The sequence below is a fragment of the Hyperoodon ampullatus genome, assembly GCF_949752795.1.
Source record: "Hyperoodon ampullatus genome assembly, chromosome: 4".
Lineage (NCBI taxonomy): Eukaryota > Metazoa > Chordata > Mammalia > Artiodactyla > Ziphiidae > Hyperoodon > Hyperoodon ampullatus.
In genome coordinates, this window is record NC_136917.1 from 163481989 (window position 1) to 163770346 (window position 288358).

A 288358-nucleotide genomic window follows, 5' to 3' on the forward strand; every position below is an offset into this window, starting at 1 on the left:
CTGGACCATTTCTGACGATATCATGGGAGTTTTGTTGGCTGTGTTTATTTCGATTTGGGATTTTGCTTTAAGATAGATTAATAAGTAAAATCCGAACTCCCCATTCTTTTACCTTCTCTCTGTGTATTTGTTCAACATTATTCTGGGGGTGCCCATTATTCGAGAACTGCTCTCCCTAGCGCTGACCCCTCAACCACACACCCCTGGCCTTCCTGGGCAGTCCCTGTTCCCATCCCTCTCCTCACCCGCCTAGCTAGAAATTCTGGTTGCCTGACTCTCAGTCTATAGAAATGTGTGCTCTCCAAGCACCTCAGAGAGTGCCCACTTAGGGAATTCCCTGGCAGTCCAGTGGTTAAGACTCTGCACTTCCCCTGCAGTGGGCACGGGTTCGATCCCTGGTTTGGGAACTAAGATCCCTCATGCCTTGCTGCGCGGCCAAAAAAAAAAAAAGACTGCCCACTTAAAAAGAACTCTTTTTTTTTTTTTTTTTTTAAGGCTGCGTTGGCTATTCATTGCTTAGCGTGGGCTTTCCCTAGTTGTGGCAAGTCGGGGCTACTCTTCATTGCAGTGTGCAGGCTTCTCATTGTATTGGCTTACCTCGTTGCAGAGCACGGGCTCTAGGCATGCAGGCGTCAGTAGTGCAGCACGCGGGCTCAGTAGTTGTGGCTCGCAGGTTTAGCTGCTCTGCGGCATGTGGGATATCTTCCCGGACCAGGGCTCGAACCTGTGTCCCCTGCATTGGCAGGCGGATTCTTAACCACTGTGCCACCAGCGAAGTCCCTGAATGGAACTCTAAAAGATAAAGCCTGCAATCATTTTGTTCAAATTAAAGGGGTGTTCCTTTCATGGATCTGTGGTCTTATTATTATCAACAGCTGCCCAGAGTCAGTGAGGCATGGTGGGAAAAAGGATATTCATGAGCAGGAAATTTTATTACAATCTCAAAATCACCCATTAAAGGGACGTGACTATTTGCCCTCAAGTAGAAGCTCTGTTGTTGATTGTTTCTTAACTTTCTCTAGAGCAGTCATTCCCAGATTTAGGGATTTCACAGAAATAACTTTTTTTAAAAAATAGGATTTCAACTCAGTATGATCGGTCTATTTTTCCAAGTAAGAATTTTAAAAAATAATAATAACTACCGATTCTTCTTGCCATTATCATGCGAAAGGAAGATCACTTGACTATCAGAAAAGAATGGACATGGTCCCATCATGAAGGCAGTTCTTCAATTAAATAAATTTAATTTTATGTTCATATTTTCCTACTATCAAAAACTGGTGAATCTTTGGTCCCGAGCTGGAACTGGCCCATGGACCAGCACTCGGAAGCCATGACTCTGGATGTTGACATGTCTGGTCAAAGCTATGATTAGCCACCTAAACTTTGCAGGTCATGGTAAACATAAAGTTCACTGTGGGTGCCTTTATTCATTCGGTCATTCCAAAGCAGTTAGAAAGAACTTGGACCATGGAGCCAGGCATACCTTCAACCAAGGCCCAACTCCACCACTTGCCAACTAGGTGACTTTAGGTATGTCCCTTAACTTTTCTAAGCTTCCATTGTCACATCTACAGAAGGGAGGGACAGCAAAATTCACCCAGTTGTTAAGCGGATTAAGTGAGGATTAGCAAAGGGTCTTTGTTTCAACAAACCAGTCATTTGCTAGAACTGGAGTTGTCTAACATGCCAGACATTGTTCAAGACCTCTATGACACAGAGTCAAAAGTCACCATCTTTTCCTTCAAGGAGTTTATAGTTTAAGGAGGGGGACTCACGAAAGGAGGGCCAGATTCAACGAAACCAGTGCTAAAATAGAGACCAAAGCTTGGAAGCCACGGGGGCTTGTAGAGGTTTGAGAGAACAAAGAAAAGAGAAGAGGAGGTGGAGTCAGAGCAAAATCTTAAGGAATATACAATTAAAACAAAGCAAAAGAATTATTAGGCTCTTGGATGAGAACTAGACTGACCTGTAGTGCTAGACCTGAAATGTGCAAATTAAAACCTAGGGGACAAAAAAGCATGTTTATTATTCAGCATGTTTATTGGTTGAAGAATTGGCTCATCAAAACAGTAATTTCCCTCTGTCTTACTGTCTCCATCCTGTTTGGGTTGCCCTAAGAAGATTGTTCTCTGCCAATTCGGACCTGAAGAAGATGAATTTTCAGTGAAAAAGGAAAGAGAAGTTACAGCTGCTAGTTTTGGGGAAATCCTGAGCGTAGATCTTTTGAGAAGACCAGAGTATTTGAGTGACTGAATTCCAGGGTGTTGCCTCACCCCTTGCTACTCTAAGTGTGGTCCTCCACCCAGCAGTATCTGTATCACCTGGGAACTTGCTGGAAATGCAGAATTTCAGGCCCCAGCCAAGAGCGGCTGAATGAAAGACTGCATTTCATTGTATATATGTACCACATCTTCTTTATCCATTCCTGTGTTGAATTGGAAGATTGGGATTAACATATACACACTACTATATATAAAATAGATAACTAATAAGGAGCTACTATATAGCATAGGGAACTCTACTCAATACTCTGTAATGGCCTATATGGGAAAAGAATATAAAAAAGAGTGGAGATATGTATATGTATAACTGATTCACTTTGCTGTACAGCAGAAATTAACACAGCATTGTAAATCAACTATACTCCAATAAAAATTTTTTTTAAAAAAAGGCTGCACTTCCATAAGCTCCCCAGGGGATGGGTAACTATTGTACATGAAGGTTTGAGATGTGCTACCCTAGCCTAATTCTTGGTGAAAAAAAGATGATCACTGGACCGGAAGTGACCAGAATTAAAACCCCTCTGCTGACTTGGATTGACTTTGCTTTCATTTCTTGGCATTCATTTCTCACCTCTATGCATTAAAGAATAATAGTTGTGGATCAAAGAGCAGGGCTACCCCAGAGGCGTGTGACTTATACCTGCCCAATTATCTTAAATGTAAGATGATTGAAGATACGCTGAAGTTTAATAACATTTACTTGAATGTATGCCCATGGTCTTATTTATATTCCCAAACAACCTACAATTGTTTTTTTGTTTTGTTTTATTTTATTTTATTTATTTTTTCTTTTGCGGTACGCGGGCCTCTCACTGTTGTGGCCTCTCCCGTTGCGGAGCACAGGCTCCGGACGCGCAGGCTCTGCGGCCATGGCTCACGGGCCCAGCCGCTCCGCGGCATGTGGCATCTTCCCAGACCGGGGCACGAACCCGTGTCCCCTGCATTGGCAGGCGGACTCTCAACCACTGCGCCACCAGGGAAGCCCCCTTGTTTCATTTTTTTTTTAAATTTTATTTATTTATTTATTTATTCATTTATTTATGGCTGTGTTGGCTCTCCGCTTCTGTGTGAGGGCTTTCTCTAGTTGCGGCAAGTGGGGGCCACTCCTCATCACGGTGCACGGGCCTCTCACTATCGCGGCCTCTCGTTGCGGAGCACAGGCTCCAGACGCGCAGGCTCAGTATTTGTGGCTCACGGGGCTAGTTGCTCCGCGGCATGTGGGATCTTCCCAGACCAGGGCTCGAACCCCTGTCCCCTGCATTGGCAGGCAGATTCTCAACCACTGCGCCCCCAGGGAAGCCCTTGTTTCATTTTTTACACAGGAGAAAACTAGAGCTCAGAGACATTAGACAGCTTGCTGGGTCCACACACACGTCCTCAGGTTTCAAGACCAGGGCTCCTCCCTGAAGCCCGGCAGCCCATCATCTGCTCCAGCTGAGAAGATGGTCCCACCTGGACCAGTCGCAATGCCTTTCCAGTCCCGTGACCAGCAGCCCCGTTCGGTCCACAGCTCTGAGTTGCCAACCAAGTCCACTGTTTGCTGCTTTCAGTTCATGGACAGCCACCGGAAGCCTAGCTCTGGGTCCCCTAATTAGCTAGCTTGGAAACATCTCAAGTAGTCTCCTAGTCCTGCGGGCCAGGACTAGTGCATTCATCTTTGTATTCCTCACAAGCCAACCTGATGCTTCAAGGAGATGAACTGGGTAGATAAGAGTGACTACCAAAGGTTTCCTAAGGAACAGATGAGAAAATCTCCCATGACCTCTGGGCAGGGACTGAGTCAGTGAATCGGAAACATCTTGTGGGAACAGAGACCCTGAACAGACCAGCTGGCCAAGGCAGGATACGAGGAACCAGACCCCGGCTCTCTCCTCACCCCATAGCTGGAGGCTCCAAGGGTACAAGCTGAATGCTGAATGCATCAGGAAGGGCAAACAGGCAGCATGGCTTGGCCTGGAGAGAAGGGGGGTGTGGCCACTCGTAGAATCATCTAGGCTTGTGCTGGGGACTTGAAACTTGACAGCTCTTTTGATCTTCTCAGTGCTATGCTGAGATCAGTATTGCAACTCACATTTCACAAATGAAGAGACAGAAACCAAGCTAAATAAACTGCCAAGGTCACACAGCCAGCAAGCGGCAGAATGAGTGTCAGCCCAGCTGGGTCTGATCCAGAGCACATTCTCTTTCTGCGGAATTTGGATCCCTGCAAGGAAGGATTGCAAAGTGAGCATCCTCTCCTTTCTCTCTCTTGTGCTTCTGGAAACTTCTTGAACATATTTGTTATATTCTCTTGAATGTGGTGTTGTGAGCAAACTTACAAAAGTGGACATCACAGGGAAGACTACATCCTAGGCCTCTGATTCCTTCCCACCACTTTAGGGTCTAACACTGGGTAGAGAGTTTTGGAGAGCCTCCAAAAATATACATCCAAATCCTAAGCCCCAGAACCTGTGACTGTGACCTTGTTTGCAGAAACGGGTCTTTGCTGGGCCCTAAATCCAAGGACAGTGTCTTTATGAGAAAAAGGCAGAGGGAGGTTTGAGACACAGGAGTCTCGAAGGAGAAGCCACGTGAAGACAAAGGCAGAGATGAGATTCATGCTGCCACGTGCCAGGGAATGCCTCAGCCTCCAGCAGTGGCAAGAGTTAAGGGAGGAATCTCCCCTAGAGCAGGGTCTGGCCAACACCTAGGTTTCCAATTTCAGGCCTCTAGAACTGCGAGAGAGTAAATTCCTGTCGTTTTAAGCCCCCCAGTTTGTGGTGATTTGTTATGGCAGCCACAGGAAACTAATTCACACTGAAACAAAGGATCTTTCGTTTTGTGACTGTCGTCCACAAACTGTACTGCTGCGTAGAGCCTTTTAAAACTTACCTACTCTAAATCTATGCGATTTTGCATGGGAAGACCCAGATTTGAAAATCTAGGTTCAGAGCATTCCTGATTTTAAGAATATACAGTCAGGACTTCTCTGGTGGTGCAGTGGTTGAGAGTCCACCTGCCGATGCAGGGGACACGGGTTCGTGCCCCGGTCTGGGAGGATCCCACATGCTGCGGAGCGGCTGGGCCCGTGGGCCATGGCCACTGAGCCTGCGCGTCCGGAGCCTGTGCTCCGCAACAGGAGAGGCCACAACAGTGAGAGGCCCGCGTACTGGAAAAAAAAAAAAAAAAGAATATACAGTCAGAAAATAATATATATAAAGTAGGGCAGTGCCTCAGCCACTTTTTTCTCAAAAGACATTAATGCCCTTTCATGCAAAATATTTTGTAGTCGATAGATAACATTATGTAGGGATGAGGGTTACTTATGCTATTTCTATAGTATCCCAATTAACTTTTCTTAAATGGGCATTAAGCATAAAATACAGGAAATGAAAAAGGAACACACAGAAAGAGCCTAGACTTCACCCACAAATCTGTTATGTAGCCTGCAATCTGTCAGAAAAGCCTGCAAATCCCCCACGGGTTTTTTGGTATAAACACTTTCTATTTTGAGCCTCTTTTCCCCTTCGCTTTCACGCTAATACATTTTTAAAGCAATCATGATCCCCAAACCTAGACAGGCTTCTCTCAAATGCTTTACATTATCCTCCCTCTGTCCTCATTTTGAGTCATTCTCTCTGAAGATCCTGCAATAATCTGTCTTCCCCCAAATAGAGTTGAGAAAGGTTTCCTCCCTGGAGCACTGTTTACCTGGGAGGTGAGGTTAAAAAGCCCAGGACTCATCAACTGGAAGTAGAGAAGGGAATGTGTGTCTCCAGGGTAGCCCTAGGGAGCCTCTGGGTTTAGTGGGTTTAATGTGCCTTGGCTCCATCTCTGACTGTGTGGCCCCCGGCAAGTTACTGGGCCTCTCTGAGCCTTGGTTTCCTCATAGGTAAAGTGTGAATAAAAACAGTGCCCACCGCCTAAGATTTCGTGATGAATGAAATACAAGTTGCTCAACCCTGTGGTCAATTCTGTTTCCATCTCATTCAACTGATTCGTGCACTTGACATAGGGGGTCACTTTCTTGATTTACTGTCACAATAAGCACTCCTGGTTTTCCTCCTTGCCGTCTGGACTCTGCCCAGTATGTACCCCTTTTCTTTTTCTTTTTTTAATTAATTAATTTATTTATTTATTTATTTATTTATGGCTGCATTGGGTCTTTGTTGTTGCACGTGGGCTTTCTCTAGTTGCAGAGAGCGGGGGCTACTCTTTGTGGTGGTGTGCGGGCTTCTCATTGCGGCAGCTTCTCTTGTTGCAGAGCATGGGCTCTAGGCACGTGGGCTTCAGTAGTTGTGACACGTGGGCTCAGTAGTTGTGGCTCGCGGGCTCTAGAGCGCAGGCTCAGTCGTTGTGGCATGTGGGCTTAGTTGCTCTGCGACATGTGGGATCTTCCTGGACCAGGGCTCGAACCCGTGTCCCCTGTATTGGCAGGCAGATTCCTAACCGCTGAGCCACCAGGGAAGCCATTTTCTATGCATGAATGCTGGAGTACCTTGGACCTCTTATCTTCTCACTCCCTGGTTGGCCTCATCCGGGACCGTGACTTCACAAAGCCCTTTTTTGCTGATGACACCCGAATCTAAAGGTCCAGCCTCCCCTCTGAGCCCCTGACTAACTTTGTCACTCAGGTCTCTCTCTGATGTCACCGGATGTGCAAGAAGCATCACAAAGATTGGTGCTTTGTGTCTGCACCAAACTCTTAATCTGCGTGTCCGGAGCAGCTCCTCTTCCCCAGCTGCCCATGTTGGTAAGTGGTACCACTAGTTTGGCTCAAGTCAAAACATGCCTCTTCTCTTGTTCTCACCACACATCACAATCCATCAGCAAATATGTCCATCATAACTTCAGAGTATTTCCAGAATCCACCACTTCTCACCTCCTCCAATTTTAGGTCATGGCTGCAAGCCATCACCATCTCCCTCCTAGATAATTGCAGTAGCTTCCTAACTGGGCTCCCTGCTCCCATCCCTACCCCCAGTGCAGCCTTTTCTCCACTAAACAAGCAGTGTAATTCCTTTCAAACCTATGTCAAAACATGTCCCTGCTCAATAATCTCCAACGGTTTCCCCATTCCACTTGAATCCCGAGCTGCCCCATGGACCTCATCCCCAACCTCTCTTCTCCTTCCTTCCCTCCTGGGAAGCCACGCCCTTTCCAGGATCAGGGTACTGCTGTTCCCTCTGCCTGGGATGCAGACAGATACCTACTTGACAGAGCAACCTCCCCGGTCACCCTCTGTCACACTTCATCCCGTGCTCAGGTTTATTTTTCTTCTAAGGACTCATCTACTTTGCATTATATATGTATCTGTTGGTCAGCTATCTCCCTACCTGAATGTAAGCTGTAGGAGAGTAAGGACTTTGTTGCATGCATTGCTGTATCCTTGGTACCTAGAACACTACTGGGCACATTAATAACTTCTGAACAACTGAATAAAGAAGTGAATAAGTGAATGCATGAATGAATCGATGAACGAGGTTCTACATGTAAAGCCCTAAGCATAGCACGGTGTGTCATATGTAATTCATAAATACTACCTGCTGCTGTGCTTGTTCTTTTTATTTTTAATTATTATTTGTTTAGGTGCTTTACACACCCTGCCTTTCCTCCTGGCCCTTCGACTTTTTAGACTTCCCCCTACCATGCCCAAACCTCTCCATTGGAACCTAAGAACAGTCAGAAGACAGTGATGGAGATGACCACCATGGCAAGAAAAAAATGTCAATGGCCAACCCTCTTCTATGGTCACAGAGTTTGGTTCTGCCAGACACACAGATAAGGAGGATGGTTGGACTAAACTGTCTTCAGGTATGGCCATCAGATGCCCTGGATGCAGTTTTGGGCAGCCTCAGTTCCAATAATGTGTCCTGTCCTTTCCACATACCAGCTAAAATGTAAATATTTCTGCCTCCAAATTACACCTCCCAGACTGACTTTGAAAAGCAGCGCAAAATAGTATTGGGCATTCAGAAAACACAGCCAATCTTTCCTTTAATGACTCTTGTGTTGTTCTGGAGATTGTACAAATTTAAATATGGGGAATTTTGTGGGGAAAAGTTAGGTAAACCCTGGGAAATGCAAACCATATAAACTTGTCCTCGAGTTTGTATGGTTTGCCTATAAACTGTGTATAACAGTTTATATGGCAACTGTTATATAAATAGATCTACATCCAATCTGACTTGTTATTCATCTACACATATTTTTGAGCTTTGGGCCACATATTCTGTGGACATATCAAGGAGAGGTGAGCACACATGCAACAAACACATCCTTGTAAACACACCTGAAAAAAAGGCTTAGCAGGGTCCTTGGGAACGCTTGGGGCAAAGACAAGATGCTTTTCTTTACTGCTGGGCTGAGGCCTTGAGTAAGCAGCTTCCCTGGCCTGGTACGCAGCCGACCCACCTGAGATAAGGCCTGTCAGGGACGCCTGTTCTGTGCAGACCCCCTGGCGCCTGCAGCTGATGGGGCTAGTTATAGCGTCAAGCTCACATCAAACACCCACCTGTGGCCCCAGCTCTGGACGGAACTGGAAAATTACTAACCCAAAGGCCAAGAGGACTCTATCTAGGTCCAGGGCCACCGAAGTCCCCATCCTCCCTGAGGGCAAAACACTCTTTTGGAGACAAACTGGAAGGATTCTTAGATAGAAGGAGACAAAACCACTGACTTGGGAAAACCAGACCCTCTCTGGAGGAGCTACCTCCTTGAAGACACGACTGGAACTTTCTTGGGTGGGGCAGTTCACCCCCCCCCCAAATAAACAACTTAGCAGTTCTCCTCCACCCAAAACCAGCGTCTCTGTGAACTGCCCCGGTCACTGCCTCTAACCTCGGGCCGGGCCCTAGAGCTACTCCCGAAGCTGCAGTCTTTCCTTCAGCCGCAGGGATCACACCCTGGCATGTCCTGCTTCCTTACCTGCCACAGACCTGGCCCTGCCTGCATGATGCCCTACCTCAGGCCAACAGGGACCTGCTTCATAAGCAATCCCTAACTCAGTCCACCTCAGGCGGCAACCCTGGCTCAAACCCTCCACGGATGTGGTCAAACTAGAAGCAAAAGAGAACACTGGCTGGGAGAAAATCAGAGACCTAAAGTCCGATGTCCACCATTTTCAGCTGTGCAGACAAAGCAGGACCACCCCGTGAATAGCTATGGGTGTTTTTCTGTGTTTTAATTTCCTGGCAACAAGGTAATGGGTCCAAGGACTCAGTCCTACCAGGCCAGCTCCCTGGTAGAGAAGGGACACCCCTGAATTCTACTTCCCATGCCCAAGGAGCTCTCAGGGTCTCCAGGGGCCAGTCAGCTGGTCTTTCCCAGCCCTCTCCTAGTCAGTGGGCACTGTAGCTTCATGGATGTTTATCTTCTGGGCAAAGCCCATCCTACAAAAAGAGAGACTTGTGATAGGCTACATAATGGTATCCAAGGATACCTACTGCCTGGAACCTGAGAACAACACCTACTATGGCAAAAGGGTGGCTATTGCTTTCTATGGCAAAGGTGAGATTGTCCACGAATCGTAGACCGCAATTCTGCAGAGAGCAGCTGGACAGGACCTTGAGCTGTCTTCTGTTGGGGAAGGAGAGTATACATTTGCAGTTGTAACTAGAAGAATGGGCCTTGTTAGGCAGAGGCATCTTTGAAGAATCGTAAGTATGGGATGATGCGTATAGGTGTTACATAGCCAGGGGCAGGGGGCCAAGTGCTGGATGCCTGCTGAGTTGCCTGCCAGCTCCTCCTCTCTGGGGTTCCCAGTAGTCACTGGGGACAACAGGATCTCATCCCCTGACTCCCCTGATTAAAGCAGGGTAAGCACCTGACCCAAGCTGGCCCACTCAGGGTCCCTTCTGTTGAAATACAGCAGCAAAAGGGGCCCTGAATCCCTTTTGGGACTGGGAACAAAAAGAACCTGATGACTGAGCTCAAGAGCTGTGGTTGTACACTTCCTAATAACTACATGGACCAGAAAGGCAGAGGATGAGAGGGGAGAGATGGGAAGGAGGGAAGGAGGGAGAGAAGAGAGAGAAATCGTGGTGAGAGATGCAGAGAGAACCCTAATGATGTTCAGCCCCGTGTTCCAGGTCCTTCCTGCGGCTGGGTTCTGCCGGGATATACCTATATCTTCATAATAAATCCTTCTTTTCAGCTTTGGCTAGTTTAAGCTGATTTTTCTTACATTCAACCAATATACCTTCTCATAGATCAGCTATGAACAAGTAATGTAATCCATACGATAAGTACAGTACTTTGCAAAGGACGCAGCATATAGAGAGACTACTTGTGCAATTATTACCAAGGCAGCTCCTGTCACTGCTCTAGCTGATGACCTTGCCTCAAGCTTTGGGAAACCCTGACTTCCTACTGTCTCTTCTCACAAGCCCGAGACACAGGCCTTGCTCCCAAGCCATCCCTCATTTCCCCGTTTCTGAGAAACCAGCAGCACTGCTGCTCTACCTCCAGGGGTCCATTCATTGCCTTTTCTCTTTTTAACCTAAAGCACGGGGGTAGTACACAATTGGACTAAATAATCTGTAAAATCCCTTGCAGTTTTGCTATCGTGTGATTCTGAGTTACTTTAACAATCCACACAACTCTACTGACCATTCAGACTAAAAACTAGTGTAAACAGTCTGAATCAGGAGATCTGTTCAGAATCTCATGGCTTGCTTGTAAAAAAGGCAGGACTACCCCTGCTCTTCAGTCTGAATGCCAAGCTCTAGGTGAGGGCTGAGATTCTGCATTGTAAGCATACAACATTTAAAAGGCCAGGGCATGGGGATCAATACCTTTTAAGTCATGCATGTCTGGGTTGAGTACCAACCTTGCTGCTTATTAGTTCTGAGAACGTAGACAATTTGCTGAACTTTTGTGTTCATGCTTCCATTGCATAAAAAGAAGGGGGTAATAGTAGCAAATGTACTTTGAGGATTAAATTAGGTGATGTAGGTTCCTTAAAAAAACTAAAAATAGAACTACCATATGACCCAGCAATCCCACTACTGGGCATATACCCTGAGAAAACCATAATTCAAAAAGACTCATGTGGGGCTTCCCTGGTGGCGCAGTGGTTGAGAGTCCGCCTGCTGAGGCAGGGGACACGGGTTCGTGCCCCGGTTCGGGAAGATCCCACAGGCCGTGGAGCGGCTGGGCCCGTGAGCCATGGCTGCTGAGCCTGCACATCCGGAGCCTATGCTCTGCAACGGTAGAGGCCACAACAGTGAGAGGCCTGCGTACCAGTAAAAAAAAAAAAAAGACTCATGCTCATGTACCACAATGTTCATTGCAGCTCTATTTACAGTAGCCAGGACATGGAAGCAACCTAAGTGTCCATTGACAGATGAATGGATAAAGAAGATGGGAAACAAAATTCGTATTTGTAGTGAGGTGGATGGACCTAAAGTCTGTCATACAGAGTGAAATAATTCAGAAAGAGAAAAACAAATACTGTATGCTAACACATATATATGGAATCTAAGGAAAAAAAGGTTCTGAAAAACCTAGGGGCAGGACAGAAATAAAGACGCAGACGTAGAGAATGGACCTGAGGACACGGGGAGGGGGAAGGGGAAGCTGGGATGAAGTGAGAGGGTAGCATTGACATATATACACTACCAAATGTAAAATAGATAGCTAGTGGGAAACAGCTGCATAGCACAGGGAGATCAGCTCAGTGCTTTGTGACCACCTAGATGGGTGGGATAGGGAGGGTGGGAAGGAGAGGCAAGAGGGAGGAGATATGGGGATATATGTATATGTATGGCTGATTCACTTTGTTATAAAGCAGAAACTAACACACCATTGTAGAGCAATTATACTCCAATAAAGATGTTAAAAAATAATAGTAATATGATGTATGTAAAGAATCTAGTATAGTGGCTGGCCTACAGAAAGATTATAATTTAGCTATGACTTGTAATATAGCAAATAGAAGAATCTACCAAATTCTAAAGCACATTAATTGGATTGATTTAATATTCAAGCATAAATTGCAAACTTCCTTATCCAGCCCTTCTTTATGAGATGGCCAACTGTATTGTTGAAAGCAGTATGCAACTGCGTATTTATTTGCATGCTTATTTGTTTAATAGCTGCTCCAGGAAAGAAGGGATTATGTTTTATTTTGTTTTAATGTACACATATACTTTACTTAAAGTAGGTTTATCAAGACATAATTTATATAAATAAAATTCACCCTTTTTAGGTGGACAGTTCTCTGAGTTCTGGAACCACAACTACAGTCAAAATATAGACTATTTCCATCAACCCAAAAAATTCCCTTGTAGTACCACCTTGTAGGCAATCCCTTCAGCTCCCCAGCTACTGGCAACAACTGGTCCGATTTTTGTCCCTACAATTTTGTGTTTTCCATAATGTCATTTAAATTGTATTATACATACTCTGGCTTCTTTTGCTTCTAATAGTGCATTTGAGATTCATCCATATTGTAGCATGCAGCCGTGTTTTGTTCTTTTAATTGCTAAGTAGTATTCCACGTATGGATATATCACAATTTATCCATTCCCCAGCTAATGGTCATTTGGGTTTTGTGCAGTAGTTGGTAATTATGAATAAAGACTGTTATAAACATTCACATGCAGGTCTTTTTCTGGACATACACTTTCATTTCTCTTGGGTAAATACCTAGAAGTGGGATCGTTGGGGTGTTTGATAAGTGTATATTTAAGTTCTTAAGAAACTCTCAAACTGTTTTCCAAAGCGGTTGTACCATTTTGCATTCCCACCAACAGTGCAATGTATGAGAGTCCCATTTGCTCTGTATCCTCACCAGCACTTGGTGACATTAGGTGTTTGTTTGTTCTTAATTTTAGCCATTCTTATAGGTATTTTGTGATTTTAATGTGCATTTCTCTAGTGGTTAATGGAGAGTCTTTTCATGTGTTTATTTGCCTTCCTTACATCTTCTTTAATGAGGCAGTTTTTCAAATCTTTGCCCATTCTTGAATTGTTTAATTGGGTTATATGAATTTCTATTATTGTGTTTTGAAAGTATATATATAATATTATATTCATATATATATGTGTATATATGTATATATATTCATTCTGGATACAAGCCCTTTATCAGATATATGTTTTGTAAATATTTTTTCCCAATCTGTGGCTAGTATTAATTTTCTTAACCATAGCTTTTGAAGAGAAGTTTTAAACTGTGAAGTCCAATTTAGGACTTTTTTGCATATGGTTTGTGCTTTTGATATGTATCTAAGAAATCCTGGCCTAACCTAAGGTCACAGAGATTTTCTCTTATGCTTTTGTCTAGAACTATTGTAGTTATTACTTTAATCTGTAATCTATTTTTAGTTAATTTGTATATATGACATGAAGTATATACAAAAGAATGAAGGGTTATTGTTTTGCTTATGGATGTCTGATTGTCTCAATATTTGTTGAGAATACTACTCTTTCTCCATTTAATTGCGTTGGCAATTTTTTGTGAAAAAATCAATTGACTGTATATGTGAGGTCCTATTTCTGACTCTCTATTCTATTCCATTGACTTGTATATCTATTTCACCAGAGCCACACTGTGATGATACGGTAGCTTTATAGTAAGTCTTGAAATCAGGTAAAATGAGTCTTCCAGTTTTTTGTTGTTGTTGTTTTAATTTTTAAATTTTATTTTCTTTATACAGCAGGTTCTTATTAGTCATCCATTTTATACACATCAGTGTATACATGTCAATCCCAATCGCCCAATTCACCACCCGCTGCCACTTTCTCCCCTTGGTGTCCATACGTTTGTTCTCTGCATCTGTGTCTCAATTTCTGCCCTGCAAACCACTTCATCTGTACCCTTCTTCTAGGTTCCACATATATGCGTTAATATATGATATTTGTTTTTCTCTTTCTAACTTACTTCACTCTCTATGACAGTCTCTAGATCCATCCACGTCTCAACAAATGACCCAATTTCGTTCCATTATATGGCTGAGTAATATTCCATTGTAAATATGTACCACATCTTCTTTATCCATTCGTCTGTTGATGGGCATTTAGGTTGCTTCCATGACCTGGCTATTGTAAATAGTGCTGCAATGAACACTGGGGTGCATGTGTCTTTTTGAATTATGGTTTTCTCTGGGTATATGCCCAGTAGTGGGATTGCTGGATCATATGGTAATTCTATTTTTAGTTTTTTTAAGGAACCTCCATACTGTTCTCCATAGTGGCTGTATCAATTTACATTCCCACCAACAGTGCAACAGGGTTCCCTTTTCTCCACACCCTCTCCAGCATTTGTTGCTTGTAGATTTTCTGATGATGCCCATTCTAACTGGTGTGAGGTGATACCTCATTGTAGTTTTGATTTGCATTTCTCTAATAATTAGTGATGTTGAGCAGCTTTTCATGTGCTTCTTGGCCATCTGTATGTCTTCTTTAGAGAAATGTCTATTTCGGTCTTCTGCCCAGTTTTGGATTCAGTTGTTTGTTTTTTTAATATTGAGCTGCATCACCTGTTTATATATTTTGCAGATTAATCCTTTGTCTCTTGATTCATTTGCAAATATTTTCTCCCATTCTGAGGGTTGTCTTTTTGTCTTATTTATGGTTTCCTTTGCTGTGCAAAAGCTTTGAAGTTTCATTAGCTCCCATTTGTTTATTTTTGTTTTTATTTCCATTACTCTAGGAGGTGGATCAAAAAAGATCTTGCTGTGATTTATGTCAAAGAGTGTTCTTCCTATGTTTTCCTAAGGGTTTCCTATAAAACTAAGGGTTTTATAGTGCCTGGTCTTACATTTAGGTCTGTGATCCATTTTGAGTTTATTTTTGTGTATGGTGTTAGGGAGTGTTCTAATTTCATTCTTTTACATGTAGCTGTCCAGTTCTCCCAGCACCACTTATTGAAGAGACTGTCTTTTCTCCATTGTATACCCTTGCCTCCTTTGTCATAGATTAGTTGACAATAGGTGCATGGGTTTATTTCTGGGCTTTCTATCTTGTTCCATTGATCTGTGTTTCTGTTTTTGTGCCAGTACCATATTGGCTTAATTACTGTAGCTTTATAGTATAGTCTGAAGTCAGGGAGCCTGTTTCTTCCAGCTCCGTTTTTTCCCCTCAAGACTGCTTTGGATATTTGGGGTCTTTTTTGTCTCCATACAAATTTTAAGATTTTTTTTCTGGTTCCATAAAAAACACCATTGGTAATTTGATAGGGATTGCATTGAATCTGTAGGTTGCTTTGGGTAGTAGAGTCATTTTCACAATATTGATTCTTCCAATTCAAGAACATGGTACATCTCTCCATCTGTTGGTATCATCTTTAATTTCTTTCATCAATATCTTATAGTTTTCTGCATACTGGTCTTTGGTCTCCCTAGGTAGGTTTATTCCTAGCTATTTTATTCTTTTTGTTGCAATGGTAAAAGGGAGTGTTTCCTTAATTTCTCTTTCAGATTTTTCATCATTAGTGTATAGGAATGCAAGAGATTTCTGGGCATTAATTTTGTATCCTGCAACTTTACCAAATTCATTGATTAGCTCTAGTAGTTTTCTGGTAGCATCTTTAGGATTCTCTATGTATAGTATCATGTCATCTGCAAACAGTGACAGTTTCACTTCTTCTTTTCTGATTTGGATTCCTTTTATTTCTTTTTCTTCTCTGATTGCTGTGGCTAAAGCTTCCAGAACTATGCTGAATAATAGTGGTGAGAGTCGGCAACCTTGTCTTGTTCCTGATCTTAGTGGAAATGGTTTCAGTTTTTCACCACTGAGAACGATGTTGGCCATGGGTTTGTCATATATGGGTTTTATTATGTTGAGGTAAGTTCCCTCTATGCCTACTTTTTGGAGAGTTTGTATCATAAAGTTGTGTTGGATTTTGTCGAAAGCTTTTTCTGCATCTATTGAGATTATCATATGGTTTTTCTCCTTCAGTTTGTTAACGTGGTGTATCACATTGATTGATTTGCATATATTGAAGAATCCTTGAATCCCTGGGATAAATCCCACTTGATCATGGTGTATGATCCTTTGAATGTGTTGTTGGATTCTGTTCGCTAGTATTTTGTTGAGGATTTTTGCATCTATCTTTCTGTGAATGTTGTTTTTGTTCCACAGGCTGCAGGATTGTAGTTCTTGCTTCTGCTGTCTGCCTTCTGGTGGATGAGGCTATCTAAGAGGTTTGTGCAAGTTTCCTGATGGGAGGGACTGGTGATAGGTAGAGCTGACTGTTGCTCTGGTGGGCAGAGCTCAGTAAAACTTTAATCTGCTTGACTGCTGATGGGTGGGTCTGGGTTCCTTCCCTGTTGGTTGTTTGGCCTGAGGCAACCCAACACTGGAGCCTACCTGGGCTCTTTGGTGGGGCTAATGGCAGACTCTGGGAGGGCTCATACCAAGGAGTACTTCCCAGAACTTCTGCTGCCAGTGTCCTTGTCCCCACAGTGAGCCACAGCCACCCACTTCCTCTGCAGGAGGCCTTCCAACACTAGTAGGTAGGTCTGGTTCAGTCTCCCCTAGGGTCACTGCTCCTTCCCCTGGGTCCCGATGCGCACACTACTTTGTATGTGCCCTCCAAGAGTGGAGTCTCTGTTTCCCGCAGTCCTGTCGAAGTCCTGCAATCAAATCCCACTAGCCTTCAAAGTCTGATTCTCTAGGAATTCCTCCTCCCGTTGCCAGACCCCCAGGTTGGGAAGCCTGACATGGGGCTCAGAACCTTCACTCCAGTGGGTGGAATTCTGTGGTATAAGTGTTCTCCAGTCTGTGAGTCACCCACCCAGCAGTTATTTGATTTGATTTCACTGTGATTGCACCCCTCCTACCATCTCATTGTGGCTTCTCCTTTGTCTTTGGATGTGGGGTATCTTTGTTGGTGAATTCCAGTGTCTTCCTGTCGATGTTTTTCCAGCAGCTAGTTGTGATTCTGGTGTTCTCACAAGAGGGAGTGAGAGCACGTCCTTCTACTCCGCCATCTTGGTTCAGGGCCAGGCGAGTCTTCCAGTTTTGTTCTTTTTCAAAATTGTTTTGGCTACTCTCAGTTCTGTGCTTTTTCTTTTTCCAAAGGATTTTGATTGGGATTCTGTTTAGTCTATAGACCAATTTAGGGAGAACTGATATCTTAATAATACTGAGGCTTCTGAGCCATTCACACATCACAGCTCTCCATTTATTTAGGTCATCTTTGAAGTCCTAATGTTTTGTAGTTTTCAGCAGAACATGCACATTTTGGGACTTCCCTGGTGGTGCAGTGGTTGGGAATCTGCCTGCCAATGCAGGGGACATGGGTTCCATCCCTGGTCCAGGAAGATCCCACATGCCACAGACCAACTAAGCCCATGTGCCACAACTACTGAGCCTGCACTCTAGAGCTCGAGAGCCACAACTACTGAGCCTGCATGCCACAACCACTGAAGCCTGAATGTCTAGAACCCATGCTCCACAACAAGAGAAGCCATGGCAATGAGAAGCCCGCGTATTGCAATGAAGAGTAGCCCCTGCTTGACAAAGCTAGAGAAAGTACGCGTGGAGAAACGAAGATCCAATGCAGCCAAATAAATAAATAAAAACATGCATGTGTTTTGTTAGCTCTATCCCTAAGTATTTCGTGGATTTTAAATGATAGCTTTTTAAATTTCTATTTCCAGTTTTTCAGTGCTAGTATACATAAATACAATTCATTATTGTACATTGACTTTTTGTTCTGTGACCTTGGTAAGCAAGCTCACATATTCTTTCTGGCAGCTTTCTTACAGAATCTCTGGTATTTTCTACATAAACTATTTCATCTTTTGTGAATAAAAAATTATTTTTTCTTTTCAATGTGTACGTCTTTAATTTGTTTTACTTGCCTGATTGCATTGGCTAGGTCCTCCAGCATGGTGTTGAATAGCAGTGAGAGAGCACATCTTGCATTGTTCCCAGCCTTAGGGGGATCATGTTTGTTTCATGTTTGTTTCAATACTATATACCCAGCACCCTGCACCATGTCTAGCACACAGTAGACACTCCAAAGAAGTTGCTGAATGAATTAAAACAAAGTTAATTGATCTATATAGAGATTAAAATGACATCAGTTATGTTAACCCCTTGTCCAACCAGTCTATCTACTGAGTCACAAGCAAAATCATGTAAATAAGTAGTAGGATACCATTTTGAAATCAGGAACATTTTCAAGGATAAAAATGCTCTGGTGGAGGTAGAGGAACTTAGGGATGACCTATGTACTTAATGTGAAGATGACTGTGCACTACTTGTTTGCTTGATTAATTAATCAAATAATACCTACTCTACCATAATTAGTAACACTGCAAAGGAAAAACAGATTTGATTAAAATGCAATAACAATTAAAAGAGTGTTGTTTGCCTACCTCTTCTCTTGGATGGTAAAGTCTGAGAAGCTGGAAAATCTGATTTCTATTTATATCACCCAAATGCTAAGGATGTCCAGTCAGTATTAACTGTATAACAGAAAGGATAATACACTTGTCAACTTGGAGGTTAAACATAAAAAAAGCTTATGGAAAACTCAATTCAAAATGTGTTATTTAATGTCTATTATTGTCCTGGGGTGCAGGTGAGAAGTAAGAGGGTGAAACCAGATGAAATAACACCTTAAATAGTTCCCAGTCTCAGGAAATTTAATATTTTGTGGCCGATGTCAGACTTACAAACTAGAAGTAAAGACTAATGCAGTTCTCATTCTGATTGTCAAAATATAAAACAGAAGAGAAATTATCAAAGTGAGCTAGAATTACACAGGATATCTTTGTGAGATATTTTAATGATATTTTTAAAGTGCTTTTAAAAGTAAATAGACCTTGGATAGGTTGTGAGAATAAAAAGTTAAGCTTTATTAAATGTATTTATAGGCATACCTTGGAGATAGTTTGGGTTCGGTTTCAGGCCACTACCATAAAGCGAATATTGCAATAAAGTGAGTCACACAAATTTTTTGGTTTCCAAGGACATATAAAAGTTATGTTTATACTACACTGTAGTCTATTAAGTGTTCAATAGCATTATGTCTAAAAGAACAATGTACATACCTTAATTGAAAAATACTTCATTGCTAAAATATGCTATCATCTGAGTCTTCAGCTAGCTGTAGTGGTAACATCAAAGATCACTGATCACAGATCACCATAACAAATATAATAAGAATGAAAAAGTCTGAAATATTTGGAGAATTACCAAAATGTGACACAGAGACAGGAAATGAGCAAATGCTGTTGAAAAAATGGCACTGATAGACTTGCTTGACACAGGGTTGCCATAAATCTTCAGTTTGTAAAAAAAAAAAAATGCAATATCTGTGAGGCACAATAAAGCAAAAGGCAATCAGATGAGGAATGCTTATAATTACAGACATTTTATGTTATCCTGGTCATTAAAAAAAAAAAAAAAGCAAGAGCAGAAGTTGGAGAAAGAGAAAAAAGGGAAATGAAAAGTAGCTACATTTTCATCTGTTCCATCCTCCATTCCATTCTGTTCATTAAGATTTGCCAGACCTAAGGTTTGAGGAGTCAGGGTGAATTACATACACACTTACCTTGTATGTTTCACCATAAGGAGCCAAATATAAGTCAGCAAATCATCAAATGCTCACCTATATGAAGAATCCCTATAGAATCCTGAAAGCCAGGTGGTGGTGGTGGTGATGGTGTTTTGAGTGGCAAGAGCAGAATCCATCCCAAAACTTACTTTTGTTTTTTAGGTCACTTTTCAGATGTAGGAGTAAGTTACCAGTTACCAATACACAATGCCATCAGGTTACATAACTGACCTGGCAAGGGGCTCCCCGAATGTTTTATTCCCTAGCAATTACAGAAAAATCAACATTTATAAAATGCATAAGGCATACACCTGTACTCTGATTAAAGCTGCCTCAAATCCTCTTCTCAGAATAAAAGAGGAATAAACAAACAAAAAAATGCATGAGATTTATCTATCCGCTGTCCATAATTATTTTCTTTTGATTTAACTTTATGTTTCAACATGTAAAACATAAATGTTTCCAAAGCCAAAATTAGATAATAAGGTACATTCAGAGAAATTCTTCTTCTGTCCTTATTCCACGCTGGTCTCTTTCTTCTTCCCCCATAGATAAACATTTGAATAATTTTTATTTATACTTCCAGTGTGTCTTTTCACAAATATAAGTAAATACACAGAGGCACACAGAGCCATAGTCATATTTCGCTCCCTTTTCACCCCCCAAATAGCATACCATTTCACGGTTTGCCACCTTGCTTTTTTCAAAATATTCTGCAGATCACGCCATACTAGGATGTAGAAATCTCCATTCCTCTTTACAGCACAATATTTTGAAGCATCTGTGTGGTCCCTTTAAAAATATTATTAAAGAATTTATTAAAATTGAGAACTATGACTCTTTTTAAAAAACTTTATTGAAGTATGGTTGATTTACAATGTTGTGTTTAATTTCTGCTGTACAGCAAAGTGACTCAGTTATTAATATTCTTTTTCATATTCTTTTCCATTGTGGTTTATCACAGGATATTGATTACAGTTCCCTGTGCTGTACAGTAGGACCTTGTTTATCCATCCTGCATATAATAGTTTTTATCTGCTAATTCCAAACTCCCAATCCATCTCTCTCCCACCCCCCGTCCTCTTGGCAACCACAAGTCTGGAGAACTAGAACTCTTGACAGAACTGAACTAGCAAATTCTAGCTTATCTACAGCAAATGTTCGATTTCAGGATAATTTACCCATGCCACTCACCTCCTACCTCCAACTGTTGAGATATGCTGAGAGTATAAAATTGGGTTTGATAATTAGGCAGAGCAAATTATAACTAGGCTTTGGGCTGGAATGACACAGAGACGGCAAAAGTAAAACTTGCAGTTTGGGGGAAGGAAACAACTTCTCTTTTTGTTCTCTGGAAGCCTGGATATGGGCAGAAATCATGACTTCATGAAATAGGACAATATTTATAGGAACACAATTAAGTAATCTAGAATCAGAAGCTCCCCCTCACTGCATTCACAGTGAGCCATGTAGTAACACTTCACTAGGCCCAGATGTAGGACCACAAGGCTTGAATTTATATCTAGTCTACTCTATCTTACTGATCATTTCAAAACTGGACACCAACATCTGGGACTAAATCTTCCATAAAAACTATCTGTTAGGGCTTCCCTGGTGGCGCAGTGGTTGGGAGTCCGCCTGCCGATGCAGGGGACGCGGGTTTGTGCCCCGGTCCGGGAGGATCCCACATGCCGCGGAGCGGCTGGGCCCGTGAGCCATGGCCGCCGAGCCTGCACGTCTGGAGCCTGTGCTCCGCAACGGGAGAGGCCACAACAGTGAGAGGCCCGCGTACCGCAAAAACAACAACAACAAAACAAAACAAAACAAAAAATACCTATCTGTTAAATAAGTTGGTTATACTAAATACATGATATGGGATAATTCTGTGTGACCAGTGTAGATAATTCTATGAAGTCAATCTTACACAAATCTTTATGGCAACTGCTTCCAGACCAAGTCCACTGCTATGTTTCCAATTTGATCCCATTGGGCTCCTCAAATCAAGAACACTGAGTTGTAGAGTTCTAGAATTGGATGATCTTAAACATGACCTTTTATTCTGTCCTTTGAAGCAGAAGCTCCTTGAGGGTAACTTGAACGTATTCATTTATGATCAATTACAGAAAAAAGTAAATCAGACACATATGTAACTTTTAGTTTCTCTTTTCACATTAGCGTATTCAAAACTTAGCATTAATAATTTTAGGCATCAAAATCATAGTATATTGCTAGTCATCTATGAAATTGTTTGGGGAAGAGTAATTTTTTCCATGCTCTGAAATCAGTGCTAACTTGTACTTCTAAGGAAGTTTTGTAAATATTTTTTAAAACTCTCTTTTTCTTTTTATAAACTTATATAGGCCCATTGTGTTAAATACTGAAAAGTATAAATGAAAATAACACTATGCAGCTGTAACTAACCACTGTTAATAGTTGACCATATTATTTTCCAGCATTTTTTCCTATAGGTAAATAATTTTTTCTTACACTGTTGAATATAAAGTCTGTAGATCTTGTAATGGTCTTTGGCTGAAAGCAATCAAACCTAAACTAAAAACTTTAGATACAAAACTTCCTTAGAAGTACAAGTTAGCACTGATTTCAGAGCATGGAAAAAATTACTCTTCCCCAAACAATTTCATAGATACCCTCTGAAAGATAACACTCTCTGAATCTAATTTAAATGACTTTGTGATCTCTTCTTGGCTTCCAGGTAATTTAGAAAACTTCCTATTCATTACCATCACCTGTATTATGGAGTTATCTTTTCAAACAACTGCTAAGTTAAAAAGAGGAAGAGAGAGAGAGAAAGGTCAAAAACTCCCTTTGAAATCTATCAGATTTTTAAACTTTGACAGAAAAAAAAGTAATTAATTGTTCCATCCAGTTCCACTATTGCCATAGTGTGATTGAAATGCAAAGCCCTTTCAAACCTAAAAAGTGCTCTTTGCCATAATCAAAGATGACACTATTAAATCATTTATTTTAAAAAAGCACACTAAGAATACTCAAACAAGGATGATGACCTCTCATTGATTCCCTGGAACTTTCTCACCATTCCTTCTTAAGACCAAGGTGTGCGTTTGTATCAGCACCAGCAATGCGGCTGGTGCTTGTCCAGGGACCAACCAAAGCAAACCGGGCTTGCTGAAGGTCTATTGAGAACCTCATCAACCCCACATTCTAGACAAAGGTCAGTGTAATGAGATTGCTTTAAGTAAAACTGCTAATCGACAGAATGGATAAACCATAAGGTGATATTTGCTCTAGAAAAAAACACCTTCCCTGAGAATTCCTTTAAATAATAGGCTGTCTCGGTATATTTAAAACAAGATCCAACTATATTAAAACACACCTCTCAGGAACTTGCTATTGAGGAGAGTCCTGTACCCAAGAACTTCCTGTTTTGCTGGGACATCTCTTAAATAATACTATTTGACATATCTAACACAATAAATAATTACCAGAATTTCATTTTAATTATAGGGCATGTAATTTGAGGTTACATCAGAGCTACGAGGTAAATTGCTTCCTATTTCTCAAGGCCTTGCTCTGTTTGGAATTTTAAAAGGTCTTTTAAAGGCATAAAATATGGAAAACATTTAATATTTTCTAATAATTGTGAAATACCTGAACCCAGGAGGTGGAGATCTCATGCTTACTATGAAGACAACTTTTACACTGCGAAATGTGAGGTAATAGGCTCGTTCCTGGGTGCACACTTTATTACTTTTAATAATAAATTAACTTATGCTCAGTAAACTTTAAAAGATGCGTTGTGAGCGGGCAGTGAAAAATAATATAAGCAGCACAGGCTATATAACTTGCCGACCCCTCCTTCAAAAATCATTAATTTCCAGAGGCAGAACATTAAGCCGGGCACAGCTCCTTCTAAGTCCTGGGACTTTTGCGAGCCTCCAGGTCACACACCGGTGAATCCAGACCTGCACACGAGGCCTTCTTTCACCCTCCTTTTAGGTACAATGATTTTCACGCACTCTCTCCCTTCTTGAGGCGCTTTTCTTTCGCGGCCTCGACCCTCTGGTCACAACGCGCTGGGCCAGAGATGCATGCTGGCTTTGCTGCCTGCCGTACTGTTCTTAAGTTTAGGTAAAACACTCAGCATGGCTATTATTAACCCTGAAATCACTGGGGCAGGTATTGTAAAACAGATTTTTCTTTCTCCTTCTATACTGAAAAGAGACTTTTCGAGTTGTTCTTGCTTACAATAGCGGTGCATTGAGGAGAATCTCAGTTCACAGTAGGCAGAGTCCGCTGGAGGCAGGTCTGGGTACCCCGAAGGCCGGCCGGCCCAGCCTGGAAGCCTGCGGGGACGGTCCGCGAGGCTCTCCTCGCATTTACCTCCGGGATATGGTCCTCGTCGCCCCTGGACACCCTGAGAGAGATGCTCCTTTTCTCGGTCTCTCGCGCCCGCCAAGAGCGACGCCTCCATCTCTCCCGGGCCCCCAGCTGTCCAGGTGGGCCCCAAGAAGGTCCCCTCCGGGAGTGGCCTCCTCCTCACGTCCCCGCCTGCCTCGAGGCGGCCACCCGGGGATGGGGGCTGGCGCGGTGCCCGCCAGGCGGGCAGTGGGAGCTTCCCAAACCCGCTCCCTCCCGGCCCCTGCGCGCCCCATCCCTCCTCGCGCATCCGCGCTTACTTCGCCGGCCCCGGCGGCCAGTCTCCCACACGCCCCGGCCGGTCCCCGGACAGCGCGCGGACCCCAGGCCCGGGCCCCGCGGGGCTCGGGCGACAGGGCTCGGCCAGGGAGCCCGAGATGCCCCGGGGCCTTCGGATCGCTGGGTGCGCCCGCCCCTCAGGCTCCCCGAGCGGTGCCCTCGGGCTTCGGGCCACGCGCCGCCTCCGGCCCGCTTCCCCAGCAACGTCGCACCGCCGCCCCTCGGTCGACAAGGGGAACCGCGGCGAGTCCCACCCCGCGCCGCCGGGACGCGGCGGAGGCGGCGGCTCCGCGGCCTGTGCGTGCGCAGCGCCCCCTGCGGCCGCGTCGAGCGCAGGCGGCGGCGGAGGGAAAGAGGGAAGGAGGGCGCCGCCCGCCCGGCCCGGCCCCTTCCCCAGCCCGCCGCCCACCCCCTGGCCGCCGGCGGTGTCCGCGCCTCCGCGCCCGCCCCTGATTTCCTCTGCACCGTGGCGGCGGCGGCGGCGGCGGCGGCGGCGGCGCCTCCTCGTGCGCGCGGTTATTTATTTCCGGGCCCCAGAGCGCTTATAATGGAGCCGCTGTCAGCGGAACCTTCTGCCGCCGCCGCCGCCGCCGCCGTCCCTCCTCTTTTTTTTCCCGACAGATCTTTGTTGTGTGGGAGGGCAGCAGGGATGGACTTGAGCTTGCGGATCTCCTGCTAGAGCAGCCGCGCTTGGAGAGGGCGCCGCAGCCGCTACGAGGAGCCGCCGCCGCCGCCCCGAGACGCGGCCGGTCCCGGCCTCAGTCCGCCCGCGCCCCCGCCCGGCCTGCTCGGCCCGCGCCTCCCGGCAGAGTCTCCTCCCGGCGGCAGATGTGTGTGGGGTCCGCCCACGGCGGGGACTATGGTGAAATTCCCGGCGCTCACGCACTACTGGCCCCTGATCCGGTTCCTGGTGCCCCTGGGCATCACCAACATAGCCATCGACTTCGGGGAGCAGGTAAGCCCCGGCCGCGCCCCGCACCCTGCGCCGTGCTCCCTCTGCCTTGGCCTTAGACGCCCGTGCGGCAGGGGATGGGGACAGAGGAGAGTCACCTGCTCCGAGTCTCTTTTTATCCTGGAACAGTTGGTTGGGTTGACAGCTTGTCAGAGATGACTTTCTAGCATTCCATGCCCCCGTCCCCCCAGTTCTTCCGCAGACTTCTCCAGCTCTCCCTGGAAAACGTTAAACGACCGGAGGGTTTGGAGCTTCACCTACAGAAGGATTTTTAGTGCACAGAAGGAGTATTATGTAATTTGTGATTATGTAAACCTCTGGTTTATAAGTAAAATGTAGTTCCTAATAGCTTGCGTGCTGGGGTTTTTATTTATCCCGAGTTTGTGGTGATGTGATCATGAGGAGAATTTTGTATTAGAAAGTGTCCAAGTTGATTTCCCAGGTACTTCTTTTTTTTTTTTTTTTTTTTTTTTTAAGCTCATGTATGGATTAGAGGCGTCCCATATGTGTCCTGATAAGCCGACCATTGGCCATCTCTAGTTTGGGGGGGGGGTTGTTGTTGTTGTTTTTTTGTTTTTTCCTTTCTTTCCGTCTTGCACCACTAAAGAAGGGGAACACATTTTTGTTTGTTGCCTTCTCATCCTTGTTTCTTCTACATGTTTTCCCCCATTTCTCTCCATGTGGCGTCATTGCAAATCGAGCGCTGCAGCCTCTCCAGCAGCGGGGCACCGGTACTCCGCACTTTGCCTGTGCGGCCCGTTTTCGCAGGCCTGCGGCGGGATGCAGTTGCATTTTTAAGGCCCGGAAGAGGATTGGGGGAAGAGGGCAGCAGCCTGTCACCTTGATGGGCAGCGGTCGGAACTGGCCCCGGCATGTGATTGAGCAGCTCCTGGCGTTGTAGTACTCTTATTTCTTTTCCTTTAAGTCAAGAGACCTCAAAGGATGTTTATATAGAAAAGGCACCTATCTTGATGCACCTTTAGTTTTAAAAAACCAAACAGGTTTTCGGAAGGGGGTTCATTTGACTCCTCCCTTTGATGAATGTCTGCTTGCATTTGTCTCTCTGTGCTCAGAACTTTTGACTGATTGCAACTGTTTAGCTCCCGAGTACTTAGCCCACCTTGTAAGCTACTTTTTAGTTCGAATTTTATTGCTGACAAGTGTTCACAATGTATTGCAGCATAGCCTCTGGAGACCTTTGTCTGGCTAGTAAGCCAATTTATTTCCTTTGATGAAATATTATATCTTTTCTGTTGCCACTTTGCTCTGGCAGCACCTCCCCAGGGTCCCCCAAGGGCTCCTCTGATGCTCCACCTCCACCCACCCACCCCCAAACCCTTCCCTTTTTGCATAATTAACTGGTGACTTTGGGCATTTCCTCTAATCTTTGGAAAGGTTTTTAGGCCTGAATTTATTACACTGCACATTTTAGATGAGTCAAGTGCTGTGTATTCACCTCAACCTTTTACTGTTTTAAAGCTTATCTAATTGGAGCTGCCCCAAAGGTTGGCAGAAAGTCCAGGCTGCTCACCTGATCGCTTCTCCCTGAAATGTAGCAGCTGTGTGTGTGTGTGTGTGTGTGTGTGTGTGTGTGTGTGTGTGTGTGTGTGTGTGTATTATATAGGGATAACTGAAGAAATGAGTATTCTTTGCCATAATTAAATGGCCTGAAACATACCACAGTATTGCCTCACATTTGCCTTGATTTAATGCAAGGTGATATAACTAAGGATTTGATTTGAGTGTAAAGAAAGGGGTCTCCCTGAGGTCACAAAAGGGAAGCTAGACATAAAAGATGACTACACAGGTGGTCTATCCTAGTGGGACTAATAATTCACACTCATCCTGAGATGTTGCTAACCTCCTTGTCATAGGTGACATAAGCAAAGTGCTGGAAGAGTTGTCTTGTTGCACCAAAGCAAGTTTTATCAGTAAGTGTCCTTTGAGGTCCTTATCCCTTAAGCACCAGTGTATTTATGAGGTTACAGGCTGCCTGGTGGTAGAGGTATTTTATCAGAGTTAGGGGTGGGGAGATGGAGGGAAGAAATTGATATGTTTCCAAAACCTGGCTTTGCCTTCCGGTATCAGATGATAATTTTGCAAAATGGGGCAGGGTGCAAAGAACAGAGAACTTACTTTTTCTTACTGTTAAACTGGAGGGAAAGCATTGCAGTGTGAGCTAAAGAGTGACCTGGTCATAGGTGGGTCATGAATAAAAGAACATTGTACCCCAACTGCTTTGAGACACAATAAAGAGGAGGAGCAGTGAACCTATTATATACAAATACGGGTCTACGGGAGACTTGTGAAAGTATGCAGCTCTTGAGGTGGAGTCTTGTCATGTTCTATGGACAGATGGACACACGTAGGTTTCTACCGTTCTTCTTTCAGAGTGGGCAGGTGTATAGTATACCTTGCTATGAGTGAACAGTGATTCACATTTCAGTAATTTACTTATTCTAAAGTAGGTTAGGTGACACGGGAGTCCAAAGGTCAAAACAGTCCTTGGTTCACGGGTGTTCGAGATGATGAAGAAACCCCAAATTAAAAAATAAAATAGCTCATTAGCTTTTAAGTCTCTAATTTGTCAAGAACAGAAGGATACTGAAATCATTGTAAATGTTCCCTAGATGAGTTTTTTTTTTTTTTTTTTTCACTGATAATAAACATTTCAGTTTGTGGTTTCTGTCAGAAATGTGGACAGACCCTTTAAAATGAAAACCCAGCTATAGGCAAGATTCCACTGAAATTTGAATAAGCAGCACATGTGACTGTGTGAAGGAACTACACATTATCTCAGAGCTATTAGTGCCACGTGTGGGGCTGCTGTGAAGAAGCCTGTAACAGCCCGTCCAGGGCCTCCTGATGTTTTCCATGAACGTTACCCGTTATGTAGAGCTTTCCCTGTAATGTTATAGGCCAGTCAGGGAAGAAACCCAAATATTATGGAATATTTACTCTAATGAAATCTATCATCACATTTTTCAATTTTGATGGTGGCAGTAATTTAGGGGTGGAGGCAAGTGTTGAATTCTACACTGAAAAAAAAAAAGCTGTATGGAATAAAATGACCTGCTTTTTTTTTTTTTTTTTTTTCTTTTTTGCGGTACGCTGGCCTCTCACTGTTGTGGCCTCTCTCGTTGCGGAGCACAGTCTCCGGATGCGCAGGCTCAGCGGCCATGGCTCACGGGCCCAGCCGCTCCACGGCATATGGGATCTTCCCAGACCGGGGCACGAACCCGTGTCCCCTGCATCGGCAGGTGGACTCTCAACCACTGCGCCACGAGGGAAGCCCATGACCTGCTTTTTAATATTAAGCATAGGCACCATGGAAGAAATGAGAATACACCCTTATTGCAGAAACTAAAACAATGTTTGTAGAACCCTTTAGCTGTGTAGAACACTTGAAGGTAGTTGCAGTATATGTGGAATTAGCATTTTATTTCTATTTTTACAGATTGAGAAGCAAAAGTATTCATTGCTTCCATTCATCGAGCACTTAGTATGTGCTTGTAACATCTCAGCACGTGTTATATATGAGGAAAGAATAAGAGGCCTAGGCATGTTAAGGCCCTTGTCCAAGTTCACACAGGCAGTGCAGGCCAGAGCCGGGGCTCCAGCCATATCCTGCTGGCCCTTAGCCACTCTGTTCTCTGCTTGCACACTGACAGCCACCCCCAGGAGTTCTTAGACATTTAGAAGTAAGCTCTGGCTTTTCGGAGTTCCAGCCTTGGCTTAAATGTAATCTTAGCTGTCATAGTTTGAATTTTAAAGACTCAACAGATGTAAGCCAATCATAACAAGGTTTCTCAGAAAAGGGAGATTGTGACCAAGAGGGCCACATGTAAGAAGGGCCAAATTATCCAGATAATTAATTAAATCAATGCTGTATCTTATTTTGACAAGGTTGGCATAGCCTTTGGTTAAAAGAGAGGAAAAAAAAAGATGAGAAACAACTGATACTTCACAAAATTATTTAGAAATCACTTAGTCTTTGTCATTAGAGCAATATAGATTGCTAAAGAAAGATGGAAGATATGAAGATACATTGAAGAAATACAATGTATTCCTTCAGAAGGGTCTGCAAATGTCCATGTGATCTCACCATATTCAGAGGACTGTGATTTGTTTAACATTAAACTTGATACAAAGTCCCTGAATTCCTTAAAAGCCAAGTTCACCAAATTAGGTAGAATAAATCAGTGATTTTTTTTATAAGGTACCTAATGACACTTAAAATGTTAAGGACAGCTCTTGTGAAGACTTGAAAGAGAAAAAGTTGAAGTTGTTCTCACTTTAGAAGAAATGTGTTCTGCTCAGTGCCGGGCAGTCTACTCTTTGACACTCAGGAGATTACTTGAGTTCTTTCAGTTAACCCTGAGTGAATCACTGAATTTGGTTGGGTCCAATATAATAGATCAAAGACCCAAGGGATTTATCTGTGAACGAAGAGTTTTGTATATGGATTGTTGATTACTAGAGTAAGATGTATAATAGGAATGTTTCATGTTTCCCCAGCCCTCCTTTCTAACTTAAGAAACCTAGAGTTAGGCTTCCACAGTATAAGAGGGTTTCAAGTTACTAACATCACAAAATGGGGGGAAAAAAAAAAAAAGAGAGAGAGAGAAGCCCAGGAAAAGTAGCTTAATAAATGTTCTCCTCATCTACTAAGTAGAGAAATGCCCCCCACCTCACCCCGCTTTAAAAAAAGGTCTCCAGGAGGTACAGGAATTTTTTTTTTTTAAGTGAATGTTGTGCATGGCACTGGCCACTACTGGGCAGGGATTCGTCATCCAAGTTCACTAAGTGATGGAAGAGACCTCCCCAGGCAGAGCTTGCCCTAAGTAATAACAAAAGTGTCCATCGTATGTTCCACTTTCCAAAGTACTTACAGACAGAAAAGTAAATCCCAGGTTAAGTTTCTAAGTAACTGTCGGTGAGAGACTTTTTTTCTCCTCCAATCTATGCTATACTAATGGACTAAATCTCAAAACAACATTTATTTTTTTCTAATTATTAAAGTAACATATACCATCTAAAGTTTGATTACATATTAAAAAATGGAGGAAAAATGTAAAAATACCTCTAATTCGACTCTGAAGAAAAAACCCCTTTAACGTTTTGGGTATCTCCTGCCAATTTTTTTTTTCCCATAATTGAGGATATACATATGTGTGTGTACATATATATATATATATATATTATATATATATAAATAAATAATATATATATATATATTTCACAGAACACAGGCATTTTTCCCATATCACTTAAAAGTATTTAACTGTGATTTAAATAGCAGTATAATGTGATTGCATGAGCATACAGTAATTTCCTTTGCTGTATATTCCCCTATTGTTTAAATGCTGAGGTTTTTTGTTTGTTTTTTCCAACATAAAGTTTCAGTGAGCATCTCTGTGTAATAAGTAGATAATGTGTTTTCTCTGACTGCCTTGGGCTTTATGCCTAGCATAATTTGAGGCCTGTTTCAGCTTCTCATTCATACATAGAAAATGAGGTCACTGGCAGTCCATATTTAGTCAAGGACACCGTGACCTCGTTAGTCCAACTGATACTCACTTCTCCACTGTGTTTCCCAGTTTCCTTTAGAGGTACATCTGTGTTTATAGTACCTCTCTTTCACTGCACTTAGGTAAGTAGATTATTTCTAGAGCCACAGAGGTATAATTCTGCGGTTTGTTTCTTTACTCATTTATTTATTGAGGTGGTTTGATGACCAGCCTAACTACTACTTTGTCAGAATACATCTTCCCAAGCATCTCCTTCAAAAGATAATCAAATACTTCTTACGTCAAGACAATATCTAAATCTCTTTCTAGTTGTACATCTGATTCTTTAAAAGCAGTTTTAAAAGCGTACCAAGTAATATCGTTTATAGCATCATCTCACTTTTTTGATGTGACAAGCCCAGTTTTATATTAATGGCCAGTAATTGGTTTCCATGTCTTTTTGCTCTGAAATAAATAAACCTCTTTAAACTTACACCAGAGTGACTTGGGTCATATCTACATTTAAAAAATTAAATCCAGTGTTTTTTAAACACCTATGGCTTTATTAGTTGATGTGGCAATGTCATAGAAATATAGAAAACCCTGTTTTATTGCAGAATTATCTAGATATGAGCTACCTCTGTGAGTGCATTTTCTTGATAACTGAAGCTTATCCTTTATATTTTTTAAAGGTTTTTTTTTGATGCGGACAATTTTAAAGTCTTTCTTGAATTTGTTACCGTATTGCTTCCATTTTATGTTTTGGTTTTTTGGCCGCGAGGCATATGGTACCTTAGCTCCCCGACCAGGGATTGAACCCGCACCCCCTGCACTGAAAGGCGAAGTCTTAACCACTGGACCGCCAGGGAAGTCCCTGAAGCTCATCCTTTAAAATGCAAATCACTGGTTTTCTTTTTCTTTTTGTAGTACAAGAAATCTATATTGCACCTTTCTCTACCATAGTAGATAAATACTATATGCAAAACTCAATGAACATTTTTTTGGTGGCTTGTGACTGTTGTGCTGGCAATCAACTGACAGGATATCCGCTGACAGGTGATACTCAAAATACTTAACAAAGAGTTTGGCACCGACTGACAAAATAAAAATAATAATTAATAAAAATAGCTAATACATGTTGAATACTTGCTTTTTAATTTTCTGCTTTGGATCTGCTCTGGGCCCCCAAAACTAAAATCCATTAGAAATCCATGAAAAAATGAAGAATAAATAATTTTGGAGGTCTCCCTTGCGAAAAAAGTTATACACTTTGTTAAACTAGCTCTCCTGCCCTGCCCTATTTTGGTTTCTGTTCTAGAGAGATTCTAGAGTCAATGTCAGGTAAGTGACCTTTGCATAAGGGAAGTGTTGCCAGATTTGACCCAGGCCCTGCTCTTAAATCAGGTCCTATTTGAGAAAACATACATGAAACACTTTTGCAGTCAGAGCATCACAGAGTGAGACGCCTGGTTGCACGCTGCAGTTTGTGATAACTAACGTACGGCGGGGTACTCCGTACTTGCAGTAGCGCGGTGAGTCTGTGGTCATGGCGATGAACAGTAAACCACACAGAGGCAGTTCTTATCTGGAGGTTGTCACCCTTGCCTCATTCTCCGTAAATTCTCCTGTCCCCAAAGTGGATACCACCCATCTGCAAAGATGAGAATAGAGTCCCAGGATAGGGAAATTAGCAGACTTCATATCAAGCCATACAAACCCCAGGTTTGTTTCTGTTTTGTTTTAATTTTGCTCTTTCTGTGGTTTGGGGATCACTCAGCGGCTGTGCCAAAAACCAAGTACTGCTCACGATGCTGAGAACAAATGAGCTTAAGATGACCAAGACTACAGTTACCTCAGTCAAGTGAAGACTTATGCGTCACAGCTTTCTGGTTCTGTATGGCTGCTTCTCCATGCCAAAAATGTTTTCCAAGTCCACCTTGGGAAGGGAAAGAACTTAGTTATTTGTCAGGGCAAAGGTGGTATTTATTCTCCTAGATAATGAGTTATCAGAAAACAGCCTGGACCACTGGTCCAGGAATGCCACGTGGTCCCAAGGGACAGATAGACCAGCTTCATTTCTTGCGGGAAGAGTACGTTTTGGTCTAAGTTAGCTCACGGGCCCCAGCTGGCTTTTACATTTTTTATGGGGTTTTGATATCACAAGATCAGTGAGGCTTTCCACGAGCCTGACACCCAGCGCCGTTACGGGGTTGCCTTTCTGTAGATGGGTTTGTCAGTATGAATGGGCAGTCCTCTTACTAACGTGGGTCCACGTCTCTGTCCCCAACCTCAGGGAGGGGGGAGGGGCTGTGTGTATGGTTCCTCCTTCTCCAGCACAAGTTGGCGAGAGGCACCTCCAAGCCCACGTTCCCAGTGCACTTCCAGTGCCTCGTCTGGGCTCATCCCACCTGGATGGGGACGGCGGCCGGCCCTGGGGACCTGTGACTTCAGGCTGGGAGGAAGTTAAAAGCAAACGTGGGACTCCCTGGATAAGAACTTTCAAGGGTGACTAGAAGGGTGAGGCTGAGGCTCCTCAGGACATTCAGTTGGAATTAAATGGCTGAAAAGCTGGATGTTTTTAAAAGCAGATTAACGAGACTTTCTAGGGAGAACGCTGAGGCAGGAAGGAGACAGGGCAGAAGTGGGCTTTGTGGCCGTAATCCTCCCAGGATGTGAGAACTAAAAGTAGCTTATTTTGTCAGAGAGACAAAGGATTAGTTTGGGTCAGGAAGCTTTCCGGGTTGTGGCCCAGCAAGAGCTTTTACAGGGTGAAAGCTGGTCACTCCTGGTTGTTTTCTTAACTAAATAATAATGAGTCCACATCAGTCAGCTTGTCAGAATCCCTGCTCCGTTTTTTTTAGAAATATAACATTAAATCTAGGGAAGTTTTTGAGTCCCGGACTGTCGTTTTCTCATGTGCCAGTTGGCTTAGGTGTGGCTGCTTTGTGTTTTCAAAGCTGTCTTTAGGATGATAAGAAGTAGCTATGCTTACAGCTGCTCCATAAACAGCCCGGAGATCTGTTGGCCACTGGGTCATGCATTTCAATACAGGGGAATGGTAGTGTGGAGAATCTAAAATAGCAGATGACAAAAAAGAAAAACAAATTGTCTGAGCGCTCTAGATGGTTTGGCAGGAAAGTTACCGCGCTGGGACACAGCGGTCTCCCACGATGTGTGGCCTAAACTTGACATTTTATAAAGACAGACAGCGCAGAGCACAGTAACAAGTAACCACGCTTCGTAAGAAAGAGGTAACTTTCACCTCTTCATGATCCTAGCCAAGACCAGCGCAGAAGCAACTGGAAAGACCCTTGCCACCAGCCCGATCCAAAATAGGAAGTCAAGGGTCTCTTCTCTGCTCCAGACTCGCATTCAACTGTGGTTTTTTTCTTGGGATGGGTTATGGTTCTCATCCCCTCCCTTTTCCGATGCAGCGTTGCATCACCTGGAGCCCCACCTGAGGTCAGGGCGTACCGCCCCTCCTCCCACACTAAGGCCCACACCTTTATGTGCCAACACCACCTGGGCCTCACACCTATTGGGCTGCTTACCAAACCTGGGCCGTTCCCTGACACTGTTGGTAGTTAGTCCAAGTGTTTACCAGTCTTCCCCGGATGAACCAGTGTTTCAGCAGCGAGGAGAAAGGAGCTTGGACTGAGTTCTGAAGATCCACTAAAGGGCCTTAAGCAGTCGGTGGCAGCGAGCATCAGTAGCTGAGCTGCAGAACCACTTTTGTTTTTCTAAAATTCTTATTTACTCTAATTTCTTTTAGGCTTAATATGTCTTCTGTCAGGGGAGGAGGCCGGTGGACCTGTTTTTCCTTCCTTTTTAAAAATCACAGTATCGTTTACCTACAGTGAGGTACACAGATCGTACATGAACAGGTCCATGAGTTCTGACAAATGACAGATGCACACCGTACATAACCCACACCCCAGGCAAGATATGGAGGGTTTCCATCAGCCCAGAAGGTTTCTGGTGCCCCTCCCTCCGAGGCCACAGCTGTCCTGAGTGCTGTGGGAGCCTTTTTAATTGCTAAGACAAAGTGATACACATGCCTTTGGTCCCAGATAACTGAGTTCGCGGCCACTCACCGTTGCTGCAGTGTGTAGCGCTGCTACTCTTTCCTGTTGCAAACTATGGCTCAATGTTGTGGATTTTAGTGGATTTAAGGCAGGTAGAAAATTTGACTTTCTGTGTAAAATAACTTTTCCCCTTATTTTGTACGATTTGGTGTTTTTTGTTTTTTCTTTTTGCCGTACGCGGGCCTCTCACTGTTGTGGCCTCTCCCGTTGCGGAGCACAGGCTCCGGACGCGCAGGCTCAGCGGCCATGGCTCACTGGGCCCAGCCGCTCCGCGGCATGTGGGATCTTCCCGGACCGGGGCACGAACCCGCCTCCCCTGCATCGGCAGGCGGACTCTCAACCACTGCGCCACCAGGGAAGCCCGCGGGAGTTATTGTTTAATGGGTAGTTTCAGTTCGGGATGAGTAAGTTCTGAAGATGGATGGTGGTGATGGTTGAACGATATTGTGAATGTACTTAATGCCACTGAACTGTATACTGTAAATGGTTAAAATGATAAATTTTATGTTATGTATAGTTTATCAACATTTTTAAAATTTTCATTAACTTCATAAGCTACTCAGAAAGCTGGTGGCTTTTGAAGAAGATCTCTCTTTAAAAAAATTTTTGTTAATTTTATTCTGGTTAGAGTCATTGTATAAAGAAGACAACTAAATAAAAGTATCAAGAAGAAAATGAGGATATATAGCATTATCTCTAGGCCCACGACCTAGAGATATTGCTATTTATTATTTTAGTGCATGTCCTTCTCATCTCTTTTCTATCCGTGTATTTTCAAACAAAATTATAACCTCTTTCCACTTTGTATCACAGGCAGTTTCCCTTGATTTTAAGTATTCATCTCAAATATGACTAATGGCATTCTTTCACAAGGATACGCCATAATTTACTTAACAATACTCTGTAGCTAGACGTTCAGTTTTTCCTGTTTCATTCTATTACAAATAGCGCTCTGAAACATTTTTGTTCAGAGATCTTTGCTTCTGATTATTTCTTTGGATTAACACTAGAAATACTTGTGCACATGCGCACCTTTTCACGCCTTCCACTGTGTGCGACACCGCATGGCTGTAGAAAGTTGTCCCAGTTTCCCCTGCAGGCGCCTGTTGAATGTGGCCCCGGCCCCCAGTGGACAATCCCAATCAGGATGCCATTTTACCGTCCAGTGAGTTCTGCCCCCGGAAACTGTGTTCTACTTCTTTCAAAGCCACATGGTACTGAACTCCTTCAAATGATTTCTTTTATTAAAAGCATTTTTTTAGATGCTGAGACATCCATTCAGTTTTTCATCATGTGATACGTTTAAACTCTTTCAGGACTTTCATTCTTTTCAGTAAGCACACTTTGGACCGAATTCGTACTCCCCTTGGGATTAGGCAGAAGCACAGGGAGGAAAAGGGGTGAGTGACACCCGTCAGAGTGACCACCATCAAGAAACCTAGAAACAATCAATGCTGGAGAGGGTGCGGAGAAAAGGGAGCCCTCCTGCACTGTTGGTGGGAATGTGAATTGGTACAGCCGCTATGGAGAACAGTATGGAGGTTCCTTCAAAAACTACAAATAGAACTACCATATGACCCAGCAATCCCACTACTGGGCATATACCCTGAGAAAACCATAATTCAAAAAGAGTCATGTACCAAAATGTTCATTGCAGCTCTATTCACAATAGCCCGGAGATGGAAACAACCCAAGTGTCCATCATTGGATGAATGGATAAAGAAGATGTGGCTCATATATACAATGGAATATTACTCAGCCATAAAAAGAAACGAAACTGAGCTATTTGTAATGAGGTGGATAGACCTAGAGTCTGTCCTACAGAGTGAAGTAAGTCAGAAAGAGAAAGACAAATACCGTAGGCTAACACATATATATGGAATTTAAGAAAAAAAAATGTCATGAAGAACCTAGGGGTAAAACGGGAATAAAGACACAGATCTACTAGAGAATGGACTTGAGGATATGGGGAGGGGGAAGGGTAAGCTGTGACAAAGCGAAAGAGAGGCATGGACATATATACACTACCAAACGTAAGGTAGATAGCTAGTGGGAAGCAGCCGCATAGCAGAGGGAGATCAGCTCGGTGCTTTGTGACCGGTGCTTTGTGACCGCCTGGAGGGGTGGGATAGGGAGGGTGGGAGGGAGGGAGACGCAAGAGGGAAGGGATGTGGGAACAGATGTATATGTATGACTGATTCACTTTGTTATAAAGAAGAAACTAATAAAAAAAAAAAAAAGAAAAGGGGTGAGTGGGTTTTACTCATACATCTGGGGAGATATCTGTCCCTGCAGGTTTCACGGCAGAGAAAAGTGCTTTTTTGGATGAGTTCAGTGATGCCCAAGAAGTTTGCATCCCCAAACTTCCTGGATGAACTCCTGGGAGAGGAAGAAAAACTTAACCGACCTCCAAGGTGCCAGGTCCTGCCTGAGGCTCCTGGCATGTACGGTGGGGTCGTCACCTTCCCCACTTTAAAGATGAGCAGATTGAACAGCTGTGCCAGGTCGTTCAGTCTCTCTGCAGAGCAGCCAGTCTACTCTGACCAACAGTTCATGCTTAGGGTCTCCGAGGAGAGTATTTGGAGTTGACTGTTCTAGGGGAATGCGGAGCTAGTGATATTTAGGGGAAATAGAACAGAAGGTGTTCTTCTCTCTGTTCTACCACCCTGCCCCTGGGTTCTTCAGTTTAAGCTGGTCTTCTTGCTATGTACAGCCCTCCTTGGAGAAAAGCAGCAGAGCAAACAGAGAGGGGAAATAGTTCATGCTTATTGAGAGAGGCCCTGAGTCCCTGTGGCTTCTCTGTAGTTTCTAGTAGTGCTGCAAGCTGACTATGAGAGAAAGAATGTCCACTCCTGATAGGCGCCCCTGGACTTGACCTCCTCCATCCCTGCACCCACTGGCTCTATGACCTTGAGCAAAGAACTTGACTTCTGGGGGCTTCAGCTTTCCCAGCTGTTAAATGGGTATAAAGGGTTTCTGTACCTTCTTTTGGAAGGGCAGACCACACAGAGACTAGACAAAAAAGAGCTTGAAAAGTCTGAAGTCCTGCCCCTATGTAAAGCAGTATTACTAAGACTTTGAGCCAGGCATGCTGCTGCTACACCTGTTTATTGTCACCCATCCCTGACTAGAGCTGACTGACTGTTCTTGCTCTGTGTTGAATCTGTGACTCTCATTAAGGGGACTTGCTAAACCAGAGCCAGCTGGGTTAGGGGCAAGCAGGGACAAAAGCATGCTGGAGGGCAGATGCTGGAAACACTTGGATTTTACATGTGCGTCAGCAATACTTTCGCTGTTTTTTTTTTTTTTTCCTACTTTGGGGAAAAGATGTTTCAGGCTGGATTTGCTCAGTAGTGGGTTTTTTGTTGTTGTTGTTTTTGATTGTTTGGTTGGTTTTAGTTGAATTACTAGCATTTAAGTAACGTGCACTTTTTGAAATGATAGGTTAAATTTCATTTTCTCTTTATCATAGGCTGCTGTTTGACACAGATTTTGGGGAAGGTAGCTACATGTACCACTGGCCCCTTCTCCAATCTAGACATACAAATGGTACCAAGCCTTTTTCAAATTTGTTGACCGTTGTGGCAGTAACACACCAAGGTGTTTCAAACAAATTATGGGGCTGCTTAATGAGCTGAAAGTTGTAACCCTCTTTCTCAGGTGCTTACTATATCGTTTTGGAGTGTTTTCCCTATTAAATGGAGAATAGTTTCACTATTAATGGAGAATATGGAATGCAGGGCGCAAGAGTGTCTTCATGAATGTGTTCATTCAACAGATGTTTCTTGAACACCTACGGCGTGGCAGGTCCAGTGCTAGTCACTAAAGACGGAGCAGGAAAAAGGACTGACTTTTAGCTGTGCAGCGATGAATCTAGAAGGGCAAACAGACAGGCAGGCACCTACCAAAAGGATGTGATCAGGTCTGAGATGGGGGAAGCATAGGGTGTTTATCCCAGGATCCTATAACCCATCCTAAGGGTCAGGGAAGCTTTGGTTCCAGCTGAGACCTGAGATCTAAAGAGAGTGGCGTATCTGCTATTCTGGAAAGCAAGAGAGTTCCCGGTGGAAAATGGCAGATGCTTACTGTGAGTGGGACAGGACCCCCGTCAGTCCGGGTAAGGAGTTTGGCCTTGATCATTAGGCCACTGGGGAATGCTGATGGGTTCTCAGTGGGGGTGTGATGTGCTTGGATTTGCATATTCGAAAGATAACTTTGGTTTCGGTGTGGCTGATGAATTGGAGGGAGGTGAGAGCAGAGGTGGGGAAACCAATTAAGAGGCTCCTGTGGCCACCACGGGTGAGGGGCTGGAGGCCTGGAGTAGGGCTGGGGGCGGGGAGGGAGCGCTCAAAGAGAAAAGCTGTCTAGAATCAGACGGACTTGGCCACCGGGAGAGGATGAAGCTGACAGTGATGTTACCCAACTTTAAAGGAGCTGGTTTGGAGTGAGCTGGTGAAGAGAATGAGTTCCATTTCAGTCATGGAAATTCGTTGATAGATCTCGTGAGATGTTTTACATTGCTGGCCTGAGAGAGAATACAAATGATGCATTTCCGTGGGAACAACAAGAAATACTTAGTGTCTGGATAGCACTGCCGCTCTGTTCCTGTCTTCCCCTTCTCCCCAAGGGGCCACTGCATTCCATTATCCATAATGGGAGCTCTTTGCATTTTCACCTAAATGCAAATACTATGAATATTCATGTTTTCCTTCAAGCTTTAAAACTGATTTATTATAATACAGTCAGTTCTCAGCCATTTGCTTAAATGAAATGGTGATTGGAAAATTCAAAATACTTCAGAATATTTGGCATTGGAATACATTAGGACTCTGGGGGAAGCAAGTTCATCCTCAACATCATTGTGCTGTGCTTAGGATAATATTACAGTTAGACCAGGGCCTGGTGACAGCAGAGGTGTCATCTGGAATTAAATTTGATGAGGTGTTGCTCCCTTTCTCTGTATATGACATGTTTACTGTGTAAACAGCAGGCAGTGGACCAACCTTAGAGGGGTTCTTTTTACGGCTTTATGTTTGTGTGTTTGTATTTTGGTGTTGTCTACAGCTTACAGCCTGGTTGTAATTCATAAAAATCATTTAGAATACATTTTGCTGTAGAAATAATATTATAAATTGTGGTTACGTTTCCAGGTCACTTGACCAAAGTTACATTACCCCAACGTTATTAAACTATTATCTATTTGCAACGAGCAGCAGTATAAAACCTTGCTGTTAGAATAGTAGTCATTGGAAAAAGCAGTAATGTTGAAAACTATCATTTGTCCTAATTACCTGTATGAACAGTTGGCTTCATAACAATGTAGGGGAGGTGCTGGCACGTGGGAGGGGAGGAGGTCGGTGCCACGGGCCTTCGAAACCGGGTGAATTTAAAATCAAAATGTCTTCTGGATCCACATGCCTCATTGGCTGTGCTTGTGGTCATTTGAGAACTCATAAATGGGAGTGTCCAACAGTCCTAGGAGGATGAATTGACAAGACTTGGAAGGGAGATGGGTGGATGTGAAACAGAACCCCTGGGGTGGAATTAACAGGCGAGACTGGGCAGATTCTCCTGGGTGGACTGTAGGAGACGGAAGAACAGGGGAGCCTGAGGCTGGACGCCGCTTCAGGCTGCTGTGGGGCCCCGCTTCCCGCTGGCCTCCGGGACCCAGGACAGCTGGGGAGGCGGGGGTGGTGATGGGGATAAGAGGAAGGTCACGTGCCTTCTGCCATTTCCATGCGAAACCATTGCCTGTAAGCTGATGTCATCTAAAGTCTGTAGTAGTGAGCTGTCCCCTGCTAGTGCGACATGGAAGGCAGTTTTGAATGTTTTCACATGCAAAATAACTCCGATTTCTTCATGGCTAGAGAAATACTTGTTCTGCTGTTCACAATCAGTAGCTACCTGGACTTTAAAGTTCATGCTCCCCGCCCCGTAATTTATTGTGACCTAATCATGTCTTACATGCCTAGCTAATTTCCAAGGGGCCTGCCACTTCTATATCATGTTTCCTTTTCCCTGATTAGTTCATAAGTGGCATTCAAATTCTAATTTTAAATGTGTTATCGCTAAGTTTTCTAGTGTTATTGCTAAGTTTTCTAGTGAGAGCAAAATTGTAAAACATCTACCTGTATCTGTTGATGTAGGCTCACCTGTGCCCTCATTCCATTGATATCTTGATACCTTCTTGAAAAATAGTCAAAATGCAGCATTTAATAGTAAGAAACCAAGAAGCTACTAGGAAGCTCCGAACTGAGGTGAAAATTTGTGGAAATGAAAATATTTTCTATAATTGGACCATATCCATACTGTAAAAGGAGCACCTCTAAATAAATAAATATATTTGTACATTTCTTTCTTTTTTTTAAGAATCGGCCAGTATTAATACAAATACCTTAAATTAAGCGGGTGGAAAACAAACATTTAACCCAGTGTTTTCTTTTACGTTCAGCAGAAGTGGACAGTCTCTTTTCAGGAGGCTGTAACTGAGAAAGGGCTGGTGTGCCCCGAGGCTCAGGAAGCTCCAGCTCTGAGAGCCGGTGTCTGCAACAAAGTAAGGGTTTATTGCAGGGCGCTAGGCAAGGGAGTGGGAGATAAGCCTCAGATCCACTCCTATTTGGTCTTTGAGTTGCGGGGGGCAGTGTTTAAAGGGGAAGAGAAAAGAAGCTGGGGCTAATCATCCTCTTGTGACCTTTCTTGACATTTCTTCATCAGAGTTTCAGGGGGTCAGGATGTCCCCAGTGTGCGTTCTCTGGCCAGGTGGTCCATGGCTTGCGGGTCCGTTCGCTCATCTTGACCTGGAGGAACAACCTGAGTCTGTACGTTAATGATTATACGTATAATAGCAATTATAGTACAATAATGATGTTAACAACGGCAATTTTAGTCCTGACTCTGGTTGATTAGTGTTCAGTTAACAGAGAATTGAGGTCGGAGGGGACAAGAAAGGAAATAAAGTTTCAGATAGAGGGATTAGTCATAAACTCAGCAAGGGAACTCAGTCGTAGGGGGACTCAGTTTTAACGCAACAAAATAAACATCGCCCTTTGCTTTGCCTGGTGCACAGTTCACATTGGTAGAGTACTTCACAGTTTGTAAAGTATATTCTCACTGAATGCAACAGTTGTTCCACGACCCATGGGCACTCAGGGGGACCCTGTCTGGAGGCCACCCGCAGCGGGTGTCTGTACGAGATGAGCCTGGACGTGAGAGCCCACTCACCCCAAAGCCCACATACCCCTCTGTGAGGTGAGCTCCGTCTTCCTTCCGTGCCCTGGATGGTGCTCCTTAGCAGGGGTCCTCCTGAGCACAGAGGAGTATGGAGTCCAGTCTTGGAGTCACAGACATCGGCATGACCTGTAGGGAACCCCTGAGAGGCTGCGATCTGTGCTCCGATCAGAGGACCACAGCCGGAGGACGGCCTTCCTTTCCTGTGTGTCTCCCTGACCTAAGCCTCCTCCCCATTCTGTGTGAGGGTCTGCTCTGTCCTCAGGAAGAGGATGGGGGTACTTCCCTTTCAGCACTGAGCGGGGGTCACGGCACAGGCCTAGCAGTTCAGAGTCACGTGCAGGCTCCACCTGGGTCCTCCTGGAATTCCATCCTCATATTTATTCATGGCTCTCTTCCCTCAATATCATAGCCTGTGGCTCTGCTTTCCCCAAACCACCGGAAGCTTTTCCCGCCCCTCCACCTTCCCTCCTCTGAGCCTGAGGGCCTTGCATTCCTTCTCCTTATTTATGCTACAAGAGTATTACTTTCTTCAAATCTAATCATCAGGTGAAAAAAAAAAAACACTCCATGTGGGCTCTCATTGGCTGTGCCTTCTGGCCGACGTTTTGAGCTTCCTTGCTTTTCATCACCTTTTCATAAATCAGGTGTCTTTTTTTTTTAATTTTTTTATTTTTTTCCTTCCAAGCATCCATGAATTTCAGATTGGTTTCCACGGGTTTCTGCCTTGCCGAGTTTGTTGCTTTTTCACGGCAGCCGGCTCCAGGGAGGCAGAGAGTGGCCTGCGTTGCTCTCTTCCTGGAGACGCCCGGCTACTGCCCTCTGTGCCTCATCCCTCTGTCTTCACAGCCCGCGACGTCTCCATAGTTACCCATCTGTCTCCCCATCTCCCTACGAACCGCCCCCCTTCCCAGGGCAGGGCTGGTGTGTGTGATGTCACCTACTGTGCCTGCCTTCCGGCTCCCTTTCCTACAGCACTGGGCACAGATGGAACCTCAGAAGGGCTTGGGTGAAATCACTGGGTGAAGGGACCCCGTGCCTGAAAATATAAGCCACATGACAAATGCGATTGGCTCAGGGTTAGCGTGTACGTCCCCCATCTTCTATCGGCTGAAGCACGTCTGTCCCTCTAAATGGAGGGACAGCTATCTGAGTCCACTCGATGTCTTCCTAAGCGCAGTACCCCGAGCTTGCTTCGCTGGGGGTGTGCGGCCGGAGGGGGACAGCGCATCAGTGTGCAACCAAGGTGGTCTCCCTCTCCCCCAGCCAGGAAGCAGCTCGCCTCCAGTGCTGAATCTGGAGGGCTTACTAGCGGCACAGGCTTGATATTCGGGTTTGTCAGCCGGTCATAATGTAGGCACTAGTGAGACTACCTACCTTGAAAACCAGTTATTCTTGTGTTTGGGTGAGAAATCATTTTCTGGTGAAAAAAAACCCATGCAAAACGATGCCTTTGTGGGAGGTGATCTCACTCAGGGGGAAAGAGTCAGGGTGATTTGCGACCACTGAGGTACTCCCTGATGTGGAGATGGCCTTAACCCTGCAGGGCACATCCCAGGGAGACCCCTGTCCACTCCCAGCCCTCGGTCCTGAGAGCACACAAAGAGCAGCTTCTCTTTAGGGGGTGCAGAACAGGTGACATCAGAGCGGTGTATTAGTGCATATGGCGATCTTGTTTGATTGCCAGGTACCTCCATCCAGGACAGAGGAATCATCCTGCACAACCATGGCTGGAATTAGGCTGAGTAGACCCGGATGTGAAGAACAGCACTATAATATTAGCTATTGTCCCCTAGTAAAGAGTCTTCTGCACTTTGCACTTTTGGTCATCAGTGTGGGCCATGGCCAAACCAAAATGCTTTGAATGTGACATATTATATGTCATAGCAATGCAATAGTATATTACATGTTATAGCATGGCATCCAAACATAATAACACTGAAGTAATAGTAATCTGATAGCTAGCGAGCACTATTGCTAATAAGCCTGCCTTCCCTCCCTCTGTCTATCCAATATATTGCCTAATGACCTGCACGGATTTCTAAACAAATAAAGTTTAGCCATCATAGTTTATAAGCTATCTCTGTGTATTTAACACTGCAAGAGGGGAAAGTCCTTTGCCGTAAGGATTCTGATTTTATTACATCATTTACCGTTACACAAGGGAGAAAATATGGGCAAGAATAGAACTAGACTGCTTTCCCTCCCCAAAATCCAGATGAGAGAGAGCATGCATTTGGGACTTACCTGCTGTAACAAGTTTATAAAGAAGAAATCTGGTCTCCAGTATATGCCAGTCCTTAGCAACTGAGGCTGACATGCAACAGTGGAAATAAGAGTGATTTGTTTTTGGTTTTTTGGGGTTTTTTTTTGTGGTACGCGGGCCTCTCACTGTTGCGGCCTCTCCCGTTGCGGAGCACAGGCTCCGGACGCGCAGGCTCAGCGGCCATGGCTCACGGGCCCAGCCACTCCGCAGCATGTGGGATCTTCCCGGACCGGGGCACGAACCCGCGTCCTCTGCATCGGCAGGCAGACTCTCAACCACTGCACCACCAGGGAAGCCCTAGAGTGATATGTTTTTAAAACACACTATTTGGTAAACTAAACCCTGCCCTCCTTAACCCAGAACTGTGATATGTACTTGTTTACATGTATTTCCCTCTTGAGGTTATTAAATCATTGAGTACATAACCTTGGCAACATTTTGATAGTTTTCGGTTGTTTGAGGTTTCCCTATGAATGATGTAAAATATTCATAGGTTGTTTGAAATAAGCTAGATTTTCTTTTTAATGGGATGGAGTCAATTTAGAAAAAGGAAAAAAAAAAAAAAAGGAAAACCTTAGAAAGCAAAGCATGGATTTCCTGTAAAGCTGATGGTGGGGCTTCAAAAAATAAAGCCTGCAACCCAGACTGGATGAGAACACAGTACAATTAACCTCTTGGTGACTGTCGGCTCCTCTAGTCTGTATGCTGCTGTGGTTTCCAAAAATGTACAATAGAAATAACCATTTTATACACGTACTATTGTCCTTTTTAAGGGTGGACAGCTCCTAGGCATGAAAGCATTTTTCTTCTTTTATCTCTTCTGAGGTGTGTTTTTGTTTGTTTTTTTGCCTTTTCTGTTTTGTTTTGTTTTGGTGGGGAGGGGGGTGAGGTGAGGGGGAGGGTGGAGGGAGATAAATCACGCTTTTTCTTTCAACAGAGCATTAAAAACAATGTATACCTTCCTTTTCCTCATAATAAGATGTCATCTTCTTCCTAATAACTACTACTGCTTTATCATAGAAAGGTGCAATTGTGACATTTGAAGTTTCTCTTCATCATAGAACAGTGTAAAACTTAAAAAAAACAAACTAAAAATCCTTGTTGAATTTTCACTTGTAGTTTTTCATGGGCGTCTCCTAACGAGCCACAGTTACTTGGAAGCACATGATCCTCCCTTTCTCTCTATCCTAAGCTTGTCGGAAAGGCTGGGTCCATGGTCTGTGTGTGCAGGCACAGGACAAATGGCCTGTCCCTTTGCCCACCCATATGTTTGGGCAGCCTGAGCAGTAGATTGTCCCCGGCTGATGTGGCCCTGGCAGTCCCAGAGGACAGCTAAGATGAAAGCATCAGCCCTGTGCAGAGCTGCTTCACGGGAGCACAGATGAAGTCCCTGATACACACCATCCTTCTTGATCACGACCCTTTTGTTCACTTAGTGCTGTGAGCTTGCTGCTTCTCTTGGCTGAACCCGCCGGTCCCGCGGGAAGGAAGGTACCTTCTGTGCTTCCGCAGTCAGGGCATCCTCGTACACAGCTGTTATCCAGAGCACTACAGTGCAGCCTCCATAGCAAAGACTTCATTTCAAAACCAGTAACATCTTGATTTTCCCTCAGGGATCTCTGTTTTCTTTACTGGCCGCATAATCGCTCATTTTGACATGCCTACTTTTACATCTTTTTCTCCTCCCACCAGTATGGATAAAAATAATCAAGGTTTTGCACTTGTCAGCTAACCCTGTGCCTTTAGTGGTTTATCAGCCCCCTTCCTCTCCCTAAGAGCCATGCACTGCTTTTGAGGAAGAACCCTTCATCTTATAGGACAACCTGCAAGACCACAGTTTGAAAAGCACCAGACTTGAGGTTCCTTCTTAGTCCATTTCCCAGTGTGTGAGATGGGTGTGTTCTCTCTCATAGGAGTTGTGCTGGATGATGGAAACTAGATCTCTCCTACAAACAGCCCAAGAAACGGCTATGGCTTCATCATTTACGCTTGAGCTACCATTCCACTGCCCACATATGAAATAGCTGAAAGAGAAATCCTCTGAAAAGTTGAATGACTAAAAAGCACTTAAAAGTGGTTATTAAATAAATCTTGCCCACTTCTTATCATAGTACAAGCTCCACTGACTGTTTACACTACATACATGTAAATGATAGCAATGCCTTCTTCAACCCTTGACTCATGGAAATAGTCATCGTAGACACTTTGGTAACAGCCTTTAAACGTTAAGCATCACAACCACCTCCTAGCAGTTTGACCTGGTGCTTTGAGCATGATTTACCAAAAGATACTCATGAGGTTAGAATTTGGCTGTGTCAAAATAAGAGTTCTGGGCTTCCCTGGTGGCGCAGTGGTTGAGAGTCCGCCTGCCGATGCAGGGGACACGGGTTTGTGCCCCGGTCCGGGAGGATCCCACGTGCCGCAGAGTGGCTGGGCCCGTGAGCCATGGCCGCTGAGCCTGAGCGTCCGGAGCCTGTGCTCCGCAACGGGAGAGGCCACAACAGTGAGAGACCCACGTACCAGAAAAAAAAAAAAAAAAAAAAAAAGAGTTTTACTGGGATCTCTTAGATGGTGAAAAGCCCACAAGGAGAGTTTTCAGTGGCCAGTGTGCAGTCCTGGGGTGATTAACCTGTTACCTTTGGCACGTCGCTGGTCAGACATACCCTGGGTCCCCTTGTACCTTTGGTCATTGACCAGTGTCGTAGGACATTAAAGGCAGCCCCCACAGCCCAGTGTGGGGAGAGTCAGCTTAGGCTCTGCCTTCTCCCTTGGTGGATTGGAATCCAAGGGGAACTCCAGCAGCCCTGTGTGGCTTCTCCTAGGGCTGGGCCCAGAGTAACTTCCTCTCAAGTCATTGTCAGCCCAAGGCTTTGGGTAGGGTCTTACAGAAGACCCTGTAAGTTTATGGCCCTATATGGTAAAAGCGGCAGGTACTAAGGTCTTATGAGGAACTCCTGAGATAGCTCTTCCTGGACACCAGCCCCTAAACACACACACACACCGGTTTTGTTTGATTACTTTATACGGTCTTCTTTCCTGGTCCTTTCTTAATGAAACCAGGAGGGTTACAACAAAACAAACAAAAACCACCCTGTTTTCTTCTGCCAGCAGTGAAGCCTTAAACCTCAGGGTGGTGGCTTCACGTGCAGGATAGAGGGAAGAAAGACAGCTCTGGACTCATTTATTCACCCAAACTAGACTTTCACCAGGTTCACTGTTAGACAAACAGGTAAAACGATACTCATTTTTGTTCTTTGCCAAAATAACAAAATGGAGCATTTATTGGAAAGCTCGTTTCTGTCAACACCACTAATCTGGATGTTAAATGATCAGATATCTTATTAAAGTCTACTCTGAAAGTTCAGTGATAAAGAAAGAGCTGTTTTCCCCTTGCATGCTTAGCTAAACAGGAATAGAAGAACAGGAAAAAGTTGATAATATGATAGGCTGGTAAGTAATTTCTCCCCCGAAGGAAACATTTTTAAGTAGAAAATGGATACCAACCTGATGGCTCTGATCCTCCCTAAAAGACGGTCCTAGAAGCACCAGAATTCTCAGATCCAGACAAAGAGCTTGTTATACACAAAGGAAAGGCGGGGACGCAGGGGGCCAAGAAGGACAGAAATAAGTCTCAAACTCAAAGCAAATGTAAAAAAATCCCTACAGTGTGGAGAGTGTGCTAGTAAACAATTCCCAAATCTGCAGGTTCTTCCTGTGCCGCCATGAAGCGGGATGCTACACACAGTGGACGAGGCTCATCTGAGTCCGGGTGGCCTGGCTCCCGCGTGCGGTTGGAAATATGGAAAATGTAAAGTTATCTTTGACTTCCTCTGTGTCCCCACATCTCTGAGTTACAGCTACACACCTTAATGAAATCTAAATAGTCACTGTGAAAGCTCACCAGAGTGAGGGCAAACCTAAAGAGTGAGAAGGCTACAGTGGAGATCAAAACAACATGAATGTCTTTCTTTAGGTTAAGGACCTCTTCTAAATTAACGTTTGACTGCTGCTTTTGAGCTGACAGTCAGGAAGTTTGGTGAAAACGCTGAAATAGTACATGTAGCTAGGAACACGTTAGGCCAAAAGTAAGGTCAGGGAAACTTGGCAAGTGAAACATAATTGTGTGTTTAGGAAGTAAGGGAACCTGTTCGCTTATCGTTCAGAGAAAGAATGGGCTGCAGGGAGAACATAAGACATCAGAGTTGTCCCAGGACTGCCAACCTTGGGGATGTTAAAAAATTTTTAAAGGCTTTAGGTTATACTTGAACTCAGGGGAAGTGTAAGGCATGAGGCAGAGGAAGACAAATCCCGCAGCCTAGCTAATGAAGTCGTCCTGCTCTGCGGCCAAGGGGCTCATTTGCTGTACTGTGAATGTGACCTTGACTGCAGGTCAGAATCTCGGGGCTGATGCAAGAACACCCTATTCTTCCCGTCTATCCCCGCTTCATGGATTCACAGGAGGAAGAGAAAAGCATCACGTCCGTTACGAAAAGGTCCCGTTCGGGTGTCTAAAATAGACCCCAGGTATCTTTACTTACCTGAGTGCGCAAAATGCGTGCGCGCTGTGTGAGTGGTGACGCCTGGCTGTCAGTTTGGAAGCCGGGATTTCCTGAAGCCTGGAAGGTTCTCCTTACTCTTCTCTTGCATAGTTTTCCTTTGGTGAAGGCCCATAACCTCAGCGCTTATGGCAAGAGCCAGGGCACGTAGAGGCGGCTGAAGAGCCCACGTTAGCTGAGTTGCCTCCCTCCCGCCCACTGCCTGCTCAGGCTCAGGCTTCTGACCAGGGCCTGGCCGCCCGCTCTTGCTTCAGGGATGTCTGCTTCACCTCTTCTGCTCCCAGGAGATGGGCTCTTTTCCTTCCTTTCTGGCCGGCCCCCGTCCTCATCGGCAGAAGTTCCTATCTGTTGGGGTCCAGAGTGTAATAGAGAAATGAGAGGCAGGATGCTCATTGGTTGGGGAGCTGAATGGCCCAGGAGATGGGCTCCCACTGCCGCAGGGCAGGCAGTTACATCCTTGGGATGTTCTAATCACCCCAGCGCTCTGACCGCAGCTCAGCACCCGCCTTACCGGGAAGCTCTCACGACTGCCGTGCTGCCGTGGAACCACAGTGGGAGCAGGGGAGAGGGTGGGGAGGACAGCTTTCCTCTCTAGGCATCTTCATGTGTTCTGCCTCGTGTCCAGAACGTCCAGAACATTCTGCTCTAGGCTCTACCACTGAGAGGAAAAGGCATGGAACACCACCGTTCAGGGGTGACATGGCTGCTCGGTCATGGCTCCTGAGCACTTAGTAAATGGAGGGGACTTGGGAGAGAGAGAAGGAAGCTCCCGCTCCCACAGCCCCCAGCACCATCGGATTCAAGTCCAGCCCAAGAAGCTTAGCTGAATGTCTTCTCAGGATGCTGCAAGCTAAAGGCTCGACAGGCCGCACGGATGGTCAACTCACTTCTGTTTCCCCACGTCTGTGCAGAATGAGACGGAGCTGGTTCCCGAGGAAGACCTAGGTGGGGCTCACCCACCCGTGTGTCATCTAGGCTGAACCACGCTGGCCAAACCTGAATGACTGGCCGGCCACAAGGCTCCAGAAGATGTTGCTGGACTGGCGTGGACCCTGCAGGCCAGGCGCTTTGGGGGTGTTGCTTGGTCAGAGCTGGTCTCTGTCCTTGGCCTTCAGATCTGCTAGTGAGCTGAGCTTTCAATGTGGTTCACTCCTGCTTGAAACATACCAGCAGTCTCCAGACCTGGCAGGTGGGAGATGATAGGCAAGGCCATCATCCTGGTAAGAAACCACCCGCCAACGCCAGCCTCAAGTGGCTCTTAGGTGAGATCAGTATTATAGAGGAGACCAACTAATATTTTTACCAACTCTACCTTAAACAGAGTAGGCTGAAAGGATATTCTAAATTTCCTCACAATGCATAGCCTTCTATGCATCTGTTACCTAGGAATCCATCTAATTTTAGTGAAAGCATTTATCTAGTTAGCCTTTTACTATCTTCTGGGGGTAGAAATAACTCGTTTATTATCCCTTTGTAAAGCACTGGTCCATTTAATTTTTCTTAAAAAGAGCCAAAAAAACAAAAAAAAAACCCAGCTAACTCCTTGGAGCTTCAGAATTGACACGTAATTCTGGAACTGTAGGATTTGGGGAAAACTCAATTATCACATATTGACACGTGCTACAATGTGGATGAACCTTGAAGGCATCACTCAAAGTGAAAGAAGCCAGTCACAAGAGGACACATACTGTGTGGTTCCACTAGAGAGACACCTAGAGTAGCCAAAGTCACAGAGACAGAAGGAGAATGGTGGTGGCCAGGGGCTGAGGGCAGGGCATGGGGAGTTAGTGTCTAATGAGTACAGAGTTTCAGTTTTGCAAGGTGAACAAAGTTCTGGAGGTGGATGGTGGTTATGCTTGTACAACAGTGTGAATGTGCTTCATGCCACTGAACTTCACACCTTAAAAATGGTTAAAATGGGGCTTCCCTGGTGGCTCAGTGGTTGAGAGTCCGCCTGCTGATGCAGGGGACGTGGGTTCGTGCCCCGGTCCGGGAAGATCCCACATGCCGCAGAGCGGCTGGGCCCGTGAGCCATGGCCACTGAGCCTGCGCGTCCGGAGCCTGTGCTCCGCAACGGGAGAGGCCGCAGCAGTGAGAGACCCGCGTACCACAAAAAAAAAAAGGTTAAAATGGTAAATGTTATATTATGTGTTTTTACCACAATTAAAAAATAAATTTCAGGAAAGAAAAAGATTATCACTTATTTTATGCTTTGTTTTCCCATGGATCCCTCGTTTGTCCAGATTGAAGAGGTCCTGTTTTTTCTTTTGATTTTAAACAAAAATTTGTGTGTTAGCTCTTTGTCTCTCCAGACATCTTGTTTGCCCATTTCTACCTAACGAATGTAAAAGCAGTAGTGACAGTTAGTACCTTTATGTGTGTTGGTCATATAAATTCCCCCTCAAAACTTTTAGGACAATTCCAGACATGTGCTGCAGGGTGAAGAAAAAAATCATGATTAAGGTATTAGCCCGTCAAGTTATGTAAAACCAGCAGGCACACTGATCTGGAGCAACTGTGGGTTCTCTCACCGAGGCTTCACTCAGTGGGAACGTCCCTGTTTTCCTTTCATTTTCTATTTCATAGATGCTCTTGGAATCACCTTCTGGGATGCACCTTGGCTGTCTTTAGGTGCAAACCTTCTCCTTTTGGACAGACTCTGAGTGAGGCTGCCTGGGCATCATTATAAAGCCAGAGGGAGCGCTGACAGATCAGTAGAATTAGGAAGCCAATCTGAAAATGCAGTACTTACTACATCAAATCATTTGTCATTTCCAGAAGCCATCTTATACAGCAAATTCAAAGGCGTATACCTTTGCTTACAACTGGCAACTAAACCAATCATTAGAATAACCATCACGCTGTAGTTAATAATGCTATATTGTATGTTGGAGTGTTGCTAAGAGAGCAGATCTTAAAAGTTCTCATCACAAGAGAAAAGGTTGTAACTATGTGTGGTGATGGATGTCAACTAAACTTATTGGGGTGGTCATTTAGCGATATATAAATATATCAAATCATTATGTTTTACACCTAAAACTAATACAATGTTAGATGTCAATTACATCTCAATTAAAAAAAAGTGGAAGCAAACGTTTATTTTGATAGTGGTGATGGCTTCGCTGGCATATATGTATGTCAAAATATCAAATTGAACACCTCCAATACGTATGTTAAATACAGCAATGAAGCTGTGTTTTAAAAAAAATTTAAAGAGAAGAAGAAATGATATGTAATGAAAAAAGAGTAGGTGTCACAAATCAAGAAAATGCACAGATCAATTAACCTTATAAATAGATTGTTTGATTTCAAATTTAACGTGGTAACGACCAAGTTAAAAAAAAATCAAAATTTGGTCGAGTTCTGAATCCAGAAAAGAATAATCCATGTTTCTGATTTTTTTCAGCAGTCCCCTCCTTCCTAGAAAATTGTAGCAGAAAGAACTTTCTTAATGTGGTTCTTAATATTTTAGTCCTAGCACAAAATAGAAAAGCGTAGACACATATACTCTGCTAGAATAATGTTTCTTCTTTAAAATCTAGGAACCATAACTTGGATACAGAGAGAGGAAAAGCAAACTATTATTAAAAAGCGTTGGGGGAATTCCTTGCTTTGGCCAGATGCTCTACTTGTTGAGAATTTAAAAGAGTGTTGGGATCGCTTCATGAGCAAACTGTTTACAGGAGGTGTGAGGTGCGGTCAGGACAGAAGCAAGATGTTATCATTCATCAGTTGTGTGGCAAGAACCGCCCTCCCCTTTTAAGACATTTAAGAACATCGCATATATTCTCTTGCTTATTCTCAGAAGGTTTCTGGGACAGTCATAGAGGGGCGTGGCTAAATGTCTTAGATGAGGCCAGCCTGGACGCTTATTATAATATGTTAGGTCACAAAAAAGTCAGACACTGGTCATTTTAGCAGGTTTGACTTGTGATTGGTTACATGGTACTTGACAATCAGGGCTGGGAGTTCCTAACTCTGGTGGTGAATATTCTGTCTTCACAGGTCAAAATAAACGCTGGGTCCCACAGACATCCATGACATGCGTAAAGTGTCTTATTTATGGTGCAGAGTTAGAATATTGAGAATGAAAGGTCAAAAGTGACTGTCCTTAGGACTTTCATTCTGTTATCCAGTGTCTGGTAGTTTCTTCTAGGAAAAGGAAAATCTAGGACTTGGCATCTTCTAGTCTTGATTTCAGCCTAAAGGTAATAGGAGTTTGGAGACTGATCAAAATCTAGCCAGTGTTGAAAATGGAACCAAACAAAAGCCTTTTTTTTTAAACTGAGGATAAAAAAAAAAGGACTCTCTCTGTTTTTTGTCCTTAACTGATAAAACTCTAAGAGTGGAGTCTAGACGCTTAACCTTGACGGAATACGCTGGTATGATATTCTTTAAGAAGACCAAGTCAGCCGGTAAGACAAAATCGTGTGTGTGTGTGTGTGTGTGTGTGTGTGTGTGCGCGCGTGTGCTTGCGCTTTCAAATTATGAAGTTTTACTTCCCTGTGTTAGCATTCTTTTTACCTGTCTTCACTACTCTTCACCTGGGTTTAAACTTAAGGATGCAGGTCAGGAAGTAAAAATGTTGGATGTTATGGTCACTATGTTGATCACTTATACATCCCTTGCTTTACTTTCTAGACCTTTCCCCTTGTTAAACTAGCATGAGACTAGGCTCAATTTGCTAAAAATGAAGTAAAGATCCATTGGGGTGACTAGATCAAAATTACTTTAAGGGACTTTGCTGAGATGTTTATGAACAGCTTTTTTTTTTTTTTTTTTTTGCTGTACGCGGGCCTCTCACTGTTGTGGCCTCTCCCGTTAAGGAGCACAGGCTCCGGACGCGCAGGCCCAGTGGCCATGGCTCACAGGCCCAGCCGCTCCGCAGCATGTGGGATCTTCCCGGACCGGGGCACGAACCCACGTCCCCTGCATCGGCAGGCGGACTCTCAACCACTGTACCGCCAGGGAAGCCCTGAACAGCTTTTCAGTTGCCTTATTGTTCAAAGAGATTCTCATGTTATTAGCAAACACCGGAGTCCCTAACGCTCAGGCCCTTGATGTTCTTTGTCTTCACGTGGATAGTGATTCTGTTCCGTGGCCAACCTTAGGGGCCGGGAGGGATTTGGTGGGCTTTTTGCCAGGGCACACCTGCAGTTTGTATACCCTGGCAGAAGAATTTCACTCGTGGAGTGTTTTGTTATGCTCATTAAGCGATTTACTGAAAAAATACACTGCTTCTAAACTTTCTTTATCAGAAAGTGTACAGAGAAGCTCTGCCAAATAACACAATCCCGGTGGAATTGAGCAAACAGCCCCTCGGGGACCAGTTGCTTGTTTTGGAGCTTTTCCCCTCCTGTCTCCTCCCTCTCTGTCACCCCAGGCAAGGGAGTGGCCCCTCCAGGGCTTTGTAATCCCAGGCTTGCACAGCAGAAGAGCACAGCTCTGGAGTAAAAGATATTTGTGGTTTTCTGACTGTAGAGAGGATTACCTCCCGGGCCTGATTCTGTCGGCAGACAGTGCCTGGCTAAGCAGAAAGACAAACAGGAAAAGTAATCTGCAGCCAGCAGGAGCATCTGCTAGAATCTCACAACCCCCAAACTCATAGTAACACTGCACTAGTGTTTCTGGATCTTCCCATGGCTTGAAATTAAATGATGGAGAGCAGGATGTGGTAGGTGCCTCCTAGGGTGCAGGGTGGGACTCGTGCTGTTTTTGTTTCACCAGCACACCTAACTATCAGAAGGATTAACGGCCCATTTGTAATCGTGGTTTGCAATGTCAGTGATGCTGAGAAAACATTTCAACATGCACTGAGCTGGCCGTGGGTACAGACTGTCAGGTGTTCTAAGGTTTCCTTTTGCAACAGGACAGACTTCCAAGAGACAAATTATTTGAATGATTAACTAGAGGCACACATTCATCTCTTTGAGCAACAAGTCTCAGCAGAATTAAAAATATTTATGGAAGCACTTTAAAATTTAACCATCTCTGTCCAAATCCAGAATTATAACTTAAAAAAAAAAAAAACCTTGTAAGGATACCACCATAAAAATTAGTTATACTAGTATCAGGAGTCATGATTAAACCTGCTTGATTCATAAATGTTAGTAAAATAAGTAACATTTTCTTCTCTACCTTGGCTGACCTGTTTGAGAACAGTGCTTTGCTTTGTCTTAATGATGGTAATAATAACAGAAGGTTAAATAGCCCTGACTCTGTTCCAGGTAATGGCTTTAAGTGCTTTATGTGTATTAATCCATTAATCTGCTAAATAACCTGACCAAGCAGTGACTGTTAGAATCCTCTTTCTCCAAAGGAGGAAATAAGGCACAGACAGCATAACTGACTTGCCCAAGACCACACAATAGATCTTAACATTTTTTTTTAAGAGTCTCAGGAAATTTCCTAGTCAGTCGTCAGTGTCTGTGCCCTAACACTGCCCTTTTCTCCCTAACTCTTTGAGCATGCTTGCCTTGACCGTAATTAACAACAGTAATAATAATGGCCATCGCCATTTATGGCACGCTTATTACTCTAGACCATGCAAAGACTGAGTATTTGAATGGGTGTTTTCCCCTGTTGCGGCTCCTGTGATTATCTCCATTTTACGGACGGGGAAACTGAAGTTGAAGGTGGCAGATAACTTGTCCAGGGTCAGACAGCAGCGCTCTCCTCTGTGCCCACAGGCCAACAGCAGAGCTTGTGTTCTTTGCCACGTCCCCGGTCCTACTTTCCTTGTACTTTAAAATCATATGTAAATCCACCGTAGTCATCTCCGTATTTTAAAGATGCTTGTGCATTTTGTGGAAGGGGAACCACGCTCTGAATTTAAGCCAGGTCAGTGCACAGCGCATGCATGTCAGCGTGAGCCGCACGCGAGCCCCCACGGGGGTGCTGTTTGGTTTCCTAATTCCTTCCTGCTGCCAAGTCTGAGGTGGTGTGTTACTGCGAAGGGTTTTAACCCAAGAGAGAGAAGGGAGCGTGCTGTTGGAGGATGGCAGAGCCCCTGACAGTCCCTTTGCACATAAAGATTTCTGTTACGTGAACAAAGGAGTGACCCACGAGGGGGATGTAATTATGCACCAGGTCGTTCTCTTCTTGCAGAATCTGATGAGCTGGCAGGGACCTCATCAGGTCAGCCTGGCTCATCTCCCTTGGGCCCAGCATAGGCCAGTCCACAAAGGTAGCATCTTGGCTATTTTCAAACGTCTCTGGCAAATATCATCACTTGCTTTTAAGGTTGTGTAGCAGCCTTTTTAGCCCTGAAGGCTTAATGTGACCCTCATCCTTGTTTTTATTCCCATAGCCTTGGGAATCAACCCTAAGACCCTACACTCAGGCCAGGGAAAGAACAAGCTTCAGGTGTTACAAGGATGGGTACAGGTATTCCCAACTTTTCTAAAGTTCGCTTTGCGCCACTTCACTTTTACGAAAGACCTACATTAGTACCTTGTTCCTAACTGAAAGAAATCCAAAGAGGATTTTCAAATTTAAGAAAAAAGTCAAAAAGCAAAATAGCATTCAGCATTAGTTTCTCAGAGAACCGTTATAGAGGCAGCTCACACCCAGAGACGGGAGAGTAGCACCTCCAAGCTCCTTCCCTGGGATCCATACTCAGCACCTCAGCATCAAGCTGCCATAGCTTTGAACTGTGTCTGTGAACACCTGTGCTTCATCTTGATTTATTTTGTGCATCCATTAGCAAGATGTGTCTTAAGGTAGTTGTATCTTCACTTTGCACCATTTTGGCTTAGGAAAGCTTTCATAGGCACGCCCTGCTTTCGAATACCGGGGGGAACCTGTATTGCTAACAGCTCAACAAGCTCTACAGGTGCCAACTAAAGAATGTCGCTCACGGGCGTCCCTGGTGGCGCAGTGGTTGAGAGTCCGCCTGCCGATGCAGGGGACGTGGGATTGTGCCCGGTCCGGGAGGGTCCCACATGCCTTGGAGGGGCTGGGCCCGTGAGCCATGGCCGCTGAGCCTGCACGTCTGGAGCCTGTGCTCTGCAACGGGAGAGGCCACAACAGTGAGAGGCCCGCGTACCGCAAAAAAAAATAAAAAGAATTAGGTCATTAATCACTGCAGCCGCTGACCTCCAACACAGCCCAAAAGGAATTCAGGGTGGAGATTAGGAATGCGGCACTGTGCTCTGGAAATACTGGCGGAACAGGCCTTCGGAGAGTTCGTTTCACAAGAATTTGATGAACCCAATTTCTTGCATCTTCTCATACCTAGAAAAGCACTAAAATTGTTAATGGAGACACCTCCTCGTGACCAGCAGCAACCGTCTACCGAGACACGTGCTTGATGGCACGTACCCTTTCACCAAAATCTTATATACACTGACCTCCCCACCCCTCCTCTTCAGGACAGAGCTCAGAGCTCTCTGAGAGGCTGTCTCCTGGGCTATAGTCCTCAGTAAGACCCTGAATAAACTCGACTCACAGCTTCTACGTTGTGCAGTTTTTCTTTGTTTGTTTTTAGTAGGTGAGAGCTTTGGCCAGCCTGTTACCAATTAGCTAACACTCTTGTCAGTGAATGAACCTCATCCCCACCCCAGGACCTGAGCTCTACAGAGAGGAGGTATCAGAATATCAAGACAGACCCCTCATTTTTTTTATTTTTATTTTTTGCAGTACGCAGGCCTCTCACTGTTGTGGCCTCTTCCGTTGCAGAGCACAGGCTCCAGACGCGCAGGCTCAGTGGCCATGGCTCACGGGCCCAGCCATTCCGTGGCACGTGGGATCCTCCCGGACCAGGGCACAAACCCGTGTCCCCTGCATCGGCAGGGGAACTCTCAACCACTGCGCCACCTGGGAAGCCCCAGACCCCTCATTTTTAATGAGCGTGTCAGTTCTTCTTTCCAGTCTTCTCTAGTAGAACTTCCAAAATGTCTGGCTACAGTCTGATTTAAGAATGGAATGAGGGCTTCCCTAGTGACGCAGTGGTTGAGAGTCCACCTGCCGATGCAGGGGACACGGGTTCGTGCCCCGGTCCGGGAGGATCCCACATGCCGTGGAGTGGCTGGGCCCGTGAGCCATGGCTGCTGACCCTGCGCATCCAGAGCCTGTGCTCCGCAACGGGAGAGGCCATAGCAGTGAGAGGCCCGTGTACCGCAAAAAAAAAAAAAAAAAAAAAAAAAGAATGGAATGAGTATTCACCTGCCCTGGGGACATATGATCTATTGAGAGCCTTAACATGAGTGCAGAAAAGCCACTGACCTCAGCACGGTTATGTTTGCTGCCCGACTGCTCCATCTGAGACACAGGGAATAAGAACCAAGTTGGCCGAGCTTGGGGCCCACCAGAGCAACTGTGTGATTACGTCAAGAATTTAAAAACGTATTAAGCACCAGAAATTGTCTCTGGCCCTGCAGGCATTCAGCTGTAGTTAGATATGTTTTAATTGTCAATTGGAAGGTAGCTGGAAGTAATTTTTGTGAACTAGTCCAGTTTCTCCTTTTCAGAAAGGTTAGGTGTTGATGCATTTCCCAGTGTCTTGATAGTCATAGTCTTACCTACATTCTCATTGCTTTCAAGGTAGAACAGATATCCACAGTCCCATTTTAGAACTAGAAAACTAAAACACGAATAGCAATTAAAGCTTACTTCAACTTTTGGGGAACTTGCCTCCTCTGATTCCTCTTGAAGCAGTTTTAAATAAACCTATTAGAATTTGTTTTTAATTCTCATGCTATGTTTTCTAGATGACTTGAACAGTTCTATAAGTCTGCTTATCTACTAAATGTAATCTGTTTATTTTGCTTTTTCCCCTGTGTGTTACCCCTAGGACCATTAAGTAGCAATTGGATCATCAGCTTTGGTTATTGAATTTTTTTGGAAAGGATACCGCTTGTTTATAATCTAGAAAATTTTTTCCCTCATTGCAACTATTTAGGGACCTTATAACAAAGCCCAGTAGTGGAAGTAATATTTATTTACACATGGAAAGCTGTCAGAATTTCCAATGAGACAATAAAATTTATGTCTGTGACAGCAACCTTTTAATAACTTTAAAATATGTTTTGTTATGTTTTAAAGTTTTTGAATTGCATTCTATTTTGGAAAGGTAACTGCTTAAAGACTAATTTATTCACATGATTTTCAGGCCAGAAAATATTTTTTAAAACTTGTATTTGGAGGTTATTGATCTAAAAATTGCTTTTCTTGGTAGGACGCTACCAGGAAATTTCAGTGTAATATTGAGTAGAGCTGTGCACTGTTGGTGTTAAGAGCTCTTAGGAAATACTGGGGGAGAATTGGGTATTTCGCTGGGCAGGGAATTTTTACCCTCAAAATTTAGGTTAAGTTTTTCTTTTTTTTAGGTTAAGTTTTAAAAGCAGAACATCTTTCATAAATGGTTAATCTTTGTTCCTTAAAGTTTGTCTCTCTTCCTTATCTTTCTTAATTTAACTTGGTGATGAAAAAGATTAGTCTATGGGAAATAGCCTACGATTTGGTAACTGCCTTTCCTCAATTAGCAAGATTAATATGCTAGTTGAGGAAAAGATACTGCTTGTTTTCAGTTCTGGGAATCCCTTAGTTGAGTACGTTTCCCAGAATATACTGCAGGATAATAAGAAGCCTTTGGTGAAAATTGGACCCTGTGATCAAGTAAGTTTGGGCAAAGTTGGGTTGACTACAGTAAAATCATTTTCAAAGATTTTTTTTCCTGATACCTGATCTTTGCAAATGATGAGCATATATGTAAACACCCATTGAAAGACATGGGGTTCTATGACTACTTCAAAACCAACAAATAATCAACAACCAAACCCAGGCAGCCTCACGCTTTGTGTCCAGAATCCCAGAGCAGTGAATTGAGTGAAAGGATGCCGTCAGGCAGGCAGCCTGGGGTCATGCAGGACCCTGTAGGGGCAATCAAATGCCTGATGAAGTGGCCCCAGGGGGTTTGCTGCACCGAGGGCCAAATCATGGTCATGGCTGAATGAGGAAATCCTGCAGCCCTTCCTTGCTGGGGTCCTTCCTTGCGTCCTCAGCCTTTTCCTGCCCACTCTGCCTTGGGAGTGTGAGTGAAGGACTCTAGGATGGGAAGCTGGCATTTTAGGAACGGCAGTGGAGAAGGGGTGGTGCCAAGTATCAGTAAGGGGAGGCTGGAGATCAGGGATTAACCATGGGTCCCCTTTGCTCCTGCCTCGCTCCCCCCTCTAGGGGCGGAGTTCCACAGGGGAAGCCGCAGCCCAGCTCAGGGGCTTCTGGGGGTTATAAAAGTTGTAAAACTTTGTGCACGTTTGGGTTGCAAGTATATTGCTTTTAAACGCACCAGCAATAGCACTATAAATAACATATCTTAATGTAAAACCAAAATACATGAGAGGTTGCCTTATATGACTTTTAAAACAGCTTTAAATGTGTTTGGATATGTCACCTTATATGTGGTCCAGTATTGGGAATATTCAAAATTATAGTTTCCCTCAAATTATATTCTATTGATCAAAAAAGTTGCTTCATCTAAAAGTGTGTCCTTAAAAAGGGAAAAAAAAAAAAAAAAGGACAGTTGAACTACCTCTCCATGAAGGCTTACCGAGAACATGAGATACCTTTCCAGGGACCAACAGGCCCAGTCGGCCCAGGACTGAGGGGTTTCCGGGGGTCCGAGACTCTCAGTTCTAAAGCCAGACAAGTCCCAGGCAAACCTTCTGAATGCCAGGCACCAGGCTAGATATGACGGAAGGTGGGAATCAAATTCAGTGCTTCACGGGCGGGGCCAACTCCAGGGCTGGCCTTCCTGGGCAGTGCTTGGGAGGATGGCCAGTGGGAAGGCACTTTGGGAAACAGACAAGACCTTGGGCTCTTAAGTAGCTCTTTGCTAAGGTGTTTGTGTTTGCTGTTTCTGGAATCTTTCGGTTCTGACGAAATTATTTTTCTAAGTTAGAAATATTGCTTTTTACCCCCAAAGCATCACACTCCCATCCCCATTCCACAACACACACACACACACATGCATGCACACACACTCTCACCCTCCTCAGCCCACACCTTGTAAATATCCCAAGCCATCAGGGGGTATCTTTCCGGGCATGTCTCCCCCCACCCCTTCCCCCAGGCCCCGGAGTGTGTTTGGTTTGGCCTTTTCACTCAACACAGGGACAATGTTCCTATTGGTGCCATCCCCACCTTCGGGTGTTCCGCCTGTGTGGGTTATGTGTAAGGGGCGAGGTAGTGCCAACACTGGGGTCTGGCCACAAGTAACGTGTTCTCCGCATGATTGGGCCCTGCTTTAGGAAAACACACTTGCCCAACAAGCCCAGGCACAAAAGAGGATTGTTTTGAAGGGCAAACACCCAAGAAGACTTCTGCCTAACAGTCTTGCTTACTACATCCATTTTTTAAAAACCTGTTCAGTGGTTATCTTTAAGTATGTATTCAGTCTGTCTTGGTGATTTTAGCATATCATTTAAAGAGGTGCTTTTCAACTTAAACCACTGTACATTCCTGTCATTAATTCATCCCTCCCTCCACCTTACAGATAAGGAACAGATAGATAGATGGCTTCTTCCCCCCTATCCAAAAATTGCAAAACCAGGATCAGAAATTGAGCATTAATAATTCCCCAACTTATAGAACAGGGTACTAATATTGCAAAGGGTCATTTTAGAGGCTAGGTGGATATTTTCTTGGCTGAACTTAGTGATCAGTTAGAAGAGAACTGACAAACTTTGATGAAGACACGGAACTTACTCATGTATTACGTCCCTTATAGATCTTGAGGATGGGGAAAACACCTTATATTTGTCTCAGGTCCCTTGCCTAAAATACAGAACATGTCTAATAACTCTTTTTATTTGATTTGATTTTTTTTTGAGGGGAGGTGGTTTCAAAGACTGAGTCTTAAGACACACATAATGTGTAATATTTGAGTAGCACTAGTCTGGCTGAAGTGAATTCTAGATCATATATCAAGCATTCCTGTTGATTTGCCGCACAGGACAGGCAACTTGCCCAAATGCATTTTTCCTAAGCATTTGGTAGTTTATTTATAAAGTAGGAATTTGACACTTTTCTTCTTATATCTCAGAGAGAGGCTGTGTTATTTGTAGAACTCTGATATGTTCCAATAGAAGCTGACTCTTAACTGTATAGTATGTTCAGCTTTTGATTGTTTGATTGGATTATTTCTAGAAATCTGACCACCAAGATGAGGAAGGAGAACAGAAGGCATCTGTATATCAAAATAAGTGTTTCTGGTTATACACAGTATGGTAGTGGTTGAAAATACCGATGAATTCACCTGAGTTCAAGTACAGGCTTTGCCATTCACTCACAGTGTGATCTTGATTAAGTCACTTAACTTGTCTCAGCCTGCTTCCTCCTCTGTAAAGTGCTGGTAAAAAGATAATAGAAAACATATTTCATAGGGTGGTAGTGAATGTTTGACCAGTTCTTCTGGATTCTGTTATTCCTCTTCATTATAATATACAACAAAAGTCATCAATTAACTAAAACTGCAGTAGAGGTTCATGCTTTGAAATTGCTTCTTTGAGTCGTTGCCCCATAAGGAATTCCCTTGAGTAATTCAGACCTTAAAAATAGGGACATTTGACTTGGACAAAGTCATTTGCTAGCTTGTTCTTTTACCTCTGATTTGGATGTAATGCCTTATTTTGGTAAGCTGGTATTTTCCTGTAGCACAGCTAGAATCTAGGCCATGAAACATTTTCACAAGTAAATTTTCCATATAATGAGATCCTCGCTGGAGAGCATATTACCAATGGTTTTTATTCCATGGTATGGACCCAAAGGACTACATTACACTAAAGACAAACTTGTTTTTATGATAGAAGATATCACTGGGTGGTGTCCAAGCCAACCTGTCATGTACAGCTTCATGTCCAATTGTGGGGTGGGATTACCGTGGTGCCTTTTTCTAACTGGCATAAACTAGAGGCGGTGCTTGAAGTAGGGTGCTGCAGCCACAGCCTAGAAATGAGGCAACATGTTGTACAGTTTGTCTATGGTTACTGTGCTTTACCCCGGTCTAGAGTAGGTGCCCACATGGTGTGATCTGAGGTGTGCTGAATACTCCCCTTTCTCCAAACAAATGTGGCTCCTATACCTACCCGGAGATGTTGGAAACTGTCGGAAATCAAATTACCATTTCAGATTGTGGCACTGTCTGTGGAAGGTCTCTGTTAAAATCTCCGTTGAAATGGAGAGTCTGAGAGAAGGAGAACCTTGATATAATGTATCAGTTTATGAGCAGGATCCCAAGAAAAATAGGATTTAAGACAGAGCAGTTTTGATAAAGGAGAGATAAATTCCATAAACTTATGGAATGTGCCCAGACAGGACCCTTAGATTAGGAGCCCCAGGAAGCCAAAGGAATGGAGTGATACCCACTTAACAGAGGAAGTGGGGTGGGCTATGAAAGGTTGCTTTGGGGATCCTTTTTTGACAAGCAGCCTTCTTCTCAACTGGGCCTGGACCCTACGTAATACCAAAGGGAATAATCCCAAAGGTGTGTGTGCATTTATATTTAAAAGGCAGTCTATTCTAGTGGTTGAGAATGCTGGCTCTAGGGCTAGACTGCAGTTTGCACCCCAGTTCATCAACTTACATTGACTGGATACCTTAGGTGAGTTATTGAACTCTTTGTGTTCATTTTTCTTGTCTGAAAAAAAGACCTGGCTCTTAGGATTGTGGAGAGAATTAAAAGAGCTAATATATGGAAAGCACTTAGAACAATGTTTGACACATGGTAAAAGTATTAGCTGTTACTGTTACTAAAGTATGTTATATTCATGCCTGCAGAAAGGAAAAACCATGGATAATGGTCTGATAACTCCCGGAGCAAAAAATACTGACATTTGTCACTTAGCATGTTAAAAGTTTCTTTCTTTTTGGTGCCTTTTGGTCAATAAGGTGGCTGTGCTCCAAGCAGACATCCGGAATCTAGGTCCCCTGTATACAATAGTTGTGCCATATTCTAGGGCATATTTTGAGTTTTCAGCATTCAACTGGCAGGTGAGGAAAGAGGTTTGTTTGCTAAGGAATTCTTAGGGACCAGACCTTCTCCCACACTCCCATGTTTCATTGGCTTCATTACTTTGCCCACATTCTAGTGACTTGATTTCACATTTGTTACTTCTCCCATGTTTCATTGGCCAAAACTGGTCACATGGCCCCACCTAACTGCAGAGGAGACTGGGAAATGTAGTTTAGCTGTGTGCCCAGGAAGCAGAGAAGAAGGTGGATATTGGTTAGAACATGGATAAACCAATAGCAAATAGATGATTTTGACTTTGGTTTATGGTTTCACTATGAAGCATAAGCATTTCTCAGTTTAATTTTAAGAATTAATGGGAAAATCCACTCCCTTGTTTTGGTACACAACACTCAAATTCTAATGTTCATGTAGAACTTTAGCTCCATTATCATTTCTGAGTAAAATAATAATAAAAGCTAACATTTATGGAACATATACTGTATACCATCATACTAAGCAATTTACATGCTTACTTTATCTTATTTAACAAGCTGAAATTAATTTATTCACTCTCCACCACAGCCCTAATGAGGTAGCTACCACAGTTTTCTGCATTTGATGGATGAAGAAACTGAATTACAGAGACGCTCTTAATTCAAATGAAAAAAATATATATATGAATTGATGAAGAATCACAGGATTAACAGAGATTAACAAAATTTGGTAGAGAGCAAATTAAAATCATCAACTCTTTTCTTCTTCGGGGACCAAATCTAGATATACAGCAGAAGAGACTTAATACAGTATGGGGTGTTCACTCTACCTGACACAGCACTCATTAATTTGTCACGAGCTGGGTGGTTTGTCAAGGATACCTGATACACATGCGCATGGAAAAACACACATTGGTGTGTACTTTATCCTTTGGTTTATTTTAGTTTATTTGCTTAGCTAAACATGCTGTGTTTATTACCAGGTGAACCATGCATATGTTGCATTAGTCTGGAAAAGTAGCTTTACTGTCTTAACCTGATATCTGTTTAGATATTCCTTGAAAAATCAGTTTCCTAACTTGTATCAGATCTTAGTATTTTAATCACAGAGATAAATAATCTGATGTCACTAGTATGTGTGCTTTAACCTTTTGAATATAGCATTATAAAGAAAAAAGATAAAGCACAATTCTGTGAGCCCCCATAGGTGGACAGTGGAAAGACTGATCCTTGAATGAGGAGTTTATTTTCTTAAGAGATTCTGCATGATCAGTTAAAATGAGTCAGCTTATTGCCATCTTTATCAGTTCCATAGACTGTAAGTCCCTCTTTGAAACTAAGATAAGCTTACTTAAAGTACTGAAAAAGCTGAGATTTAAACAGATGTCAGATGGAAGCAGCAGATGTGTAATAGTACAAAGGGTTTTGCTAGGCCATGGAATAGCTGAGTAAGTAGAATTTCTGTGTGCCGGCGTATCTACACATTTGGCCAAGCTTCAAGGGCATGTGCCCAGTTGTTTGTGGCCTCATCTGCCTTTGAAAAGTCTCAGTGTGGCAGCTGAATAAGGAAAGCACCTACTTCAGAATATTTGGCTTTATGGCCATGTTTTTTTTCTTTTCCATGCTGCCTTGTTTTATAAAAACATGAGGAGAATTTAGGCTAACCATCAGAGCTGTCCATTACCAACAGGTGATAATCCTATGCTTTTCACCTCTAGATCTCAGAGTATTTTCCACTGTGTGAAGTTATAATTTTCCTTATCCATATCATATCTCCTTATCATATTTGTTCTTCAAAGTAATTTTCATTGAATTGAGAAAGTGACACTGCTTGCCTTAGAGGGTGTGTAACCAGAGCCCTGGGGCACTGAGGTGAGCTCGGAGGCCAGGCTTCAAGGCTGGGGCCAGGCAGGAAATGGAAGTATCCAGGGCCAACTTCTTGGGCTGTGACATATGTAATTAAGTAAGGACTTGGGACTTGGGACCTCATTCTTGAGAGCCAGGGCTACTCATAACACACTAGGAACCAGGAGTAATCACTCATATCAGGTGGTTAAATGATCGCACAAACTGCAGGAGGACTTTTCACTGTATTTATTAGCTGGCATTGTTTGGAAATGACTGCTTATATTTATGATGAATAACCTAATATGGTAATTCTCATTCCATGAGTTAAATTGAGAGTATCTTGGGTTCTTATGGCACATTAGGTTGCTGTGTTTTAGATTTCATGACCATGGACATGCATTTCATTCCTTTTCTAATTCAAATGCAGCTCCATTTTTTTTTTAATTAATTAATTTATTTATTTATTTTTGGCTGTGTTGGGTCTTCGTTGCTGTGCGCGGGCTTTCTCTAGTTGTGGTGAGCGGGGGCTACTCTTCGTTGCGGTGCGCAGGCTTCTCATTGTCATGACTTCTCGTGTTGCGGAGCACGGGCTCTAGGCGCGTGGGCTTCAGTAGTTGTGGCACGTGGGCTCAGTAGTTGTGGCTTGTGGGCTTAGAGCTCAGGTTCAGTAGTTGTGGCGCACGGGCTTAGTTGTTCCGCGACATGTGGGATCTTCCCCAACCAGGGCTTGAACCCATGTCCCCTGCATTGGCAGGCGGATTCTTAACCACTGCTCCACCAGGGAAGCCGCAGCTCAATTTTAACATTAAGAAAGAAACCACTTTTCTCTATCTGTGCTCTAGGACAAATCGCTGTCATTATTGCCCTTTAGGTTTCTAGTCCAATTTTGGTTTTGATTTCTGATCAAGAATAGGGTGTGTGCAGCAGACAATTTCTAGGCTAGGTCTGCTCAAGTCTAATCCCATCTCCAGCCCCCAGAGATCTGGGAGGAAAAATCAGCTTTCTGTAACTTTTTAATTTTTTCCTATTCACGTTTCATCAGAACCTATTTTTTTTCCCCTCTTACAAGGAAGGATATAATCCTGCTGGAGATAGATCATTTCAGCCTTTATATTTGTGGAGACAAAATGTAACAGAGATGGTGTTTGTCTTCAGTCAAGGCTGTCTGAAGATTCTGCAGACTGTTCGTCAGTATAAGATATTCTTGCTACCACCTACTTGTTCAGTGGGTTTCTGTCTGCTGCCTGTTTATCTGGGCAACGGCACCACAGGAAGAAAAGAAAGTTTAAATGTGGAAATGACTTCTTATGCGTCAGAGGCTGTGAACTTGAAAGTCATTTGGTAGTTCTGCTCCCCCGTTTGCTTGAAAATAACCCACTTTTCCTCTCTCAGTCTCTCAATTATTTAATTATTTGTAAGAGGATCTCCCACTCATACTCCATGTTTTCTTGCCATATAACGTTGTAAATTGTTCATTTCCACAATTGTTGATTTCATAACCAAGATCTCTCTCCTTTTTTAAAATTATTTTTATTTTTAAATTATTGCTACTGTTATTCCTGATATTCTGGGAGATAGACACACTGACATTTAAATGAATCACAGTTCAAAGCACTTAGGACCAATAAAACAAATGAACTAAAGTTATTTTCTTCTATGATAGGTGTAAAATAGTATGGATTCAGTTTTCTGATGGCCCAAGCAACTGTTAGCAGTAAACTGAAGTTCATACTTTGCCCTTTGCAACAAATATAGTCAATATCAGATGTATAGTTGAAAGTTTGGTTTCATTTAGAGTTGTAAAATTTCATAATGGTATACTTAATTTCGCCAAGCCCAGATAACCTCAAATTAGTACAGTATTGGTAATATTTAATGGCAGGTACTTAGGGCAGAAGAAAAGGGCAAAGTGGTTTTCATGTATTTCTTGGATTTGTAGATTTGTGGTCATGAAATTTCTGTTGTTTATTGGCAGAGTTTTTACTATTGCGGCTCGCATTGCTTCTGAATGCGTGCTGTATATCGTGAAAAATGAAGGCCACTACCTTTAAATATGCAGTCCAAAGATTACGTAACAGAGTTAAATCAGTATCTGAGCAGATGGGCCCATTGTAGGGTCATTCTGTGATTCTGCTGGTGTGCTATTTCTGAAGTGTGAACTCTTCATTCTGTTCAGATGGCTAGGAAAACAGCCTACCCCAAAGCACTATCCTGATGCAGCACTGCCCAACGCAAATGTCACGTGAGCCACAGATGTAACTAAAAATTTTCTAGTAGCCCCATTTAAAAGGTGAAAAAACAATTGTGCTATATTTTCTTTAACCTAATATTTCATGCTATCATTTCAACATGTAATCAAAATAAAATTATTAAGGAGACATTTAGTCTTTTTTTTGTACTAAGTCTTTGATAGCCAGTGTGTATTTTACACTTACAGCACAACTCAGTTCAGACCAGTCACATTTCAAACGCTCAGTAGCTACGTGTGGCCAGTGGTTGCTGCAGTGAACAGCCCAGGTCTAATGTTTTCACAGAGTAAGTCCATTAACGGCTCGGTTGCAGCTTCAGATAGGAAGAAGAGAGGAGTCATGTGAAATGTCTGCTCATTTGCAGACAACTAAATGTCAGTTCTTGAAAAGGAAAATGTTGACAGGTCTTTCTGGAAAATACAACTTGATTTTTGAATTGTTTATTTGTACAGGTCAAATGCTGCTCCATAGCAGAACTGACTTTATTTTTATGGAAAAGCAAACAAACGCTGATTTAATGTTAGTCGTTACTTAAAGGAAATTAAAAACCAACATCAGAGAACCTTAAAGGATTCCTTTTTATACTCCTTTATCTGGGTCTGCCGTTGCCATAGCTACATGGAAGAGATCCAATAGAAATTAAAGTCTCCAATTATAGTTCCAAAACTTTCTTTAGTTATCATATTCCTTTTCAACTAATGGTTGTTTTTACTGTATTGGACTTTTCTCCCACTGAAAATGTGGAAGTTTTGGTTAATGAAGGCTCATGTTTTTATTTAGTATGGTCAGTGGGAAAATGGCATATTAATGCCATTTCAAATGCTTTGAAGCCCTCACTTACAGCAAGTATAAGCCATAATTAACAAAAACAATTAGTGTTAACTCCTAGTCAGAACCTGTCACGGAGTCTTTATTTGTGACGATTTTCCTCCCTCAGTGCTTCCTCTGGAATATAGGCTATTTCATGTCATTCAGTTTTTGCAGTCCCAGAGCTGTTACTGTAATTCTAAGTAAGGTGATAAGAGGCTCTGTCTTTCTGGCCAATTAAGAGCTGTTGCCAACCAGATGGCCCTCACTCTGAAGAAGCTAAGACCTTTGAGCTTATTACTGTTCATTGGAGACAGAGGTTTTGCTAGATTATTACCCTCCCGGGATGACTAATAGAGGCATGTTCTCCGAATTAACTTGGAATGTCTCTACAAACCCACAAATCTATCATCCTTGTGCCGTCAGGCTCTCATAAAGTCTTCGCATGTTTTTGAAGTTTAATAACTTAAACTCATGGTAGAAATTGACAAAGATCCTCTCCTTAACCAAGTTTTGGCTAGCCTTCTTCTGAACTAGGCCTTGACCTTGACCTTCAGGGTCTGTGCCTTTAGCAACAGTCCTGCTATGTCAGTTTAGAGAGAATGCCCCACCTTTGCCATCTCATCACCCTCAATATCTGATCAAGTTCCACATCCCCCAACTTTGATGTATAAGCCCTTGGCCTGCTCTTAGCAAGAATCCCCCATCCTTGATGTAATTTTCCATCCACTGACCCCCTCACTCTGCTCATTGGCTGTAAATCCCCACTTGTCCGGCTGTTTCCAGAGCTGAGCCCCATTACAGCAGTGCTGACCCCCTAGTGCAATAGTCCTGAATAAAATCTTTACTGTCTTAACAAGTGTCAGAATACTTTTCCTATCAACTATACTTCAATAAAAAATAGACAAGAATAACTTCCCCAGTAACAAAATAATAAGTTGCATAGGAATCCCATGTATTAAAACTTTAGGATAATTTTATTGTATAATGGTACACAGTAAGTTCTTATTTCATTCCAACTAAAAACACTACTTTAGCAGGCTGAAGTCAAGCCTATGGTTAGAATCGAAGCTCATACTTAGAAAGTCCTCTCATCTATTACTCTCATTTTATGTAGACATCTTATTATACTTACCACCAATGTGTAGAAGCTGGCCTAAAACTATAAAAAGCTTATTTATAAAATACTGGATTTCCCTAGTTTTAACTGTTTCTGCAGGAATAAGTTGTTTTAAATTTCTAGCACAGTGTTTGGTCCAAAATATGTGAGCATGTATATCTCCCTGTGATGTTCTCTAATGAGCTGCAAAGGTCATTTGAGATGAGGCTTAATTTGTTTTAACCCACTTGCAGGAAGTCCATAGGACTTGGCTTGGAAAGTGGTCTCTCTATGGCAAAAATAAGACTAAAATGAAGGTGAGAAAGAATTCCGTTTAACCTTGGAACAGCTTTCACTGCAGAGAGGACCTCCTTGTATAAATGCTGGGCTAGTTAGGAGGGCTTATTTCTTTAGACAGCCCTGACCCACGTTGTCCACCTTCATGACGGCGTTACACGAAAATCATCCTAGATGAAGATATGGGTACGTAGATTTGTGTATCAGTCTGTTTCCTGCCAGAATGTCTTTCTTCAGGGTTTAGTTATTTTACAAGTTATGCAGAAGAAAGAGAGAAAGCCAGCAGAATAATCTGTAGTTTTGGTATTTCATTTTTCCAAAGATAATTATGGAAACTTCCCAGAGAGTCACCTTCCAGAACTAGATCAGCTCTTTCTGGACACTGGCCGGCAGTGCCCATTTGTGACAGACAAGGAAGGGCCAGCTTGTGCCAGTGGCCTAATCATTAATTCCCTATTCAGAGTTGAGCCTTATAGTGAAGCCACTTTCAATCTCTGTGTTAAAACATCAATAAATTTCTGTTTGTTTTTAGAATAAAATATTTAATGATTTTTTTAAAAAATTAGCTCTTTCAAAAGTAGCTGCACAGAAGCAATTAAATATAAGTTCTTTGTTAAGGCCTTTGCTGTAGGATCGTCTACTGAGTGTGTATTGTGTGCACATTTCAACAAGCCGTAGACTGAAATGATAGTATTTCAGTGTCGCTTTTTATTTCTTTCCGAAATAAGCCAGGGCAGAATCACTATATTCACATTACAAAAGTGACAGCCATGATACTGGGGGTAGTATGGAGGCCAGTTTGCATAGATGTGCTTACTTACATGCTTATGATCCTTTTTCCTCTTTTGCTTCATTAAAAAAATTTTTTTTATAAAGCTGGACAGCTCAAGAAGGGATAGACATGTAAAGTGATGGCAGGTGTCACACTTTCTGAAGCCAAGTCTCACCTCTTGACTCTTTCTATATAAGATAAATACAGAAGGAGGGCAGAGGAGAAAGAAGGAAGCTGGTTGGACAATCTCTGGTAGATGCACAGTGTATAAATGGCAGAGGATTAATTCAACACTACAAACGTATTTCATTTCATGGTATTTGAGAAATATCTGTGTTCTTGCTTACATGCACGTGAGCTCTTCGTTTTTCTTTCATTCCCTTTTGGTGCTTCCTATTTCCATTCTTGCACTTCACTCATTTCCACCCACGTTTAACAGTTTCCATTGTTTTCTTCCCTGTGTTTTAGCAGCACATGCCGAATTCTACCACCATTGACCAGCATGCAGGGTCAGACAGCCTCTGACACATGTACCCCAAGGCTGCCAAAGTACGCCACAGAAAGCCAAACAGAATCCGTAAGCTTTGATTCATCATTTCTACCCCACGGTGTCCAATCCTAGACTCTTACACAATACATCCTTTCCATCTGTCTATTTGGCAAAAACAACAGAAAAATGAGAACCCATGTCATAAAGGAACTGAAGCACTTTATCCAGTGAAATATCTGAATTTAGAAAATACCATGCCACGGAATGATCAAAGCAGATTTTATATTATTTTTTAGTTTAAAAAAATGTATCCAACAGAAACTCGTGACAATACATGTAGGAAAGCCAAAATCCATAGAATTAGGTAAAAGCTCATGTTTCCCTTTCTTTGTTCCCATCCCAAAGGAGTGTTTTTCTTTTCCCTGTGGGAGAGTTTGTTTTGCCATCATGTTGCAGAGCGGCTAAAACTCGTGGCTTGTCGTGTCAACTGCCCTGCCTCTTGGTCGGGTGAATTTTGTAGAAGCTTTTCTTGGTTCCAGACCAGGCTATTACAGAGGCTCCACTGAGGAGCAGTTAGGTATACTTGACATTCATGTTCCAAGAAACTCATGGGCCTCATGAAAATATTGATGCCTGAATAAAAACCTTTTGTGAGAGAATAGAGCCAGAGAACAAGAAATCAACAAGACTTCTACATCCTTTATAAGGCGGTCATGATTTATTCCCACTTCTAAACTTAACACTTTCCAACCTGAACCGTTCTCTTCCCTCTCACGCTAGGTCCTGTTCCTTTCGTATGCTCCGAATCACTCTCTGGTGCTGAATTAGATCATTTGGGAGTGAAAGCACAGTGAGAAAAAAATCACCAGTCCAGTTATTTGAGGTTTAGAAGAAACTAAACTTAGATTCATTTAAAGTAACTCCTCTCTCTTTTCTTATAGCTTCTAAATCAACCCTCTTTTATTTTATATAAGGAAATTGAGCCCCAGAGAGGTTATTTGTTGAAAGTAACACACTCAGATATGGCAGATCCAGAAGTGGAATGTGTCCTAAGACAACCACCTCCTTCCTTCAACTGCTTTAGGTTAACAAAGTAGAAGGTTTTTAGGTTGGGAAAAGGAAAATTCAGCATAATATGTCTCCACATTAGAATAACAACGGGGGGCATTTTTAGATCAGGAATACTTTCTCACCAGCTTATCTTCAGTGCTTTGTCAACTGATTTACCAACGATACCTTTAGCTGGATTGGGCAGTCCAGTGAATGGGACCTGCAAACAGAAAAATATAGGGACTGGAACTCAGACTTGGCGATGTATAACAATAATCCATCCACCTAGCTTACTGGCTGGAGCCCTTGATCTTTACCTTAAGAGTCTGAGCAAGCTGACTTTTAGAATGGCTAGACTCAACAGGGCAACATTCGAAATCTTAAGTTGTTTTAACAGTTTTGGTCTCTGTGTTTGGTGCCTCTGTGCTCTTTGACACTCTGGTCATTGTTTCTGTCTGCCTTGTAGCCCCTGTCTCTGTATGGACCCCTGGTGTTCCTTGTTGTATTTTTCTAGAAATGGCCAAGCTGTGGTTACCATCTTATAAAGAATACTCCTTGGTAAGATCAATGAAGACTTTGTCGTCCATGAGAACTGACTTTGACCAAAGAAACGGCACATCTCCAGGGAAATGTAGAACCCATGGAGTTCCCTGGAAATCATATGGATTTGGAATTATATGGAAAATCAAGATCTCTCATGTTTTTATAATAATCTGTGGGAGGAAGTAAATGGTGAAATAGCCAAGACTACAAATGATAAGAATGGCTATCAATGAGAAATGTCAAGGCTGTGGCTTCGTGCTATTGCAACACATGCACTTGCATGCACACACCCATTCACATACATGCACACTATTAACTAGTGAATTTATGGGGGAAGGGAATCCCTTTGATTACAGCACAATGGGCATCAGTTGTTAAATCTTCACCTGTGGTACAACCCAGGAGACTTGTTAATCTCTCTTGAACACATCAGCCCAGAGGTCCTGCTAGAGCCTTGTATCATTAGGTGGAGGGTGTTGAAAATGAAACAGAAAATGTTCCCTTATTTTTCTAAATAGCCACAGACCTAAAATATTGAGCATAGTTTGTCTATGTAGAATGACAGAATTTCCAGAAAGGGCCAAGTGAAATGTTCAAAAAGACAGAGATAATAAGATGCTGGTGTATAAGAACGTACTTCAGAGGTTAGGACTCTTCGGACCAGAAAGATGAAAACTCTGTGAAGTATTCCAATTCTATTTTCAAGTATAGAGTGAGTAAAAATAACCTTGTTTAATAAATATTGGCTCTCTTGATTTAGGACTCCACTGCCCTTAGCACCCTGCATGAAATTTGAAAGAAGTAAAATTTTATTTAGGGAGGAGAGGGAGAGAGGGAGAGAAAGAACTGGATTGGGAGACTATGAGTGAATTTAATGACCCCAGGAGATGCTGTAGGTTGAAAGCATGAGCTGTTCAGATAAATTCTTTTTTTCTTTTTTTTGTGGTACGCGGGCCTCTCACTTTTGTGGCCTCTCCCATTGCGGAGCACAGGCTCCGGATGCGCAGGCTCAGCGGCCATGGTTCACGGGCACAGCCGCTCCGCGGCATGTGGGATCCTCCCAGACCGGGGCACGAACCCGTGTCCCCTGCATCGGCAGGCGGACTCTCAACCACTGTGCCACCAGGGAAGCCCCAGATAAATGCTTAAATGGATAGAGCCAAGGTGTATCCTTGAGTCGGAGTCAAAGAATGCTATAAAATGCACCTGGTGTCAGAAACAGACTATTGAACTTAAAAAAGAATAGATCTGGCTTAATCCATCCACTTTGGGGTCCATATTTTGATATGTTTAGATACTTGATATCTGCCAGAAGCTGGGCTAGTACATTAATAACCCTCCCTCTCTCTCTCATCACACACACACACACACACACACACACACACACACACACACAGTCTTCTGCCCTCCCATGATTTGTGATCTAGTGGAGCAGGGAAACATATAAATAACTAATTTTATAAAGCTGTATGTGAATGAAGTCAATGTCATGCAGAGATTGACAATTGTCCGTCGAAACTATATTGAAAAAAGGAATGACTGATTCTGATGTGAGAGGTGGGAATGCCATCTCAAAGACCTTAGCACCTGAGCTGTACCTTGAAGGATAAGGAGGGCTTTAGGAGAGAGGTGTGCATGACCTGAGGAACGGATCCAAGCGAAGTACGAGGCGAGTGATGCTCAGGAGCTGGTGAGGAGTTGGGGGGCACCTGGAACATGGGATGCAGGGAAAGACAGGAGGAGAAGAAGCTGGAAAAGGACCTGGCACAGATCATGCACAGGTAGGAGTTTAGACTTATGGTTGTAGCCAGTGGGAGTTCTTATTGGGTTTTGAAGATGAAAGTGGCGTGATTTTGTCCATGTCTTAAGAAGATGACCCTGGAGCAGTATAGAGAAGCAATAAGAGAGCTAAGAAATTCGAGTTGAAGTTGATAAGCTGTGGCAGATATACTCATTGGGAACCAAGTGCCCGTAAAGCTCAGCCTCTGAGTGATGCCCCACCCAGGGGTCCACAGGGAGAATCCAGGCATGGACGGGTATCCTGGTGCACACACATATAGATCCTCTTCACATTGGTAGTTTCCAGAATGATACGGAACTTTGTGATCACTTAGCACTACAAGGATACTGAGGATACTGCTACACATTTTGATTAAATTTAATTCTCCTTTCTTCTTGTGACTCTTCTTTATTTATATTTTGGCCAAAATAACTCTGTAGTAGTCACCTGAACTTCACATTTCCCTAGGGAATTCAGGCTTCACTTGGCATTGTGAATCTGCACAGTATTTTTGCTGAAATTCACACTCTCAAGAGTATCTGTGAAGCCTATTTTAGCACCACCTTGGAACGTCCTAAAACCTTTATGTGCACTGAAAAATGGGGTTATGCTCAGAAGAACCTATTCAATCATAAATAACTATGACAAGGATGATTACACAGAATAAAATTAAAACACAGCACTTTGCTTGTATTGTTAACGGTTAACAGCACTCAGTTCATGACGCCTTGTATTTATGTTGGTTGTACTGCAGGTCTCTTTCCCCATCTAGACAGTCAGTTGCTTGAGAGCATATATACTTTATTCATCATTTGATTGCCCCCCATGTCAAAGAAAAAATTAGTCTGATATTTGTTAAAATGATAAGGCAGATTTTATTCAGGACTATTGCAATAGGGGTTGACGCTATTGTAATAAGGGAGAGAGATCAAGTTCAGTTCTGAATTCAGCAGGACAAGTAGGGATTTATAGCCAACGAGCAGAGGGAGGGGTCAGGGATGGAAAATTACTAAGAGGAGACGTCAAGGACTGGAGGATCCTTGCTAACCTGACCGAACAGAATTCTTGCTCAAGGCAGGCTAAGCATGGGGGATGAGGCATTTGATCAGAAATTGAGGGTGATCCAATAGCAAGGGTAGGAGAATTCTTGCTAAACTGACATGGCAGGATTCTCACTACAAATAGACTAAGCAGGCTGAAAACAGGGCCCAAGGTCAATGAGACGTAATGGAAAAGAGGGCTCAGAGGAGCCCAACTGATGTTGGGTCAGTGAGAGAGTCTTGTCAGCTACAAGGCCCAGAATTGCTTGTTCGATGTTTTAAACCTGGAAAACGTGGCGTGTGTGTGTGTGTAGGACCTGTAATGCCCCTGTACAGTTTGTTTCCAGACCAAGAGGCATCATTAGAAATTTGTGTAACAGTCAAAGGGGGAAGGAGGTGGCCAGTATATTAACATGGGCAGAGGGAAGGGACATTTTGAGAACATGGTCCAAATCAGAAACATTTACCCAAAAATTGGCTACCCAATTTACTTACATTTTGGTAGAAAATGACTTTTTGATTTTGATTTTAACTTGAGGAAGCTTTAACCCTTACAGAAAAATCTGTTTTCCCTTGGTAGCTTTCATACTTCTTGGTGCCCTATTTGGTTTATTTTTAAAAACAAATACTCTTAACTGTAAAAACAAAAAAAAACAAAAAAAAAGCTAACTTCAGGATCAAATGATTTAAAGTATCCAATCAAGAATTTTATAGCGGGAAATATGGAGGGGGAGAGGGAAGAAAGGACTCTGATGGTGCCATGAATTAAAGTAGAAAAATACATTATTTTCTATGTTCAAACTTGAGGAAGGATTTCTAATGAGCCACAGTGGTGCCATGCATTTTCCTGTTGGTCTTCAGACCTTGAATAATTAAGAAGAAATTGAATAAAGATAGATAATACCGAGGGCTTCCCTGGTGGCGCAGTGGTTGAGGGTCCACCTGCTGATGCAGGGGACATGGGTTCGTGCCCCGGTCTGGGAAGATCCCACATGCCGCGGAGCGGCTGGGCCCGTGAGCCATGGCCACTGAGCCTGTGTGTCCGGAGCCTGTGCTCTGCAATGGGAGAGGCCACAGCAGTGAGAGGCCCGCGTACCGCAAAAAAATGAGATGGATAATAGCAAGCATGACTTTTTATGAAAAAGTGGGTGAGATATACCAGCTCTGGGACCTCGCTGCCATGGTGGATGTGATTGTTTAACTTGGAAAAGAGTTTGTAGCAGTCAAGAATTTGTTCAGCAGAAAACAGGAACTTAACAGAAAGTGGTCAAAGTTTCTCTTTGCGTTAGACCCTAGGACTATAAGGAAAGGGGTTTCCTCTGAAACAGAAATGTGTTCAAATGTTAGTAAACTAAAAATCCAATGGGTTGACGATAGAAGTTTCAGTCTTCTCTTTATTCGTGTGGTGTCACACAAGGTTAATTGTTGTATTGCACTTGGGGACAATGAGTAACGTCATCAGAATGCTGTTACACTGTTAGTTCCAGCAGTGCACGCCCACCAGGCAGCTCAAAGGGCTCTACAGTGTACTGGGGTTTTTATGAGCTGAAACCAGCAACCCTGCCTCCCACTGACTTTGCACAGTTGTGCATGGGGCTTCTTCATCTGGAAAAGAATAATGTATCTAGTCTGGGTGTCCAGTGGAGTCGTCAGAGAAGAGAGTCCGGGCGCCCAGACTCCTGGTTTCACCTCTTCCACCTCCCCTGTCTCTGGGCTGTCCATCTTGGTCAGCCCTGTCTTCTTCTTCTGTGTGAGTCAGGTCATGAAGTGGCTGAGTTTGTTTCATTGGCAGAGCCAAGTAACTATTTCATTACAGCCTAAGTAAAGTGTTGGGAATGCAAGATGCTGCTGGGGACAGAGGTTCCCTTATTTAGGAGGCTGTGTGGGCTTGTGCCGGAGGGAGCGTGAGCTGTACTTGCGGGAACATAATTTATCTTCGGCTTTTAATAGTCCATTTATTTCCCACCTCCCTTCTTCACCCCATGGTGCCCTGTTGAAGTCATAATTCTCTGTCAAATGACATTTTGTCACCATGGAAATGAGAGCACTGAATCTGGAATTTTATGAATGCACTATACCATGCAGTGGTCTAGGTGTAGAAGAGGTAAAAAAAAAAAAAAAAAATGACCTTGACAGTGATTCACAAGGTTTGATCTCATACTGAATCTTTTGTTCTTTTGCTGACTTTTTAATTTAGAAACAAAAAGTCCACCGTGGAATGATAAGTTGGGAGCCAAGGACACGTAATGGCTCCTCAGGCCATAGAAGTGGAAGTTAAACATGCACTTGTCTCTTTAGTTTCTTAGTGTTGCAAGAGATTCCTGAATCCTGAAAATACGGGGGTGAATGGCCAGGCACTGAATTCATGGTTAATGTAATTAGTCTTGTCACTTGCGTACTTTAAACTCAAAATCAATGAAAGTTAATCCTGGGCAAACTTATCAGTGCAATCAGGTACAAACATGCCCTTCATTATTCTACTTTACATCTTAAAAAGTTAATAATTTGCTTGCTTTCATAAGTGTTATTCTCCTCTCCCATGCAACTCAGAATTGCATCTTGCATCTTCCCTCCCTTGGATGGGATTCAGAAACTGTTTGTGGTACGCAGCCCCCGAAACGTCAGAATAATGGGCAGCAACACCACCAGAGACCGAAAACAGAGTTGGTGTCTGTGGCTGCAATTCAGCTGGCATCCAAAACCTAACTTCCTGTTTAGGCTCCTTTGTGAGCAAAAGCTTGGTTTCAGATCTTAATTCTGTTTTGGCGTCAGGAGCCTGGTGCCCACTCCAGGGTCACATTGAGACCAACCGGGCTGACTCAGAGGAAGAAGCTGTCCTGTTGAGTCATTCACTCCACTTCCTGTGGGTCCAGAGTTTTCTTTGGAGGCTTCTCATCCAAGTGGTCCCTGGCCTTCGCCTGAAAAGCCTGGGGAGCTCAGAAGAATAAGAATTGAACATCTGTAGGACATACTTCTGCCTTGTATCTATATAGAAAGGCATCCTTTCATCCCATGAACAGTTGGTTTCAAGGAGAAATAGAAAACTGGGTGGAGGGGGGAAATCAGAGCTTTCTGCTGTGATGGATACATATCTCATCAAAGCATTTAAACACTCCCCTTACCTGTGCCACTTTGCTGGCTTATAGACTTACCGTAGGGGACACAGTGCCTGATTTTTAGAGATTTATAACCTCAATAGATGACCCTAGTGAAGGTACATGTAGTAAAGATATACACACAAAAATGGAAAATATTTCAATAGGCTTCCCTTTCTCACAACGGATTCAGGTTAAGAAAATTGCTACCTAAACCACCAAGAAGTATTCGAATCCGTAGCTCTCATGAACTCAATGTGTTGACTCGAGAAGATAGGAAGGATACCTGTGTAGCTGTGACTCCATGATAGTTGGTTTAAGGCTGGGCTAGTAAGGAAGAGGCATAAGAAACATATTATCACCTTGAATTTTTTTAAAAGATGAGATTTAAAAAATAGAACCATATTCTCTGAATTCACGACAACCGGTACTGTGATTTTCTATCTAAAATAATTCTGCCATGCAAAGGTACTGCATGCCCGCTGTCTTTCTCCTTTGCTACTTCATCAGGTATCAGTTCAGGGATTCACTGTCTTTTCCACATTTCCTTATAATACTTACAAGAGGTCACAAGGGGACAGTTAAAACTGTCTTGCAGATGGATCACATCTGATGGAAGAGCAGCCACGGCCCATTCCCATTAGAAGGGTCTCCAAGATCAACACACACAGGAACTCACCCTGGTGGTTCCTGATGCTCTATGGAGTCATCCCTGCCCTCCTAGCATGAGGGTGGCCTCCTGCTGCAGCCACAGCGAGCATCACTCCCCTGACTTCCTGAGAAGAAGGTTCTTAGTGCGTGAAGGTGAAATAGCAAATGCTCATCAGATGCTGCCGGAAGCGGAGTGTTCTGCTGGATTCCGAGATAATTATTAAATGGTAATTATTAAAGTTGTGATGAACATTCCATTTAAAACATTAAAATCCCTTGTTTTAACTCTGTGCAAGCGGTAGGCTTACATAGCTTGTTTCTCCCCTCCCAAATATATTTTATGACGGGATGTTTAGAGTTCTGTTGTTTTTTGGGGGGGCCGGGGACAGGTAGTGAGAGGGGAGAGGTGCTACAGGGGATAATTCTCTTTAACCGATGGTTTTATTTTATTCAACCACTATTGAATTAGGCAGCTTGTTCCTTTGGCGTTTTTGACACAAATGTATTGAGATGGCAGAAGTGTGGAAGAATTGAAAATTATGGTTACAAAATTGCACCCACATTGCATATAACTACATGTCTACTTGTATAAGTTTTATAAGTTTATCTTATCTCTCCACCTAGATTGTGAATGAGTCAGAAATTACCTATTAATTTTATATGTATCTTCTCAAAACGTCTAGCTCAGGTGCCAATCAAAATACTGAAAAGCACAGACCGCTGGAGCTGGAAGATTGTCAAAACTACCTATTGACTGGCACCTGGTTAGATTGGGAGCCCTGGGTAAACAGCTAGCATCACATGCTACCCAGTGACAGTGTTGTCTTAACTTCGTGTGGGAAGGCAAGGTGAATATTTTTGCAGTGGATGGAACCATCTACAAAGTTGCCATACATCCAGCCTTGATAACATATGTCAACTAATCAATGTGAATTACTATCTAGTACAGAAAAGAAGTATATAGATTAGGTCTATAGATACCTAAAAGGTAATTAAGAAGGATGAGGCAGATTCCATGCAAACTAGATGCCTCAGAATAAATTCCTGAAGCAAGAAAGGCTAAACTAGCTTTCAGAAGAGTCCTGGGTAACCTCTAGCTGTCATATAAATATCCTGGGAATCACACAATTAGAGAAATGTAGAGGCCATCCAAATCATGCCAGGTGACCCAGTGACTTCTTCAAGATCCCAAAGCCACTTGTCCCAGAGCAGGAACCAGATCCTAAGGAGCCTGCAGCTCCTAACAGTATCACCCTGTTTGAGCCATTGGTGAGCACTGATAACTCGTCTTTATTCTCCTGTTCAAAAAATATCCTCTACTCTGTATCCATTTCCTCAGCTGTGTGTGCACACCTAGCAAGACCATATCTTATGTAGAAAAGTCAGCAGTGTGACATGTGCCTCAAAACTGGGATTCTGTAAGCAAAAGCATTTGGGAAACTCTCTAATACAGTTGTCCCCTTAGAGGTTTATAACACACATTGGCATATAAAGGCTTTGAGATGTTCTTAAAAAAAAAAAAAAAAGTTTAACTTTGTATCCTAAAGTTATTTGCCTGCCTTGTGCTTTTTAAAAATTTATTTATTTATTTATTTATTGCTCATCTCCTAGCCTTTTTAAAAAATTTTTATTGGAGTGTAGTTGATTTACAATGTTGTGTTAGTTTCAGGTGTACAGCAAGGTGAATCAGTTATACAGACACATATATCCCATCTTTTTTAGATTCTTTTCCCATATAGGCCATTACAGAGTATTGAATAGAGTTCCCTGTGCTCTACAGTAGGTCCTTACTAGTTATCTATTTTATATACAGTAGTGTGTATATGTCAATCCCAACCTCCCAGTTTATCTCTCGCCTCTCCCCCTTGTGCTTTTTTTATATACAGCACTTATTAACATGCAGGAAACTGTTCCTGGAACATACTTTCAGAAACACTAGCTTTCAAAACCTAGACTATTTCAGAGTGGTGTTGATAATCCCCAGGTTAGGCGTTAGGGACAGAGTGGAAGTAGTGGAATTTGTTTTCAGGAGAATTCAAAGACTTAGAGGCATCTAGTAGGGTCCTATGTAAAGAGAAGAGGTAAATGAAACAGCCTGGTAAAAAGAAACATTTTAGTCCAGTGATTCTGTTAAACCTTCTAAAATATATACATCAAATTATACTCAAAAGGCCCAGATACAAATTCCTTGGTAAAAAATATCACATGAAAAAGAATTTTTTCAGCCACGATTCACTCTGACAATCCGAAAGGGAAATGTGTCCAATATAATTTTAACTCTACCAGGCTCCAAGGAAGAGAACACTAATAAGGTGTTACATTGCAAGAGGAATAATTAACCAGACTCACAGTCTCTGGGCTCATCTCAGGATATTTGCTTTTATATATTTTGGGCGACAACCTGCTTTTGCACTATGTCTTATTAAGTTCTCATTTGAAAAGGGTGAGGGTTTGCTTAAAGAATCCAGCATTTTCCTTCTTCATTTTTTCCTATCTCATTAGTCAATTTCACATGATTTTGGACTTATTTTCACTTAAAGTGAGCTTAAGAACCACAAAGTATTGTTAAGGGAATTGTCTAGTTTAGAAGAAAAGCTGCATCTTTTTTTTTTTTTTTCTCAAATGCAAAAAAATGCTGCCTGTTCAAATAGCAAACAACGATGCTTAGCAGGTCATGATTGGATTTTACTATACTAGAAGGTCGATTGTTTCCACCCTCTTCTTGCTTGATTTTGATGTTTGGTGATAGGGGCTCCAAATCAGTGACCAAATTCTGTGCGGCCAGTAGCATGCCATAGAGAAAATGGTACATGTTTCTGAGCAGGAACATGAAAAATCCAGCTTCAGAAAAGAGCAGCTGTTTGCAGCAGTGTGTGATGAGTGAGGTGTGGTGGATAAGCTTTGGACCACACCTGGGTCCAGGCATTTGCTATCCCTCAGTCAAGTAGCAGAGAGTACACACTGTGTCTGTGCCTTCTAGTTCCATGACCTCCGGAAACGTACAGCACAGCAAAGGGAAACACAGAAGCATTCCTCCCAAAGCACAAAAGGAATTCTATTTCCGTTGCCTCACCTGGTGCTGAAGCGAACGCAATATGGGTTTCTTTGAAGTTTTAGGACAAGGTAGTGCTAAGTGCAACCTCAATCCAATTCCAAGAAAAGAAGACCGGTCTGTTCCAAACCTTGGTGTACAGATCTTAAGGCCATGTCTGTTAAAAAGCAGGCTTACTGTTATGATTTATCTTAAGCTGTCATTTGCGTATTAGGTTTATCACCTCCATGGGAAGAATTCAGCAGTGCCTTAAGAAGCGCTCTGTCTGGGCTTCCCTGGTGGCGCAGTGGTTGAGAGTCCACCTGCCGATGCAGGGGACACGGGTTCGTGCCCCGGTCCGGGAAGATCCCACATGCTGCGGAGCGGCTGGGCCCGTGAGCCATGGACGCTGAGCCTGCGCGTCTGGAGGCTGTGCTCCGCAACAGGAGAGGCCACAACAGTGAGAGGCCCGCGGACCGCAAAAAAAAAAGAAAAAAAGAAGTGCTCTGTCTGTGGGTTCAGCTTTTAACCACAGCACATTTACAAATTACAGCAGTTAGTAAACCTGAGAAGTTTTATCTTTAAACTGATCTAACAGCAAGCAAAAGGATTTTCTGCGGAAGGAGAACTATTAACAAATTAGGGTGACAATGAAGAAAGGAGAGAGAAAAAGCGGATTTCATTGGAACATCCCCAGAGCTCCGGTGCTGCACCAGCTGCCTTCAGGTCACAGTCAGGGCTTTTTTCTGCAGCCCTTCTTCCTCCTTTCTTGGGGTCGCCATAGATGCAGAGGCAGGGCTGGCCATACAGGAAGCTGCGTGTTACACTTCCAGCTTGAGTCATTCAGCTTTTTTCCAGGCCTCCACTGTGGCTAAAATAAGTGTCCTTTGAAAAGGGGTTCTGCTGCCCCAGGACAGCTGGTGTTCCCAGCACACTTCCCGACGATGCTTCCCTGTCTGAAACTGTGAGGACCTCCCAGGGTGCACACACCGTGTTACCCTTTGCTCGAGAGAATAGAGCAGCTGCATGGACTCCGTCTGCAGCCCAGGGGATTTCGTTCTCACCAGTGTCAACAGATCCCGGTGATATTTCTGTTTATCCCAACAGAAGTTTGCCATCAGATAAGCGTTAGCTTAGCAGACACGTTTACTTTGCAGACTCGAATGCATCCTTGGTTAGCACGACTTCTAACACTTAGAGAAACACATTTTCCCCCCCAGTAGGCAGTCACCGCATTCATCGCTCAACAGTCACCAACAAAGAAAATCAGTGACGGCAAACGAGGAGGGAGAGGACTGACTGCCCCAGGAGACAGCGAACGGGGCAGGGAACGGCTCCTGCCAGGACCTTGCCTGCTGCTCTTCCTGAGGCCACCTAGCTAGCTAGGCCACTAGGTGTCACCTGCAAATGTCCACGGCAAACTCACTTGGGATAGCGTTTCTCAAGCGAGGACAAGACGCAGTGAAGCTGAGCAGCACCGGGGTCCCTTCTTGCCTGTCACCCGTCCTGCCATCTTACTCTGTTTTCCGGGGCCCGGTAGATCTCTGCTTCTGGCTGCCTGGCCCTTGGCCTGTGTATTCCGCCTCTTCATGCCCTGTGCATCTCAGACCACGTAGCCTGGGTACCTTCCAGCAAACTGTGCTGGTGGATGTCAGGGGATCTCACTGGCCCCGATCCCTGCAGGCCTCGCCGGGCTGCGAGCGCTGCATGGACACAACCCCTCGGGCTTGTGGGAAATTTCTGTGAGCAAAGATATGAGGCCGGGGGGACACTTAGGGTGAGGTCTGTGGCCATGCATGGTCCAGAGATAAACGGTCCCATGAGCTGTCACTGCACACAGTGTGGAATCAGTTGAGCCTGAAGCAGCTCACAGTATCCCCGTGGGCATTTTTCAAGTCCAAGATCCTTAGACGTCAAGGTCAAGGCAGCCTGGCTCTGGTCAAACATCCCTCCCTAAAGATTATATCCCTCTTTAAACTTGGTAAGAATGTCTGCCTCTCTTTTTTTAAGGCTCTGTTGTAGCTAAGTATTGTCTTATTATTATTTTTTTTCATAACTTGGAGGATGGATAGTCCCAGGTAGCATTTTCAGCTTGCGTTCTCTGGCACCCAGCTTCAGGCAGTGGCACCCCTGCTGTACCTCAGCTAGAAACCCTGACACCATTCTTTCCTTTCACCAGTGTTGATTGACAACCTAGATAAGGCCCTGCCCTCGGGGAGACTGACCCGGGAAAGGCTGCTCAAGGCAGATGAGAAGCAGATCTTACTTCTTGCATCCAAATAAATGGTGGCCCCCATCCTCTTCTACTACCAGCGCCATGGGTCGTGGACTGAACACCTGTTCCTTGTGGTATTGTGATAAGAGGTGGTTTTCTGGCTGTTTCCTTCCCGTCTTAGTCCATGACACACACTCCTACCAGATCAGCCTTCTAAACTCTACACTCACAAGCTTTCGGTCTTTCCTGTGGCCAGTCACATCCAATCTAAACTCCCCTGCCTGGGGTCACCTGACCCCACCTGACCTCAGATCTCTCCACTCCCCCAGGCCCAGCCTCTTCTCCTCGAGCCCAGAGCAGGCTTTACTCCATCAATCCCATCCCCCAACCAGAGCTGTCCCCATTCCTCCCAGCCAGCCCAGGACCGTTCAGGTCTTCTTGGGCGCACAGTGGCTGTCGCTGTTGGAGTTGTCTCACTGCTCGTCCTTATAATTACCGCCACGGAGCATTTTAATCACGCTTTACTGGTTCCACATTCTCACCATAGCCTCTTTGAAGGCAGGGACCTCATCATCTCTTTTGTGTGCTCCATAGCACTGGACACATAATAGCTACTGAACCAGTCTTCCTAATCAAGTGATTGCCAGACAGGCCAGGTCCACGTGGCACCTGCGTGGCAGAGATTTCCTGGGTGGAGAGTAAGAGCTAGGAGGGCCCCGAGGTAGATACCTGTGTATTATGTTTGACTTAATGAGCTATCACTGAAAGCTGCTTTTGAACATGTAAAAACCAGTACTGCATTACACACACTGTGCACATTTCCTTCTAAAGCTGTCAGATTAATGAGGATATATTTTGAGTAATGAGTAGTTTGCTTGGTTTTGCTTAGCTACTACTAATTTTGACTGCATGGCTGAATTTATTCAAAACCAATTTCCACTCATCTTTTAAGCAAGGGAACAAAGTTTATTAAGAAAAAAAAAAAAGAGGCAGGAAGGGGTTATTAAAGCTGGAGGACTGGCTGGCAGCACAGGGACTTGGTATAGAAGGTGCTTTGGGAATTCCCTCATTTATCTTTGCGGTTTTGATGGAAATCACAAAGCACCTATCATTGTTATCTTCTTGCTGCCTCTCTCCTCCCCCCTGACAGGGGAGCTTTAAATTTCAGGCAGTCTGAGTCAACACGGTCACTGCTGGAGGGCTAAACTCATCCATCACCCAGAAATAGGGTCCTGCACCAACCCCGTGTGACCACGCTGAGGGCCACGTGAGTGTGACCCAGGGCATCCGGATGGAATTTTTGGCCTGAATCTCTCCACAGGCTGTGGCTACTCTAAAAAACAAGTAAATTCCAGAAGATATTTAGACCTGCCACAGGTCTTCAGGAGTAATTTTCAATCTACCCTGAACCAAAATTTCATCCTGAGATCCCATGGGGACCCTGGAGATCCCTGATGTGCTCTGGCTTAGGTCAGAACAGACGTCCATTGTGTCTCCAGAATTCTTATTTGGGGGAGGGAGAAAGGGTTGGTGATTAGCCTCCTTTGGTAGTAAGCACTTTCATGAACATAATCTCTGTTAATCCTAAAATCTGTCCTACAGGAGACCAGTTTGGGCGAGCATCCCTATTTTCCTAAACGTAATGTATCTCAGAGAAGTAAAGTCGTGTGCCCAAGAGAACACAGCCAGTACGGGGGAAACTCAGATCTGACCTGATGGGCCACATGCTCCCCAGCTTACTCTGCTGGATTGAGAGGCCAAAGTCCCAATTCTGCCACTAATAGCTTTCTGACTTTGGGTAAATTACTTTTCCCTATGAGTGTCAGCCCCTCCATCTCTCACAAGAACTAAGACTCCCTACCTTGCTGGGTTTTCAGAAGGATTAAATGAACTGTGACAAACTCATGAGAAGATGGCCAGCACAGACACTTATACACATTTAGGAGAGCACTTGAAAACAGTCAGCGCTTCATACAAAGCTGTTAATCTCTACAGGGATGAATATGTAAGTTTAGATTTCTACCTAGCAGTTCCTTTAAAATACATTTTCCAAAAAGAAAGAAAAAGAACCAGTGAAAATGGGATTTGAGTCTCATTCCAGGTATATTTTAAGGTTCTATTCCCTTTCAAAATTTACAGCCAATGTCAACAAAAACTTGGTTTGCCTAATCTTTCTGTGGTTTGCAGAGAAGGTGGATTGAGTGTTTTTCAAAGTTGGAACTTCCTGTTTTTCCCTGATCAGTGTTTTTCTCTTTGAATTCTTCAATTTTTGCATCAGCCAGGAAAACATGTGGTATGGTCATATGGGACTAGTCTTACTTTCATATGTGCGTTAGAAATGAGGTGATATAATAGTTTATGTCATATTTTATCTATTTAGTGTCCTTTCATCTTCACATAGAAGTAAGTATAGAGAAAGAGCTTGCTTTCATTATGTAGAAATGGTCTTTTAGTAACACCAAGGGAGAAATCTTAACGCATTTTAACTTGTGAGGAAGCATGATATTCTATATCGAGCAACTGAAAGGGATTATAAAGCTTTCTTTAGAACAGATTCAGATATACTGTCAGAGTTATTTTATGCAATGAGGAAATCTATTTACTACTCAAAATCCAGAATTACCATTGGTTTTATCCTTAATGTACCATTAAAAAAAATCTGCACTTTACCATTTAGAAACTTAACAGACAGCCTTGGGCAATTCCCTTTTACTCTCAGTGAAATAGGAAGAAAAGTTTACTTTGCTTTATTCCTAAGTGTTAAGGAGAGGTTATCAAGCCAAAATCCTGAGCACTTTGAAGAATGTCTAGCAAAGGAGCTTAGCGTTTTTGTCACCAACGCTCTGGGACACACAAGTTTAGAGTAATTGAAGTGGACCTAAATGTATAGTGGGGATATTAAAGTTGGTTTCAACAACATGCATTTAAGCCACAAGGAAGCTCAAGAGTGAGACTGGGTAAAACAATTCTAACATTGAGGTTGGAATGATTCTTAAATTCTTCTATAAATGCTGTTATATGTAATGCCAAATGAGTTCAGATGTAGTTATATCCAAAGCGTAGACCTTTTTTATACATTTCCTTTTGCACAGCTATGTAGGGCTCATTCCATACACCTGTGTTCTAAAGTGCCCTTTTCCACTCGTTCTGAGCAATTAGAATTATCATACTATCTGTACTTCTTTTACAGCTGGACTGCTATGTTTGTGTCTTAGCACTGGCTGCAGCAATAATCCTTCTATGTGTACTCTCTCAGCCTTTGTATTGTCCCCCTCCTGCCCACTGCTTTTTCCATCTTCAGCCCCTTGAGTCTGTCCTCCTCCTTGTCATACAAAACTGCCCTGATCCTCAGGACAGTCTTTCACTAATTAACGATTCGTACAAGCCCTTAATTCTAAGGTTTGTGGCGAATATAAAGAAATACTCAAATACACTTAATGAGTCCAGCATATTTGCCTGGCCCTGTGCCCTTTGTTGATCAGTGTGCATGACATGGTGGCCATAAAAGGTTAACAGTCTGATCATCGTGTCATGTTTATTGGTCAATAAAGGGCACAGTTCCAGGCAGATATTCTATACTCATTAAGTATATGTGAATGAATGAAATTGTTCCATGAATAAAGAAATGATGACAATAATTCCCATGACAGGAGCAATCATGTGGCTGAAACTGGTTAGAGAGGGGTTCCTGGGGAAAGAAAGGCTTAACCTCGAGCTCAGAGGATGGGCAGATGCTGACATTTCAGCTAGGATTAAGAGCTAGCACAGCAAGGAGATTCAGAGGTTGGAGTGTTCCCAAGGCGAGCACTGATAGTCCCGTTAAGTTCACAGAACTCCAAGAAGCCTTCTCTGCCCCTGCAGACTGGATTAAATGCCCTTCTGCTATAGTCAGACTGTGTTATAATTGTTGTGTTACTTATTCATAAGTATATCATGACTTAGGTGTTAGTCACAAAAGGCAGAAGTAGGTAACAAAGGGCTTAAACAAGTGGCAGCAGGAAGGTGAGTTACACAAGAGAAGGTTCCTCTTTTCTCATGCTCAGAGGTCTAGGTTTTGGAGACTTGCAGCTGTCTTTTGGACAGCACACGGCTTCTAGAATTCAGCCTTATGTTTAAACTGTCGGAAATCAGGACGTTTTTCAAGCAAGATGAATGAAGGATTCCTTTTAAGAGGCATCATGCCAGGTGATCACAAAAAGCACGCCAATAAACTACCACCCTTTGCTTTGTGGGGTGGTCCTCTGGCTTTGCCCCTAAGAATTAGACATTTCATCTATTTTGTGTGTATTCTTTTGTTGTTGTTGTTTTAAACTATGAAAGTAACGTGTTCTTTGTCATAAGTAAAACCATACAGATATGAGTGTAAAGTTGCTAATTTTCCTCTTCCTGCTCCCCTTCACCCACCTCTCCTAAAATAACCAGTATTAAGAGTGTGGTATATGTCACTCTCCAACCTTCTCTCTGCTCATACCCATATACTTACACATTTTGAGTGTCTTTTTTATTTTTTTAATGGAGTGAGAATATACTATATTGCTTACGGTGCAACCTTCTTCTACTTAGCACTGTGTCACGGGCTTCCTTCTAGTTGGATATGTTTAGTTGCACCTCATGCGCTATGATTGCTGGTCAGCATGCCCCTATGTGCATGGACCGTGCATGCACCAAATAATAACCATAATTACTTAGCCTTTCCCATATTGGCAGACAGATTGTTGTCAACTGTCTGCCATTTCAAAGAATGCTTTAGTGAATGCCTTTGTATGGGTGGCATCACGTATTAGGGCTTTATTTTGTTTGGATAGATTCTAAAGGGGCATTGCTGGATCAAGGAGTTGGTACACTTTAAATTTTAATACTTTCTGACATATTCCTTTGCCCCAAGACTATAACCGTTTACACCCCAGCCAATACTGCATGAAATTTCCTTTTCTGCCGTATCTTCACCAGCCCTGGATTTTATCCGTCGTTTTTGTGTTTAATCTGATGGCAGTCTTGTTTCCATTTTTACTTCCCTTACTGCTTTACTCTCAGAGTAGAGCATCATTTCAGGTGTATACGTTTCATTGATACTTTTCCTTCTGTGAGTCGCCTGTTCTTGGGGACTTTAATACCTGGTAAACGAAGCTCCCCTTCGCTAGACTTCTTTTTTTTTTTTTTTTTTGTGGTACACGGGCCTCTCACTGCTGTGGCCTCTCCCGTTGTGGAGCACAGGCTCCGGACGCGCAGGCTCAGCGGCCATGGCTCACGGGCCCAGCCGCTCCGCAGCGTGTGGGATCCTCCCGGACCGGGGCACAAACCCGTGTCCCCTGCATCGGCAGGTGGACTCTCAACCACTGCGCGACCAGGGAAGCCCCACTAGACTTCTTTATCATAGTTTCTTGGTTATCCTCCCATACAAAGTTGAAAATCATTTTACCCAGGTGCAAATGAACACCCAAGTTGCTGGAATTTTTACTGAAGCTCCATTAAGCTTACAGGTGAATTCAGAAAGATTTCTGTTATATTCATAACACTGTCTTCTCATCAAGGGACATAGCTTGTCTTTTTCGTTCCATCTTATGAACTTCAAGAAAATTCTATGGTTTTCTTTATTTAAGACCCATACTCCTTGTTGAATTTATTCCCAAGGATTGTGTAGTTATCTCTCTTTTATAATGGGAGTGAGGCAGTTTATTAGTCTAATAAGACAGACTGTGCCATCAGGAACAAAGAAAAATGGGCTTTTCTTTGTTTCCTCAACACATGACTCTTAAATAACAAACATGTGATAAGGAGTTGTACTAGAGCGTGCTCCTCCTATCCATGTATATTAATATTTTCTTAAATGATGCTTTAAAATAATGTCAGTATCAACTGGTAAGACTTAGGGCTGGCACTACATATCAGTCCTTTTTCCTGTGGGGTCTCGAGTCTGTGGAAATGTCACAGGACTTGAAAAGGCTTAAATAACCCCATGTGGGCAGTGGGTATTTGGGGGAAGCTTCACTGTGCGTTCTTAGTTTGTACCAGGAGAGATCCATTAGCTGTCGACTCTATCCTGGAGTCACAGACGGAACACTGAGTATGACCAGTAGGCCTGTCTGGACCCAGGTTGTGCCCGAGCTCCTGTCCCACTGTCAGCCGGGACACCACCTTACCGTGTGGAATCACTGGGGCCTTGAATGGAGCTGTACGACTTTAACAGACGTCCTTCTCGGGTGGTCACGGGAAGCTTGGGTCCAAGGAGCATTCCCCACTGCTCATCCTGTAGGACCTCTTTGCCCAGACTGCAGGATCGAGGTTGACCAGGCCACGCTCTGCCACCAAAGGCAGCATCACTCAAAGCCAGGAGCCTGCCCTTGACTCCTTTCAAAGGAAAAGACCTCAAGGAAGTTGTAACTCAGCCTAACCTACCTTCCTTATAAGGGCTCTCCAATTCCCCAAACTACGTTGCCATCAGGTAAAAGTAACAATTTCCTTTAGTAATAATTATCTCTAATAATAACCGTCTGGATGAGTAAGGACATTTCTGTGTGAGGACAGGCACACCCCTCCCCCCGCCTTGTTGACAGTGGGGGGATGTTTATCCCAACGCCACCCCTCCACCCACCGTCTTCAGTCTAGTGTCGAAGGAAGGAAGAGCACCGGGCTACCGGTCTCCCAGTCTTCTGGTTTGGGCTACACCATATATTAACCAAAACCCTTGGGCAAGTCACGGAGTCTCTTTGAACGTTGTTCCCTTTTTTACAAAACGGGAATTTTCAATACCTACCCTGTTGTTGTAGCATTGTTAGATACAGCCAATAAGATAACATGTGAAGGTACATTCAAGACTCAGCCGTACTGCATGTGTAAGAGGTTGGCGTCCTTCATGCGATCCATAAGTCAGATTTCTTGAATGAATTATTTACACCGTCAACAAATATGCCTCTATGGCTGCAGCATCCTTTGGGACTCCAGGGGCCAAGTGGACAGGGGCGCAGATGTCTCCTTTCACTGGGTCACCTTCGTCCCCTCGTTCATGTAGGCCAAAGGGCTAGAGCAAGACAGCACTTCAGGCTACTCTGATGTTCAGAGATCCACAATCTGAATTACAGTAAAACTGGATTTACAGAATGAAGTTCAGCATGTGTGTTTACTAGCTCATTATTATGTACATGAAATAGTAAGTGACAAAAATGTATTCATTCTCTCTTTAGTCTAGAAATTTTCAAAGCACTTCAATTTTACCCGCACTATTCTGTAGCTTATTCCTTGATCATATCACTTTTCTTGGTGAAAAATATTTGGCACAAAGCATGGTTATAGTTGTAAAGACAGAATAAGTTCAGGAGATATAATTCTTAAATCCTTGCTACCACTATTGACACCATTGGACTTTCCCGATTTGCTTGTGCTACAGTGACATTCTTTGTCATTTCTTGTTTTGTGTTCTAAACAGTTTATTCAGTGACATGATTTTACTTTACCTAGAATCTCTTAAGTCGGATCAGTAATTTAGGCCAATAATAGCAATGGGGTCATGGGGAGGCCATGACAAACCTACTTGCCCACAGCAAAGCAACCACTGAAGACAGCTTTGTCACATTAAATATGGTCCATTTGAATTTTGTCGGGGTTCCTCTCTCAGCATGTGTACGTGTCTGTGCATGTGTGCACGTGTGTGTGCAACACTGGCTCGTAACATCCATGGGCTGGATGGACTAACCTGTTTAATGACTAATGTTGACTCTCACTAGCCTCCTAAAAACAATCAGATCAAACGCCCCAGGCCCTTAGAAATCTTTCACAAAACTTGACATGTGCCCGGTTATATAAATACCAGCAGTGAGTCATAGCCGAACCCCAAGCAGAAATAAATCAGTCCCACAGTTGAGAAGCAAGTAAAAATTTTGCACAAGTTAAAGATACTGGGATGGTGCATTATCCCATGTAGAAAAGAAGCTCATAAACATTCTTGTCTGTGTCTCCAGAAGGCCACCGTGGAGAGCCTCTTAGCATTTCTACCACCCTAGTGATGGGAGACTGGTGCGTGAGCTTGGGGAGACAGCCCACGTGGTGCTGTGTTCCCAGGTTTCGTCTCTACCCTTCGCCATGCTGTGTGGTGCTGATGCCAGAGCATTAGTGACCTGATTTCTTTTTTCCTCATTTTCTTGGCATGGCTCAGATATATGATGACTTCAGCCTCACTCTGTTCATCCTCCACATTTACGCTTGTAGTGCTTGCTACGCATTATAGTTTAAAAAATAATCTTTGCTTCAGGGTCTTTGGAATTTTCCATAAAAATCCATCTTTATCCAAAAATTCTCTTTGTTCTGCTCAGCTAATCCTCTCTGTTTAAAGTAAGCATTTGGCCCCAACTGCGATATCTAATTCAAAGTGGAAAGAGGGCTTGGTTCAGGATAATAGAGTGATGGTTAGGATCTCAAGCCCAGAGGTCAAGAAGTTCTGGATTCTTCTCCCAGCTCTGTGTCGCCCTGGACAAGTGGCTTAGCCTCTCCGTGTACCAGTGTTCTCACCAGTAAGCTGGGAAATAATCGTACACCCCTCACAGAGTGCTCGGGAGACGTAAAGATCTCAGAACGGTGTCCATCAGAGAGCAAGCACTCAGGAAATGTTAGCCGAGATAGTTTCATCGTCATTATTATGGTGGTCATTGGGTTTCATAAGCTCCAAATGCAAATAGGCATTCGCTTCTTCTTCTCTTAGAATAAATGCATTTGTAAATGTTCATAGATGACATTTCAGAATGTTACAGTTGAGTCAGAAAACGGAACAGAGCCTCGGAGCTGCTTGCTCAGAGATCTACAGCCAAATTTAAGGTGCTAGAGAAATCAAGAAAAAGAATCGCCTCCTAATCATGGAGAGAGTATGTACGTCAGCAGGGTGCGTAAGTATGTAGGCAGAGAGAAAGCATAGAAAGTTAGTGAAAAGACTCCCCCGATCCCAGAGTCAATCTATTTCAGACTGTTGTTTATGGAGTTGTTGTGTGAGCTGTTTAGTTTAGTTTAGTTTTGTTAATAAAGAAGCATGTTAAACTCGGTTCTACAGTGGAATAGACAGTCTTAAGATATTAACCAAGAGATAGCATCATTTGGGGACCATATAACCTTATAAGGATTAAAAAATGAGTAGGAAATGGAAATTTTCACAACAGTAAAGATGTGAGATCAAGGTGAGAGATAAGTAAGGAATCTTAAATTACATGGGAAGCTTTGGTTTTTTTAAAATACACTAGAATTTTCATAGTAATATTTCTTCCTGGTCAAGCCTCCTACCGTCTTGAATTAAAGTTAAATTTAAGTATATAAGCTTCATGTTTAAATGAAAGGTCAAGAGGGTCTGAGGAGGGGCCTATGACACTAAAATATATCCTTCAACGAACTAACACTTTTCTAGATTAATACATCAAGCGTAAAATGCTTTTTGTTTTCCCTGAAGTATTGAAGAAACCAACAGGAGAAAACTGAGTTAGCCAAATGTGGTAGCTGTTTGGTAGTTTGTTCTTTGTAGAACTCCTGTCCAGGTGTGAGAAGTGACAGAGAAAACCAGTGGTATATTTTGGACTTGCCTTGTGTTGTCTCTGTTTCCAGGAAGCACTAAGTATGGATAACACTGCCCAGAGCAATGACTCTGACGACCAAAGAGACCAGGCTTCATTTTACTGCCACTCCCTGTAAACCACAACCTCATGTGTGGGTGTCAAGTTCTTGGCCACAGCTCCAGCTAGACAGAGTGAGGTGTCTCCTTTAGAGGGGTATATAGATCCTTGAGAAAATAAAACATGGCTGGAAAACTACCGGGAAGACAAATGATCTAATTTAACCCAAACCACTTTTTTTTTTTTTTCTTTTGCGGTACGCGGGCCTCTCACTGCTGTGGCCTCTCCCGTTGCGGAGCACAGGCTCCGGACGTGCAGGCTCAGCGGCCACGGCTCACGGGCCCAGCTGCTCCGCGGCATGTGGGACCTTCCCGGATCGGGGCACGAACCCGCGACCCCTGCATCGGCAGGCGGACTCTCAACCACTGCACCACCAGGGAAGCCCAACCCAAACCACTTTTTAAAATACAGACGAACAGAACAGTAACAGTGGGAAATTATAGGAACCCAGACTCTTTGAGGGGATTGAAATCCAAAGGTTGCTGACTATCTATGTTCTTGGAAGACGCTGTTCCCACAGGTAGCTTTGCCTCCACGTGTACTTCTGAATTTTCCACGCTTCCACAAATGCAAATTTTCTGAGGACCTTGGGTTTGAGAAAGATTTTTAAACTGTATTCTTTTGCCACAGTAGTGGTTGAGTTTGCTTCATGTCATAGAAGGTGTAACGGGAGCGTTGGAGCTGTAGACAGAGGAGTGGTCTTTTATCAAAGACAGAAGATTACCCAGCCCTGTGTCCCATTGGTTTTCCTAATCCAGGATGAGGCAAGTAAAGGAAGTATTCATCTTACTAAAAGTAAAATAAGGGGACTTTCAGCCTTTCATATAATAATCTCACTGCTATTTTAGGGAACAATACCAGTTTCCAGCTCAACACCTTTTTCTGACAGCAATATGGTTTTTTTTAATTGAAGTATAGTTGATTTACAATGCTGTGTTAATTTCTGCTGTACAGCAAAGTGAATCAGTTATACACATATATACATTTTTTTAAATTTTCTTTTCCATTATGGTTTATCTCAGGATATTGAATATAGTTCCCTGTGCTACACAGTAGGACCTTGTTGCTTATCCATTCTGTATGTAATATTTTGCATCTGCTAATCCCAAACTCACAGTCCATCCCTCCCCCATGCCCCCTCCCCCTTGGCAACCACAAGTCTGTTCTCTACTGTCTATGAGTCTATTTCTGTTTCGTAGATGTGTTCACTTGTGTCCACTCAGCACCTTTTCGTGGAAGAATTTGAAGAGCCATTTCTATATGAGCAATTTGATCATTTTTTTACCATATGGCCATGAATGTCAGTTAGAAGATCCGAGTCCAACTGCCCTTGGCACTTCCTGGACTGTGTGGCCATCTCTCTCCAAGCCTTGTTGCCCTTACAGGCACCCATCTTTTCAAATTTGGAGATTATCACCCTGGTTACCTGTCAGGGCACACTTAGCTCTTAGCAGGGTTCTCTCAGCTTCTCCTAGAAGGTTCTCCTTTGAATCTAAACTTCTGATTTTCTTTTCACGGCAGCTGACTTCTGTTATAGGATTTGACTTCATAGGGGAACAGCTTGTCCTCTATGCCAGTTGACATCCAAAGGACAAGAAAAAAAGAAGTCGGAAAAAATCTTTGTTTAAGGTTTATACTTAAGAGGCTAATCATGTGTCCCCCTGTTGCATCCTGTCTTTGTCTGTGTGTCTGCAGCTAAGGAGTCACCTTTATCCAGTACTTACTGGGTGCCCATGTGACGTAGTAGAAATAGCAGTGGATATCCCTGTCTATCTCATGGGAAATATCCGAGGTACAGGAAGGTGTATAGTGCTACTGCCATCTCTTTGCATATTTTAAATATATAGATTCTACCAAAAATGGGTTTATTTACCCAGAAAAAGCAAACCTGCAGTTGGAAGATTTTTATGAAGGACCAGATAAATCAGCTGGATGTTAGTTAACACAATTCTTCATTCACATATTGAATTTTAACTATGTGTCAGGCATTGTGCTGAGTAGATGTAGGAAAGCTGGTGACAAGTAAGCCCAAACCCTGCCTCAAAGTAATCTGGCAAGAAAGGCAGTCTGGTAACCAGGCAACCACAGTACAGCCCAATGAGTGCAGCATTGGGACCCGGGGTATAGGGTGCCAGGGAGCACAGAGGAGACTAGGCCTAGTGGACGGCTTCGCAGAAATGTGATTCCTGGGAACTGAACTGATTATGTGTTTACCAGGTGAGTGGAAGTGGGGACGGGGGTAGAGGCAAACCTATGTAGAGAAAAGAGCTTGAGCAGAGACCTTTAGCCGAAAGGGAGCATGGCCTATCCAGAAAACTACAAACAGTTTAAGCCTCATAAAACATAGTGCAAGGGCAAGCATAGAGACCAGACAGACAAGCAAGGTCAGACCGTGAGTGGCCTGTGGTCACTCATTGAACAAATACTTATTGGATGCCGTCTACCCACGTGCCAGACACTGTCACAGACACTTAGAACAACATCTGTGGGGCCCACGGTCTGTGAACAGGATGCAGCCCTGAAGCACCTCGGATACCCTTGTAGGAATTTGGATTTTTGTGATCTGACCATAGTGTGGAGGGAAGGAGGGCTTGGAGACAAGAAGACCACGAGTGACCTGACCCAAGGCCTGGTGGTGGGGCTGGAGAGAACTGGACAGATTAAGAGTGACTAGGCGGACTTCCCTGGTGGCGCGGTGGTTAAGAATCCGCCTGCCAATGCAGGGGACATGGGTTCGAGCCCTAGTCTGGCAAGAGCCCACCTGCCACGGAGCAACTAAGCCCGTGCGCCACAACTACTGAGCCTGTGCTCTAGAGCCCGTGCTCCACAGCAAGAGAAGCCACCACGAGAAGCCCGTGCACCTCAACGAAAAGTAGCCCCTGCTCACCACAACTAGAGAAAACCCGCACGCAGCAACAAAGACCCAACGCAGCCATAAATAAATAACTAACTAAATAAATAAATAAAATGTATTTAAAAAATAATAACAGGGACTAGGGAAAGAGTATGTTTGGGACCAGGAAATCTGTGCCTATGAGGACTGAGAGGGATCCAGGGAGATCCTCAGGCTTCTGGGTGGGATGCATTCATTCAAAAGGAACCCAAGAGGAAGGCTGGGTCTGTGGGAACCCAGGTAGTCTAGTAGAAGATGGTGAACCCAGTTTTGGAAATGTGGAGTGTGAGGTGCCACAGGGGCACTCAGGTGGAGATGGGTGGGTCTGGAGCTTAAGAGAAACCTGAGAAATCTGGAGAGATGGATCAGGGACTCCTGAGCAGACAGGGAGTAATTGAAGCTGTGGGAGGGGGAGGGATTGCTGAGCCAGAGGGGAGAGGGAGCGGAGGTGAGGGCCCCAGGTAGAACCCTGGGGACACCGATATTTGAGACACAGGAAGAGGAGGCCTCCAGGAGAAAGAGCTGGAATAGACGAGCTAGGAGGAGAACCTAGAAACTTCAGCATCCCTGAAGCCAAGGAGGAAACAGCGTGTCCCAGAGGGAGCGGCCCACAGCGTAGATCCGCCCAGGGGTCAGAAAGACGACCACAGCAAGTGCCCGTCTGGCTGAACAGGAAGAGCATGTGTGAGGGCCGCGGACAGAGAAGCCAGAACCCAGTGGGTGCGCTCAACACAGCATGATGTGCTGGCTCCCTGTCACGTGACCAGAGCGTGCTAGAGCTGTGGTTCTGGGGCCACAGACGGGGTTCCTGCACTTCGGGAGCTGCTATTCTAACAGGCTGAGGGGTAGATGGGGAGAACAAAAGTGGGACTAAGGAGCACAGGTACCACTTTACGGAAGTCATCTGTGAAAGGGAGGTGAGAAAGAGGGCGGTAACAAGAGCAAGAGAGGAGGCCAGAGGAGGTTTATTTTTCACGTGGAAGAGACTTAAGCATGTGAGAACGAGGATGGGAAAGAGCCCGTCAAGTAGCCAAGATCAGACAAGCGGGAGAGGAGAAGATGGCGGCTCCTGCCAAGGTCAGAGGGACAGAAATGCAGAGACCCAGGGGGCTAGCCCTAGACTCGCGCTGCCCAGACTGGCCTTTCCAGCATAACAAGAGAGAGGAGGTGACGAAGGGTGTGGGGCAGATGTGTTTTGTGGAGGATCATTTTAGGGAGAGACGCCACAAGAAATTTACTTTCTGCCTGATGGATTCCATATTGCAGATGAAGGAAGAGGTGAGTCTATCTGCTGAGAAAGAGGGAACGAGGCAGCCCGGGAATACAGAGAGCAGGGGGTGGGAAAGATGGACAGATAACTGCACAGTGAACAGCCCGGTTGAGGATGGAGACAAGGAGAGTGTAGGGGCAGCTCCCTGCGTTGTACATTTGATTCCAGCCGCTCCCAAAGCCCAAGTAGAAGTCTGCAAAGCGGAATAGGTACATAATGAGATGAGTCCAAGGTCAGAGATTTGCGGACAGTGAGTTGTGGGTCCTGACAAGGGTGAGGTTAAGGTGATGACTATGAAATGTACGATAGAGTGAGGAAGGACAGGCAGGAGGAGGGGAAGACGGGGCGGTCAAGAGGGTGAAGAGTTCAATGGCGTTTGGAGTAGCTAGAGGGGGAGGGGCAGAGAGAGCCTCACAGATCTCCCGGACAGGAGATCAACTGTGCCGCCTAGACACCAGACCTACCCTCAGGGACAGGGTATCACCTCCTGGTCCCGCTCCCACTCCTGGGGCCGGGGGAGGGGAGGAGGTACAACACTCCACCCAGCGCCCAGCTGTTAAGGAACACTCGCTGTTAACATTGACGTGAAATGATTGGCAGGACGGAGGTGAGGTGGTGACTCTTGGTTTCAAGACGCTCAGTCGGCCGTTAGAGATGTTGCTGGTCTCTAGAGCCCAAGTTTAAAATGTCAGGATCCCTTTTAGGGTTTAAAGATCTAAGACAGTTCATACCAGGGAGATCACATGGGATTTGTTAGCCATTTCCCTGGAGCCTGTGGTTTTTTGGTTTTTGGGTTTTGTTTTGTTTCACTTTTTAATATCCTGTCGTTTTGCTGACTTTCTGGGGGAAAATTTAGGTATTAGAACACCATGAACCTGGAAGATACCAGGATTTACTAAGGCAGGTAGGACCCAAGAAAAGTCTTCTGGAGCCAGATAAGTTTGGAAGTCAGACATTACATATGGACGACTACCCACAGCACAGAGAATGCTGATCTGAAGTGTGACGAGGCCCCCGTGCCATGCCATCTGGGACCAGAACCAGGCTGAGCTTGAAGGTCAGCTTCATATTTACAGTGGTTGGAGTCTCGGTAGATGTGGCCCTAATTTAAAGTGTCTTTACTCTGGAAAGCCCATGAATGTTTAGACACTTGCCTTTGATAGACACTTGCCTCTGAGCAGCCGGTGAACCTCTGTACTTACAACAATCTTGGGACAGAATTGTGACTCCAGGCCTGATTCATTCCAAAGACATCTCAGACACTTTCTTAGCTGAATTTCAAGGCCATAGCTCTTCCTCTTTCCCAGCCACAGTGGCTGTTCTTCCTGGTGTTGGCTAGAGATGCAGCAGCGTTCGTGAGTGACATGGCCAGAATAGTAGTAGCTAACTGATGGATGCTGAACTACAGCATCCTTATAGCCCCCAGGTAACATGGAAGGCTTGCCACATACTTAATGTGTAAATTTATTTCTAGGGTGCTACAGGGCTGAATCTCAGACTTCCTTCTATCTAAACCTTGTCTAGATAATCTCGTTTATTCTCCTGCCTTTAAATGCTGTCTGTATGCTGATGACCTTCAAATATCCATAGCCGAGATGTCCCCTGGACCTCAGGCTCACCTAGTCAACTATCTTACCTGACTTCTGTGTTTGGAATGCTGTGGGTATCTCACACCCAATAGGGGACTCCCCAGTGGAGGTCTTGCCTTTTCCTCCCAAACCTTCCCTCCCCCAGTCCCTTCATCTCAGTAAGTAGCAACACCATTTGACCAATGACTCAAGTCAAAAAAGTCAACAGTCAGCTTTGATTTCTCCCTTTTCCTCACACCCACCACATAGTCCATCACCAGGTCCATTTATTGTACCTCCAAAAAGCTCTCAAGTCAATCTACTTCTCTCCGTCTTCCCTATGCCCCCTAGTCCAAGCCATCGCCTTCTCTTACCTGGATTACCACAGATCTCCTGGCTTCCTGCTCTGCCTGTCCCTCTCCAGGCCACGTCCATCCCTGCAGCCAACTGGAGCCTCTATCCCACCTCTGCTTGGACCATTTGATGGCTTCCCACTGCTCTTAGAACAAAGCACCGTGTTCTTTGCTGTGACCTGGAATGACCTCAGCATTGTCTTCTCTTCCAAGTTCACCTATTCCCCTCTACTCTCACTGCCTGCCTTTCTGTTCCTTAAGAACCACTAAGCCCTCCTGCAGGCCTGTGCCTTCCTCCAACTCTTTTTTTTTTTTTCGGTATGCGGGCCTCTCACTGTTGTGGTCTCTCCCGTTGCGGAGCACAGGCTCCGGACGCGCAGGCTCAGCGGCCATGGCTCATGGGCCCAGCCGCTCTGTGGCATGTGGGATCTTCCCGGACCGGGGCACGAACCCGTGTCCCCTAGCATCGGCAGGCGGACTCTCAACCACTAAGCCACCAGGGAGGCCCCCTCCAACTCTTTATACAGCTGTTTATTCTTCATCTCTCAGCTCAGATATCACCTCTTTGAAGACAAGGGGTTTCCTTGTCTAGTTCATCTGAATAAGCTCCTCCAAGGAAACCCCAGCTCATTAATTTCATTTCTTCAGTTCCCATCACAGGAAGTGTTTATCCTGTTCATGTATATTTCACTTCATTCTTTTATCCTTATCAGTTCACCTATCATGTGATCCCCTATCATGTTTAGGTCTGGAGATGTGGTGTGAACCAGACAAAGTTCTCTTTGTGCCCTGGAGCTTACATTCAAATGGAGAAGATAGACAGGAAGACAAATAACAAGTAAATAGACAATATAATGTCAGGTAGTGAACATGCTATGAAGAAAAACAGGGTAAGCAAATTGAGACAGACAGGTAAAGCAAACAATAGGTGATGGAAGGAAGTATAAGAACTAATGGCTGATAAGAAAACATCACAAATAAGTGGGCAATGGGTGTTTTATTCAAACTGGTGTTGAAGAAGTAAACTATTATGAGAAAATGAATTTTAAGCCATACCTCACAGCATAAGTTCCAGGAGGAGTAAAAAGCTAAATGTGCAAATGAAACTATAAACTAGACAAAATTACCTTAGCTAAAGATGGATAAGAATGACAGAGTCCAAAAGTATGGAAAGAAACTCCATGAAATGAAGGATCAACTACATAATGACTTAATATTTCTGGTATCAAAAGAAAATCATAAAATTAGGAACTGAACAAATTGTGGGAAGTACTGAAAATGGAAATAATAAAAAGGCTAATAATATGAATATAGCATATCTCCTCAATTCTAAAGGTCTTTCTTCTGGCATTTTAATGCTTCTTGAAATCAGGATATGTTTTCCCATCACGATGTACATTTAATTTGGCCAATAAAAATGTTAAGTCAATAGTAAATCTTACAAGTAATAGCATCTTCATCTTACAATCAAAATGTAATTTTCTTAAAGTGCATACAAATTAGTATCAACATGAAATTCCTGGCAGAAAATACCTAATTCATTCATTCATCCAACAAATATTTGAGTGTTTATAAGGTAGCAAGGTGGTAGGTGTACAGTGGTAAACAATATAGACATAAATCCTTGCTTTCAAGTGCCTTTTCTAGGCCAGTCATGGGTGGTGCCCTGTACACTACTTATAGACAATCTAAGATCCATTATTTCAGCGAGAATAAGTACCATGGCCAAGGCCACTCAGTAGTTAAGTGGTAGAAGCGGATCCAGTCACGTCTGCCTGGCTCTAAACCCTGTGCTCTTTCCTCAAATTACCGTAATTGTTGAGCTCAGTGGAGTTTTCACACCCAGTCTTGCTGACAGAGCTGTTCTTCCCTGTGCCCTTCTTTCTGCTCTCGTGCCTCAGCGCTGGGCTTAGGACTCCATCAAGGAACAGTTGGTGAAAATAGAAAGCATTGCCGTTGATGCCCCAGCCAGAGCTAATGTCTTTTTAGCAAAGAATAAAATTTTGCCAACAAGACATATAAAAAGATTAATCCTACATTATTTAGGGGCCCTCCTATATAGTTTTAAAACTTGTGCTAATATACAATTTTATCATTTAAGTTCGAACACGTATTTTAGCAATAAAAAGTAAACAGTTTTCAGTCATGGATTGGGGAAAGATGAGAAGGAAAAAGAACAAACCATACACCGTTCTCTATGTCTGAGAGAAACGTAATTAGAAATTGTATTCAGCTGGGGATTCTGGAAGCAGAACCTGCGTTGGGAAATTCTTGTGCAAGTGATTTATTGAGTGTGTGCTCTCTGGAGAAGGGGAGAGGGAAGCAGTGGGCAGCGGGGAAAAATTAAACAAGGATGTGTTCTCCACTGGAGACTAGCTTCCACCTGATCCCACGGGGAGCTCTGGAGCATGAATTGTGCCAGAGTGCTGAGTCCCACAGTGAGGCAGGGGAGGTGACCTTTTATACCCCTGTGTCAGCTAGCTTGGCTTCACAAGAAAGAATGAAATAATGCCATTTGCAGCAACATGGGTGGACCTAGAGATGATCATACCAAGGGAAGTAAGACAGAGAAAGACAAGTACCGTATGATATCACTTCTATGTGGAATCCAAAAAAATAACACAAATGAACTTACTTACAAAACAGAAACACAGTCACAGACTTAGAAAACAAACATGGTTACCAAAGGGGAAAGGCAGTGGGAAGAGAGGCATCTGGGATTAGCAGACACACACACTACTATATATAAAATAGATAACCAACAAGGTCCTACTGTAGAGCACAGGGAACTATATTCAATACCTTGTAATAACCTATAATGAAAAAGAATCTGAAAAAGTATATATATATATATATATATATATATACACACACACATATGTACAACTGAATCACTTTGCTGTACACCAGAAACTAACACAACACTGTAAATCACCTATACTTCAATAAAAATAGATTAACTAATTAGAAGTGTATTACTATACAGAAAGCTGACTCTCCTGCCCAGTCAGTTGCCTGTGCCTAAAGACAGAGGTGATGTTCTGGGGACATTTTTAAAATAAAGTGCTTCTTCCTGGACATCCATTCCCACGACCTCCAGTCTACTTTATTGTCTACTAGGTGGGAAAGTTAGTTTGGAAATGCCATTTTGACAAGGCCACCAGTACCTCAGAGGGTCCCTCATGGAGGATGGTTAAAACAGAATATTCTATGACCACATCTTCTCCATCAAGAATTATTCAAAAACGGTGTATTTGGTTTAAAGATTTTTCTTTTCCTGTTTGTCTGCACAGAGATCAGGAATCTATTTCAAGTTAAGATACAGTAAGAATCAGGTGAATAACATCCATTGATTGTATAATAATTTCCTTCAATACCTATTTTCATAGCATGGAACTTACTTTATGCTGTGAAGGATACATACATAACAGATACCTAGTATTTCACACACACACACACACACACACACACACACACACACTCCTTCCTTAAAGGGAAAGAGAAGCCATCACCTACTCCATATAAAGTGGCTGACCCATTTCCAGAATGCCTGTTGCTATTATGTAGGTTCAGCCTACAAATAAAATTTAACATGTTAACCTTTTAACCAGAACTTCTCAGAATTATTTTCTGATATTAACATAAAATGCTTGTTGGGTTTTTTTCTATTACTTTCACCCCAGCGGACAGCTATCTCCCCCACAAGAAGATATTTCAAAATGAAGCTAATATGGATGATAATGAAAACTAATAACCTTTATCAAATTACAGTGAGATTTGCCCTATAAGCTGCTTAGAGTGCCTATGGAAACATGACCTGCTGAGTTTTATTGTAGGAGATATAAGATAGCGTTTCTTTTATTTATTTATTTTTGGCTGTGTTGGGTCTTCGTTGTGGTGCGCAGGCTTCTCACTGCAGTGGCTTCTCATCATGGTGGCTTCTCTTGTCGCAGAGCACGGGCTCTAGAGTGCAGGCTCAGTAGTTGTGGCTCGCGGGCTCTAGAGCGCAGGCTCAGTAGTTGTGGCTCGCGGGCTCTAGAGCACAGGCTCAGTAGTTGTGGCCCAGGGGCTTAATTGCTCCGTGGCATGTGGGATCTTCCTGGACCAGGGCTTGAACCCGTGTCCCCTGCATTGGCAGGCGGATTCTTAACCACTGCGCCACCAGGGAAGCCCCAAGACGCCGTTCCTAACGCTGTTTGTGGGTTTCTTCCCTCCACAGGCCTTGAACCGGGGCATTGCTGCTGTCAAGGAAGATGCAGTGGAGATGCTGGCCAGCTATGGGCTGGCCTACTCCTTAATGAAGTTCTTCACGGGGCCCATGAGTGACTTCAAGAACGTGGGCCTGGTGTTTGTGAACAGCAAGCGGGACAGGACCAAAGCTGTCCTGTGCATGGTGGTGGCTGGTGCCATAGCTGCTGTCTTCCACACCCTCATAGGTAAGGCTGTTGGCTGTCCCTTAAGAATCTAGCTTTGCTAATTCCTTCTTCCTCTTAATTCATTTTCGTGTATTTATTGTAGTAAGTGATTTCTTCCATAATTATTAAATATCATGACAATTTTAAGGGATGGAAGGAATGGAGTTTGTGCTCCTAGGTCAAGAAAAAAAAATGTCCTTTGTCTGGCAAGCTGTATGTCTCTGGTTCCCAAACCCTGTGTCAGTGAGGAAGGAGTTTCATTAACAGGTGAGCAGATCTAGGATTAGCATTAGGTAAAGTCAAAAAAAAATGTCAGGTGCTTTTGTTAGAGACAGACATTCCTTTTTTCTTTTTTAATTGAAGTATAGTTGATTTATAATGTTATGTTAGTTTCAGGTGTACAGCACAGTGATTCAGCTATATATATACATATGTGTATATGTATATCATATATATGCAGTATATAGATATGTTCTTTTTCAGATTCTCTTCCACTATAGTTTATTAGAAGATAATGAATATAGTTCCCTGTGCTCTACAGTAGGACCTTGGTGTTTATCTTATCAGACTCAATCTTAAGAATAAAAATAGAATGAGTGTTATTCAGGATTAATTCTTATCAGCAGTGAAAACAAATGAGAATGTTTTATGTATTAAAATTATCTCATTTTAGGGCCCCATGTTTCTATTTCAGATAAGACTCAATACTCTGGGCATAACATTCTTTCCATGAAACAACAAGAAAATTTTATCACACACAGTGACTGGCCTACGGTTTCACCAAGACCTAGGAAAGCCCCTTCCTTTAGAGCTAGAGTTCTACTTCTGCTGCCTTCTTGGTGGTGATAAAAAACCCTAAGGGCATGATCTCAGAACCTCTTGGCTTCAAAACAGCTCAGCTTACCTGGCATAAAAGTTGAATGGCACACCTACTGAACCCAGTTACGTAAAGCCTGTGAACAACACTTCACAAACCCATTGTGTGTCTTCAAATTGGCACTGGTTGTATGAGAACCATGAATGTCCGTGGTGAATGAAGAGCCAGGAGATTAACACAAACCATTTACAGTGTACTCAGGTGTCAACTCATGTTTACTCATATAATTGTGAATCTAAAAGTAAATAGACTGAAGCCTCTGTGGTCTTCCTTTTTAATACAGCATAGGATTTTGTGCTAAGAACAATGTGGGTGAGAGGATGCTTCTCATGGGCCAAATATCCAGGCAAAGTGTTGCAATTGATCATTTCATTTGGGCTCAGAGCTTCAGGGCATGGGGCAGAGAGGAGATGCCTTTCTTTCCCTTAACTTAAACCCTGAATACTAACTTATCCACTGAGTTTTAAAGAAAACTTCTGCAGCTACATTTGATCTGGGCCATTTTCACAGATGGTATATGTACTTGAGAAAATTCCATATGTGAAATGAGTGGGTCTAAATAAATTTTTGCCTAAAAAGGAGGATAAGTTAGTTTCCTTTTAGCTACTTACTTCCAAATAAACCCAACATTCCCTGTTGTCGTCATGCTCAAATGAGACTTTGGGGCTAACAGCTAATTACAAGATGTCAGTAATTAAGGAAAACTTGAGTGTGCTGTGTTATTGACCCTGTGGGGAGGGACATTTGGTCCCTGAAATAAAAATCAAATTCATTTTCCAAGTTAAATGCAAGTTTTTCAATTTTAAAATGGAATCATAACATCTTACCTTTGAACCAAAATGGTTCTACCTCCCAGATATATTTAACAATTGCTTTTATCACTGTTGATATTTTTACAATTATCACTTTTTTTCCTTCCAGGAAACAAATGCTTTCTACAGTTACTAAGAAAGCAATATCAATTTCTTTCAAAGGCTTAAAACTCAAATTTTAATGATTTTCCCTCTTCTAGTTTGTTGGCCTCATTTCAATTTTCTGCCTCATGGTTTGATTCTTCTCTTGCCTTCTACTCTCTGCTGCATCAGGCATCTTTGCTCACCTTCCTTTCTCCATTTTTTCCCTAATCCCGTAAGCCTTTCTATACTCAGATCTTGCCAGTTTTTCCCCATAACCTTGACCACAAGCTCCAGGTGGGATGTTGCTCTCTTGTCATCCTCCACTTTTTCCAACATTATTTTCCTACCATCCATAAACATCACCCTGTTCAGTTTCTGCTTTACAATGTGTCACCTACACTAGACACTAAAACCCATTTTCACATCTTAGTAATGCTAGAAACAGCCGCTGACATCTCTACTTTAACAGTCAGCTCTCGGCTATCTATGCTTGGGACAAGGGAACAGTGACATAGATAAACACAAAAGCAAATATTCCAAATAATTTGACTTGAGAAGACATTGTCTGCTCTCAGGCAGTCTTCCTAATTGTATTTGCTTGGCCTGATACTGAAATGGGTATGCATTCCCCACATGAACAGCTCCTCAGTAGGGCTTAGAGTAAGTACAAGAAACCACATGTTACACATTCACCAGCTTAGCCCAGAGTGAGATAGGAACCAGAGTAATCTAGGCTTAAAACCAAATGTCTCTATATTATTTTGTTTAGGCAAAACTAGTCTAATTGCCTTAAACTTTCCTTTTTAGGTGCTATTTCCCTATCTCCTTAATAGATTTATTTCTGTTATCTAGACCTTCTAACTTTTCCATAGCATTTATATAAGGGCATCCAAGAGCATAGAGGAGGGAGAAGTTCTTTCTCTTAGGGATTGGTTCTGAAAGGCTTGTGGGGTGGGTCATCTCTTAACTGGCTCTGAAAGTATTGGTTGTGTTCCAGCACAACTCTTTCTGATTTTCCCCTTACCTTTGATACAAGATGGAGTGGAGAATTTGACCCAGTGCTCTAAATGAATATTTTGCTGTAGCCACATAAGATTACAAATGGTGACTCTTTTTGTCTATTACATTTCTGTTAATTCTGTCAAAACTCAGGCTTGTGGTTTTAACAAAATCACCGTGTTCTGTGCTTTTTCAGTTTAATGGCCAACTCCTTGGTTTCTTTTTGCTTTGTTTCCTAATTTACCTGTTTATTCATTTTATTCTTTACAATATTAGTTACTTTTCCCAGCAAGATGCCTTCTGTATATTTAATGAATATTTCTCTTTTTTTAGATACACTCAAACACTGATAAAATTCATCCATTTCCCCTTATGATGTCATTAACATGAATGTTTAACCCTAAGCAGACACACCACTAGTATTAGTAGAGCTGACCTTCCTGCTTTGAATGTGGGGGGCTTTGACTAAACAAGAGTGAAAGAATTGCCCTTTGTTTAACTCACCTTTAAAATAGTCCACTCCCCATCTGTCCTATCAGTGGTCCAACAAATTACTTATTGAACAAATAGTACGTGCATGTCATTCAGGTCCTACTGATCAAAAGTTGGGTACGGAGGTGAGATAAATATATAAGATATTCATCCTTGGGGAGGAAAAGAAGTGGGAGGCACACAGCCACCACGCATTTATGAATCAGGGGAGAATAAAGCAAGAAAATGAGTTCAGTGTTGAATATCACAGGTAACAGGGTGGATGCCCAGTGCTAGGGTGCAGGTAGCCAGGTAAAGGAGGGGTGCAGCCTGAGACTATAGAAGAGCCCGTTAGGCAACAGGGACAGGAAAAGGGGAAGAGAGGAAGAGAGAAAGGGAAGGAGAGCAGGGAAGGGCAAAGTAGAAAGAGGACCAGCAGGGAGGGCGTTAGGCATTGAGCTCTGAGGCTGTAGCTGGGTCCCTTGGAGAGCCTTTGACACCAGTGAGAAGTTTTTGTGACATCTCAGGGACAGCTATATTGAATAAAGCAGATTGATTCTAGTGTTCATGTAAGTATGTTTACTACAGCTTTAACAACAAGGAAGATCTGTATATTCTGCTTATTTACTGCTTTATAACCTTATGATCTCTAAAGAAATCTTTAATATTTAGAAAAGTTCAATGTATTTTGTCAGTCTGCATAATCTCCTGGGTTATGAACTAGTGCTGGGGCAAGGTACTCTTAAGATATTTTTTTTAAAGTTTGTGTGTTCCATGGCACCTCCAGCCATTGGAGAAATCCTGATTCCCAGCATGATCTCTATCTTAGATTTTTTTTTCCCGATCTGGATGAACTTTGACATTTCAAACTTTCAGTATCTACCAATAATCTACCAACTGCTGGAGGATCTTGTCACTTAGAAGGGACTTCAAACCTAAGCGTCACCAGCTTTGAAAAACCAGTTTCAGCTGTAGCTCCTTTCCTTCACTAACCTGGTGTCACATCTGGGCATCCGTTTACTGACCACAGTGAGACATTAGAGGTAGACTCAGGTCAGAGTGGACCAAACGCTCCTTTGTAGGGTCAGCTGTTATTGTGCCTGCCCCAATAAAGGAGAGAACTTTCACTAGGTCCTTTTTATTACATTTGCTGTAAATAATGTTTTTTCTTGTGTTTCATATTCATTTTCTCTGATTTTTTTCTCTTTTTGGACCAGACTGGTAAGCCATGCATTCTCTCATCCTTGAGAGATTTGCACATGGTTATGGGTTTCCCCAGACATTTGCACATGGCTGGAGTGGGTCCCACTGATCACACAGGCACTTCCCCAGGAATGTATGGTGGAGATGGTGAGGAAAAGATGGCTCCAGAAAATGTACCACCCCCAAACCTTATGCAATTAGCAGCCAAATGAGTAGACACTTGGAATTGTGTTGGACTGACAGACTTAAAATCTAGAGACCCGCTGGCCAAAAAGTTGATATCTATTCTATGTGTACTTGGAGCCTGGCTCAAGATACCCAAGTTGCAGGAGGCTTGGTAAACAGAACACAGTGGGTCAATCCATAGCACTTGTGAGACTTTTAAACATGGGAACTAAGGAATTAGAATTAGAATAAGGGTTCCCAAATTTGCCCCTTGGAAATGCACATATTATTCTTTTACTAAAAATGGAAAGAGGCTTTTTCTTCAATTCCCATGGGAAAATTATAGGTAATGAGGCTTATTTTGGTTAATACTAAATTTCATGGCATTTTGCAACAAGTGCTGGCGACTCTGGATGAACAAGTTTGAGAACCAGTGATTCTGGAAAGGTCCATGGCTCCATTACCCCAGAGTCTCACGGGAAAATAATTCTGAGGTCAGAGGAGCTAGGGATTCGAATGGCCCTTCCTGTTTCTTGTTTGGGCAGCTCAAAGCTGTCTACCTGTAATAGGTTAAGTCTGTGTCCTGCTGCAGCCATGAACTCCATTTACATCTATTCAAAAACTTTGCTTAATTTTTCTTTCTAACGTTCTACTTTTCATAAGGAATATAAGCTATTTCAGAAGAGTCTTGGTAAGGCAGCTTATAGACGTTAAAGGTTACTAAACGTCATTAAGGCAGCTAGCCTGGTAATTATAGACTCTATGCAAAGTGCTTTAAACAAATTACCCCCAGCCTATACCTCCAGCCAGAAACAGCTCTGGGACACGGGAGGGGATACTGGGTGGAAAACAGCCGCTGGGATTTTACTTTCCCAGCTCACAGGGTGGAAACAACCTTTGTAGTTATAACCAGACTCTTCTTCTACTGCATATGGGAGGAGTGAAAGGAAGGAAGAAAGACGGGAAGAAAGCTTCTTCCCTTGGCCTCCGAAGTTTTTCTCTAGTAGCTAAAGGAGGACAAGAAGTAAAAAGAAGCCAAAGCATCCTTGGGCCCATTGGTCTCAAAGTACCCCTGGCACCTGGGGACCCCGGAGCTGCAGTCTGAACAAAGCAAGGGGGTGAGGTGGGGGGAACATCCTGGCAGAGTCAGAGGCTTGGTTGAGCTCAGCACCCAGCAGTCCTTCAGACCCTGTTACACTTTAGATGTCAGCTCTTCATTGCTCTACATAAAGGCACTGTTTTTGATGTTTTAGTTAAAATAGTCTAATAAATTGGAACACTTAGGTATATTCACAGAAGTAGAGAAGCTTCTTTCTACTGATCCCTAGACACTCAGGCCACATGAGCAAACTGCACGCCCTGCTCTCAGCAGTTCAAACTCACACGTCCCTTCTTTTCCTGCCATTACCCCAGAGTCTCACGGGAAAATAATTCTCTCCTTCCTAGAAGCCACCTGTATGAGTTTGCTAGGTCTGTCCTAACAAAGCAACACAGACAGCAGAAGTGTGTGGTCTCATGGTCTGGAGGCTGGAAGGTCGAGGTGGTGGCAGTGAGGTTGGTTCCTTCCGAGGCCGTGACGGAGAGTCTGTCCCAGGCCCCTCTCCAGCTTCCAGTGGTTTGCAACGTGCGCTGTCCCTTGGCTTGTGGACGCATCTTCCCGATCTCTGCCTTCATGTTTTCATGGGCTTCTCCTTGTGCGTGTCTATCTCTGTGTCCAAATTCCCCCTTTTTAGAAGGACACCAAGAGCCCACTCTTCTCCAGTGTGACCCCATCTCAGCTACTTATACCTGCCCTGACCTGGTTGTCAAATAAGGTCACCTTCTGAGGTCCTGGGGACCAGGACTCAACAAATGAATTGTTCGGGGACACAGGTCAACCCATACATGGCCCTCCGGATCTCAGTCTTTTCTAATCTCAAGGTCCCAGCTTTAGCCATCCAGTCCAGTCCAGTCAGCTGGTGTTTGTGTGGGCGCTAACCTTTACCAGAGAAGTTTAGTTCCTGAGCTCTTCAGAACCAGCCCCGGGCTCGTGCACTTGGCATTGCTCCGCTTGCCCAGCGTGGCTGCCTTTACTATTGCCAGCGGTCTCTGCTGGGAGGGGCAGTGGTGGGGGCAGGGTCAGGACCATCTCTGCGCAGGTCTCAGTGCAATGAACTTGACTGAATGAAAAGAAGTGTACAAACCAACAGCGGCCACAATTTCCAAATCTCGGCACCCCAACTAAGCTGTGTGTGTGATCCAGCAACATCTTTATCCCGGCTTTGTGTTCCACCAGCTAATCTCAGGTCTGAATGCACTTCTCACGTCGCTGCCAAGTCGGGCTGGAGGGCTTCCTCCTGCTTTCCAGGATCAGGTCACCCACGTGCCTTCTGATCCAAGCAGGGCATCACAGCTGCCTTCCTTGTCCCTGGCCGTAACTAATCCCATTTCCCCAGTCTTTTCTCTTTCTGCCAAGTGCCACCCTCCCTCCTGGATTTCTCTTCTTGCTGCCTCAGTGGTTTCGCTGGTCCTGCCACGCTCCACACCTGACGTCTGGGCTCACCTGGCAGTTCGCCTCTTGGTTTCCACCTCTGCCCTTCCTGGGAGGACTGGGACCTCCTCTCCTGCATTTGCCTGTCCCACCAGCATTGTATGCTGGATGTCTTAGCCATTCCAGCCCCCTACCCCTTGAAGTCACTTACTTGTACCTCTACCCTCGCTGGGATTTCTATTTATAGACATTTAAATAACTTTGATATCATCCTGAAGAGCACACTTAATCCAACATCCCCATAATTCCAGACTAATCCCGACAGAGGATGGAGGATTATTTCTTTTTACCAGTTTATATGGTAATAAGTTGTCCCCCAAACTTTGAAATGGGGGAAGGGATTCTTATTATTTCACAAAGTGAGAGAGACACTAAATTTTATGTCCTTTCTGATTTCAAAGCAGCTTCTGCATTGTCAAGTACATGAATATTCATATTTATAAAAGAATGAACACAGCGGGAACACTACTATTAGAGCACTATGAACACACAAAGATCGTTGTTTTCCTATATAGTCTAAACATTGTATCAGTGAGGTAGCAAATAGCTTAATATTGTATTTAACCTTTACTAACAATGTCTGCCAGAATGCCTAGCAGACACTAGGAGACCTTTCTCTTTCTTCCTTTCTCTCCCTTTGGCACCAACACATTCATTCAGCCTGTGTTGGTTAAGGCCCATTATGTTCCATTCACGCACTGGTCACAAGTCCTCATATTGGAGGGACTTGGAAAGCACAGAGATAGCACTTTTCCACTGGGGAGACTATACCCACAGTTACCACCCTCCTCCCAAAAAAATGATACAAAAGGAATGACAAACAGTGAAAAGCTAGCTTTAACATTTTTATTGAAAGGTATGTTATCCCATTGTTATGTTAAAACACCCACGCATAACCCACCACACACACCTGTGAAAGAACTGGGCACTTAGAATCTAGAGTGTCAACTGTGACCCCTTCTGGGTAGAGGGATGAATGAGATTGTAGATGATTTTCTTCTTTTTGCTTATCTGAATTTTCTAATTTTTGTACCAAAACCCAAATATTATATTTAAAATTGTTTTTAAACTTCTGAGGGCTTCCCTGGTGGCACAGTGATTAAGAATCCACCTGCCAATGCAGGGGACACGGGTTCGAGACCTGGTCCGGGAAGATCCCACATGCCACGGAGCAACTAAGCCTGCGAGCCACAACTACTGAGCCCGCATGTCACAACTACTGAAGCCTGCGTGCCTAGAGCCCGTGCTCCACAGCAGGAGAAGCCACTGCAATGAGAGGCGTGCGCACCGCAACGAAGAGTAGCCCCCGCTCACCACAACTAGAGAAAAACCCGTGGGCAGCAACAAAGACCCAACGCAGCCAAAAATAAATAAAATAAGATAAATAAATTTATTTTTAAAAAAACTTTTGAGATAAAAAGCTTATAAGGTTAATGTTTTCAAATTTTGCCATGTTTTGTTTTGTTTTGCTTTACCTTTTGCAGCATATAGCGACTTAGGCTACTACATCATCAATAAATTGCACCATGTGGATGAGTCAGTGGGGAACAAAACAAGAAGGGCCTTCCTGTATCTTGCTGCCTTCCCTTTTATGGATGCAATGGTGAGTAGAGAAGATCGTTGGCACTGTTTAAAAAAATTATGGTAAAAAATACATAACCTAAACTTTACTATTTTAACCATTTTTATGTATACAGTTCAATGGCATGTAGTATATTCACATTGCTGTGACTCTTCAGAACTCTTTTCATCTTGGGATACTGACTCTATTCCCATTAAACACTGCCTCCCCATCCTCCTCTCCCCCAGCCCCTGGCAACCCAGAAATGGAAATGGCTCCACTTATTCCCCCCCAAAAATGACCAGCACATCTGAGGCTGGCTTCACCGCCCACCACATTTTTTTTACGATTGTGATAATATACATATAACATAAAACTTCCCATCTTACCATTTTGAAGTGTCCAGTTCAGGGGCGTTAGGTGCATTCACATCGTGGTGCTCCCGTCACCGCCGTCCACCCTCCTCCCTCTCCATCTTCCCAGCTGAGTCTCTTCCCCATTGAACACTAACTCCCACACCCCCACCCCAGCCCCTGGCTCCCACCACTCTACTTCTGTCTCTATGAACTTGACTGTTCTCGGTACCTCGTGAGTGGAATCATACAATATTTGTCTTTTTGTGACTGGCTTATTTCACTTAGCAAAATCTCTTCAAGGTTCATGCATGTTGTATGCAGCATGTGTCAGAATGTCCCTCTTTTTAAGGCTGAATAGTATCCCTTGTATGTGTACGCCACATTTGGTTTACCCTTTCATCCATCAGTGGACACCTGGGTTACTTCCACCTTTTGGCTACTATGAATAATGCCACTATGAACATGAGTGTGCACATATCCCTTTGAGCCCTTGCTTTCATTCTTTTGGGTATATACCCAGAAGTGGAATTGCTGGATCATATGGTAATTCTGTTTTTAATTTTTTGAGAACCCGTCATACTGAGTTCAGCAGCAGCTGCACCATTTTACATCCCCACCAGCAGTGCAGAAGGGCTCCAAATGACCACTGACTTTTAACCAGTCCATCTTTTCAGTTTATTTTATGAGAATTATCTATATTTGCCACAAGTTCTGGCAGTAGGCAAGAGAGCTTGTTTGAAAATTTGATTCAAATATAAATTCCTTTCTGATATATTCAGGATCAAGGGATCAGAATAGCTTTCAGTTAAACTTACCACTTGTGTGGTATAAGCACCCAAAGCTTTTTAGAAAAAGACTCGCTTGAATATACTGATAGGATTTTATTACTTTAATAGCCAGCTTTGCTAGATTAGCTAAGGGTGGCTGACTTCCATAGATTAAATTCTTTGTTCTGATACTGAAGAGTTCTCAGAGAATGCTTTTTTCCTATTCATCGGTGTTATAGATATAAAAGAGACTTAGCCAAATATATATATTTATATTTATATATTTCCAACAATGTCTAATGCTAGAAAATAAACCTTTTCTTTGGGCTCCATTTTAAATTACCCTTGGAAGGAGACTTTAACATATGATAATCTATATAGGTTTTTCTACCATTCCTTACCTCCAGTTCTATATACATTAGACATGTGAGATGAATGGAGGTATTGAGGTATGGCATTAGCCCCCAATCCTCGGAGGAATGAGGCAATGTAAAAATGTATGTGGTCCATCCTCTCAGATGTCATCAGAAGCCTTAATGTGCCTGTAGCTGGGTTATGGGGGCAGCCTTCTTGAATCTGACAGCTTCCTACTGGTGGGCCAGGGAGCCTTAGATATTAAACCCTTAGTTTCCACCGGAGGTCCCAATTTTCAGTTGTCGTGACATCACTTTAGTTGGAGAATTTGGCCACTGGAACACTTGTACCTGGATTTTCTTTTATTTTCTTTTTCTTGCTTACCACCAGGTGTGTTTACTCTGGTAGTTGACGCATACCCCTTGCTCCCATACCCCCAACCCAAAAAGAAAACAGCCAAGGGTTTGGAGTGTGTAGAACCAGATTCCCCACAGGGCCCAGGCTGGACTGAGGTAGCACCACAGTGCTTTCAAAGCAGTGAGAGAACTGAATGGGGTGACCTTTTTCACAACCTAAGGGAGTAAAAGCCCAGCTTCTTCAGCAGAGTCCATGATTCTGCTCTAATGCCTGCCCTCCTATCTTTACTGGGACTGTGTAAACACAGATGAATTACAATTATACAGTGAACTCAGGGGACTCAGGACTAAAAGTGACTCACAGACTCTTTAGTGCCCTGTGTTCCCCTTCCCTTCTTTGATTATTTGCCACGGAAGTTTCCAAAGCTGAGTCTTAACACCAGAACATCTGTGATGGACACCCTTTTCTTCCATGTTTCATCTCTCAACTCCCCCAAAAAGCCCACTAGTAAGAGATTGCTAATAAAAACCAAAATAATACATATCATCACCCCAAACACACACACACACACACACACACACACCTTGCAGCATGGCCCTGATGTATTTGTTGGAGAGATAATATTTGCAAATCACAAAGCTTATCGTCCAGACAGCTTTTGGTCAACAAAGATAGCCTACAAGCCACAATTTGCAAGTGTTATCTACACTTTGCATTTCTTTTCACATTTAGCACCTTTGGCTCCACGAACTGAGGAGGAAGTAGATGTAGCAGCAACTATAAAGTCTTGACACAGACCTAGGAAATAAATCATACTTGTCTGATTATGTTTAGCTCACGTGACATGGTATTTCTTTGTCAGTTCAGTTCAGCCTTTACTGGTTAGAAGGATGATGCTTAAGCGGATCCTACTTTGAACTTCAAACCTTCTCCAAACCTGCCATCCCCTGGAACTTTCATTGTCTGTAACCCTTGGAGGACCTTCCTCTTAATTTTCCTCAAAGGCACAAAGTGACAGATCGGATCCTGCCCAAACTTAAAGAGAAGGAAATAGTAGAACCCTGATCAGACAGTGAGTGCCTGCAATGACGGTAGTAACTCAGATCCAGTTTAGAGCCCTCATTAGAACATGCTTCACGGGCGGAGAATGCTGTGCTTTGTGACTCCCACTGGTCCCCCATTCCTGGTATTCAGCCAGGTTTCCTGCCAGGCACACAAACCAGTACACTAGTCTGCATAGAACTGGTACCAAGTAAACACTGTGCAGTCATTGGTTCCACTTAAAAGTCTCATGTGGTCCTAGCCACCAGGCTAAGTTACAGTCATTTTACCAATCAAAGATTTATGAAACCTGTGCTACTAAGGTTGGGGGGTGCGTTTCTATTCTATTTCAGGAATGCCCAGGGACTCGTAACGACCAGAAATAACCTAATCCCAAAGGTGTATCTCATACCCTATTCTCTCCTTCCTGACAGGCATGGACCCATGCAGGCATTCTCTTAAAACACAAATACAGTTTCCTGGTTGGATGTGCCTCAATCTCAGACGTCATAGCTCAGGTAAGTGGTCCGTATGTCCATCAAAGCTGCTCAGAGCCCCTTTCAGGTGATGGACAGAACCGGCTGATGCCTCATTTTACAAACATCCACTCCGCGAGCATCCCTGCATTACTCAAATCAAACGTGAACTTCCATAAATGCTTGTTAAGTGAATGAGAAAATGGAACCCCCCCATGATACAAGCGTGTAGGATCTTGCAGGAATGGGCGTTGTAGGAATTTAAATTTACCATCAGAGGTTTTGCCCTTTATTGTTAAGGCACTTGCACGTGAAATGACTCTGAAGTCAAAGCTAGTGGGTGGTCACAGCGTCGATGTGCACACGTGGGCCTCTGTGTGGCCAAGTCACTAGGTGCTAGTTTCTAGAGAACGCTCCTAGGTATTATTCTTTTTTTTTTTTGCCGTATGCGGGCCTCTCACTGTTGTGGCCTCTCCCGTTGTGGAACACAGGCTCTGGACACGCAGGCTCAGCGGCCATGGCTCACGGGCCCAGCCGCTCTGCGGCATGTGGGATCTTCCCGGACCGGGGCATGAACCCATGTCCCCTGCATCGGCAGGCGGACTCTCAACCACTGCGCCACCAGGGAAGCCCTAGGAATTATTCTTAAATGTTGTTGTCACCTGGGGCTGCCACTCACGCATCATTCTCCCATGTTTGGAAAGAATCAGGAGGTCGGCTTCGTCTGAGAACATTATACTTCTGGCCAGTTCCCTGAGGTCTGGCACCAGCCCTGGTTTCCATTCTCCTTCCTGTCTTCTTCCTCCAAAGATTCCATGAAAAATTTTAGCAGCAAATTAGATTTAATTCCCATAGTCTCTAAGTTAGACTTAGTTCCTACAGTCAGGGGTTTGGAGAACGATTTCTTCACGGAGAAGGAGGTGGACTGATTTCTAAGCTCCCTTCCCAATTCTCAGTTCCATTCTATGAACATGTCCATGCATTTCTTCCTGGTTTTTCCCTTTTGTACACGCTAGTCTTTCAGCCACCTTTTTGAAATAATCTACTGTTCAACTGTTAGTACCTCCTAAATACCAAGAATTAAATTTCCAAATTAATTGCATTTACTCCATGGATCACTATTAAAAGTAATTAAAATTACTTCCTGCTAACATTATTTTGTGTGTGTGAGTGTGTGCACGCACACATGCTTGAATACTAGCTAACGTCATTCTCTGATATATCTTTGTTAATTTTCTTGGTGAGTTATTAGAGATTTTTTTGCCTGGTCTTACTTTTAATTCATCCTCTGAGGGATGAACTAAACTGCCTTGTTCACTCTAATGACTTAATTTGAAATTAAGGAAACAGCTCTTATTTTCAGCATTAGCATCAGCAACTCAGTGAGCATTTGTAGATGTGTTATCTCAAAAGCAAAAAAAAACCCCCAAAAAACCCACCTATCTTTGCCTAAGATAAATATAGCAGCATCCAAGGGTAGAGGAAAAAATCATATCCCTGAAAAATTCTTTGCCAGTGCTCCTACAGCCATTTTCCTTCTTAATTTTAAACCTGGTCCTGGCCGCTGCCTGTTGGGAGGGCTCAAAAGTTCAGGATAAGCATAACTGGTTAGTAGGGGCGATGGAAGCTGGATTCAGGTGCCATCTGGCCTTGGGCTTTTCCTGGTGAAGTTTCTATTTTAAACCTTATAGTTGGAGTTCCTGCCACAATTTGGTTGGCGGAATAAATTCAATGTTTGTTCTTAAGTTTTCTGCTCCCACTCCCACCCCCAGCTTCAGTCGTCTCATTACTTGAAAGCATTTGTTAATTGCCAGACTTGGTACTGAATAAATAGATCCTAGGTGAAGTCCTTTGAAATACCACCTTGGCACAGATAGATAGGGAGTAATCACCAATGATAAAATGAAAAGAGTTTATAATGCCTTGAATTTCAGTGGCAACTCTCAGTTTGAAAAAATTTTACTAAGCTAATTAATTTCACATCATAATACAAGAAAACCCTCTTGCTTTGGTTCTAACATGCCATGCTTTTCTGTGTCACCATTATTGTACTAGTCATATGTTTTTGATTTATTTTTTGATCATCTAGATTTTCTCAGCTTGCTCAATATCAAATGAGAATTCTCATGGGGTGTTGGGCCTCAGTGGGACCTCTAGTCCTTTCCCCTTTGTGCTGTCATCAGCCCTGGCCTTCTGAAGTCAGCTGAGATCCCAGGGATGGGATCCCAGGATCCCAGCTGAGTAATCTGGCTGCACTACTGTAGGTCCCTTTGTCTCCTGCCTTTCCAGCTCAGCCTTCGGGCAAGATGCCCATCCTGAACCACCCAATGGTGTGCACCTTGCACCACCTGCACTCCAGCAAAAAGTTACACAGCGGGACAAACTGATCAAAGTATAGATTCATACTCTCATCACTCACCTCGGCGGACTCTAGTAACCATGTCAGAGGGTCTCCACCCACCTCACTCTCGCTGGCAGGTGACCTCGTTCCCTACCCCACTGAGAAATTTAAACCCACATGCCTACTGTCAGACCCTTGCCTCATCTCCATTCCCCCTCCCATTACAGGAGAGGAGGTGTCCCTCCTCCGTCCAAGGCCACTTCTTCCTCCTGTGCCTTGAAGCCTATCCTGTCCTGCTTTCTCAGGAACCTTATTCGATCGGTTATCAGTGACTCCTTCTCTCTCGCCTGGATCATTTCTCTTTGACATGGAAACATGCTCAGACATCTGCCATCTTAACACAATAACAACAGCAACAACAAGCTTTTTCTCATGTATGTCTTTAGCTACAATTCTCTATTCCTTCCCAGCCACACCTTTTGCAAGGCCAGTTTCCTCTCACCGTCTCCACTTTTTCACTTCTCTTTCTTCCTTTTACCTGCCCCATGCTGACCTCCACTCCCATCACTTCACCCACACTGTTCTCACTAGTGACCCTCTTGCCACTGAATCCAGCGGGCACTTTTTGTTGACTTAATGGATGTCTCAGCAACTCGTCACTCTGTTGACTGCTCCTTCGTCCGTGAAACATCCCTTCCCATTGGGTCTCACACCACCACGTCCTGGTTTTTCTCCTACTTCTGATGGCCGAGCTCATCTATTGATGTGTAAATGTTGAAGTTCCTTAAGACCCATCTCTCTCCTTACTGTGTATTCTATTCATGAAGAATCTACTGCGTGCCCTACGTTTAAACCATCTGTAACATGATTGATGATCACCAAATAAATATCTGTGGCCAAGCCCTCTCCTCTGAGCTCTAGACAAGCCATCTAAATATCTCTACGCTATTTCTACTCACATCCTTCAGAGGCATCGTAAGCCTCAATTCATACTCTTCATGATCTTGATGATTGTGGTTTTGAATGAATCTGTGCCCCTACCATCAGCTCAGAAACCTGGGAGCCACCCTAGGAGCGTCCCTCTTCAGGACCATCCGTCTAAATTTTTAATCCTAGATGTTTCTTTATCTGCCCTCTTCTCCCCATCTCTGCTGCCCTCACCCTGGTCTGAGGGATCACCCCTCCCACCTGAACTCTCAGCGATGCCTCCTGACTCGGGCTCTGGCTCTGGCTCTCCTCCATCCTTCCCCACTGTGGCCACAGGGATCTATTCTCAGTGAAATTCTGGCCATCTCACCCCCTGCCTAGAACCTGCTTTCGAATCACCTCCTGGTGTTCCTGAGATAAAAAGCCAAAACCCTGATCATGGTCTATGAGGTGCTGAAACCCCACAGGCTCTGCTTCTTCCCCAGCCCCTTCACTCTCCTCTTGTCCCCTTGCTCTCTTGTCCCTGTGGCCCCCCAGCCACGGTCCTCCCTTCCGACCTCTTCAATGTGGCCGAGCTGCCTCCCCCTGGGGGCTTTGCCTGGATCCTTCTGCCCGGAAGGAGATGCCCTGCCTCGGCTTTCCCCACCTAACCCTGGCTCCTGTCAGCCCCTGCCGGCTCCTTCCAAGGCATTGGGTCTCGGCTCAGATTCACCCCTCATGGGGTGCCCTCCCTCACCCCACAGCCTGGCTTTCCCAGCACCACTGCCCTCTTTCCTTCACAGGCCTTTTCACAGGTTGATGACCATTTCTGCCTTCCCCACGAGGCTGTCAGCTCCAGGAGAACAGAGCCTGGTACGATCGTATCTATCATTGAATCCCCAGCACCCAGGACGGGGCCAGCACGTAACAGGCTTTCCCTGGGAAAATCCTCACCACTGAGGCAGTAGGTTACCCACAGAAAATAATCCAACAAAGTTTTGATGATGGCATCAGAATCAAAAATCTTAATTCTGGATTGAATTGCAAAAGGCCCAGGTGTTATTTTGAGTTGATAAATGATACAACCCAAAGTGAAGATGTAAGATGTATGGTATGTGTTGGACCACATGGCATCAAGCTAGTAACATGAAGGAGGCTGAGAAAATCTTCACTTCGGCCTTGATCGCTACTGGCCCAATGCCTCCCGCCCGCACTCTGTCACACTCTAGCCCGTTCTGCCCCTCGGGCCACTTTCTTGTCACACCTCCCCCTCCCTTTTCCTTCAGTTCCACATCCCCTTCCTTGGCCCTGCTCGTCTTGCATGGCCATCCTGATGGCGTCACCGGGAGCCTTTCTGCACTGGGCAGAGAAGGGGTTGGTCTTCACATATCCATTTTCCCTCCAATGTGTTTTCAGTCTCTAAACATGACCATCTTCATTTACACTGTAGGTTTGTGTATGTCGAATCTTAAGCTTGCTGCAGACAGACTAGTCTGTTTGCATATTAGGGCCCCTTAAGGCCTCTGATTAGTTAGAGAAATAAATGGGCATCTTGGCCACATTACAGAGCTCAATCTTCTGTTCCAAACACAATGGGTCCCTCACAAGGCTTCCCCCAGCTGGTCTTTGCATCCCTCAGTTAATACAGTACATTTGTTGCACTGGGAAGCAACAGGCATGGAGACAGTCACGGGCATCTTTATTTCCATCAACGGGCTCCACTGTACCCTTGGTGAAAGTGAATGTGAGTGTGAGATCGTGAGCGCGAGTGGACACTCATGCGTCCATGCCCCGGGCAGCCTGGTCATGTCCATGCAGCCAAGCGGTAGTAGTTCTGTCCCCTGCGTTCCCCTAAGGACGTCTCTGTCCCATTTACCGGTTTGAGAACAGCAACCTGGGCACAAGTGTCGGTTTGTGCTACAAGCAAACCTCCTCTAACATCTAATACTATTATTGCGTTCAGAAGAGTTTCTCTGGATTACCCTGCTTTTCTCTGTTCCCTGTGGCAACTGAACGCACTCATGTGATGAACTGTGCTCATTCTCCAGCTTCTTTTTTAACTTTCTGTCATCACTGATTTCTTGAGAATGCAGTGATCAGGGTATACCTCCTTTGGTCAGGATCATTTAGTGGTGGTGTATTTCACAAGCCTATCATTCCATGGATATTTGGCTATTAAGATTGATGTAGCCCCCCCAAAAAATTTAAAAATTAAAAAAATTAAAAATAAATAAGTAAATAAAAGAAGGAGAGGAAAATGGATACTACTTAACAAAATCTCTAAGGACAAATACAAAATTAATGTAGGGCTGATATTCAGCTGGTTCTTACCATAATAGCCAGGCATGTTGTCTGTTCTGTTCAGTTGTTCAGTCTGTTGGTAAATATTTAGAATATTACTCCTGAAAATAATCAAACAGATTCATTGCTGTAGTGGATAGAAAATGGATGGATGGGGTTCAAAGGTACGACGTAGACTTTTTATAAATCTTGATATTTAATCACCATGTTCCTCTTCAAAATAAGTTAAACACATAATTTTTTAAACAAACAAACAAACAAAAAACGATTGTTGTAGCCCAGACAATCTCTCCCCTCCTCCATTACCCTATTTGTGCACTCAGTACGCCTCAGTGGTCTTCCAAACACGTGAATCCCAGGAGGGACTCTGGGCAGAGGTGGGGCTGATTCTCTGACTTCTGCAGGATAGGAGGTTAAATACATTGATAAGTTTGCTTTAGAGCCTGTACTGTTCAGTAGAGATTGACACTTTACTATTATTTCAATCCCTCTTGACTTTATATTTTTTGACCTATGCCACTTTTGTAAGTTAATATCTTAAATTGTAATTATCTTGTTTTATAATAATTAGCATTGGTGCTTTTGCAGCATTTTTAGTGGATTCCATGTTATAAATGTTAGTGTCCATTTTTCTGTGTACCATCATTGGTCACTGTTCTATCCTTTGTGGAAGGTCACTTAGGTCCTCTGGTGTGGATTACATGTGTACGTCGATGGGGCAAAGCTCTTCTGCATCCTCTGGGGTCTGGGAATCCAAAGTTTCTAGACTTTTTTTAATCGATAACCTTAACCAGATGTGCAGTTGCCTTAAAAGAATCTTAATGATGAATATAACAGAATGATCGTGTGCTCTTCCAGTGAATCCCAAATGCATGACCCTGAATTCTCTGAGAGCAGTATCGAGCTGTAGCCCAATACTGTTTCTGTTCTCCTTCTCATCAGTGTCAAGGTTTTCGCTCAGAGATACATCTCACCTGCGTGCAAGAGGTCGGGCTGCGCTTCCATTGATTGGTTCCGTCTTCTCCCTACTGACTTGTTCTTGTTTCCCCATCTCTCAGGTCGTTTTTGTCGCCATTTTGCTTCACAGTCATCTGGAATGCAGGGAGCCTCTGCTCATCCCCATCCTATCCTTGTACATGGGTGCCCTTGTGCGCTGCACCACCCTGTGCCTGGGCTACTACAAGAACATCCACGACATCATCCCGGACAGGAGTGGACCGGAGCTGGGGGTAGGTCCTTAGACCTCGAGGACATGCTGTCTGTCCATCCACGTGGAATATAGTTTCACCCCACACGTATGAAACGAGACATCAGTGTAAGAAACACATGCTCTGGGATGTTATATCTCCAGGCCAAGTGCTTCACAGTGTCCACAGGGAAAGACAGTTGGAGAATTGATGAACTCTGGAGATGAAAGAGTCCTCAGAGGTCACGCTCCAGCCTCCTGGCCTCCATACGAGGAGACCAAGTCACAGTGAGTCATGCCAGGCCGAGGAGGAGACACAGCATTGACGTCCTCCTTACTCTCTGTTGTCAAAAGTGAGTCATTCTGTGCTCGACAGAGATTTTAGGACCCCTGGTACCATGGAACTCACATTTGATTGTTTTTAATTTCACACCAGGGATCCAGGCTGTGTCTGTACTTTCTGTGCTGGCCAAACACAATCACTCATTCAGGTGCCTTCTATGGAGGGAGCGGAGTATTTAGCTACCACAGGGCAACACAGGAAATTTTTAAATACGGTCTCTGGCCTCAAGCAGCTTTACGTCCCATTTGGCTTATCCAGCACAGAAGCGACATTCAGACATGAACCCAAGAAAGTACAGAGACTGCAATGGGAGTTCAAGAACTTCGCTCACTGAGGCTGAGAGAACGTAGATAGGGATGAGGTCTAAACAGCCCCCTTGATGGAGGCAGAGTTTGGCCTGTGCCTCTAAAGGTGAATATGGTACAAGCAAGATACAATCTTATACAAGTGACCAAAGCGTTCTTTTCGTCATCATTATAAACAGTATCTGATTTATATGTTTGCTAATTTCTCCATCCTTAGGTATCATTTGGGTTGGTATCCATCTAGATATAAGGCAGATACGCATGATTATGTATATTATATATATATATATTTATATAAATATGGCCCTGAATAAATTACCACACTCCACCCCTTGATCCCACCTTTGACCACATGTTACTTTTGTCATGTCAAAACAGTAATTGCGGGACTTCCCTGGTGGTGCAGTGGTTAAGAATCCACCTGCCAATGCAGGGGACACAGGTTCGAGCCCGGGTCCGGGAAGATCCCACATGCCGCAGAGCAACTAAGCCCGTGCACCACAACTACTGAGCCTGCGCTCTAGAGGCCGTGAGCCACAACTACTGAGCCCGTGTGCTGCAGCTACTGAAGCCCACGTGCCTAGAGCCCGTGCTCCGCAACAAGAGAAGCCACCGCGATGAGAAGACTGCGCACTGCAACGAAGAGTAGCCCCCGCTTGCCACAACTAGAGAAAGCCTGTGCGCAGCAACAAATACCCAACGCAGCCAAAAATAACCAAAAAACCAGTAATTGTATTGACCACCCACCTTGATGTGAGGTCAGGCCATCAATAATATCAGATCTAGTTACAATATTTCCATCATAAGGACAACCACATCACATTGGTCTTGGTGATAACAATCCATCTCAACATTCAGCTCCCAGCAAAGGGAAATAAGTTAAAGTGACTGAGATGGTTCCATGATGGAACTCTTACCCTCATGAAGAATCAAAACCAAAATCACATGATGAAAGCCAGGCTTTAAAGATAGCGCACATCTTGGGCTTCCCTGGTGGCGCAGTGGTTGAGAGTCCGCCTGCCGATGCAGGGGACACGGGTTCATGCCCCGGTCCGGGAAGATCCCACATGCTGTGGAGTGGCTGGGCCCGTGAGCCATGGCCGCTGAGCCTGCGCGTCCTGAGCCTGTGCTCCGCAACGGGAGAGGCCACAACAGTGAGAGGCCTGCGTACCGCAAAAAAAAAAAAATAATAATAAGATGGTGCCCATCTTCGCTGTAGAATTCTTAATAAGTCGCCTTCTCGTTACCGTGCTTTTATTTGGCTTGTGCTTCTGAACATTTACATGACTTCTGTCAGAGCTTTGAGAATAGGAACCTCTGAGTAGATTTATACAGTGCCCAAATAATTAGGCACATTTGTGAGCAGACTGATTCCAAAATAAAGTATAACAATGTTTTACTTCTAAGAGTTACCTCTTAACTGACATGGCTTCTAGCCAGTCAGTTTGATAATTTAACAGAAACTAATTTCCAGCCTGTTTCTTGGGCTATGAAGTTGGGTTCTGCTTGGGTTAAAGTTGCCCTGTTTGGAAAATAGGCGTTTGAATCCATCAAGCTTAAATGTGTGTTTTGATTTCACAGTAGCTTGCCAGCTGTCTGACTTCATTTCTATTAAGACTGTACATTTTACTTTAATTCAACTTGGCTTGTCTCCAGAGGCTTTTTCTATATCATTTTTAAGTGTAGTGAATTGACTCATGGTTGATATAGAAAGAAAACGCTTTGACTCTGAATTGTTTTTTTCTATTCTGCTTCCAGAGTTCAGTGAACTTTTATCCCCTTTTCTTGATGCAGGGAGATGCAACAATAAGAAAGATGCTGAGCTTCTGGTGGCCTTTGGCTCTCATCTTGGCTACACAGAGAATCAGTAGACCTATCGTCAACCTCTTTGTTTCCCGGGACCTTGGTGGCAGTTCTGCAGCTACGGAGGTAGGGCAGCTTCTGGGGCTGTGGGTCCCCACTGTCACCGTGTAAAAACCGGGTGCGGGGGAGGTGGATTACGAATTTGTTTCCAATTCCTCTTGAGAGCTCAAGAAATTCTGTGATACTAAATTATGTGACACCTTCACACAAGGAACCCATAAGGATCTCCATCAGTGACTTAGAATCATGTGATTTTATATTTTTATGAGTATGGGAGAAAATATCTCCTTCATCCCTCTCTTTTACCATATGAGAAAACCGAGATTAGGGACCCACAACTAGCAAGAAGCTGGGCTAGTGTTAGAATCCAGATTTTCTCTCTCCACTCAACGGCCTCTCCACTTTCCCATGGAGTCAGCATGGTGCCTCTTTGCAGAGACAGTGGAACATGCCATGCACAGCAGCAGAAGTGAAAGTACCAGGGGGTGAAGGGCCGATGCCTCCATTTTGACCCACCTAGTCTCACCTATCCTTTCTCCACCTCCTGTACCGAGCCTACCATGGCTTTATGTACTCTGGCAATCTGCCCTCCTCCAAAGGAGGGTCTCCATTAGGTACTCAACTCAAGAAACTGATCTGGAAACTGGCAGCTCCTCCAAAGACAGAGTTGAAGCGCTTTTTTCCATCTTTCAAGTGTGGTATGAACAAGCAGAATGACTTCATTTGTTTCCTCCTCCGCTGCCCTCTGGAGAATTAATTGTCTCAAGAACTGCTGATCCTTCAGGAAGGCTGGTGGCTACTCATGAGAGCCTCCTGTTTACACATTGCCCTTGAATGCACTGTCAGCATGTTTCCAGGCTGGGATCTGCTGCCAGTTTCCATGTCCTGGGAAGCAGCTCATGTTGGCTTGGAACAAGAAGCACATAAATCACAAGCAGAAGGCTTTCCCTTGTCTCCGTTGGTTCCTGGATTTTGTTTGTTGAATCATGAATGCCATCTGGGCTGGCTTCTGTAACACAGCAGCTTTTTTACTTCAATACTTCAGTTTCAGTTGCCCAGTAAAAAGTGTGGGACCGCCATCACCTGTGTGCTAGAATTCCATCTTCCCCTAAAAAAACCAAGACATTATACGTTAGAGCCATTTCTAAATGACCTCAGTGCACAGAGACAGTCTTTAGCATTAGGGTGGGCGACAGAAATGACATAAATTGATCATCTGCTTCGGATAATGTCGGCACTTGTGGATGTTTCATTGACTCCCGACACCCCTGCACGATGGGTATCGTTATTCTTACGGTTTTGCCGGAGGAACAGAAACGGGGCCTGAGAGCGTTCATGCTTCACACAGCTGGGAAGTGATGAAGTGAGGTTTGAATCCAGGGCCGCCTGATGCCACCACCCACTCCTCACAGCAGTGTCTTCACCCACTGGGGACCCACCTCGCTCACGGTCCTGGCATCACTGTTATGGCCATTAGAACAGACGAAGCCCGATTCCTCCCATCCTAGCTTGTTAGGGAGTTGAACTTTGCCAAAAAGGTAGGGTTAGGCGCTCTGTTTTAAATTTTCTTCCTCTTCATTCACCTAAGAAATGAAACTCTCATTTTCATGGAAGAGCCTGTGAGGCTTCCTGTGAGACGTATTAATTTAGTTTTCAAGTTAAACATCAACGTTGGGCTCTCCTGGCTGAACAGATTGAAAGTGAGTTGAGTCGGATGGAGGATACCATAAAGCCATCGACCGGCGCACACCGTCAGCTTCCCTGGAGGATGGCGTGGAGATAGAGCAGTGGACGTTGAGTGCAGAGTATCCGGAGAGCAGGGGTGGGGCTCAGAATCGCATTTGGAGACTCAAGAATTGGGCTAGACTAGAAGGTTTGGTTTAGCTCAGTGAGAATTTGGCAGACCTGGGCTGAAATCTTGGCTTCTCAGGCAGTGATCTGGACCCGTTCCTCATTGGATTCATGTAAAACAAGACGCATCCCCCTGGTCTCAGGTGCACACCCTGGGTCCACTCCGCCCGCTCCCGGGATGCAGGGGAGCGCCTGCCCCTTGCTCCTTCTGTCACCCAGGGTGGGGTGACCCGTCAGGGGGGACCACACCCGAGACGGCTTGCTCCGCCACGTGGCAGACGGCAGGCAGCGGCTGGACACAGGCTCTGCGGATGCCCTGCTAACCGCCGGCTCTTCCTCTTGCAGGCCGTGGCAATTTTGACAGCCACATACCCCGTGGGTCACATGCCATATGGCTGGTTGACGGAAATCCGTGCTGTCTACCCTGCTTTTGACAAGGTGAGAACCGCTTGCGGCATGGTTTCTGAAACACACTCTTTAAAATTAGTGTTTGATAGACAGGCATCGCCGTTGATGGACGCCGTGATGTTTCTAATCTCATCTCGCTCTGCAAGGTTAATGAGGTGTTGGGGCTGGCGGACGTAACTCAGAAAATAACAGAGGCGAATTTACGCTTGCCTTGATGCCGTTTCCATGATGCCTCTGCAAACCAATACTCACTTCAAGGTTATTCCTGTCAAGAAATTATTTGAAAAAGGGAAATTATATTCTCAAAAATTTTTAATATATTGGATTTCATTTCTCTTTTGTTGTTTTTTAGTTAAACCGATACTTTATAGCAGATGTGAAGGTACAGGAAGTTGTGTGCTTAAGTTCATAAGCTTAAGGCTCTCTTACGGGGTGCTGGGGTACATGCACGCCAAAGTTGTCCATGCAGCAGCCACGGGTCCAGGCTGGTTGGGATGCAGTGCAGTTATTCCAGCTGGAAGCTTCTGGTGACGGCCACGGCGTCCCTCCACAGCTGCTGACACAGCCCAGAAGGCGCATAAGCCTTCAGACCTGTAACCTGAGGCCAGGTCAGGACTGACCTGTGTGCAGATCATTTGAGAAATGCCTATTTCATTAAAGCTTAATTATTTGAACCTGTAGACTTGTATCCTGAAACAAATAAGTAGAAAAACAGACCCCCAGCAAGATAGTGTACAATGTTTTAAAATAAAAAACAGGAAAGAAGCACAGAACCTGCCACTTGTACTCTTAATAGCAACTCTTTGGCCTTGAATTTCTATAGAACTAGCTCAGAGCCATTGCTGATATCATTTCATGTGATCCCAAAAAGAGCCCTGGGAGGTGAGGAGAGGAAGCCTCTTCACCAGGGTCCCCAGCAGATTACCTGCCTCTATTCCCACACCCATAATCAATCACCCACAAATAGCAACTCACCTCCAAGTGCTTCAGGGATGGCCCCCACGCAGCCTAACGGGAGAGAGGGTAGGCTATTACCCAGAACTCTTTACTGGGTGTGGAACTTCCCCAGTAAACTATAAGCTGGACCCTCCACTGATTGACAACATTCATTCCCATCATTAGGATGCAGAGCATTTCCGAAAAAATTCTTTTGATTCCTGCTTTCTAGGCCTTTGAGAGTGGACTTCCAAAGGCCTGAGTCACTTGCAGGAGAGAGCTGTGTTTGAGTGGGTTTAATCCACTCCACTGATAGAAATCAGTGTTTTCATGTCAAGGAACATGTGTATAGAAGTAAGTCCTCAGAAACCAAAATGGATATAAGTCATCTTGCTAAATGTCCAGCTCTTGGAATATAAGATTATATAATAAAACTCAATAGCAGGTTCTAAAGTGTTAGAACCTCCTGGCTGTGAGCGTCTCACCTGAAATTGTTTGTGGCTACCTTGAAATAGTAAAACTTAACAATGCAGCGCTATACAGTTTCACTAAGAGCGTCCAAGGTAAGCACTGTTGTTGTTGTTTTTTTGCGGTACGCGGGCCTCTCACCGTTGTGGCCTCTCCCGTTGCGGAGCACAGGCTCCGGACGCGCAGGCTCAGCGGCCATGGCTCACGGGCCCAGCCGCCCCCGCGGCATGTGGGATCTTCCCGGACCGGGGCACGAACCCGTGTCCCCTGAATCGGCAGGTGGACTCTCAACCACTGCGCCACCAGGAAGCCTAGATAAGCATTGTTTTATTCACCATCACAGAGGTTACGCACCGCAAAAAAATTCTTTTATGGAGCGCACCTCTAGCCAGAGGCTGGAGTGACTCAGAACGCTTTTGAAACCTCCCCCATTGTTGCCGTGCATTCCACTGCGCTACTCCAAGCCATTCCGTGAATGCCGTCTATTCACCCGAATCTTAAGACACCTCTGTGTGGACTTCCAGAATCTGCTGTACTGACAGTTGAAATCCTTAGCCTCCTTGTGCGTTCCAGAATAAGAGATTTAAAATTTCTCGCATAACTTCTGCTGTTTCTAGCTGAACAGTGAGCTGGGAGAGTTTTCCACTCGTCCACATTCTCTCTAATGTTCGGTTATTATATGCAAAAGACTATGTTTCTGCGAAAGAGCAGATGGGGCAAACAAGGTGGGACACAGATGCTAATCTAACGATATGTGCTGGTTTATCCCAACCGTACTTGCAGAAATATTTGCTATTTAAAAAATAAAAGCGCACCTGAAGGAGCTGGGGCCCGTGGCTGTCACCATGGGTGGCGTGTGCATTTGGAGGTTCCTAATTCTTTCCGGCATGGCCTCCTTCTCGCCCAGGCCACCGGGGCACCACCCTCGCAGATCCTTGGGGGAGAGGAGATGGAGAGATATCCTACCTGCTGTGATTTGCGCTGTGCACAGTCTGTTTTTCAGAAAGGCTGATGTGCTTTAGAGACCGGAGTTAAGAAAATGTCAACCCCTCCAGAGGTGGCATAAAGGGGAAGGGATTCGAGAGGTTGCCTCAGCCTCTGAAGGGAAGCAAACATCAAAAGCTCTTTTGCAAGTAGGACCTATGACACCTCTGCTTGTGTGTCTTTCATTGGGCTGGATATGGGAGCCAGGGGCTCACCGTTTGTTCTTTTCTTTTTTTGAATTTTATTTTGTTTACTTTTTTATACAGGAGGTTCTTATTAGTTCTTGTGCGTCAGCTCTGGGGCTAATGGGGTCCGTAAGGAGGCTGGCATTGTTTTTCCTCTGCTGCCTTTCAAGGCTGAGGGCCGGACGCTCGTTTTGATTGGGTGACGGGCACGCCTAGCAGTGACCCTGGGATGGCCCCAGCAAGCCCTCGGGCATGTGTCAGAGGACCTCTGGGCCATCTGCATCATTTGCTTACATTTCAATTTAACAAAGCCTGTTTGAGCATCTTCTCTACTCAAGAAAGATGGTGCTAAGTTGCAGGAGCTAAAGAGATGGGTGAGGGACTTCCCTGGTGGTCCAGTGGTTAAGACTTCACCTTCCAGTGCAGGAGTCACGGGTTCAATCCCTGGTCGGGGAGCTAAGATCCCACATGCCTCGCCGCCAAAAAACCAAAACATAAAAAAAAGAAGCAATATTGTAACAGATTCAATAACGACTTTAAAAAAATGGTCCACATCAAAAAACAAATCTTTAAAAAATAAAATAAAATAAAGAGATGGGTGAGACACGCAGTCCTTTATCTCGGAGAGCAAACGCGCACCTCACAGGGCCTTGACATGTGCCCTCAAGTACGGGCCCAGATGCCACGCCTGCCTGCAGAGCTCCAGGGTGGTCGGGAACTGCAGGATGGGCTGGGCCCCTGGACTAGCTGGGTGGGCACCCAGCGCCCAGGAGAGGGGACTCGTTCAGGAGACACTGCCGGGCGTTCAGTCCAGAACTCCCTCTCGTTAGCATTCATGTCCAGAAACATGTCAGCTGTCTGAGAGAGACTCAGAGCGACAGCTGTCTTCCAAGCTGTCACTTGACATCTACACTTCAGACGCATCAAGTAAAACAGAAACGAGATGGTCTGTAAGATGCACGTGTGGTCAGCCAAGGATAACCTGGAGCCTTTTCTTGCCCCCCTAGAATAACCCCAGCAATAAGCTGGTGAGCACAAGCAACACAGTCACTGCAGCACACATCAAGAAGTTCACGTTCGTCTGCATGGCCTTGTCGCTGACGGTAAGGAGAGACCCATCCCCGCCCCCGCCTGTGTTTGTTTTTGGAAAGGGGGGTAATTGCCATTTTAAAGGGACAGGTCTTGTATTCCATAATACGATGTTGTGCTGGATTAGATAACAACCTCTTCGAGACATTTTCATCCCAAAATATGAGCGATCATTGTTCAAGGAGGGTGTTGAGTCTAAGAATAGAGAGTCAGCTTCTGGCGTTTCTAAGGGCTTCTTACGTGCTGAAGAAAGGCTGGCTTTGCCTTTAGTGTTTAATACTCTTACTGATAATTTCCAGCCCATTTTTAAACACCCAGAGTCAACTATATAACCATTTCTGTCCCTTTTCCAAATTTAATTGGCGTTGTTTGTTTCGCTGGTAAAAGTGCCTTTCCTCATACGTGTACGCTGATGTAACCTCCCTATTTATTTATCATTCAACACTTGCTTGTCAAGCACGTACTGGATCCCAAGCCCTGTGCCATCTTCAGGGATACAGGTGTGAACAAGTGTGGATAACACTTCACTGTTGGCAGGGCCTGTCAGTGACTCTGCACAGCCTTAAATAAATAGCACACATCCTTCCTTTATCAACTCCCTGGGTAATTCAAATGTAGGAGACATAACGTTCAAAAAAAACATGGAAAAGATTCCTACATGCTCTATAATCCAAAGCACATTGTGTATAACTTAAGGTTGTTTATGACATTTATCAACAGTCGTAAGAAAATAACATTTATCATCCACTTCACATCGTAGACTGTGCCTTTTGGGTTCTAAAGATGGAGATGAGAAGAGGCTAAAAAGAAATAGGGGTCTTTTGAACTCAGTTCCTTGTTTGTTGTTGTGACTACATGTGTCCTATTAAGTCCTGTAGCAGTTCTCTGTTTTTATAGTACAATGTAAGAATGTAGCAGAAACGCCTGGGTGTGTGCAGTTCCATCATAAATGACTGATAAGGTGGACGTAAGGCAATGAGGTTTGGGGACATGCTGATGACAGGAACACACTGACCACTGTCCCTCTGGCCATTATCACAAGAACCACTTAGCTAGATAAGCCCTCATAGTGGTCCTTTAAAATCAAGCCTGACACACATTTTAAGCCTTTTATGGATTTTTTTTCAAAACCCACAGCTTAATATTTGATCCACTGATCCAACACCTGAATAGATTGTATCAAGGGCAACACAAGATATAGAGCCCATCACCCAACACCTCTGACACCGAGTCATGACCTTGCATTCTCAGCTGTCCCGTCACTCCAGCCCAGCCCTTCCCTCCTGAAACTGGGAAACTGCAAGGGGGGGTGGTGTCAGAAGCCTATTCCAGGCCATGTCCCAGGGGTGGGGGGAATCTCTGGTAGCATGCCTGGCTGAGTCAGGACGGGTTGCCCCCGGCAACCCTGCTCTCCTGGTTGCCTTATTTCTCCCTGTGGTGGGCAAGTTTTTCCATAGTTCCCTAAAATATTAGCGAAACACTACACAACCTTGAAACCGTTCAAAAGAGTATTTGGGGAAAAAACAGAGAAGATTTCTGCCCCAGGAACAGACCTCAGCTTTTGGAGACTGTGTTAAGTGACCGGGAGTTGAGAGCTCAGCTGGTTCGGGTGCCAGGCTCTGCGACTGCGACCTCGTCCATCGCTGAGAGCTGGGAGCTTTCGGTCATTGCTCGCTCTGCTATCCAGAGTCCGGCCGGGTCTCCCGTCTCTGCATTTAAACCTCCTCCCGCAGCTGTGCTTGAGTCCAGTGGAGAACTTTACCAGACTGGGTTTGAGGATATTCCTTCCCTCCTTCAGTTCACGGGCAATAACCTGTACTTCTCAAACAAGAGCCACAAGTGTATCTTGAAATGATAACCAAGTAAGATCTAGAAAAATGCTTTGGTTTCCCATGTAGAGGTTTTATTTACTTAATAAATTCAATTAGTCTAATCCTACCATCCGTAACTAGAAGTATCTCAGGGTAGATTTGTCCCCGTAGAAACAGAGACTCAGAATCCAGTGTTGGAAAGGAACTTGGAGGTGAACTGATCAAATCCCATCATTTTTTAGTAAAGGAAATGACCCAGAGAGGATAAGAGGATAAGTGACTTGCCCCAGTACCCAGTACTGGCAGACCTCGCTTTATTGCACTTCGCAGATAATGCATTTTTTTTTTACCCGTTGAAGGCTTGTGGCAACCCTGAGTTGTCAGATGATGGTAAGCATCTTTTAGCAATGAAGTATTTTTAAATTAAGGCATGTACATTTGTTCTCTAGACATAACGCTATATTGCACACTTAAGAGACTACAGTATAGTATAAACATAATTTTATATGCACTGGGAAACCAAAAAATTCATGTGACTCGCTTTGTTGCAACCTGCGCTTTATGGTGGTGGGCTGAAACTGAACCTGAAATATCTCCAAGGTATACCTGTAAATAATAAAACTTAAATTTTTTTCCTTGCTTTATCGTGATATTCACTTTACTGCAGTGCTCTGGATCCAAACCTGCAGTATCTCCGAGTTCTGCCTGTAACAACGCCAGCTGGAAGCCAGACTTCCAAGCTCATTCTCTGGAGCCCTTTCCTCTGTACTGTGCTGTTTCCAACAGACAGGAACAGGTATCTGGCCCTGAGGCTCTGGACTGAGGCACTTGCTGGCATGCTTGAAGCGGTGGTTTCTTCAACACTAAAAACAGTAGTATCTGAGTTTGCAGCTTATGGTGTGTCTCACATACATTATCCTTATAAAGATTCAATCAATTGGTCCAACATCTTGGCTAGAGGAATTGCCATTAAAAGATACACAGAAAAAAATGTTAGGGCTTTTTCCCCCTAAATTCAATGTTTCACTGTCACTATAAAGCGTACACCTTTTTACAGTATTTATCTATTTATTCTTCACATCTGTTATTCCTTGTAGGCTCTGAACTTCCCTAGGCAGGGTCTGTGGCTTAGTCACCTCTTATCCCCAGGGCTTAGCATCCTGCCTGACACAGAAGGGGCACAATAAGCAGAACACAAATACATGAATCAATTAATACTTACCTGTGAGATAAGGATCAGAAAGGCACCGATGGCAACCCCCCCCCATAAGCAACAATCTCCTCATTTATACTCAGCTTATTCTATTTTTAAAGCTTTGAAGATGCCCTTTACTCTCAAGTCTATTTTCCCGTTTTTAATTTTGAAACTTCTTAGTGTCAGGAAGTTAACGTAGCAGAGCACTTAAGATCAGCACATCATGTGGATTCCAGTGGATGATACTGTGTACAAAGTACGAGCCTTCTGATGGCTCCACAGCTTTCTATGCATCACCTAGTGTTAGAGCACTTTCCTGAGCTCTGATCCTTTGGGCATAAATAGCTCTTTTGCCTGGGACTTTGAGAAGAGCTGACCCCACAGATCCTGCAGACACTTAATGACCCAGTGACGCTAACTGCTTTTCAAACGAAAAGGTGTACTGTCTACAGCAAAAACTCATCTTGCAGTCAGGATGGGTTTACTCTTCAGGCCCTGACATTTTGGGTTCAACATCCTCCTTTGCCTGTGAAAGATACTTTTTTTTTTTTTTTTTTTTTTTTGCGGTACGCGGGCCTCTCACTGTTGTGGCCTCTCCCGTTGCGGAGCACAGGCTCCGAACGTGCAGGCTCCGAACGCGCAGGCTCAGCAGCCATGGCTCACGGGCCCAGCCGGTCCGCGGCATGTGGGATCTTCCCGGACCGGGGCACGAACCCGTGTCCCCTGCATCGGCAGGCGGACTCTCAACCACTGAGCCACCAGGGAAGCCCTCTCATTGTAGTTTTGATTTGCATTTCTCTACTAATTAGTGATGTTGAGCAGCTTTTCACGTGCTTTTTAAATATTGAGCTGCATGAGCTGTTTATATATTTTGGAGATTAATCCTTTGTCCATTGATTCATTTGCAAATATTTTCTCCCATTCTGAGGGTTCTCCTTTCGTCTTGTTTATGGTTTTCTTTGCTGTGCAAAAGTTTGAAGTTTCATTAGGTCCCATTTGTTTATTTTTGTTTTTATTTCCATTACTCTAGGAGGTGGATCAAAAAAGATCTTGCTGTGATTTATGTCAAAGAGTGTTCTTCCTATGTTTTCCTCTAAGAGTTTTATAGTATCCAGTCTTATATTTAGGTCTGTAATCCATTTTGAGTTTATTTTTGTGTATGGTGTTAGGGAGTGTTCTAATTTCATTCTTTTACATGTAGCTGTCCAGTTTTCCCAGCACCACTTATTGAAGAGACTGTCTTTTCTCCATTTTATATCCTTGCCTCCTTTTTCATAGATTAGTTGACCATAGGTGCGTGGGTTTACCTCTGGGCTTTCTATCCTGTTCCATTGATCTATATTTCTGTTTTTGTGCCAGTACCATATTGTCTTGATTACTGTACCTTTGTGGTATAGTCTGAAGTCAGGGAGTCTGATTCCTCCAGCTCTGTATTTTTCCCTCAAGACTGCTTTGGCTATTCGGGGTGTTTTGTGTCTCCATACAAATTTTAAGATTTTTTGTTCTAGTTCCGTAAAAAATGCCATTGGTAATTTGATAGGGATTGCATTGAATCTGTAGATTGCTTTGGGTAGTATAGTCATTTTCACAATATTGATTCTTCCAGTCCAAGAACATGGTATATCTCTCCATCTGTTGGTATCATCTTTAATTTCTTTCATCAGTGTCTTATAGTTTTCTGCATACAGGTCTTTTGTCTCCCTACATAGGTTTATTCCTAGGTTTTTTATTCTTCTTGTTGCAATGGTAAAAGGGAGTGTTTCCTTAATTTCTCTTTCAGATTTTTCATCATTAGTGTATAGGAATGCAAGAGATTTCTGTGCATTAATTTTGTATCCTGCAACTCTGCCAAATTCATTGATTAGCTCTAGTAGTTTTCTGGTGGTATCTTTAGGATTCTCTATGTATAGTATCACGTCATCTGCAAACAGTGACAGTTTTACTTCTTCTTTTCCAATTTGGATTCCTTTTATTTCTTTTTCTTCTCTGATTGCCAAGGCTAGAACTTCCAAAACTATGTTGAATAATAGCAGTGAGAGTGGACATCCTTGTCTTATTCCTGATCTTAGAGGAAATGCTTTCAGGTTTTCACCATTGAGAATGTTGTTTGCTGTGGGTTTGTCATGTATGGCCTTTATTATGTTGAGGTAGGTTCCCTCTATGCCCACTTTCTGGAGAGTTTTTATCATAAATGGGTGTTGAATTTTGTCAAAAGCTTTTTCTGCATCTATTGAGATGATCATATGGTTATTATCCTTCAGTTTGTTAATATGGTGTATCACATTGATTGATTTGTGTATACTGAAGAATCCTTGCATCCCTGGGATAAATCCCACTTGATCATGGTGTATGATCCTTTTAATGTGTTGTTGGATTCTGTTTGCTAGTATTTTGTTGAGGATTTTTGCATCTATATTCATCAGTGATATTGGTCTGTAATTTCCTTTTCTTGTAGTATCTTTGTCTGGTTTTGGTATCAGGGTGATGGTGGCCTCATAGAATGAGTTTGGGAGTGTTCCTTCCTCTGCAGTTTTTTGGAAGAGTTTGAGAAGGATGGGTGTTAGCTCTTCTCTGAATGTTTGATAGAATTCACCTGTGAAGCTATCTAGTCCTGGACTTTTGTTTGTGGGAAGATTTTTAATCACAGTTTCAATTTCATTACTTGTGATTGGTCTGTTCATATTTTCTATTTCTTCCTGGTTCATTCTTGGAATATTATACCTGTCTAAGAATTTGTCCATTTCTTCCAGGTTGTCCGTTTTATTGGCGTAGAGTTGCTTGTAGTAGTCTCTCAGGATGCTTTGTATTTCTGTGGTATCTGTTTTAACTTCTCCTTTTTCGTTTCTAATTTTATTGATTTGAGTCCTCTTCGTCTTTTTGTTGATGAGTCTGGCTAATGGTTTATCAATTTTGTTTGTCTTCTCAAAGAACCAGCTTTTAGTTTTATTGATCTTTGCTATTGTTTTCTTTGTTTCTATTTCATTTATTTCTGCTCTGATCTTTATGATTTCTTTCCTTCTGCTAACTTTGGGTTTTGTTTGTTCTTCTTTCTCTAGTTCCTTAGGTGTAAGGTTAGATTGTTTATTTGAGATTTTTCTTGTTTCTTTAGGTAGGCTTGTATAGCTATAAACTTCCCTCTTAGAACTGCTTTTGCTGCATCCCATAGGTTTTGGATCATCGTGTTTTCATTGTCATTTGTCTCTAGGTATTTTTTGATTTCCTCTTTGATTTCTTCAGTGATCTCTTGGATATTTAGTAACGTACTGTTTAGCCTCCATGTGTTTGTGTTTTTTACTTTTTTTTCCCCTGTAATTCATTTCTAATCTCATAGCGTTGTGGTCAGAAAAGATGCTTGATATGATTTCAATTTTCTTAAATTTACTGAGGTTTGATTTGTGACCCAAGATATGATCTATCCTGGAGAATGTTCTGTGCACACTTGAGAAGAAAGTGTAATCTGCTGTTTTTGGATGGAATGTCCTATAAATATCAATTAAATATATCTGGTCTATTGTGTCATTTAAAGCTTGTGTTTCCTTATTAGTTTTCTGTTTGGATGATCTGTCCATTGGTGTAAGTGAGGTGTTAAAGTCCCCCACTGTTATTGTGTTACTGTTGATTTCCTCTTTTAGAGCTATTAGCAGTTGCCTTATGTATTGAGGTGCTCCTATGTTGGGTGCATATATATTTTATAATTGTCATATTCTTCTTAGATTGCTCCCTTGATCATTATGTAGTGTCCTTCCTTGTCTCTTGTAACATTCTTTATTTTAAAGTCTGTTTTATCTGATATGAGTATTGCTACTCCAGCTTTCTTTTGATTTCCATTTGCATGGAATATCTTTTTCCATCCCCTCCCTTTCAGTCTGTATGTGTCCCTAGGTCTGAAGTGGGTCTCTTGTAGACAGCATATATATGGGTCTTGTTTTTGTATCCATTCAGCAAACCTGTGTCTTTTGTTTGGAGCATTTAATCCATTCACGTTTAAGGTAATTATTGAGATGTATGTTCCTATGACCATTTTCTTAATTGTTTTGGGTTTGTTTTTGTAGGTCCTTTTCTTCTCTTGTTTTTTCTCACTTAGAGAAGTTCCTTTAGCATTTGTTGTAGAACTGGTTTGGTGGTGCTGAATTCTCTTTGCTTTGGCTTGTCTGTAAAGGTTTTAATTTCTCCATCAGATCTGAATGAGGTCCTTGCCAGGTAGAGTAATTTTGGTTGTAGGTTCTTCCCTTTCATAACTTTAAGTATATCATGCCACTCCCTTCTGGCTTGTAGAGTTTCTGCTGAGAATCAGCCATTAACCTTATGGGAGTTCCCTTGTATGTTATTTGTCATCTTTCCCTTGCTGCTTTCAGTAATTTTTCTTTGTCTTTAATTTTTGCCAGTTTGATTACTATGTGTTTCAGCATATTTCTCCTTGGGTTTATCCTGTATGCGACTTGCTGGGCTTCCTGGACTTGGGCTTTCCTTTCCCATGTTAGGGAATTTTTTGACTATAATCTCTTCAAATATTTTCTCGGGTCCTTTCTCTCTCTCTTCTGCTTCTGGGACCCCTATAATGCGAATGTTGTTGTGTTTAATGTTGTCCCAGAGGTCTCTTAGGCTGTCTTCATTTCTTTTCATTCTTTTTTCTATTCTGCAGCAGTGAATTCCACCATTCTGTCTTCCAGGTCACTTATCCGTTCTTCTGCCTCACTTATTCTGCTATTGATTCCTTCTAGTGTAGTTTTCATTTCATTTATCGTATTGTTCATCTCTGCTTGTTTGTTCTTTAATTCTTCTAGGTCTTTGTTAAACGTTTCTTGCATCTTCTTGATCCTTGCCTGCATTCTTTTTCTGAGGTCCTGGATAATTTTCACTATCGTTATTCTGAATTCTTTTTCTGGAAGGTTGCCTATTTCCACTTCATTTAGTTGTTTTTCTGGGGTTTTATCTTCTTCCTTCATCTGGTACATAGCCCTCTGCCTTTTCATCTTGTCTGTCTTTCTGTGAATCCACAGGCTGCAGGATTTTAGTTCTTCTTGCTTCTGCCATCTGTCCTCTGGTGGATGAGGCTATCTAAGAGGCTTGTGGAAGTTTCCTGATGGGAGGGACTCGTGAAGAGTGATTCTTAACAGGCTGCTCCAGGGTGGGCTTCATGACCCCAGATTCGAATTATGCTGAGGTCATGGGACTGTGCCAGGGTCTCCAGACTGTGTCACACTGGCCTCCCTCAGCTTCAGCAAATGGAGGCTGCGTGGTGATGGCCCCAGCGGCAGCAGTGGCGGTGGTGAGTGTGTGTGTGTGTGTGTGTGTGTTTCTGTCACTTAAGGCAGAGAGAGAAGGGAGACTTGCCATCCAACCACAGTGCCTCACACAATAGGATGCAAGGGTATCTGAGGCCAGTGGCTGTTACTACTTAAGGATCTATTTCTTTTAAAAAAAGAGTTAAAATAGGTGTTTACTCTGGATCCACCCTTAGCCTTGCCTTTTGACATCAATGCATGGTAAAAAGGGAAAGTGCGACTCTGCACTCTACCCCGAATCTTCTATTCTGATGATTATGGGGTGAATTATGTCCACCCCAAATTCCTATATTGACATTCTAGCCCCAGTGCCTCAGAATGAGGACTTATTTGGAAATACGTTTCTGATGAGGTCCTGGTAGGTGAGTCAGGTGGACCCCTCATCCAGTCTGACTGGTGCTCTTAGAGGAGGGGGGGGGTGGACACAGACATGCACACGGGGGGCTGGCGGGTGGTACGTGGAGACTGGAGTGATGCTGCCAGAAACCTGGAGGCCTGGAGCAGATTCTTCCCTGGCGCCTTCAGAGGGAGCGTGGCCCTGCCCACACCTTGATTTTGGTGTCACTCCAGGACTATGAGACAATCAATTGTTAGGCTGCCCAGTTTGTGGTACTTTGTTACAGCAGCCCTAGCAAACTCATACACTGATGTTTCTGAAAGAACGGAGTCCTCTTGTCATTTAAGGCCACATGGATTGATTGACCAGAACTAATTAATCAACTGATTTGCTTTCTTTTCAAATTCTCCACTTACTGTTTCCATAACACATTTGTATTCTTGTGTTTCCAGCTTCTCCAGGTGAGAATCTGAGTGTAGGATTTGCTTAGAAATATTGTTCATGCAGGTCAGCCCTGTCCCCAAATTTATGTGATTAACTATGTCTGGGCTGATGGGGCTTTTTTTTTGAGGGGCGGGTGGTTGTTGGCATCATAGCATCCAGTAGAAGTACCAGTGTTCTATTTAGGTTGTTTTGCTTTTTGGGTTTATTCTGCTTTCCATTAGTTGAACAATCCAATGCATCTCACCCCGGCCCTGCAGAGCCACCATCACGAGCACTGAAAAGCCGAAACATGTTCACAATTTTCAAGGACCAAATTAAGTTGCTAGTATTGTATCCAGTTGTATTTATACCCCCAAATTGTCTCAAAACCTTGATCCCTTCTGCTGCTTCCTGCATAAACAGTAGTATCTGATTTGGCACAAAACCGTAAAAATTACTTAGTTTCAGCGTCACCTGTCAGTACACACCTGTGTTCTATAAAGAACAGGTGCAGAGCCGCCCCCTGAAGGGGTTTGGGAACCAGGGAGAAGACACCTGTGTTCTCCCCCAGCTCCTGCAGAAGAGTCTTGATTGGCCCGTGGATCCTACACATTCCCAGTGCTGCCTGCCGGACCCCAGCCTCACATCGAGGATGTGGTTCACAGGCTCCACTCCGAGGGTTTTCTGGTGCAAAAGCAGATTTATCAGAGGGAGAGAAGGCAGTCAGGAATCGTTCCACACAATATTCAAGATAACCCAGTGGGGATCAATTCATAGACCTCCAGGAGCTATATTTTATGACTCTCTGTGGCTTTTTAAAAATCACTTTTATTCATCTCAGCTTAAAGACAGAAGCAGTAGGGAGCATTTTTCTTCTTAGCCGGTGGGCACGTTACAGTATGTAATGGGCAGAGGTGTGGTCCAGACCCTCCCAGCAATAATCACGATGAGACGTGTGGACACAATGGGGCCGTGATATTCGTGGCCGCTTGGTTTTCTGATTTCAGCATCTGCTCTCGCTCCCAGGTGCTTTGGGCTCTGAACACCAGCAACTTCCTGGTGAACTTTGATATCCTGTGGATTTATGCTGATAAGGCATGTAAGGGGTCAGCAAAGCCCATGTAAAATATCTTAAAACTTTTTTTGTAAACTATCTCAGGAAACACTGAATAGACATAGTGAAATCAGCACATGAGGACGTAAAACGCCGTTAGGTGCGCTAAGTGATCATTCTGTGTTTAGTGAAGCCAGAGAACATTGGACCCAGAAACAAGAGAAAACAATCAAGGATTATTCTGGTTACACAGAGGTATTTCCCCAAAACATTAAGGTAACATAAATCAAACACTGGTATTTCTATTGGATGCTGTGATACCAACCACACCCTACCCTCACCCCCTAAAAGCCCCATCAGCAAAGACATAATTAAGCACATAAATCTGGGGACAGTGATGACCTGCATGAACAGTATTTCTAAGCAAATCCTACGTTCAGATTCTCACCTGGAGAAGCTGGAAATACAAGAACAGAGATGTCTTACGGAAACAGCAAGTGGAGAATTTAATACCTGCTTTACTTCTCCCGGCACTTAGGTGTCTTCTGCACCTGCAGGCAGACTAAGAGAGTGAACGGGGAAGTAAAGTCAGTCTAAGCTAACGGATACATGGCCTTTACTGAAAATGTTCTTTATTTTACCTTAAAGCATTTTACTGCATTTCCAGCTCTGGGTGGGAGTGCCCACTTGTTCAGGCAGTGAAGGAAACACGATTGAGTTGTGCCGTGAGATTATTTCCGGAGTCTTTTTGAACCTTCTGAGCCCAGGGCCAGCCACAAAGAACCACCGTGTGACACTGAGAAAAAGCACGTGTGGCAAATAATAGTTCCTGGGAAACCTCCTCATCATTCATCAGGTACCAGACAGTTTTCAAAGGCCTGCCTTTAATCCTCCCTCAGAGATGGCTCTTAACCAATGTGACTCGAGGAATGAATCGGCCCTTACCCAAACAAACAAAAACAAAAAAGAAGGTTTGGAGAGCCGGCCCCTGTGAACTGGAGATGGATTCAGATGCAGGGCTGGGCATGGTGCCAAGGGCCCTGGGCTCTGTGACACTTGACTGCCCTCTTTGTGGATTTTGATTTAAAAGGGGTGGGTTGGGAAGGGTCAGAGAACCAAAGGAGAGGGAGTAGCTTAGGCTTGAATTCAGGGCCACATAACACAGTGTTCATGGATGCAGGCCCAGAGGCCCCGGGGCCTGGGTTCAAACCCTGACCCTACCGCTCACCAGCTGGGTGGTCTCTGAAAACTATAAGCCTGGGCTTCCCCAGCTGCCATGTGGGCATGAGAAGAATACCCACCTTATAAGACTTTGCAAAGGGGTAATAGCTTAGCGTACAGCGCCTGGCACGCTGGAAGCAAAGAATGCCAGCTCTCTCCTTGGTCCCCAGACACGTGGGATTCCATGTAAGGAAAGGACGGCTGTATCTGTAAATAAGTGGCTACTGGTATTTTCGACGCCAGTGAATAATTTTATGAATTTTTCTAGTGATATCTATAATACCCTTCCCAATTTCTGTGGGATTTCTTTTCTTTTGGTGTTTAAAATAAATTCAGCTTCTTGATAGATTTATACATACCTTCTCTAGACAGACCTCACTCACACACGAGACACATATTGCGCATTTTTCTCCCTGAGAACTTGGGAAAGTTCTTTGGATGTCCCATCACCCCTTCCTGTTTAAAGCCTCCAATCCCCGGTGCTGACAGTGTTCGTTCCAGCCTTTGTTCCTCTTGTTAATTCAGAAATGTCAGTTACCCACAAGCTTCAGTGAGCGCTGAAAGAGAAAAATTGATATATTTAGTCCTCTGGCTTAGACGTCTGATACATCAGTACACACCAACCAAATATTAGAAATGCCAGTGAGGAAAGATTTTTAAGCACACTTGGATGCGTTGCCAAACTTGTCTAGAGCGTGGGTGATGGAACGCTTTCAGTGGGATGGGTGATGCCTAGGGTTTCTCTATTTACAGCACAGCTCCCCAGAGAAGGAGCACGTGCATATTTGTTCACGCGGTCATTCAACAAATGCTTGAGCCCCTGCTGCATACCAGGTCCCAGGGCTACCATGGTGAAACTAACACACAGAGTCTCTTTTCTTAGGTGGGGTTCATAATCTCATGGAGAAGACAGGCAATTAACATACACTATGGTGTTGGACGGTGCGTTAGTTTCCTGTGGCTCCCGTAACAAATGACCACAAACCTGACGGCTTAAAACATCAGAAATTTATTCCCTCCTAGTTCTGGAGGCCAGAGGTCAAAATTCAGTTCACTGGGCTGAAATCAAGGTGCTAGCATACTCTCACTGGGCATACACTCTCCAGTGGCTTTAGAAAAGAATCCATTCCTTGCCTCTTCGAGCTGCTGGGGGCGGCCGGCATTCCTTGGCTGAATCACGCTGATCTCTGTCTCACGTCGCCTTCTCCTCTGTGTGCCTACCTTTTCTATAATAAGGACATTCGTGACGGTATTTAGGGCCCCCCCAGGCATTCCCAAGCAATCTTATCTCAAGATCCTTAACTTAATCACCTCTGTGGACCATATAAAGGAATGAATACTCGTTCTGGGGATTAGGAAGGGACTATCTCTCTGGGTGGCCATAATGCAGCCTTCTACAGGGAAACACAGCTGCTTGGGAGAAAAAAATGAAGTAAAAGGAAAGAGGAGGAGGGAGATGCTGTTTTGGACTAAGGGGTCACATTTACAGTAAGCAGGATGTCCCGCAGGCCAGCGCCCTCTGTGCGCTCGCAGCCGTGGAGGCAGGGACATCCCTCCCCAGCCCCCCGCCCCCGGCTGAGTGGTACCTCCATGCACTCACCCGCACTACTTCAGCCATCCTTTCTGCTCAGTGTCTCCCTGTCCCCACTGCCAAGTTCTCCCAAATCTCTCCTTCCTATCTACGTTTCAATGTGCTCAAGTCTCCCAACTTTATTAAAAAAAAAAAAAAAAATCTAAAGAAAGCATAAAAATCACGTCTTTATCCAGCAGCCCCCCTACGTTTCTCCTCCCCTTGGCATCCAAGCTCCTTGAGAGAATTACGCAAAAGCACCTCAAGCCCACCCTTCCCGCTGCTGTTGGCCACATCTGTGCTCCCCACCTGTGCCATCTGCTGTGCCCACCGCAGCCCCCCGCCTCCTTCTTCAGGGGCAAAGGGCCCCACTTCCTTCCTAGATCGTTCCTGTGGGCTGCGTTCTTGTCACCACTCCCTGTTGTCTCCTTAGAGAGCTTGCCCCGGTCCCTGCGGGCTAATGCCCCAGCTCCCCCGGGCGCCGTCCGGTTCTCACCTGCCGTGTTTGATGCATCCTTTGCTCATTTCCCGTGGCTTCTGCGCCCCTCTCCTCGGCCGCGTTTCCCTCTTGCTTTCTGAGTGTTCCCGCACAGGCTCCTTGGTGGAACATCCCTCTTCCTCACTCTGAGTGAGCATCCCGCTCTGCCCATCTCCCTCCTAAGCCCTCTCTCTGCAGGTCGTGGCTTCAGGTGCCGTGTCTGGCTGATTCCCAGAGCAGCGTCTTTGACTCCCATCTCCTTCCTGAGCTTCAGGCCCAAGCATCTAACTGCCTCCTGCCCAGAGATGCACTCTGATTTCCCAGGGGCGCTGACAACTCCTCCTGTCCCAAAGCGGACTCGATGGCCTGCTCGTGGCCCTGTGCTTTTTCTCCTCTCTGCTCCCTATTTCAGTGACTAGCAAGGACTCCTGCCTGCTTGGTTTTGCCAGAGACAGAAGCCTGGGCTCATCTTCAGCTCGGCTCTCTTCCTCACCCTGACATCCCCTCGGGGACAGGGCCGGGCCTTAGCCTCCCCCTCCATACCCCTCGGACCTCCCTCTCCTCCATTCCCCACATCGCTTCCCTGTTTGTGCCTCTACAGCTCCCGCTCAACGAGGACCACAGCCCCCAGTGGGGCTCTAGACACGTCCCCTCCAAACCAGTCCTCGTGGAGTGGCTGGTGTAGAGACCTTCCAGGGGCCAAACCCTAGTCAAGCAGTACAAGGCGCATCTCAATGTCCTGCCCCCCGTTCCAGCCGCGCAGAGCACGTGGAGCTGAGGGGCCACTGTGTGTTCGCGCGGCCCAGGCCTCTGCTCACGTTGTCCCCTTGGCCTGAAACCCTCTCCCTGACTCCTTGTTCAGCGTATGTGACTTGGACTGTCAGCCGGCTTCCCACCCCCTGAGGCCCCCGCTGTCCCTGTCATGCCCCAAGTCCCCCATCGTGACTCAGCGCTCTGTAGCCACCAGGTCTCCGTGAGCACTGGCGTCATCTCTGCCGTGTTTGCTGTTGTCAATGCCCAGCATCTGGCACAGTGGCTGGCCCAGGACAGGTGCCCAGTAATTATTATTATTATTATTTTTTTTTTTTTGCGGTACGCGGGCCTCCCACTGCCGTGGCCTCTCCCACCGCGGAGCACAGGCTCCAGACGCGCAGGCCCAGCAGCCACGGCCCACGGGCCCAGCCGCTCCGCGGCACGTGGGATCCTCCCGGACCGGGGCACGAACCCGTGTCCCCTGCATCGGCAGGCGGACTCTCAACCACTGCGCCACCAGGGAAGCCCGAAATCTCTTTTCTTTATTTCATTTTTTAAATTTCCCTGGTCATTGTGAACTTAACAAGGACATGGTCACTCTCTCCCACGTGAGTGGCCATCTCCTCCTTGATGGTCACCGTTCTGTCCAATGAGGCTGTTCTTCGTCTTGGTCCCCAGCTTCCTGAGCTAATCCTAGTCTGGGGGGCTAGCTTGCAGGCTGCTGGAGAGGGACGGGGTGAGTGTGTGCTCTGCAGAAGCCAGGCACGGAATTGCAACACCCCCGGCTGCCTGTTCCATCTTGCCGAAGCCAGCGCGAAAATACGCGTCATCCAAGGGGTGGAGGCCACCGTAAAATTTAAGGTGATGATGTTTCGTATTTAAAACGTTTTGGTCCTAAAGCTTCAGAACTTCAGGGCCTCACAGGGACCCTCCCAGAGGGAAAGAAAGCAAAAAGGCTTTCCATCAGAGAAAGAAGCAGTCGAAAAAATCTGCACCATCAGCTTCTTTCTCTGTGACACACTGAAATAATCCCTTTCGGGGAGGTTCAGCTAACCTTAAAATACTTCTGTGGTTCACACTAGGTGTGTCCTTGGGAGGCACAAATCCCACAGATACAAACGGAGGAACTCCACTCTGCCCCTCCCTGCAGAACGGCCACCACCTCTGAAAGACAGCGAGGTCGCTGACAGTGGCAGTATTTATAGCACCTCTAATCCTGCCAGGTCAGCTCTGGCCACCTGCTCCCCGCGAGGTAGAAAACACCAGAAAACGCCCTGCGCGCAGTTCACAGGCCTGGAGTCTCGTCCAGTCCTGCCGGTCACAGCCTCAGTTTCCCCCCAGCTAGAGGACTTTTTCATCTTTTAAGGATCAGTTTTGCATCTTGCAGTTCAGGATGAGCTCCCCTAGTTCCATTTCCATACATAATGGACAATCTCGAGTGCCCTGGTCAGCACACTAATTCTCCTCTGTTGCTGCTTCACGGGATAGCATATGTCAGCGTCCAACATATGTCAACATCCAACAAGCACGTCAAGAATCCCTTTTTCTTAGTTGCGTCCCACCAGGCAGAGCTGCATCTCAGTAAAGCATTCAGCCCTGAGCTCTTCAGTTGTGTGCTGGACAGCAGCAAAATCTGAGCTGAGAAATAGCAAAACCCACCATCCCGTAGGACCTCAGCCTGTGCTTAGAGTTAAAAGTTCAGTTCATGAGGGTGACCCAGTCTCACTTCCTGTGGCTAAACTGACCCATGAGCTGTCCCTCAGCCATCAGGGTGGTGGACACTAGCGGACTTTTTCTGAGCGTGGTACCACGCTGGCCCTGTGTCTCCAACAAGGACGGCCTGTTTGAGGCTTTGTTCCTGCTGGGCTGCCCTACCCCCCGTGCCCCGAGACTGCCTTCTCATTGTTCACATACGGGAGAAGAAAAGGACCTCTTGTGCATGGGGGAAGGATGGAAAGGACCGAAGATGCTGAATTTAAGACTTTCTCCTTTGGCGTCCCTCACGGTGTCTGTGTACCGGGTACCATTGGGCCAGTTGGGCGCCTTTAGACATCCCAGAGACATGGAGGGAGCAAGGCTTCTGAGTCCCCAAGGCCGGGGTTGAAATCCTGGCCCTACCCTTTACAAATGGGCTGACCTGGGGAAAGTCATACAGCCCCTCTGGGCCCTGCTGTCCTCAATAGAAGACCCAAAAACAAAGCCACGACCCTGGGGCTGGGATAAGGATTAAATGACATAACCTATGGAAAGCTCTTGGCATATAGTAAATAATTGATAAGAGTTAGTTCCTTCCCACTGAGCCTCTGCCCCCCTTCACACTTCTCCCCAAAGCTTCAGTCGTCCAGCATTTGCTTTTTAAGTCATCATATGTTGTAGATTTGAGGGTTCGATTGGTTTGTTCAGGGGAGATTAAAACAATTGAGACTGGTCCCCAAATCTCTGCCTCATAATAGAATGACAGTACAAATCCACAGGTGCATTCCTTTTTTTAAGTTATTTTATTGAAGTATAGTTGATTTATAATGTTGTGTTAATTTCTACTCTATAGCAAAGTGATTCAGTTATACCTATATAGACATTCTTTTTCATATTCTTTTCCATTATGGTTTATCACAGGATATTGAATATACTTCCCTGTGCTACACAGTAGGACCCTGTTGTTTATCCATTCTATAAATGATGTTAATCATTTGCATCTGCTAATCCCAAACTCCCAATCCATCCCTCCTCCCCCCGGCCCTGCCTTGGCAACCACAAGCCTGTTCTCTACGTCTGTGAGTCTGATTCTGTTTCATAGATAAGTGCATTTGTGTCATACTTTAGATTCCACAGATAAGTGATATCATAAGCTATTTGTATTTCTCTTTCTGACTTACTTCACTTAGTCTGATAATCTCTAGGTCCATCCATGTTACTGCAAATGGCATTACTTCATTCTTTTTTATGGCTGAGTAATATTCCATTGTCTATATGTGCCACATCTTCTTTATCCATTCATCTGTTGATGGACATTTAGGTTGTTTCCATGTCTTGGCTATTGCAAATACTGCTGTTATGAACATTGGGGTGCATGTGTCTTTTCAAATTATAGTTTTGTCTGGGTATATGCCGAGGAATGGGATTGCTGGATCATATGGCAACTCTATTTTTAGTTTTTTGAGGAATCTCCATACTGTTCTCCGTAGTGGCTGCACCAGTTTACATTCCCACCAACAGTGCACATGTGCAATTCTTAAAGCAATTAGCAAATGCACGTGCATATTGTGTTGTTATAAGCAGGTTCCAATTTTTTTTTATTTTTTTAAATTGTGGTAAAATACACCTCACATATGACTTAGCATCTGAATCGTGTGTAAGTGTACAGTTCAGCACATTTATATTGTTGTGCTCCTGTCCTCACCATCCATCCCCAGAACTTGGAAACTCTCTACCCATTAAATAATCACTCTCTATACCCGCCCCCAACACACGCAGCCTCTAGCAAGTTCCAATTTGACTACTAGCACTCAAAAAAAGTAAAGGCTAAACATAAGCTAAGGTTGGAACTTTCTAAATATTCTTCAGATCGGGTAAGGAAAGAAATACCATTCTGCAGATATAGATGGGATGGGTGGGAGTTCACAACTGGAGAGCCACCTGCGGCCTTGGTGCATGGCGCCCCCTGCTGTTTGAAGTGTGTTGTTTCTTTCAATCAACCCTTTGTTTCTTACCAAGAATTCAGTCATCTTACGTGGGAAAAATGCACCAACTGCTCTTAAGTGTGTATATGGCAATTTCACTGAATCTAAATGATAACAGGGATGATTTAATTTTCATATTCTTAAGATGATTTTTTAAATTACATCTGAAAATGTTCATATAATATTTTATCCAAAATGTGCTATAACCGTTCATGGTTACGTCAACTCCCCTATGAAAATATTCCAGGTAGATGTTTATAATAATTGTAACTGTCAACAAGCCACGCTGAGAATATTGGACGGTACCTAAATACTCGGTACCAGGCTTTGCCACGCTCCCTAGCTTAACCGAAAACCAAGCTCTGTTTCTCTCAGTAATAGAGGTGGTTTACTCTATCTGTTGCAGCCTACTGAACCTTTTGCGGGCCTGACCTTACATCAGAAGTCACCCTTTTTACGTATCTCTTCACTGTACACTATTGTAATTTTCACTGTCCTACCCATGACTCTGTCCCACCCGGAAATGCTTTTCTCCGTCGCCTCCTCCCGTGCTGACCCTTCACTTTCGTGCCCACGTGGCTGTTCACCTCTTCAGAGGATGGGTCAGCGGTCCCCGGTCGGCAGCTCCGAGGGGCAGCCGCCCGTTCCCTCTGGAGATTACTACAGGCTTGCTCCTGTCACCCCCTTTAATGCTGCTCCCCAGGAATTGGGTCCGTCAGCCTTCTCACACATGGTCTGCTTGAGCATTTCCACACTAGTAAAACAGCACTTTTTTTCCCTCAACACTGGGACTCACCCTGGTTCTGAAGAGTCAGTCCTGATGAAATGCTGTCATTCCGCTGGGGATGTGGTGACTTCTCATGAACTCACCGATGGCAGTAGGAAAGCTCTTAGAAACGGCCCCGTCGAGTTCAGGCAGCCACCAGCAAGGAGAGTAACCGTGGAGAGTGCAGGCCGGGAGGGCCCCCCGTGGGCAGCCAGGCCTCCAGCCTGAAGGAGAGTGATGCTTGCTCAGTCACGTCACATCACACCCTCTCACGCTGCACGGGGACACCTCAGCACACCCCAGGAGCCCTAACTTCAGGCGCCTCCAGGTTTGACCATTTCTCACCTGGTCCGAGGCCATCTCTCCTCTGGATTGTTACAGTAGCCTCTCCTCCACAGGGCTCCCCCGACCTCCACAGTCTGTTCTCACACGGCCCTGGGAGAGCCTGTCAAAACAGCAGTCCGATCGCGTCACTCCTCCAGTCCACAAAGTCCTGAGGCTCCCAGAGTCACAACCATGACCTGCAAAACCCTTCAGGAAATGCCCCTGCCCCACCCCTACCCTCCTCCGCTCCCACCACACGTGTGCAGACAGCGCAATATCGTGATGCTAAGAACCGAAAGGCCAAATGGCATTCCCGGGTCTCTGAAAACTCAAGCGAGGTAGGCGTGTGTGTATCCTATCGAGTCCGCCTTCTTTTGCTTCCAACCTCAACCCTCAAGTAAATCGAATCAGGGTGCCTTCTGCCTGGACATTAGATGCAGTTTGAAAACCGAGCCGGCGGACACCTCTGAAAGCCGCCCCTCGTTCTGAAGCAAGACTGCTTCATCCCTGTCATCGGCACATACGAAGGTTGACTTTATCTTTGAAGACAGACGCACGGGGTCCTTTTTATTCTAAAATGTTTTCTGAACCAGAAGAAAGAAGACCCGCTCTTTGTGGTAAAACAGGGAAAAGTACAAAGAGGAAATAAAACCAATCCTAATCTCAACACCTGCAGATGACCCCACCATTGGTATCTTATTGCGGTTCCAGGAAACCTTTTACAGTGATGATAGCTGAGATTGATCACATTCACCGTGCCCGGCACTGGTAGGAGCATTTTGTGCAGATCCTGGGCCCCTCAGCCTGGGCCCCCAGATGTGCTGGCAGTCTGGTCATCTGAGCTGCCCTAAGGAGCTGGCACTAGAATGTAAGTCAACTTACTCATCAAGCACACAGTCCAGAGCCTAGCCTGTAACCACCGCTTTGTGGGCGGCATTGTTGAGGGTTACCACTGGTTTACCCAGTGGAGGCTTAACCCCAATTAAACATAAGTTGATGCCTTCTTTCTAAGTAAAACCTCCAAATAAGACTGATACCCAGGGCCGGCTATTTTAATACAAAACAGCTGCATGTATTTCACTTCTTCTAAATGCAGGGGTTCAGAATGTCTGACTTGATGCTAATGCTGATTATTCAGGGTAATGGAGACAGCTTTGTGAGTTCCTCAAAAGCGTGGTCAACAGCTTCTGGAAATTAAGTCAAAACCAGAGTTCTTGGCAGTGTTCCTTCATGGAATGGAATCCTCTCAGGTTGCATGGGAACGGCTGTCTCACTGTGGCTGGGTTTCTAAGTTCTCTGAGTTCAAATGCTGAGGGAGACAATTAGCTTCTTCAAATTCCAATCCCAGGTTCTTGGGAAAGAGACTCAGTCCCAGGGCAAGTTAGGGACTGACTCTGTGGATGAGGAAGGTCTTGGGAAAGATGCCTGTGGTGTGGTTCTAGTCACATTGATTCAGACTGTAACATCTTAGGCCCAGAAGTGTTTTTTCTGTAAGTTTTGGGGCTTCCTTCATCCTTGCTGTACACTCTAATCCTATTTGGGAATCTCAATACATGGTAAAACTGTGTCAGAACTTAGCTCACTATTGCATGGACTTAGAAGTGCAAGGTTAAATACTGCCCCCAATATAGAACAACTACATACAGCCAAAGCCTGTTAACAGATTGCTTCTAAGGGAGGTGTTAGATTACTCATTGATTTGCCCAACCAAACCCTCATTAGAAATGTGACCGTGACACATATGCTGACCAGAAACTTCATGTTAAGCTTGTAAATAAAAGGGCTGCAGCCCTTTGGTTAGTTTCTACGCAGGTTATCATGATTTAAAAAAAAAGAAGCCAATGATCATGGAGACAGAAGGTTTGTCTGGAGTGGTTTACACTCTACTCGATATGAATGTATCTTGAAATACAAATAGGTATCGCGAGACAGCAGAAGCAAGAAGAACTACAATCCTGCAGACTGTGGGACAAAAACCACATTCACAGAAAGACAAAATGAAAAGGCAGAGGACTCTGTACCAGATGAGGGAACAAGATGAAACTTCAGAAAAACGAATAAATGAAGTGGAGATAGGCAACCTTCCAGAAAAAGAATTCAGAATATTGATAGTGAAGACGATCCAGGACCTCGGAAAAAGAATGGAGGCAAAGATCGAGAAGGTGCAAGAAATGTTTAACAAAGACCTAGAAGAATTAAAGAACAAACAAACAGAGATGAAAAATACAATAACTGAAATGAAATCTACACTAGAAGGAATCAATAGCAGAATAACTGAGGCAGAAGAACGGATAAGTGACCTGGAAGACAGAATGGTGGAATTCACTGCTGAGGAACAGAATAAAGAAAAAAGAATGAAAAGAAATGAAGACGGCCTAAGAGACCTCTGGGAAAACATTAAACGCAACAACATTCGCATTACAGGGGTCCCAGAAGGAGAGGAGAGAGAAAGGACCGGAGAAAATATTTGAAGAGATTAGAGTCAAAAACTTCCCTAACATGGGAAAGGAAATAGCCACCCAAGTCCAGGAAGCTCAGAGAGTCCCAGGCAGGATAAACCCAAGGAGAAACATGCCGAGACACATAGGAATCAGATTGACAAAAATTAAAGACAAAGAAAATTTATTAAAAGCAGCAAGGGAAAAATGACAAATAACATACAAGGGAACACTGATAAGGTTAACAGCTGATTTCTCAGCAGAAACTCTACAAGCCAGAAGGGAGTAGCACGATATTTTTAAAGTGATGAAAGGGAAGAACCTACAACCAAGATTACTCTACCTGGCAAGTGTCTCATTCAGATTTGACGGAGAAATCAAAAGCTTTACAGACAGGCAAAAGCTAAGAGAATTCAGCACCACCAAACCAGCTCTACAACAAATGCTAAAGGAACTTCTCTAAGTGGGAAACATAAGAGAAGAAACAGACCTACAAAAACAAACCCAAAACAATTAAGAAAATGGTCATAGGAACATACATATCAATAATTACCGTAAACGTGAATTTATTGGGCTTCTCTGGTGGCGCAGTGGTTGAGAGTCTGCCTGCCGATGCAGGGGACGTGGGTTTGTGCACCGGTCCGGGAGGATCCCACATGCTGCGGAGCGGCTGGGCCCGTGAGCCATGGCTGCTGGGCCTGCGCATCCGGAGCCTGTGCTCCACAACGGGAGAGGCCACAACAGTGAGAGGCCCGTGTACCGCAAAAAAAAAAAAAAAAGAAAGAAAACGTGAATTTATTAAATTCTCCAACCAAAAGACACAGGCTTGCTGAATGGATACAAAAACAAGACCCATATATTATGCTGTCTACAAGAGACCCACTTCAGACCTAGGGACACATACAGACTGAAAGTGAGGGGATGGAAAAAGATATTCCATGCAAATGGAAATCAAAAGAAAGCTGGAGTAGCAATACACATATCAGATAAAATAGACTTTAAAATAAAGAATGTTACAAGAGACAAGGAAGGACACTACATAATGATCAAGGGATCAATTCAAGAAGAAGATATAACAATTGTAAATATATATGCACCCAACATAGGAGCACCTCAATACATAAGGCAAATGCTAACAGCTATAAAAGAGGAAATGGGCAGTAACACAATAATAGTGGGGACTTTAACCCCTCACTTACACCAATGGATAGATCATCCAGACAGAAAACTGATAAGGAAACAGAAGCTTTAAATGACACAATAGACCAGGTAGATTTAATTGATATTTATAGGACATTCCATCTGAAAACAGCAGATTACACTTTCTTCTCAAGTCCACACAGAACATTCTCCAGGATAGATCACATCTTGGGTCACAAATCAAGCCTCGGTAAATTTAAGAAAATTGAAATCATGTCAAGCATCTTTTCTGACCACAACACTATGAGATTAGAAATAAATTACAGGGGAAAATAATGTAAAAAACACAAACACATGGAGGCTAAACAATACATTACTAAATAACCAAGAGATCACTGAAGAAATCAGAGGCGATCAAAAAATACCTACAGACAAATGACAACGAAAACACAACGATCCAAAACCTATGGGATGCAGCAAAAGCAGTTCTAAGGGAAGTTTATAGCTATACAAGCCTACCTCAAGAAACAAGAAGAATCTCAAACAATCTAACCTTACACCTAAAGGAACTAGAGAAAGAAGAACAAACAAAAATTCATCTAGAGTGGATAGGTAAATAATGCACTGGGTAAATAAGAATAGATGGAGTAATGTTATTAATAAATGTATTAAATAACATGATACTCTCATTTACCTAAACTTTAAAAAACAATGTAAATAATTCAAGTAGATTCTGTTTTCATCAGTATCTAGGGTAGGGGTTCAAATGGGGAGACCCCTAGAGGGATGCATGAGAATCTGAGATTGTAGAAACCACGCTTGTCTCTCCCAACCTGGAAACTGTGATCTGCTGCAGGTATAAGACCCATACCTCTATCCCCACAAAGATACCCAGAGGAGCTCAGGTATTCTCCAGCTGCATTGGGGCAGATAAATGTTGTGAATGAATCAATGTGTATTCATCATCACGTACATTTGTAAATTTGTCTGTGATGGTAGGTGGCAGTGATCCTGTCCTGAAAATTACTCTGGAATCATGCCCACAACACTGACATGCTAATCACATGTTTGGGGGCTTAACCAGAGAGGCAGGGGTCCTGTTTGGGCCACTTGCTAGCTGTGTAATCTTGAGCAAGTGAAGAAAACTTTATGTGCCTGGTCTCTTCATCTGTAAAGTGGGTTGTCATAGCACAGCTCTCATAGGAAAGTAAAGATGCAATGATTTAGTATGTACAAAGCATTTCTTCTGGTTCCCGGACCATAAGAAGTGCTGTATAGTGTTTGCTATTTTAATATCCCCGTCATTGTTGTCATAAACATAGATGCCGAATCTTCCCAAGAAATGGATTAAAATGATGCAAGCAAACAAGTCACTGGTTCAAAAAAAAAAAAAAAAAGAAAGGAAAAGGAAAGAAAAAGAAAAACAACAAATAAGTATCTCAAAATTCAAAGTAAAAATTTCACGGTCAGTGCCTGGACCTCAGAAAAATAGTCACAGTCTGCCAAATAAAAGAGGAGTGGGTCATGGGTCTTCTATTTTTTTTTTAACCTTTTTGTTTTAGAATTATTTTAGATTTACAGAAGCGTTGTGAAGATAGCATGGACCCTTCACCCTACACTCCCATCTTACTCCGCTGTGGTACATTTGTCACAAATAAGGAACCAACCCCAGTACGTTATTGTGAAGTAAACTCCACAGTTCATTCAGATTTCATGAGCATTTTCCTCATGTCCTTTCTCTGTTCTAGGATCCCATCCATGCTACCACGTTACAGTTAGTCATCTTGTCTCCTTAGCCCCCTCTGGTTTGTGAGAGTTTCTCAGACTTTGCTTGTCTTTGTGGCCTTGTCAGTTTCAAGGAATACTGGTGAGGCACTATGTAGAATGTCACTCAGTTTGGGTTTGTCTGGGGTTTTTCTCATGGTTAGACGGGGCATATGGGCTTTCGGAAGGAAAACCACACAGTTAAAGGGCCATTCTCATCACATCTCCTCAAGAGAACGTGCTATCAACATGACATCACTGATGATGTTACCTTGATCACCTGGCCCATTATGTTTGCCAGGTTTCTCCACCGTGAAGGTTATTTTCCCCCTTTCCATCTCGTCCTTCTTTGGAAGGAAGTTACTATGATCAGCCCACACTCCAGGAGTGGGGAGATATGCCTCCACCTCCCTAAGGGGGGAGTATTCTACAGAAATTACTTGTAATTCTGTGCTGGAGATTTGTCCCTATTTATTTAGATATATCAGTATAGACTCATGGGCATTTGCTCTGTGCTGTGGCTCATAATTCAATACTACATCATTTTTTGTTGCTCAGATTCCTCCAGCTTTGCCAGTCGGAGTTCCCTCTTCTGGACTCCTGTGTCCTTCGATGTATTGTTCCAAGCTGATCGTCTTGTATATTTCCCACCCTGGTCCTAGAGTGAGCCATTTCTCCAAGGACCCCTGGTTCCTTTTATTGGAGAATAAATAGAAGAACCAAGATCCGGGCATGGAGTGGGTTGTTTTGCTTTTCTGGCTGCTTCCTAATGAGACAATGTTGACAGCAAGCTCAGCAGCAGAAAACCCAACCCTGCAGCTACTCCCAGGAACAAATCATATTCACTGTCAGTAGTTTATTAGGTTTGCGTTCTGGTTCGGAAAAGTCAATGTCATTAGGCTCTGCAAATATTTGAGGAACACTGCATGTCCTGGTCAACTAGGAGGGCGTGTTCTAAGTCAACACTACTCTGGGTGAACTCATCAGAAAGACACTTTTCCTGAAATATTCTTTGTTAGATTAGCTTCTAGAGCTTCTTGTTTTCTGAAACAGACTGGTTAAATCTCATCTGATTATGATGCTAGGGTCAGTATGTTTCTTGGAAAAATTTGATCGGCATATAGGGATTGCAGCTTTTAACCAAAACCAAACCTACTTCTGAGTTGCATGTATTTCTTTCTGGGCAATGCTGGAAATAAGTCACTTTTTTTTTTTTAAAGAACTTGCCGGAAGGTAAGGAGCATTTTCATACTGGAAGTATAGCAAAGGCAAAGGGTCAAATTCAGAGACTTCAGGGAGAAAAAGAAAGGAAGTGTCGATCCATGTGGCATTGCTTCCCTTTAAACCTGTGATTGCTGAAGCCCCAGACTAGACCGAGAGCATTCAGTTACACCGATCTAGAAAGACCCAATCTAGGCTGTAGGTGCGTGAGGCTGAAAACTCGAGAAGAAGCACCTCGGTGGCACGTGGCCTCGATAGGGGCCTGTAGGGTGTCTTTGGCACAGACAGATACCAGATGGAGAACAGAGGGGCTTAGTGGTGTCAAGTTAAATCATACTGTAGACTTTTAGAAATGACATGTCAAGCCTCCCTCCTGGGAAGCGCTATTAGAGATCCACCAAGCCTTACTGTTTTGCTTTCAAGGGACCAGAACTGCAGTCACCCGCCCTGGTTACTCGATATTTATGTCAGTGTCTCCGGTAATTTGGATGCACTTGCTATCTTGCATCCTCAGGTTGGACTCCTCCAAAGGTTACTGACCTTCTCCTCCAGGGCAGTGGAAAGCCTCCAGGTGACCGTTATCTGTGCAGAGAAGCCAGAGGGAGGACTGTCCTTTGCCACCGGTGCCTGCTTGCACCTTCCTCTCTGACATGCAATTACACGCTCCTTTTTCCTTGGTTTGTTGTCATTTAAAAGGCACTTCACAGTGATTTTGCAAGGCACAGAGAGATTGCAACAGGAGGCATTATCCCACATTCAGATAATCACTGGCTACAAAATAAGTAAAGCCGATGGTTTTCCTGGAAGCTTAAGGGTTTTTTTTTAGCAGAACGCAGCCTAGAGAGCTCCCTCCAGCCAGAGAGGAAACCCAGGATAGATTATCCTCCATCAGTCCTGACGCACAGTCAAGTCCAGAGCTGGGGCAATGCTCACTTATCTTAATTCTTTACAGCTTTACTGCTGTGGAAAATATTTGAAGGGAGGGACGATCAATCCACTTGTCAAGAAAATGAACCGTGTCCCAGTGCTGTGCTCAGTGTCGTTGTGAATGTATCATGAAATTGCCACTATTCCTGGGCCGTAGGCGTGAGTGACAGCTCACCATTTCAGGCTGGCAGCTTTGCAGTGAGAAAAGATGGCAGGGCTACTCGTCCAGGACACTAGGTAATAAAGCCTCTGAGCTCCGAGTTGCTAGATCTTAGGAAGTATTTTTCCCTTCATGTCAGAGATGGGGTGTAAGTACTTGCATCAGGCAGTAGGGTTAAATGATAGTACATCTGTCATCTTTGAAAACCAAGTGGGATATTCTTCCCAGATGCTGAAAAATACAAGATAGAATAGAAGTTCCATTGCATTGATAAAAGTGAAACATGTATATAACAGACCCTCCAAGGTATTTTTTAACATATTTCAACACGACATAGTAAATAGGACCAGCCTAATTCCATGAAACTTAATTTACCCAAAGCCTAAAGGTCGTTATACTCTAAAACTTCAGTGTTCTGTTTTTACATGAATGCAATTCATTTTATAATGCATTCACTTTCATTTTAGAGAAGAATCACTTGCATCTTAAGAAAGGGAGAGAAGTATTTTATGCAACTGGCATTTTTCTAACATTCTCTTCCAAAGCTCTAGCGTTACATTTTTAAATTCAGCTTTTCAATCGGTTATACACACACAAAGCTGAAAAAGTCAGGCCTCTAAGAACTGGTCCCCTCAGTAGCTGTTCTCCCAACCTGCCCTCGCCTTTTCTCCTACTCCCAGATCTGGTTCAATGCAATTCTGCCTGCATTCAAATGCTTTCAGGTCACTTTTTATTATTTGGTTAAAAGTAATGTAAAACTTACATTAATCAACATGCTCACCCTGAACTAACTGAGCTGTCCAGCAGCCTAGGTAAGCCTTCCACACTGGCCCGGCTACCCGCTCAGATGCCTGCCTGTCACATGGGCCCCGCTGCCAGGCTCCCTTTGGGGCAGGTGTGGCGCATGGGCCAGGGCCTATGTTGTCAGGTGAGAACAGAGCAAGGCGGAAGCAGCTCGAGGACCCATGTGCCAGTCCCCCCATCGGGCAGGTTCACCCTCTTTCCTAGCTCCTCAGGGATCACGTGATACCTGCCTTCTCATTTCACTTATGTACACCTTTTTCTAACAACCTCGCTTCCTGCTTTTTTTCCCCGCAGCTCTGTTTTGTGATGTTCTGGACCCCCAATGTTTCCGAGAAAATTTTGATAGACATCATTGGCGTGGACTTTGCCTTCGCAGAACTCTGCGTTGTTCCCTTGCGAATCTTCTCCTTCTTCCCGGTTCCAGGTAAACAGAGAATGAAAGAAAAATTCTTATTTATCCTCATGCCTGATTCAGTCTTCTTTGTTGGCAAACGTTTGCAGTCCTGTCCCCCCCACCAAAAAAATTTTTTTTTAAGTGTTTAAATTTCACAGTGGATTAAAAAGATGCAGAGACATCATCCAGTCAGTTGAAAGTTTGAGAAACAAGTCGAGCAGGCGTCATGTGTTTCTTAAAGGTACAGTGGTTGCAAACTCAGTAAAAAGAGCCCAAAGGGAGAGCATGAGAAGTTCCGGGGGCAGTAGAACAGTTCTGTGTCTTCACTGTGGTGATGGTTACACAAATCTATGCCTGTACTGAGGCTCTAAAAGGACTGCTGGAGAAAAGAAGAATCCAGAGGCAAAGCGGAGGCCAGAAATGGGCCGTGGAGCTAGTCGAAGCTGGGGCTGATGGCACACCTGCCACCCTGTGCCTGTTCCCACGTCAGGCCACGAGCTGCCCCTGCTCTGAGATGCCAAGCATTCCTGGAGACTCTTGGGGTGCCCTCTGGTCCTTGGGGGTGGGGTGGGGGTCACCGGGGGAGCCAAGCTTTGGTACCACCTGGAAGAGGCTGCACTTGCTGGAGATCAAGGCGCATGTCGTTGACTCCCCAGTCTGGACTTGAGCGGGGGCTGGAGGTGCCAGAGCTGGGACTGGGGTGGGACTCGCCTTTCGTCTTTCCTGGCCTGTCAGACCACGGGGCGGGCGTGCAGACAGCCGGCCCCACCTGTCTTTGCCACCTGCTGGGTCTGGGCCAATCAGGTTAGCATCCGCCCATGTGGCCTCACCCTTTCTCCCTTGGCCAAACACAAGTGAGTGTCTGTGTCTCATAAATTCAATGCTTCCACCTGGGGCGGGCGGAGCACGGCGTCGGACCAGGAAGACTGCAGGTTCTTCCTCCAGAGGGACCCTGGACACGAGCTGTCACCCCAGGAGTGAGCACTTCCTCCTCCTCGATAGGCCTATGCCTGCTGCCGCCCACACGGGAGGAAGGGCTAAGCCTCCCGCTTCCCCAAACCCCACCCGGTTTCAGATCAAACCTAAATGTTGCCCAGGGTGTCTGTGCCCCCAAACCAGCCCGTCGATACTTGACGCGCTGTCCTTCGAGCCCCTCCTTGGCGCTGGGGCCGGTGCCCTGCCTGCCCTCCGGAAGCTCACAAGTCAGGCTGGGGAGACGGGGTACAGGGAACACATTGTGAGGCCTTTATGAAAACGAGGGAGCCCGCTGCGGACCGGTGGTCAGGATGCTGGGGAGGACACAGGGAAGGGATGCCCGTCCCTCTTCTTCACCCACACCTCCCTCCTCCGCACCTCCCCCCCCAGCCTGCGGGCTGGGAAACCCAGCTTCTGGTCCAGCTGCTCTCTTCCCAGAGTCAACCTGGATCACCATCAAATTGCCGCTTCTCTCTGAGTTTTCTAAACAGGCGTGATCAGAGCTTGAGGCTAGGCGGGGGCCGGGGCGGGGTGGGAGGGACTGGCAGCAGCCCCGTGCCCCAGGGATGGCGGTCATGGCGGCGAAAGGGGCTGCCCACAACCCACCCTCTGGACACTAAGGCTGTGAAGCGAGGGAGCCGAGGTGGGCACGGGGCTCCCCCAGGCCCAGAGGCGGGGATCAGGAGCCCCGGCGGGAAGACGAGGTGACCAGCGCAGGGCAAGGGCAGCAAGGCCTGCGTCCCACGCAGCCGCCCGGGGGCCCTGGATGCGCTGCGGGGGGCTCTGGGGGGTTAGAAGCGGCAGGATGGGAGAAGCGGGGCGTTGCTGATGAGTCCTCGGCTCTCCCCTCAGTCACCGTGAGGGCCCATCTCACCGGGTGGCTGATGACCCTGAAGAAGACCTTCGTCCTGGCCCCAAGCTCTGTGCTGCGGATCATCGTGCTCATCACCAGCCTCGTGGTCCTGCCCTACCTGGGGTACGTTGTCGGGGGGCTGGGGCTGCAGGGCCCGCCGCCACCTACATGCTCTGTCCAGAAGGCTACATCTGCTCTTTCCCGGGAAATCCCCAAGCACGTCTAGAGTTAGAAATGCCGAGGGATGCCTTGGTTCGCTGCCCAGGACCAGGTGGGAGGCTGTCGAGATCCATTCTAGAAAAGTACTTCCGGGGTCAGGCCCATACACAAACCGCATTGAGCATCTATCACGGCGTGGCAGGCACGGGAAGGTGAAAAACACAAGGGAGCAAGGGCGTCGCCCTGGTCTTCAGGGGCTCCCGGTCCCCTGGGGAAGGGGCATGGTCCGTCCCACGGCTTGGGAAACCCCACGGTGCAGAGAGGATGGGCGGGATGCTGTGGGCTTACACGCGGGGGCCCTGCCCCTCCCCCAGGAGACGCTGAGCTGAGACCTGAAGCAGGAGTGAGAGTACTCCGGGCCCCTGCCCCCGCAGGTGGCCCGTTTACTAGCTGCAGCCCTAACCAGCAGATCTCGAACGCGATCGTCCGGTCCCCCTGTTGTCTACACCCTTCCTGGGTTTTGGCTGGGTTTTGACTCTCTTTGTGCCTCAGCGGGGCTTTAACAGACAAATGGCCTTTGTGTGTTCATCCCCAGGGTACACGGAGCCACCCTGGGCGTGGGCTCCCTCCTCGCGGGGTTTGTGGGAGAATCCACCATGGTCGCCATAGCAGCATGCTACGTCTATCGGAAACAGGTGAGAGGTGACGCCAGAACCGCGCACCTGCCTGGCCCTCCCCAGGTGTAGGAGACAGTCTGCACGGTCTGCATACGGCCATGGGGGGGGGAGGGGAGGGGAGGGGAGGGCACAGCCCCCGCTGGCAAGGGCTGCAGGGAAGGGGCGTCCTCGGGCAGAGGCAGGTCTCCATCAGCTGATGGGCGGGCGGGGAGGTGGGAGACAGGATCCGCCCACCCCTCACTCGCGCCCCGAATGCTTAACACAAGAGCCAGGCACACAGCCCACTCCCGAGTAACCCCACTGTAAGGAACGTGCTGGCCTAAGATGCAGCCTCGGCGAGGTCGCCCCAGCCATAAACGAGATCCCAGTTCGTGGCGAGGGGTCCCCTGAGACCCCGTGGCCACCCCCTGCTCTTGGCTCCGCTGCGCTGCGTCCCCGCCCCAGCCCCACGCTGATGAGTCTGCTTTGGTCTAGAAAAAGAAGATGGAAAACGAGTCGGCCGCCGAGGGGGAGGACTCGGCGATGACGGACATACCTCCAGCGGACGAGGGCACGGACGCCGTGGAGATGCAGGAGGGGCGCGAATGAGGCGCGGACGCCCGGGCGCTGCAGGGACGGCCGAGATGACACGTCAGCGTCATCTGCTCTCCCGTCGTGTTTTGTTCCGCTTTCGTCTTTGGTTTTCGTTTGGGTAATGAAAGAGGCCTTGCTCTTACGGTTTCACGGCCACTCTGGCATACTGGGTATGCCCACGCTGATGTGAGGACCTGCAGAACGGTCTCGCCGTTGCTTTGTGGAAACAAACCAAACGACTGACTTCATGCCCCCCGCTCCGTGAGGACCCCGAAGACATAGCTGCCTCGTAGCCCACGTTGCCTCCCCACCCCCTCGGACAGTCTCCCCTTGGAACCAAAGGACCGCGGCTGTGCCGTCCATCGCCCCTTAGACACCACCGCCCGGCGGGCCACAGACTGACCCTGTCCCCTTGCATCGCTCTTGAGAACCGACAGGTGACAACTCGGCTTTCTTTGGTCGGCTTCCCAGTAACGTGACTGTGTCAAGAGATGTGGCTCAGAGGCATTGCACCGTGGATGCGACGTGTCAACACGCTGGACAGGTGGACGGACGGACGGAAATAATCTCCCGTGGGAAGGTGTGAGGTGCCTTGGGGGCAGAAACTGACACATGCAAACGATAGCACTTCACCTCACCTCTTCCTAGATTTGAGTGCGCGCTCACTTTCAGGCCCTGTCCTGTACATACGTGAGCTGCCTCGTTAAAGTTGTCCTGAAGCGAATCTCCCAGTTGCCGCGTCCTTGGGCATGACTTTCCCTGAAGGCTTGTTTTTCCACTCACCTTTCCCAAAGATGGCACTACAGCAAGGGAAACGGATGGAGCATTCTAACTTTACGTTTTAGTTTTTAAAGTGAACTGAAGCTTTAAGTCATAATCTAGCATTCTAATGCCAGGTTGCTGTATCATCACTTTGGAAGTAGATTTATGACCTGGTCCCGCCCGCCGTTCTTAGTCCTAACCGTGCGGCACAGGTAATTCCGAGTGTACTCCTGTACTCCCCTCTCACGCCACACGAGAAAGCAAGACATTTTATAAACGATAGCAAAGTCACTATGTGATATTCCCCGAAACGACACATTTGAAATCCATTCAGTGCAGTATATTTTTCTAAGTTTTGGAAAGCGGGTTTTTTCTTTAAAAAAAAATTATGGACACGGTTCACTAAATTCTTGATTTAGTCAAAATTCCTAGACTGAAAGAACCTAAACACAAAAATATTTTAAAGATATAAATATATACTGTATATGTTATGTAATTTATTTTAGGCTATGATACATTTCCTATTTTCGCATTTTCAATAAAATGTCTCTAATACAATACGGTGATAGCTCGTGTGCTCAACATACCTGCAGTTGAAACGTATTGTATCGATGAACAGTGTGTCTTGTTTGCAGCAGTTTTACAGTCTGTCATTTGTATATAAATGTAAGGGTCAGTAAATGACAAGAGAACTATTTTTCATTAGGAGCAACAGGGGTATAAATGGGTCAGCTGATGTAGACAATAGTGGGAATGGAAATATAGGCTAGAGGGGCAAAAAAGAAACAAGAAGTCAAGCCTTTTGCGTTCATTGCTTTCAGTGCCGTGTAATCATATTGTTCCTCACAGAAAAAAGAATGTAAAGGCTCGGAGTCAGCCATGAATATCACAGGGTTCGTTCACATGTCTGGACACCCAGTGACCCCTGGGGGACAAATCCTCATGTGCTTCCTCTGAGCGGGTTTTCCGCTGAGAATTAAGATGTGTCGCTTTGGGGTGGTTTCAGGGGAGAAGATGGGGAAAAAAAATCTAATTGTATCGGCTTTTTTAAAGTACATGACTAGAAAATTAAACAGCAGTATTTTTTAACATGTGTGACTAGTATTTCATGCTTGTGGGGTGGGAGCTTAAAGACTAAGTTGAAAAAGCAAATTCTTTCCCTCCGAATTGGGGAAGACCAGCTAGGCTCTTCATTATGCGATTAGAACACAGCATTACAACCTCAGAGACACCTTCGGTGATAAAGAGTCATGGGCCAGGGTGTTCTGTTAGAGTTTCAGAAAACACAGGAAACAAGCCCCGACCCAGGCCGCGATGACGGGGCTGCCGACTGTGCAGGGCGCACATGTCCAAAACCTTTCTCCTCCAGCCATATGCCCTCTCCTCCCAGGTTCCTTCATTCATTTGGGCTGCTAAGGTCACTTCACAGCTTGGGCTGACAAGCACACACCTTAACTTCCAGAGCAAAACCCGCTGCTGGCAGGTTCTTCTGCAGCTGTTCTAACCAACACAGATAGGAGAGGAAGAGGAATGGGTCTCCTTCCCACTTTTCAGGATGAGGGGGCACCCCTTTGACTTCGGCGCCCAAAGAAATGTGCCTCCAACCCAGGTTTCTTTTTTCATGTGAGTCGCTCAGCTGACAGAAGTGTTTAGGGAGCCGTGCCTGGAGAGTCTCAGGTCAAGGACCGTGGAAAGACCAGACGTGACTTTCTCAGCGTGGACCCATGCCTCGTAGACACACAGGATCTAAAACCACGGGGCCATCAAGCTGCTTGTATTTAGATGCTGAGAAGCGAGTCTGGGCTGCTCAAAGTGGTCCTTCCATCCTGAGGGCCTTCTCTGGGCCAGTTCAGGTCAAGAGCAGCTTGTCGCGTGGCCTCTCTGCTTTCTGAGGGGCACAGGCGAGGTCATTCTCAACGCAGCTGCTGTGGGCTCTGAGCGGGACCTCAGCGTCACTGGCGTGGGTGAGACACCAAGATCTGAGCCGGAGGAAGCAGGCCGGGCTTGCTCCAGGGAAGTCAGGACAGGCCGGGACCTGCGGCTGCCACTCGGCTCAGGGCGTGTCCAGAGGTTTGCACGTTAGCTGCAAGCCCTCACTTGCTTGAGACTCTTTAATTTGGGCACAAAGGCCACTGGTTTACGTCACTGTGTGAGAGCCAGTCACGCCCCCCTCGTTGCCTGCCTCAGGCTGGTCTTGTGCAAAAGTCCATCTTCTTTGTTTGGCACGTGTGTTTTGCACCAGCAGTTGGTTTGGCTCTGGAACTGTCCAGGGATGGCCCATACCCTCAGAAGTGGAAACTTTTAGTGATAGTTGAGGGCACATGGGATGGGGCCAGGCTTCACGACAGTAGTAAAAGCACATGGTTTTTCACTCCCCGAGTCCTCCCAGCAAATAACCTCGGGAGGTGCCTGGGAGGCCCACGAGAAAGGTGGCCCGGCGGCTCCGCTGTAGTCCAGCTCCAGCAAGACCCCAGGGCACTTCCCAACCAGAAGCCAGCTCTGTGGTCCCCACATGCAGCCTTTTCTGGTCTCTCTTGGAATTGGGATAATCACTGCATTTCCCCAATATCAGAAAAGTTATTCAGTGATACCTCTAGAGCAAGAGGTGAAAAAGTTAACACCTCCCTACCCTCCTACCTCATTCTCATTTGGGGGTCTTCTGGAAGGAAAGGGCAGGGGGAGAGCCACTTTTGTGTACCCTGAGTTTCCAGAAGCACAGCCATTTAAAGACTCAGTAGTTCTCTGACTGGATTTTTTTTTTTCTTCAAACTGAAGTGGGAGAGAGACTGAGAAAGTATTTATATAGTTGTAATTAAATGACATTATCTTGAGAAATATTTTCTTGTATTTAATAATCTTTCTACTTCTGTAAATCTCTACACAGACCAATGCCCAGGACTGCACGAGCTGGTGTGTACCAATTAGTCAGGGTTTCTGGCCTCTTTGCAGGTGAGCTGACCTCTAAACCTAGGATGAAGTCTTCATCAAGGCAATGCATGGTCCAGGAAAGGGTCCTTTTATGTTCTAAGTCCTAACCTTTTTTTAAAATATATAACCAAAAGTGCAATGAGCAGGGCTGTACAGCTCGTGGAGATTTGTAAGTGTTGAGACATCTGTGTTGCACGTGCAGCCAATTCCCTAAAAGCAGGCTCCTGCCCGCCTTCTGAGAAGACAGGCACCCTCGGGCAGCGCCCTCACACGGCTCTTCCATAAAAAGCACTTGAACCTAGAAAAGCATGTTTTTAAGCAACGTGTTTGGTAAACATTCAGGATCCTCCTCTGTGTGGTTACTGGGAGTCTCTACTTCTGTCCTTTGAAGCAGCAAAACATCACGTGATTCATCGACTGATCTAACCACACATAAAACAGGATGTAGAGAAAATCTGAAGATACACGGAAAGACCCTGTTGCCTGCCCTTTTAAAGGTTATGTCTAAAATTACCCAAATGTGCAAAATGAGGGATATGTTATTACATAATCAAAATAGCCCAAACCCCACTCTGAAGTCAGAAAAGGTGTAACGAATTATAGAGTTTACTGTCTGATCTCAAAAGGGAAAACAATGAAGAGGAGCTGGTGAGAGTTGAAGATTTCACTTTCTCCTCCAGAGGGGAGGCGAGAACTATTAGCTATTGCACTCTGCGCAAAGAAGCGCCAAAGATGTGCCTCCAAGGTCTTTTTTTAAAAATCATCCTTGCCAAGCCAAGTGGTTCCAGAAGAACTTTTTTCTCTGCTTCATTTGCAATCAACCAGGGTCTCTGAAAGACTGTGTAAGATCCACGCACTTCTATAGATTGCTGTCAGCTGCCCACGGCTTCAGCACACGTTTCTATATGGTACCCTTTTTTAAGTTAGGAGATGTAACCCAAAGTGCACTTCACTAACAAGATTTGGCATCGGCTTCTACAATCCGTACATGCAAACAGAAGCGCACAAGAGCCAGGAAGCCTTTCTCTCTCCAGCAGTATATGTGGTCTCCTTAGGTTCAAGAAGTGGGGAGACGGGGCAGACCAGCTAAAAATGCTTGTACCATTCGTTCACCATCCAGCTTCGTGGAAATTCAGTGACGTACGGAGATTGGTCGTTACTATAAGATTCAGAGGCATAGATGTTCTCCGACCATGAACCAGGGACAAGAAATGGTGTCTTGGGGGTGGGAAACACCACGGCCAGGTGGACTCTGGTTCCCTGAAGTGTGGGGCTGCGGACATGGGGGACCCACAGCTTGGATGAACCGGACACTGAAGGAGAAGTTCAAGCTACTCTGGTGGAACAAAGGCGGTACAGGGTTCACGTGACCACCAGTCACCCAGCAGCCAAAGCATGGAGCAGTCACTGGGAAGCAGGTCACGCCCCCAGGGGTACCACATTCGCAGGGCTTCTGGGCAAGTACACTGCTCCCTGGGTCCATGCGCTATTTGGTTTGCTTAGTGATGTATTGAGGGCAAATATCTAAAGCTGGAATGATCAAGGAGCTAGTCGTAGAGCTTCAGGAGTCCTGACAGAGCCACAAAGGGGATTCTGTCCAGGTTGGTCACCTGAACAATGAGAAGCTCGGGCCATTATTGCTAAGGCTCCTTCCTGGTCTAACAGTCTATGCAGGATCTGGGGTTTAGAACACGGTACGGGATCCTGCAATGGAAAAATAAAATTACCTCATTCTCCGTTTCAGATCTGAATATTAGCAGTGATCCAGAATTTTTTTTTAACAAAAGTAAGTCTTCTGGGAGTCATTTTTCTCTGTGTGGCTGTCAGCTTACAAGCTTTTCAGTTTTTCATCACTGTGGGTTTAATTTAAACTGTCAAAACCAATCACATTAAAATATTTGTGGAGCCTTGATTAAAACTGACTGCAGAGGTCGGTATAAAATATATGTTGCATTTAAACAAGTGCTGTGTATGTATTAAATAGATGTAAGTTTTTGCACTGTTACGAGCATTTATATGTGCTTTTCTTTTGCGGGTTTTTTTGGGAGGGGAGGAAATTTGTGCTCATATATTGTCAAATAGCTTTCATACTCTAATTTTACTTTAAGTAAAGCTTAAACGGTCAGCGTATTGATTGAGATTGCTTTTAGTTTCTTGATTTTCTTATTCTAACCATTAGTCTGTTTACACACCCCAAATTACGTGGTTACATAACTCTGACTACAATTTCCCTTTTTTTGTCAAACATACATGGATATTAAAATTTCGCCCTTTGCCTTGGTAAAGAGCTGAAACCTCTACCCACTGGGATATTTCCCCAAACTCTGTGTCTTACTTAAATATGACCTATTTCTTCAAATTTCATTCTGTACTAAAATGAACTGTTACTTCCCATGACTGCAATAATATTGAAAGTTCTCTGAGGCCCGGCTTCTCCTCACCCCTTCTAGAATGGGGATACCAGATAGCCCGGCTTTAGGAAAGTGAGAGGAACAGAAGGTGAAAACCCCTCCTGCCCACATCTAAGGGACTCTTGCTCTTATCTGTCTTTATGTGAAAAGCATTTCTCTTTTTAAACCCTAACGTCTTAACCTCAGAGACTGATGGCTCTCTTTTTTAACCTCCTATGAAAGATTATATAGAGAATGTGTTTTATTACCTGCTGTAATCAACAAGGATGTTAGCGTGCTACTGACTTGCTTGAGATCGCATATTTTCTTTACTGTTTCATGACGTTTTTGAGTTAAATCAAAGATCTCAGCACTACCTCTACCATGCTTCCCTATTACTGCCTCTAACATTACAGGTTTTTGAAGTCTAAGAGGTCATCGTCCTTTCCACCCACGGCACTTGGGATATGGCATGTCCTCCTGCTAGGCTGTGATGCCAGGATGTGGAGCTGTGCTGGCCCAAGCATTGTCAGCTTTCCCCATGGGGCACAGTCCTACCACAAGGGGCAAATCTTCACCCCTCCCACACTTTCTCCTGATGTCCCAGATGAATCACATTATCAGCCTCCCCAAAACCTACTCCACGACACCCCCATCCCCCGCCAGTGGGGGTCCCACTAACCCCAATCAGTTTCCCTCCTAGTTTCTCGCACATCCCTCCCTCCCTCTTCAGCTTAAGTCCCACTGGCTTAGCTCAGGGGCTCCTGGTCACCTAAGGCCCGGATGCTAAGGAAGCCTCCAAAACAGTTTCCTTCTCCAGGCTCGTGCGTCTCCCTGGACAGCGATGTAAATGGCACCTCCGAGAGTTTTGCAGTGCCAACCTGCACAACCACTCCCAGCCCAGACCACCTCACCCCCACCCTGTCTCACATTGCAGAAGACTTCTAGTGTTCATCCTGTTTTCGTTTATGAAGGCTGAGGGCTTCCAATCGGGAGAATGTCAGAGTAACCGTCATGAGCCAGTTCCTGGTTTTGAAACGCCTGCCTCTCCCCTTTACCTATCTGTGAACTATCCCAAGCCACCACATCCACACTTTATACAATGGTAGCAAACTTCCAGAATGTTTCCCCTTATGATAACTAGTTTGGATACATTCACAGATACAATCTAATGGGTGTTTCAGCTAATATCAGGGAGAAAACTATGCCCCCTTCTAAGTTTTCCTTTTCAACACTGTCAAAGGCAATGCTGGGATGAAAGGTATAGTGGCATTGCTTATATTCTTACTTTCTGCCCCCAGCAAGCTCCAGGCTTCTTACTGGACAATGCAAGCCAGTACATACCATGCTAATTTCACAGTTCAACACACTGGTCTTTGTGCAAAAGGAACAAAAGAAATCAGGAGCCGCGAGGCCTAATTCTATCTCTGTGGCTTATTTGTTGTGAGCCAGGCAAGTTATTGGATGCCTCTGGTTCTGCCTCCTCTGTTCTAGAACGAGATCTTTTCTAGGCCTCATCTACTGCGACGTCAGGATTTGCAGAGCCGTCGATGGCAGTGCGTGAAGACGGGCGTGCACGTCTGCTAACCTTCCAAGTGGTTTGGAAGTGCCCCAGCCAACAAATCTATGAACATTACTGCCGGCCTGCTTTCAACAAAGAAAAACTACTAGAGCTTTTACAGAACAAAACAAAGACTAATCGTATCTCAGGTTCAGAACCTTTGAATCCAAAGACCAAAACAGAATGAACAAATAGAATTATTATTATCAAACTTTACATTATACTACACACCTAAAATCCTTTCATCTGCTTCACGTACCAGGCTCTCTTGTTCTGATGGCAAGTGGCTGAGGAAAGCTGCCTGTGGTCGGCTCCGGTCTCCCCCAGCCCGGGGGCCCTGTTAGGACAGTGGCTCCCAAGTTCATGCATGATGGAGTCAAAAAGCAATTTCTTCCCCGTGCCTGGCAATGCCACGTCCTATTTCAGCTCTGTTCTTCTGCCTTCCCCTAAATGCTGCCAGGGCCCAGACTTCAGCAGCCTTCCTCACCCTCCAACTGTGTTTCTCAATGCTATTGAATTCCACTCTCTTTAAGAGAGACTCAAAGCGGCCTCCTACACCCCAGGCCCCAGGCCCGCTCCCACCTCAGTTGGGAATCCAGCTCTACAGGCTCCGGGGTGACCTACCCTGGGCCTGTTTCCAATTCCAAACACACGCTGGGGATCCCCAGGGCTGTTTTTCCAGCCCTGACCTGTTCAAGGGCTGCGGTCCAGTCACCTCCCAACATCTCCTCAGAGGGTCCCAGAGGGGCCTTAGCACCCTTCCCGCCCCGCCCCCCATGCCATCTCCTGACTAGATGAATCACGTGAGCACCCACCCGGAAACCAACCCACACCGTGTCCCACCTCTCCCTCAGTCGAGTCACTAACCCTGTCGGTTCTCCCACTATCTCTCATTTCTGTCCTTTCCTCTGCATTGTCTTAGTCCCACTGCTTAGTTCAGGGGCTCCGGGTCACCTCAGGCCTGGATGCTAAGAGCCTCCGAGCTGGTTCTTATTTCTCCAGGCTCATGTGTCCTCCTGGACCATCACGTGAATGACATCTAGAGTTTTGCAGTGCACAACCTGCACAGCCATTCCCAGCAGCCTGCCCGCCTCACCCCGCTCCTCCAGGCTGGCCCTTCCTGTCTCGCTAGGCATTGGGGTGCTGAAAGGAGGGCCCTGCACTTACACGGGTGGGCGCCAGGCTGAGTCTGGGCTACATGCAGTAAGCAAGGGCTCGGCCAGAAAGGAGGATGCTAACACCCCAAGAGAAGCAGCGATACAAAACGGGGACTCCTGATGGCGCCCCAGCCTCCTGCACCAAGCTTCTTAACGTCACACCCCCTTCCAGAACCTGTTTCCGCTTTCATCCCTCACTCACCATGAGGGCATCAAAGGACCAAGGAGAGGCATCTGAAAAAGCGAATTTGGAGAGGTTTCCTCGAGGCCCCGCCCCTCCTGAGGGGTGTGTGTGCACGCGCGTGTGGTGGGGGAGGGGGAAGGGGGTCCCTTGACACTTTAACCCTAACGACCAGGCTCTGCAGGAGACACTCAGGGACCTTGAGATGGGCCCCTACCGTGGTGGGCGCTCGGTGGACGGGTGTCCAACTCGCCCGTCCGATCTGACGGAAGAGTGAGCCGCACGAGACGGGGCCCGGGGGTGGTGGCACGTGCCACGTTCACCAGGGCAGAAGGCGCCGAGGTCTTCCCCATGAACAAGGCCTGGGTGACACAGATCAACCAGCTGACCTGCGGGTCATCTCAGGTCCTGAGGGGGTGAAGGGGCTCAGAAGAACGAAGCTAGAGGTAACGCTGCACCCTTGGCGCTGCAAAGGAGGAAGTGGTGGGCCAGGGGAGGGACCTTCAGCCTCCTCAGGAGAACTGCCGAGGAGAGGACCCGAGCTGGGGGCCGCGGGGTCTCCAAAGGCCCCCGGAAGCACCCTGTGTGAGAACGAGAGAACAAGAGCTGAGCCCCGGGCAGGCCCAGGGAGCAAGGCTGGCGTAAGACAGCAACTACCAAGAGGAAAACCTCTTACCCTCCTCCCTCCCTCCTTCCCCCGGCTCCAACTGCAGACGGGGCGGGCAGTGATCAGCGGTCCTACCCCTGGTCCAGCTCCTCTGTTACAAATGCACGGGGAGGGGTGACAGGGCCTCAGAGGGGCCGGGAGGGATGCGGGGCGGAGCGCTGGGCCAGCTCTTCTCGCATCCCATTTTGGCACGTGTCTGCCCAGAGCAGATGTTCTTTGGTGAACGAATGAAGTCATTCACACGTGCCTCCCCTGAACACACTCTGATTCTAGGTCAGCTGCGTAACAGCCCTCTTCCTTGCAGCCTTCTCATCTCCAACGCCCTCTTCTTGTCGCTAAGGTCAAGCGCTCCATGAACTAAGATAACCTGAGCCAGTTCCCCCAAAAGGGCTCGACACGGATCCCTGACAGCCCCGCTGCTGGCCTTCCCTTCTGGAAGCTCCCAGCCCTAAGTCCCTCTGTGAAATACAGATGGGAAAACTGGAAGGATTCTCACATACAACTGCTGAGTTAGAGACTGTCAACAGCTGGGCCAAGGCAATGAGCAGACGGCTCCTGGAAAATGACCCGTGAACGGCTTCCACAAAGGCAAACAGGCTCAGCCTCGCTCGCGGAAAGGAACACGGATTGAAAGTCCAACTGTCAACTCGGCAAAGAGCAAAGTCTGACAGAGCTGGGCGCCGGCAAGGGCCTAAGGAACCTGGCCCCCGTTCTGCAGCCGAACGTCGATCAGTGGTACCTCGTCAGAGGACAATTCGGTGACATGTTTGAAGCTTACACTCAACTAGGGAAAGAGGTTAATGTCATGGGCAAAGGACGTAAAAAAGCAATGCAGGGAAGAAATACCACTGACCCCTAAATATCTAGGAAAAATGTTCACCATTATGAGAATCAAAAGCCATTTAAAGCTGAACACCTTCCTTTCTCTTTTCATTTTTTTTTTTTCTTGCCAGGTGGTCAAAGTTTAAATTACCCCTAGTGTCACCCAAGGGACAATGAAGCACGCTCCGCAGTACCTGCTGGTGAGGGTGAAATTCCTGCAACTTTTTTTTTTTTTTTTTTGCAGTATGCGGGCCTCTCACTGTTGTGGCATCTCCCGTTGCGGAGCACAGGCTCCGGATTCGCAGGCTCAGCGGCCATGGCTCACGGGCCCAGCCGCTCCGCGGCATGTGGGATCTTCCCGGACCGGGGCACGAACCCGCGTCCCCTGCATCGGCAGGCAGGCTCTCAACCACTGCGCCACCAGGGAACCCCCCCTGCAACTCTTTTAAGGGAAGGTTGGAAATACGTTCCAAGAGCCTTAAACAGGGTCAATTTAAGGATGCATAAAAAGATCGATGAATCAGAAGGCTCATTATAGCACTACTTATAATTGAGAACACTGGAAATAGTCAATGATGTTAATTATATAATTGTTCTCAAGATTTTTTTTAACCCTTAGTGTATCACAGTTCCTCACCATCCAGCACAATTAGGATGTGATCTCCAAGAACGTAAAAGACAACTTCCATGGCGTGTTTGCTATGTTCTCAGCATTCTCTCCAACATTCTGAGGACTGCGGTCTCCTCAGGAATGGCACCGCATGGCAGTGTTTTTATCTGCCATAAACTGCATCCCAGTTCCTGATTTCGGGAGACGGCACTAGGCGGCTATTTGGAAGACAGTGTCCGTAGCTTAAATGAATATTCCAAATTGTAACAGAGAACGAAAACCCACCATCACCAGACCTCTCAGCCATCTTGCTAGGGTCTTGCAAGGTTGCAGGGCTGGGCTGCAGGGTCGTGGACAGGGGAGGGGAAAAATCCGCACTCAGCCCTAGGGAGCTGATTGGGAGAGTGTCACCCTGGGCTTTTCCACCCCAGGGCCAAATCGGTTTTGCCTCTGGAGCTGTGCTGGGGGCCGGAAGTCTGGGATGAACCCTCCAGACCCAGCAAGTCAGAAGGTCATTACCAGGCCACTCACACAGAGCCCAGACAAGAGGCAGGGGCCGGAGGAGTGGGAAGGGGAGACAATTCAGAGAATCTGCAGAAAGAACGCCCAGACTTCGAGCAAGGGAGACATGGTAAGTGGGAATGCACTGTATATACACATAAATACTCTCGTTTTACACACATATGACAGTTGGTATTTTCTTGATCATTTGATGGTTATAATTCCTAAGGGCCTCCCTAGGATCCATAGCCCAGATCCCTGTTTTTCTCCACACTTCCTACCGTGGGGGGAGGCGATGGAGGAGAAATGCCAGAAACATCAATGCCCTCGGAATTGAGGACAGCACCACAACTCCGACAAGAGGAGGGGAAAAGGGGAGAGTGTATTTACAGCATTTAGTTTATTAACCCAACTGAATGGGGCAGTGAAGGCAGGAGAGCTTGCTGTTGCTGTTCAGCATATGGGAGGTCTTTTTGCTGCCATCACCGACCTGCCACTGCTGCTCTCTGGATGCCCAACCCCTAAGCAGTGGGTTCTTCAGAAGCCCAGCACCATTTTGCCAAGACTCAGTTCTTTGACTCACAGGAAGGTAGGGCACCGGAGGCTGAAACTTCGCCCTCTAACCCCAAGAACACCTCTGAAAGCCACTGTCTTCCCTGTTCTTCAGATGAGTAACCTCTGTCAGCGGCAGTCCGATTCACACGCAGTGCATACAAGTTCCTGCTATCACACCTCTGGGTGCGTTCCCATCCGTCTGGATGGTTCTTGAACACCTAACAATGCTGCACACGCTGAGGGCCTCTCCTCGGCAAACACACGGCCAGGCTGGGTCTGGACTGTGACTGCAACCCTGCTTTGCAGGCCTAGGGGATCTTCCTGGAAGCCTCTGCTGAGTGCTTGCACCTTGCTTCCCCCCACCTGCAGGGGAGACAGACCGTGCTGGAGGTGAGGACTGAGGCTACAGAGGCGGGGTCACTGGGCCCAGCTCCCCCGAGTGGTGGGTGAGGAGACTGGTCTTGAATCCAGACCCAAGAAGCCCAGGAGTGTGCACCTAATTTGGGCGGATCACTTCCTACAGGCTCAGCACTGTGAAGTCATCGGGCATCACAGGCCCGTCTTGGAGGTGCTGGAAACTTTAAAGCACTGAACCCAAATCTCCCAGGTCCTCAAAGTCAGGCATTTAACCAGAGCAACACAGCCAGGCTTCTGAGTTTTTATTTTCTAAGTTTGTTTTTTGTTATTTATTTTTACAATCCTTAGTGGCCAGGTTGCTACAGGGCATCAGCAAACACCGAGTAGGCTCTGCCTCTGACGGTGAAGACGACGAAGACCCAACACGTCGCGGAGGAGGAAACTCCTGCCGCGGATGCAGGTGGGACCAAGGCCCCAAGCTGACGGGAGCCTGGGGGGCACAGTTTTCTGAGCAGGCGCGGTTTCTGACAGATGCTGACACTTTACAGTGTAAACAGGACACTGCTAAACAAGCCAAGACGAGCGGGCCAGGTTCACACCACGTTCCCGGCCGCCCTCCCTCTGCAGCCCGCAGTCCGGCTGACAAGGAAGGAAAACCACCACCAGAGACAGGAGGTGGGTCGTTACCCCCTCCGAATTCACAACACAGAGAGTCGGAAGCGGCTAAAAGGCGAGTAACAACACCAAAACGTTTTTATAAAGACAATGGAAACGAGAAGGGAGCTCATTAGATACATTCACTTTGGCTTTCTTCCCACAGCGAAATACTGGAGGTGACCAGCATTACCGTGGCTTGCTCTGGTCCCTGTAGGAGTACCGTATTTTAGCACCATTTATGAGGATACAGATCAAGGCATTTTTCACTGTACAAAAGGTCTTGAGTACAAAAAATTATTTTAAAGTTCAGAATTCAGCTCAACCACCCAAAAGATTGCCGAGACTGTGGTTATCTCCAGCCCCGTATCCTTTCCTTGGATTACCCATGTTTTGGCGATTTCACCCCTGACCCACAGCTACACCCAAGAAATCAACAAGAATGCGATAAAGCTCTGGTCAGTGTTCTCCCTATTAATAAGTATTCAAAATATGGAAATATACAGATGGCCATAAAGGCCTGGGAACAGAGATATACATAATAAATGGCTTGTTGATATGACTTTTCACTACAATCATCTATTACCTCCAGACTTAACGACCACTCTGTACAGTTCAATTATGCCTACTAAGCCATTCCACCATCCCCGGTAATAAATATCAATTTACCATGAAAAAAAAATGCACACGGGACAGCTCACCTTCACCCTCCCAAATGTGGCCGGGTCTCAGGCTGTGGGACCTTGCGTACGTAAGAACGTCCCAATGCAACTGCAGGCCAGCAAGCAGGCACATTCATACACACGCACACATCCCTTCTGGTCACGGCCGAGCCTGCCTTGCTCCTACTGCTACTGCTACAAGGGGGGGAGCAGCCAAACCAGTTTAGTTTTGTGCTTCTCTTGGCTCCAAGTTATTAACTGGATCACACAGGTATTAATCATCGGCTGCCCACGTCTTAATTCACTGCATAACTCAGCAGTGGCTCCCTGATCTCTCCAGCCCCTCAGAAGACATCACCAAGAAGTTTTTCCGAAAGAGTTAAGCATTACACAGTCTCCTTCTGTTAAGTAGGGGACTTAAACTTTAGAAAAAGGGATTTGCAGGATCCACGCACAGAAGTCTTCCACTGGTTCCGAGTTTTATCCTTGTATAACGTGAGCCACGGAGGTCTGTCAGGTGTCTGTTGTTTTGTTTTTAAAAGGCATTTTTAATCTAAAATCAGTTCCTCCTTCTTCACTTCACTTCTTACAGTTCCTTGGGCCATTTTTAAATTACCTGACACTGTGCCCTGCCTTTGCTCAACTATTTGGGGATTCTATACCTTTCACACACATTTCAGATTCAGATTCACTCCACACACATTCAGGGCTTCCTTTTTATTGCTTTTAAGTAGATACAGATCTTTTTTAAAAGGCACCTATGTGTTTTTGTGTATGCCTACAAGTAACATTCCCCGGAGGTTTACACTTCTGAAAACACTTTCTGGCTTTCAAAGGGGGAGTACCTGCCAAGTCTTGCTTTAGAAAGAGAGAGAGAGGAAAACAATCAAACTTTAACACCGAAAAGGAGAAAAAGCCAGGAAATCTATCTGAGTCCTACTTCTGCGCTGTGACGCAAGAATGCTAGATCATTAAAGGGGAGAGAGCACCTAACCGTCACCATCTGGAAGCTCTTCAAAAAGCAGACGACAAACTCTCAAGTCAAAGAGCGCCTTGGGGTGAAGAGGGCAGGAGGAATAACACAGCCTCTTAAAAAACAAAGGAAAACACAAGCACACAAAACCCAACAAAGGTGTTTCTTCCGACAGAGCTGTGAGATTCAGGTGGCCTGAGATTTTACTTGATAAGCTCTAGAATTGGAGGGAAAAAATAATGAGAGAAAACAAAGGCAATGTCTGTTTTCCACAATCAAAGAAAAACACCAGTATTTATCAGATATTAACTGAATGTATAACAGAATAACAGAAGTGTAAATGGCTCTATCTAGACAGCAGGGTCAATCCTGTTCTGCGCCTTTAAAGCATTTTTGGATATGCTGGATTCTAAGGAAGAGGAACTGACATTTGAGATCAAATCCCCCCAGACGCTCAGGTCATACGTGAAAGAGCGCACATTGGCAGCTTGTTCTCAACTGCCACCCTCACTGTTCCGTGTGTTATGAGTGAAATCAGTGGATGCTGTAAACGTCGGAGCTTAGCAGGTGAGGAGGGGAAGCGGGAGCAGTTCTCAGGGAGCAGCGTTAATTCCTGGAACTTGTTACGGGGAAATTCTTTTAGGTTTAATGCACCTTAAATGAGCTCAAAGGTTTAAGTCAGGCCTGTTTAAGGTAGACATTATCCTTCTGCCAAGACCATAGGGTCCAAAACCACTGAACTCTTGCAATAAACTCTGGGATAGAAAGTAAGCACAGTGTCGTTCCTACTACCTTCCTCTTTCTGGAACACGATCATTTTAGAAATTCCCTCTGAGTAGATCATCCTCCTGAATCCATTTGGTCTCAGTTCAACTTCAATTCTGCTGATGTCACCCGACCAGGCCAAGAGCAGGAATGCAAAATGGAATTAAAACTTGGGGCAACCGTAGTTGCATGTTGCCACACAAAAAAAACATTTTTAAAGTTGGCCAATCATCTATATTTCCTGACGTACTGTTTCTTTGAAAGCTTTACTTCTCTTACGCTGTGATCCCTCTAAGCCTGGATGGCAGTCTGAGAGCAGAGTGTAATAAGGCCTTGGGACAGAGAGCAACTTAAACGCACCCTTGTGAATTTTTATCAGTGGGGTGGTTAAGACCACAATTTCTGCACACACTCTAACAATATCACACACAGGAACAAGAAAAAAGTATGAAACGTAAACAAGCTGCCCAGAAGCCCAGCTCAACTCAAGTTCACTAAGATTAGAACGTTCTCAAAACGCAAAGACAGGTGATCGTGAGTATTATTAAATTCAGCAGCAGCTATGAACCGGATGGACACAGACCCCTACTGCCTTATACAACCTAAGTGTTTAAAGTTGTGCTTTTAAAAATGTTCAAGAATGAACGGTAAGCATTTCCTGTTGTAAGTTACATGAAAAATAAGTTACATAAAATGAAGCATCAAAGCCAACAAGAATTCATCATTTTTACTTTCATTTGGCTTCTAGGTACCTCCTTGTTTGAGGCACCATTGCATTTCACAGTGAAAAACAAAGCCTCCCCAACACATTCACACACATTTAGAGCAGAATTTAATTCAAACACTCCAATGAATAAGTAGCTACCTAAACGTGGTGAATATTATTGATGAGGTAATGGGAAAAATATCAATATTAATGTAACAGTCTGCATAGTTTCATGTGTCCTCTGAGTTTTCTCAACCAAGAATTTTAATTTTTAAGTGAAAGCAAAACTAACACTATCACAAAAGGTTTGCCCCTCTGAGAAAAAAAACAACAACAACAGATTAGCTATCTTATAAACTAAAAGCTTAAACTGGACCAAATAAAGATCTTACTTACTATAAAATAAAGTTCAGTGCTTCAGGGTAACACCACGTCCACAAATACTGAGCCAATTCAGATGCCACTGACACAGCCCTAAAGAGTGACACGTCCCATCCCTTGTGCCGTGGCCACAGTACACGCCCCACGTGGATGATTCGGGCCCGAATGCAGACCACGCTCAGCTGGGCTGCCCTGTCCAGCCCCCAGGCACCACCCTAGCCTGTGACACGCAATCACTCGTGGCCGGAACGCTGCCTCCCCCAGGCACAGCCAAATCAAGGGCAGGTGCAGCTCGGCCATGCTTCTACAGTCAGTTTTAAGCACACGCTCTGTTTAAACTTACCCATGAAAAGCCTGAGACGCTTTGCTCTTATTCATCCAACAGAGGAGCCACACGGATTTGGCAATGGAAGCATTCTCCACAAAAATGATCATTTGGCCTTGGTCTCCTCTAAAAAAGCAGGTGGATCTAAGCCTTGTTCTGACTATAAAATGGTGGATCCACAGAAGTGGAGACTAGGGAGCAGCCCCGACCCCAGAGAGCAACGAGCCGCGCTCGCCCGCCAACTACCAGTAGTTGGCACTACCGGTAGTGCCAACTACCGCCTGCACCCAGCGCCAGGCCCGGGGTGTTCCCGACCGCAGGCGCCTGTCACGTTCTTCAGAGCCAGGACGTCCTGCTGCCACTGCCTCTTTCTGCAGCTCCCTCTCCAGCCTTTAAATAACTCACTACTGGGGACCCAGTTCTTAACCTTCCACTAGACAATCTGCTTCGAACAGCTTTAATTAACATGTAAATCCAAACCACTGCTCGATGAGACTACCAGAGGACGTGACGGCTGGGCCACTGACAGGCTTTGTCCCAGAACTCCACCATGTAAGCAGACTGCGAAGGTGCACAGGAAGGGCACCGCAGAGACCCATCACCACCAAAACAAAAAAATTACCATCTTTAAAAAAAACGGAAAGCCAGTTTACTAACAGAGAGCGCTCTGACCATATTCCTCTCCAAAATAAGGCTCCTCTGATACAAATGGGTTTGTTTTATGGAGATGCAGTTTGCACCTTTCAACAGGTGTGCTCTGAAGGCCCCCAGTGAAACATAGTGCATCATAGGTGAGGGAGAAAACTTGATTAATTCTGATTATCAAAAGCCAGTCTTCAGAACATTCCAGTCCGGCTTGGCTCACAGGGCCCAAGAGTCCTCAGAGGTCATCCCAAGCGACCCGCAGGCCCGAGGACTGGGCCGAGTTGCCAGGCTGCCCGGCGGGTCTCACACACTCGTCTCCTCGCACACCCTGACGGGGACGTTGTAGTGGCGATCATCCTCGGCGATCAGGGTCACCACCGGCCAGTCCCGGGGGGGGTCAGTGGGATAGACGGTGATGAACTCTTCAGTGCTGTACTTGGAGAGCCGGTACACCTGGATGGTGTGGCGCACAGCGTAGGCGAGAAGGAACATTTCAACCTGGGGAAAGAGCAAACACTGAAGGACGTGGCGGGAAGCCAGGGTGAAGGATAAGCCTCACCACCCATCCACTCCCGCCCTGGCGTCCCCGAGGTGCACGGCACGGCTCAGCCACAACCCTTCTTCCTCCCCGTGGGCCCAGCCCCAGTCCTTTTGTATATATGGGTCCTTATAAACAAGCACATCATCAAGAAGAGATCCTATGTCTGATCAGGGACTCGTGTACAGAATATGCAAAGAACACCTTACAACTCGACAATAAGAAAGCAAATAACCAGTTTAAAAATTGGGCAAAAGACTTGAGTAGAACAGATATTTCTCCAAAGGAGATATGCAAATACCAGTAAGTACATGAAAAGTCATCAGGGAAATGCAAACCGAACCCACAATGAGAAACCACTTCCCACCCACTCGAATGGCTACAATCAAACAGATAATCACTGGGGGCGACTGCTTAACAGGCACCAGGTTTTCTTTCAGAGGAAGGAAACAGTTTTGGAACTTGACACAGGTGATGGTCACACAACACCGCAGATGTTCCGGAAGTGACTGAGTTGTACATTTTAAAATGGTTAATTTTGTGTTATATGAACTTCACCTCAATTTAAAAAAAAAAAAAAAAAAGAAGTGTGGTAAGGATGTAAAGAAATGGGGCTCTGAAACATTGCTGGAGGGGATGTAAAACAGTGTAGCTGCTTTTGAAAAGTTTGGCAGTTCCTCAAAATTTTAAACACAGAATTACCATGTGGCCCAGCAATTCCACTCCTAGGTAAATACCCAAGAGAACTGAAAGCATAGTTCCACACAAAAAACTTGTAAATAATGTTCACAGCAGGATAATTTATAATTGCTAAAAAGTGGAAACAACCCAAATGGATGAACAAAATGTGATATATCCATACGATGGACTATTATTTGTCAATAAAAAGGAATGACGTACTGATACATGCTGCAATATGGATGAAACTTGAAGACAGCAGGCTCAGTGAAAGAAGCCAGTCATAAAAGACCACATATTATAAGATTCCATTTATATGAAATGCCCAGAATAGGCACATCTATAACAAGAGAAAGTAAATTAGCGGCTGCCTAGGGCTGGAGAAAAGGGAATGAGGGCATGGGGTTTCCTGCAGGGGTGAGAAAATGGTCTAAAATTAGGCTGCTGTGATAGCTGCAGAACTCTATAAACATACTAAAAACCACTGAGTTACACACGTCAAAAGGGTAAACTTTATGATATGTAAATCATATTTCAGTAAAACCGTTATTTAAAAAATGTTACAGCAGACCTTGTAGGGACTCGGAAAGGACTAACTTCAGTCTAATATGCAAACCACGCTCTACCAGGCTTGTTACTGCAAGGTATCTGTAATGCTTCAGGAGACCTAAGTAACGTACATTCGGAGTACAGATAATTTTTAAAAATAGTTTTATCTTCAATCCTGCCTGACCCAGCAGCGACCACCATCTTTGCTCTTTCCTCTCTCCCAGGACAAGGTAAGCACCAGAGTCAGTCGTGCAAGCAGGAAAGTAGCACTCTGGATAGAGAGGCTTAATGCTATTCTAGTGGTTGGCTATGCCACTAAAAAAACACTTCAGCTGTTCAGGGCAATGTAATGAACACACCAAAGGTAGGGAGTGCAGGGTGCGGTGAGTCAACTGTTGACCCACAGGACAGTACTGGGTCTCTGTGTGAGACTCCAAACTTAGCGTATCTGTGAAAGCTCTAAGAGCAGGCTGGGATCTACTGGCTAAAGTGACTCCATTTCTATTTCTAAAGGATGTTACCTAATACAGCTACAGCTTCCAAGATTAAACAACACCCTTCAGGGACTTCCCTGGCAGTCCAGTGGTTATGACTCGGCACTTCCACTGCAAGGGGCACGGGTTCGACCCCTGGTCAGGGAACTAAGATCCCACATGCCATGCAATGCAGCAGAAAAAAAAAAAAAGACCCTTCAGAGAACTCTTCCAAGAGCTTGGTTTATTTGTTTACTGGAGCCAAGGGTACTGATCCCGTCCACCACACTACAGAAGCAAGCCCAGGCTGAGATAACCATGGCGCTTATAAAATAGGTTCACAATTCTTTGGCACTCCTCACTTGAATGTGGGAAGGATTCAGTGACTTGCTTCTAACAAACAGAATATAGTGTAATTGACCGTGCGTGACTCACAAGACTAGATCACAGAAGGCACTGGAGCTTCCTCCTTGCTCTCTTCTTGGATCACTTTCTGAGAGAAGCCAGCCGCCATGTCACAAGGACACCCAGGCAGCCCTATGGAAAGCCCCACGTGGTGAGGAACAGAACCCTCCCACTACCTACCAGTGAGGGACTGAGGCCTCCTGCCAACAGCCAGGTGAGTGTGCCATGCTGGAAGTGGACCCTCCAGCCCCAATCACGCCCTCGGATGAATGCAGCCCTGAACAAGATCCAACTGCAGCCTCCTGAGACCCTGAGCCAGAGCCGTACAGCTCAGCTGGCTCGACTCCTGGCCCACAAGAACTGGGATGAGGTTTGGCGGCTGAAGCTGCTGTTTGGGTCAATAGACTCCCAAAGGTCCAGCTCACCTGTTCAAGGCCACCGGCGTGCCCCACCTGGTTCAGATGGTTCCTCAGCAGCTGTCCGGGGTCACCGGACGTGTCCCGAGCAAACAGAAGCACAGAGAAGAACGGCACTTCCCTCCCCTTCTCTTTATCGTCGTATAGTTCGATGGCTCTGTTTAGCATGAGAAATTTGACAGCTTCATAGAGGCTGTACTCCTCCTCTTCATTCGTGAACAGTTCATCACAAGCTACCTGCCTCGCTTCGGCAGTTCTCAGTTCAGCCAAGCCTGTCCACTGTAATAAGAAAGTTACAGGATACTTAAATTGTTGCTCTAAAAGTCCCTGGTAAAATTCCATGCGATGAGCACAAAATTATTTTCAAAATAGGCAGGCGACCATGGGTCACGTACCAACGCTCAACACTCAAGCTTCCAGCTCAAATGATGGCACTCTTTAGACCTCACGAATTCCTTATTCACTTCTTCCCCCACTAACTTGAAACAAAAGTATAATGCACTAAGGAGAACTCTAGGGCCATGGAATGGAAATTTCAACTCCCTTATCTTCCCAGGCAAAGAGATCAAACCGGCCAGTCAGAAATACTTACAGGAGAGCTAACACACGTGTGTGAGGCCTGTGTGAGACGCTGTGAAGCGAAGCTGAAACTACTCCTCCCCTTAAGGGGTTTACGGCAGCGTTACCACCCAGAAACACCAAGCCAACCCTCAAACGTGGAGAGGCGCCAGGAAGATTGCGGGGTATCCTGAGTATCTGTTTACTGCACTTACCCTTCTAACCTCTTAAAAATACACTTGAGTTTCAAATGAATAAATCCACTCCGGAAATTCTTACCGACTTCTGATTCAGAGTACAGCAGAGCATCGGGTATTCAGCTAACATAAGCAAACTCTTTAAGTGAAAAAGAAAAGCCTCTAAACGTGTGCTTTTAAGTTAAAGTGAATGAGGATAGGAGATGCCAACAGAAAACTAATCCTTATGAACAACCAGTAACTACTGCTCCTCCCAAAAGCCATTAAAAGTTTAAATACAAGAGTAAGTGTTAATAGTAATGACTGTGCCACCGGACTCGCTCCAATATTTGGGTTGCAAGCTGGAACATCTCATAGTTTCCAGAAGGGGACCAAGCTGGCAGGCAAGAACACAGCTCTGGAGTCAGAGAGTCAGGGTGGAGCACAGGCCTTGCCACCGAGCAGCTGGTGGCTTCTGCAGGGCCTCCGTCTCCTCCTCTGCAACGTGAGGAAAACCACAGCAACGATACCCAGGTAGTCGTGAGAATTAAACAATCTATCAGACTTTGAGTGTGCAGCCTGGCATGTACAAAGTGCTAACGATGCCAGCTCAGAGGCTTTTTTTTTTTTTGGCTCAGAGTGTTAATGTATAATTTTAATGTTATTACAAATTGGAATCACTTAAACATTCCCCCGAATGAGGATCTAGTTACGGTAGGCACAGCTAATAAAGCAACCTCACAAGAACTTAAAAGAGTTAAAAAGGACACTGTCACCAGTGGCTGAGCTGAAGAGCCTTCCTGTTCACTCCCACAGGGCCAGAGCCCTGTGCTCAACCCCCCGCTAACCCAGGGCCGGGGCAGGCGCAGGTCCCCCAGCCCCCTCGAATCCTGTGCTCTCCTCCAACGGGCAACAAGAACAGACCCTCTCTCCTCTTCTCTTGCTCCCATTTCTTCATCACTAGTCTTCCTTCGAAAGTATAGCTTCCAGTACACATTTCTCATATTTGTAAATAAAAACTAGGCTCCAGGAACTCAGGGCCCCCCACTCATTCAACAAAATATTTACCAAATGCCTATTATGTGTCAGGCTCAGTGCCTGGCACTGGCTCTAAAGGAATCGACAGGACAGTCTCTGGTGAAGCTGAAAGTCTCATGGGGGCAGACCACGGTCAAGTGAACAGACGGACAACCGGGGTATGTGCTGGGGGAATCCTGAAAGCCGATGCCTCACACCTCCTTACCGGCCTCCCTCCTCCATCTACAAAGCCTGAAGCAATTAACAGGCCCTCAATCCAGGGTCCCTGGTGAGGAGAGCTTTTAGGCTGTTCAAAGGCCAGCGACCTAGAGGTCTGTGTGGGCCAGTGTGCAAGCAGGATATCGACCCACATAAGGCAGCAGAAAGCCACAGAAGAGGGAGCATTTAATAACCAAAGCACTGGGAATCAGCAGGCCAAGTGCCTCCTCACAATTCTGTTTCAGAAAAACCCTCAGGACAGTTGTCAAAAGACAAGTTACTGGGGTTCCCTGGTGGCGCAGTGGTTGAGAGTCCGCCTGCCGATGCAGGCGACACGGGTTCATGCCCCGGTCCGGGAAGATCCCATGTGCCGCAGAGCGGCTGGGCCCGTAAGCCATGGCCGCTGAGCCTGCGCATCTGGAGCTTGTGCTCCGCAACCGGAGAGACCACAACAGTGAGAGGCCCGCGTACCCCCCCAAAAAAAAAAAAGTTACTAAATCTGCTCCACTGGAAAACCATCATGAAAGAAAACAAGTCTAATAAATATGGACAGAATCTTAAAACATGAACATAATTGGGAAGAATTTAATAAATGTGAATTCGTTATCATTGATCATCCTGTAAGAGATATGGACCAAATGATATCCCTGAAACTTGTCAGAACTTAGAAGAAAAGACTACATTTGTACGGTTTCCTTTAAACAAAGTTAAACGTTTCATTAAACACATCACCTCCTCCGAAAATACACGATGTTGGTATTTCTTCGTTTTACCGAACATTTCATAGGAGGAAGTGTTTGTGTTCGTTTAGAATTATTTTGCCTAAAAACCAGCCAAGAGCGTGTGGTAATCCACTAAGTGAAGACTAAGAAGTGGTGTGCTGGGGCACTCGGGGGCGAGAGCTTTGCACGTATCACAGAAAGGAAACTACACGTTCCAAACCTTCTTCCTCAGTAAGGTGAGGGACTCCTTAATTTTATCAACCAGGGCCTCGCTTTTCCCCTCAAACTTCAGTCCAAGCTTCCACTGCTTGATCCAGCTGTACTTGCTTATGAGTTTCTCTGGTAACTAGAGTATCGAGAAACAGAGAGAGAGAGAATGTTAACATTCCAGAAAGGCCATCACACGATCCAAGCTATAAGAAACGATGAAGCCTACGAGACCTACCTTCGTTTCCAGAATTAGTTCCTGCACATCTGTCTGGGTTTAGGACGGCGGACCTAAATCTGGAAGTCAGGATCTCGGAAAGACCCACCCTGAGGAGGGCTTCTACAGTGAAATGGCAGTTTTGGTTGAGACCCAAAGGCACAATGTACCTGGCTGAGTTCCAGCCGCGGGCAGGAACGTCCCACAGCACTTTGTAAGGGTACGTGAAGGCAGTGTTCACACCAGGTCTTCGCATAAACCACCCAAGCGGCTGCGGGGCTCACTGGTGCCTCCCTACTCCTCCCTAATGCCTGACTCAGGAAGGCGCTTTGGGTCTGTGAGATGGTCCAGGATAGGGTAAAACCCTGTTCCTTTCCTGACTAGGAAAATAAAACCTAACTTCTGATACTTACACTATCATCAAAGTTTTAATATTAGAAAGAAACAATATGGTATCTAGTTTAACTCATCAGTGTAGTAAGATAAAAAATACAACTGAGGATAAGAAGCAGGGGTTAAGGGAGCTGTGATGGGCTAGCTCATTAAGGAACTGACAGCTGAACGATTATTTTGCCTGTTTCCTTTTTTTTCCTGGAGCGTTTGCTATTCTGTTTTCCCCTCATCATCAACAGAATTTGGAGTCTGAAAAGCAAGCTGGGACATAACCGGATCGATGTCAGCATGGGAACTCAGACTTTCCCAACAGTCTTGGAGAAATCCATATAATTAGGCCGGGCACAGGCATGTCCCTTCAGTGCTATAAAATGCAGAAAGGAAAAAAGAGTTCACCTCCAAGTCAAAAGATCAGTAGAGAATAATTAATTCCTCCCTAGAACCTGAGTTTGTTTAAGTTATAATACAGTTTTAAATGAGGCCATGTGTTCAGTTCCCCTGGAATCTAAGGCTCTGAAGACCCTTTCACGAATGGGAACTGCAGTTTTACCTTCTCTTTACAGCAGTCATGTGAAACTAAGGTGGTTTCATCTCTACAAAAAAACAAAACCACAACAGGGACGTAAATTCCTCTTCAGGTGGTTACCACAATGATGGCGTTGATGGGGGAGGGGCTGTGTTCTCGCCTTATGATGATGGCAAACGACCACCCGGCCAAGAGCAGCCCAGCTCTGTGCCCACACTGTCCTACAACATTTCAGCAACATGTGGGCAGTTCTGCTGCAAACTTTCTATCAGGTTCTCTGGTTTATCAGCAGACTCTAAAATGCCCTCAAGTGGCAATAAGCTGAAATCACAACTGGGCACAGAGAAGTGCAATGAGCAGAAGACACTGGCCACGCGGATGTGAGCTGGGAAACGGGGTGGAGGGAGGCCCAGAAAACATGAGCATCACGTGACACTGCGCATGCACCTAAAAAGCAGGCACAATACTCGATTACTCAGGAGACCCCAAAGATCTAACGACACAGAGCAAAACCCAAATAAAGGTCCGTTTCCTCATTCCTTCCATGCATGGGCCAAAGTCCTGCTGGAATAATTATCAAGGGCTGTATGTGCTGGGAGCTGTGGAGAGCCTGGAGAAAGCCCAGAACTGAGGTGTGAGAAGAAACTGCGAGGAAAGAATAATGGAGCTGACATTCTGTACTCAGACAGAAAACATGAGTATAGCTTTCAATGCTTTCAGGGGGTCACGACACATACAACACACACACACAGCCATCCTTGTACACTACACACACGGAGACTGGGCTTCTGTTAGGGTAAGGGAGACGTAAAGAAGGAACAAAATTAAAAACAAGAAACAATGACGGGAAATACTTAATAAAGCAGGCAATTAGCTTAGGTATAATTTCATGGGTGACCGAAATATCAAAACAGCCTGTTGTCTCTAGCAAATGTCCATAATTCTCGAAATCAGCACCATGGTTAAAGGGATAGCAAGTAACAAAAATGTGTCATCCCCAAACTGTCTCGTGAGTTCGGATATACAGCCTATCCCACCCTAAGCAAGCAAACACTGTCACAGGTCCCACCCACTCAGAGACATTCTAAAACTATGGAACCAAAGGACCCCTGCCCCGAAGGATACCACCTCTTGGGGACCCAGCTGCTGCCCAAGTTTAAGAACAGCCAGACCAAGCCACGTCCAAGGTCAGGGTCAGGGTCACGGTCAGATCATCCAACTGCAGTCAAACACAGAGACTAGCATCTGGACAGAAGCAGGAACGACAAACAGGGAGCCAAGACATGATGACAGGAGGTGAGGGGCGGCCGGACTGCCAGACGGGCCACGAACGAGCAAGGCCAGAGGAGCCGAGCAGCACGGGACGAGCGGCCCGGGCTCTCCTCCACTGAGCTCACGTTAAGGGGAGGGTCTCGGTCTAGCGCTCCTATTTCCCTTGAATCTCCTGAAACCAAGCGTGTTCTAGGAGAGAGGGAAAAGGGCAAAACGCTACAAAGAACATCTCTCCAAATGTAAACGGAAGCAGATACAGCCAGCTACAGGGTGTGTAGCTTCTCTGGGCTCACCGGATTCTTGACGAAATGCAAGCTGAGGTCAAGGGGTGTTTAGCACAGCATATGCAGCCTGCAGGCTGGGCCGGGGCTGGTTCTGAGTCTGCAGACTCACATACAAACTCAGGTGTCCCAGGACCTGCCCGACGCCCAGTGTGAAGAGGTGGGCTACTCCAGAGCCTGGGCAGTTCAGGAGACCCTAATGATGCTGAAACTGGTTCCCTCCAACCTGCCTGCTGAGAGCAGTCTTTTTACGTCCCCAGAAGTGGTCAGTGCTCCAAGGACTTCTAAAAGCCCCGTGGACACCAGGACATATGACTGTCACTGGATGCAGGGTAGTGGTCAGAAGAGGCCCTTGGCAATTCAGAAAGATCAAGGATCAGGGTAAACTGAGACAGACTTATTTGTCAGATAGTTACTGTGTTTGTAACAGCGAGCCTACCCCATTTTAAAGCCCGTAATTTCTACCAAGTTGTAACAGCAAGCGTGGCTTAATTAACGTGACAGGATACAAGTTATTCTGACTTAGTAGGAAGATGGGTAGGAAATGGGCACAGAGACTTTCATACCAAAACTCCTGTAAGACCTTCTTGTTCTGCAGAACAGAGTTAAGTATCACCTGATCTGCTTGTCTTAATCACGGGCGTTAACAAATATTAAGACCCTTCCTTATTACAGTTACACAAGTAGTCTCTGGTAACGGAGAGGCCCCACTCGCGGGGCGAGGAGGTCCGGGTACCCCACCACCACGGTGCGCCGCCAGCTTCTGTAGGCCTCGCCACCCGGCGGTACTCGTACTTGGTTCCACCCCGACTTCTTCCAGTCACGCTGCACCGCCCTCTCGTTCACTCAGCGAGACCCCTGTCAGTGTGGACCTTCCGACAGGAGACCAGGCGGAAGGGCCGGCGTGAGAACAGGGATGGAATGTCATCCACAGGAGGCTGCCTGAGACACCTGGGAGGCGGTTAAAAACTAGTCTGGTCAAGTGCGACAACCAAGTCTGTGTACCCCTTCCTGCACTGGCACTTCAAACGAGAAGCATGTGGTGCATCTGTCACCTGCCCAAGACACACAGCGAGACAGACCCTGTCAGGAAAGTGCTCAAATCGAGGGAATCTGCTGGGGGCTGAAAAGTCAACACGGGGACAAGTCTCCTAGTTGGATGAGAGCAAGAAAAGTTTAATAAACTTTCATACTAAACTCACGGACAGGTATGATGTGCTTTTTCTCTCTGACGTGGGCCTCTTGGCATTCGAGAAAGGTTAGATGACAAAAATAATACCACTGTGACCAACTAATTACGCTCCCAAGAGAAAAACTCTACTTGTTGACTGATACATACAGAAAAGGGAAGAAATTAGAAAGAGTACTTGAGAATTTCCGCATGACTCAAATGAAGTCAGGAAAACCACCTTAAAGCCCCCATTGCTCATACACGCAACGTGCTCTATACCGATCAGAAACCAAGCACAACCTACCTAGACTATTTTTAATTTGGCAGATAACCTTACCCAAATGTATCCTGTTAGCAAAATAAAAATTGTGCTTTACTTTCACGGAGCGTATTTTGTATGTTTAATTACGTAGAACACTACTTGCACCAGAGTTCCTTGGAAAGTTAAAAATTCAGATTCATTACATCAATTAAGTCCATAAATCTAAGCAGCCCCTTAAAGTAAAAGACTCAAAGGAAAACAGCCTAAAATTGAGGAGGATTTTGTCACAACCAATAAATAAAGCTATGGTTGTCAAACAAAAGTTAAAGCAAAATACAGTGAGATCACCCATGCCTGCTTCCCAAGCAGTGTCTCATGTCCACAGGCATGCTTTTGACTGACCAACAATTCTGAAATATTTCAGTATTAATATATGTCTAATTTGCAAAGCTAAAAATAGCCTAGTGTATCAATTTCTTTTGCTCCTTTCTCAAAAAAAAAAAAAAAACAAGCTAATACTGAGAAATCTGCTTAAGATGACATATCTTTGGGACTTCCCTGGTGGCGCAGTGGTTAAGAATCCGCCTGCCAATGCAGGGGACACGGGTTCGAGCCCTGGTCTGGGAAGATCCCACGTGCCGCAGAGCAACAAAGCCCGTGAGCCACACCTACTGAGCCCGTGAACCACAACTACTGAAGCCCATGCGCCTAGAGCCCATGCTCAACAAGAGAAGCCACCGCAATGAGAAGCCCATGCACCACAGCGAAGAGTAGCCCCCGCTCGCCACCACTAGAGAAAGCCTGCGCGTAGCAACAAAGACCTGATGCCGCCAAAAATAAATACATAAAGTAAATATAAATTTATATAAAAAAAGATGATGTATCTTTGATTAGAAGAAAGTATCTTTCACAGATATCATTTAAATAGTTTATACACACTTGATTTTATACCAGTTTATAAAGTAGATAATCACCTGAGAGACAGGTGGTATCCTCCACCCACTGATCCTGGTTTTGCTCTTTGAGGGTATGTGATACCCCGTCCACCTAACAGACCTCTAATTAGCTTAACTGCCAACCAGTATCCTCTAAGAGTCTTTATTCTAGGCAAATACCCCAGCTCCTTCAGCTGTTCCCCAAAGCAGATGAGCCCTGTCGGGCACACTCCCACCTGTACTGAGGGTACGGGCACAGAGCTGCACTCGGTCCTCAAGATGGGATCTGACCAGCCCTGTTCAAGACAGGGCTGTCACTGCCTGTGTTTTAGAAGTGTTCCTTTTAAGACAGGGCTTCCTTATCACTGCAGGCATGACACACCAGTGGGCTCGTGCTGGGCCTGCAATCCATTAAAATCCTGACTATTTCTCCCCCCCCCATAAGCTGCTGGTAAGGGAGATCTCCCACAGCTAGCACTTTGAGTTTTGGTTTGGGGTTTTGTTTTAATACAGGCACAAGAGTTCCTATTTTCTTCCAAGTAATGTCATATTGTGAGTTCTGCTCAATCGTGCCTGCCCTCCAAACTCTTTTGGGATATTCTATCATCCAGCCTATCATGACCTCAAGCTGATGTGTGTTGTGGATACACGACACACTGATAATGTGACTTCTTGGGGTGTCACGACCAGGCTGCAGATTTAAAACCTTAAAGAGGGCCAGGCATGGTACGTAGCCCCGGACCCTCACCTCCCCAGGAAGCCTCTCCCAGGTGGACAGCAACCATCTCTCTTCTAGTGTTGCTGCTCTGCTGCCTGCCAAGCCAGTTCTCCTAACACTCTGCAGAGGGTGCTGATTCCTTGAGCTGGAGCTAGAATCACAGAAATCTGCCTCTTAAAACCCCAGCAGGTTCTCGGATAGTACAATATACAGCCCACTTGGTAGAGACTCCAACACTGAAGTCAAACCGCCCTTAGTGTTTTGAACAAACCCTAAACACCTGTTCTCTAATTCAGCTGAAGCACTGAAGAAATTTTATCATCTTCCTCTTCTGGGGAAATATCAATCATTTTTGGTCACTTTGCTATGCAAAATCATCTCAGCCACACAAAACTGAATAAACCCACACACACACTGACGTCACACTGCAGACAGTACTAGCACATAGCACAGGGCAGAGAAGGGGAAGTCTTTCTCACAAAAGCAACTGGAAACATTGCAGACTCAAACCTGCAGCAGCAGCGTACCAGCGTGAGCTCCGGGTCCTGCAGCCAGGAGGGCAGCGCGGCCGGCTGGCTCATGGCCTGGAAGAGCGTGGCCCTCAGCGCACAGTAATTATCTCCACGGACGCGCCTGATGGAGGTGAATTTCTGAGACACCTCCTCGTAGCCCTGGACAAAAGCATCAGAGAATTCAAAATGGTCATTACTGACTTCAGAGAGTGGGGAGAATTTTATTCCTGTGGAAAAACTGTGCCCTGATCACTAGAAGATCGGAAACAAGACTGGCTGAGTCTTTCATGTAAGATATTTGAATTCTTTTTTTAATTAATCAAAGGAAATTAACAAATGTTAGTACTGTACATGGTATCAGCATATGTAGCAGACGCAACATACTAGCACATATAAAATAATACACCAAGTATTATTAAAACACTAGTCACCCCCAAAGTTGGAGTTATATGCCCCTTAGCAACCGTTGTAACATTCATTTATTAATAACCAACATTCTGAAGGCTTTAATCTGTGTTTAGATTGACCCTAAACTCTTTAATGAAGAGACAGGAAAGAAAAGAGAGATGTACCCAGCTCGTATCTCCACATTAAAAATAATACCCCCGAATCCCAAATTTCCGTGAAATACATAAAAAAACGACATGCTAGGAGGTGCCTGGATAAATTGTTAGACTTTTTCAAAAAGTGGATTTAAGTGTCATTCTTGTTCAGCCTGGAAGTGAAACAAGGAAATGAAAATGCTCAGTGACACGCTCAGTCAACTCAAATACAGCCATCCAAATGGACCACTTTGAGCATGCCCCCCAAAAAGGACACCATAAAATCCCAGCGACCTGGTCCGGGGACCCAGATGACTGAGTTCTCCGCTGGATGCTGCTCGGGCGTCGGCGTCCACTTCGCGGCTTCCCCACCTCACTCGCACCCGACCTCGCGGACCTTTCCCTAGTCCTGTTCTTCCGCAACAATCTCTCGAAACCCTGCTTCCTACCCACATTTACACAAAAGAAGAAGTGTCGCCCTCATGGGGTGGGCACCACGTAGACAGTCATCTTGTGTCCAGGCACTGGACCCTGTTATTAGTTGTTTTCAAGGTTCCAGTCACAGGATGATGTTCTAAGTGGATATGAAAGTACGTCTTTCCAATAATAAAATTTTGAGAGTTGCATTTTTATTCAGCAGCCCAACCGCTGCAATGTAAGGGCCTGTCAAGCAGCCTCATGCCTGCTGATATGCACATTTTCCCTATGGTGAACCCCTAGTTACCCCAAATACTCACGATGGCTAGTTCAACAGCAACTGTATCTTTCCAAGTGTGTAAATGAATATCCAAAAGAAAACAATTAAGACAAATAAGGACTAAAAGATAACTGAGATCCAAGCTGTTATCAGGCCCAGAAATGCTCTAATGACTGCCACGGGTCCCGATGCGATGCTTTCCTAACTGATGTGCCTTTGATTATTTGGTCACCGAAGGGTCCAACTATAGGGTCATATCTTTACCTCAAACTGAAATCATAGAGGAATGACTTCAGCATGAGTTCCAAAATATGGAACACTTGGATAACTTAGTAGACATCTTCAATTACAGGCTTTAAGGTGCCAACTGTTAGAAGAGATCCTTTAAAGAGACTGAGATCAAAAAATAAGGTTGCGGGCTTCCCTGGTGGTGCAGTGGTTGAGAGTTCGCCTGCTGATGCAGGGGACACAGGTTCGTGCCCCGGTCCAGGAGGATCTTACATGCCGCGGAGCGGCTGGGCCCGTGAGCCATGGCCGCTGGGCCTGCGCGTCTGGAGCCTGTGCTCCGCAATGGGAAAGGCCACAGCGGTGAGAGGCCCGCGGACCGCAAAAAAAAAATAAATAAATAAGGTTGCAAGTCAGTGTAAGCATTTCTGGGGAAGATGAGAAAATACAGTTTAGATACCTGGCCTCTGGTTTTCTACTTTGATACAGAGCTGGAGGTTTTTACAAAATCTACGAGTAGCCAATATGCATATTCAGCAGATGGCCACACAAATCTAAACGTTCTTAAGCTCTGGCAGGAACCGAGAGTGCCAGGTATGTCGTGACTGAGCTCTCTAACGAGTGTCTGAGACACAAGCAGTCTACAGTCCAGACTTGCGGGAAACAGGGCTGACACTGGCTCTCAGAGCTTCAAAAGTGGCAGTGACATTCGAGTATGGTCAGCCCATTTCAGGGCAGGCATGGGCAGCTGAGGTGCCTGATGAAAGGGGCACAATATTTTCTACAAAATGAAGCTCTGAGGACAAGAACAAATACATTCAAATACTTAACAATTTTAAATACTAAACAGTACAGTTCTAAACAAACAAAAATTTTAGGTCAGTATCCCTAACGTGCCAGAAGTGCATTCAAACTTGTAACGTAAATAATCCCAAGAGAAAAATAAGTAAAGGGTATAATCCATAAGTTACAAGAGGTGGTAGAAGCGTTAGGGTGAAACTGCCATTTCCATAGCTCGGAGGAAGTCAGATATGGCCATGCCTTGAACAGCCCGGGGTGCCGGGGTGAGCGTGCTGGACGCAGTTGTACCGCTGGCCCCCAACTCTGTCAAAAACCCGCACGTAACTTTACAGGCAGCCCTCTGCATCTATGCAGCATGTAGTCCATATTTAGTGGAAAAATCTGCATAGAAGTGGGCCCAAGCAGCTCAAACCTGTGTTTTTCAAGCGTCAACTGGAGTAGCAACTTCAGTCTACGAAGGAACGCTGGATTCAGGATACATTTGAGGGGGAACCAGTAGGGTGTGCTGCTCGACCTGCTGTGCAGTGGGAGTGGGTCAAGGGGCCTGACTCGAGCAATGACCCAACCCAGTCATAGCCACAGCGGGACCGTGTCATGGGAATCCCTGATGTCCCACAGCCTTGGAAGGACTACCTCAGGGTCACCCATCTATGCAATGGGACTGAAAGGGGGACAGCTCCTGGGATGCCCTAAATCAGGGGTCCCCAACCCCTGGGCCATGGACCGGTACCGGTCTGTGGCCTGTTAGGAACCGGGCCACAGAGCAGGAGGTGAGCGCCGGGCGAGCCAGCAAAACTTCATCTGTATTTACAGCCGCTCCCCATCGCTCACATTACCGCCTGAGCTCCGCCTCCTGTCAGCATTACGGTGAGTTGTATAATTATGTCATTATGTGTTGCGATGTAATAATCATAGAAATAAAGCGCACAATAGATGTAACGCGCTTGAATCATCCCGAAACCATCCCCCTCCCAAGTCCGTGGAAAAATCGTCTTACACGAAACCTGTCCCTGGTGCCAAAAAGGTTGGGGACTGCTGCCCTAAATAAAGGAAGTAGTTCCAGATCCCTCTGCTTAGAAGGTACAGGAGAGTCCGGGCCCCTAGAACTGGAGGACATGGAAAGAAACCTGAGTGGGGACAGCAGATGTATGACGTCTGCGCCTTTTACCTCACCAGGCCAGAAGGGCAGTGCTCCCAAATGATCCCAAGAGGACAACCAATGGCTGGCCCAACCCTGAACAGCACAGAGCCATTTATGTGTTTTCCAAAGAAATCAAGTTACTGAATAACTGATTATGATTCTATGTTAATACTGTGACTCCCAACAAGTCCCTTATCTTTGGAGCCTGTTTCCTCATCTCTAACGTTAGAACACCAGTAATTACATCGTCTAGTGGCAGTTGTCATAACTAACATCTAAAAATGCAAAAGGACACATTAAATAATTACTTATGATAGACTGTTGGAAAGACTCAAAATGCGTGCATCCAGGCATCATACCTTTTTCATACATGTTGCTTTTTGCGTATTTCCCCTCCATTCTTTTTTGCAATAGTCCATGATATCCATTTCAGGAGCTACACTTAATCTGGATTCTGTTAAAGAATAAAACAACAACGGGGTGGGGGGTGGGGAGGAGGACACAATGAAACACAGCATCATCAGAACAGTGGTACTGCTGTACCTGAGATTTCCTTTCTCGCTCATTGCAGTCCCCCCAAATCCAGAATTCCGCCACTGCCCACCACCTGGTCCAGACCTCCAGCACCTCGCTCCTAGGTGACCACCGAGGTCTCCCGGTGGGCCTCCCTGTCACCGCACCCTACCAACCATTCTCCACACGGCAGCCAGAGGGGTGCGTTTAAAACGTAAGTCAGATGCTACCCCCCACCGCTGGGCTCCCACCACACTCGACGCTACTCCCTCACTACCTACAAGGGCCTCGAGCCCGGGCCGCCCGCTGCCTTTCTGGCCTCAGCTCCCACCTCTCCCCACGCTGACGGTGCCTGCCCTACCCTGCGTGGCACCCGCTCCTCACTCCCTGAAGGTCTCTGCTCACCTCCTGACACTGATGCCCGATATCAAAATGCCACATACACCGCTTCACTCTATTCCCCTTACATGGTTTTGCTTTTCTTATTGGCACCGATCAACACCCGACATATTTCTTTTTCTGCACCCTGCCTTCCCCACCCCTACACAGACACACAGACACACAGACACACAGACACACACACACGGCAAAACATGAGCTCCCTGAGGGCAGGGGCTTTGTTTTGTTTCTCAGCTGTGCCCTCAGCACCTGTAACCACACGGACCCAGGTGCCCATGAATAATGTTCAAATAAAATACGTAGCAGTCTAAGCTCTGAGAAGATACATCTAATGATTTGTAATTTGTTTTTTACATCCATTATACAGAGAGATAACACCTCTATTACAAAAGTAGATTTAATTGTCTTTATTTAGTTACATCCTGCCTTGATCCCAAAGGGCTATAAACTGTTGATAATCAGCCAGATACTAACGGAGCTCTCAACATTAACTGAACCACAGGCCTTGTCTGACTCTAATAACACATCCCCCCAAATTACAACTTATGATCCAATGATATAGTAAAAAAACGGCCTTTAAACTTTCCTTGTTTAACGTGTGAGGTTTGAGATTTGATTTTGTGGCATATGCACGCACATGCGTATGTCTGTGTGGATGTTCTAGGAAGAAAGAGAGGTAAATTCCCAGGAATCTCTTGACTTCCTTTTTAAAATACTGAAGAAGTAAATGTTAGCAAAGAAACGAGGATATAAACACAGAAGTACCTTACAACATATCTACTCAGGAGGAAGCTGAACACAAAATAAAGATGTTATATTCAGCTCAATTCAATAAACACTTACTGCGTGTCTAGTATGTGCCAAGCTTTGAGCTAGGAACGGGGGGTATGAAGACGTTAAAGCCCCAGATTCTGTCCTGAATGTGTTTAGAGACTACTGAAGAAGAAAGGACCACAGGTACTCACCACGCAGGATGTGACAGATGAGGGGTGACTGATGCAGGAGCCCAGGAGGAGCCCCTAATCCCTGTTTGCAGTTCAGGTAAACCAATTTTTTTTTTTAAACACAAAAATGTAAGAACCGCCTGTTTTAAAAATCTCATGGTAAATCCTTTCACAGGGAAAACAAACCTTTTATACAAAAGGGAAAATAACACATGTACAGATAACTGATACATTTATCTGTGGCATAAGTCAGGACTGGCTTAAAGGTGAAACAGACCCCAGAGCATACTACACGGAGACCACAAATACCACCGCTGCAGAGCCAACCCTCAAATACAAACCAGTCATTGTCTGAAGTCAATAAACACTGTTTGAGTGTCTATTTAGTGGAGGGAAGATTTCCCTTTTATCGCCTTCCTACTCACCTCCCCACAAAGCTTGAGGAAGTACAAATGTCCAGAGCTGAGGACGCGTATCGGGGCACGTTCTGCCACAAGGCAGAGCATGCTTCCAGCTCAGGAAGGGCCTCCCGGGAAGAAGGTCCAGCCTTGCCACTCTCCTCACTTGCAGTGCTCTTCCTGTGTGCACCAAGGCAGGACCCGGCCCCTGGTCAGGGAGGCGGGCCACACCTCAGGACTGAGGGGAGGAGGCAGGGGGCTCAACGGGCTCTGAGGCAGCCCTGCGCTGAATCAGAGGTCCGCGGGGCACAGCTGAGGGTGGAAAAGGGGTGCTCGCAAAGCGCTAGCATCAAAATCATACTTTCAGTCCCATGCTGCTGCCATTCTTTGGGAGGAGGACTCCAACAGCCACTGCATGCCCTCCTCCAGGCTAGAAGCTGGAGACACAGGACAGGCAGTGCCTGACCTCAAGCGGTTTAAGTATACAACAGTTCCTTGCTTTGTTTAACTGCATCCAACACAGACTGATTACTGTTCCCAGGAAAGAACATCTCTAGTGGCAAAAAAACCCCACAAAGACAAAAACAAAAAAACACAAAGGGGGAAGATAAAATCAGAGTGGCAACCAGAAGCCAAAATAACCAAGAGGTTTGTTCCTTAACCACCATGTGGTGACAAAGACAAGGATTCAGACTCTCAGAGGATGGGAAGTTAAAACTGAACCCCTCCAGAACGCTGGAACTCTCAACTGAGAGGCTAGGGCAAGAATCGCAAACTTTTTCTCTGGTGGGCCAGAGAGTAAGTAACGTAGGCTTTGAGGGTATAAAGTTTTCTCTCACAACTACTCAACTTTACTATGCATGAAAATCACCATGGGTGATGTGTAAACCAAGAAGTTCCAATAAAACTTTATTTACAAAACCAGGTGCCATGTCAAATTTGGCCAGGGAGCTATAGTTTGCTGACCCCTGGACTAGGTGAAAAAAACCTTTTCACTAACAAAGAGAGAGCATACAAAAACTCTCTGCCTTGGCCTGGGCTCTGACTCGGAGAGAGAGGGAGCCTCCCCTGAGAATTCATAACCACGGGCCGGCTCTCACACAGGCACAGGGTGTGACTTTACACTAGCTGCAAGACCCTGGAAGCTCAAACCCAGAAATTAACCTAACGTGGCCCAAGGCAGGTGACTCCTTGGGTGCCTGGCAGAAACAAGGCCAAATTCTCTCACACTCAAGACAGGCTGCGTAAACTCTACACAGATACACAAAAGCTGAGCTTAGAATTCAAACTCTGAAGAAACAAGAAATAAGGAAAAATAGCAACTGGCGTAATTAGGCCTGCCAGGATTTTCAGATAATGGGATTATCAGGCCTGAAAGAGTATGTTCAACATGCTTAAAGGAATAAAAGAAGGAATAAAAACACGAGCAAAGAGCAATACACTATCAAAAAAAGACCAAGCAAATTCAGAGGGAAAATAGAACTTTTCCAAAAAAGAAAGAAAAAGAAAATATTTCCGAAGGAACTGTCCTGAATGCAACAGAGGCTGAAAGTCAGAAAACATTTGAAAGGGTATGTAACAGAGGGACCTGGATGACTGAATGAAAGCTAGCAAACTCCTCATTAGAGCTATGAAAGGAGTAAGTAGAGAGAATAGGAAAAAGGCAATATTCAGAAAGATAGTGGCTGAGAATTCTCCTGAACTGATGAAAACTAGCCATCCTCAGATTCAAAAAGTAAAAAAAAATCCCAAGCAAAATGTTTAAAAGAAAAAAAAAATCCATACTTAAGAAACCTCAAGGAGAAACTGTAGGACACCGAAGACAAAGAGAAGACCAAAAAAACACAGATTTCCAAGGATGGGACTGACTGCAGTACTTTCAACTACAACAGAAACCAGAAGACAATGCAATAAAATCATCAAGAAAATTAGAAAAAACAAATATTCATCTGGGGTTATTCAAGAAAGAAAGTAAAATAAAGAAATTTTTATATGGACAAGAGCTTCCCACCAGAGGCACTTCCACAGGATGTTATTGCGGGAAGGGCCATGAACTCAGGAGGACTGAGATTCAGGGTATAAAGGGATCCATTCTGACCTCAGACTAAAGCTGGACAAGGCCTCAGACAAGGCCCCCTGAAAAGCTAGAGCGCCTGCACAGGCCCTCCCTGGGGGGCAGAGGAGAATTCCAACACAGGGCCTGCAGAGGGAGCGAGAAAGCAAGGGGCCCCTGCACACACAGCAGGAGTAAACCAGGGCTGAAGAAGCACTTTCTCCTCAGGAACATGACTGCTAAGGACTGAATCCGAGGTGAACTGTGTGCAACTGCAGCGGAAGATTCGAGCATCCTCTGAAGGTTATGGGGGACCAGACCATGACAAATCACATCTCCCTTGGCTACCACAGTGAAGAGGTCCACCAACTCCTTGTGAGGAAGACTCAAAAATTATCATCAAGGACCCCACTTTGTCTCTTTTGTTCCTAATTACACGTATAATGCTTTGCTAACCATACGACAAACAGGAGCTAGTTCTTAAACCAGAACACACACATCGCACGAGTGGTGCACGAGAAAATGCCACCTGTGAACCATCTGTGGCACAGCCCCACATCGGAGCATCTTCACTGGACTCCCGCACGAGCCTAGCAGGGAAGGAAGGAGGCACTTCTCCACACACAGCCCCGCCGGCCGTGCCCCCATCAGAGGCTCACCCTAGCAGCCGTGGGTCCATGGGTCCTGGTGGGGCGAGCAGAGCAGGCACGACTGAGCAGAAGCATGGACACAAGATCATGAAAGGACGGGAGAATTAGTGCTCTCAGTCCCATGACCGTTCTTCCTTATCAGTTAATCAAATTCACATAGCCTTCTGCACGCAAAGACCCGGAGAGCCGGATTCTCAGTAAGTCCTTCCACTTGAAATGAAAAATGCCCTTCAAACCCAAACTCTCCCTCTAAGAATATCAGGAAGTCAAGAACTGAGAGAGAGTGGTGTCAAGAGATTAAACAAAGCCTCACGGGTGCAAAAACCATATGAATGTAAAGAACGCGGGGAAGTATATGTATTAAAACTGTAAAACCTCAGGAAACAGTATTCCCCAAACATACCTCAGCAAAATGAATAATCCAATACAGATAAGACCACACGCACACGCATGTTTCCTAGGAAGTACATCTCAATATTTCATGGAAATGGATATACCGAGGTAACTGCATTTTCTACTATAAACAGTAGGAACTCTATAAAGAAAACAATTCCAAACATACCTGATGACCCTCCTTCATGTATAAGTAATTCTTTCTCCTTTTCTATTTCATCCGCCGCACGATACATGTCCTCCTCGCTGAAATCATACCAAGTTAGACATTTCAAAAATTTGTTGCACTGACATGTTCCCTCTTATCACAACATGCAACTGCTGAAAAAATTTATAAGACACTCAAAGTTTAACTTTTTCACATTACATGATGACAGTCGGATAAAATATGGGTCTTTAATCTTAGACTCCTGTTTCTAGCATTCCAATTCAGTTTTTTACTTTAAATGAGACATGTTACACCACTCCACTGGCTGCACGGCTCTGAGGTCGTTTTAAATGTAACGTCTTTAATGCCTCACATATGTAAGCATCTTAGCGTACACCTTATCAGTGAAGCCATGCCATGCTGGAGATGGTGCTAATAAAAGCATACAGGACTGCAGGCCAAGTGCCAACTTTAGTATGTCGCAAACAAATTTTACGAGAGCGACTCTAAAAACAAGGATAGGAGATTTACAAGTCCCCGGAGTTACAAAACCTCCCTCAGGCCCCTCCTGGTCCCTGAGGCCCACACGCAAGCAGCCACCCGCCTTCCGCCGAGCACATCCCGGCACCCCGCCTACTTTCACTGGGACTTAGCACAACAGCTCCCAAAAGAGTCTCTAGGCTCCTTCAGTGAGCTAACAAGAACCTACTAAGTCCTGGAATGGGAGAAGACCCCACTGGGTGCCAGACAAGGATGAAAAACGGGACTTCTGAGTTTTAAGATGCCTCCTTTTCCCCTCAAGATACACCACAACGTGACAATGATGGGAAGGAGAAATGCCAACTCTATCTTTGCTGAAACCACAGGACACGTGAAAGCCCAAACCGTCCACAAGTGGAAGAACGGGCTGGAAGGGACGGAGGAGAAGGGAAGCCTCGAGGCCAGCGGAGGGGCATCTGCTGGAAGGGAAGACCAGCACACCCTGCAGGGCGCCAGGAAGGCTCAGGAACTGGAGGTGCCCAGTGCTTCAGAGGGTAGAGGAGACACCCAGGGCTGAACACAAGGAAACTGGCTGGTGCACACATCAGGAGAGATCAGACCCCCAATTCCCAGAACTCCCTCCCCATGACAGCACCCCCCAACTCCTCACACAAGACAGGAGGCTCCAGGCACCCTGGACATTGGACACAGGAAGGAGGAGTTACCAAGGAAACAGGTGAGCGACTCGAGAGACGTACTCACACCCTGGATTCCCTCAGCCCCCCAGCTCCGCGTGCATCAGCCCCGCCGGAGGAAAGGGGACCAGGTGCGAGGGAGCAAGAGACGGGAGAAGGGCCGCTGAGACAGACACGCTGCGCTGGGCACTAACACACCCTCCGCCCCGCTGAAACCCTTCAGTGGCTCCCATATAAGCAAGGAAGTCTACATCTGGACCCGTCCCGCCACTCCAGCTTGTATTCTGCGATTGCCCTACACACACCCATACCTGTGTCCAAACACCTGACGACCCTAGCCTGCGCTTTCATGCCTGTGACTGGCTCCATCCAGGCCCCGGCACGAATGGCTTACCACCTACCACCTCAGGGCACGTGCCGTGCGGGTGGCCTCGCTGGGGGTGCCATGGCTGGAGTCACCCAGCGTTCAACCACTCCTCACTAGAGCCACACGTGTAACCGTGCAACTCAAGTGGCCACACTTCTCACCACCTAAATGTATCCGCCTGTAAAAAGGACAGTAAGAGCGCTCACCTCGAGAGACTGCTGTGAAAACAGACGCATAAATACTCAGCACTCAGAAGCGTTAGCTAGCCTGATTAATTCTCATGCTACATCCGTTCGTGTAGAGCAGTGGTAAGATCATTTCTCACTCCTTTTTTCCTTTTCTCCTCTCCACGTAAAGGTGATGGGGCGTGTGAGCCTGTCTTTTTTTAACGTTGTGAGGTTGAGGGGACATACTAGGGAAAAGGTACTTTCCATGTGCTCTAACCCCAGTGAGATTTCAAGTAACAGGTGTGATGTCACCCATGGAGCCCGTGCCAGGGTTAAAAGCAAACAGAAACCAAACTCGCAGGGACTATACATCAAATGCTTAAAATAAAAAGTGACTAAATGTGTTAAGGTCTTTTTTCAATAGTTTAATGTTATCTTTTGGCCTCCTTCCTAGCTTTATCAAATAGGAGAGAAATTCTGATCCTATAAAACAGGCATTTAAGTGAATCATTTTCACAGTATCATTATCAGAAGCATGTCTTTGGGGAAGCCACTTCCCTAATCTTGGCCTCAGTTTTCTCATCTTCAAAACAAGAAGGCTAGACAAGACCTAAATGATCTACATGGTTCCTCTTCCAGTTCTTAGTTCTAACAGACTAGGAATCTATTCACACTTCAAGCAAATTCTGTGGCTACGGGTAGGCATATTTGCCTGCACTCTTGTCTCCTTCCTTTCTAGTCTACAAAATAACCAAAGTGCAATGGCAACACCAGTGCCCAGAGGAGGTTCTCTAAACAAGCATCCCTCTGCACAGCAGCAAATACAAATTCCGCCAAAGACCAACAGGAAAGGGACGCAAAGAGGTCAACAGGAGAACTAAATGCAAAAGGAAGACAGAGCAGAAAGGGAGATTACTGGTAATAGAAATGCGGTGACTCAAGAGATACAAAAGAAGTAAAGCAGAAATTGAGGAATGGGAGGCCCGGAGTATATTCAAATGACTTAAGCCACACTAGATTTCATTCAGATTCCCTGCACAAATGCTTGCCAACTTCCATGGCCACCAAGGACATGTGGCCAAGGACATTTGCTAACTTGCCAAGGCCACCAGGGAAACTATAATATGGCTTTTAAAAGCCACTGTATCTCCTTGGAGAGAAGATAAGTTAGAGGTTCAAGCAATAAAGCTCAATCAATATGATCAGAAAATAAGACATTTAACAGCCAAAATGAAATATTCATCCAACATAAGGACCATCAACTGGAAAGTGAGAGAGATGTGTGAAAGCAAGAAAAATTAAAATAATTTTATTTAAGAAAATACTTCACTCAATAAACTTCTGCTTTAACTTTTTTAAGTAGCAAAATATTAAAGCTGAAAATAACAACAAAAAGAAATTATATTTAAAGTTGGGAATCTGAAATAGCTAGAAGTTTAAATTTTTGTCATGGGAAGGGAAGACAGTGAAACAATGCAAGGAAAGGGGATATTATATGATAAGATAAAATCCTTGATGCTGACCAGTTTCAGAAATTGGGCAATCTTTTGTGTGTGTCAAGTTGGGGTGGGGATGAGGAGTGTCCACCACTTAGCACAAAGAGGCCACTGAAGTCCACAGGCTCAAATGATCACCAGAGCAAAAAGTTTCCTTCTAGAAAACATACCCATCACTAGAAAAGTAGTAGAGAAAAGTAAAAGTCTTGGGCTTCCCTGGTGGCACAGTGGTTGAGAGTCCGCCTGCAGGGGACATGGGTTTGTGCCCCGGTCCGGGAGGATCCCACATGCCGCAGAGTGGCTGGGCCCGTGAGCCATGGCCGCTGAGCCTGCGTGTCCGGAGCCTGTGCTCCGCAACGGGAGAGGCCACAACAGTGAGAGGCCCGCGTACGGCAAAAAAAAAAAAAAAAAAAAAAAGGAAAAAAAAAAAGAAAAGTAAAAGTCTTAAATCTGACTTGATTTCTTGAGGACCCTGGCATGTGAGTCATACTCAAGTACACAGTCGAGTTAAATTTTAAAACCAAAATGCTAATAATTCCCACTTAGAAAATTATTAGTTTAGTACCATAATGTTACTTTAAAGTATTTTCAAGCTCCCATTTTCTCTCAGAGATGAATTATTTTACTCTCAATATTAAGGCAATATACACCATTGAGTAGGTTACATGACATTGTCTACTAAATTATAACCTTCCTCTTGCTCTTTTCAAAGACCTGGATAACAATAAATGTTTGAAAACTTAATTTTAAAATGCTTACTACATGTAGACAAAATTACACTACTCCCCAAAACAAAAGCTATAAGCGAAAAACACAGGGCTCAGTGAAGCAGAAGACATTTCTGTGAAGCCAATTTTTCAATTTCTGATGCAAGTAAACACATGATATGAAAAAGTGAATGCTAACATATATGCAAAGCTAACAAGACAGCACGTTAATCACTCACTGTTATGAACATCTGCACCAAGCTTCCCTTAGTTATCTAAAAAAGCTCAACTGAGTATGGCTCTGTTCAGCTCTCTGGACTTGAACGCGGCAGTTCATGCTTAACTTGGCCTGTCCTAGAAGACTAATGGCCCAGGCAGTGTTGCTGAAGTGTCAACCACTGTGACACCACGCACCATCCCACACAGGCACAGGAAAAGCAAAGACCACTCAACCCAGCCTTTCTCCACCTCTTAGCGGTTGTAGAGATGAGTGAACAACACATCAAATGCGGGAAAGTACCGGCACCCAGGCTGAAATTCCACCTCCCATCTGCAAGTGGACTTTCCACGGCTGGCTCGGGCTATTCCACGTGACTTCCAGAGGTGCCTGGGGACAACCCAGACACCCTCAACAAGGAGGTTTCTCAGAGGCATCCCAGCTCTGAAGCAGGTTCTACATCCAGGAGGGGGAAGGGGAAGGAGGGAGTCGCTGTTACCCCATCAAAGACAGCCACCCCCCTCCCCGGGGCTGCTAAGGTGGGTGGGAAGACACATTCGCACAAAAGCACATTGAGCAACACCCGAGGACAACGGCGTCACAGTTTGCTGTTCACGGCCCTTCTGAGAATCCACAGCTCTCCTCAGAACCTCGGTCCAGAAAAACATAAATACACGCATAATTTTGCCTTCCACTTCAGAGGGGTACACAGACACATCATGTTCCCCCCTACACACGGCCAGCCTGTGGACCCCAGATTCAAACCCTGTCCCACCGTCAGGCAGACAGAGAAGGACCATGGAGTAGTCTCACTTCTCAATTTCCTAAGCATGTCTAGCCTGGCCACCAACCATGTCCCAGAACCATCCTGGTCCTCAAGGATTGTAGTACCAGCTTAGCTAAGAGGAAGAAGTGACACAGCCTAAGTTTCAACTGTATGGGTCAGGTGAGCAGGGGATGGAGTACAGGAGACCTGCTGATAGGAGGAGTGAGGACATTTCCAAAAAAGTCAACTGAATCTGGTCTGACCTAATACTTCCTCAAAAGGGACCCTGAATCATCTTGTGAGCCATCCTTAGGGCTTGTCCAAGGGATGTCAGCCAACCACAGCTCTCAGGTGAACTAAGAAAAAAAGGAAAGAAAGGAAAGGAAGGAAAGAGATTTAGGAAGGAGCTTATCCATATGATTTTTATGTCTTTCTTTTTTCTTTTTTTTGCGGTACACGGGCCTCTCACTGCTGTGGCCTCTCCCGTTGCGGAGCACAGGCTCCGGACGCGCAGGCTCAGCGGCCATGGCTCACGGGCCCAGCCGCTCCGCAGCATGTGGGATCTTCCCAGACCGGGGCACGAACCCGCGTCCCCTGCATCGGCAAGCGGACTCTCAACCACCGCGCCACCAGGGAAGCCCGATTTTTATGTCTTTCTTCCCCACTATTTCTCTCCCTTGCAAAACACAGTGAGCTTAGTCACAAGGACTTTGTGTCCTACAGTACAGCCTGTAGGAAATGAGCCATCCCTTCCCCTACCCTTCACTGTACCTCTCAGAGTCACAGCCCAGATGTACAATATAATGGCTACAGAAGTTGGGCTGTGATTTGTAGTCATAATTTCTATCCACTGAATGAATTAAAATGACTCTGTGGGGTATCTCAAAACATCTGCATTTTATGGTGTTTCATATTTCCAGATGCAAACATTTTACTCAATTCCTGTGCAGGTCAAACCTAACTCTCTGGGTGGGAAGAAGGGATTTGGCTCCCATGACAGAACAGCACAAGATTCAAAAACTATTTTAGGACCTAGTTTAGGCATTGCACTATTTATTTATATCTACACTCAACTATTAGGCTGCATATATCATCATGTAAGAACTGATGTGCACACATTATACTGCAAACTATATAATGGCAATGTTTATATGCTGCAGTACAGTTTCTTTAGCCCTTAAGAAAATATCAGAGTGCAGTGAGAAGTAGCCCCACTGCCCATATAATAAACAAGGAAGCCCAGAACGTAAGATATGATGCTCAGAAGCTGATATTTGAAGTTGTCTTCACCTCCTTTCCCTGGCTCCCCCGTGCTCTCTTATGAGAGTTAAAAGAGAATGAGATCATCAAAGACAACAAAAACAGGAAGAAAAAGAAATTAAGCTAGTAAGTAAATGGCAAATTGGAATATCTATTCCAGAAAAAAAAAAAAAAAAAGTGAAGTCTGCATGATTATATGTCATGTCCCTCTACCTAGTTTTGCTGAGAAAGCCAGAAAGACATGGGGGGAGGTCACCACCCAGGCATCAGGGAACCTGGCCCTGAAACCTACTCCCTGTGCCTCCCTGGCCAAGCTGCACCTATCAAATCTGCAACTCAGTTTCCTAACCGATGAAATGACAAACCTAGGCTGGGTTGTTACATTCCCTTCAGCTGCATGCCCATAATTCTACTGACAGTAGAGAGAAGAGACACCTGTGCCACAGAACCTTTTCGTCAGGGAAGAGTGTTCCTTTTGCACCATGACCCATTTCCCCAGGTGCTCAGACTCTGGGAACCACATCCAGCAGAAATGCTTGCCAAATAACTCTGTGTAGTTGGGGGACCGTGGTTTGGACTTCAAAGTTTCTGCGTCTCCCAGGAGGGCACGACACAGCTGAGGCTGAGAAGCGGCATCTGAGGGCCAGGGCCGCTAGGTGGGGAGCACAGCTGAGACCACCGGGGCCTAAGTGCGGCAGCAGCAGTCAGCCTGGAAGCTGCAGGCAGGAACAAGCACGGGCTGGGAAAGGGCAGGGGCAAAGACTGCCCCCACGTGCACCCCAACTTCACCCGCTGCAGAGTCTTAGGTAGGGCTCAAACCCAGGGAGCAAAACTGCAGCCACCTCTGCTCACATGGGCCTGCACAGTGGTTTCAATTAAAAAATAAAAGGCTACTATTTAAAAATCAGGGGAATCCCCTGGAAGCCCAGTGGTGACGATCTCCGGCGGGGGAACTAAGATCCCGCAAGCCGTGTGGCACGGACAAAAAATTAAAAAAAATAAAAGTGAAACACCTGGATGTAATTTAAAAATAAAATAAAAATCAGGACATTTCAAACAAAAGTCAGAATATCTGGAATCTTCTATAGGCTGGAACTTAGGGGACCCTGTCCCCATAGGACTCAGATCTCCAGGAGCCCATGGGACACCTGCCTAGCTCCTGGGGGCAGGAGTTTGAGACCTCCTGCTCTAAATCTTAACCCATTAAGTGTGGATAATATACCACCCCAAGGGGCTTGGGTGCTCAAGGAGAAGGTCAAAGCCCACGATAAAGAGCCATGCATGCGAGAATTATTGTGTAATACATTATCTGCAATAACAGCTCCCCCAGGACCCCTTTTTAGGAAATGGGGCGGGGGGTGGTGGAAAGCACACTTTCCGGCCAATTAAGATCTCTGTCAAACTGGTTACCTGAGTGCTTCTGTCGATTTTGGAATTCCAAAAGCATTTATATGTGACTAGAACTTGAAAGTGCAGAAAAGTTTCAGCCTTCAAGTTTATACTCTGCTTCCACCCCGACCCCAAATCCTTGCAGAAACTGTAAACTCTTCCGATGTACGCAGCCGCCTTTACAGTTCAATAAAGAATTGATCTAAGCAGCACTGCCTTTCGCATTTAAAAATCAAGGCGGTTGGGGACATCTAGTTAAGCAGCTACCAGGCAAAAGAATGGGGGCAGACTCCGTCCAAAGTCTGTCCAACAGGCGGGACGCTCATCAAGCACAGACTTGCCTTCCAAGAACAAACAGGTCGCGTGGCTCAGCTTTCCTGGGGTTGTGACAGCGACAACCTTAGTCCGCTGCCGCGACAGGTTGGGGGGAAGCGCTAATGGAGTGGGTTATAAGATAATATGCTTCTGGAGTCTGTTTCCCAAGTTGCTGGAGCTTTCTTTAGCTTCAGAGCTATGGAAATGTCAAAAAAGCGGGGGGAGTACTGGATAACCATAATTTTAAAGCGCGCCTTCCGTAAAAACTTTTGTCATCGGACACACTGGATACAAAAGTGTCTTCACCGACGACCTTACTTAAAAGCAAGGGGGCGAAGGGCCCTCCGCCGGCTCCTCCCCCGCCCGTGGGTGCCGAGCCCGGGGCCCCACGCCGCCCCCGCCGTCCCCGCCCCGCGCCCCGCACTCACTGCTCGGCCGGGCACCGCACCGCGGCTCGCGGCTGCCCCCCGGCCACCGCTTTCTCGCCCTCCAGCGCCGCGGCCCCCGCCTCCCGCGCCGGCTTCTCGGCACAGCTCTCCCCCGGCCATGCTCCGGGCTGAAGCATCGTCCCCCGACTCATGGGGCCTCCGCCGGCGGCGGCGCCGCAGGGGTTCGGCCGCCTCCCAGCGATCCGGAGCCCCTCCCGTCTGGGCGCCAGGCCGTGGCCGCCGCTGCAGCTCTGCTGCCCGCCGGCTAACGACGGTTCACAGGACACTTACGCGCGCGTCACCACCGCCCGCCCCGCGGCCTCTGACCCGCGGCGAGGGGGCGCGGCCCGCGACGGCTGGGAGTCCTGCGACGCGGAGCCTGCGCATGCGCCTGCGCGGGCCGAGCCGCCCGAGAGGACCGCCCACGCGAAGCACTACTGCGCGTGCTCCACCCCCGCGCGCCGCCGGCCAGCCCCAGAGTTCCCCGCGCGCGGTCATTGACCTAAGAGTCGCGGCAGCTCCTTGTCCTCGCGTCCCCGGGCGTGAGGGAGAGAAAGTGGGGGACGAGCGGCGGGACTCGGCTTCGGTGAGGAGGAGGAGGGCCGGCCTGGGGCGTGAAGGGCGTTAATATGTTTGGGCGCCTTACAGTGTCGCTCTGGGCTTCGGAGCCTCGCCCTCCGCCGGAGGAGTTTCCTCGGCTGTAGAGCGAGGGATGTGGTCCAAGTGGGTGATGTGCTGCTTCACCGGCCTCCCAGGGGCAATGCCATCACCACCTGCCCCGAGCCTGGAGCCCGGCGGGCTCTGGCCTTCGGCTTGGTGCGGGCTTGTCACTCCAGAGCTGAGTTAACAGCCGTCCCCTCCGTGAGAAGGGGGACACGGTCCTACCCAACCGGTGAGCCAGCGCAGCAGCGTGTGTGTGTGTGTGTGTGTGTGTGTGTGTGTGTGTGTGTGTGTGTGTTGTTGGACTACATTCTTTCAAATAGGAAATTTGGGGGGCTTTCCTGGTGGCTTGGTGGTTAGGAATCCGCCTGCCAATGCAGGGGACACGGGTTAGAGCCCTGGTCTAGGAAGATCCCACATGCCGCTGAGCAACCAAGCCCATGTGCCACAACTACTGAGCCACGTGCCACAACTGCTGAGCCTTCACTCTAGAGCCCATGAGCCACAACTACTGAGCCTGCGCTCTAGAGCCTGCAAGCCACAACTCCTGAGCCCACGTGCCACAACTGCTGAGCCTGTGCTAGCCCACGAGCCACAACTACTGAGCCCGTGTGCCACAACTGCTGAGGCTGCGCTCTAGAGCCTGCGAGCCACAACTACTGAGCCCTTGTGCCATAACTACTGAAGCCCAGAGCCCATGCTCCACAACAACAGAGGCTGCTGCAGTGAGAAGTCCATAAACTATAACAAAGAGTGGCCCCCACTCACCACAACTAGGGAAAGCCTGCAGCCCCAAAGACCCAACGCAGCCATAAATAAATAAATAAAATAAATCTATTTTTTAAAAAACTAATAGGAAATTTGATTTAGGAGGAGCAAGAGCAAAGGGAAAATATTAACAGACTTCAAAGATGAGAAGACAAAAATGCTTCCTGTCCAGGGAGGGAATAGCGGAGTAGATGCTAAAGATGAGCAGCAGTCATGGGTGCAAGGGGCAAAGAGCACAGGCCAAAGTATGGAGGAAGGGAATGGCTTGGGCAGTTTGGAAACCTACAAGGGGTTCTGGGGTAAAACGGGTTCATAATGGGGTTTTATTGAAAGATGAACCTGGAAGAAGGGTACTGGAGACCAGATCTTGAAAAGCCTCCTTCAGCTGATGAGGAACCTTGTGTTTGATCCTCCTTGAAAGATCGGAAGGAGATTATTTTAAAAGGTCATTTTGTCTGCAGTTAGAGAAAAGGTTGGAGAAGGGCAAGACAGGGAAACCAATATAGGGAGACTATGTAGTAATGGGCATCAAAGGTAGAAACTGGCTGAAAAGAATACTTGCATTTTATGGCAAAAAACTGTGGCGGGTTTTCTGCTTTAATTTTATTTGAAAAAGTAAAATACACATGCTAAAAAAATTCAGAGCATACAAAAGAATATGCAGTCAAATTTTGTATGGATGTTAAGGGTGTGGGATTATAGTGGGATGACTAGTGTCCCCTAAAATTCATTCTCCAACTAGAAATGCAATGTGACCTTATTTGGAAATAGGTTCTTTGAAGATGTAATCAGGTAAAATGAGGTCCTGCTGGATTAGAGTGGGTCCTAAATCTAATGTGTGGTATCCTTATATAAGAAGAGAGGATGCAGACATATATAGACACAGAAGGAATTAGGACATGTGAAGATGGAGGCAGAGATTGGGGTGATGTAGCTTGAAGCCAAGAAATGCCAGGAGCTGCTGGTAGCTAGGAAAAGACAACGCTTATTCCAAAGAGCCTGCAGGAGAAGCTGACAACTTGAGTTCAGATATCTACTCTCAAGAACTGTGAGAATAAATTGCTGTTGTTTTAAGCCTCTCGGTTTGTGGTACTTTGCAGTAACAGCCCTAGGAAACTAATACAGGGATAAAGATGAAGGCTTGTAAAATCCTGTCAGGCTGAATTTACTGATAAGAGCCTACAAAGCAGATACATTTTACCTCAAAGGGTTAGAAAGGGTTAGAAAAAGATTGAGTTTGTTTGATTGTTTGCTGAGTATGTCTCTTCCAATTGTACCTGTGGAACTAAGAAAATAACCACAAGATGGCTTTCAGAGCCCAATGGACCCACTGTGAGAAGAAACTGAGTGAAAACACCATTGATCACTTGACTTCCTTCCACCCAAAAGTGCCTACACTAAATGAAGTTGAACTGCCTAGGATACTGTAGAGGAAGATCTCCAAAGTCTTGGGAAGATGGGAATCTTAGAGTTGATTTATCATGTAAGACTTTCTCACCCACCTTGGGAGGGTCCAGAGGACATTACCCATCAACATGACTATGAGAAGTAATTTGTGAAGTGAGTCCCAGCACCCTTGAGGAGATCTGCAATTGCTCCTCTCTGTATTCAGATGTATCTTACAATGGAACATGTTATCATCAAACTGAGATTCTTAAATGCAGTGGTGATGATGGGATCTCATGGTGGCAGGTAGGTACCAGTGTGGTTGCTGTAATGGACAGCTGAGCCAAAGCAGTAATCAGAATTGTCTGACTCACAGAGACCTGTGGTATTGGCTAGTTGATCATGGTGTCCCTAGAAAAGAAATAGATGGATAATTCCTAAATTCTTACTTGGTCTTTATAAGCAGAAGAGTTCTGGGAACTCCCTGGTGGTACAGTGGTTAGGACTCAGTGCTCTCACTGCCGAGGGCCCTGGTTTAATCCTTAGGGAACTAAAATCCCACAAGCTGCACAGCACAGCCAAAAAATAGATTAGCAGAAGAGTTCTGGATCTATGAACAGAAACTGTAACTTGTGTCACCAAAACAGAAAGTCACAGCCCCTCAATCAGTTCCCAGGCTTGAGCGAACTTACATACCCAGAACTCTGAATGAAGGGCAGGCCAGGTCTTCTTGAGGAAGGACCCTACTTCAGTGACAAAAATGTATAGTGTTAATGTTTTCCCCAGCCTTCCCCACAGGGTCCTATAGCCATCAACAAGAGTGACTGTTCATTGGGGGAAAGGAAATAACCAGACTTTTGGGGCTTAGTAGACAGTGGCTTTGACCTAATTCATGGAAACCCAAAATATCACTGTAGTATCTACCTATCAGAGTAGGGGCTTGTGAAGGTCAAATTATCAGTGGAATTTTAGCTCAGGTTTATCTTACATTAGGCCCAGTGGGTCTCTGAACACCTGTGGTTATTTCCCCAGTTCCGGAATGCATAAAAAATGGACATGCTCAGCAGCTGGCAGGATCCCCACAATGGTCCCCTGACCTGTAGAGTGAAGGCTGTTACTGTAGGAAAGGACAAATGGAAGCCACGAGAACTGTTGCTACCTATAAAAATGTAAACCAAAACAATACCACATTTTTGGAGGGATTGCAAAGATTAGTACCACTATCAAGAACTTGAAAGTTGCAAAGGTTGTGATACGCATCACATCCCTTTTCAACTCACCTATTTGGCATGTGCAGAAGACAGATGGATCTTGGAGCATTACTGGATTTTTGTAAGTCCGATTATGTGATGATCCCTGTTGCACTGCTATTCCAGATGTGGTTTCATTGTTGAGCAAATCAACACATTTCCCAGTATCTGGTGTGCAGCTATTGATCTGGCAAATGCTTTTTCCTTTATATGTGTTGAAAAAGACCACCGGAAAGAATCAACGGGCAAGGTCAGCAGCACACCTTCACTGTCCCACCACAGGTTATATCAACCCTTCAGCCCTATGTCATGATTTAGTCTGCAGGGACTAAATCCCCTTCCCCTTACACAGAACATCACACTGGTCTATTATGTTGATGATGATATGCTGATTAGTCCTGGTAGACAGGAAGTACCAATTACTGTACACATACTGGTAAGATATTTGTATGTCAGAGGATGGAAAATAAATCCACCCCAATTCAGAGGCCTTCTACCTCAGTGAAATTTCTAGGGGTCCAGTGGAGTTGAGTATATCAAGATATCACTTCTAAGTGAAGGATAAGTTGTTACATCTGGCCCTCCTACTGTTAAAAAAAAAAAAAGAGGCGTAACATCAACTGAGAGAAGAGAAGTCTCTGCAACGGTCCGGGCTGCTGTGTAACTTACTCTGCCACTTGGGTCATATGATTCAGTTGATCCAGTGATGCTTGAAGTGGCAGATAGAGATGATATTTGGAGTCTTTGGCAAGTACATATAAGTGAATCACAATGCAAACCTTTAGGATTTTGTAGCAAAGCCCTGCCATCTTGTGAAGATAACTACTCTCCTTGTGAGAAACAAGTTTTGGCTTGCTGATGGACCTTAGCAGAAATGAATACTTACCCATGGGCCAAGTTACAATGTGACCTGAGCTCAGTGATAAATCATACTGATGGTATGTAACCTTGATATGATCGGATGCAAAGGGCACCACACCTATGTGATCTTCCAAACCCATAACCCCAGTCTAATGAGAGGAACACCGGACAAATTACAAACTCCATTAGAGGGGCATCCTAAAAATTACTTCACCAGTTCTCTTCAAAACTGTCAAGGCCACCAAAAACAAAAGTCTGAGAAATGATCACTCGAGAGGAGCCTAAGGAGACATGACAACTAAATGTAATGTGGTATTCTGGATGGGGTCCTGGAACAGAAAAAGACATTAGGTTAAACAAAAGAAGTATGAATAAACTGTGGACTTTAGTTAACAATAATGGATCAAAATTGGCTCATTAAGTAATAAATATACCATACTAATGTAAGATGTTAGTAATAGGAGAAATTGGGTACAGGGTATATAGGAGCTCTGTACTATCATATCCATTTTTCTATAAATATAAAACTATTCCCCCCCAAAGTCTATTATATTAGAAAAAAATCAAACTCAAATCACCATGTCACAAAATGTTAAACCAAGACTTTCCAAAATAAGGAAGAATGTAAAATCATGTTCTTATTTTGTACTTCAATAGAAAGATTTAAATTTAAAATTTAATTATTTCATCTTTAATCCTTTAAAATTGCTATTGTGTATGTGTTTTATAGTATACATAATACATAAACACAGAGGTACACATGTATTTTTAATGTATATGTGCATATTGGGAATGTCCAAAAATTTTTTAACCAGCATTACAGAACTAAATTATTAGAGAGCAAGTGTGTAAACTAAATAAGTCAAAAACTAAATCAGAGTTTCTAAGAGGAAGTTGTGAAACGTAAGCCCATGAACTGTGATATAATTACAATTAGCCTATTGTTATGTCAAGATGAATAAAAAATAGCAGAAAAATCTATAAGCCTAAGTAAAAGCCTATATAATAACATTGCTAGAGACAATTCCAGTTAGTTTCCAGCTTCCTCTTAAAATCAAATATTCCTAAATTAGATAACTAAGAGCAAAATGGTGACATAATAATGTGTAAGTCCTTAGACTTGGTAACATATTTTGAACCATCTCAAACTGATATTACTTCTTCAATGGCCTTCCCTAGAATAGTTAATGCATGAAAGATTCTGAGCTCCTTTTCTTTGAATACTTCAACCCTTATTTACAGTAACTGTTCATGAAGAATACTACTGAGCCATTACAGTTTTTATCTGTTTGTTGGAATGATTGATTTTTTAAGTTCTCTATAAGGAACTTAGTACAAGTTGGACGCATATCTCCCTCTTCAATACCAAAAACTCATATTTTACAGCAAAGTTAAAACACCCTATATTTTTACTCTATGGAATTTCCCAATGTCAGAACTATAAAAAATAGACTACAAGTGTATTCCGTACATCAGTTTCTAAAGTAGTCACAGGTACTTTTTAGTTTATTCTAGTTTCACAGGTTCATGTACTATACTCAAGCTTGGCAGGAAGTATCACTAGTTTCACTTAAAAATTAACTACTCTAGGAATACCTGTGTATTTATTTGAAAGACACCCCCCCTTTTCAGCATGTCTCTTGATTGTAGAATGCTCATTATTTTTAAATAGGACTTTGGGGGTGGGAGCTACTATTTTTTTGCAGTTCTGAGACTAGAAGAAATAACTTTACAGGGAAAAAATTAGGAGAAATAGTTCATTAAAAAATATCTTGCACTAGTAATAGTTTACCTGAAAACCCCCAAAATTGTCCACAAGAGTTTTTCTTGGGAGAAGTGTGTCATAATGAAATTTTATCATGAAATTCAAACTATTTCATACATAAGGAGATGACAGAGGATGATGTTATAAAAAGACTTGGAATTCTGGACAATATTAAATGAGTCTTTTGCCTCCAGCTAAACAGAATTTCATCCTAAACAAATAATTCAGGCAGCTGATTATTTTAAATTATTTGAAGAGCTTCTAAAATGGAATTCCATACCCTTAGTACATTAATATCTGCTATGGACTGAATCATGGCCCCTCCAAATTCATATGTTGAATGTAGCTATATTTGGTGATATGAGCTGAATATTTGTGTCCTCCCAAAATTCATGTGTTGAAACCCTATACTCAAATGGGATGGTTTTAAGAGGTGGGACCATTGGGAGGTAATTAGGATCAAATGAGGTCAAGAGGGTAAAGTCCTCATGAATGAGATTAGTGCCTTATAAGAGTCACAAGAGTATCTGGCCTTGCATTTAGGCCTTTAATCCATTTTGAGTGATTTTTGTATATGGTGTTAGAGAATGTTCTGATTTCATTCTTTTACATGTAGCTGTCCAGTTTTCCCAGCACCACTTATTGAAGAGACTGTCTTTCCTCCATTGTATATTCTTGCCTCTGTTGTCATAGATTAATTGACCATAAGTGCATGGGTTTATTTCTGGGCTTTCTGTCCTGTTCCATTGATCTATGTGTCTTTTTTTTGTACCATACTATTTTGATTACTGTAGCTTTGTAGTATAGTCTGAAGTCAGGGCACGTGATTCCTCCAGCTCTGTTCTTCTTTCTCAAGATTGTTTTGGCTATTTAGTTTCTTTTCTGTTTCCACACACAATTAAAATATTTTTGTTCCAGTTCTGTGAAAAACGCCATTGGTAATTTGATAGGGTTTGCATTGAATCCGTAGATTACTTTGGGTAGTATGGTCATTTCAACAATATTGATTCTTCCAATCCAAGAACACGGTATATCTTTCCATCTGTTTGTGTCATCTTCATCATATAGTTTTTGGAGTACAGGAACTGCTAGGGGAAAATATAAGCATAACACTCTTTGACATAAATCGCAGCAATATTTTTGGGGGTCTGTCTCCTAGAGTAATGGAAACAAAACCAAAAATAAACAAATGAGACCTAATTAAACTTAAAAGCTTTTTCACAGCAAAAGAAATCATAAACAAAATGGAAAGACAACCTACAGACTGGGAGAAAATATTTGCAAACAATGCAACCAACAAGCGATTGATATACAAACAGCTCATACAGCTCAATATCAAAAAACAAACAACCCAATCAAAAAATGGGCAGAAGGGACTTCCCTGGTGATGCAGTGGTTAAAAATCTGCCTGCCAGTGCAGGGGACATGGGTTCAAGCCCTGGTCCAGGAAGATTCCACATGCTGTGGAGCAACTAAGCCCGTGTACCACAACTACTGAACCTGCACTCTAGAGCCTGCGAGCCGCAACTACTGAGCCCGAGTGCCACAAATACTGAAGCCTGCACACCTAGCGCCCGTGCTTTGCAACAAGAGAAGCCACCACAATGAGAAGCACGCGCACCGCAACGAAGAGTAGCCCCCACTCACCTCAACCAGAGAAAGCCCACACACGGAAACGAAGACCCAACACAGCCAAAACTAAATAAATAAAAATAAATAAATCTATTTTAAAAAATGGGCAGAAGACCTAAACAGACATTTCTCCAAAGAAGACCTACAGCTGGCCAACAGGCACATGAAAAGATGCTCAGCATCACTAATAATTAGAGGAATGCAAATCAAAACTGCAGTGAGGGGCTTCCCTGGTGGCGCAGTGGTTGAGAGTCTGCCTGCCGATGCAGGGGACACGGGTTCGTGTCCCGGTCCGGGAAGATCCCACATGCCGTGGAGCAGCTGGGCCCGTGAGCCATGCCTGCTGAGCCTGTGCGTCCGGAGCCTGTGCTCTGCAACGGGAGAGGCCACAACAGTGAGAGGCCCGCGTACCGCAAAAAAAAAAAAAAAAAAAAAAAAAAAAACTGCAGCGAGGTATTACCTCACACCAGTCAGAATGGCCATCATCAAAAAGTCTACAAATAATAAATGGTGGAGAGGATGTGGACAAAAGGGAACCCTTGTGCACTGTTGGTAGGAATGTAAATTGCTGCAGCCACTGTGGAGAAGAGTATGAAAGTTCCTTAAAAACTAAAAATAGAGTTACCATGTGATCCAGCAATCCCACTCCTGGGCATATATCTGGAAAAGATGAAAACTCGAAATCAAAAAAATACATTCACCCCAATGTTTGTAGCAGCATTATTTACAATAGCCAAGACATGGAAGCAACCTAAATGTCCAATGACAGGTGAATGGATGAAGAAGAGATAGTATATTTATACAGTAGAATACTACTCAGCCATAAAAAAGAATGAAATAATGCCATTTGTAGCAACACAGATGGACCTAGAGATTATCATACTAGGTGAAGTAAGAGAGAGAAAGACAAATATCATATGATATCATTTATATATGGAATCTAAAAAATGATACAAATGAACTTATTTACAAAACAGAAATGGATTCAGAGACACAGAGAACAGACTTACACTTACCAAAGGGGAAAGGAGGAGGGATGGATAAATTAGGAATTTGGGATAAAAAGATACACACTACTATATATAGAATACACAAACAACAAGGACCTACTGTATAGCACAGGGAACTATATACAGTATCTTGTAGTAACCTATAATGAAAAAGAATCTGAAAAAGAATATGTATATATATATATATAACTGAATCACTGCTGTACACCTGAAACATTGTAAGTTGGTTATATTTCAGTAAAAAATTATAAATACCAAAAATAAATTACATTTATTAATTTTTTAAGAAAAGAGTCACAAGAAAGTTGCTCTTCCTCTCTGCTCTCTGCCAGGTGCAGATATAAGGAGAAGTCAGCAGCCTACAAATCAGAAAACTTTCCTTACCAGAACTCAACCGTACTGGCACCCTGCTCTTGAACTTCCAGTCTCCAGAACTGTAAGAAATCGATTTCTGTTGTTTAAGCCATGCAGTGTATGGTAGTTTGTTACAGCAGCTTGAATTCACTAAGACATTTAGAGATAGGACCTGTGAGGAGGTGATGAAGGTGAAATGAGGTCATAAGGGTGGGGCCCTAATCTGACAGGGTTGGTGTCCTTATAAGAAAAGGAAGAGACACCCGACTTCTCTCTCTGCCATGGAGGACACAGAAGGCAGCCATCTGAAAGCCAGGAAGAAAGCTCTCACCAGAAACCAAATCAGCTAACACCTTGATCTTATACTTCCCAACCTCTGGAACTGTGAGAAAATAAATTTCTGTTGTTTAAGCCACCCAGTCTGTGGTATTTGTCATGGCAGCCCAAGCTAACTAAGACAGTATCATAGAGTACTTCTTTATACTTACCTTTTAGGACAAGCGTCTGGGTTCCTTTGGAAAGGAAGCCCAACATTCATACTGTACACTGGAATTTAGAAAGAGCTAGAGGGACAAATTGTAGAAGTTTCCTAAGAAAATAAAGGTAAGGAAGAGATTCTTAGTCATTTCTGTGCCCTAACATAGGAAATCTTCACCTCCTTCAACCTCATCTGATGTTAGGTTGATGATTTTCATATAACCTCATCTTATCTCCATCAGAGTCAGAGGGGAAAACATCACCCTACTATTACCAAAAACTCTCTACTTGCAATATGGTAGGTTGTCAACCATACCTTAGAAAAGTCATACCAGGATATTGCTGACAAAGTAACAAGGGCTTTCTGGATCTTCTGCTAATCATTGTCTCATGAATTTTTTCTTTTTACATGCTCCAGAATTTTAGAGGATAGTTGACTAGGTCTTCTCCAGAAGATAAGGCTGCATAATTTCATTATCATTGCATTATTTTCCAAACACCCTGGCAGCTAGAATTCATCTTAAAATAATGATCTTCAAATTGGGGTACCTCTATCTCTTGAGGTACACCAGGGCCACTTCATACAGCTGTGCAGCGTAGGCCCTGGGGTGAAGGATACCTTTCACAGCTGTACAAGGGCATGGATAGGACTATTTTCCTTTCTGACCACTTCTCTTATGTTCACCATATTCTTACTTTACAAAAACAAAAGACTGCTCTCTTATCCATCCCAAATCTTACTACAGTGTGTCTCTCAAGGGCTGTGTTGTCCAATACAGTAGTCACTAGTCACATGTGGATATTGAGCACCTGAAATGTAGCTGGTGTGAATTAAGATTTGCTGCTTGTATAAAATACTACAAGGAATAGTACCAAAAAAAAAAATGTAAAACTACCTCATTTTTAACTTTTTATATTGACTGAATGTTGAAATGATTATATTTTGAAAATATTGCATTACATATAACATTAATTTCACCTGCTTCTTTTTGCTTTTTAAACAAATTTTAAATTACATATATGGCTCACATTATATTTCTGTTGGATGGCACTTCTGCTTTCGGAGAAGTCTCCCATATAAGGCATCAAAAATTTGCATTCAGGCTTTGTGTCTTTCCTTTTCTTCTCTTTACGAGTGGGTATTTTGGTATTCAGTAGAACAGTTTGCCCAATATGTTCATTCAGATATAATGTAGAGTGTGGTTATAAGAGTGATGATAATTTTACTCAAAGAAAGCATTGCTCCTGAGTGAGAATGTTGAGAGAACCAAGCAGAGTATAGGTAAGAAACATTGGTAGCATCTTAGGTCATCCAGGTGACATGCTCATTGCAAGGCTCTCTGCCTTACTTAGCACTCTTCCTTAGAATTAGTGTTTATAAGTGAGATGATTGTCCTATAATAGTCCCAGATTGACTGTAAAGACTGGATAATCAATCCTTTTGTTATTCAGGGGGTTTCTCATTCTTTGCTTTCAACAAATTTGATGGAGAACCTAAAGTTGATGATTTAAAATAACATTTAATGAGAGATTACTGTGATACTTCTGGCATGCAATTCAGAAGTTGAAATAATTGAATGACTTTACTATAATAAAACTATTCTCATCTATTTATGAGAACAGTGTCTCTGAGTGCTTATATCTGTAAAACCCCAAAATAGAAATTGAATCTAGATTAAATTCTATCTCTTTCTAACAATAAATAACATTCATCAATAGATTTTGAGAGATGTATCCAATAAAATTTTACGAATTATGTGTAATTATTTTCAAAATTTATAATATATTGTTTCAAATTTTAACTACTGATAATTATAATAAAACTTTCAGGTAATTTTTAATTTTAATTTTAAAAGACTTTCAAATATAAAAATACACTGCATTACATAAAATTCTGGGAATGGAGAATGGAGTGAAAATAATATTTCATTGAGAAAAAGGAATGATGTGAAATGCAGTCTTTTTTATGAATGATAGTGACTTTCTAATAAATATGTTATTTTGATGGTACTGGAAACATGAGTCATGTGGTGATTTTATTTTAAAGTGTCAATATTTATAGTATAATGGAAATTACATTCTTTAAAACTACATTTCTAATGGAAAATTTTAGATGTCAACTTTCAAAATTTATAATATTTTGAAACAGTTTCACAGTTTTTCAAAACTCTTTTAGGGACAAAGTGAGCAAAAATATTCTGATGACTGCCTCAGATGGCAGCTAGTCAAAACCGTCTCATTTTATAGATGTAGCAGCTGAGGACCACAAGTTCTGTTCTTGAACCAGAACCCAAAACCACATTCAGTCACTGGCTCTGCAACCCCATTCCATCTCCTACGCAAAGAGGGCACATGGGGTTCTGAGAGAAAGTCCATGTTTATTAATGACAAGGTACCTCTAAGTAAGAGGTCGTCTCTTAAATGTATTTGAGTTTAGAGCTCTCTGACATCTGTGGTAGCCTGTCATCACCAGTCTCATCAGGATTCTTTCTAAGGCAATCATTTAGAAATATGAGGTGCCCATACATCTATCTCAGCATGGTAGTGATTTATCTAACAGCTGACTTCCCTAACAAAGTTGGAAGCAGCTTAGGGGGAGTAGATATTCATTGTTTTAGTCGGCTTGGGCTGGGCTGCCATAACAAAATACCATACACTGGGTGGTTTAAACAACAGAAATTAATTTTCTCCCAGTTCTGGAGCTGAAAGTGAGATCAGGGTACCAGCATGGTCGGGTTCTGTTGAGAGTTCTGTTCCTAGCTTGCAGACAGCTGCCTTCTTGCTGCATGTGCCTGCCGAGAGAAAGCAAGATCTGGATCTGGTCTCTCTTCCTATCCTTAAGGACGTAATCCTACTGGATCAGGACCCTACCCTTATGACCTCATTTAACGTTACTTCCACAAAGCCCCTACATCCAGATATGCCACCTTAGGGGCTAGGGCTTCAACATATGAATTTTAGTTGGACACAAACATTCAGTTCCCAACACTCATAAATCGTTATATACCTTGTTCCTAACCCAGCGGATGGCAGTAGTGAGCTAATAAATTTCTGCTGAATAAACTCATATTAATTCCTTATATCAGTGTCATAGTGGTAATGTAGTATAGCAAAGAGAAAACTAGCTCTATGACCTTGGGTAAGTCATATAACATCTCTGAGCCTCAGCTTCTTCAGATGTAAAGTCTAGATAGCAACTCTTATCTTATAAACATGTTATGAGGCTTAGAAGGGAGGTGTGTCAAGGGTATGGAATCGTATATGTGAAATAATAGCTCTATATAATACTTTTGCTTACCATTTTACAGTTTATGAAGCACTGCTGTATACATCATTCTACTGAATGAAGACCTGAGTGCCTCAGACACTTCTAGCACCAAGCTTCCTGATCTTTAAGGTATTGGATCAACTGGTATAATGGAAAGAAAATAAGGTAACCTTGGACTTCACTAGGTCATAATTTCTGTGTTATGCAATGAAGTAATTCACTGCATTGGTCTAGCTCTCGGGGTGATCAAGAGGCCAGGTTAATAAATCTTCCTGGAAGGGAGGGGAAAATATTAGGTGTTTTAATGTCTATTGTTTTGCAAAATTAATCAGTTACTTGCTATTTCCTTACATAAATTATTTTTCAGAATACTTATAGCCAAAGTTTTGTAAGTCCAATCACGGACACTAGATGGCACCATAAGAACCTCACCTGCACCAATTCCTGACAGTCCAACAGCTCTTTCTCACAGTTTACAGCCTGAAGATTTTTCACATAGAGTCTAGGGTGAAGAAAACTTAGAGAAAAGTTCTTTCATTTCTGTGTAGAGTCTATACGTTTTCTTTCTAAGAGGTTGCTCTCCTACTGTGAATAGTACGCAGAGAATCGAGACTCGCGTGGGAAACTACAGACAGCGTGGGTCAAGTCGGGAGGCTTGGTCTGAGTCCCAGTGCTGACACTTCGCAGCTCGTTTTTGCGGAGAAAGTCTATTTCCCGCCCTGTATGCATCTCACAGAATTGCTGGGAGGACCATACAGAGTCATGTATGAGAACTGCCATGTGCTACGATTAAAAACCAAGGTTCTTTCTACCTCTGCAGCCCCTCTTCCTGGGAGGCTCCTGCCTTGCACCAGCTCCGGGCCTCTGCTACCCTGGCCCCTGCCTAGTCTGTTTTCAACCACAAGCTCACTCCTCAAACATTTGTAAAGGACTCTGACATCAGATCTATTTCTCAACTTTCACTCAAACAGCTGAAACTCATGCTTCTTAGTGTCCTCCACACAATGGTGCTCAGCGTCTCTTCAGTAGTCCTGTGGCTACTCGTCATCCTCTGGAAGTGAACCGCTTAAAATCATCAGCTTCACGTCCCATCGTTCCAGAAGTCACCCCTCCTCTCCCCTCCCCACTTGCTCAGCCCCCGCCTCTCTGCGCACAGAGCCCCTCCTTCTCTTCTTGCCTAGGCTCTGTACTCTCTCCCCCGCACCTAGGACTCCCTCACCCCAGTGCTCCGATGCCTCCAGCCCTCAGGCCCCCACGGGACCCGTGCAGCCCTTTGTTTGAGGCCGCACAGAGCACCAGGTGGAAGAGCACAGGCGTAGAATTGTTCTGTGACTCTGACAGCGAACAGCTGTGTAAGTCACCCTGCCCACGTTACAGGTCCCTCTGAGCATCAGCACTGGGTATTTTAGGGGGATGAAAACACCTACCCACAGGAGAATTAAGAGAGTTAGTAGGTAAGAAGAGATTTTCTCAAACATATTTTTATGCTTTTATCTTTCACCTCTTCCACATATGTGACCTCTCCCTGCGATCCAGAGGTACTTCTCTGGAGGGCACGTGGATGAATAGGTAGACTGGGATTATCAGAGTACAACGCAAATCAGAGGCAGGGTGTAGTTTCCTTCTAAAGCAGGTCATTGAGATATAAAACTAAAGGCCCGAAGAAAGTAGGGCCTAGACATTATGCCAAAATATACTTTGGAAACAAAACAGGGGAGACCCAGGTATACCTGCCTTCTATTCCCCACCACAACCAGAAAGGATCACGAGGACCACGGAGGAGGAGCCTCAGAGGAAACGGGCAGGGAGGGCAGAGGGGCTGGGTTGGCCCCGTACGGTCAGGCCGCCCACGATGGCTGCTCCCTTGCTCTCTGTGCATCCCCTGGCTGACCAGTCCCTGCCTCACCTACACCTACTCACCTGACCGACCTTCCCTCCTCAGAAAACGGCTGTGTACTCTCCCCGGGCCCCAGCTAGTGATTGCTCATTAGATCAGGACATCCGCACCTTGCTAGCTCATCAAAGGGGTGGTGAGGGGCATGCTCCTCTGCTGGTTTCCCTGGTAACCGATGAGCCAACCTGACATCAATTCCCCCTGCAGCTGGTAGCCTCCCTCTCCCCGTGGTAGTGAAGACGGTCCGCTGTCTGCTCCACAGGACGGGGAGTCACGCCCGGACCTCGCTTCACACAGGTAAGATCCCCCTATCCGTTAACACCACTGATGTCTCTGTCACTGATTCTGGGGTCCTTCTACGGTCTTCAAGCTGGGCAAATACTGGGCTCACAGGCCTGCGGGGTGCAGCCCAACAGTCCCTTTTCAAGAGTCCTACATTCACCTAATCGTGAAACCCTGAAACCTAGGTGGGTCCCTTAACCCCCAGAAGCAGGGATGTGGAAAGAAAATCCACAGCATATATTTAGTCATTTAGCCTTCAAAACAACTCCACAAAACCACTGTTACGCACATAAAACAGCACCACAAGACTATTATTGGCCCCATTTTACTGAATAGGAAAGTGACAGGATTTTAACTCAGGCCAGCTGACTTCAAACGCCGTGCTCTTAACCATCACCCTACACAGCCTTTCAGTAAACATCAGTTCCCTACACTCACCCCAACCCCATTTCTATTCAATGCCAGGGCTAAGAAGCTGAGTTAGGAAAGGGAGGCGACCATGTGTTTCATGCTATTACTATTTAAGGTCTAAACTCAGCTGGGCCTTCAGTTCTGCACCATCTCCTGTTGTTTGTGCTCCGTGGGCTCCCTTCACCAATCCCTGCAATGGGCCTAAACCTTCAACATTCCCTGCCCTGCTCACCTTCAGCAGTAAACTTGCCTGTGATTCACAGAGAAAATCAGTGCCATTCGGGGTGGACTCTCTCAGCTTCTCTCCTTCCCTCAACTAACTTATCTTCAAGAGCACCCTCTCCTCCTATCCAACCAATTTTCGAAGGAGAGGTTTCTCTCTCTATCCTCCTATTTCAGACCACTCCCTCCTTTGCTCTTTCACCTCCTCCAGGAGTTCTCTCAGGTGTCTCTTTTTCCAGTATGTTCAATCTTCTCCCTCTCTGCTGGGTCCTTTCAGCATATAAACAAGGTAAGGTCTTTCCTCTCCTTCATGTCATTTCCATCCACAATTGTCCTAGATGTCAGAAATTTCCAAGCACCAGTCCCTGAACTCTTCCTAAGTAGTGATGAAATCTCACTAATTCATGATAAAAAAATTGAGCAAATAGGGATAATATAGGGAGTTTCTCGTTAAGCTAAAGTAATTCAATTTAAATGATTTTCTTTTGTTCTGAAATTATGACTTTTTTTTTTTTTTTTTGCGGTACGCGGGCCTCTAACTGCTGTGGCCTCTCCCGCTGCGGAGCACAGGCTCCGGACGTGCAGGCTCAGCGGCCATGGCTCACGGGCCCAGCCGCTCTGCAGCATGTGGGATCTTCCCGGACCGGGGCACGAACCCGTGTCCCCTGCATCGGCAGGCGGACTCTCAACCACTGCGCCACCAGGGAGACCCAGCATTAGTTTTTAATTAAGGTATGTACATTTTTTTCTTAGACATAATGCTATTGCACACTTAATAGACTACAGCATAGTGTAAACATAATGTTTATATGTACTGGAAACCAAAAAATTCGTGTGACTTGCCTTATTGCCCCATTTGCTTTAATGAAATAGTCTGGAACCAAACCAGCAGTATCTCCGAGGTATGCTTGTATTCACCTGTCCGAGTCACCTCAGGGCCAGATCCAGGAAACCCTAGGACAGCCCCCACACCTAAGAGCCTGCTGAAATTATTCAAACTAGCCAATCCTAAACCTGCTTACCCTGCCTTGCCTGTTCCTTTCTGCAAAAACCACAATAAGGCTCTCACCCATGCTTTCCCCTCACGCCTTCAACCTTCTGACTGACTAGTGCTTCCCGGTGTCCCTGTGTGTCCCTGTGTGACATGACAGGCCTCCTACTCTTGGGAACAGACTTCCCTTTCAGTGACAGTCATCTCCTGGTCTATTGACCTAACCATACCTGAGTAATAATAGAGCCTACATTTTAAAACAGGACCTCAATGGGCTTTTGTTTATGTGGGTTCTATATATTGATATTTACTGTTTTAGATATTAAAACAAATTTTAAAAATATGTAAATGAATCCATTATACATTAGCATAGTAATACCTTAATGAAAAATATATTTTCTAAAACAAATAACTGTGAGAAGAGTAGCACTGTTTCCATTTTTGCAAATCTCTTTAATGTCTGGCTAAGCAGAATAAAGCTGGATTTTGGGGTCTGCTTCTGCATTCAAAGAGCTGCAGTATCACATTCTGGAAAACTCCACAATACACTCATGAGAGATTGAGAATGAAAAAGGCAAATAACATTTTAGCATTTAATCATTGATTTTGAAATTGACCTCATAGACCCACGGAAAATGTCCCCAGACCACACTTGGAGAATGCTAACCTACACAATATTGACTAATACAAACAAGTTTTTTAGAATTTAATTTTTTTTCCAGTTGTATTGAGATATAAATGACATACAGTACTGTATAAGTTTAGGTGTCCAGCATAGTGATTTGACTTATATACATCATGAAATGATTATCATGATAAGTTTAGTGAGCATCCATCATCTCATATCAACACGAAATTAAAGAAATAGGGAAAAACATTTTTTCCTTATGATGAGAACTCTTAGGATTACTCTCTTAACAACTTTCATATGTATAGTACAGCAGTGTTAATTATCATTATCATGTTCTACATTACATCTCTAGTACTTATTTATCTTATGACTGGAAGTTTTGTACCTCTTGACTGCCTTCACCCAATATCCCACCCACACCCATGCCTCTAGTAACCACAAATCTGATTTCTTTTTCCATGCGTCTGTTTGCTTTTGAAGTATAATTGACCTACAACACTATGTTAATTCCTGATATATAACATAGTGAATCAATATTTCTATACATTTCAAATTGATCACCACGATAAGTCTAGTTACCATGTGTCACCATACAAAGATATTACATAATGATTTACTATTTTCCCCACACTATACATTTCATACCCATGACTCATTTATTTTGTAACTAGAAATGTGTGCCTCAGTCTCCCTCACCTATGTCTTATCTCCCCCTCAACTCCTCCCCTTGACAACGACATGTTTGTTCTCTGTATCTATGTCTCTGTTATGTTTGTTCATTTGTTTTGTTTTTTAGATTCCACATGTAAGTGATATCATAATTTGTCTTTCTCTGACTTATTTCACTTAGCATAATACCCTCTAGGCCATCCATGTTGTCACAAATGGCAAGATTTCATTCTTTTTATGGCTGAGTAATATTCCACTGTGTGTGTGTGTGTGTGTGTGTGTGTGTGTGTGTGTGTGTGTGTGTGTGTGTGTGTATCCATTCATCTGTTGATGGGCACTTAGGTTGCTTCCATATCTTAGCTATTGTAAATGATGCTGCTATGAACATAGGGTTGCATATATCTTTTCTAATTACTGTTTTTATTTTCTTTGGATAAATATCCAGAAGTGGAATTACTGGATCATATGGTAGTTCTATTTTTAATTTTTTGAGCAATTTCCATAATGTTTTCCATAGTGGCTACACCAATTTACATTCCTACCAACAGTGCACAAGGGTTCTTTTTTCCAATCCTTGCCAATACTTGTTACTTGTTGTCTTTTTGATAATAGTCATTCTGACAGATATAAAGGGGATGTTTCATTGCGATTTTGGTTTGCATTCCCCCGATGATTAGTGATGTTGAACATCTTTTCATGTGTCTGTTGGCCATCTGCATATTTTCTTTGGAAAAATGTCTACTCAGATCCTCTGTCCATTTTTTAATTGGGTTTTTTTTATGTTGAGTTGTATGAATTCTTTGTATATTTTGGATATCAACCCCTTATCATCTACAGTAAGTCCCCTACTTACAAACAAGTTCCTTTCTGAGAGTGCATTCATAAGCCCAGTTTGTTCGTAAGTCCAGTGATATTAGTCTAGGTACCCAACTAACACAATCGGCTATATAGTACTGTACTATAATAGGTTTATAGTACCTTTCGCACAAATAATACATAAAAAACAAACACAAAAAATAAAACATTTTTAATCTTACAGTATGTTTCCTTGAAAAGTACAGTAGTACAGTACAACAGCTGGCATCGAGGGAACAGGCAAGAAGAGTTACTGGAGGAGGGAGAGGAGGTGGGAGATGGTAGAGCTGAAGGATCGTCAGCAATAGGAGACAGAGGGCAAGCTGCAATTTCACTCACGCCTGACATTGATGGAACGCACATTCACACCTTTGAAAGTTCAAAACTTGAAGGTTTGTATGTAGGGGACTTACTATATGTCATTTGCAAATATCTTCTCCCATTTAGTAGGCGGCCTTTTCATTTGGTTGATAGTTTCCGTATGTGCAAATGTTTTAATTTGATGTAGTCCCATTTGTTTATTTTTGCTTTTGTTTCCCTTGCCTGTGGAGACATATTCAAAAAAAATATTACTAAGACCAATGTCAAAGAGTATACTTCTTACGTTTTCTTTTAGAAGTTTTATGGTTACAGGTCTTACATTTATATCTTTAATGCATTTGAGTTTATTTTTGTGCATGGTGTGAGTTGTCCAGTTTGCTTCTTTTGCATGTAACTGACCAGTTTTCCCAACACCATTTATTGAAGAGACTGTCTTTTCCCCATTGTATATTCTTTCCTCCTTTGTTGTAGGTTAATTGCCCATATAACTGTGGGTTCATTTCTGGGCTGTCTTTTCTTTTCCACTAATCTATATGTCTGGTTTTGTGCCAGTATCATGCTGTTTGGATTACTGTAGCTTTGTAGTATAGTTTGAAATCAGGGATTATGATCTCTCCAGCTTTGTTCTTCTTTCTCAATATTGTTTTGGCTATTTGGAGTCTTTTGTGTTTCCAGACAAATTTTAAAATTATTTGTTCTAGTTCTGTGAAAAATGCCATTAGTATTTTGATAGGGATTGCATTGAATCTGTAGATTGCCTTGGGTAGTATGGTCATTTTTAACAATATTAATTCTCCCAATCCATGAGCATGATACATCTTTCCATCAGTTTGTGTCATCTTCAGTTTCTTCAGTGACAAGTTGGTTGTTTAGTAGCGTATTATTTAGCCTCCACATGTTTATGTCTTTTGCAGTCTTTTTTCTTGTAGCTGATTTCTAGTCTCACAGTGTTGTGGTCAGACAAGTTGCTTGATAGGATGTCAGTCTTTTTAAACTTACTGAGACTTGTTTTGTGGCCTACAATATGACCTATCCTGGAGAACATTACATGGACACTTGAAAAGAATGTGTATTCTGCTGCTTTTGGATGGAATGTTCTATGTATACTTGTTAAGTTCACTTGGTCTAATATGCTGTTTTAGGTCAGTGTTTCCTTATTGATTTTCTATCTAGATGATCTGTCCATTGATGTAAGCAGGGTTTTAAATTCCCCCACTATTACTGTGTTATTGTCAATTTCTCTTTTTATATCTATTAATATTTGGTTTATGTATTTAGGTGCTCATATTTGGTTTATGTATTTAGATACTCTTATGTTGGGTGCATATATATTTAAAATTATCATGTTTTCTTCTTGGATTGATCCCTTTATCATTCTGTAATGCCCTTCTTTGTCTCTTGTTACGATCTATTTTGTCTGTTATAAATATTGCTACACCCTGGCTTCCTTTTTGTTTCCATTTGCATGAAATAGCTTTTTTCATTCCCTCACTTTCAGTTCGTGTGTGTCTTTAGATCTCTTGTAGAGAGCATATATTTGTGTCTTGTTTTGTATCTATTCAGCCACTCTGTCTTTTGATTGGAGCATTTAGTCCATTTACATGTAAAGTGATTATTGATAGGTATGTACTTATTGCAATTTTGTTAATTGTATGGGGGTTATTTTTGTAATTCTTTTTTGTTCCTTTCTTCTTCTTTTGCTCTCTTTCCTTGTGATTTGATGACTATCTTTAGAGTTATGTTTGGATTTCTTTCCCTTTTTTTGGTGTGTGTATTATTATAGATTTTTGATTTGTGGTTACCATGAGGTTTATATATAGCAATCTATATATTTACCTGATTGTTTTAAGTTGCCAATCTCTCAAGTTCAAACACATTTTTAAAACCTGGGATTTTTACTCCCAGTCCTCATGTTTACTGTTTTTGACATCATGTTTTACATCCTTTTGTTTTGTGTATTCCTTAACTACTTATTGTGGATATAGATGATTTTACTACTTTTGTCTTTTAACGTTCCTACTAGCTTTATAAGTAATTGACTTACTACCACTACTGTATATTTGCCATTACCAATGAGATTTTTCCTTTCATAATTATCATGTTTCTAGTTGTGGCCTTTTCTTTCCTGCTTAGAGAAGTCCCTTCAACGTTTCTTGTAAGGCTGTTTCAAGGTGATGAACTCTTTTAGCTTTTGCTTGTCTGTAAAACTTTTGATCTCTCTTTCAAATCTGAATGATAGCCTTGAGGGGTATTCTTGGTCATAGGTTTTTTGTTTCATCACTTTAAATATATCATATCACTCCCTTCTGGCCTGCAGAGTTTCTGCTGAAAAGTCAGTTGATAGTCTTAGGGGAGTTCCCTTCTAGTAATTCATTGTTTTTCTCTTGCTATTTTTAATATTCTCTCTTTAATTTCTGCTGTCTTAATTACAATGTATCTTAGTATGGTTCTCTTTCAGTTGATCCTGTTTGGGACTCTGTGATTTCTGGACCCGAATGTCTGTTTCCTTTCCCAGGTTAGGGAAGTTTTCAGCTGTTATGTCTTCAAATATATTATCTGCCCCTTTCTCTCTCTTCTCCTTCTGGGACCCCTATAATGTGGATGTTAGTATGCCTGATATTGTACCTTAGGTCTCTTAAGCTGTCCTCATCTCTTTTTATTCATTGTTATTTTTTTCTGTTCAGTTCAAGTGATTTCAACTACTCTCTCTTTTAGTTTGTTGATCCATTCCTATGTATCATCTAATCTACTGTTTATTCTCTCTAGTGTATTTTTTATTTCACTTATTGTATTCTTAAGCTCCATTTCATCTTTCTTTATTTTTCCTTTTTGTTAAACTTCTCACCGTATTTGTTTATTCTTCTCCCAAATTCTTCGAGCATCTTTCTTTTTTTTTTTTTTTTTTTGCCTATGCCATGCGGCATGTGGGATCTTAGTTCCCCGACTAGGGATCGAACCTGCGCACTCTGCAGTGGAAGTGTGGAATTTTTAACCAGTGGACCACCAGGGAAGTCCCTCAAATATCTTTATGATCAGTATTTTTGAACTTTTTATTGTGTTGATTACCTAGCTCCATTTCTCTTAGTCCTTCTTCTGGGGTTTTATCTTATTCCTTTGTTTGGAACATATTTCTCTGTTGCCTCATTTTGCCTAATACTCTGTTTTTATTTCTGGTAGGTTGCTTACTTTTCCCAATCTTTGATGAGTGGCCATTTGTAGGAGATGTCCTATGCATTTCAGCAGTGCAGTCCTCTCTGGTCACCAGAGCTATATGCTTTAGGAGTGCTCCCTATATAGGCTCTGTGGGCCCATTACTCTGAACTCTTTCTCGGGTAGATTGCCTATCTCCACTTCACTTGGTTCTTCTTCTGAGGTTTTATCTTATTCCTTTGTCTGAAACATATTCCTCTGTCACCTCATTTTTCCTAAGTTGCTATTTGTATTTTATATATGTGGTAGGTTAGTCACGTTTCTCAACCTTGGAGAAGTGGCCTTTTATAGGAGATGTCCTATGCATCCCAGCAGTGCACTCCCATCTCATTACCCAAGCTGTATGCTTGGTGGTTCCCCCTAAGAGGGCTGCATGAGTCCTTCTGTTGTGTTAGGCTGACTCTGTGGGCGGACTGGTAGGTTTGGTTGGCCCCTAGTCCAGTTGACTGCCAGGCCCTGCCTTCTGTGGATGCTATTGGCTGCTGTTTAGTGGTGCCTGGTTACAAGGCAGCTGGTTGCAGAACCCTAGGGGGCCCCAGGGCTAGTGTTTGCTCAGTGGTGGGCAGAGTCAGGGTCCAAAAGACTGGGGTGGCTGCTCACCCACTTGCAGGTGAAACCAGATCCTGCCGTCAGTGCCAAACTACTTACAGGCAGATCTGGTTTCTGGAGTCTGGCTGCAGGCCTAGGGATCCCAGAGCTTGTTTCAGATTGTTGGGAGGGGGAAAGTTCCTGACACAGTTGTGTATGGGGTCCAGGATGTTCCAAAGATTGCACTGACCTGCTAATGGGCAGGGCCAGGGTTCAACTGGTTCCAGGGTATGCTCTGGCTTGCTGCTGGTAGGCTCAGTCTGCAGGCTGCAGGATCATAGTTTTCTGCTTCTGGTGTCTGCCCTCTGAGTGAAGCTGGACTAGAGGCTAGTGTAGGCTTGCTGGTAGGAAGGCCGGTGCCTGCCCACTGGTGGGTGGAGTCGGATCTTGGCCCACTGGTGGGCAGGGTCATGTCTAAGGGTATTTCTAGAGATGGCTGTGGGCTCAGTAAGTCTTTAGGCAGCCTATCTGCTGATGGTTAGTGCTGTGTCCCCACCCAGTTAGTTATTTGGCCTGAGGTGTCCCCAGCACTTGTGCCTATAGGCTGTTGGGTGGGGCCAGGTCTTGGCATTAATGAACCAAGATGGTAGCCACCAACAGCAGTGTTCAGGTGTTTGAATGTCCCCCAGTATGTCTGCCACCAGTGTCTATGTCCCCAGGGTGAGCCATAGCTGCTCCCTGCCTCTCTAGAAAACTGTCCAAGACCAGCAGGTAGGTCTAGCCCAGGCTTCTATCAAATTACCTAGCCCTGAGTCCCAGTGCATATGGGATTTTGCGTGCCCCCTTTAAGAGTGAGGTCTCTATTTCCCCCAGTCCTGTGGGGCTCTTGCAATTAAGCCCCCCTGGCCTTCAAAGCCAAATGCTCGGGGGGCTCCTCTTCCTGGTGCTAGACCTGACTTGGGGAGCTTGACATGGGGCTCAGAACTCTCAGTCCCATTGAAGAACCTCTGCAATATTATTATTCTCCAGTTTGTGAGTTGCCCACACAGAGGGAATGAGATTTAATTACATCGTGAGTCCACCCCTCCTACCTGTGTCTTTGTGGTTCCTTCTTTTATTTTTTTTTAATTTCTTTGTTTTATTTATTTATTTTTGGCTGTGTTGGGTTTTTGTTGCTGTGCACGGGCTTTCTCTAGTCACAGCCAGCAGGGGCTACTCTTCGTTGCAGTGCACGGGCTTCTCATTGTGGTGGCTTCTCTTGTTGTGGAGCACAGGCTCTGGGTGTGTGGACTTTAGTAGTTGTGGCTTGTGGGCTCTAGAGCGCAGGCTCAGTAGTTGTGTTGCACGGGCTTAGTTGCTCCACGGCGTGTGGGATCTTCCTGGACCAGGGCTTGGACCTGTGTCCCCTGCATTGGCAGGTGGATTCTTAACCACTGCACCACCAGGGAAGTCCCGTGGTTCCTTCTTTATGTCTTTAATTGTAGAAGATCTTTTCTGATGGGCTTTTGCATTGATGATTGTTCTGCAGATAGTTGTGATTTTTGTGTGCTTGTGAGAGGAAGTAAGTTCAGGGTCCTTCTATTTTGCCATCTTGGCTGCTCTGTTCTTCCTCATCATAAAAGGTCACCAACCCTACTGGATTAGGGCCCACCCTTACAACCTCATTTAACCTTACTTACCTCCCTAAAGGGCCTGTCTCTAGATACAGTCACATTGGTCATAGGGCTTCAACCTGTGAATTTTGGACCAGGGCAGGGGACACAATTTAGTGCATAACAGGAGGTGAAAATTGAAAACAGTGAGTGCAAGGGGGAAAATAACCAAGGCAAAGTGATATAATGTGTTACCAGGCTGGCTACCACATCATACAAAACTTCAAAAAAAGAAAGAAAAAAGGCTGGTCATTGCTTGGCACATTGGACTCTTCCAGAAGGGCTGCAAGAAAGAATTCCATCTCAGACTATTCCATGGTAGGAAGATGCTATCTGCCTGACTTCCCACCCCCCACCCCCATCTCCTGTTTCCTGTAAGTCAAGGTTCACCCCCACGGAAAGCTAACTCACCACGTTACTGTGTGGTGTCATCAAGCCTTTCAGTGGCCACTCAGGACGCTAGATTCCATTCTGCATGATGTAGCGTTTCATCCAAACCCAGAAGTTAGGGAGGGAAACAGCATGTGAGACTCCAAGCCTGGACCTTTAACTCAGACTTCAGCCAGTCTGACAAATGCAGCAAAAGTGGTGCTGGAGGGGGCACAGTCTAGGAGTTAAGCCATGTCTTTTGAAGGAAGGAGTCAGTTAAGACAGTCAGAGGTGTCTGATTCAGAACTACTGCTGTTCTATCTAAGTACAGAGGTGGCTATCCTAAAGTTGCAACATTTCCTAAAAGGAGCACAACCCTGAATGAAGGTCATTGGGAAAGTATATTTTGATAGTCATAGAAACAATAATTACATTTTAAATGAAATGTAATGAAAGTATTTAATAACTGAATAATATAATTCATCCAATTTGAACCTTGACAGATGAGTCTTAGCCTATAACAAATATTATGTTTGAGATTCTCTGTATCCAACTGTTAATGCTGGTTACTACACTGTATCCTTCAGATTTGCTTAAAAACCAATGGAGTAAATTATACTACAGTTTATTTTTCTCATGAAACATGTGAAACATCAAATTGCTGTGAAAAGTGTGAGGACTCAAGATACATGCAGAATGGCAGTCAAATTGTGAGCTGTCTTATCACATCCAGGTAATTTTTAATTAAAGTGACATTGGAAAATGAGAAGGGAGATGACATGGGTTATACTTATTATAGGCCATTATGCCCTTGCTATTTTAAGGAACAAAAATATATGACCTCTAGTAGTTGACACTCAATAGTAAGGAATGTCATGGCTGCCTCCCAAATAGTCTTAAATACTGAACTGTAGAACATCTTCATTGCCATTACATCTTTTATGAGTTTTCAAATTACTTATTCCTGTTGTATTCATTGTTAGTTTCTAGGTTTATCACATGCATGCATGTGTGTTTGTGTGTGTTTTGTGTTTAGGGAGTGGAGCGGTTATTTCAAGTGGCTTATGGGAAGAGAGCAGACATGCTCAGCCAACAATATTAAAACTGTCCAAAGAATTGAAAACGTATATATAAGTTGTCACCTCCAAAGTAAACTGGAGTCAATGACAGAGTAGACAGGGATAGCCAGGCAGGTATGTGTTAGGTGTGGCCACAGGAACAGCATTCCCAATGGCCTTAACATCTGTAAAGCATACCTACAAATTCTGTGAACCAGAGGCAGATAATTAAGATGATAGTTCTGATGGCCAGAAGTCACACAAAACTCTGAGATCCACACACAGTATATCATGTCTCCTCAGTCAGAAATTTGTTCTTTTACTGATAGCCGAGCACCCATGACCTCCAAATATCAATCTGTAGCCCCATCTTCTCTATCAAGTTCCAGACCATATATTCCACCTCGAAGTTCCACCTCAAAATCATCATGCCTCAAACTGAATCTGTCACAAGTCTCACAACCCTGCCATTCCTTCTATATTTCCTATCCTAGTTGATGATATTGCCAGTCACTTATTCTCTTAACTTAGCCATTTAATTCATCCTTTCATAAGTAGTTTTTGGTGGTCGGCACTGGGGATATAACAGTAAAGACAGCGAAATCCCTTTCCTTATGAATCTTATATTGTACTGGTGAAATGGGTAATAGCTAAAACAAACGGGTGTGTGTGTGTGTGCGTGTGTGTGTGTTAGTGTCAAGCTCTATAGGGAAAAAATAAAGCAGAGTAAAGGGATAGTGAATGACAAAATATGCTATTTTATATAGGTTATCAGAAAAGTCCCAGTTTTATTAAATTCCTCTTTCTTCTTCGCCTCATGTGTCCAATTGGTCATTAAGCCCTGTCATTGATCTCCCTGCCTCTGATGTCTCTCCTCCATCTCACTCCATTTTCCATGCTTCCATCCAAGTCATTCTTTTAAAATTCAAATGAGTGTTCCTATTGACTATTTTTTTTCAATTGGAGTATAATTGCTTTACAATGGTATGTTAGTTTCTACTTTATAACAAAGTGAATCAGTTATACATATACATATGTTCCCGTATCTCTTCACTCTTGCATCTCCCTCCCTCCCACCCTCCCTATCCCACCCCTCTAGGTGGTCACAAAGCACCGAGCTGATCTCCATGTGCTATGTGGCTGCTTCCCACTAGCTATCTATTTTACGTTTGGTAGTGTATATATGTCCATGCCACTCTCTCGCTTTGTCACAGCTTACCCTTCCCCCTCCCCATATCCTCAAGCCCATTCTCTAGTAGGTCTGTGTCTTTATTCCTGTCTTAGCCCTGGGTTCTTCATGACTTTTTTTTTTCTTAAATTCCATATATACGTGTTAGCATATGGTATTTGTCTTTCTCTTTCTGACTTACTTCACTCTGTATGATAGACTCTAGGTCCATCCACCTCACTACAAATAGCTCAATTTCGTTTCTTTTTATGGCTGAGTAATATTCCATTGTATATATGTGCCACATCTTCTTTATCCATTCGTCCTATGATGGACACTTAGGTTGTTTCCATCTCTGGGCTATTGTAAATAGAGCTGCAATGAACATTTTGGTACATGACTCTTTTTGAATTATGGTTTTCTCAGGGTATATGCCCAGTAGTGGGATTGCTGGGTCATATGGTAGTTCTATTTGTAGTTTTTTAAGGAACCTCCATACTGTTCTCCATAGTGGCTGTACCAATTCACATTCCCACCAGCAGTGCAAAGTGTTCCCTTTTCTCCACAACCCCTCCAGCGTTTATTGTTTCTAGATTTTTTGATGACGGCCATTCTGACTGGTGTGAGATGATATCTCATTGTAGTTTTGATTTGCATTTCTCTAATGATTAATGATGTTGAGCATTCTTTCATGTGTTTGTTGGCAGTCTGTATATCTTCTTTGGAGAAATGTCTATTTAGGTCTTCTGCCCATTTTTGGATTGGGTTGTTTGTTTTTTTGTTATTCAGCTGCATGAGCTGCTTGTAAATTTTAGAGATTAATCCTTTGTCAGTTGCTTCATTTGCAAATATTTTCTCCCATTCTGAGGGCTGTCTTTTGGTCTTGTTTATGGTTTCCTTTGCTGTGCAAAAGCTTTGAAGTTTCATTAGGTCCCACTTGTTTATTTTTATTTCCGTTTCTCTAGGAGGTGGGTCCAAAAGGATCTTGCTGTGATTTATGTCATAGAGTGTTCTGCCTATGTTTTCCTCTAAGAGTTTGATAGTTTCTGGCTTTACATTAAGGTCTTTAATCCATTTTGAGTTTATTTTTGTGTATGGTGTTAGGGAGTGTTCTAATCTCATACTTTTACATGTACCTGTCCAGTTTTCCGAGCACCACTTATTGAAGAGGCTGTCCTTTCTCCACTGTATATTCCTGCCTCCTTTATCAAAGATAAGGTGACCATATATGCATAGGTTTATCTCTGGGCTTTCTATCCTGTTCCATTGATCTATATTTCTGTTTTTGTGCCAGTACCGTACTGTCTTGATTACTGTAGCTTTGTAGTATAGTCTGAAGTCAGGGAGCCTGATTCCTCCAGCTCCGTTTTTCGTTCTCAAGATTGCTTTGGCTATTCGGGCTCTTTTGTGTTTCCATACAAATTGTGAAATTTTTTGTTCTAGTTCTGTGAAAAATGCCAGTGGTAGTTTGATAGAGATTGCATTGAATCTGTAAATTGCTTTGGGTAGTACAGTCACTTTCACAATGTTGATTCCTCCAATCCAAGAACATGGTATATCTCTCCATCTATTTGTATCATCTTTAATTTCTTTCATCAGTGCCTTATAATTTTCTGCATACAGGTCTTTTGTCTCCTTAGGTAGGTTTAGTCCTAGATATTTTATTCTTTTTGTTGCAATGTTAAATGGGAGTGTTTTCTTGATTTCACTTTCAGATTTTTCATCATTAGTGTATAGGAATGCCAGAGATTTCTGTGCATTAATTTTGTATCCTGCTACTTTACCAAATTCATTGATTAGCTCTAGTAGTTTTCGGGTAGCATCTTTAGGATTCTCTGTGTATAGTATCATGTCATCTGCAAACAGTGATAGCTTTACTTCTTCTTTTCCGATTTGGATTACTTTTATTTCCTTTTCTTCTCTGATTGCTGTGGCTAAAACTTCCAAAACTATGTTGAATAAGAGTGGTGAGAGTGGACAACCTTGTCTTGTTCCTGATCTTAGTGGAAATGCTTTCAGTGTTTCACCATTGAGGACGATGTTGGCTGTGGGTTTGTCATATATGGCCTTTATTATGTTGAGGAAAGTTCCCTCTATGCCTACTTTCTGCAGGGTTTTTATCATAAATGGGTGTTGAATTTTGTCAAAAGCATTCTCTGCATCTATTGAAATGACCATATGGTTTTTCTCCTTCAATTTGTTGATACGGTGTGTCACATTGATTGCTTTGCATATATTGAAGACGGCTTGCATTCCTGAGATAAACCCCACTTGATCATGGTGTATGATCCTTTTAATGTGCTGTTGGATTCTGCTTGCTAGTATTTTGTTGAGGATTTTTGCATCTATATTCATCAGTGATATTGGCCTGTAGTTTTCTTTCTGTGTGACATCCTTGTCTGGTTTTGGTATCAGGGTGATGGTGGCCTCCTAGAATGAGTTTGGCAGTGTTCCTCCCTCTGCTATATTTTGGAAGAGTTTGAGAAGGATAGGTGTTAGCTCTTCTCTAAATGTTTGATAGAATTTGCCTGTGAAGCCATCTGGTCCTGGGTTTTTGTTTGTTGGAAGATTTTTAATCACAGTTTCAATTTCAGTGCTTGTGATTGGCCTGTTCATATTTTCTATTTCTTCCTGATTCAGTCTTGGCAGGTTGTGCATTTCTAAGAATTTGTCCATTTCTTCCAGGTTGTCCATTTTATTGGCATATAGTTGCTTGTAGTAATCTCTCATGATCTTTTGTATTTCTGCAGTGTCAGCTGTTCTTTCTCCTTTTTCATTTCTAATTCTATTGATTTGAGTCTTCTCCCTTTTTTTCTTGATGAGTCTGGCTAATGGTTTATCAATTTTGTTTATCTTCTCAAGGAACCAGCTTTTAGTTTTATTGATCTTTGCTATCATTTCCTTCATTCCTTTTTCATTTATTTCTGATCTGATTTTTATGATTTCTTTCCTCTGCCAACTTTGGGGGGTGTTTGTTCTTCTTTCTCTAATTGCTTTAGGTGCAAGTTTAGGTTGTTTATTCGAGATATTTCCTGTTTCTTAAGGTAGGATTGTATTGCTATAAACTTACCTCCTACAACTGTTTTTGCTGCATCCCATAGGTTTTGGGTCATCGTGTCTCCATTGTCATTTGTTTCTAGGTATTTTTTTAAAATTCCTCTTTGATTTCTTCAGTGATCACTTCGTTATTAAGTAATGTATTGTTTAGCATCCATGTGTTTGTATTTTTTACAGCTCTTTTCCTGTAATTGATATCTAGTATCATAGCATTGTTGTCAGAAAAGATACTTGATACAATTTCAATTTTCTTAAATTTACCAAGGCTTGATTTGTGACCCAAGATATGATTTATCCTGGAGAATGTTCTGTGAGCACTTGAGAAAAATGTGTATTTTGTTGTTTTTGGATGGAATGTTGTATAAATATCAATTAAGTCCATCTTGTTTAATGTATCATTTAAAGCTTCTGTTTCGTTATTTATTTTCATTTTGGATGATCTTTCCATTGGTGAAAGTGGGGTGTTAAAGTCCCCTACTATGAATGTGTTACTGTCGATTTCCCCTTTTATGGCTGTTAGTATTTGCCTTATGTATTGAGGTGCTCCTGTGTTGGGTGCATAAATATTTACAATTGTTATATCTTCTTCTTGGATTGATCCCTTGATCATTATGTAGTGTCCTTCTTTGTCTCTTCTAATAGTCTTTATTTTAAAGTCTATTTTGTCTGATATGAGAATTGTTACTCCAGCTTTCTTTTGGTTTCCATTTGCATGGAATATCTTTTCCATCCCCTTACCTTCAGTGTGTATGTGTCTCTAGGTCTGAAGTGGGTCTCTTCTAGACAGCATATATATGGGTCTTGTTTTTGTATCCATTCAACCAGTCTGTGTCTTTTAGTGGGAGCATTTAATCCATTTACATTTAAGGTAATTATCGATATGTATGTTCCTATTCCCATTTTCTTAATTGTTTTGGGTTTGTTATTGTAGGTCTTTTCTTCTCTTGTGTTTCTTGCCTAGAGAAGATCCTTTAGCATTTGTTGTAACGCTGGTTTGGTGGTGCTAAACTCTCTCAGCTTTTGCTTGTCTGTCAAGGTTTTAATTTCTCCATCAAATCTGAATGAGATCCTTGCTGGGTAGAGTAATCTTGGTTGTAGGTTTTTCTCCTTTATCACTTTAAATATGTCCTGACAGTCCCTTCTGGCTTGCAGAGTTTCTGCTGAAAGATCAGCTGTTAACCTTATGGGGATTCCCTTGTGTATTATTTGTTGTTTTTCCCTTGCTGCTTTTAATATGTTTTCTTTGTATTTAATTTTTGACAGTTTGATTAATATGTGTCTTGGCGTGTTTCTCCTTGGATTTATCCTGTATGGGACTCTCTGTGCCTCCTGGACTTGATTAACTATTTTCTTTCCCATATTAGGAAACTTTTCAACTATCATCTCTTCAAATATTTTCTCAGTCCCTTTCTTGTTCTCTTCCTCTTATGGAACCCCTATAATTCGCATGTTGGTGCGTTTAATGTTGTCCCAGAGGTCTCTGAGACTGTCCTCAGTTCTTTTCATTCATTTTTCTTTATTCTGCTCTGCAGTAGCTATTTCCACTGTTTTATCTTCCAGGTCACTTATCCGTTCTTCTGCCTCAGTTATTCTGCTATTGATCCCTTCTAGAGTATTTTTAATTGCATTTATTGTATTGTTCATCGTTGCTTGTTTCATCTTTAGTTCTTCTAGGTCCTTGTTAAGTTCTTGCATTTTGTCTATTTCCAAGATTTTGGATCATCTTTACTATCATTATTCTGAATTCTTTTTCTGGTAGACTGCCTATTTCCTCTTCATTTGTTAGGTCTGGTGGGTTTTTATCTTGCTCCTTTTCCTGCTGTGTGTTTTTCTGTCTTCTCATTTTGCTTATCTTACTGTGTTTGGGGTCTCCTTTTTGCAGGCTGCAGGTTCGTAGTTCCCGTTGTTTTTGGTGTCTGTCCCCAGTGGCTAAGGTTAGTTCAGTGGGTTGTGCAGGCTTCCTGGTGGAGGGGACTTGTGCATGTGTTGTGGTGGATGAGGCTGGATCTTGTCTTTCTGGTGGGCAGGTCCACATCTGGTGGTGTGTTTTGGGGTGTCTGTGGACTTATTATGATTTTAGGCAGCCTGTCTGCTAATGGGTGGGGTTGTGTTCCTGTCTTGCTAGTTGTTTGGCATAGGGTGTCCAGCACTGTAGCTTGCTGGTCGTTGAGTGAAGCTGGGTGTTGGTGTTGAGATGGAGATCTCTGGGAGATTTTCGCCATTTGATATTACATGCAGCTGGGAGGTCTCTTGTGGACCAGCGTCCTGAAGTTGGCTCTCCCACCTCAGAGGCACAGCACTGACTCCTGACTGCAGCACCAAGAGCCTTTCATCCACATGGCTGAGAAGAAAAGGTGTGTGTGGGGGAGAGAGAGAGAGAGAGAGAGGAGGAAAGAAAGAGAAAATAAAATAAAGTAAGATAAAATAAAGTTATTAAAATAAAAAATAATTATTAAGAAAAAAACTTTTTTAAAAGTAAAAAACAAAAGGATGGATAGAACCCTAGGACAAATGGTGAAAGCAAAGCTATACAGACAAAATCTCACACAGAAGCATACACATACATACAAAAAGAGGAAAAGGGGAAAAAAATAATAAATCTTGCTCTCAAAGTCCACCTCCTCCATTTGGGATGATTCGTTGTCTATTCAGGTATTCCACAGATGCAGGGTACATCACGTTGATTGTGGAGATTTCATCCGCTGCTCCTGAGGCTGCTGGGAGAGATTTCCCTTTCTCCCTTTCTCTTCTTTGTTCACGCAGCTCCCGGGGCTCAGCTTTGGATTTGGCCCCGCCTCTGCGTGTAGGCCGCCGGAGGGCGTCTGTTCTTCGCTGACAGGACGGGGTTACAGGAGCCGCTGATTCGGGGGCTCTGGCTCACTCAGGCCGGGGGAGGGAGGGGTACGGAGTGCGGGTCGACCCTGCGGCGGCAGAGGCCAGCGAGACATTGCACCAGCCTGAGGCGCTCCGTGCTTCTCCCGGGGAAGTTGTCCCTGGATCCCGGGGCCCTGGCAGTGGCGGGCTGCACAGGCTCCCGGAAGGGAGGTGTGGAAAGTGACCTGTGTTCGCACAGAGTCTTCTTGGTGGCGGCAGCAGCAGCCTTAGCGTCTCATGCCCGTCTCTGGGGTCCGCGGTTTTAGCCGCAGCTCGCGCCCGTCTCTGGAGCTCCTTTAAGCAGCGCTCTGAATCCCCTCTCCTCGTGCGCCCGAAACAGTGGTCTCTTGCCTCTTCGGCAGCTCCAGACTTTTTCCCCGGACTCCCTCCAGGCTAGCTGTGGTGCACTAACCCCTTCAGGCTCTCTTCCTGCCGCCAGCCCCAGTCCTCTCCCTGCGCTCCGACCGAAGCCCGAGCCTCAGCTCCCAGCCCCGCCCACCCCAGCGGGTGAGCAGACAAGCTCTTGGGCGGGTGAGTGCCGGTTGGCACCGATCCTCTGTGCGGGAATCTCTCCGCTTTGCCCTCCGCACCCCTGTTGCTGCGCTCTCCTCTGCTACTCCGAAGCTTCCCCCACCACCCCCTGTCCCCGCCCACGAAGGGGCTTCTAGTGTGTGGAAACCTTCCCTCCTTCATGGCTCCCTCCCACTGGTGCAGGTCCCGTCCCTATCCTTTTGTCTCTGTTTATTCTTTTTTCTTTTGCCCTACCCAGGTATGTGGGGAGTTTCTTGCCTTTTGGGGGGTCTGAGGTCTTCTGTCAGCGTTCAGTAGGTGTTCTGTAGGAGTTGTTCCACGTGTAGATGAATTTCTGATGTATCTGTGGGGAGGAAGGTGATCTCCACATCTTACTCTTCTGCCATCTTCCCCCTCTCTTCCTTATTGACTATTATTGATCTGACATTCCACTTTCTTCACAATTTGGTCCACCGTACCTTCTAAACTATAACATCTACACTCTTCAGTTGCCTGTGAGAATTAATTTCTCCACCTATATTGGTTCCAAATGTAGATAGGAATAAAACAGCTTTATGAATATTTGTTTTCCGTTAGTCTCTCAATTATAATGTGATCTCCTTTGGGTAAAGACTATACCATCATTCTTTATGTCCCCACACCTGGCCCAGTTCCTGGCATAGAGTTAGTAACAAGTAAATATTTGCTTGGTTCATTTGAAGTACAAAAAAAAATTTCTATTGAAATTAAATTTTCTTCTTCTTCCAGTAGAAGCTAGCTCTGGCAGAATTTCAGAGTGTCTAATTGTTACCTGATTATCCAAAGCTTTATAACTGTTGCCCTTGGAGACATCCCAGCAGAGTGATATTACCTAGACCACCAGGTGATAGGAAATTTTGTTCACCAGGTGTCATAATAATTCCTAGTGAGTCCTTCCCAGAATTTAGCTTTGTGAACTCCCGGTGAGCTTTGTCAGTTCTGCACCTGCTCTGAAATTTTTGACAAAGGAGAGGGTGGAGGTTGACAGAGCCCATGTTTCTGTAAAGCTCTCACCTTTTTGGCATTATGTAGGGCAGGGTAATGACTGAAGTGGTGACTTGACTGAGAAGACTCTTACCTGAGGATTTTTGTTGTAGACTGCATCTTCTCCATAACCCAGTAGTGAACAGTGGTTAAAGACAAAAACCAAAATCAAAAAAACCCAAAGCAAAATAAAACAAAAAATTCTTGCTTTATTGTAATGCTGGTGACACCAGCAGAGAAAAGTTCAAAGCCAATTTTAATCATTCATATAGCATCCTCAAAAGATGGAAAATTAAACCTGCAGTTTACTATCTTCTAGAGATCACAGTGACATCAAAAATAGAACTCAGGTCTTCTGACTCCCACTATATATTTATTTTTTAAAGTAAATGTACAGAGGAATTATTTGGATAAAATATAAAAGTATTTCAGATGGCCCTGTAATGACTTTAAGATACTAGGGGGAAATACTTTGAAAGCTAAATAAATTAATAGTGAATTTCACATGTTTGTTAATTAAACTATTAGATAACTCTCATTTTCTGTCCAACAAGATAAGCATTTAAAAATAAATATTAATAAATATCATTTACCCTTATGAACAAACCAAACTTTGAATGTTTGAATGATTCTTCAATTATATTCATAGCAATTATTGATTTTTAGCAGGAGGAAGAACATTCCCTTAACTGAAACAAATAATGGAAAACTGCCCATGTAGGGAAAATGTATTTTTAGCTCAGGGATATGAGAGTTAGAAAATATTTTTCAACTCAGTGTAGGTATTGGATAAATGCTATATTTGAAAGTTTTTAAAATTAAATTTATTTTATTTTTAATGATGTATAGTTGATTTACAATGTTGTATTAGTTTCTGGTGTGTAACAAAGTGATTCAGTTATATGTATGTGTGTATATATATATATATCTGAATATATATTCTTTTTCATATTCTTTTCCATTATAGGTGCTTACAAGATATAGACTATAGTTCCCAGTGCTCTACAGTAAATCCCTGTTTATCTATTTTATATATAGTAGGTTGTATCTGCTAATCCCAAACTCTACTTTATCCCTCTTCCACCCCCTGTCCCCTGTGTAACCATACGTTTTCTATGTCAGTGAGTCCATTTCTGTTTTGAAAATAAGTTCATTTGTATCATATTTTAGATTCCACATGTAAGTGATATCATATGATATTTGTATTTCTCTGTTGGGCTTACTTCACTTAGTATGATCATTTCTAGGTCCATCCATGTTGCTACAAATGGCATTATTTCATTCCTTTTAATGGCTGAGTAATATTCCATTGTGTGTGTGTGTGTGTGTGTGTGTGTGTGTGTGTGTGTGTATATATATATGCCACATCTTCTTTATCCATTCATCCATCAATGGACACTTCAGTTTCCTCCATTTCTTGGCTGTTGTAAATAGTGCTGCTATGATCATTGGGGTGAATGTATCTTTCCACATTAGTGTTTTCATCTTTTCTGGATATATACCTAGTAGTGGGATTGCTGGATCATATGGTAACTCTGTTTTTAGTTTTTTAAGGAACCTCCATACTGTTCTCCATAGTGGCTGCACCAATTTACATTTCCACCAAAAGTGTAGGAAGGTTCCCTTTTCTCCACAGTCTGTCCAGCATTTGTTATTTTTAGACTTTTAAGATGATGGCCATTCTGACTGGTGTGAGGTAAGATCTCATTGTAATTTTGATTTGCATTTCTCTAATAATTAGTGATGTTGAGCAGCTTTTCATGTGCTGTTGGCCATCTATGTATCTTCTTTGGAGAAATGTCTGTTTAGGTCTTCTGTCCATTTTTTGATTGCGTTGTTTTTTTTTTTTGAGTTGTATGATCTGTTTGTATAGTTTGGAAATTAATCCCTTGTCAGCCGCATCATTTGCATATATTTTCTGCCAGTGTGTAGGTCGTCTTTTCATTTTTTTTTTAAATGTTGGGGGTAGGAGTTTATTTATTTATTTTTGCTGTGTTGGGTCTTCGTTTCTGTGCGAGGGCTATCTCTAGTTGTGGCAAGCGGGGGCCACTCTTCATCGTGGTGCGCGGGCCTCTCACTATCGCGGCCTCTCTTGTTGCGTAGCACAGGCTCCAGATGTGCAGGCTCAGTAGTTGTGGCTCACGGGCCTAGTTGCTCCATGGCATATGGGATCGTCCCAGACCAGGGCTCGAACCTGTGTCCCCTGCATTAGCAGGCAGATTCTCAACCACTGTGCCACCAGGGAAGCCCCATCTTTTCATTTTGTTTATGGTTTCCTTTGCTGTGCAAAGCTTATAAGTTTGATTAGGTCCCATTTGTTTAATTTTGCTTTTACTTCTATTGCCTTGGGAGACTGACCAAAGAAAACATTGCTATGATTTACATCAGAGAATGTTTTGCCTATGTTCTCTTCTAGGAGTTTTATAGTGCCCTGTCTTATATTTAAGTCTTTAAGTCATTTTGAGTTTATTTTTGTTATGGTGTGAGGATGTGTTCTAACTTCATTGATTTACATGCTTCTGTCCAGCTTTCCCAGCACCACTTACTGAAGAGACTCTTTTTTTTTTTTTTTTTTTTTTTGCGGTATGTGGGCCTGTCACTGGTGTTGCCTCTCCCGTTGTGGAGCACAGCCTCCGGACGCGCAGGCTCAGCGGCCATGGCTCACAGGCCCAGCCACTCCGCAGCATGTGGGATCCTCCCGGACCAGGGCACGAACCCGTGTCCCCCACATCGGCAGGTGGACTTTCAACCACTGCGCCACCAGGGAAGCCCTGAAGAGACTCTTTTCTCCACTGTATATTCTTGCCTTCTTTATCGAAGATTAATTGATCATAGGTGTGTGCATTTATTTCTGGGCTCTCTATTCTGTTCCATTGATCCATATGTCTGTTTTTGTGCCAGTAACATGGTGTTTTAATTACTGTAGCTTTGTAGTATTGTCTGAAGTCTGGGAGGGTTATGCCTCCTACTTCATTCTTTTTCCTCAGGATTGCTTTGGCAATTCTGGGTCTTTTATGGTTCCATATAAATTTTAGGATTATTTGGTCTAGTTCTGTGAAAAATGTCATGGGTAATTTGATAGGGATTGAATTAAATCTGTAGATTGCTTTGGGTAGTATCGTCATTTTAACTATTTTAATTCTTCCAATCCAAGAGCATGGAATATCTTTCCATTTCTTCAAATCATGTTCAGTTTCCTTTATTAATGTTTTATAGTTCTCAGCATATAAGTTTTCACCTCCTCAGTCAGGCTTATTCATAAGTATTTTATTTTATTTTATTTTTTTGTATGCGAATTTTAAAGTGATTGTTTTTTTACATTCCCCTTCTTTTAGTTTTTGCTTGTCTGAGAAATTCTTTATCTCTCCTTCTATTCTAAATGATAATCTTGCTGGGCAGAGTGTCCTAGGTTGCAGGTTTTTCCCTTTCAGTACTTTGAATATATCTTGCCACTTCTCTCTTGCAATGGTTCTGTAGAGAAATCAGCTTATAGCCTTATGGGGATTCCCTTGTGACTAACTCTTTGTTTTTCTCTTGCTACCTTTAGAATCTTCTCCTTATCTTCAACTTTTGCCATTTTAATTCTAATATGTCTTGGTGTAGGTTTGTTTGGATTCATCTTGTTTTGGACCCTCTGTGCTTCCTGTACCTAGATATCTGTTCCCTTCTTTAGGTTTGGGAAGTTTTCAGCCATAATTTTTTCAAATACATTTTTGATCCCCTTTTCTCTTTCTTGTCCTTCTGGGATCCCTATTATGAGTAGGTTGGCTTGTTTTATATTGTCCCATAGGTCTCACAATGCTTTCATTTTTTTTTTTCATTTGTCTTTCTGTCTGCTGTTCTCATTGGGTGATTTCCATTATTTTATCTTCCAGATCACTTATTCATTGTTCTGTATTATCTAGTTTGCTACTTATTGCTTTTAGCTTGGCTTTTGTCTCAGCAGATGAATTTTCTAATTTTTCTTGACTCCTCTTTATAGTTTCTAGCTCCTTGTTACAGTGATCTGCATTTCTATCGATAGCTTTTCTTAATTCCTGCAGTATTTTTGTTACCTCCATTTTGAACTTGTGATCTGGTAGGCTGGAGGGGTCTCTTTCATTGTTTGCTCTTTCTGGGGATTTCTCTTGTTCTTTTAATTGAGACTCGTTCCTCTGCTTCTTCGTGTTTCTTATATTTCTCTGACTCTATGAATTTACCTACTGTGTTCTTGAGGGTGTGGGAGCATCCCTGTGTAACCTGCATGAGTCTTATATATTTGGTGTGAAGACTGTTTTTAGTATGGATGCCTTCCACATCTTTCCTCAGTGTGTGCTGAGTGTTGTCTCCTTCAGAGGGGGCTTGATTGGTGTTGTGGTGACCACAGCCTGCACTGGATGTTGAGTGGGGCCTCCTCTTTGCTCTGTGGTTGTCACAGACCTATTGGGGGCAGGGTCCGCTCCTTATTTGTTGAAGTATTAGCTCTCAGATCTGTTTCTGAGCTGCAGTTTGAGGTTGATGGTACTGGAGTACTTCCACTGCAAGAGGAGCCACTGAGTATTCCTTCATAAGAGCTTTCCACCTGGAAGTGTGCTCTCTGGGGTTGCCTGTCACCCATGCATGCTCACGAAGTATACTGCCCTTGGTCCCACCTCAGCTGTGGGAATTCTGGCAACCAGCCTGGATGTCCCTTAGGCTCCATGCTCACAAAGCCACCAGCACAGATATGTTGATCAGGCACTGCGACCCACCATAGTTCTACCCCTGGGTGCTACAGAATCAGCCCAGACCCCAGCTGCACCTCTGCATGCTTACACTTGCAAAGCCTGCAGCTGCTAACACCAGACCCACCCTAGCCATGGGAGCACCAGTAATCCACTTGGATGTCCCATAGGTGCTAAGTTTACAAAGGCCCTGGTGGTGTAAATCACCAATGTCATACAGCTGTAGGGATATGGCTCTGAAGATTTTAGCCCTGCTTCAAAGTCACATGGACCCAGGGATCAGCTCAGACTTCAGCCCTGCCTCTGCGTGTCAGCAACCCACTGGCACTTGCGTGCTCCCAGAGCTTGTAGAGGCAGAGCCATGCCTGCTGTAGGCACACATAGAATGAGGCTGCTCTTTCAGGACCCTACCCCTCACTTCCTGCACATGTTAACAGTGGGGCTGCTATGGCAGATCTGGGCTCTGTCCTGAGCACACCCCCAGTTGCGACCTGGACCACACTCCAGCTCCTTTGGGCTGTCTCACTGCAGCCAACCCCAATCCTCTCCCCAGGTCTGTCCACTGAAGCCTGAGTTTCAGCACCAAGACCCTGCACACACCAGCAGTTGCACATCTCAGGCTGGGGAGTGCAGTGAGGTGTCCAGGACCGTCTGTCCTGGTCTGTCTCTGTTCTGCCTGCCATAAGCCAGTTGCACTCTCCTGTGAACCTCTGAAGCTCCCTATTTGTCCAAAATGATCTCCCAAGTGGTGAAGGGAGTTCCCAGGGTGAGGAAAGCCTTCTTTCACAGCTCCCTCCCAGGGGTGCAGTTTCCATCCTAATTCCTTTTTTTTTTTTTCCTTTCACCCTATCTGGTTAAATAGTTATCTTTCTTGTAGTTTTAGTTGTATGAGATCTTCTGCCAGCATTCAGTAGGTACTCTGTGAGAACTGTTCCACATGCAGATGTATTTTTGATGTGTCTGTGGGAGGAGGTGTGCTCTACATCCTTCTATTACACCATCCTGATCTCTCAACCTTGAAACTTTTTAAAGGAATAAAATTGATCTCAGTTAACTCACTAGACTCTTTTTTATTCTGCTTTCCAGTAAGGGGGAAAAGCTCTTGCCAATGTAAATATTTTCCAATTAAAAAATAGTTTAGTCTTTCTCTGATTGTGTGAGAGGAATATATTTTATTGCCAAAGAATAAAATTTGAAAACAGGAGTTTAATACTTATTAGTATATAAAACCGTTCTATGCTTCCATTACATTTTTCCTTGGCTATCATTTTCAAGCAGAGTTTGTTTTATTGAGAGGAGAGTAGGTTCCACACAATGAGAAAAGTACAGTGTTATAGTGAGGCATACCTCTTCTCCTGCCGGGAACAGATGCCACACATTCTGCATCGTCCAGTTTTATAAGCAAGCCTTTTACCAGAGAACCACTAAAATTTTTCTTTCATATAATATTTGCCAACAATTATGTTGTAAATGAGTTCCTTCCTTCATAATGAGCTACTTGGAGCATAGATACTGGAATTCTTTTTTTTTTCTTTTTTTTTTTTTTGTATTTCTGTTGTTCTTTTTCTACAATTTTTAAATTGAAGTATAGTTGATTTATAATACTGTATTAGTTTCAGGTGTACCTCAAAGTGATTTGATTATACATATGTGTGTGTGTGTGTGTATATATATATATATATATATATATACACACACATATGTATATGTATATATCCTTTTTAAAAATTATCTTCCATTATAGGTTATTACAAGATATTGTATACAGTTCCCTGTCCTGTATATAGTAAATCCTTGTTGTTTACCCATTTTATATGTGGTAGTGTGCATCTGTAAATCCCATACTCCCAATTTATCCCTCTCCCCTTCCCCTTTGGTAACCATAGGTTTGTTTTCTATGTCAGTGAGTCCATTTCTGTTTTGTAAATAAGTTTGCACTATTTTTTAGGTTGCACATATAAGTGACATCATATGATATTTGTCTTCTCTGTCTGACTTGTTTCACTTAGTATGATAATCTCTAAGTCCATCTATGTTGCTACAAATGGCATTATTTCTTTTTTATGGCTGACTAATATTCCATCAGAGAAGGATCACTGTGTTGAAAACAGTCATTTACACTATCAAGAAAGTGAAAAGACAGCCCACAGTGTGAGAGAAAATATTTCTAAATGATGTATTTGATAAAGGATTTGTATCCAGAATATATAAAAATGTCTTTCACCTTAACAATAAAAAGAAAAACCACCTAAATTTTTTAAAATGTGCAAAAGATTTGAATCGCCATTTCTCCAAAGAAGATGACAGGTGTCCAATAAGTACATGAAAAGATACTCAACATCATTAGTCATTACAGAAATGTAAGTCAACCACAATGAGATACAATTTCACACCCACTAAGATGACTAATATTAAAAAACAGACAATAACAATTGTTGATAAGGATGAAGAAAAATTGGAATACTCATACATTGCTGGTGGCAACTGCTTTGGAAAAGCATTTGACAGATCCTCAAAATATTAAAAAGATCATATAACCCAGCAATTCCATTCCTGGGTATACACACAAGAGAACTGAAAACATATATCCACACAAAAAAACTTGTACATAGATGTTCACAGAAGCATAGCCCAAAAGGAGAAGCAATTTAAATGTTCATTAACTGATGAATAGAATGTGGTGTATTCATACAATGGATTATTGTTTGTCAATAAGCTTAATGAAGTATTGATACATATCACAACATGGATAGTCCTCAAAAACAGTATGCTGTGTGAAAGAAGTAAGTTACAAATGGCCACATGTTGTATGATTCCATTTATATGAAAAGTCCAGAATAGGCAAATCTATAGAGACGGGAAGTAGATTCCTGGTTCCAGAGTCTGAGGAGAGGGCTTTCTGTGGGTTTTTCTTTTTTTTTTTTGGCAGTAATAAAAATATTCTAAAATTACATAGTGGTGATAATTCCACAACTTTGTGACTATACTAAAATCAAGTAAATTATAGTATTAAATTTACCTTTTAAAATAATAACAAAGCTATAATTAAAAATATTATAAAGTCCTTAAAATATTTAGAAAGGAAAATTTTTTAGAAATATAATTTTCTTATGGCTGAATAATACTTTATTATATATCAATACCACAAATATATGTATACATATACCACAACTTCTTTATCTGTTCATCCACTAATGGACACTTAGGTTGTTTCCATATCTTGGCTATTGTAGATAGTGCTGCAATAAACATGGTGGTGCATATATCTTTTCCGGTTACTGTTTTAATTTTCTTTGAATAAGTATCCAGAAGTGGACTTGTTGGATCACACTGTAGCTCTATTTTTAATTTTTTGAGGAACCTCCACACTGTGTTCCACAGTAGCTATACCAATTTACATTCCCAGTAACAGTGCACAAGTGTTCCTTTTCACCACATCCTTGCCAACACTTGTTAATTCTTGTCTTTTTGATGACAGTCGTTCTGACAGGCGTAAAGTAATACCTCATTGTGATTCGTGATGTTTAGCATCTTTTTATGTGCTTATTGGCCATCTGCATGTCTTCTTCGGAAAAATGCCCATTTTTATTTTTATTTGTTATTATTTTTTTATTTTATTTTATAGGAGTATAATTGCTTTACAATGGTGTGTTAGTTTCTGCTTTATAACAAAGTGAAGCAGTTACACATATACATATGTTCCCATATCTCTTCCCTCTTGTGTCTCCCTCCCTCCCACCCTCCCTATCCCACCCCTCTAGGTGGTCACAAAGCACAGAGCTGATCTCCCTGTGCTATGTGGCTGCTTCCAACTAGCTATCTATTTTACGTTTGGTAGTGTATATATGTCCATGCCTCTCTCTCGCTTTGTCACAGCTTACCCTTCCCCCTCCCCATATCCTCAAGTCCATTCTCTAGAAGGTCTGTGTCTTTATTCCTGTCTTAACCCTTCTTCATCACATTTTTTTATTCTTCATGACATTTTTTTTCTTAAATTCCATATATATGTGTGAGCATATATAGGTTCTTCATGACATCTTTTTTCTTAAATTCCATATATATGTGTTAGCATACGGTATTTGTCTTTCTCTTTCTGACTTACTTCACTCTGTATGACAGACTCTAGGTCTATCCACCTCATTACAAATAGCTCAATTTCGTTTCTTTTTATGGCTGAGTAATATTCCATTGTATATATGTGCCACATCTTCTTTATCCATTCATCCGATGATGGACACTTAGGTTGTTTCCATCTCTGGGCTATTGTAAATAGAGCTGCAGTGAACATTTTGATACATGACTCTTTTTGAATTATGGTTTTCTCAGGGTATATGCCCAGTAGTGGGATTGCTGGGTCATATGGTAGTTCTATTTGTAGTTTTTTAAGGAACCTCCATACCGTTCTCCATAGTGGCTGTACCAATTCACATTCCCACCAGCAGTGCAAGAGTGTTCCCTTTTCTCCACGCCCTCTCCAGCATTTATTGTTTCTAGATTTTTTGATGATGGCCATTCTGACTGGTGTGGATGATATCTCATTCTAGTTTTGATTTGCATTTCTCTAATGATTAATGATGTTGAGCATTCTTTCATGTGTTTGTTGGCAGTCTGTATATCTTCTTTGGAGAAATGTCTATTTAGGTCTTCTGCCCATTTTTGGATTGGCTTGTTTGTTTTTTTGCTATTGAGCTGCATGAGCTGCTTATAAATTTTGGAGATTAATCCTTTGTCAGTTGCTTCATTTGCAAATATTTTCTCCCATTCTGAGGGCTGTCTTTTGGTCTTGTTTATGGTTTCCTTTGCTGTGCAAAAGTTTTGAAGTGGGGTCCCACTTGTTTATTTTTGTTTTTATTTCCATTTCTCTAGGAGGTGGGTCAAAAAGGATCTTGCTGTGATTTATGTCATAGACTGTTCTGCCTATGTTTTCCACTAAGAGTTTGATAGTTTCTGGCCCTACATTTAGGTCTTTAATCCATTTTGAGCTTATTTTTGTGTATGGTGTTAGGGAGTGATCTAATCTCATACTTTTACATGTCCCTGTCCAGTTTTCCCAGCACCACTATTGAAGAGGCTGTCCTTTCTCCACTGTACATTTCTGCCTCCTTTATCAAAGATAAGGTGACCATATGTGCGTGGGTTTATCTCTGGGCTTTCTATCCTGTTCCATTGATCTATATTTCTGTTTTTGTGCCAGTACCATACTGTCTTGATTACTGTAGCTTTGTAGTATAGTCTAAGTGAGGGAGCCTGATTCCTCCAGCTCTGTTTTTCGTTCTCAAGATTGCTTTGACTATTTGGGCTCTTTTGTGTTTCCATACAAATTGTGAAATTTTTTGTTCTAGTTCTGTGAAAAATGCCAGTGGTAGTTTGATAGGGATTGCATTGAATCTGTAGATTGCTTTGGGTAGTAGAGTCATTTTCACAGTGTTGATTCTTCCAATCCAAGAACATGGTATAACTCTCCATCTATTTGATTCATCTTTAATTTCTTTCATCAGTGTCATAATTTTCTGCATACAGGTCTATTGTCTCCTTAAGTAGGTTTATTCCTAGATATTTTATTCTTTTTGTTGCAATGGTAAATGGGAGTGGTTTCTTGATTTCATTTTCAGATTTTTCATCATTAGTCTATAGGAATGCCAGAGATTTCTGTGCATTAATTCTGTATCCTGCTACTTTACCAAATTCATTGATTAGCTCTAGTAGTTTTCTGGTAGCATCTTTAGGATTCTCTATGTATAGTATCATGTCATCTGCAAACAGTGATAGCTTTACTTCTTCTTTTCTGATTTGGATTCCTTTTATTTCCTTTTCTTCTCTGATTGTTGTGGCTAAAACTTCCAAAACTATGTTGAATAAGAGTGGTGAGAGTGGGCAACCTTGTCTTGTTCCTGATCTTAGTGGAAATGCTTTCAGTGTTTCACCATTGAGGACGATGTTGGCTGTGGGTTTGTCATGTATGGCCTTTATTATGTTGAGGAAAGTTCCCTCTATGCCTACTTTCTGCAGGGTTTTTATCATACATGGGTGTTGATTTTGTCGAAAGCTTTCTCTGCATCTATTGAGATGATCATGTGGTTTTTCTCCTTCAATTTGTTAATATGGTGTACCATGTTGATTGATTTGTGTATATTGAAGAATCCTTGCATTCCTGGAATAAACCCCACTTGATCCTGGTGTATGATCCTTTTAATGTGCTGTTGGATTCTGTTTGCTAGTATTTTGTTGAGGATTTTTGCATCTATGTTCATCAGTGATATTGGCCTATAGTTTTCTTTCTTTGTGACATCCTTTTCCAGTTTCGGTATCAAGGTGATGGTGGCCTCGTCGAATGAGTTTGGCAGTGTTCCTCCCTCTGCTATATTTTGGAAGAGTTTGGGAAGGACAGGTGTTAGCTCTTCTCTAAATGTTTGATAGACTTCGCCTGTGAAGCCATCTGGTCCTGGGCTTTTGTTTGTTGGAAGATTTTTAATCACAGTTTCAATTTCAGTGCTTATGATTGGTCTATTCATATTTTCTGTTTCTTCCTGATTCAGTCTTGGCAGGTTGTGCATTTCTAAGAATTTGTCCATTTCTTCCAGGTTGTCCATCTTATTGGCATACAGTTGCTTGTAGTAATCTCTCATGGTCTTTTGTGTTTCTGCAGTGTCAGTTGTTACTTCTCGTTTTTCATTTCTAATTCTATTGATTTGAGTCTTCTCCCTTTTTTTCTTGATGAGTCTGGCTAATGGTTTTTCAACAGTGTTTATCTTCTCAAAGAACCAGCTTTTAGTTTTATTGATCTTTACTATCGTTTCCTTCATTTCTTTTTCATTTATTTCTGATCTGATCTTTATGATTTCTTTCCTTCTGCTTTGTGGGTTTTTTTTGTTCTTCTTTTTCTAATTGCTTTAGGTGCAAGGTTAGGTTGTTTATTCGAGATTTTTCCTGTTTCTTAAGGTAGGATTGTATTGCTATAAACTTCCCTCTTAGAACTGCTTTTGCTGCATCCCATAGGTTTTGGGTCGTCGTGTCTCCATTGTCATTTGTTTCTACGTATTTTTTGATTTCCTCTTTGATTTCTTCAGTGATCACTTCGTTATTAAGTAGTGTATTGTTTAGCCTCCATGTGTTTGTATTTTTTACAGATCTTCTCCTGTAATTGATATCTAATCTCATAGCGTTTTGGTCGGAAAAGATACTTGATACAATTTCAATTTTCTTAAATTTACCAAGGCTTGATTTGTGACCCAACATATGATCTATCCTGGAGAATGTTCCATGAGCACTTGAGAAAAATGTGTATTCTGTTGTTTTGGGATGGAATGTCCTATAAATATCAATTAAGTGCATCTTCTTTAATGTATCATTTTAAAGCTTGTGTTTCCTTATTTATTTTCATTTTGGATGATCAGTCCATTGGTGAAAGTGGGGTGTTAAAGTCCCCTACTATGAATGTGTTACTGTCGATTTCCCCTTTTATGGCTATTAGTATTTGCCTTATGTATTGGGGTGCTCTTATGTTGGGTGCATAAATATTTACAATTGTTATATCTTCTTCTTGGCTCGATCCCTTGATCATTATGTAGTGTCCTTCTTTGTCTCTTCTAATAGTCTTTATTTTAAAGTCTATTTTGTCTGATATGAGAATTGCTACTCCAGCTTTCTTTTGGTTTCCATTTGCATGGAATATCTTTTCCATCTCCTTACTTTCAGTCTGTATGTGTCTCTAGGTCTGAAGTGGGTCTCTTTCAGACAGAATATATATGGATCTTGTTTTTGTATCCATTCAGCCAATCAGTGTCTTTTGGTGGGAGCATTTAGTCCATTTACATTTTAGGTAATTATCGATATGTATGTTCCTATTCCCATGTTCTTAATTGTTTTGGGTTCGTTATTGTAGGTTTTTTCCTTCTCTTGTGTTTCTTGCCTAGAGAAGTTCCTTTAGCATTTGTTGTAAAGCTGGTTTGGTGGTGCTGAACTCTCTCAGCTTTTGCTTGTCTGTAAAGCTTTTAATTTCTCCATCAAATCTGAATGAGATCGTTGCTGGGTAGAGTAATCTTGGTTGTAGGTTTTTCTCCTTAATCACTTTAAATATGTCCTGATAGTCCCTTCTGGCTTGTAGAGTTTCTGCTAAAAGATCAGCTGTTAACCTTATGGGGATTCCCTTGTGTGTTATTTGTTGTTTTTCCCTTGCTGCTTTTAATATGTTTTCTTTGTATTTAATTTTTGACAGTTTGATTAATATGTGTCTTGATGTATTTCTCCTTGGATTTATCCTGTATGGGACTCTCTGTGCCTCCTGGACTTGATTAACTATTTTCTTTCCCATATTAGGGAAGTTTTCAACTATAATCTCTTCAAATATTTTCCCAGTCCCTTTCTTTTTCTCTTCTTCTTCTGGAACCCCTATAATTCGCATGTTGGTGCGTTTAATGTTGTCCCAGAGGTCTCTGAGACTGTCCTCTGTTCTTTTCATTCTTTTTTCTTTATTCTGCTCTGCAGTAGTTATTTCCACTCTTTTATCTTCCTGGTCACTTATCCGTTCTTCTGCCTCAGTTATTCTGCTATTGATCCCTTCTAGAGTATTTTTAATTGCATTTATTGTATTGTTCATCGTTGCTTGTTTCATCTTTAGTTCTTCTAGGTCCTTGTTAAATTCTTGCATTTTCTCTATTCTATTTCCAAGATTTTGGATCATCTTTACTATCATTATTCTGAATTCTTTTTCTGGTAGACTGCCTATTTCCTCTTCATTTATTAGGTCTGGTGGGTTTTTATCTTGCTCCTTCACCTGCTGTGTGTTTTTCTGTCTTCTCATTTTGCTTATGTTACTGTGTTCGGGGTCTCCTTTTTGCAGGCTGCAGATTCGTACTTCCCGTTGTTTTTGGTGTCTGTCCCCAGTGGCTAAAGTTGGTTCAGTGGGCTGTGCAGGCTTCCTGGTGGAGGGGACTTGTGCATGTGTTGTGGTGGATGAGGCTGGATCTTGTCTTTCTGGTGGGCAGGTCCATGTCTGGTGGTGTGTTTTGGGGTGTCTGTGGACTTATTATGATTTTAGGCAGCCTGTCTGCTAATGGGTGGGCTTGTGTTCCTGTCTTGCTAGTTGTTTGGCATAGGGTGTCCAGCACTGTAGCTTGCTGGTCGTTGAGTCAAGCTGGGTGCTGGTGTTGAGATGGAGATCTCTGGTAGATTTTCGCCGTTTGATATTATGTGGAGCTGGGAGGTCTCTTGTGGACCAGTGTCCTGAATTTGGCTCTCCCACCTGAGAGGCACAGCACTGATTCCTGGCTCCAGCACCAAGAGCCTTTCATCCACACGGCTCAGAATAAAAGGGAGAAAATGTAGAAAGAAAGAATTAGTAGAATATAAAGAAAGAAAGGAAGGAAGGAAGGAAGAAGGTTGGGAAGGAGGGAAGGAAGGAAGGAAAAAAACAAAGAAGATAAAGTAAAATAAAATAAAGTTATTAAAATAAAAAATAATTATTAAGAAAAAAATTAAAAAACAACAACAACAACAAAAAAAAACGGATGGATAGAACCCTAGGACAAATGGTGGAAGCAAAGCTATACAGACAGAATCTCACACAGAAGCATACACATATTCACAGAAAGAGGAAAAGGCGAAAAAATCATAAATCTTGCTCTCAAAGTCCACCTCCTCCATTTGGGATGATTCGTTGTCTATTCATATATTCCACAGATGCAGGGTACATCACGTTGATTGTGGAGCTTTAATCCACTGCTCCTGAGGCTGCTGGGAGAGATTTCCCTTTCTCTTCTTCATTCGCACAGCTCCCGGGTCTCAGCTTTGGATTTGGACCCACCTCTGCATTTAGGTCGCCGGAGGGCGTCTGTTCTTCACTCAGACAGGACGGGGTTAAAGGAGCAGCTGCTTCGGGGTCTCTGGCTCACTCAGGTCGGGGGGAGGGAGGGGTACGGAGTGCGGGGGCGAGCCTGCGTGGCAGAGGCCGGCGTGACCTTGCACCAGCCTGAGGCGCGCCATGTGCTCCCTCGGGGAAGTTGTCCCTGGATCCCAGGACCCCGGCAGTGGTGGGCTGCACAGGCTCCCGGGAGGGGGGGTGTGGAGAGTGACCTGTGCTTGCACACAGGCCTCTTGGCGGCGGCAGCATCAGCCCCAGCGTCCCACGCCCGTCTCTGGGATCCGCGCTTTTAGCCGCGGCTCGCGCCCGTCTCTGGAGCTCCTTTAAGCGGCGCTCTTAATCCCCTCTCCTCGCGCACCAGGAAACAAAGAGGGAAGAAAAAGTCTCTTGCCTCTTCGGCAGGTCCAGACTTTTTCCCGGACTCCCTCCTGGCTAGCTGTGGCGCATTAGCCCCTGCAGGCTGTGTTCACGCCGCCAACCCCAGTCCTCTCCCTCCGCTCCGACTGAAACCCGAAACCCGAGCCTCAGCTCCCAGACCCGCCTGCCCCGGCGGGTGAACAGACGAGCCTCTCAGGCTGGTGAGTGCCGGTCGGCACCGATCCTCTGTGCAGGAATCTCTCCGCTTTGCCCTCCGCACCCCTGTGTCTGCGCTCTCCTCCGTGGCTCCGAAGCTCCCCCCTCCGCCACCTGCAGTCTCCGCCCTCGAAGGGGCTTGTAGTGTGTGGAAACCTTTCCTCCTTCACAGCTCCCTCCCACTGGTGCAGGTCCCGTCCCTATCCTTTTGTCTCTGTTTATCCTTTTTTCTTTTGCCCTACCCAGGTACGTGGGGACTTTCTTGCCTTTTGGGTGGTCTGAGGTCTTCTGCCAGTGTTCAGTAGGTGTTCTCTAGGAGCTGTTCCACGTGTAGATGTATTTCTGGTGTATCTGTGGGGAGGAAGGTGATCTCCACATCTTACTCTTCCGCCATCTTCTGCTTCTCCTAGAAATATAATTTTTTATTGATAGTATTGTCATTGGTAATAGAAGCCCAGAAGAAATTATGTAGGAAAACTGGTTAAGGCCATCCTCTAACCTGTTCGCCTCATGGAAGGTTCAGCACCAAGGACAGCTCCCTTGCCTGCCATCTTTTCAAAACTAGCTTCCAAAAGGCTACCAAAGTCCTGCAAAAGTTTTCTAAAAGTGACATTTCTATTATGCTTTTCTTCTTTTCAACACTGCTGTATATTATGACAGCTATGCTCGTCTTCATTTGTACATTTCGTAAGCAGTCGACCAGAAGACAAAGGATCTGCTGCAATACTTCATTAATCCACTTAGCAAAATATATCGTTGTGTGCCAGGCACTCACTCAGCATGAGTTCTTAGACAAGTTACTTGCCTCTGTTAGCTTCATTTTCTTATCTAAACCTTGTGAATAATTATACATGCATGATAAACTAAGACAATATTTGTGAAATAAGTCATATGACTTGTATTCATGAAAGGTTTTTATTACTGAATTTTTGAGCAAATCATCCCATTGCATTATTGAGCAATTTATTTTATTGTGGGCGCACGTAATATCCTGTGACACTAGAAGCCCAGACTAGTGTCTGGGTCATACTCAGGCTTAAGATTAATTCTGTTAAGAGCCTTCATGGTAAGAATCATCTTCTTAACCATGCTTCACATGGGCACAAATTTCTAAGACATAATCCTGGCCCTGGCCTAGAAATGGGCCCCTTTCCTAAAGATGAGGAAAAGATTAAAAGCTATGTATCCAATCCTTCACCTTTCTAAATTCAGTCCAAAGATGAACCTCAGCACATAATTGCAGCTACATGTCCCCTATACATATTTCCATGTGATCAGTCCTGTCATAACAGACTTTATCTGTATGGTAGATGTTAATTCTAACCTCATACAACACTGTTACAAAAGAATTGTGTAAAAAATAGCACTTCAAAATAAGAAATTATATAGAAAGTTCCCACAAATGTTTGAACAGAAAAATTGTGTCAAATCATGTGACGTCATGTTTTCATCTGTATGACTGTGGGTGGGAGAGGGAAAAGATGACCTACAAAGACCTAACTAAAAATGTATGGTTCAGTCTCACTGGCTTTCATTATTCTCATTCTTACTCACATGGTTCAACTTTAGTTGCCATTTACCAATCCTATTTGTATTTAAAAATCAACATAACTAGAACAGGATGCTTAACTCTGCCAAATTCCATGAAGCCAGATGCTACTTCCTTAAGACGAAAAAGAAGTACATAAAAATTATTGATTTTTAAAGGGAACAGAGTGGAAGGCAGCCATTTGATCTCTCAATGTCCATTATTTCCTTTGCTCTGGCTTAAGTAAAAATGTTGTGTAAGAGGTCAGAGTACATTTCCGTAGGAGCCCTGGAATTTCTTAACACAAACGTCATAAATAGTACTTCTGTTTCTGAGGAAAAGGAAGAGCATCACCCTGAGCAGGCACACACAGGAACCCCTATCATTCTGAGAAGCTGGGAATGGATCTTGAGTCCAAATGTTTTCAAAAGCAAACACTTCCCATTTCCATTTCATTTATTCTTTATTTAACCCTTACTTTCTCCTTCAGTGATTATTTATTGCTTTCTTCAACTATAAGCCCATCAGCAAGATGGCTATTCTTTTGTGGGGCACAGAATTTCAACAGTTTGCTTCGTTTCCTTAATGATTTTCCTGACTTGCCCACCTGTCTATACTCTTCTTCAAGGTTTAATTTAAACATGCCATATCATTTCATATCACCCAGCAACATTATTATATTTAGAATATCTTTTTCCCAAATGTATTAATGTGGTTTCTTTCTGGTAAGTTTTAAAGCCCCATCAGAAAAAAACCCCAACCCATAATAATTAATACATATTTATGGGAGCACCTGAGATGAGAGACTGAAACAAATTTATATTGAAAAAATTCATATAATATTTATAAATAAGCCACCAACACAAACCACTGTATCAAATTCCTTCGGGCTAAAGGCAAGCCTTATCGTGTCTATTATATTGGGCTTTGGATCATAAATTCAATTCCCACAGATTTGTAGCACAAAAGCATTTGCAAACCTTGCCTTCCTCAGTTTGGACCCCAGACTCAGGAATGCAGGGGGATCTTGTGTTGCAGGTAGACTCCACATTCTTGGTATGACGCTCAACCCTGTGAAAATTTTCCCATGATTCCTCTTCCTTTTTCCAGTACCAAGAAAGGTGTTTTGGTCACCCAGTGTCCATGAGCCCTTCCTTAGAACACCCTGAATTCTTTTGGGGAAACAGCCTTCCCTCTCTTTGTGCATGTGACTTTGGTAGAACTGTGATTACAGGAAGCAGCCCTCCTGCTACCAAGACCCTAAGGGGGTCCTGAGCACCTCCTAGTAGGTCCTAGTGTATCGAGAGAGTGAGCACATGATGAGTCCAGTGCTTTTTTCTGGGACTTTGACACTTGAGCCAGTGATGTAAGTTTGAAGTAAGACTGGAATTCACTAGTTCCAGTGGAAGCAACCCAACCAGACTGCTGCTGCTATGGACCATCCCTGGAATTCCTGCTTCCTCCTTCGGGAGCTGCCTCAATTCCAAGACTAATTTTCTGGTCTTCCCAATGATTTTCTCTCCTTTTTAAGTCAGCCAAAGTCAGTTCCTGCTACCTGCAACCAAAGAACTCTGACCAACTCTCGCTTCAGGTGGAGTTTCTTGCCATGTTAAATGACTACCTACAACAACAGCCAGTGCCCTGTGCTAATACCAGATAAGATGCTAAAGCATTTACAGGGCTGGAACTATCTTGCGAGAATTATTGCACAAAAGGTCTTCATTTTCCTTCCACGAAACTAGAGAGTCAAAGAACCACTCACTATAAAGGGAATTTGGGTCATGATTTTCTGTTATCTTCAAACCTCATACATTTATTTTAAAATTTCAATATTTTGTTATAAAAGCTATACGGAAGGTCAAGAATCTAAGAATAAAATTAACCACAATCACATCCTAGGTCAATTCAGTGTTTTCACATGTTCATGTCATCTTCTAATCTTGGTCTATGTTCAGAACACATTTTTATTATCAACAACACTGTCATAGATTATATTTAACACTTCTTGTTATTTTATCCTGCATATGTTTCCATTTTCTCAGTCTCCTTTTGTTTTTCCCTCACCTCTCCCTCCTACTACCCATAGATAAACAAATACTAACAGCAACTCTGTATGTTGCTTTTCCCACTTCACAGGGCATCAGGAATTCCCTCCAGTCAGCTGGATCTAATTCATTCTTTTTATTTCGAGTGTTTGTACCATTTACATGGAATGGTTGTGATTAAATCTACCATCTGGATGTTTGTTCCCTATTTATCCCATCTGTTCTCTGTTCATTTTTTACCCTTATTTCCTGCTATTGGTTTCTTAGCTATACCTCTTCCTTTTAGCTTTTAGTGGTTGTGCTAATGTTTATAATATATATCTTCAACTTACCAAGTATACTTTAATTAATAATGTTTGGATATTGTATAATAACCTTATAACAATATACTTCCATTTTCCCCTTCCATCCTTTGTGCTATTGTTGTCGTACATTTTATTTCTGCATAAGTTATGAACACAACATGTTTATTTTTGCTTTATATAGTTAATTAGTCATAGAAGAGATTTAAAAATGAAAAAATACTTTCATATTTACCCACATATTTACCATTTCTTGTACTCCTTATTCCTTTGTTAGATCCAAGTTTCCATCTGGTTTTATTTTTCTTCTATCTAAAGAACTTCCTCTAACAATACTTATAGTGATGTTAAATGGCAAAGCCTCTCAGCTTTTGTTTGTCTTAATAAGTCTTTATTTCACCTTAAGGTAAAATTTTTAAAGAAGATTTTTGCTGGATATAGAATTCTATGTTGACAGTATTTTTTTTCATTCTACAATTTAAAGATGTCCATTGTCTTCTGACTTGCATCATTTCTGAAATCTGCTCTCATTCTTATCCTTATTCCTCTGTACACCATGTGCCTTTTTCCTGTGGCTGATTTTAAGATTTTCTATCACTGTCTTTCAGAAATTTGATTTTGATGTGCTTTGATGTTATTGTGTGTGTGTGTGTGTTTATGCTACTTCAGGTTCCTTAAGGTTCTTAGATCTGTGGGTTCATAGTTTTTATTAAATTTGGAAGTTTTTCAGCCATTATTTCTTCAAATATCTTTCTGTCTCCCTCTCCTCTCCTCCTGCCAACACACACTTTTCCGGGACTCCAATCAAACATATAATGAACCACTCTATATTATCCCCAGGTCACTGAGGCCTGACTTATTTATTTAGTTAGTTAATGTTTCAGATTGAGTAGTTTGTACTGCTACATCTTCAGGTTCACTGGTCTTTTTCCACGTCTAAGCTGCAGTTAGTCCCACACAGTGTATTTTTTCACTTCAGATATCTTAATTTTCATCTCTAGAAGTTCCAATTGGTTTTTTATGTCTTCACTGTCTCTCCTAATTATATTCATATTATTTAAAGATCCTTAAACATGTTGAGCATGTTTGTAATAGCTATTTCATTGTCTTTGAATATTAATTCCACCATCTCTGTCATTGGTGGGTCTTTTTCTATTGACTCTTTTTCTCCTCCTGGTTATGGGTCATATTTCCTGATTCTTGGCATGTCTAGTAATTTTTTTTGGATCCTGAACATTGAGTTGTTAGGTCATTGAGTATCTGAACTTAGCTACCCTCCTTTAAAGAATGTTGGTTTTGTTCTGGAAGCTAGTTAAAGTCCTGGAAGATCAGATTGGTTTGATCAGATTTGGCTTCTTTTTAAGTGTTTAAGGGTATATCTGGAGTAGTCTCTATTCTGGGCTAGTTTAGCTCTACTACTAAGGTGTGACCCTCTGGGTCTCTTGAACAGTCACTTTGGCTGCTGGTCTCTTGAAGGCATAATGTGAAAAGATCCATGGCTTGACCTTGACTTGAAAGAGCCTTGGCAAGAGATTCATAAAATCCTCTCTCCACATGGTACAGCTTGAGACCAAAGAGTTGCTGTGGGGGAACATGGAACTGAGGTTGCCTGCAGTTGCATAGAGGGACCAAACATATGGCTGGATGCTGAGAAACAGTTAGAATGCTCCTGTAAAGAAAAGTGGCTGGCGGATAGTGGATCATTAATTACCAGGTCAGTAATTCAGTGTGATACTTGATTCTCTCTGTATTCAAGGACTTGGCAGCTTTCTGGCCTGCTACATAGATAATGCTAAACTTTCTGGTCCCTGTTAGGATTAAATGGCACTGAAGATTGCGTTAATCTACGAGGTCCTAATGCATCTCTTTATGACCATCAGCCTACAAATAGGAACTTTGAGGCATTGCTACAATTTTGAAGCAGTTGTCCTTTACCACATGTCTTTGCTTAATTCCTAAACTTCATAAAAGTTGTTAAATGGTTTTATGTTGAGAGATTTCTTCATATTTGAAGAAGCATATCTTGTTTCACTCATTTGAAAATGACTTTGGTTACTATTTTTCATCACTGTCCTTTGTTCAACACAATAACTGACTTTGAAAATCTCATTATCTGGGGATGGTTTAAGAGTAAAGTAAGGGAGATGGCTTGGAACCATTTGAAATCATTCCACCATATCTATTTACTTCTTTTTCCCTGAGCTGGGGTAAGTATAGGTTTAGCACCAACAATATCTATTTTATAAGGTGTTTTCTTCTTCCCACATGGATATTCAACCTGGTGTCTGAGGTTATTAAAATGAAGCTTTAAGTCTGACTGCTTTTGTTATGTGATTTTTACAGCATTGTTCAACACACTCATTCCATTAGGTCTTGCTGACCATTAGCTTGTGGGAAATAGTTCCTCTTCTCTGTATGTTTAAGCCTAAACTTACATTGGCTTAGTTTAGTTGCATTGTTAACCTTTGAAACGTAGGTAATTTTAATGTCCCCAACACAAGTCGGCCCAGGAATAGATTTAGTGAACATTCCTTTACGACACCAAACGGTCTTTCCTGATATCCACCATGAGGCTCTCCAAAGGTTTCCCATTGTTTTTATTTACTTCATGTCTAGAAAGCCACAAACGTAATCTGACAGATGAGAACAACCAGCAGGTTTACCCTTCTAAGGGTCTGGGCTCTCTGATCTGTTCCCTGACTCCAGGCTGTGTCTTAACACATACAATATCCTGTAGAAGGAATAAGAGGCATAGGGAAAACAATACCTCATTACAGTAAACATTAAACTAACCTGTGATAGAGCTGTTGGGAATTCTGTGCATAAGGTTCCAGACAACCTTGGTGCTTAGGCTTAAGAGTGCAGGAGCCAATCTCCCCTGTCAGTAAGAATTTACTACCCAGGGCACAAAGAGAACAACAAATCAAGGAAGTCGTCATGGAACTTGGAGGACGCAGACAACGCCAAATTTACCCTTTGCAACATGAAGTGCAAGTCCTGGAGCCAGAGCACTTTACAGAGCTAGCCAAGCGCAGGCCAAAAATGGGGCTGCAAACACACGTAGTTGAGGTTTAGAGGACAGAACTGTAAATCCCCTTTCCATCAAAAAGCTGCAGGAAGGCTCGCAGGACTTCGGTCTGCATTTTAAAAACAGCACATGTGTGTCTTTTAGGCTATTTAAGCAGATCAACAGCAATAAACCTGCACACGAAGGGAATTTCTCCGGACACCTGTAACTCTTTTTCTTCCTATCTTCCCTCCAACCACTAAGAAAACTGCCTCATGAGGGCAACCTTGTGTGACTCTTACTCTAAGGCTTTGATGTCATCTGCATTTGTCTTTGTTCTTCTCTGATGAGCTCGTTAACATTTCCATCGGCAAAGATGCTGACTGGATGATCACCAACCTTAATTACGAGGCGCTCTGAACCACGCTGATTCTTCTTCCTTCGCTGAAGGTCACTCGTGTGTGCACCTGACCTGTGAAAACTCCATGTGTATTTGATATGGTTTGAGGCACGCCCTGAACACACCTGCTTCCCAGAAACTTTGTGCTGCAGGCGCCCAGGCCCCATGCCCTGGCCACGGATGATTGGATAGAGTTGTGCACGTGGTTCAAGGACCGTAGGTCGGCTGAGCCAATCAGATTCTACTTCTCAGGATTTCGGACTGGTGAACTAAGATGCAGCTTCCTTCAGTGGCAGGAGCACCCTTGTGTGCCCAGAGGATGAAGAGTGGGAGATGGAGGTGGAGAGAGACCAAGAGAGGAAAGGAAGGAGAGAGAGAGCATGTACAGACAGACTGAATGAGGCGGAGAAATCTTGAGCGATGAGACCATCTCTCCGTGGATTGTGAGAGATGCTGCTGGAAGCTTTACTTCTTGGCTCTCTAGGTCCCAGGTGCCTTCCAGGAGGACTGGCTGTACTTCCTGCCCTGTCGGCCTGTGGGATTCTCCTTATGGAACTGACTTAAGTGGTTTTCTATCCTCACAACCTAACTGCTTGAACAGAACCCAAAATATGTTAGAAACATACTTCTTGCGTTTCTGGCAAGACTGGCTTTTAGGCTCAGGCAGTACTTCATATTAATCATAAAACAGCAACTTAGGCTCATAAACATTTGTCATTCACACTAAAATCCCACACAGAACTGGAATTCATGGATTTGCTCAAAACTCGTCCTTATTACAGACATTGAGCCCGTGCCCCCTCTTCAGGCCACCATCGATGAGGCCTGTGAGGGTCAAACACAGTGTGCCTGTCAGATGCGTGAAGACCCTCAGGACCAAGGCATGATGGATGTGTCTGGTGAGAAGAGACCGTTACAAGCCACCTTTGTTTAAGAACTCTCTCCTGTCCCATTTGCCACCAAAAGTTATTTCCTCTGTGTTGGTGGTAAGTTTCCAGGCCTTCATTTTTCCTGATGTCAGTTGTGTACGCCAAGGGTTGCGTCCTGCTTCTGACTTTGATAAATACCTGAGGTGGTCTCAGGCTGCTATGCCTTTGCTTCCCTGTTTGCCACACCAGCCTCACCCTACACCACTGTCCCCTACCTGCAACCTGCCAGGAGGCTCTGCAGAGTCCAGGCTGGGGTCAGGCCTCTTCCACCAGCAGTGCAACATGGCACGTGCATTCCCCAGACATATTAAGGTTCTGTTCATTGTTAGGAGTCCATGACCCCAATAAGCAAGGTTTTTTCATGAGCTATATTTGTTTAAGAACCTGTTTCTCAGTGAACTCAATGTCCTTGGTTAATTTTAACCTCACTGAAGATAAAATGTTAACAATACTTGGTTTGACCTCTTATGTCTATTGTGGCCATTCCATAGTTCTCTCTGACTGGATGAATATGTCGGTGTATCATTAACTTCAGGAAGCTTCTCTCCCCAGGACTACATCTAAAAACTTGGTCTCTTCAAGTCCTGGATCAATAAAAAAAGAAGGAAAAAAATCATCACACTATGAGATTCTTTGCTTCTTCAAGAAGGTTAACAGCTGAGTGTGGCTTTCACTATCAACCTGCGATTCGGAATTCATTTGATATTAGTATGAGCACTGTTCTAGTCACATATAAGACCCACAGTCCTTCCCACAGGAGCTTGAAATCCAGTAAAGAAATAAATGTGATGAAGATTTTTGTTAACCATAATGAACTGAAATCAAAAGGAGGTTCTTGCTGATTTCAACTAAGAATGTAGAAACCTATGGAAGCCTTCTCAAAAAAGTAGCAAATGTAACTGGGACTATCTGATGGCTGATCCAAGGACCTCTGCCAAGCAGAGGGTATGACTCAGAGGAGAGATCCCAGCCCCCATGCACCTCCTCAGTCAGGTGCCCTGAGCAAGGCACGTACTGGACAACTCTACACAAAAGTTGGACCAATAGCAAAACAACAAAACAAAAGCACTGCCCTCCCATTCTGGGCAAACTCCCAAACTCCCAGATAAATATCAGAAGCTATTGATCCTTGCCTGAAACTCCTGTTTCACTGCTGCTAAAGCATGCTCTACAGACCAATGCCACACAGCAAACTCTTTCTGCGCATCTGCAAGAATGTGTACAGAAACTGAGAGCAAGTGTTTAGAAACTTTTATAGCAATTTGATCTCAGTGCAACATTATAATTTAATTTTACAAAAGTGCCAGTCTGCAAAGAATTGGAAATTTTAAGAACGGGTCCATCACCACAGATTCACCACAGATAGTTTTATAAGCACTGTTCTGTTACAATTTTCAAATGGAAAAAGCCACTTTACTTCCTGCTTTAAAAAGAGAACCATGTGACATTTCCTTTTCCTGTACAGTACATGGAGTGTCTTCCAGTCTGCTAGCACCTAGAAAGACACACAGGAGGGACAGCTGAAAATGAAACCAGTAATACAACTGGCCTCACAAGCAGACTGAAGTGTCCACTCTTATCTTGTGAAATATAAACCAAGTGGAAAAATTAATTTCTTATTTACCACTTTCTGACTAATGAATTTAAACATAGATCAAATATACACCAGTGCTGAGTTTTTCTTTTAATCTATCCAGCATGCTTAATTATAGCTAAGGGTAACTTCTGATAAGAGAGATATAAACATATAGTTATCTTTCCTATTTAGCTATAATGATATGAATATTTTATAATAAACATCATTTTCACCAGGTATCACCTCATCTCTGCTCCTTTTTTATATAAGGGAGTCATAAATGTGTCTACTTGGAATCACATACAGAAAGTTCCAGAACATTCACGCAACTTTTCAGGTCTTCACCCCCACTGTCAGTTTACACCAGCTGCTTCTCATCACCTAGCCCTGGGGTCCTTCCCATGAAGCTCATGACAACAGAGAAGCCAGCACCCAAAGGAAGTCCATGCACACACTGAGCAGTGGACAAAAGCTGAGACTTGAATTTACATGAAGTAGATCCCAAGTTGTTTCCCAGATTCTGTCTTTGGGGATGACAGTGATAAAAAGACATGGGGCCAGGAAAGTCTCAGGCCTTCATGTTTGTCCTTGTAAAGGTGTTGATGTATGGTAAGGAGCAATGGAGTAAAGTTATACGTTGTCCATGAAGCCTTCTAGCATTACTGATTTGACCTTCACCCCACCTTTTCGAACTCGAGGATGAGTAAAACAGAATAGTAAAATGCTATGCTGGTAGTTTTAACTACCATCCTCTGTATGGTTCTGTCCAGATGTTCCGTCTGAGGTTTTATAAGTTAGAAATAAGAAAGCCTATTCGTAAACAAAGAATATTCTTTCAATGGAAAAAGTATTTCTGTACCTCAGGAATGCTTCTTAGGGCACATTCCTTATTTAAATAAACTACTTGTACAGAAATGGGTTTTACAACCCATCTAGACTAAGCTGAAAATACTTAAAGTGAGCATTTAAAAAAATTTTAGGAAATTGTCTTGACTAAACTTTCCAAGTGACTGACACTGGTGGCAGCAAAATGACTTAAATAATCTGAGACCTGATGACGTTGACTATGAGGACCAATGGATCAATTATATTCAGAACTTTGGTGTGTTTTTTTTTTTAAACAGAGAGTGGTATTTTCTCCAGTGACACCGGATAGGAATATGACTTGAACGTCCCACATGTGGTCCACACATCCACGCTGGCTTTGAATCACACTCATTCCACGCTGAGCTCTTGTTTCCTAAAGCGCATTCTATGGTCTTCCAGTGCAGACATATGGCATGCACTTCTGGCTGTTCTACAGAGCCTTCTGGTCCAGGGCTGATTGAATATGTGAGTAGTTTTTCTATCACTTATAAACCATGTTGATATTAAGCATAAATGTAGTCCAGATAAGCTTTCATTTTCTTAGCCTAGAGGAGTATGACAGGATTAAAACCAACGTGAATTGACGGACGACTCAACTGTTTGCAGCAAATAATATAGAAGGGATTGTACCATTTGGACCCACTTAATTTTGTGTCTGACTATAAAACAAACATTGTGACAAACAGGATTTGAAGGAAACTGAGTGACTATAGAGAAAAGTATAGTCTATATACTTTTATACTATATAGTATAAAAGTATAGAAACCTAAGTATAGTCAATACTAAGGTAATGAAACAATATTCAACTTATGACAAGCAACCCAATAGACCATTAAAGTTTTAGATCTATAAAAATATATATTTTAAAAATTTACACAGTAACAATTTACTTAGTCTTAAGCAGTGTGAAACACATTCTTATAAAAAGAATCACACAGCTTTAGAAACTTGCTATTTAAGAGAACTAATTCTGAATTAGTCATTCCTTTATTCCTATTTGTATAGGTTTTTACATATCAAGTCAGTTATCAGTTAAAAAACATATACCTTCTTTAATGTGGATTCCCAACATTTTCAGAGTACTCATAAATTAGATATATTTTTTTCCTCCCCAAGGCCTGCTTGGACAGAATTAAAATGGTCTTTCTTAGATCTCATTAAAATATGAGAAAATCATCTGATATATAACAAAAACAAATATTTCCATCCAAAATTCATTTGCAGAAAGTCCCTGGAAAATTAACAGGAATGCCCCTGAGATGGGCTGCTCTTCTCTCCTGGAGGCTGGGCTGAACCTATGCTAGCTCTGTCTTGGGCTCTCCCGTACACCAGAGAAGGCCCTGGGGCTTTCCCCTGGCTCCCCCATGGGTGGAAATGACTTTGGTTCAGGGCTGTGAAGGCCCACATCCAAGAAATTCAAGTCACTAAGGTGGCCCTGAACTAATAAACAGTTTCTTGGGGACCTTTCAAATGATAGTGTTCCTAGGGTGAAACCAGAAGCCATCTGTAGTTATTTCTTTACTTTGGAGACAAAGCAAAACACAATTTGCAAGACTCATTTGGTCACCTAAACCTCCCTCACGTTGGATTTTACACTGAGGGTCTTTTAAGGCTGGAGGAAATAGATTAGAAGGGCACGATAGAAAGAAAATGTGAAAAGGAAAATAAATCCAGGTACCAGGCAGGGGAATTAAACTTGCTTATCAAAAAAGTCAGTCTTGAAGATAAAAGTTCTAAGGATGGATGGTGATAATAGTTGCACAATGTGAATGTACTTAATGCCACTAAACATTTAAAGATGGTTAAAATGGTAAACTTTATATTATGTATATTTTACCACAATAAAAAAGTCACTCTTGTACTAATATTCATACAACCCCTCAGTGTGGACACACATGGCCAAAATTTAAGAGAGAAACTTATTCTAAAATCAAAAAATGACAAGGGCATACGTTTTCATCTTTGCAAAATTCCTCTCATCATTTGAACCCTATAAGGTTAGAGAGACATTAAATGTTGGCATCACACAGGAAATTCACTTCCAATTTATTGTTGGCATTTAAAGGTGGTGCTAATTTATATGCAGTTCCTTTTAATTAGTTTGTTACATTCAATTATACAATTGAATTAAAAACATAAAAACACCCAGTACCTCTTCCCTTAAAATCTTGTGTTTTGATGCTTTCCCAAAACACAGCAACTACTGAGAAGTCATCTTTATTTTTTACTTTCATTGAATCGAAATGTTTTCCACAATCTGGTCTTGCCCCTCCTTTTTAAAGAATTCTTTTCCCACCCTGCCCCATCGCCCCAACACAGTTAAGGATAAACATCACGGGTTGATATGTCACAGAGTTATAGGCTGCCCATCCCTGTGAAAAAGTTCCTTTCAGTCCTGGATTGATGTGGAAATCACTGCACTGGATAAGGAGATGCAAGGCCAGTGGGAACACACACGTGCCAGGTACATACCTGGACAGGCTCAGGTGGAGCCAGGAGTCCGGGGCAGCAATTCTACGTGTATCAGTCTCAGCAGAACTGCTGCAGGGTGTCATCATATCTGCTTGTGAACACAGAGGGGAGAGTTCATTTCTTCTTGGTCACAGTAACACATCAAGGGGATAACTTGCAACAGTGTCAATTAAATGACAGGGGTGATGCAAAACCATAGATGCCTCCAAGCAGGAAAGGGCTGAAGAGATCTAGTGAGAACTCCTGCTCCGCCTGCCTGTCAAGGTAATGCACAGCCCCTGGATCCGAGCTCGTTACTCTCCAACTCTTCACCCAGAAAATAAAATGACCGCAGGCACAGCACTGGCTTATGTAGTACATACAGGTGATCATCCCCATTACAGAAGAATCTGAATGTTATTTTCATACACCACAGCATTTAACATACCTCTTTTTTATTTACGGTCAAATATAGAAATGTGAGAAAACGTTAGCGTCAAACATGTTAAGACGTTCTTAGAAGGGATGTGTAACTTTGAAGTAGTAGATCATTAGCCAAGATTTTAAAGGTTATTTTGTATTCAATATTTGTTGAAATTCAAAACAAACAGACGAGCAAAGTACCTCCAAAATAAAGATTACCAAAATAAACTGAAAAAGTATTTCCAGAATAAAGATGACCAAAAGCTAGTTAGCCTGAGTATATTAGCTGTCTACTGCTGCTGTAACACATTACCAGAAACTTAGCGACTTAAACAGCGTATCTATTGTCTTACAGGTCTGTAGGCTAGAGGTCTGACACGGGCTCCACTGGGCTAAAATCAAAGTGTCGGCAGGGCCGCGTTCCTCTCTGGAGGCTCTAGGGGAGAATCTGTTCCCTCACCTTTTCTAGCTTCCAGAGGCCGCCCACATTCTTTGGCTTGTGGCTCCTTCCCGAACCTGCAGTAACTTTCTTCCTGTATCTGCTGTAAGTAACCAACACCAGCAATGTTGCATCTGTCTCTGACTGTCCTTCCGTACCTCACACTTCCCTCTGACTGACCCTCTCCCAAGTCCCTCTTCCACTTTAAGGACGCTTGTGATTATGTTGGGCCTACCTGCAGAACCCAGACTCCTCTCCCTATTTCAAGGTCAGTGGATTAGTCCCTTAAGTCCACCTGCAACCTTATTCTCCTTTGCCATTTAACCCAACATATTTACAGGTTCTGGGGATTAGGATGCAGGATTCTCCCTACACACATTAGATACACATGTAAATACACATTAAATACACCCTTTAATATTTTTGTGACAGTACAATAATTGTCATTCAGTTGCCTTAATCTACAGAATGTATCTTTTTGATCTATATAAAACATATTAAACTGGCCAGATGCAACAGTAAAAAAAAAAAAGATATAAAACAAATTGTACAACATTACAAAGTAGTGGCTATGTGTACGTATGTGTTTAGATATGTATATATAAAATTATACATGTTTGTGTGTGAGTGTAAATACACACACACACACAATTTTAAAGCTAATCGAATGGTTCTGGAAAATCAATATACCATAGAAATTCCTGGGAAGGTAATGCTTATAAAATAAGGCCATGTTTATGAAGATCGAAAATCAGTCAAAGACAAGATTCTTAACAAAGAACATAAAGATTATAGACAAAGAAATTCTTTCCCTTTAGTCCTTTTCCCCTACTTGTTTTCTTCTCGCTTTCTTCCTGTTGTTGTTCTTCCCAAACTAAATATCCTTGTGCTCTGTTGTGTGTGAAATGACCAGAGCCTTTACAAACAAGGTCAAACCACCAACCCACAAATACATCAGTGCAGGGGCTCTGGAGGAAATCACTGGAAACAAAGGGAAGGCACATGGGTCTCCGTCCAGTGTACCTGTAATCCTGGAGAGGGAGGTCCCGATTCCTCCAATGGCAGCAATACTAGCTTTGCTTTTCTAGAAACATTACTTGCAAGTGTGACCACTGTCACCGGCGAGAGCTGGTGCCCGGTCCAGGCCAACTTAAAAGACAGGAATGTGATAGTGGCGGTCATTCTCGGTCAGCAGGGAGACCTCCGGCCACTCCCTGAGCGACTCCTCTGGGTAGCAGACTTCAAAGTCTCTGGAGTTAAACCTGGACAGTCTGAACACTTTTATCTTTACTTCCAGGGAGTATCCAAGTACAAACATATCAATCTGGGGAAGAGATGAAAGAGAGGTCACAGATACACATTTCCAAATTCCCACCTCTCACCAGCAGAGGGCGAGTATTCTTCTGCAGCTCATGAGATAATGATGTACTTGCTGACCCACAGATGAACCAGGGAGTGGGCACAGAGCTGGGAACGAACATCCGCTGCGTGGAGGGCAGGGGACAAGCGGAGAAACGTCTCTGGGGAGTAGCGTGAAGAAATCACAGGGAAAGCTGCCTGGAAAAAAAATCTAATAAAGGAATGCTTACAGTGAAAGTTACACTGTTTTTCCAACGGTTTTTTTAAATCGTTTTAAATCAATTTTTATTAAAATGTCAGATGATTTTGAGCACCTCCTAGGAAAGGAAAGCAAAGCAAAGCAAAACGAAAGCCCTTTTCTATGGGGAAATGAAAGCATTGTCTGGACTTCTTTTAAAATGTCAATAACTTCTATTTGTCTGCACTAAGTAGCCAAATACTCTCCCAGATGTTGCCTCAGTTTGCAGCTGGACTTCCTCCTGGGTAACCTCTGTTGTGGGAAAGCCTGTTACTACCTGAGAGGCAGCGGGAAGGTCAGGAACGCTCCCAGGACTGCCACTCGGCAGCCCCAGGGCTGCAAAGACGCAGCAGCCAGCACCGGGCAGGAAGGTTTATCACTCTTCTTTTCCTCATTTGAGGGCAACCATACATACCCGCCACCTCTTTGCAGCTGGACTTATCATGGCTGAAAGCAAACTACAAACAAACAAACACCTGTGTGCTCAAGTGTTGCCAGCATCGTCCTTCATCATACACACACGATTCTCCTGCCCCATTTACCTGCTCTAGTCCACACGTGTCACCTACAGAATTCAGGTGATTCATCATGAAGCTTAAAGGGTCGGAAGAGGTTTCCCGGGTAAACAGGAGTCGAAAAAGACTGGGAATGACCTTTTTGGTCTTCATCTGTTCATAAGCCTCAGTGACTTGATAGAGCATGATGAACTTCAGAGCTTCGTAAAGTTTATATTCCAGGATAGCGTCAGAAAAAAGGACGTTGCACATACTTCCTCTCTTGTGATAATCTTTAATTCCACTAAATTCAGCCCACTAAAAACACAGATGTAAAGTGAAACTTAAACAGGAAAGGTGAATACATACACTATTGCATAATTTTTAAAGTACTTATAAAACAAACCAGAGATTAATAGAGGGGAGTCGAACTTTTCATTTTATATCATTTGACACTGATTTTTTTAACCCTAAGTACTTATTACTTTTACAATATTTCATTTAAACTAGTTTTTCAAAAAAGCACCACCCACTAGGTAAAATACTAAACAAGTCAGTTTCCTAAAGCTGCCTCTAAGGGTGTTGGATTACACAAAGGACATTCCAGTGGCAACAGTACTAATTAGTATTCTTTCTTTACCACTCACTGTGTGCCAGGGCGGAGTATAAAGCGATCTACGTGCATTCTCTCATTAAAACCTCACAATAACTAACTGTACAGGGTTGAGACTTCATATTTTAGTTTTACAGATCAGAAAACCATGGCACAGAAATGGTATTTCCCAAGGAGGATTCATTTCAGTGATCTAAAATCTGTGTTTATTCAGGGCAGGAAAAACAATCTTGGTCAAATTATAACATCTGTCCTGTCCCCAGGTTACTAATAGGCACATTTCAGAAGGGCATTTCCCAGTGCCTTGTCTGGACCTTGCACCACATTCTTCTGGGGAAACGACAAAGGTACGTGATTGTTAAGGTTTCCCGGCCAGTCCACAAAAGCCCTCTTAGCCCGTGATGGGTGTAATCATCGCGTAGAAGAGCATCGCTCCCGTTCGTTACTGGGAAGGACACAGAAGAGCAGGGAAGGAAGTGGTCAGCTGCCAGAAGACTATTCCTGCCGCACTTCCTACTAGCGGGGCATAGAGCGACATGCCTGGCGTGAGAGAAAAGGGGCTGCGTGTGGGGTGCATGCTTTCCCCCCTAAAGACTCACCTGTGCTTTCAATGATTCCACACATTTACGTAATTTGCCAAACACATTCGAACCTGTATACTTCTCAGGACCAAAACTGTATTGCTGGATCCAATTACAACCTTGTGAAAAGAGCAGTTTTTCAGGAAGCTTGAAAAGGAAGTAGATGCCAACAGTGATCAGTATCTCAACATGTCTGACACACAATTTGGAATATGTCACAGGAGATAATCTTATCCCATTCAGAAATCTTCATTTTAAAAGACTATAACAACAGTTAAGTAAAAACATAGTCTTGTTTTAGATTTGTGGATTAAGTGATCTGGATCATCTTCTTAATTCACAGTTTCACAACTCATGAAAACCTAAATGAAGATTATGTCCACAGAAACAATCTTTTTGGATGAAACATTTCCCGAACTTCCTAGGTATACCCCTTTAGAAATTATTTTTAGCCAAGCGCCGTTAGAGTAACAGTACATCAGGGGAATGTAGATTGTACAAGGATGCCCTTTGGGGTTGGAAACTAGCTCTCTCACTCGCCTGCTGAGAGATTACTCACCCAGCACTGTTTATGTAACCTCTTAGCCTCATCCTCCACTGTAATGGAGACAATGACAATTGTCAAAAATCAACGACAGTACTATCCATTTTGCGGGCCTCTTGTTGGGACTAAATAAGATTATAGAATACGTAAGAATCTGATCCATTGTGGGTATCTGATACATTTTCCCACCCAGCTGAGCTTGTGGAGCCCAGGGCCTCAGCTAAGTTCTCTGCCCTCAGCATCTAGCAGCAGGGCTGGCACACAGCATACACTTAACCACTAGATGCACTTAAACTACCACTAAAAACAGCTCGAAACAAAAGATGTTAAGGAAATAGACCATGTGTAGTTTATATATGCAAATACTTTGTATTTCTTTGCTCCTCCATCCTTAAAGGTACACCTGTGGTTAGGCATACTACATTCAAATAAAAATTAAGGTTATTCATAAGATTGTGCTGCTTTACCTGTTAAGAAAATGAAAAAAACAAGGTACTGACTGGGAGAAAATATTTGCAAATGACATAGCTGATGAAGCACTCGTTTTTGGAATATATAAAGAATTCTCAAAACTCAATATTAAAAAAAACCAAACAACCCAATAAAGAATGGGCGGGGCTTCCCTGGTGGCACAGTGGTTGAGAGTCCGCCTGCCGATGCAGGGGACATGGGTTCGTGCCCCGGTCTGGGAAGATGCAACATGCCGCGGAGTGGCTAGGCCCGTAAGCCATGGCCGCTGAGCCTGCGTGTCCGGAGCCTATGCTCCACAACAGTGAGAGGCCCGCGAACCGCAAAAAAAAAAAAAAAAAAAAAAAAAGAATGGGCAAAAGATCTGAACAGAGACTTCTCCAAGGAGATAATGTGGATGGCAAATAAGCACATGCAAAGATGCTCAATATCATTACCCATTAGGGGAATGCAAACAAAAGGCAGTGACACAAATGCACCCCTATTAGAATGGCTAAAAAACAAAACAATAAACCTGAGAATGTGGAGCAACTGGAACTCGTACGTTATTGGTGGCAAAATGGCAGAGCCAGTTTGGAAAAGAGTTGGCAGGTTCTTATAAAGTTAAACATAAACCTATCATGTGACCCAGCTATCTCACTCCTAGGTATTTACCCAAAAGGAATGAAAACTTACATTCATACAAAATCCTGTATGGGAATATTTATAACAGCCTTATTCATGATTGTCAACAACTGGAAGCAATCTGGGGACCTCCCTGGTAGCACAGTGGTTAAGACTCTGTGCTCCCAGGGCAGGGAGCCCGGGTTCGATCCCTGGTCGGGGAACTAGATCCCACATGCGTGCCGCAACTAAGAGTTCACATGCCACAACTAAGGAGCCTGCGAGCTGCAGCTAAGGAGCCCACCTGCCGCAACTAAGACCCAGGGCAACCAAATAAACAAATAAATAAACGGGAAGCAATCCAGATGTCCTTCAACTCATGAATAGATAAACAAAATATGTGATATTCATATCAAGGAACACCATTCAACAATAAAAGGAGTGAACTACAAATCCATGGAACAACGTGGATGAACTGCAAATACATTATGCTAAGTGAAAGAGGCAGATTCAAAAGGCTACACACCGAATAATTCCATTTATGTGACATTCTGGAAAAGGCAAAACTAAAGGGACGGAAGACACATCAGTGGTCGCCTGGGGTTGGGGGTGAGAGAAGGCTTGACAAAAAGGGATACAAGGGATTCTCTGGGGTGGAGGTTACACACTGTGCTTGTCAACACTCAAATAGCCATAGAGTAGAAAAGTGAATTTTAGCAGACCACCTAACTTATAAAGGACAGATGCCCTTCTCAAGAAAAGATGCCGGCGTTAAAAACAAACAAAATGGAGTGCGACTATCCTTCTGAGATGATTTGTTTGCAAACTGACATGAGAGACAGAGGACTGGGCTAAAGGACCTTCAGTCTCCTGACGCCCTGTGTACAAAGCCACCCACAGAAGACCCCGAGCATCTGTGTTGCAGTCCCCATCAGTGCGACCTTTCCCGCATTTCCGGTGTGAGGACGTACCTTCGCGATATCTTTTTCTTTCATCCAGGATGGGAAAGAGAGGCCCTGGCTGAAGACTTGGAAGAGCACCGACCTTAGCGCGTCGTAGTTGTCTCTCCTTACTTGTCGAACACATTTAATATGCCGCCGCCAGAACAGCTCCTCGTAAGCCTATGAGCACGAGGGGAGAGGCTGTCTTTAGTTCCGCTGGATGAGAGAATAAAGAAAGCAAACCCACTGCATCTGCAGCAAGGTGTTACTCCCAAATAAAGCGGACAAAGAAACAAAACCATTATAAGTTATGAATGCGAACACGTGCAGTTTTCAAGTGACCCGTGTGTGTATGGAGTCCATGTCATGCTATTTTAGTTGGTAACTTCCTGGAAGCCCAGAGCCAGGAAATGTCATTCTGGGGAGATGATGTCTACAACTTGAGCACAGTGAAAAATACTATATATACTTTTAAGTCCATGCTAAAGTGTCATTTAAATGTACTTTTCTTTTTCTTTCTCTCACTCTCTTTTTTTTTTTTTTTTTTTTTGGCTTTAGCTAGTGACAAGGTTGGACAGCACTGCTGGGAATATTTACCAAGATTGGTCTGATGGAAAGTTCTAAAAATCCTCACAATGTTTTATGTCAAGGTGCCTGAATCCCTTCAAGGACAGAAGTCTCCACTGCATGTACAGATGGGTTCATAGGCCTGGCCAGGAGGGAGCTGAAAAGGGTACAAGGTTCAAGTGTCCTGAAATTACGGGCCTAATTTACCCAAGTCCTCGAAGGCACTAGTTCTAGGTGAGAGGCCCGAAGGCAACGTCTAGCAGCTGTCTGGCTTTTCATTAGAGCCACAGTGGTTCCTGGTGCCACATTTGGTGAAGCAGAATGGAATGCGTGTTTCCCGATTTTTACACACAGATTCTCCACCCACCACGAGCTGTATAAACAGACACACCTTCCTCATCAGCTTGGCCTGGGGTGTCTCTCCTTTCCATTCTCTTGCACAATAACTGAGTAAATCAACTTCTGCCTCCACACTGAGGTTCCCTGAACCAAATCAAAGATACAAGGTGGTGAATTTTCCCTTTCCTTTCCCTTCTCGAACCCTCTCTGCACTTTAAAAATAAGGAAACATATGCATGAAAATATTTACTTTTGAATCTCCTCTGCAGATATCCAATCCACCTAAAAGATAAGGGAACGATAATATCAAAATTCTACTTTCAACAGCAAGGGCATTTTTGAAAATTAAAGACGACATAGCCACATACCTTTTCAGCCGGTGCCCTAAATGTAAATGTAGCCTTCTCAAGTAGCAGAGGGTGCCCACCAGAAATGAAACTGCCAGCGTCACTGACCCCTTTGCGACTCTCCACGCGGTATCTAAGGCTTGGCTGGTGACGAGTGTCCAGGAGTGCACTTGGTCATTTCCTACAAAAATTTAATAATAATAATACTGTATAGCATGGGGAACTCTATTTAATATACTCGATAAACCATAATGGAAAAGAATATAAAAAGGAATGTATATATGTGTCTGAGTCACTTTGCTGTACAGCAGAAATTAACACTGTAAATCAACTATACTTCAATAAAAAATAAACATACATCACAATTACACAAGCCTGCTTTGTTTAAGAGGAAAGAAAAGATACACTGGATAATTTTACCTGTAAAGAGTCTATCATTGATTTATATAAACATTTTTTAAAGCATTTGAAAATTCAATCTAAAAATTAAAGAAACACCTAGTTCTCCTATAATCAGTGTCATATATAAAGATATCTCTGTTCTACAGAATTCAAGAGGAATAGGGAACATAAAGCGCATGGGTTCCGGAATCCCTCAGACCTGAATTTAAATCCCGTTTCTCCTACTTATTCAGCTGTCTGACTGTGGGACACCTCATTTCTCTTACCCTGAATTTTCTTGACTGTAAAATGGGAGTAAAAATACTGACCTTGCTGGAGAAAGATGGAATGAAATCATTTAAGAACTAGCACAGTGCGCCTTGCACTGTGTAGAATATCTGTTAAATCCAAGAATGATCAAGGGAGTCTGCTCAGCACCGAGCCCACAGGAGTCAGTCACACCAGGGGCGTCTCCTGCCATGTGGCCACCACCCACTTTTGCCCACGGCGATACTCTTAGGTCATTATGGGCCATAACACACGCCATCATCTGAACGCACAGAACGAGACTCAGACAGCAGGCACAGAGACATCATTTCCAGAAAGTGGGCCACTTAGGATAGTCGTGGATGGAGCTAGGTGTGCAGCTTACAGGGTACACTACGATTCCTGATGTGATAGGAGAGAAAATTCACAGGCCAGGAGAGCCCAAACTACATACTTGCAATATTTTACCATGTGCAGCAGATTCCTAATTATGTTATGTTTGAACACGTAAAATGCTGAAGTACAAATGAGGAAGAGAACTTTTGAATGGTCGCCAAACCTCCTGGGGTTCATTGTGAAATAGTTCCCTCCCTGGCATATTGGTTTAGTAAAATTCCAATGATTAACTGTAGTAAAGGCCTCCTGGATTCAGAATCTACAATTTTAGCATTTTTGATCCTATGGATATTTGATATGCATATCTCAGTAAAGTTGCTATACATTCTCAATAAAGAAATATATATACTCTCAATAAAGAATTTACCAGCAAATAAAGAAATAAAGTTACCAGCAAATAAAAATATGCATGTTTATAATTATTTAAAAGTACATTTTTTTATTATTCAATTAAACTATTTATTTTTAGATCATTGTACATTCATATGCAGCTCTAAGAAATAAGCTTACAAGAGACAGACAGACATCATGTACCCTTTACTGGAAAAGTACATTTTCAAAAGCAGGTACTTACCTGTTTAGAACAATTGATTAGCTGTTAATTATGTATTTACTTCTACCTAGATATTTAGTACAAAGTTTTTAATGAATTGTTTAAAAATGTAAGCTATAATGCCTTTGCATCTATAATTCAGACTTTTATTAAAAAGTCTACATTATTCTTCTTAAAGAATGCATAATATTTTAGTATAAAGAGAGAGCATCACATGTATACATAGTCACTGCCTTGTTGACGAGCATTTGGATTGTTTCCCAGTTTTTCCCTTTCACAAACATTTTCCTCCAACAGTCCTCATGGACTCACGGTATCTTTTAGGCTAAGTTCTAGAAGAGGAAGCTCTGGGTCAAAGGGTGTGCACATTTCCAGATGTTGCCAAAGCGCCCCCTCAAACAGCTGACACTTCCGCCACGTGTACGAGTCTCCATTTCCCTAAACCCCAGGACCGGTTATGATTTCTCGCTGCAGTAACACGTTCATAGTTCTTCCTCTGTGAAGAGCCCTTTAGAGCGTCTGCCTGCTTCCCACCGGCTCGTCCTGGTTTTCGTGTGGACTTGGAGGGCTTGCAGTCACTGGGCTGGGGTCTGGCTGCTGCCCCTCCATGGGCACTGCTCTCATCTGTCACACACAGACTCCAATCGACGTGCTGCATTCTTAAAAGATACTGCCCGGCCCCTCGGGGCATTTGATTTGAGACCCCTGAAATGGGGGTTTCTCCTGAGCCTGAGGCCTCTCGACAGCTGCCAGGGCCTCCAAGGAGACCCACCGCAGATTCTGGTCTCCTCACACCTACACACACATGCACGCGCGTGCACACACACACACATACACACACGCACGCACTTCCCTAGCCTACTGCCCTAATCCTTGAAATTAAACCCACCTCCCACCCAAGAAAGGGCGATACGATCAACTTCTCAGAAAAAAACATGTGAGGGCTGAACATCCCCTTTCCACGCAAACCAGGAATACGAGCCTAAACTCCTTGTATCCACTCTACCCAGCGCAGCCACAGGTACTAGCCAAGAAGGGCCGGGGAGCGGATCATGGGGGCCAGTGTGGGTACCAGGGAGCGGCCTGGAGGTGGGACTCAGGAGGTCACAGGGGAGTGGGCTGCAGCTCAGAGAGAACCCCGAGGTGTTCACATAACTTCATATGAAAATATTATCAGGAGTGGGGCTTTGACAGTTTAAAAGAGCTACAGTTTGAGCTTCTGCTATGTGCCAGACCCTGGGGCAAGCGCTCTACAGGAATTGTCTCATTTGCTCCTAGAAACGCAGTGGCGTAAGGAGGCCCTGGTCCTGCAGTACACGGGGTGGGTGACTCCGTGCCCCCAAGTGCCTGTTCCTTAACCCCGGGAGGGAGGGCAGCAGGACAGCCCAGCGCCGGGGACGCAGGGGGGCTCACGGGCTCCTCTCACTGCCGTTACCCTGACAACACGGAGGCCCCCTTGGAGCTGCGGGGTGCTCTGAGGAAATGTTGGGAAAAGTGCCGAGCTCATGGCCCGGCACACGGCAAGTACCCAAAGCATGTTCATTATTATTTTATCACCTTAGGACACTGCGAGGGAGAGAAAGATGAAATGAGCCACAGAGCTAGAATTCAAACGCACAGGGCACTGCGATGCGGAAGCTGGACGCTGTCCCACTTGCCTACCCTGCCTCTGAATGATGGAGCTGAGTGAATCCCAAGCCAGCTCTGCTACAGCAAGTGGAATCCAGACTCTTTAAAAAGAGAGTTTAAAAAATTTCTCCTGCATGTGTCAATAACTGGGTTACAACTCAAAACAACAGACACGGAGGAGAACACCATCAATGAGGCACCCAGCAAAATACTATCGTGATCACAGCTTTGATGATCTCCTGAGTCAAATCTCATTTCCCCCAAAGCAGCCGAGACGGGATAAGATCTTCCATGTCAGGATCTTCCCGGGGTCCCCTCGGCCGGCCGGCCAGGGAGAAGTCAGCACCCGCCAGCCCAACTTCCCCTCCGCTGCCCGGTGCCCTGCCTAACGGGGAGCTGGCCTTGGGGGGCGCCCCCCGGACTAACAGGAAAAGAGAGAAGTTCCAGCACCATGGAGTCAGTCTTTCAACATAATAAACAGAGGCGCGAGGACAAGGGCAAGAAACCAGGCAGTAGGGGACGAGGGGTGGCTTTGGCAACAAAGAGGCGGAAAACAAGCGTTGCCAGGAATTATGGACTTGATCCTTTTTAATGCTCATCAAGAGATAAAAGTGAAATTTCTTTTTAACCCTCTTGGGCTGGACCGCTCCGGTGGTGGCTGAATGAGGTGATACATGAGGCACCAGACATTCCTATGACAGCGGAAAGAGGATGAGCTAGGTCTTACACGTCCCCCCAGTCATCAGCGTGACCATCTGCGGAGACCTCAACCCACACAATCCAAGGTAACACTCAGGTAGTTGCGACGTCCTTTGGGTAACGACACCAGAGCCTCCTGAAGCCAGCAGTGGGGCCATCTGACACGAAACTCCGACCTGTGATCACTCAGGCTACATGTGGCAGATGAGACCACTGACTAGAACTGAAAAAATAAAAAGCCACTGTTCTCTTGTGGTAAAATTCTACTCAGCCTTTTTTTTTCCGTTCTCTAAACTGTACCAAAACTGAAATAATTCAAACACTCAAACAGGAAACCAAAAAGAAAAAAACAAACCTGAAAACAAAACTTAAAAGCCCCAGAGGAGCCGGAAACCAAGTGATCACCCTGACAGCACTTGGCCCCAGCCTCAGGCGCGCTCTCAGGGAGAGCCCCGGGGTCCGGCTGGCCTCCACACCTGCCTCCACACCTGCCGTGGGCCCGGCCCCTGCCCCGCGCGGGGAGCTCGCTCCACCCTCGGTTCGTCTGCCCCGGGTCCGGCCCACTGACCGGGGCGGGCTTCGCGGGGCGGAGACTAGGCCTGAGCTAAACGGCGGAAAAGGCGATCTAATTTCGACACTGGAGACAGCAGGGGCAGCGAGACATACCACATGGGAAAATCACCTTGTTGACAACTTTAAGGTGAAAAATACTAAATTTAATATAATAAATACAACAGATATTTCTATCAGCTTCAATGCCATATTCTGGCTGATTAGCAGGTAGGAAGAGTGGCCAAGAGAGATGGATGGGTTAGGAAGCAAATAGGGCCCGGGACGGCCGCGCCCCTTCTCTGTGGCAGGAGTGCTGAAGGGGTGGGGGTGCCCCAGGGAGGAGTACACACAGGCCACGTGGTACAGTGGGCTGGGAGCACCCGGGAAGCCCCCCTCCCTCCTGCCCCTCGTCCTTTGGTTATGCTACTTCTTCCTACCCTGGGCTGGGCGCCAGGCTGGCGGGCAGTGAGCCGAAAAGACACCTGCTCTGGCCCCAGGGAGCTCTTGGTCTGGAGGCGCGATGCTCTGCTGTCAGGAAAGGCTACTGGTCAGCTTGCCCAGGCCCACAGGTTGGCACGTCCTGCTGTCGGGGTCCGGCCGGGACACGGAAGAACACGAGGCCCTCATGCTGGATGCCCAGGTGGGTCATCTCTCTCAGAGGGGAGCTCTGAGAACCTCAGAGGCTCGAGAATAAAGCAAAATACAGTACATTCGTCCAAACATATAAACTAAGCAATATGCAAACAGAGCGATAAACATACAGAACAGATCCTGTTAGGTCATCAAGGCTTCTGAATAACTTAGAGCAAATGGGAGACTCCTAGAGGAAAGTCAGCACAGCGGAGTGAAAGGCTGCGTTTAACTGGTCTTGGCTCATGCAAAACCATAGGTTAGCTGGGTTTTCTTTTTGTATCAGCTATGTGGGAAAGAGAACAAATATCCTTTTTTTTTTTTTTTTTGCAGTACGCGGGCCTCTCACTGTTGTGGCCTCTCCTGTCACGGAGCACAGGCTCCGGATGCGCAGGCTCAGCGGCCATGGCTCACGGGCCCACCCACTCCACGGCATGTGGGATCCTCCTGGACCGGGGCACGAACCCGTGTCCCCTGCATCGGCAGGACTCTCAACCACTGCACCACCAGGGAAGCCCCAACAAATATCCTCTTAATAAATCTCTGAAATGGTGAGGTCAAAAGACTTTCTACACTTTTGAATTTCAGGTATTAATCCTGCTCAGTTAAGAAACCATGGCCTCCCACTTAGAAGAGTTCTATAACCAACAACTACAAGATCAGTTCCACTGAGGAAGAGAACCCCCAACGTGGAAGTTTTTAATCTCGAAAGTCATGACCAGCGAGACACACAAGGGTAGCCCTGTCGTGCAACCAACGTAACAAGGCTATACGTACAATCCCATGTCCCATGGGACTGGGCACGCTTCACCCGAGGCTCCTGCCAACCAAGAGTCATCAAACACAGCAGGAAATGCTCCTTGCCAGACACTGAGGGGACTGTGTGCGTGTTTTTAATAACATCATAGCTCAGAGTATTTTCATGTACTGGGCACAGCATTAGGTGTGTTCAATTCCACCCATCACGTTAATTTTCTAACCACGTGGCAGAGGTTTAAAACCCACCCAACTACAAAAGCACAAAAGCAGTAGGTGGGATAGGCTCCGGGGACCCCAGAACTCCAGGTCACTGTACCCAGCCAGGCAGACTCCCTGGCCCTGGCCTGGTGGAGACAGCGGGCTGGCAGAACACGGCTGGGACCCAGTCTTTATGCCGCCATTTTCTAGCTGCGGGACCTCAGATGAATCACTTTGTCTCAACAAAGAGGCAAGAGATTGGTGTGACCAGATCTGTCACCACAACTTGAATCGTTACTGCTTGGGGTCACGAGGAATGTGTCTGATTCTTCCTCCACACGACAACCTTTTAGATCTTTGACAGAAACACGGGATGCTTGGGTCGAAGGGGCTGCAATCCCACTGGTTCTCCAAGGCCTGAGTCATACTAGGCCCTCAAGCAGAATGGATCTCTCCCCCGGTTCCCCCCTACACACACACACACACACACACACACACACACACACGCACGCTGTCCACACTGCAGGTGGGTTCCGGTTCAGTGGATTCATGAGTGCGTCCCCCACTGGCTGGAAAGCACTTTTGAGGTGAAAGC

General features: G+C 44.1%; 3 protein-coding genes across 4 annotated transcripts in view; 1 reads left to right on the forward strand and 2 right to left on the reverse strand.

Moving 5' to 3' along the window:
* The first annotated feature begins 25077 nt into the window (after positions 1-25077).
* ANKH (ANKH inorganic pyrophosphate transport regulator) lies at positions 25078-163441 on the forward strand. Its single transcript, XM_079702038.1, has 12 exons — positions 25078-25414; positions 104913-105129; positions 113734-113852; positions 117120-117203; positions 123768-123938; positions 126338-126472; positions 128603-128695; positions 132246-132341; positions 159973-160102; positions 161900-162023; positions 162655-162754; positions 163211-163441. Exons 1-12 carry the CDS (start codon positions 25319-25321, stop codon positions 163322-163324), a joined length of 1479 nt encoding a protein of 492 aa, XP_079558164.1. The 5' UTR covers positions 25078-25318; the 3' UTR covers positions 163325-163441.
* A 17451-nt stretch (positions 163442-180892) lies between these two features.
* OTULIN (OTU deubiquitinase with linear linkage specificity) lies at positions 180893-210615 on the reverse strand. 2 transcript variants are annotated; one of them, XM_079703638.1, is made up of 7 exons: positions 210348-210615; positions 202082-202158; positions 196922-197016; positions 193172-193315; positions 186883-187008; positions 183980-184249; positions 180893-181409 (listed from the first exon to the last, which is right to left on the reverse strand). In XM_079703638.1, the coding sequence occupies exons 1-7, from the start codon at positions 210497-210499 to the stop codon at positions 181215-181217; spliced, it is 1059 nt and encodes a 352-aa protein (XP_079559764.1). In that variant the 5' UTR covers positions 210500-210615; the 3' UTR covers positions 180893-181214. The 2 variants fall into 2 exon arrangements, with proteins under 2 accessions (XP_079559764.1, XP_079559765.1); XM_079703639.1 differs by lacking the exon at positions 186883-187008.
* Positions 210616-275755: 65140 nt separating this feature from the next.
* Positions 275756-288358, reverse strand: part of OTULINL (OTU deubiquitinase with linear linkage specificity like) — a gene marked incomplete at its 3' end in the record, with an annotated part of 21504 nt that continues 8901 nt past the window's right edge. Inside the window, exons 2-8 of the mRNA XM_079702586.1 lie at positions 281721-281880; positions 281603-281634; positions 281405-281496; positions 280477-280626; positions 277909-278037; positions 276745-277014; positions 275756-275929 (exon numbers count right to left, since the gene is read on the reverse strand). Coding sequence (XP_079558712.1) covers positions 275756-275929; positions 276745-277014; positions 277909-278037; positions 280477-280626; positions 281405-281496; positions 281603-281634; positions 281721-281880 — 1007 coding nt within the window. The remainder of the gene's footprint in view (positions 275930-276744; positions 277015-277908; positions 278038-280476; positions 280627-281404; positions 281497-281602; positions 281635-281720; positions 281881-288358) is intronic.

Bases quoted from the DNA above. Each gene is read 5' to 3' on its own strand.
- ANKH (XM_079702038.1), top strand. From the start codon at position 25,319: ATGGTGAAATTCCCGGCGCTCACGCACTACTGGCCCCTGATCCGGTTC. The intron at 126,473-128,602 runs GTAGGGCAGCTT...TTCCTCTTGCAG, and splicing joins GCAGTTCTGCAGCTACGGAG to GCCGTGGCAATTTTGACAGC. The intron at 162,024-162,654 runs GTACGTTGTCGG...GTTCATCCCCAG, and splicing joins GTGGTCCTGCCCTACCTGGG to GGTACACGGAGCCACCCTGG.
- OTULIN (XM_079703638.1), bottom strand. From the start codon at position 210,499: ATGAGTCGGGGGACGATGCTTCAGCCCGGAGCATGGCCGGGGGAGAGC. The intron at 202,159-210,347 runs GTGAGTGCGGGG...GTATGATTTCAG, and splicing joins GTGCGGTGCCCGGCCGAGCA to CGAGGAGGACATGTATCGTG. The intron at 187,009-193,171 runs GTACGCTGCTGC...TCGATACTCTAG, and splicing joins AGGACCCGGAGCTCACGCTG to TTACCAGAGAAACTCATAAG.